A 288,358-nucleotide genomic window follows, 5' to 3' on the forward strand; every position below is an offset into this window, starting at 1 on the left:
CCCCACTCCTGCCACCCTGACTTCTCTCTCCCATCCTGCACATGTGACCTCATACATAATTCCTTATAATCAGTTGATGGAGGAAGAGAAGACTGGGGACTGGTTTTCAGATGGTTCTGCATGATATGCAGGCACCACCCAAAAGTGGACAGTTGCAGCACTACAGCCCCTTTCTAGACATCCCTGAGGGACAGTGGCAAAGGGAAATCTTCCCAATGGGCAGAACTTAGAGCAGTGCACCTGGTTGTGCCTTTTGTTTGGAAAAAAAAATGGCCAGATGTGTGATTATATACTGTTTCATGGATGGTACAATGGTTTGTCATGGTCAAGGACTTGGTAGGATCTTGGTAGGCTTGCTCCTACCAAGTCCTTACAATGGCCAAGGACTTGGTAGGAACATGATTGGAAAATTGGTGACAAGAAAATTTGGAGAAGAGGTATGTGGATGGACTTCTATGAGTGGTCGAAAACCGTGAAGATATTTGTAAACGTTTCACATGAATGCTCACCAAAGGATGACATAAGCAGAGGAGGATTTTAATAATCAAATGGATAGGATGACTCGCTTTATGGACACCATTCAGCTTCTGTCCCCAGTGACTCCTGTCATTGCCCAATGGGCTCATGAATAATGGTGAAGGAACTTGAAATAACAGATTAGGCATGCTTGAGGAAACTAGGGTTGCTTGCTTATGAGGAAACAAGAACCAGGAGACCTTGATAGATATCATCAACTAGTTGAAGTTCTGTCATATGGAGAGGATTCATGGATGTTTTGTACCAAGATGGATAAGATGAATAGATGTGGTAGCAAGACTGATTTTATTAGAAGATACAGAAAATGTACTTATAATCAAAGTTTCCTGAATTGGCGTTGAGAACCCTTAAGGTGTAGGCACACATTTATTGCTGGAGATTTTCTAAGGCTTAAAAAAAAAAAAAAAAAAGGTTTCCATAATCTTGTGTTTTACAGAAGTGCCCTTTTAAAACATAATATCAAATTCATTATTTGCATGTAAGTCCAAATCTAAATACTGTTATTTTCTCTTGGGTAATATGGTATTTAGACTTAAGCCTACAGGGCAAATCTTATACTGCGATTAGTGGTTTTCAAAGTCTTTCAATAAATCACGCACATAGAAAATAAACATTTTCTATGATCTTTCAGGTAAAACAAGGATATATATGGAGCTTAGTTTAAAAATTATTTTTTCTTTATAAGGAAAAATCAAATGTAAAAGATTAGAAAAGATATTAATATTTTATTAGTATAAAATATCCAAATAAAGCCTCATCAAAATCTTGACAGAAATGTGAACCTGAATCTATGAACATAAGTTTTGTTCAAAGAGTTACATTTGCAGCAGGTATATACAATTCCGAGGCAAGACTGACTAGAAATAATTATTTCTTCAATTTCTGGATGGCATCAAAAAGAAATTATTCTGCATAAATAGGTAATAACATTTTTAAAATCTATCTTTTACTCTTTCAAAATTAACAATAGCGGAAATTACATTTAATGAACTCAGCATCTCCCCATTTTCTTTTATTGGCACAAAGAGTATTGAAAATTTTTATGATAGTCATTAATTTTAAATCAAAAATATTTGAAACAGTAGTTACCTTAAAATAATGACTGATTATTATAATGACTAGCCCAATAATGACTCATTAATGGGCTAGGTGAGCACTATTAGTACATTTACCTTGCAGTCTGTTAGATTTCACTGAAAGGCCCCATCTGCTTTCATTGGAGAGAAGTGTCTGTCATCAATTCCAGGATTTTGTTTGGAGCTGTACCTCCACGCTATAGACTGGATGTTTGTATTCCCTCCAAATTCATACATTAAAACTCCAATCCCCAATGTGATGATATTAGGAGGTGGGGCTTTTAGGAGGTCATTAGGTAATGAGAGTGAACCCTTCATTATAACAATTAGTGGCTTTATAAAAGAGACCCCAGAGAGTTGTCTCGTACTCTCACCATATGAAGACTCAGGGTGAAGATGGTCATCCATGAATCAGAAAACAGGTCCTCCTCACCAGACACCAAATCTGCCAGTGCATTGATTTGGACTTTCCAGCCTCCAAAACTGTGAGAAATAAAATTCTGTTGTTGATGATCCACCCATTCTATGGCACACTGTTGTATCATCCTAAATGAACTAAGACATCCCAGAATGGCCAGTAGATTTTCCCGAATTTCCTTCTGACTGGCTCTACCTTGAGTTGTGTACCTTGATCCCTGGACACCTGGAATACAATATCTTCCAATAGCTCCATGAGTTCCTTACACCTAATTGGCAACCATACATTCTGCAGCTGGCTGTAGAGATGGCCAGCTGGTAGTGCACAACTTGGTAAGGCTCTGTATATGGCTAAACAGCAGCAGGTTCTTGATAACATGTACGGGAAGTACCATTAGGTTGGTTTCTACTTAGATGCTCCTTTGAGAATCCCTGGATGGGGTCCCCATAGCTGGAAGTGACCAGTCCTGTGGACTCGAGCTCCTCCAGCTCTCGTCTAACCACCTAAAAGCTAGAATGTATCAAATATTGCCAATGTAGCCAGTGGTATAAACCATTCAGAGCACATTGATTGGGAAGCTCTACCATCAACCAGAAAGTAGATGCTTATCGAATATATTTGTGGAGTTCTTAAAACCATCTCTACCTTCTAGCCCTCACTACTCATTGAAAATTCTCTCTTCACTTGCTTCCTTAATGCCTAGAATTCCTATTAGTAACGGAGTTAGGAAAAGGAGATGAGAGAAGGGAACTTAAGTTAATTGAAAGCTGCTGCATGTGAAATAACTTCGGCAATGAACTGAAGATTTAGCTCCCCACAAAGTTCAAATATTGAAATCTTAACCTCAAAGTTATGCTATTAGAAAGTGGAAACTTTGGTAGGAGATTAGATCATAAGAGTAGAGCTCTTATGATTGGCATTAGTGTTTCTATAAAAGACAACATAGAAAGCTAGTAGCTCCTTCCACCACATGGGGATTCAGTGAGAAGCCACAATCTATAAACCACACAGCAGGCCCTCAGGAGACAACAAATCTGCTGCTGCCTTGATCATGAGCCTCCCAGCCTCCACAACTGTGAGAAATAAATTATATTGTTTATAAGCTACCCAGTTTATGGTATTTCATTGTAGCAGCAGATATGAGCTAAGCCAATTTTATGTATGTACATCGTTATAACATCTCTGTGACATAAATGTTCATAAAGACTTTCCACATATAAAGGAAATAAAATTTATAAAGATTGATTCATTGATTGTGCAGCTTGCAAACAACATAGGTAAGATGTAAATCTAGGTTAAAACTCCAAATTCAATGATTAGTTTTCTCGATGTGTGCTGCCTCTATGAACTTTAATGAGCACAAGAAAGATGTGTTCACTAAACATTTTTTAACAAAAAGTGTGCATAAACATTTCTTCAGGATATAAATATGTAGCATTTCTCTAGTGCTTCATATGTAGAAACTTGGAGGCCATTAATTTTACTATAACATCAAAAACAATCCAGATAAGCTGCACAACATTTCTTAAACTCAACAGAAACCTACATGAGGTCAACTCCAAAAAATGAAGGACACTTTAAGGAGACACTTGCTGCCACTGCTCTCATCCTGTGAAGAACGGAAAAAGGGCAATCTGTCTCAGAAAGGGATAAGGAGAAACTTGCCAAATGTTTACAGAACAATGAATGGCTGATGTGACAGATCAGAATTCTGAGGCAGCCCAGCCACAAAGTGAGGTGCCCACCCGCCAACTCTTTCCCATAGGTTTTCCCTGAGGCCTGGCAGAAGTAGGCCAAACCCAAGGGCTACAAAAAAGGGTTGAGATAGAGCATCCCTGAGCAGTGCAAGGGGAGTCTTCATATGGAGCAGCCACCCTCAGAAGGGGCAGGGGAGGGCAGAGTTTCATTGTAAAAAGAAAGAGAAGTCCTACAAGACAGGTATCAGAATTCAGTAGATAATTTGAGCCTATAGGAGAAAAAAGAGCATTGAAAGAATCTATGAAGTGTGCATGTGGATAAAGAAAAGTTAGTAGATGTATGAATTAAAATTGGTTTCTAGAGTTTATATGGAGTATGATAGCAGAGAGGCAGTAGAGTTTACTGAGTACATCTAGACTCAGAAACTGGACTGCTTTGGCTCAAAGCCAATCACTACTTCGTGGTCTCTAATGTGAATTTGGCAATATGATTCAACTTGCCTACTTCAAGATTTTCATCTGTAAAATGAGAGCAATGATAGAGTATGTCTTATAAGGTCATGGTGAGAATCACATAATCGTGTTCACAGAAAACACTTAAAACAGTACCTGGAACATGTTCTGCAATTTTACTGAGGTTTATGGAGGGAAGACATCAAGGTACTTACACTGTCTCACCTATTGTACTCTTGTCACCAATCCTGCAGGGCTTTTTGAAGCTCTGCACATCCAGTACACACTGTGACCACCAGGGTTGCACACACGCTATTCCTATCTGTCGTGATTGTGTTCTTAGTCCTTCTCTTCTCTGGGTAACAGGACCGGTTTCATGAGCATGAGACCTGTGAATCATATGCAGCTCCAGGCACAGAAGGGCCCCAAAACTTGATTTAATGTTCTGCTGCTGCTTTCTTCAAATCCACAAGAATTTTTTAACAAGGGACTCCACATTTTCACTTTTCACCAGGCCCCACAAATTATATAGCCAGTCCTGCTGGCCAGCTTCCTCATCTCAAGTCTTGGCATAGATGCTACGCCTTCTAGGTAGACCTTTCTAAAACTAGGTTAATTGCCACTGTTCTATTCTCTATTAGAATTTTTCACTTTCCCTATTATAGTACACACTACACTCTTAAAAACATTTATCTCTGTGAGATATTAAAAGCTCCATAAAATCAGGAACACGGTCATTCTTGCTCAATAATTTTCCCCCAGCATTTTTCCTGGGCTATGACAATATGTACTCAGCAACTATATGTTGAATGAATGAATGAATACATTTATCTTGAGAATAAGAAAATCTCTAAAAACTACTGCCTCATGATTCTATCTTACAGATAAATCATGCCAATTTCCCAAAATGGAATTAATCCATGCCAAGTAGAAGAGTCTTGAAGGCAAGGGATCTGACACCCCACGGAGAAGCAATGGAATTCTCCCAGAGGACCAGCAGCAAGTTTCCGCTGTAAGAGGGAAGAGTGAATTAAGAGTGGTGTATCTGTGGAAGGCCGAGGTGGGCAGATCATGAGGTCAGGAGATCGAGACCACCCTGGCCAACATGGTGAAACCCTGTCTCTACTAAAAATACAAAAATTAGCTGGGTGTGGTGGCACGTGCCTGTAATCCCAGCTACTTGGGAGACCGAGGCAGGAGAATCACTTGAACCTGGGAGGCGGAGTTTGCATTTAGCCAAGATCGCACCACTGCACTCCAGCCTGGTGACAAAGCGAGACTCTATCTTAAAAAAAAAATGTACCTGGACATTTTATACTCAATAGTTGTGATGTTTGTTGATAGAGATTAGAATTGCTACCAGCTATGTACTAATAGTTGTCAATTACTGACACTCGTAGAAAGTAAGTGGAGATTGCCAGAGAGTAGGAGACAATAAATGCAAGAGGTTTACAAAGAATCACTGTCCCAAGAATCCTCTCTGCCCAGCTCTCAAGGAGATCTGTTTAGCAGGTACAGTTACACATAGCATTTTAACTTGGTAGTTTAGCAAGAAGACTACAATTAGTGTAGTTGTTTGTTTTCTTGTTTTTGAGACAAGGTCTCACTCTGTTGCCCAAGCTGGAGTGCAGTGGCACCATCATAGCTCACTGTAGCTTTGAATTCCGGGACCCACGTAAGCCTCCTCAATCAGCCTCCTAAGTTGCTGGGACTACAGTCACATGACACCATGCGCAGCTAACTAGATTGAACAAGTATGTTCTGTGAGAAAATTGTTCTTAGGTTCTTACCATACGCATTAGTCCATTTTCACACTGCTGAAAAAGACATAACCGAGACTGGGAAGAAAAAGAGGTTTATTTGGATTTGTAGTTCCATGTGGCTGGGGAGGCCTCAGAATCATGGGTGGGAGGCAAAAGACACTTCTTACATGGTGCCAGCAAGAGAAAATGAGGAAGATGCAAAAGTGGAAACCCCTGATAAAACCATCAGATCTCATGAGACTTAATCACTACCACAAGAGCAGTATGGGGGAAGCCACCCCCATGATTCAAATTATCTCCCACCAGGTCCCTCCCACAACACATGGGAATTATGGGAGTACAATTCAACATGAGATTTGGGTGGGGACACAGAGCCAAACCATACCAGCATATTTTTATGTGTATCTTCTTTCTAAACTGGCCACAAATTTAAGCTGCTTTAGGATAAACAGGTCTGTGATCACCTCTTTACCCTCAGTGAATTAGAAATAATTCATAAAGCACTACTTAATAGTTAAAGGATGCTGTCAACACCAGAACTGGGCTCTAGTCTAATTTCTACTAATTAGCTGGGTTACTTTGGGCAAGTCATTTAATCTTTCTACCCTTCAATATTTTCAAAATAAAGCTTGGATGGTTTCTATATTCCCTCTTAGCTGTAAAGTTCTTAATTAAGAGAGAGGAAAAAATAAAAGAAGAAATACTTTGGAAGTAGAGGTAATCAAAATTCATGTAAAGATGATATTGTTTTGAGATGGAAACAGAATATTGAAATAGAGTCAAAAGAACAGAATCTGTACATATGTGAAACTGTACAAATTGCACCAAGATTGTTCCCAGAGAGTGTGCCTTCTGTAGAGGGCTAAGTCATAGTTAGGGATACAGTTTAAAGGGGAAAACACAAACAAGGGAGAGCACTCTTGTAAGATATAATTGTGCAGAAGGAAAGGCAGGCTCTATCATTGCACATCATAAATGCAAATCAGTAGAGAAGTATGTAAATGAAAAACATGCCACTTTTATTTGGCTTTTCCATGCATCTCAGGGTTTGACTAGAAATGTTTCATTCACTAAAAGTAGAGGCATTTCTGTCAAAGGGCTTCCTTAAATGTTTTGTCACACTCAACAGCAATTTTGTTCAAAAAATACTTTTAATTTTTTGAAAAGCCACTTCTTATGGAAAATGTGTTTAGCCAGAGCAATTCCTCCTCTTTTCGCCACCTTTCTGTTCCTATGCTTTTGAGAGTAGGGTTTAATGGTATCCATCTTAGGGGCACGCACTTACATGAGCAGGCAGTAGGCTTTCTGTAGCACAGCTGGGGACACCCTGAATCATAGTGACATGAGTCAGAAAAGATACAAATTAATATATGGTTTGAATCTCCTAAGTTGGGGGGTGTGGAAGGAGGAGGAGTATATGTTCTTTAGGGTTAATATTCTCATAAAGCAGAAGACAGAGATACAGGTAGGGATTGAAGGGGTTGTTTTTTTGTTGTTGTTTCCTGATAACTGAAAGGAAATATGGGTAACACAGACCTAATGGTTTGTGTGTTTCAAGAAACAGGAATTTATATTCCAGACTATGACATGAGACATCAGAGAGATAAATCCTTGACGAGGCAAAGAGTGCTTCCCATAAAGATCAGGACATGACTGACAAAAAGGAGGTGTATTGATCTTATCAAAGGTCTTAGACCTGAGACTTGTGGGCTAGAGAAAAACAAACAATGTTACAAGTGGAAAACCAGACACTATAATTGTGTATAGGAACTGCCAGAACCTCTCAACACTTAACCTGAATTGGTGTGGCATCCCTTCTACTTATTTCTATTGATTAAAGAAAGTCCTTGGCCCAGCTCAGACTCAATTCCCTTTTATAGACAGGAAAAGTAAGCTTTTGGAAAAGATAAATATTACACTAAAGGTTGCATTGATGGTAAATACTGTAATGGGATGTCAGCGCAAATTTCTCTAATTTTTTATCTCATGCACATTTCACCTTAGTATGGTTCCTTTGTTAAGCTCATCAAAGCATTTGGCCGAGGCGGGCAGATCACGAGGTCAACAGATCGAGACCGTACTGGCCAACATGGTGAAACCCTGTCTCTACTAAAAATACAAAAATTAGCTGGGCATGGTGGCACGTGCCTGTAGTCCCAGCTACTCGGGAGGATGAGGCAGGAGAATTGCTTGAACCTGGGAGGTGGAGGTTGCAGTGAGCCCAGATCACACCACTGCACTCCAGCCTGGCGGCAGAGCGAGACTCCATCTAAAAAAAAAAAATTATTATATTACTGGGAAAAGATTAAAATACTAGCAGATAATTATACAATTAGATGTGGGCAGTTTATAAATATTATAACTCAGTTGTTTTTAGAATTTTTGGTCTGTTATTCAACTGTTTTATTAATAGCTCAATATTTTATTAATTACATCAGGCCATTCAAGGTCTTATAAAACCAAGGTAAATTTTCAAATATATTTTATATTTGATCACATATGCATTTTTGATGTTAAATTAGCTTTATGCTTTTGGAAAAATAGAGATAAAACTGTATTAAATCCTCAAAAATCAAATAGTAACAAAATTCATAGCGTTTAATATATTTCCTGTGACTATAGTACACTATAATATAATAAACTGCAAAACTTTTCCTTAATTTCTATATAATTTCTATCCATTTCTGTAACTGGACTGTTTGTAAAAACAATTGTCAGAGTTATCATTTTTCATGTTTTATTTCATGATTTTTCTCAGATACAGTTGAGAAAATTTTTCTCAAAGTTTATATTTTCCAAAATTATGTATCTTATAACTGCTGAATTGTTAAAAAGCAGATACAGTGGCCTCTGATTCTTTGCCTTCCATTCCTAAGATTGAATTGTGCTGTGTCACAAAGTCACAGTCAAGCATTCCCAAGTCATATAAGGATGATACTTCACACTTTGACATTTTCCTCTTTCTAGAAAGGCAACTGAATGAATACAGCAGAAGGATAGGAGGGAATAAATGCATAAGCATACCCAGAATGGGAGAAGACAGCAGCAGGCAGGGGAAAATGGTTAGGGTAGCATTGAGTGACCAACCACTGTTCAGATGAATGCAGACACAAAAGAAGACTGCATAGGAGGGAGAAGCTTTTCCTCAGAGGTGGAAAAGCCTCAAAGTACCTCCGGCCTGAGAGTGAGCAGCATACAGGAGTGAATGATTAGGTTTTGTGTCCCCACCCAAGTCTCATGTTGAATTGTAATTCTCATAATCCCCGTGTGTCAAGGGAGAGATCAGGTGGAGGTAATTGAATCATGGGGTTGGTTTTTCCATACTATTCTTGTGACAGTGAGTGAGTTTTTATGAGATCTGATGGTTTTATAAGTGGATTTTTCCCCTTTGATCAGCACTTTTTCTGCCTGCCGCCTTGTGAAGAACGTGCCTTGCTTTCCCTTAGCCTTCTGCCATGACTGTAAGTTTCCTGAGGACTCCCCAGCCATGCTGAACTGTGAGTCAATTAAGCCTCTTTCCTTTACAAATAAGCCAGTTCAGGCAGTTCTTTATAACAGCGTGAGAATGGACTAATATAGGGAGTAACAAGGTTGTCTCTGTAGCCTCTGCTCCCATTCTGGTCTGAGTTTCAACACAAGTGGAAGAGCAGATTCCTTAGGGTAAAACCAGATAACCCATCCCAAATTCTCCAGGCACCAAAAATCTGTCTGGGAAAGGAAAAGCCTCTTGGAAGAGATTATGTGAGCATTTGTAATCGGGAAAAATGACTCATTTTTACCTCAGAGAATTTTCATTTAGTTAGTTGATTATTGCTTTCTCTCCTCTCTCTTTGTTCCCCCTTTCTAGAATTAATATTAAACAAATATTGCAGCTTCTGTATACCTCATCTAGCTTTTCTCTTTCTTTTTTTCTTATGTGTGTTTTTCTTTTGGGGTTTACTTGCTTTAATTACTTTTTTACTGACTTCTAGGCAAATTACTCAATCTATCTTCATGATGATTGTATTAATTCATTCTCGCACTGCTATAAAGAACTGCCCAAAACTGTGTAATTTATTAAGGAAAGAGGTTTAATTGACTCACAGTTCCACATGGCTATGGAGGCCTCAGGAAACCTACAATCATGGTGGAAGGGGAGCAAACATGTCCTTCTTCACATGGTAGCAGGAGAGAGAAGTGCCAAGTGAAGGGGGAAAAGCCCCTTATAAAACCATCAGAGCTTGTGAGAATTCACTTACTATCATGAGACTGCATGGGGCTAACTGCCCCCAGGATTCAATTACCTCCCACTGGGTCCCTCCCATGACACATGGGGATCATGGGAACTACAATTCAAGATGGGATTTGAGTGGGGACACAGGCAAACCATATCAATTATTAATACTTCTACCACAACAATTTTGATATTCAGCGTTTCACTCAGTTATTACGGTTGTTGTTGTTCTCAAAGTATAAAGAATCTTTGATTTCTACAATTATTTGTTAGCAACTTTTCTCATTTTAGAACTATGATATATCCTATAACTTCTTCTAGCATAAGGAACTTTTTTTAAGTTTGTTACTGCCTCCTCCAGTAGCTCTTTTTTGCCTTTATGTTGTTACTTATTCTTCTTCAAATAGTGTTTGGCCTTTGAGGACCTGTTAATATGCATATGTGAAAGTCCAAATCAGTATTGGCAGATGGTACAGGTTTCCTCAGCTGCTGCAACGCTCAATGTTACCTGATGGTCAACCCAGCTGCTGGTTTCAGATCCTGCTGTAGTGAGTAGCCTGGGGTGTGTCTGGTTGGAATGCCTCTGAGGATTGGCTTTTGGTGAGGAGGTGCTCCTTGTTTATTGTGGCAGAAGAATAATGAGAACCTTACTCTTTTTCTCCTTCTGGGATCAATTTCTCATGTTGGAAAAAGCAAGTTACTCCACTTCATTTATAGACCTGTAGTTGCAGCTTTACCTTGGGGGAAAACACTGATGCTTGGCTGAGACCGAATACTGAAACAGCGATTCTGAAATCTTCTGTCAAAATCTCTCTCTCTCTGGTGTATGGGATGCTCTACCCTAGGTCATGCTGTCTCTGATTTGGGGGTTCTCCCCTATGTATGTACATATCTCATATCTGTCTGCGGGTTGCAGTTTCAGCAACTTAATTCTGTTTTCTTTCTATTTTTTGGACAGCTTCCTGTTTCAGGTACACCAGTGGTACCCATAAAGGTTTCTTAGTGGCCATTGATTATCTCTTGTGTTTTTGTTTTGTTTTGTTTTTTCCTTGAGATAGAGTCTCTCTTTTGCCCAGGATTCAGTGCAGAGGTGTGCTCTCAGCTCACTGCAACCTTCTATCTCCCAGGTTCAAGCAATTCTCCTGACCCAGTCTTCCAAGTAGCTGGGACTACGGGCACGCACCACCACACTGAGATAATTTTTGTATTAGTATTTATTTATTTATTTTAGTAGAGATGGGATTTTGCCATATTGTCCAGGCTGGTCTCAAACCCTGACCTCAAGTGATCTACCCACCTTGGCCTCCCAAAGTGCTGGGATTACAGACCTGAGCCAACATGCCCAGCTTATCTCCTGCTTTTATACTTCATTCATTTTCACTGGATTTTGGAAGTGAAGAAAAACACTCATCAACTTTTCTAAACCTGAAGTCCAAAGTCTTTCTCTAAAATTTATACTCAACTGCCTCTACTCTAATGGGAACCAAACAAAATAGTAATTATAGAAAAAAACACACATTCTATTATTGAATACGAGAATTATGATAGATGTGCTCTTGGGTTTTGACTATATAATTAGGTCATATGTTGAATGGAGATGGTTGTAATGAGAGTTTACAGCAGAAAACAGGAGGTAGATTAACAAGATATTTAAAAATAGTCTTTTTTGGATAAAACATATTAGGGCACACCATCACAGCTCAAAATTATGGGCCCTTAAGGAAAATAAAAATAAGAATATTGCATCACAGCATCTCCAATCACCCAAAAAAAGTCAAATAATGAGATTTTCCACTTTCTCCACAAAGAAAACCTCTTATGAGTCTAAAAAACTCTCATTTTACAGTTCATTGTGAATTATAGCATTTCAAAATACAGTGAGTTAATATCTTACATCTTTTCAAATGTATTTATTTTTAAGTTTATTTATTTCTGAATCATGGTAACTCCTATGCTCCCCTTTAATGCTCCTCTCTGTCTCTCCCTCTTTTTCTTAAGCCGACTTTGAAGTTTATTAAAATAAGGCATTAGCAAACAATATGCAAAAACAAAGTTCTTTAGAGTTACGGCTTTGAAAAGCACAATATAATAAAAACAAATATAGTTTTAGAAGTACCAAAGTAACAGAACTGAAGAATGTTGCTGGAATTTCATTTTCTACAGCATAAATGAAAGCAGAATAAGTACAAATAAGAAGGATGCCTACAGTGCAGACTTCCGCTTGGTCTTCACTACCTGCCTATGAAATATTTTCTTAGGTGAAGGTATTTAGGAAGATACAAACATTCAGTTTTCATGATTATAATACTCTGTAATTTTAAAATAAGTGAATTTCAAATTATTACTTAAACCAACCAGGTTAAAAAAGAAAATCACTTGCTTACCCATGATCTTCAAGAGTCTTGACAGTTAAAATACTTTATGAATAAATCAAAGTTACATCATCTCCAAAGGTATTAGAAGGGACAATCTGACACTAAAAGATTTCTTTTTTACAAAGATCTTGAGATTCTTTGGCCTCACTGGTAGTTTGTAATAGTGAACACCAACTTTTATTAAGAAGGTACTATTAACGGGGGAAAACTCTACCTTTACACAAAGTTCTAAACTTTAACATCTTCAAATAAGCCCATAATGGATAATGGTTTATGATGATTTTAAAACTTTTAAGAACTGAGTAATTTGCACAAGAACCATATCAACCTTTTTCATTCTGCCATGAATGATTGAAGAATTCTGCTCTGGGACTCGATCTTTTTAACAAAATAACTCCTCACATTTTACAGCAATTGCTACTAGCAAATATTATAGCACACACTCTTACTTCAAAACAAAAAAGAAAATTGATGTGTGAGATTTCCTTTTACCTGATTTCTTAAACCATCCAATTTTAGGGTGTGACTTCAATTATAATACAGTTGTATTTCAGGAGATAAGATCCAATATAACAATGGATTGATACATACTGTTATCTCCTGTTATTAGGACACACTAAACTGTGATCCAGTGAATTCCAAGGAACTGTCCAAATTTCTTTCCAGTAGGTAGAATTCTTCATTACGCTGAAGTATGTTGAATTCTCACTTTTGATATATGCATCTTTTTTGAAAAGAAAACCCCCAAGGGCCTCATTTGTATCAATGAGAAAAATGTTGCTTCTCTGGGGGAAACAGGGATCAAATCTAACATTATTCCCCCCAAGAGCTGCCTTAATAATATTTGAGACCACATATCAACCACCACTTGGGAAAACTTCCTTGCATAAAAATTACCAAACACTTCTTAAACTACCAGGCTATCTAATACCTTAAAAGATACCTGCTTCTCTGCATGTGAAATGGGTTTCCTGAATACAACACACTGATGGGTCTTGACTCTTTATCCAATTTGCCAGTCTGTGTCTTTTAATTGGAGCGTTTAGTCCATTTACATTTAAAGTTAATATTGTTATGTGTGAATTTGAACCTGTCATTATGATGTTAGCTGGTTATTTTGCTCGTTAGTTGATGCAGTTTCTTCCTAGTCTCTATGGTCTTTACACTTTGGCATGATTTTGCAGCAGCTGGTACCGTTGTTCCTTTCCATGTTTAGTGCTTCCTTCAGGAGCTCTTTTAGGGCAGGCCTGGTGGTGACAAAATCTCTCAGCATTTGCTTGTCTGTAAAGTATTTTATTTCTCCTTCACTTATGAAGCTTAGTTTGGCTGGATGTGAAATTCTGGGCTGAAAATTCTTTTCTTTAAGAATGTTGAATATTGGCCCCCACTCTCTTCTGGCTTGTAGGGTTTCTGCTGAGAGATCCACTGTTAGTCTGATGGGCTTCCCTTTGTGGGTAACCCGACCTTTCTCTCTGGCTGCCCTTAACATTTTTCCCTTCATTTCAACTTTGGTGAATCAGACAATTATGTGTGTTGGAGTTGCTGTTCTCAAGGAGTATCTTTGAAAACTGGCACAAGACAGGGATGCCCTCTCTCACCACTCCTATTCAACATAGTGTTGGAAGTTCTGGCCAGGGCAATCAGGCAGGAGAAGGAAATAAAGGGTTTTCAATTAGGAAAAGAGGAAGTCAAATTGTCCCTGTTTGCAGATGACATGATTGTATATCTAGAAAACCCCATTGTCTCAGCCCAAAATCTCCTTAAGCTGATAGGCAACTTCAACAAAGTCTCAGTATACAAAATCAATGTGCAAAAATCACAAGCATTCTTATACACCAATAACAGACAAACAGAGACCCAAATCATGAGTGAACTCCCATTCACAATTGCCTCAAAGAGAATAATATACCTAGGAATCCACCTTACAAGGGACGTGAAGGACCTCTTCAAGGAGAACTACAAACCACTGCTCAAGGAAATAAAAGAGGATACAAACAAATGGAAGAACATTCCATGCTCATGGGTAGGAAGAATCAGTATGGTGAAAATGGCCATACTGCCCAAGGTAATTTATAGATTCAATGCCATCCCCATCAAACTACCAATGACTTTCTTCACAGAATTGGAAAAAACTACTTTAAAGTTCATATGGAACCAAAAAAGAGCCCGCATCGCCAAGTCAATCCTAAGCCAAAAGAACAAAGCTGGAGGCACCACGCTACCTGACTTCAAACTATACAACAAGGCTACAGTAAACAAAACAGCATGGTACTGGTACCAAAACAGAGATATAAATCAATGGAACAGAACAGAGCCCTCAGAAATAACACCGCATATCTACAACTATCTGATCTTTGACAAACCTGAGAAAAACAAGCAATGGGGAAAGGATTCCCTATTTAATAAATGGTGCTGGGAAAACTGGCTAGCCATATGTAGAAAGCTGAAACTGGATCCCTTCCTTACACCTTATACAAAAATTAATTCAAGATGCATTAAAGACTTAAATGTTAGACGTAAAAACATAAAAACCCTAGAAGAAAACCTAGCCATTACCATTCAGGACATAGGCACAGGCAAGGACTTCATGTCTAAAACACCAAAAGCAATGGCAACAAAAGACAAAATTGACAAATGGGATCTAATTAAACTAAAGAGCTTCTGCACAGCAAAAGAAACTACCATCAGAGTGAACAGGCAACCCACAAAATGGGAGAAAATTTTTGCAACCTACTCATCTGACAAAGGGCTAATATCCAGAATCTACAATGAACTCAAACAAATTTACAAGAAAAAAACAACCCCATCAAAAAGTGGGCAAAGGACATGAACAGACACTTCTCAAAAGAAGACATTTATGCAGCCAAAAAACACATGAAAAAATGCTCACCATCACTGGCCATCAGAGAAATACAAATCAAAACCACAATGAGATATCATCTCACACCCGTTAGAATGGCAATCATTAAAAAGTCAGGAAATAACAGGTGCTGGAGAGGATGTGGAGAAATAGGAACACTTTTACACTGTTGGTGGGACTGTAAACTAGTTCAACCATTGTGGAAGTCAGTGTGGCGATTCCTCAGGGATCTAGAACTAGAAATACCATTTGACCCAGCCATCCCATTACTGGGTATATACCCAAAGGACTATAAATCATGCTGCTATAAAGACACATGCACACATATGTTTATTGCGGCACTATTCACAATAGCAAAGACTTGGAACCAACCGGAATGTCCAATAATGATAGACTGGATTAAGAAAATGTGGCACATATACACCATGGAATACTATGCAGCCATAAAAAATGATGAGTTCATGTCCTTTGTGGGGACACGGATGAAATTGGAAATCATCATTCTCAGTAAACTGTCACAAGAACAAAAAACCAAACACTGCATATTCTCACTTATAGGTGGCAATTGAACAATGAGAACACATGGACACAGGAAGGGGAACATCACACTCTGGGGACTGTTGTGGGGTGGGGAAAGGGGGGAGGGATAGCATTGGGAGATATGCCTAATGCTAGATGACGAGTTAGTGGGTGCAGCACACCAGCATGGCAGATGTATACATATGTAACTAACCTGCACATTGTGCACATGTACCCTAAAACTTAAAGTATAATAAAAATAAATAAATAAATAAAATTTTTAAATGCCAAAAAAAAAAAAGATACTTGCTTCTCCAGCTAGTGGTTGTAATAATTACACAATTTATATTCATACCCATCCTCTCTTTTTTGGATGCTGTGATGTTGGCTTCTGTATTTCACTATTGACCAAATTACCAGTATTTACTTCAGAAAGTTGATATGAACTGAATGTATATTTCTAATTTATTTTTTGGTAAAATCTAAATTGTTTTTATCAATCAGGATTTACAATAGATTTTTTTCAAGTTTCGATACCTTATTTTCAGACGTCTCTGCCAGGTTATTTTTACCTCCACACCAACTCATTTTGACTGGGATTCTCAGAGTGAATATACTCTGAATATAATACCTATGACTACCTCTATTTTCTGCATTTAATGCTTTATCTCTTTATTTTCCACCATGTTGAGAATTATGATATCATTTTTCAAATGTGTATTCTTCTTTGCACTTTTTTGTTTGTATTAGATATTTTTAATGTTGCTATTCTTTCTTCCCCACTGCTTTTTTTCTCAGATGAATGAAAGGAGCCTTTAGAGGAAGCACAATTGTACTACAGTCCAAAAGATGTCATCCTAAACACCAGCATCAGCACCCTGGCCACACGGAACTATTCTGCTCACTGACCCAGTTCTCTTGGGTTATAATTTATTGGTGACCTTAACAGGACCAACCTTTATATTTTCATCACCCAACTCACTAAGGTATCTTAACCTACCGCCACTTTTTTCCAAACTGAAGCCAAAGCACAGCATCTTTTATTTACTGGCTAACAATAGATGGTATGGTATTCCGTAGACTCCTGCTATCAGAGTCTGCATTCACAGCAATTATCTTTACCAACAATTTCATTTTATGCATTTTCCCTTGTGTAATGTGCTGGCAATTGTGTGTGGTTGGGTTCTCTATCCAAATGGCTTTCAAGCTGAACACAGACCTCAAATGCACTTAAGCATCTGGACAGCATGGGAATTATCCATTACTTAGGGGAATCTCACATACCGCATTTCTATTAGCGAGATAGCATGTCCTTCCCAATCTTAGAAAAAAATCATTTAAAGTCGCTATGCATATGAGCTCAAAACAAATAGCATTTTGATTTCCACAAATATATTAATGTATCCTGAAATCTTTCAGCTTCTTCCAGTGTAGTCAGAGCAGTGAAAATTGAATTAAGCTCTCTCTAATTGAGGTATATTTATTTCACTTAGATATCCATGTGTCTCTTCCTTTTCCATTGTATTCTTTTTTTTTTTTTTTTTTGGCTGGCACAAAGGATATGTATATGTTATTGAGATTAAGAAGAAAAAAGTATTCTATAATGTTTATAATGCCCAAAATTATAGATGTCAAATGATCAGGCAAATAAACTGTTCTTTATGCAAAAATTACCAAATAAATTAACATGAAATATTCATATTTTACCTCCTCTAAGCCAAGGAATGAAAAAAAATAGGATGATAAAAATGTGTTAAAAATAAGCTTACATTTTCATGGTAAAAATATTGTCTGTTGAACAGATATTTTGGGGAAAAGCAGAGGTGGAAATATTAAAGACACATTCATGCACTCTCCTCAGTATAAAAGAGACACATTTTTATTCTTACAAAATGGAAAGAACTTATATCTATATATGAAACCTCACTATTCTGACTTAACCTAAAATTACATTTACACGTCTCCTTATATATGGGGTTTTTATTTTGCAGAATGTTTTATATCTTTTCTTTATCCCATTTAGAAGAAAATGTGAAACATTTCCCAAGACATTATTCTTTTATAAATGGATACAGACTATTTTATTTTACTGAGCAGTTTTAATTTATGTCTTTTAAATTTTCTACTGGTGGATATTTACATTTGAGAAAGAGAGTTCTAGTTGTCCCCAGGGACTGTTACCCCATTATCCCACAGAAATGAGAGTTTTATTTACATATCCCCATGTCTTGGCCCCTTCCTGAGTCCTGTGATGTCGTGTGGAATTGACCATGCAGGTGAGCACAACCTCCTAGAGAGTTTGGAGGGGCAGTCTGAACAGAGCTTGAAATCCTGGAAAAGTCGTGGAGCAGGGTCATTATATCAGAACTTCATCATTTATTTCTAAACTAAACATAACTTAAGAATGTCCCAGCTAAAATTTTAACAGGAACTCCATCTATCAAGTTACAAGGTATCCATCCAATCCAACACGGATGGCAGTTAGGAGAGTCCAGCTTCCTCTCTATCTCTGTTTCTACAGGCAGTTCTGTTCCTCTTAGTTTTTCTTGCTTTCAGGAATTCTACTATGAAAACAATGACTCACCCTTGCCTCCTTCTGTCACTCATAGGAGATCCTCATGTCATGTGCCTCTTCACATTTTATAGTCACCTTTGTCTCTGATGAGAAAGGATAGGTCTTCCTCTGTAGGTACCCAGCCTTCTCAGCAGAGGCTGTTGGTACAACAAAGCTTTTCACTCAACTTCTGGGAAGGGTCAGTGAAAATTCAGCAAAGTGTCCTGAGATGATGGGTAGTAGAGATCTTTTATGTGTTATTCAAAGACTTGATTTCAAACAGGTTCATGTACAGATTCCCTCTATATTCAAAGCAACAATCCCTCTCAATATTCAGGAAATATAGCTTTGCCTAACGGAGCTACCAGAGTATTTCTGGAGATTCTCTACAAAAGACCTTACTTTTCACTTGATTTTACCTGTACCCATCTCCAGTCAATTGATAACATTATATTTTTGCACTCTATTTTTGGATACTTTCAAGTTCTTCCCACTGGTCTTTTGTGACTTCAGTATAAATAAGAATTATACTTGGATATCTGCTTAGGCAACCTTAGTATTCTGCAAGGGTTCAAGAAGTTTACTTCCCCATCCTCCTCAAAAAGAGAAATTTGAGAGACAGAGCTGTATAAACAAGTCACATCTTTGGATCAGTGTAAAGATATCCCTATCTTTAACACTGTGCCTTACACATTACCAGGGTGTGAACATAATGTAACTTCATTTATTTCTAAACTAAACATAACTTAAGAGTGTGAATTCATAACTTGATCTGAGTTAAGCAACATAAATTAGAGTATTCCATCTAAAGCAGGTTTTCTCTGCCTAGTCCTGTTTATGAAAAAATAGGATGATGAAAACATGTTAAAATAAGCTTACATTTTCATGGTAAAACTATTGTCTGTGGAACAGATATTTGGGGGAAAAGCAGAGGTGGAAATATTAAAGACACACTCATGGACTATCCTCAGTATAAAAGAGACACATTTTTATTCTTACAAAATGGAAAGAATTTATGTCTATATATGAAACCTCACTATTCTGACTTCACCTACAATTACATTTACACCTCTCTCTATATATTGTGGTTTTATATCTTTCCTTTATCCCATTTAGAAGAAAATGTGAAACATTTCCCATGATATTACTCCTTTATAAATGGATACAGACTATTTTATTCTACTGAGCAGTTATTAATTTTGGTCTTTTAAATTTTTCTACTGGTCGGTATTGACATTTGAGAAAGAGATTTCTAGTTGTCCCCAGGAACTGTTCCCCCACTAACCTATAGGAACGAGTCTTACTTGCATATTCTCATGAGTTGGCCCCTGACCATGACTTGATGGTCATGGCTGAAAGTCCTAATATTATATACTGTCTTTTGATCACTTAAGAAATAGGACTCAGGAGTTAAGCCTTGGTCTGTCAACTATAAAGATTACATTTCACAATTTTTTTTTGTAGCTGAGAGTTTGTAAATGTAGCTAAGGGTTTGAATAAATTTGGGCTAAAGGAGCAGAAGTAAATTGTGTGATTCCTGGTCCAACTATTTTCAGATAAGGTCCATATTGATATCAACCAGCAGTATCAGCTTCATTTCGTCCATAATGATTTCACTTTTCTCCTCTACTAGGCTTCTGGTCTGAACACTTGATTCTTCATTCCATTCTGAAGACAATTTATAGAGCAATCCCATTCCCATTTTTTTCCATGCTGTGTCATATCATACTTGAAGGTGTTCCTTGCTTTCAAAATTGCACAGAAGAAAAGTAGTATTCTCTATGTGGAGACCTCAGCTTTCAGAAATCACCCCTTTCTGTTTCTTAATTTTTTGTCCTCTCTATGATTTGATGGTCTGAAGGACAAAGATGCTACCCTGCTCCCACTCATGCTTCTAAAACTATCTGTTCTCTCACCTTGGAGCTTGATAATAACACATTTAATATATGGCTGGTGGAAAGAGAACAGAAGGAGGACAGAGACATCAGTTCGTTAGAGTTACATATGTTTCCTCATTTTTAAAAATTCACATTTCATGAAGTGTCATTGACCTAGCATTTCAGAGTCCCACTTTTTTTCTCCCAGAAGTCCATATATGGAGTGATTTTGAGGGAGTAAAAATGTTTTTTAATTTCTCAAGTTGTTAGATTTCCACAGATTATTTCATTATGCCAATGAGAAACAATGTGACATGAAAAAAAGAAGAAAGAAAGAAAGAAAGAAAGAAAGAAAGAAAGAAAGAAAGAAAGGAACTAAAGAAAGGAAGACAAAGAAAGAAAGAAAGAAAGAAGGGAAGGAAGGAGGGGAGAAAGAGAGAGACAGAGAGAAAGAGGAAGGGAGAGGAGAAAGAAAAGAAATGAATAAATGGACCCACTCTACACCTAGCCACTGGATAAAGAAAAGCTATTCTGTTCACTTTCTTCCACCACTTTGCTATGTACAACCCTCCCCTTCTTCCCCATTTTATAGCAAAGACAGAGGTGGAAGGAAAAAGCCAAAGGAGAACCTGCTTGATCAGGGAATGGAGAAAGAGACTCTTGAGAGTTAGAATATTAGAGGCTCCTGAACATCACTGATATGAAAACATTTGAGAGCAAAGTAAGATGGTAAGAATTATTAGGCTAATTATTCATTTATCTTGCACATTTATATTCAATGATCCAAGTTAAACAGAACAGTAACTTTTTATTATTTTGGGGGGATTCAGTGATAATTCTTCAAATGGGAATCAAAACAGAGACTGGAAATTATGTGCCTGAGACTTATATGGACTGTGGAGGATTTCTATTTGGAATTTGGGTATGAATGTGCAACATTCAGCTCCACTTTCTCAGATGAAGATTGTATTAGTCTGTTTTCGTGCTTCTGATAAAGACATACCCAAGACTGGGCAATTTGCAAAAAAAGAAGTTTAATAGACTCACAGTTCCACATGGCTGGGGAGGCCTCATAATCATGGCAGAATGTTAAAGACACATATTCCATGGTGGCAGACAAAAGAAGAGAACTTGCTCAGGGAAACTCCCCTTTATAAAACCACCAGATCTCAGATTTATTCACTATCACGAGAATAGCACAGGAAAGACCTGCCCTACGATTCAATTATCTCCCACTGGGTCCCTCCCATGCTTCATGGGAACTGTGGGAGCTACAATGCAAGATGAGATTTGGTGGGGACACAGCCAAATCATATCATCTGGCACCTCCCAAATCTCATATTCTCACATTTCAAAACCAAAGATGTCTTCCTAACAGTGCCCCAAAGTCTTAACTCATTTCTGCATTAACTCAAAAGTCGATAGTCCAAAGTGTCATCTGAGCCAAGGCAAGTCCCTTTTGCCTATGAGCCTGTAAAATCAAAAGCAAGTTATCTACTTCCTAGATACAATGTGGGTACAGGTATTGGATAGATATGCCCATTCGAAATGAGGGAAATCAACCAAAACAAAGGGGCTAAAGGCCCCACACAAGTCCAAAATCCAGTGGGGCAGTCAAATCTTAAAGCTCCAAAATGATCTCATTTGACTCCATGTGTCACATCCAAGTCATGCTGGTGGAAGAGGCAGGTTCCCATGGTCTTGGGCAGCTTTACCCCAGTGGCTTTGCAGGGTACAATCTCCCTCCTGGCTGCTTTCATGAGCTGGCATTCAGTGTATGCAGCTTTTCCAGGCACACAGCACAAGCTGTAAGTGCATCTACCATTCTGATGTCTGGAGGATGTTGGCCCTCTTCTCACAGTTCCACTAGACAGCTCCCCACTCAGGACTCTGTATGGGGGCTTCATTTTCATTCTGCACTGCCTTAGCAGAGGTTCTCCAGGAGTGCCCTACCCTGCAGTAAACTTCTGCCTGGATATCCAGGCATTTCCAAACATCCTCTGAAATCTAGGCAGAGGTTTCCAAACCTTAATTCTTGACTTCTATCCACCCGCAGAAGTCCACACATGGAAGCTGCCAAGGCTTGGGGCTTGCACTCTCTGAAGCCATGGCCCCAGCTCTACATTAGCTCCTTTCAGCCATGGCTGGGGTGGTTGGGATGCAGGGCACCAAATCTCCAGGCTACACACAGCAAAGGGACCCTGAGCCCAGGCCCATCAAACCATTTTTTCCTCCTAGGCCTCTGGGCCTGTGATCGGAGGGGCTGCCATGAAGACCTCTGACATGCCCTGGAGATATTTTCCTCATTGTCTTGGGGATTAACTTCAGCTCCTCATTACTTATTCAAATTTCTGCAGATGGCTTGAATTTCTCTTCAAAAAAATTTGATTTTATTTTATATTGGATTGTCAGGCTTCAAATTTTTTGGACTTTTATGATTTGCTTCCCTCATAAATCTGAATGCCTTTAACAGCACCCAGGTCACTTCTTGAATGCTTTGCTGCTTCAAAATTTCTTCTACCAGATACCCTAAGTTATCTCTCTCAAGTTCAAAGTTCCACAAATCTCCAGGGTGGGACAAAATGCTGCCAGTCTCTTTGCTGAAACATAACAAGAGTCATCTTTGCTCCAGTTCCTAACAAGTTCCTCATTTCCATCTGAGACCATTTTAGCCTGGACTTTATGTCAATATCACCATCAGCATTTTGTGCAAATCCATTTGACAGGTTTCTAGGAAGTTCCAAACTTTCCCACATTTTTCTCTCTTCTTCTGAGCCACCCAAACTGTTCCAATCTCTGCCTGTTACCTAGTTCCAAAGTTGCTTCTACATGTTTGGGGATCTTTTCAGTGGTACTCCACCCCTGGTACCAATTTATTGTATTAGTTTGTTTTCACTCTGCTGATAAAGACATACCCAAAAACGGGCAATTTACAAAAGAAAGAGGTTTATTGGATTTACAGTTCCACATGGTTGGAGAGGTCTCACGGTCATGGCAGAAGGTGAAAACCATGTCTCCTATGGCGGCACACAAGAGAAGAGAACTTGTGCAGGGAAACTTCCCTTTATAAACCATCAGATCTCAAGAGACTTATTCAGTCTCATGAGAATACCATGAGAAAGACCTGCCCCCATGATTCAATTATCTCCCACTGTTTTCCACCCATGACACATGGAAATTGTGGGAGCTACAATGCAAGATGAGATTTGGGTGTGGAAACAATATCAAAGCCATTATCAACAAGTTAATCCCCAAGACAATGAGGAAAATATCTCCAGGGCATGTCAGAGGTCTTCACGGCAGCCCCTCCCATCACAGGCCAAGAGGCCTAGGAGGAAAAAATGGTTTGATGGGCCTGGGCTCAGGGTCCCTTTGCTGTGTGTAGCCTGGAGATGTGGTGCCCTGCATCCCAACCACCCCAGCCATGGCTGAAAGGAGCTAATGTAGGCAATATCAAAGATCATTGTCTTAAACCTTAGCTAGCTAGTTTAAAAACATATTTTGTCTTGCCACTTGCTATCTCTTCTTTATTCACCTTCTACCTTCCTCTAAGCTTTATCATCTCTAGATTATTGCTGTAGATTGGTAACTGGCCTCCCTGTTCCACATCGCTTCTGCCCTTGCTTATTAAAATGTATTCTCCAAAAACTGACAATTCTTTTTTAATACATAAACCAAATCCTGTTTGGAATCCAGGAAATTTGTACAGTAGCTTCCCACCTCCTTCAGAAAAGGATCCCAAATCCTTGCAGTGACTCATGAGACCCTGCCTAGTTTACAGATGGCATCTATGGGCTTTTCTCCCACCACTCTGATTCTCGCACACTCCTCTTCGTCCACACTGGAGTTTTTGCAGTTTCACTGCACCTCAAGAATGCAACAGCCTTGAGGACTTTGGGATTGCTTTTATTTTCATTCTGGAATCTATATTCACTATGCACCCAAGTTGCCACAGGACTCATTCTTTTATTTTTTTCAAGCCCCTGTTTACATGTAAAACTTTAAAGATGTCTATCCTGCATGTTCAATTTGAAATAAGAAGCTTCCTTTCTTCCTGTATTCTTAATTCTGAATTCCCAATTTTGTAGTTTTCTTCACAGTTTTTATCACTATCTGACATATTATGTTGGTGCTTAATTATTTTCTTGACAGTGAGAATGTAAGCTTTACAAATCTTGCTTTCTCCCACATCTACTGTGGCTAAAAATGCCTGACACTCAAGAAATATTCATTGAATGAGTGAATGAACAAATGCTGTATCCTGAGAAAAGAGTGCAAATTAGTGAGAGGGGCAATCCAGTTTGAGCCATTAGCATTTGGAAAATATTGTAGTATATAGATGAATACTGGGAAGATGGTGGCAAGGGTGGCATAGTTTCTGAAATTTCTTAAAATTAAAATAGGCATTGCAAGGAATATAGCAAAACCAAAAACTCAAAAGACAGTATCTCTGACAAAACTTGATGACAATATGTGAGTAGGCAGGGCAGAGCAGGGCAGTTACAAGCCCTACGTGCTGTGAACATCTGAGGTGTCTAATGGGTGTGAAAAGAGAAGCCCTCTTTTGCTAAGTGTACACAGACATCTCTGAGAACTGGCTCACAATAATGGCTGGGGGTCATGAGAATCCAGTTGGCAAATGGAATGGAAGGGGATCCTAGTAAGTTTAGAAAGCCCGCTTCAGACTCACAGTCTGAAGCTTTCTTCCAGAATAGTGCTCAACACTGAAGGGAGAATGATGTGAAATATCCAGAATAAAGGAAATACAAGATGAAGACAAAAGTGAGAAAGGATGCAGAGAAGGCAGATCTCAGGAAGCAGGGAGAATTTTTTTTTCTGTTTTTGATCGTTTAATGAAAACTACAGAAGAGGGTTTTAGAGCAATGGAGATGGAAAAATTGTCTTGCCCCTTCCCATGTTTCTAAAGGTACAGAAAAATTTATTTCACTTAAAATTTTTAAGAAAAGTATTACAATCAGAATCTATATACAAACACTAGGTGTAACACATCAAAATGAAAACACTTTTACAAAAGAAACTCACATAATATTCAAAGTGGTAACCTAAATTTTTAAATGAGCAATTGATATTAAGAAGATGAGAGCCAAGAGAAAATCACACGAATCAGAATTATTTTTACAAATTAAAAATGAGATGACTGGTCTAAACGATGACTTGAAAAGAGGGGTACACAAATAAAGAAAAAAAGGAAAGAACAAAATTTTAAGAAGTCAAGAAAAAGCTAGAAAAAACATAATACAGGAGCAAATAAACATAATGGATACTGTTTCAATAGTTACCTGAGATAGAAAGAATAATTTATAAAGTTTAAAAATAAATGAGAGGAGGCTAGGTGTGGTGGCCCACGCTGCACTTTGGGAGGCTGAGGTACGTGGATAGCTTGAACCCAGGAGTTCAAGATCAGCCTGGCTAACAGGGCGAAACCCCATCTCTACTAAAAACACAAAAATTAGCTGGGCGTAATGGCACACTCCAGTAATTCCAGCTACTCGGGAGCCTGAGGGGGGAGAATCGCTTAAATCCGGGAGGCAGAGGTTGCAGTGAGCTGAGATCACATAACTGCACTCCAACCTGGGTGACAGGCATGAAACCCTGTCTCAAAATAAATAAATAAACAAATAAAATAAGGAAATAAATAAATAAAAATAAATGAGAGGTATAAAAATGTATTCAAGATAAAGTGATACTATGGAAGAGTGACAAAATAATCTAATATATATTTAATAAAAGTCCCCAAAAGATAAAACCAAAACAATAGAACAGACTCATACTAAAACTATTGCTCAGTGAAATATTCTTAAAATAACAAAAATAAGCACTAAATAATCTGAATATTTAAAATACAGACTGTATAACTAAAATATTCTGAAACTTTGAAAGTAAAATAGACATTTCTTAAAAATTAAATGAAGATACAAATAAACAGGGAGATATATTTCTGTACACGGCCAGGAAGACTCAATTTTGTCATTATCAGTTCTTCTCAACTACAGGAAGGCAGACTCAAGGCAATCCCAATACAAATTTCAGCAAGGTATTTTGTGACTATAGAGAAGCTAATTCTAAAGTTTATATGGAGTACAGCACAGTGGCTCATGCCTGTAATCCCAGCACTTTGGGAGGTCCAGGCAGGAGGATCATCTGAGGTCAGGAGTTCAAGACCAGCCTGGCCAACATGGAGAAATCCCATCTCTACTAAAAACACAAAAATTAACTGGGCATGGTGGCGCATGCCTGTAGTACCAGCTACTTGGGAGGCTGAGGCAGGAGAATTGCTTCAACCCAGAAGGTCGAGGTTGCAGTGAGCTAAGATCAAGTCATCACATTCCAGCCTGGGCAAAACAGTGAGACTCTGTCTCAACAAATAAATAAATAAAGTTTATGTGGAAACAAAAGACCTAGAATAGCTTACCCCATATAGAAGAAAAACAAAAGGAAAGAATTGACATTACTCAATTTTAAAACCTACTATAAATCTGCAAAAATCAAGACAGAATGATATTAGTGAAACAACAGGCAAACAGATCAATAGAAGAGAACAAAGAGCCCAGAAATGAAATCACACAAATACAGTTAACTCATCATAGACAATAGAGCACAGGCAATTCAATGAAGAAATGAGGATTTTTTCAACAAGTGATGCCAGAAAAACAGAATATCCACATGCAAAATAAAAAATATAGACACAGATGTTATCCCTTTCACAAAAATAACTCAAAATTCTTCAAATACTCAAATGTAAAATGCAAAGCTAAAAAACTTCTAGATGATAATATTGAAAAAATCTGTGACCTTGGGTTTGCTACTGCATTTTCAGATACAACGTAAAAAGTTCAAACCATGAATGAAAAATTGACAAGTTGGACTTCATTAAAATTGAAACTTCTGTTCCAAAAAAGATACCCTTAAGAGAATAAAGACAAGCCACAGACTCAGAGAAGATCTTTGCAAAACACATATCTGATAAAGGACAGTTATACAAAATATACAAAGAAATCTTAAAAATCAACAATAAGAAAAAAAAAACAATTTTAAACAGACAAAAGATCTGGGCTGGGGGCGGTGGCTCACTTCTGTAATCCCAGCACTTTGGGAGGCCGAGGGGGGCAGATCACGAGGTCAGGAGATTCAGACCATACTGGCCAACATGGTGAAATCACGTCTCTCCTAAAAATTCAAAAATTATCTGGGTGTGGTGGCATGCACCTGTAATCCCAGCTACTGGAGAGGCTGAGGGCTGGGAGGCAGAGATTGCAGTGAGCCGAGATCTTGCCAACTGCACTGCAGCCTGGTGACAGAGTGAGACTCTATCAAAAAAAAAAATCTGAACAAAAACCTTGCCAAAGAAATTATATAAATCTCTAGCAAGCATATGAGAAGATGCTCAAGGGCATGTGTCATTAGTGAATTGCAAACCAAAACAACAATGAAATACCACAGTGAACCTATTGGAATGGTCAAAATCCAAAACACTGACAACCCGAACTGCTGGCGATGATGTGTAATGATAGGAGCTCTGTTTCACTGTTGGTGGGAATGCAAAATGGTATAGCTAATTTGGAAGAAAGTTTGGTAATTTCTTACAAAAGTAAACATCTTATCATTTGATCCAAAAAGTCATCTTTTTTTGTATTTATGCAAATCAGTTAAAAACTTATGTCCACACAAAAGTCTGCACACAAATGTTTACAGCAGCTTTACCCATATTTGCCTGAACCTGGATAAAACCAAGATATCTTTCAGTCAGTGAATGGATACATAATCTGTAATATAACCAGACAATGGAATATATCTATCACAAAAAGAAATGAAAGATGAAGATATGTGTAACAGGAAAGGACCATATATGCAAAGTGACCCCTAAATGCCAAAGGTGCCAAGATACCAAAGAAGAAGGCAGATGAATCCAGTTGTTTGGTATTGGTTGATTTATTAAGTGAAATTGCAGGCAGAAGCATGGTATTGAGCAGCTGCAAGACAAGTAGATCTCTGCACTGTTACTTCCCAGACCCAGGGCTTATATACCATAAGGAAAGGATATATGTACTCTAGCACGACAATTAAAGGCGCTCTTCAGAACAGGCAAGAATACTATGTTTGTCATGGCCTATAATTTTGCAATAAATTCGAGGTTACTTTGTTCTTACACTAGCACAGTAAATAAAGTAGGAATCAGGCGGCATTCATGGGACTGGGGCTAGTCAGAGTTTAACATAGCTGATTAGCATTCAAGATGAAGTTACTTTAGTCTCCACAGCAGGAAAGGCATGGAGAAAACTTAAATGCATAATGCTAAATGAAAGAAGTCAATCTGAAAAGGCTACATACTGAATGATTCCAACTATATGACATTCTGAAAAAGGCAAAACTATGGACACAGCAAAAAGATCACTGGTTTTCATAATCAATTTTTCCGGGAGTTAGAGGGGAGAGAGGGATGAATACACAGAGCACAGAGGGTTATTAGGACAGAGACACTCTTTTATATGATGCTGCAGTGGTTGATGTATGCTTTTGGTATGGACAAACCCATCAAGAGTGAAGTCTAATGTGAGCTACGGTCTTTAGTGTGAAAATAGTTTATCAATATTTGTTCAATTATAACAACTGTAACACTGCAAGATGTTAATAAAACAGAAAATAAGGTGGGAGTCTGTGAAAGGGTAGACGGGCGTTCTCTGTACTTTCCTCTCAATTTTTCTGTTAGCTTAAAACTGCTCAAAAACTAATATATTACTTGAAAAACATAAAAATAAAAATTACAGACATCAAAAAAATAAAAATCATTGTGTATCCAAGCAAAAACGTCTAAGATGTTCAGATTATCATAAGGTTCTAACAGCAACTCTCTATTCCATAAAGTAATAATATGCGAAAAAATGTGAGTAAAAGATTTTTATACCTAGCCAAACTTATCTTTAATTAGAAGGCCATGAAAACAAACATGTTTGAAAGTGGAAGAACTCAGAGAACACTATTTCCAGGAGACTTTCTGATGAATTTGCTAGACAAAAACAAGCTTCATGTAACTAAAATGGTTGAGGTGCATCTACATAAAAACTGATGAATTATTTCTTAGGCAGTGGTGTATTGAGGGGAGCACAAATAGCAGAAATTGCTCACCCTAGTACAGGGGTGTATTTTATCACTGTAATTGTTCCAAATTGCCAGTTCATGGTGTTAATACAAATCATACTGATTATAGGCAATTTTATTATTGTTTATATTCTCTACAAATAATGCATTGCCTTCTTATCTATACGCAGGACAGATCATCACCACCAGCCCACTTTGACACACCATATAAATCAGGCAGTATTTTGTTGAGTTGAAAATGAAACAGGAAGAAATCTTAAGAGAAATATAAAATACACACATCCTAAGGAGAAATTTTCCCTTCACTTTTGAGCACTGCTCTAAAAAATTCAGCTTCCTATTTTGAGTAGTTCATGACTGTATTCGTCAGTTCTCACACTACTGTAAAGAAATACCTGAGACTGGGTAATTTATAAAGAAAAAAAGGTTTAACTGGCTCATAGTTCTGCAGGCTTTACAGGAAATATGGCAGCTTCTGCTTCTGGGGAGTCCTCAGGAAGTTTCTAATCATGGAAGAAAGGGAAGGCAAAGCAATACTCCTCATAGCAGGAGAAGGAGCGAGAGAGACAGTGGGGAGGTGCTGCACACTTTTAAACAACCAGATCTCATGAGAACTCACTCATTTTCACGAGAGCAACACCAAGGGGATGGTGCTAACCCATTCACGAGAAACCACTCCCATGATCCAATCACCTCCCACCAGTCCCCACCTCCAACACTGGGAATTACAATTCAACATGAGATTTGGGTGGGGACACATATTCAAACCATATCAATGATAAATCTTTTAAAAATGGAGGCTGAAGAATGCACCCTTTATGTTGCAAAACTGTCACCATCAGGAACCGTTGTCTTTTCAGTAGAATGAAGCCTGCATAAAGACAGAAACTTCTCATAAATTGAACCACTCCTGATAAGAACAAGTAAGATTCTTATTCAAAATCCAAAAACCATAAATAAGATTTAACCCGAAGAAAGTAGAGAATTGAAGTGGGAAACAATGATTTCTTGTTTATAGATTTCAAGAAATATTTTTACTTATTCTACAGAGCAATTGCACAATGAAGTGGATCATTCTTTATTATCTTGCCAGGATGGTTTCTCAATTGCCCAAGATGAAAACACACATATACACTCACACACAGAAAGAGAGACAAACACACAGTGGAAGACACTACTGAACCAGGTATCATGTCACTCCTGTGTTTTGTTCTCAAATCTGTTACTAACTGGTTGTGTACCCTTAGGCCATTAAGTATAACACTGGAGTTTAGTTTCATCATTTATAACATAAATGAGGTTTGGAATACATGATTTCTAACATCTCTATGTGAGCTAAGCAGGAGTAATTGATTGAATGGGAATCATGGTAAATACAAGAATGAGTGAACAGAAAATCAGGCAAGTGAGTAAGATAGTTATCAGGAATTGGAGTTGATCACATGATCCATGTAGAAATCTGTAATTGCCCTCTTTACATCTTTGAGCTTAGCTATAAAATGGGAACAAGTTACTTCACAAAGTTATTGTTATTGTGCAATAAGTTACATGACATTTCCCTGTAAAACATTAGGTGTATACTGAGATCATTAAACTGGATAGATATGAAACATTTTTAATGCCTCTGGGCTGCTTTGAAAATATGCTGAATTTGAAGCTTTAAAGTTTAGAAGTATGTGGAGTTTCAAGCTTTGGAATCTAGTTAGATAAACAAACCTCTCCAGTACTGTATCATTTCACTCAGTTAAGAACCTCTAATTACCTTCCTGCATTCTCCCTTCCCTCTCCCACCCAAAATCAATCTTTTTTTTTTTCTCCAAAGGAAATCAGGTTTCTAGTTCAAATTTACGCCTCTGGCATCACCAATTACAACCAGAAATAATTTCCTTATTATTGTGGTAAACTTGGATGGACCATGTAAAAATTATGAGTTCCCCTTATCCTGGCCCAAAGGAGTATTTCATCATTTCTTATGAATCACGATAACTTTCAAATGGAAAACAAAACCACCTAAATGTTTTGCCACTTAGTAATTAAACAGGGAAAAGCTGGTGGACAAAGAATCTACACTAAGTCATCTTGCAGGGAAATGAAGGCCATGGCCATATTTTATCTTGGTTATCAACCTTTGAGGCTCACTGCATAGCGTGTTAACTGAAGAGGCTAATGTGCACAGTGAGAAGGTGGTAGGGTAGATATGAGAAAAGTAAGAAAAAGTAGTATTATCAAGTGTTTTAACTAGTCAAGTCTTACTAGGGACTACCACATTTATGTTCTTTCTGGCAGAACTACTGTTAACTGAAATGTAGCTCTGATTTCCGCAGCTGAATGTAAGTTATATTTAATGGGCTGGGAACTGGACTCTGTTAATCACCGTGGAAATGAGATGCATGCAATTGCCATTCCAAATCTATGACCCAGTCACTGATGTATCTTTTAAATCTGATGCACAAAGACAAACTTAAATTTGAAATATGCCTTCAATGGGAAATATGTTTTCAGAGGGGATATATGAATATGCATATGTGGAAAGAAGGAGAAAAGATAAAGGATTATTATAAGACTTAAAGCATGTTAATATAGATATTTTTCAAATACCTTCAAATTATGCAGATTTGGTTCATAACAATTAGAATTTACATTAGTTAACAAATTGTTCCCACATAGGAGCTTTGAACTAGGAACTCTCAAATGTATTTCTTTTAGCCAATCTGTTTTATGAAGTGATGTCCAGACTCTCTACCTCATTATGTGTTATGGACTGAATTGTGTTTCACCCTAAATTTATATGTTGAAGCCCTTACTCCTATTATGATTGTATTTGGAACTGGGGCCATTGGGAAGTAATTAAGTTTAGGTGAGGCAATGAGGCTGGAGCCCCCATGCTGCGATTAGTGCCCTTATAAGAAGAGACACCACACAGCTTGCCTTCTTCCTCTGTCTTTGCCCTGTGAGGACACAGCAATAAGGTGGTCTTCCCTTTGCAAGCCTGGGAGAAAGCCCTCACTACCAAACCAAACCAGTCTCCCATAGCCCCATCTTCAAACATTTCTAAAATAAAAAATAAGGCTTCTGAAATATTTGGCATTCAGCAGCCGTTGTGTAATACTCAAATGGATATAAATGTGCTGTGGGGATTTTGAAAACAAAAAGGAAAAACTCACTAACAACTTTACAGTAACATCCCATCCTGAAATGTGCCTGAAAAAAAATAGTCCAATACAAGAAGACAACCTGCAATGCTGGTGATAGTATAGAACTTTTGACTTCAGTCTTAAGATTTCATAATTAGTTCTGTGAGCTGCTGGCACTTTGATACCACTACATTTGGTGACATAATTCAGACAGTTTTTTAAACAAGCATATGATGAAAGGTCAAAAGATGAAAGAATCAGCAAAAATACACTGCGGAATTTCAGCAGTTTTTCAGATTTTAAATTGTTCTTAATTATTTTGTAATATAATAAGATCCCATGGTAACAAAAATTTTAAAAGGCATAATTCTAATCTATACATGACAGCTTAAAATCAGCCTTTCCCCCTTATGTTCCTAGTAATTTAGAAAAAAAAATATGCAGATTCAAAGGCTGGCAAAACTAGAGATGGATTCCAAGTCGAGTTTCTACAGGAGATGTATGGTAGGAAGCGGAGAGCAGCTGCGGAGAAAGACCAGTGCTAACAGGTCTCTAACGAATTAACAAGACTATATTCCCTGAAGGTGAAGCAGCACAGTGTAAAAGCTATGTGTTGTGTCTACAAAATGGATATAGGAAGTGGATCCCTAGAGCTGTTATATTTTACAAATGCATAGAGGTTCATACTATACAAAGAATGACATCAGCAAGCCATATTTTTAGACTGCAACCTATCTGTTCAGCAGCTGGAAAGCAGAGGTCCTTTGCTTATGAACACCAATTAGCCTGAAATACTTCCTTGCCCCTTACTCTATCTATCACAAGACCCTGCAAGAAATAGCTTCTCTAGGAAACCCAGTCCTTTCAATAATGAATAATTGAGAGGAGCCAACTAAATATCAATATAAGAGTGTCATATGAATAAAGAAAGCAGAAGAACATGATTAGTAACAGACAAGAAACTGCTCACCACATAAATGTTGTCATGTAAGAAACGACAATTGAAATCACAGGGGTTTTTTAGTGAAATATAAATCAATTAATTATAAAAAGTAAGAATACAAAGCAGAAATCTAAGAACTTATACGAGTTTGAAGACAGCAGATAGCTGAAATTGAGCTCACAGAACTCCATTCTGAAAAAAAAGAAGAAAATGTAAAATTGCCACAGAAAGGAAGTAAAATTGAAGAAAACATAGTTGAAAAAATATTAAGAAAGGATAATAAGAGATTCAGAAGCTGGAAATGAGACAAGTAAACAAAATGTGTTGGAAATAAATACTTTTTTAAAACAATTAAGAAAAAATAATAGAAACAAAGCACAAATTTGATTAAATATATGTATAGCTGGAGTTTCTGAAGTGGAATTCAACTATTATAATAAATAATTTAGGAATATTTTCTAAAATTAAAGATGCCACAGAACTCCTCCAAAGAGCATCCACTATACCAGGAAATATTTACCCACATTTGTCAACACTGGAATATACATTACTTAAGTTGCAGAACTTAAAAATTAAAAAAAAATTCCTATAGTCACTTTTAAAGGGAAAATGGCATCAGGCTCTAGTCACTCCATAATAGTCAAGAACAGATGACAATGGAGTGATAGTTACAAGATCCTGAAAAAAAGACAGTGTAAGCCAAGGACAAACTTAACAGTCCTCAAAAACAAATGTTTTAGTTGGATAGTTTTGAGCATGCAAACTTTCTATCTGGGGAAAACTACTGAAGAAAAACCTTAGTCAATTCAAATATGACTGGTGAAACTATAAGAAAACTTAGTGCCAATAAATCTGCACTATGCAAATGTTAAAGGAAGTTCTTCTAGCAGAAGAAAAATAACACCAGATGGAATCTTGGAAAAAAATAGCTCCAAATATGGGATATTTGAAGGTAAGAATGAAGGAGATTTTTAAAAATTTTATTTGAAGAAAAATTGGAGGAAAAAATAATAGTGTATTGTTGGATATATAACATGTGTAGAACTAAAATATAAAATACAATTTATACAAGAATAAAAGGGAATAAATGAAAGTATAAGTTCTTATATTATATAGGAAGAGCTATGTTACTATTTGAAGTCAGATTATAATGAGAGAAGATGGACATTATTAACCCAAGAGCAGCCACTAAAATTTAAAATTTAGTGGAGGTTAACAGGCAATTGGAGATAAAACAATATACTCAATATTTTCGTCTAAAGAAAACCAAAAATAAGGGAAAAAGGAAAATCAGCAGATAGAAAACAAATAACCAGATGATTCTTTAAAATCCAACCATACAGTACATTAAGTGTAAATGAAACAAATACTCTAATTAGAAGAGCTTTTCGAAAAGAAAATTTAACTTTGTGCTGTCTAAAAGAATCTCATTTTAATTTAGAGATTAATATAGGCTAAAGTAAAAAGAAAGCAAGATGATATAATAGTACAAAATTATTCATAATAAACTGGATAGCTGTATTAATGCCTGGAAAAAGAGACTCTAAACATAACATCACAGATTATAAAGGAAATTTCATAATAATAGGTTAATTATTTATCAAGAAGATATAATAATCCTAAATGTTTATAACATTTGTAACAGAGTTTCTAAATATATAAAGTTAAAAAAAATGACAGAATTGAAAATACAACAGACAAATTTACAATTTTAGGTGGGGATATTAAACACTCCTCAGTAATTCATAGTCTATAGGTAATAATGATATAGAAGACTTAACATAGTCAGTTAACTTGCTTTAATTGACATTTATAGAACACGCAACAACTGCAGAACAAATATTATTTTCAAGTGCACATGGTACATTCACCAAGAGAGATAATAATTAGTAATCAGGTGAGTTTCAATATAAAAGTTTGATATTGCATACAACATGTTTTCTTATAATAATGAAATTCATTTCATAAAGATATTTGGAAAATCTCTAGTACTGGGATGTTAACATACTTCCAAATAAAATAGAAAATAAAAGAAATAGCATGGGACATTTTAAAATATTTTGAACTAAATAAAATTAAAAGGCAACTTATTAATAATTGTGGAGTATAGTGGTTTGCTATACAATTTTAGCTTTGAATTATTATACTGGAAAAAAAAGGTCTAATATTATAATCTAAGTTGCTCTCCTCAGAAACCCAAAATATAAGACCAAATTATGTCTAACGTAAGTAGATGAAGAGAAAATATAATAATAAAATTAAAGTCAATGAAAGAGAAAAATATAGAAATGTCAATAAAATAAAAATTGATGCTTTGAATTGAATAAGAAAATTGATACATCTTTGTATATCAATAAAGAATAAAAGAGAAAATATAAATGACTGATTCAGAAATAATAGAGGGGATATGGCTAAAGACATTAAATGAATTATAAAGGTTTAAGATGACCAACTTTATGACAATAAAAAATGCACATATTCATTACCACTCAGCATATGAGGTAAAGTTGTAATGTAAAATTGGATGTCTAATTTTATTATCTATGTTCTTAATTGTTATATGAATTGCTGCCAATTTTGTGGCTTTCTTTTAAATATTTCAAAAACTATAACTTATAGGATTGCCAATAAGTAGAAAACTTAGATACTACCTTTTCCCATCCTTTATTTTATTTCAGTGTAAACATGGCTTTTATTTAACTATTTATATTTTCTTTAATACAATTTTTAAGAAATTGTACAGATTTCATAACATCTTATTGTCATCCTGTGCTTAGATTTTTCTGCCAGAATGGAAAAAAAAAACATATTAATGGGCTAAAGAGAGAGGGAAAGTGAGTAGAAGTGACAGCATGTAAGAATGATCTAATATTAGAAATAAGTGCATTTTTACCCAAGAAATTTATTGTTAAATCTATGATTATATATTAAAAGAGGTCTCTGATGATAGTCTGTTTAACCCATGATGGTATCCAAAATGTAGTAATTTATTTTATAAAGACCATGGGACTCATTTCAGTGGTGCCATTAAAATCATTGATTTTTAGAACACATAAATGAATGGATAGTTTGTGGCCCATTTTATCATGACTTAAATTGATTAATTTATTGACTACCTTTCTCCTCTGGGCAGAAATATTCTTATCTATCTCCTATCTGTCACTCAATAAACTAACCAGGACTAATAAGTACTCCTCACATCTGAATATTTAATTAGAACAAGAATAAATAACTGAGAGAAAGTGTTAATACACAGAGAAAGAAGTCCAGTCAGTTTGATCATCTACCTTCCTTACACTGCAGAGTGTGTTAGTTCAAAACTCCACTTGAGCATCTCCCACATGCTGGGATAGGTACCATCATGCAGATGCTTCCTAAAATTAGCTAGTAGGTGAATTTTTTTTTACCAACAACTTAGTCACAACGTATGATAAAACGCCCAGGTATTCTAAAATGCCACACATGTTGAGGCATTCCTTTCAAGAAAGGCATCAGAACATCTTTGTGCAGGGATTGTTGTTTAGGTGTGACCTCTAATGAAGTTCAGGTCTATCCAACAAGGAGTAATGAAGAAACAGGGAGTAGGAGGTAAAACAGTACAATATAAATAAGCATGGAAAGCCGTGAATGGCAGGTGTTTTGTGATTAGTATATTAATACACTGGCAACACAGAGGGTAGTTTCAGTGAAGAGGTATTTTGACATCAAATGCAGAGCACCTTTATCATTATGCTGATGAGTTTAGAAAAGATTAAATTGCAATTATGGTTGGGGTCTTCCACAACAGTCCAATTGAGAATGAAGATCTTAAAGGTCATTATCATGGCTGGAAGGAACAGAAGATAACAGACAACAAGGGAAAATTTCATTTTGAAATGGTGTGGGGAAATCCATATTTTATGTAAGAGTTTTTAGTTGTTCAAATTAAACCTTGAAAAAATTTGAAATATGTGTTCACTTGTAAATTTAGAACATCTATATAAGACCCCATAAAAAAGCTAAGTGTTATTCATCCACAAAAAAAGAATGGAATTCTGTCATTTGCGGCAGCATGAATGGAACTGGAGTTCATTATAACAAGTGAAATAAGCCAGGCACAGAAAAATAAATATTGCACTTCTCACTCATTTATGGGAGCTAAAAAGTGTATTTCAATAGGTAGAGAGCAGAATGGTGGTTACCAGAGGCTAGAAATAAAAGAGAGGAGGAGGGAGATGAAGAAAATTTGTTCAATGGGCACAAAAATACAGCTAGATAAAAGGAATAGGTTCTAGTATTTGATAACGTAGTAGGAAAATTATAGTTAACCACAATTTATTGTATATTTTTAAATAGACAAGAAGAATGGTAATGTTCTCAACACAAAGATAAAATTAATGTTTGAGGTTACGGATGTCCCCATTATCCTGATTTGATCACTACACATTGTATACATGTACCAAAATATCACATGTATCCTAAAATAATTATAACTATGATATAGCAATTAAAAAGCTAAGTGATAAATAAAATTTTGATAAAATATTTTAATACAAGTAATTAGCTGAAGTGTTGATATCTTATATAGATAGGCATGTGTGTATATTTAAGTATGTGTGCACATGTATTATGTTGACACAAAACATAAAAATTGTGGGTTTTGCCATTGGAAGTGATAGCAAAAACCACTATGACTTTTACACAAACTTAGTATGTAGAAAGTTTAAAGTAAACAATCCAATAGGAAAATAAACAAAGATTCTTGATATGGTTTGGCTGTGTCCACACATAAAATCTCATCTTAAATTGTAATCCCCCAAATCCCCACATTTAGAAACCATGTGGTGGTAATTGAATCATGGGGGCAGTTTCCCCCATGCTGTTCTTGTGATATTGAGTGAGTTCCCACGAGATCTGATGATTTTGTAAGTGTTTGGTAGTTCCTCCTGTGTTCATTCTCCTTCCTGTCACCTTGTGAAGAAGGTTCCTTGCTTCCCCTTACTCTTCTGCCATGATTGTAAGTTTTCTGAGGCCTCCCCAGCTAGGCTGAACTGTGACTCAATTTAACCTCTTTCCTTTACAGATTACCCAGTCTTGGGCAGTTCTTTACAGCAGTATGAAAACAGACTAATACAACTCTGAATAGGTAATTCACAGAAAAATAAATACAAATAACAGAAATATTCATAAAAACATGTTTAACTTTTCTGGTAATAAGTTGCAAATAGAAAAGAACATAAACCATTATTTTTGCTATTTAATTGTTAAAACTGAAAATGTCTGAAATAGTGCAATGTTGGTGAGGTCATGGGAAACCAGACATGTTCAAGCATTCTGCAGTGGGTAAGAAGACAGGCTCTGAAATCATTATGATGAGGATTCAAACTATTTTCTAGCTGAGTCACTTTGGGTAATCTGCCTATCAGATCTTAGCCCTCAGTATTTCCTCTTTCTGAAATTCACTCACTCAGTCATCACCATGGTTCTCTACCTCACTCGACGTAGTTTGCTACTAAATACTAGCATATTATAACTGTCAACCTGATCACATGTTTAAAGTAGCAACACCAAATTTTATATTATTACCCATCATTCCTTACTCTATCTAAATTTACCTGTTAATTTTAGATAACCAAGAAAATGTATTTATTTTAACTACTTATCTCCTCTGGTAGACTATAAACTCCATGACCATGGGCTTATCCATGTCTTCGTTCACCAAACAAAATAGTAAACATAGCAGAGCAGACATTCAATAGCTATATACTTTTTAAAGAATATCTGACCTGTTATTATCAAATAATCAGTGAGAGAGTTTAAGTTGGAGTGAGATTATCGTATATCCAAAAGCTATTTTTGAATAAATGAATACATGAGTAATAAACTGCTGGGGGCCTAATTTTTCTTTCATAAAATCAGGATAGTAACAACTGCTTGCTGTGGTCATTTTGAAGGTGTTTAAATATGATTCAATGTCTAGCACAGTTTTTGCACATAGCTATCACTAAACACGTAATTGAAATTTTTATTTCTTATTGCTTTTCTACAATTTCAGTGATTTTCCTTTTTGAATAATCGAATTAGTGAAAATAATTTATTTTAATGCTTCCTTAGGACTGCTTTCTTTCTAAATGTATCTTGTTTAGGTCTTCTGATTGCATATATCATTGTTTTCAATATTTATTTTTTATATTGCGTAGGTTAATAAAGGTTTTAAATTGCAGTGGGTCTTCATTAGGAAATTACATTGAAAAATATTTTGGGTAGCATAGTTTATGAGGACTAAGCTCTGATTTTTATCTTGCCCAAATTCCTACCTAAGGGGTCTGGAGAGTCATGTCCTAGAAATCATAAATTCTCATCAGGTTGGTTATGTAACCCTGTATATTGTGACTTACTTTCCAACGTGACTCTGACATAACATTATGAGACAAGGAAGAAAATAAAAATATTTTACCCCAAAACATGTATCTTTGCCATATCTTGAAATGCCCTGCAAAGCTATACTTTGTAGGGGAAAATTTGCATCTGTGAAGAATCTCTATGAACATAGCTAGATCTTTTTCCTTCGGGCCCTCTCAATCCTAAAGAGATTAACTAAAAATCTATCACCTTAAAGATCCAAATACAAAACATTTGTCATCTACTGTCTCTAAGGGCAGCCACTATAAGACTTCAAAAGAACCTTGGTGTCCACAATCTTTTATCTTAACCTGAATATTTCCTTTCTATCCATCCTAGGTCTTTAGACAACTCAACAGTCAACCAGAAAATATTTAAATTTACTTATAGCCTGGAAGCATTCCCCCCTCCCCAGCCCCTGCTGTGAGTTGTCCCACCTTTCTGAACCAAGCCAATGTACTTCTCAGATGTATTTGACTGATGTCTCATGCCTGTCTAAAATGTATAAAACCAAGCTGCGCCCCAACCACCTTGGGCACATGTTCTCAGGACTTCCTGAGAGCTGTGTCATGGGCCATGGTCACTCATATTTGGCTCAGAATACATCCTTCAAATATTTTATAGAGTTTGACTCTTCTCATTAACATTTAAAATACTATTGAATAATGATCTTTAATCACCATTGTTATGATGATTAACAATTGCAGTAACTGAAGGATACAGACTGTCTGCATCAATAGTACAAACATTATTTGATAGAATTATTTTCTGCCAAAGATTATGTTCATTTATTACAAAGTACATAGGACAGGAGGTTTACAAAATGTAAAATTTAAGAAAGGTTGCTATATCTGATCTTGATACATTATTAGATATTTTCAGTGTTCCTGGTAATATTTTGTTGTTGTTCTTTCAAATTTGCTGTCATGGGAAAATGATCATAATACCAATATTTTTTGTTTTATTCAAGAGATTGGGAACTGTCTGAGGACAGCTGCACACTTCTACTCATGTGATTGATTTCAACACAACTCAGATAGTGGTTAAGGAAATTTAAGAATTATGATCTCATAGCTAGAGGATATTTGACTTTACATTGCCCTGTGTTCCAGTAAATGAACCCTGAGAATTAGGCCACCCTAGAGAGGCTTTATAACCTCAGGCTGACTCTGATTTTGGAAAGCCATTTACTTTCAGTGTCCTCATGTATAAAATGTGGACTGCTTGGATAATCATCACTTCTTATCTAGATCTATGATCCATTCCTTTATAACTTGCTTTTATGACTCCATAAGTGGGACAGCCAGTTCTGCATAACCATCTGCAAATCCTTGCTGAAACTCTGGGAATTTCCTTGAGTGATTGATTAAGATATACGGTCAAAGGAAGAATATTTTATAAAAGCAGTTTTGGTAATCTTGAAAATTTTTGTGTCAGTATAGAGAAATATATACTGCACCTCTAAGGAACAGTTGAATATATACTTCTTTAATATTTTCCTATAGGTCATATCACATTAGTCAGAATTATTCTCTCCTGTGAATTTCTACAGTATTTTAACATATGCATCAGTCATATGAAATGTTAAGGACAGGGATTTATTTTTCACTTAATCCTGATTATGTCTGATCAACCTTTGTTTATCAACATATTTTGTGAGAATTTGAAATACTCAAAGTCAAAAATTGAAAAGGTGTTCTTTTGAAGAAAATATGGACCCAATGCATAAATTTTATCAAAATCTTAATGTAATCATATCTCCTAAAGCCTGGAATTAAATGTCTGTCTTTCATTGTTCAAAAACTAAAACTATTTTCAAAATAGTTTCTGATGACTCTGACAGGAAACATTTGCCTGAACATGTTAATTATTTTATTAACCCTTGTTAAAATGTTATGGCAAAGAGCAGGTTAGGAAACTATTATGAGTGAAATCATTTCAGTTGTAATTGTTTGCAGATTAATTTTACCAAGAGATGTTGGCACCCCAGAACATATTTTTCTCATTACCATGGGGAGGACTGAACAGCAGCAAACTTTAGTTCATAAGCAAGGACCACAGGACAAGAAGCTTTTAACAAATAACATAGATCTGATGGGCAGAGCTTAAATAAATAAGAAGAAAAAGGATGTCTTGAATTTTGGAGGAGGAAATTTTTCCACACTGAGCAAGCAAATTAATTGAGATACAGGTGAAGAAGCTCTCCTCTGGTGAGTTCCATATTCAGAAAAGGACAGGGTTCCCTAGAATGACATCTTTGGTCAAGAAATGCTAGAGAGTTCTGTTCTCAAGTCCCAGGCATTTTTCCACTCTCTCTCCTATATTTTCTTTCCATTTTCCAATGAGCAAGTTCTTAAAGATGTATTTTTTAGCAAGGAATGCAGTTTTTATTTTTTCTGACTACTGTGAAGACTAAAGTTTGAGAATTGTAGGAGAGTCTTACAGAGCTATTAGCCTCTTTGATGTCTTGCAAGATTAAGTTTTTGTTCACATCTCAAATACTAATCTTTTTTTCCCTTTTATTAGAATTACCCATACTTTCATCAAATCTTCCTTTTGACTAAAGCTACATACATGAAAAGAGAGAACATTCTGGGGGGAAAAGTTTACTTGTTCCTCAAAATATTGGTGTTTGCAATGCAATGAATAGGCAATTGCCTAGTAATACATGTTGTTAATGAGGTTTTAGCTTTTATTTATACCTCAAATTAATTTATTTGGGTGATTTAAAAATTCAGGGCTTTTATCTCTTTGATCATATCATGTTTATATCCTGAAATATATATTTCTTTATTTCTATCTTATCATCACTTTCACGTAACATATCTGTTCCCTATTTAGACACTATTATCATTTTGTATACATCTTTTTGGTAAAAAAAAAAAAAAAAAAAAAATCAAAAGCTGAGTAAATAGGATTCCCAAGGTGAGATCAGATTAAATAATACCATTTTACCCTGAAGTCTAGAAGTCATTTGAATCTTCCTCCATATTCTATATATTTATTAACTGATAAGAAGCAAATACTACAATATGTCACTCTTATTCACATGTCTCACTTATTCATGTATCTCACTTGAAATAGTGTAGATAATTTAAAATAACAAATATGGGAAGGCTGAGGCGGGCAGATCACAAGGTCAGGAGTTTGAGATCAGCCTGGCCAGCATGGTGAAACCATGTCTCTACTAAAAATACAAAAAATTAGCCAGGCATGGTGGTGTGCTCCTGTAATCCCAGCTACTCAGGAGGCTGAGGCAGGAGAATTGCTTGAACCAGGGAGGCGGAGGTTGTGGTGAGCCGAGAACAAGCCATTGCACTCCAGCCTGAGCAACAGAGCAAGATTCCATCTCAAAAAAAAAGAACAAATAATCTTGAAATAATTTACATTCATCTTTGTTGGGTGTGATAAGTTTTGTAATACTTAAGTACAAGTTTCTGTCTTACTAGTTGATTTTTTTGTATTCTAATATTAAAAAGTACTTGTTAATGTGTATTAAGGTTAAGCAGCTAGGTTAGCAAAAGCCAATCTGTACTGAATTAATATTACATACCCTTCAACAGTTAACCGACTAATTAATCTCATATGTTAGAAGATCTACCACATCCCAGCCTCTGGTCTAGAATAGAAATAAGGCATCATATGTTTCTTGCTCTTTCCAATTCATGCTCTCATCCTTTAAGTAGACTCTCATTTCTTTAAGGAAAATTTTTCCAATTTCCCAAACTATTACTCAATGATACAGACAGTACTCTGAACCTCTCTTCCACATTATAGATACCTTTTGAGAGTATGTATTCATGAATGCAAGTACCACGATGAAGGTGCTATGGTTTGGATATTTGTTTCCTCCAAATCTCATATTGAAATTTGGTCCCAGTGTTGGTGGTGGGGTCTGATGGAAGGTTTTTGGGTCATGGAGGTGGGTCCCTCCTAATAGATTAATGCCCTCCCTCGAGGTGAGTGAATTCGCACTCTATAAGTGGCCTCCAGAGTTGGTTGTTTAAAAGAGAGCCTGGCATCTCCTCCATCTCTCGTTTGCTTCCTCTCTGGCTGTGTGGTCTCTGCACACTCAGGCTCCACTTCACTTTCTGCAATGAGTGGAAGCAGCCTGAGGCCCTCACCAAATGCAGATGCCTAATCTTGAACTTTTCTACCTATCAGAATTGTGAGTCCAATAAACTTTTTTTCCATATAAATTATCCAGACACAAGTATTCTTTTATAGCAACACAGAATGGACTAAGACAATGGGAATTTTGTCTGCCTACTTTAGTACTAGATTCAGGAACAGTTCCTGGCAAACAGTAGATGCTCAATAATTATCTGTTAAATGACATTAAGTCAGGCAATATTTAAATCTTCTTCTAGACTACTGGAACAATAGAGAAGTGATCACCTTTTTGTTGTCTAGTGCTATGCTTAATATGGGGTATGGAACATGGTAGGTGCCCAATAGATATTTCTTTTTATGAGCATATTACTTTATTACAAAGAATGTTGCAGCATTATAAGCATTCAGTTAAAATGGAAATTGTGGGATTCCTAAAATCAAGATACTTTTAAATGTAGGATGTAATTAAAAAGATGATTAATTTTTACAAAGCTGAGATAAGAATCATACCCAGGATAGGATGTAAAATAAAAGAGAGCTGAACTGTGTGAGCTACACAGCATTGTAGTATGTTTCTTTAATTAGGATGAGATCCTCAATAGCTCTGCCCCTCAGGACCATTTAGTACTTTATTTTTTCTTATCTCTGCTGCTTCACATAGATGTAATATTTAAGTAAAAATCACTGTTCAATGAATACTTTTAAGAGCTGAACTGTTTAAAATAACTAAATTATCTCACTTTGTTTCAAAAACATTTCACTATAAATATGTTATGTATTAAAATCAGTAACAAAATTAAAACAGACTAACATCATAGGAATACTATTTTATATGTGATTGGTTAAAAGGCACTTTTAAATAAATATTACTTCATGATAAAAGGTGATATTTTTTCTAATTACTTAAATCCCAAAATCTTCAAAATTCTTATCTAAACCTGATCATATAGGAAGATCTTGATTGGAATTAATGTTCAAACCTTTATGGGGTTTGGTCAGTATACTAGGCTGTGAGTTTACTTATCTCATAGTTGTCATATTTATGACTATCTAGGTACAGTACACACTAATGCCATAAGCAATCTGGCTATATTTTTGCATAATTTTTTCAGTTGAAAGTAAGATAAAGAAAGGAAAGAGAAAGTTGGTATAATATTTTCTGTGAGGCATAAAATATATTTCTGCTTATACTGAGTGGCATAGGCTTTTTTTGTGTTTTATTTATTTTTTCTTATCATTTATTTCTATAAGTAGCCCACATACATCACTGTAGTGACCAGTTACTGGGATAGTAAATGGTGAAGGATGAGCATGTTTAGGGAGAGAAAATGAGTTTAGTTTTGAAAATGTTTAACATGTCTGTGAAATATTCAAAGGGAAATTTCTAACAGACATTAAGATATATCATTCTGGAAATACAGTTGGCATTCTGTGTTGGAGATACAAATTTCAGATCACTTGAGATCATGAAACAACAGAAAAGATGGAAAAGAGAGATATGGTGTTAGAAGAAGGGGAGTAGTTATATGTGTTGAATGCTACTGAAAGTTCAGATCTTTTTTTTTAATTTTATTATTATTATACTTTAAGTTTTAGGGTACATGTGCACAATGTGCAGGTTTGTTACATATGTACACATGTGCCATGTTGGTGTGCTGCACCCATTAACTCATCATTTAACATTAGGTATATCTCCTAATGCTATCCCTCCCCACTGCTCCCACCCCACAACAGTCCCTGAAGTGTGATGTTCCCCTTCCTGTGTCCATGTGTTCTCACTGTTCAATTCCCACCTATGAGTGAGAACATGAGGTGTTTGGTTTTTTGTCCTTGCGATAGTTTGCTGAGAATGATGGTTTCCAGTTTCATCCATGTCCCTACAAAGGACATGAACTCATAAAAACCCTAGAAGAAAACCTAGGCAATACCATGCAGGACATAGGCATGGGCAAGGACTTCATGTCTAAAACACTAAAGGCAATGGCAACAAAAGCCAAAATTGACAAATGGGATCTAATTAAACTAAAGAGCTTCTGCACAGCAAAAGAAACTACCATCAGAGTGAACAGGTAACCTACAGAATGGGAGAAAATTATCACAACCTACTCATCTGACAAAGGGCTAATATTCAGAATCTACAATGAACTCAAACAAATTTACAAGAAAAAAACAAACAACCCCATCAAAAAGTGGGCGAAGGATATGAACAGACACTTCTCAAAAGAAAGTTCAGATCTTTAAAGTGCTTAGTATTGTTCTTGGCATGTGAAGAATGGTCAGTAAATATCAACTATGATAATGACCCTGATGATTCTACAGCCAAGAGAGAAGAGGGCATAAGATGTTCACTATATTTCTTCTGACATTATCTTCAAAATCTCAATTATGCATAGGTGAGAACACAGCTGTTTATAACCATCCCCTCTCTCCCTTCCTTTATTCCTTCTTCTTTCCAGAATTCTCTCCTTCCTTCTTTCCTCCCCTCTTTGCTTCCTCTTTTCTTTATTTCTTTCATTTTCTTCTAATCATTTCTTCTCCTTTTAAACAACTTGGTTTCCTAATTTGTTTACTATGTCACTGATTTTGCTGTCTATGGAATAAATTCTAAACTCCCTGTGTATGAATATTATTTAGTTTAGTCATTGAAATTTATTCTCCTTAAAATATTTCCATGTTTGTCTTATTTTCTTATATGTTTAAATTTCTACTGATTTCTTTATATAAAATCTGTTATCTAATTATTGTATCTTATACCTGCTTTATCACACACTCTTTCTTGCATTTAAGTGAAAATTGAATGTGGTGCTTTCCAAAATTTTCCTCTGATTTTGGTAATCCTTCTCCCCCTGAAATTGATTCTTCATCTTTGCAATTTGAGTGCATTCTTTATCTTGGCATGTTGAATGCAATATTCATTTTCTTTTATATGACAGTATAATCTAGAGCCTTTCTAATCCTATTTATTTTTGAATGTGGAAATATAATCAAGTATAGTTTTTGCCAGCAAACAGTCAGTAAGTTTGCTTTGCTTTTCCTTTTACTGTCCATATGTGTGCTATAAGAAACCTCTTCTCAGGTAATAAATAGGGACGCACTCCTATGAACAACCTCAAGCTCAATTTCAAGCTCCTGTCTCCTTTATATGCCTCTCTTGGACAGAGGAAAGATTTTCCTATGTTCTTACTTGCTGCCTGGTGGTCATAGTACTTTTTGCATAGTAAGCTGAAGCCAGTTACTCTATCCCTTGCCAGAAGTCTCCAGTGAATATCATAAAATACTATAAACCACCCTGTTCATTGCTTCTTGCTTTTCATTCCTTCCTAGTCTTATAATTATCAACGAGGCAACCTCTTACTGCCTGTCCCTTTCCTTTTCTTGCTATTTTTCACTGATGATACTTTTGCCCCTGGTTTGTATTTTATGGTTATTTCATGGGATGTTGAGAATAAGGATTAAGTATTACCACATAGCAATAATCATAACAGAAGGGCTGTGTGTGTATATATACTGTGTGTATCAGGTTTGCTTTGGGGGTTTTTCTTTTGCTCGATGTATTCAGTTACTTATATGATTATGAGAAGCATCTCTAAAGTCTACGACAGCCATGAGAATCACTTCTTATTGAAACCTTAAAGCACATGGGCATGATCTTTAAAGATTCTAACAGATCTAATTATTTTCACATAATGTTTTGTACTTTTCAACTCTATTTTCTAGGTCCTAAATTATTTTTCAAGCTGAGCAAGAGCATCATCAACATACTTAAGGTATGGATTAAAGAGATCATTTTCAAGTTCACTCTATTTTATCTTCCTTTTATAATATTCATGTTCCTTCTGACAAATCTATTCATTTTCACATTTATAAATTTCCCTAATTTTTAGTCTTTAAACTTTCTAATCACTATTTGCATATTAAAGAATACATTCAGTTCAATATTTTAGGTATATTAGCTCTTGATTAATGCTATTTTAACAAAAAATTGCTGAGTTATACATTTTGCAAAGAAAATAATAATTAGTTTTTCCCTATTGAAGTTATACAAAATTTTGCTCTTCTGTATTGGAATTAATGTAGTGCGATGCTTTTCTACTCTTGTTTGCTCGAGTAATAATACTTTTCAGTCATGGCTACAATGTTAGATCCAAAGGGTTGACACAAACTCTAAATCAGAAACATCAAAGACCTTCCCAACAATATTTCAATCTGGATTATAATAAGTGTTACTTTTTTCTCTTTTCTGGTGAAAATTTCCAAGCATGTGAACCTCAGCTTACAAGTAGCTATAACTTCTGTTATGAAAATAGATTTGACATCTTTCTTCCCTGCAGTTGCTTAAGACAAGAATATTTATTTTATAACCAAGTAAATTTGAAGTGACCATTGTTCCTTTTAACAAAAGAATTCTGTAGAATATAGTTTTAAAAACTATACTTTATTGAACCAAGGATATTAGATGTTTCAGATTTTCTTATTTTTAGAAGGATCCACCTAGGATTTTTTTACCCTTATTTTTATTTAAAGAAACAAAAATTTATTGATGCACCAATGCATATAAATAACTCCAACATTTAAGGTCTACATAAAAAACTTTCAATTCAGTGATATGTGGATTGAAAATCTGCAGATTTTTCTCAGATATGTCCCTTGATAATCGGCCAATTAATTTTTTTAAAAAGCTAAGAGTATGGGCTAAAAATTCTAAAACCACTATATATGTATACCAGAATTGAACAATTAAGTTAAAAAATGGCAGAGAGTGGGAAACAGATTTCTCACTGTTGGAGTTGGAGGTTACAGATAAACAAGGGAGAATACTAGAATGACAGATTTAAGTTGGGTACATCAGTATGAACTCATGTTCATATAAATACAGATAGTTACATATAGAAGTATTTATGGAGACATGTATACACACTGGTTAGTATACACACATATATTGCCTTGCTCTGTCAGCTGACTCTTATCAATATTGATATTCCCAGTGAGCACCCCTGCTGCTCAGATCATTGTTCCTAATACCACCTTCCAATAAAAGAGACCAGGTCTCCTTGGAGACATGACTGATTCTATGACTAAGAAAGAAACTATACAAGATGAGCCTGGGGCACCTTGTATTACCAGAAAACATACACCTTGTATACTCTAAACAAACAAATACATTGAAAAACCATGATAGGGATTATGTCAAAAGGACACTGACACTGATTGTAATATTTCCCAATAACCAAAGCTGAAACAATTTGAACAACAAAATAACGTAGTATTGCATTATAACCCAATGTATAAAATAAATATCCATGGATCCATAATAATGTAAGTAAAGATAAAATACATGAATACATAGTATAGACAGACAAATATCCCATGCAGAAAATTTCTGAAAAAATTACTGTGGATATTCCTACCTCAGAGAGGTGGAGAATATGCCCTACTCTAAGGTGTGGGCTGAACATGGTTACTTTCTTCTAAAGATTATAGTGTAAAAATGTGGGTAAGAAACATAGGTTCACAGTGGATAAATCTTAAACACACTACTTCAGCCTGTGATCAAGGTTAACATCAACAGTGATAACTATTGTTGAAAGTATGTGTCCTTGAAACATTTTGATAACAATGAAACTTTATTTCTGTGGTCTTCCCCAAAACACATAACATTAGTCTAATCATGAGAAAAACATTATACAAATCTTAATTGAGAGGTATTCTACAAACTATGTAGCCAGTATTCCTAAATACAATCAAGGTCATCAAAAAGCAGAAATACCTGAAAAATTGTCATAGTCAGGTAGAACCTAAGAAAACATGATAAACATGATATGGTATCCTGGATATGATCCTAGAACAGATGAAGGACATTAGACAGAAACTAAAACAATCTGAATAATCAATGGTAGTTAGTCAATAATAATCTACCAATATTGGTTCATTAATTTTGACAAATGTAGCATACTACAGTACAATGTTAATAATAGATGAAAGATATGTAATATATGGAAACTCTCTGTACTGTTTTTTCATTTTTTTCTATAAACCTAAAACTATTATAAAATTTTTAAGTTTTTTTTTAGTCATGGAGTTTATTGAAGCTGGACCCCTTCCTTACACAATATATCTTCTTTAATTTTTCTTTAACTTTTCATTTTTTGTAGGAACATATTAGGCATACATGTTTATGGGGTACATGAGAAATTTTGATAAAGGCATGCAATGTGAAATAAATATGTCATGGAGAATGGGTATAAAAAATACTTACACCACATACAGAAGTCAACTCATGATGGATTAAAGACTTAAAAGTAAAGCCTAAAACTATAAAAACCCTGGAAGGTAACCTAGGAAATATCATTCTGAACATTGAACCTGACTTCCTGACAAAGACATCAAGAGGAATTGCAACAAAAAACAAAATAGACAAAAGGAACCTAATTAAACTAAAGTGTTTCTGCATAGCAAAAGAAGCTATCAATAGGATAAACAGACAACATATAGATTAGAAGAAAATATTTGCAAAATATGCATCTGACAAAGGTCTAATATTTAAAATCTATCAGGAACTTAAATTAACAAGCAAAAAGCAAACAATTCCACTAAAAAGTAGGCAAAGACATGAAGAGGCTCTTTGCAAAAGAAGACATACATGTGGCCAAACAAGCCTATAAAAAATGCTCAAAATCGGCCGGGCGCAGTGGCTCACACCTGTAATCCCAGCACTTTGGGAGGCCGAGGCGGGTGGATCATGAGGTCAGGAGATTGAGACTATCCTGGCTAACAAGGTGAAACTCCGTCTCTACTAAAAATACAAAAAAAAATAGCCAGGCATGGTCGTGGGCACCTGTAATCCCAGCTACTCGGGAGGCTGAGGTAGGAGAATGGCATGAACCCGGGAGGCAGAGCTTGCAGTGAGCTGAGATCATGCCACTGCACTCCAGCCTGGGGGACAGAGCGAGACTCCGTCTCAAAAAAAAAAAAAAAAATGCTCAAAATCACTAATCATTATAGAAATGGAAATCAAAGCCACATGAGATACAGTCTCACAACAGTCAGAATGGCTATTATTAAAACGTCAAAAAAACACAGATGCTGGTGATGCTGTGGAGAAAAGGGAACACTCATACACTGCTGGTGGGAATGCAAATTAGTTCAACTACTGTGGAAAGAAGTCTGGTGATTTTTCAAATAATTTAAAACACAAGTACTATTTGACCTGACGATTCCATTATTGGGTATATACCTAAAAGAAAATAAATCAGTTTACCATAAAGGCACAGGCACATGTTTGTTACCTCCCACAGGGTCTGTCCCACAACACGTGGTGACTATGGGAGCTATAATTCAAGACAAGATTTGGCTGGGGACACAGCCAAAGCATATCATTCCACCACTGGCCCCTCCCAAATCTTATATTCTCACATTTCAAAACCAATCATGCCTTCCCAATAGTCCCCCAAAGTCTCGACTCATTTCAGCTCAACTCAAAATCCAAGTCCAAAGTCTCATCTGAGACAAGGCAAGGTCCTTCCACCTATGAGCCTGTCAAACCAAAAGCGAGTTAGTTACTTCCTAGATATAATGGGGATACAGGCATTGGGTAAATACATTCATTCCAAATGGGATAAATTAGCCAAAACAAAGAGGCTACAGGCCCCATGCAAGTCTGAAATCTAATAGGGCAGTCATTAAAACTTAAGGTTTCAAAATGATCTCCTTTGACTTCATGCCTCACATCCAGGGCACATTTATGTGAGAGGTGGTCTCCCATGGCCTTGGGAAGCTTTTCCTCTGTGGCTTTGCAGGGTATAGCTCCCCCTCCTGGCTGTCTTCATGGGATGATGTGGAGTGTCTGCAGCTTTTCCAGGTGCACAGTGCAAACTGTAGGTAAATCTGTCATTCTGGGGACTGGAGGATGGTGGCCCTCTTCTCACAGGTCCACTAGGAAGTGCCCCAGTGGAGACTCTGTGTAGGAGCTCCAAACCTACATTTCCTTTCCACCCTGTCCTAGCAGAGGATCTCCATGAGGGCCTCGCCCCTGCAACAAACTTCTTCCTGGACATCCAGGCATTTCCATACATCCTCTGAAATTTAGGTGGAGATTCCCAAACCTCAATTCTTGACTTCAGTGTACCTGCAGGCTCAACACCACATGGAAGCTTCCAAGGCTTGGGGCTCGCACCCTCTGAAGCCATGGCCTGAGCTGTACTGTGGCCCCTTTTAGCCATGGCTAGGGAGGCTTAAATGCATTGCATCAAGTCTCTAGGCTGCACACAGCAAAGGGGCCCTGGACCAGGCCCAGGAAACTATTTTCCCCTTTTAGGCCTCAGGGTCTGTGATTGAAGGGGCTGCCTTGAAGGTTTCTGACATGCCCTGGAGATATTGTCCCCATTGTCTGGATGCTTAACATTCCTCTCCTTATTACTTACGCAAATTTCTGCAGCAGGCTTGAATTTCTTCCCAAAAAGTGGGTTTTTCTTTTCTATTGCATCATGAGGTTGCAAAGTTTTCAAACTTTTATGCTCTGCTTCCTCTTGAACGCTTTGCTACTTAGAAATTTCTTTCATAGGATACCTTAAATCATTTCTGTCAAGTTCAACTTCCATAGATCTCTTTGGCAGGAGTGAAATGCCACCAGTCTCTTTGCATAACAAGAGTCAGCTTTGCTTCAGTTCCCAACAAGTTCCTCATCTCCATCTGAGGCCACCTCAGCCTGGACCTTATTGTCCATATCACTATCAGCATTTTGGTCAATGCCATTCAACAAGTCTCTAGGAAGTTCCAAACTTTTCCATATTTTTCTCTCTTCTTCTGAGTCCTCTAAATTGTTCCAACCTCTGCCCATTACCCAGTTCCAAAGTTGCTTCCAAATTTTGGGTATTCCTTAGCAGCTTCCCACTACCCGGTAACAATTTACTGTATTAGTCCATTCTCACACTGCTAATAGATTACCCTTGACTAGGTAATCTATATAGGAAAGAGGTTTAATAGACTCATAGTTCTTTATGGCTGGGGAGTCCCAGGAAACCTATAATCATGGCAGAAGTGGGAGCAAACATGTCCCTCTTCACATGGCAGCAGCAGGTAAAAGAGAGTGTACAGAGGAACTGCCCCTTATGAAACCATCAGATCTCAGAAGAACTCACTTACTATAATGAGAACAGCATGGCAAACCCACCCCCATGATTCAATCACCACCCAACGGGTCCCTCCCATGACACATGGGGATTATGGGAGCTATAATTCAAGGTGAAATTTGGGTGGAGACACAGCCAAATCATATCAAATAACTCATAAGGAACAATTATAACAATATACTGTAATAAAAGTTATGTGAATGTGGTCTCTGTCTCTCTCTCCTCTCTCTCTCTCAAAACATCTTATTCTACTGTACAGTGAGTAATAGAAATTATGAAAAGCATAACTGTGGATAAGAGGGGGCTACTTTATGCTCCTGTAGGGACTGGGTTTAGAATGAAGTATCCTATTTGAGTATCAATCTGTTTAATTAGGGACTCCTGCTACTATTTACTTTTCTCCTGTCTTATTTTCCAAATGCTGGAGAATCTTCCCTTATTCCAGACAAATGGATGCCTCTGTCCCAGTAGGGATGTATTCTTAACTTTCATCAGCTATCGTCTATGGTTCAGATCCATTTGCTTGTCTATACTTCTGCAAGAATCGTATTATGCATAACCTTGAATTGATTATGAAAACATTGAATATCAAAGTAGGAAAATCCTTACCTCCAACTAAAAAGAGGTTTCTTTTAGTCTTCATCTATAATTTTTATTTGTTTGTTTGTCCTTTTTTATGACTTGTTTTTTGGTTTGATTGAATAAATATTTGTATGAGTTGCATAATTATAAATGAGTTAGATACAAAATATATAAATAAGTATGTTTAGAAATGAATTAAAGGAGAGTATCTTTGGCATCTATCAGAGAATATGCTTTTTTAACAAAACTTTATCATATTGGAAAATAGACATTTATATGATATATGTATATAAGGGGATTTGAGCTTCTGTTCACTAACTAGTCGTCAAAATATACGATGTTTTACAATTTTAGAGTGTTGAAATACTTTAGCTTAAAAATTCTTTTACAAATATACCACTTAATTTAAATTCACTCAATTGCCTCTGTCTCACAACAGACATTAGCTCTCACTCATTTGAACTATGGAGGTCAATTTGAAGTAGTAAGAAGTATGATATTAGACAACTTTTAAGTGAAGTTGTATAATTTTAAGTAATTCAGTATAAATTATTAAAACAGTATTCCTTAAAAAATTCATTATATTTTTGAAAGTAACATTTAATCTAATTATTGTATGTTAATAGTTTGAGTGTGTAAAATAATTAAGAAAACTATAAACTGGATAAAATGATAATCAGAATTTGAAGAACCATCATTTGTTGATGTTAATGATTTTTTAAATTAATAAATTTTTTTTAGCTGTTTCCAATCTACAGAAAAATGGAGCAGAAAGTACACAGAGTTTTCATATACCCCTCAACCTTCTTACATACAGTTTCCCCTACTATCTTGCTTTAATTTGGAACATTTAATATAATTGATGAGTCAACATTGAGTCATCACTCTTAACTAAAGTCCATAGTTGACATTATGGCTCACTCTGTGTTGTACGTTCTATGTGTTTTGACAAATGCATAATGACATGTATCATCCATTAGAGTATCATATAAAATAGTGTCACGTCACTGCCCTAAAAATCCCCCGGGCTCCAACTATTCATCTATCACTCCCTCTACTGAACCCATGGCAATTACTGAAATTTTTACTCTTTCTCCTTTTTCCTTTTCAGAATATCATATAGTGAGAATAATACAGTATGTAGCCCTTTCAGATTGGCTTTGTTCACTTAGCAATATGCATTTAAGGTTCCTCCATATTCTTTTATGACTTGATAGTTCATGTCTTTGTATTGCTGAATAATATTCCATTGTATGGGTGCATCACATCTCATCCATCTATACATATGTATATGTAACTTGTTACTTCATTTTAATGTACATCAAATGGCTTGATTTTTGCCCACAGATTCCTGAGTGATTCAGTTTGTGAAGTTTATTATGTCACCTAGTTCACTGATCTTTTCTCTGACAGTGTCTAATCTGCTTTTAAGACCAGACAGTGAATATTTGATCTTAAATAATTTAATTTTGAGATTTTAAATTTAAAATTTTTAAGAGTTTCCATTTCTTTTTATATTTTCATGATTTTATTTTAATTCTTGAGCATGTTTATAAGCTAAATTTATGTTTTGTCTACTACTTCCATCTCTGTCATTTATGCATCTGTTTCTATTTATGTAGTTTCTCCTAGTTATGGTACTGTATTACTGTTTCTTTTTAAATCTGGTAAATTGCTTGTGCTCCAGTAATTTAATACAACTTCAACTCGTTGTATTTTTTATTTGTTTGTCAACATCTCAGCTTGGCATTCCTTTAGGTGAAAAATTTAATTCTGTACACATACATGATAGCCTGTCATAGATTTTTCTTTCTTTTTCCTTCTTATTTTTTTGGTGTATTTTTTTCTAACAGTCAATTTGTCAGTTGTTCTCTTTGATGGATTATTCTTTTTGTAGAAAGTCTAAAAACACTTTTCCTAGCCCCAGACCCTGAAGATGATCTCCTATATTTTTCCAAATATTTTAGGGTTTAAATTTAACACTTTTGGATGTGACTTGTTTTGAGTTCATTTATTTAAAGTCTGATACTTAGGTAAATGTTCATTTTTTTGCATATGGGTGTTCAGTTCTTCATTATCATTTGTTGGAAATGCTATCTTCCCTCCATTTAATTGCTTTTGTGTCTTTGTAGACTATGAATCGGGCATAATTCTGTGGGTCTATTTCTGGATCCAGTTCTATTCTATTGTTCTATGTGTCTATCACCCTGCCAAAAAAAAAAGTCCTGGATTTCTACTTATCTAAAATTCAAAATTCTAGATCCTTGCTTTTGCTGAATTTGATGATCAGACAGTATTTAAAGATATTTTGATTAGACAAATCATATGTTTTTATCAATTACCCTACGCACCCCATTATAGCTGGCAATTCTTTTTTGTTTGTTTCATTGTGTGCTTAAATGTTTTTCCTAGCTACTATTATCCGAGACTTCTTTAATGTGAATTAGACATGGAGTTTTCATTTTCTTTTTCACACATAGTTGTTTCCTGATATCTGGTTTAGAAATAATATTAAGATGCCAAATCTCAAGGAGGTGAAGAAAGGGTCTATATGAGTAGTTACATTAGCTGTTAATATTTTTGTTTAGTAGATTTTGTTAGTGGTTATTTCATGTTTTGTTTGGGGCATTTTTTACTTTGGTTTTATAAAAAGTAACAAATAGTTTCATCATTGTTTCATGTAACATGGAGGTAGGACTTGAAAAAGTAATTCAGCTATTCTTATTACGCATTAATCGTTCAAATGAACCAGTGTGGGATGTTAACACTATCAATTAATTGGTGTGATTAGGCTTGCCATTTTATTTTTATAAATTGTGTATTTTTTCTGCATGCAGTTGAGTCTAAGAGTGGGAAAAAATAATTTTCTACTTCGGACTAATCTGTAAAGGTTTTTGAAAGTCTGTATTAATAACTTGTTGAATTCATGATATTCTGCCTATGGCACAAATTGTAAACTTTTGCTTTTCTAAAATAAAGTAATTCACCACCCGCAAGAAAAAAAATGGTAAGAAAAAACAGGCGGGACGCATGCCTTGGGAATGAAAGGGATTTCTCATTACAGCCTGGCAAGGTTGGAAATCTCACTCTCTACTTGGCTTTTTCTGGCTGGTTGAGATAGGAGTGAAACAGGGTTTATTTCTGTGGTGATTGGCCTGGTTAGATTTGTTAGTGTCTAAAAGTTCTCTTTCTAGGCTATCCTTTTGTAGTAGTCCATTGCCACACTGCTAATAAAGACATACCTGAGACTGAGTAATTTATAAAGGAAAGAGGTTTAATGGATCACAGTTCCACATGGCTGCATAGGCCTCACAATCATAACAGAAGATGAAGGAAGAACAAAGGGACATCTTACATGGCAGCAGGCAAGAGGACATGTGCAGGGGAACTGTCCTTTATAAAACTATCAGATCTCATGACACTTATTCACTACCATGAGAACAGCATGGGGAAAACTCACCTCCATGATTCAATTACCTCCCACCAAGTCCCTCCCATGACACGTGGAGATTATTACAATTCAACGTGAGATTTGGGTGGGGACATAGAGCCAAACCATATCACCTTTTATGGTCCATTGCTAAGGAGGAGAGTAGGATTTTGCTGAGGCTTTTCTTGTCTGTGACTATCGGTGTTTTTGGATTGCTGGTTTCTTTAGAATATATGAGACAAAAGAAGTGCTATGCAATTCACCACCATGTTGTTCCTCATACTTGAGGTCCCAAGTTAGCCTGCTTTCTTCCCTCTACCTTTTAGAATCTTCTTGAGTGTGCACGTGTGGGTGTATCAAATATATATACTTTTCCCTATTCCTCCCACTAGGTACAAATAAAAACCATATATAGACAACTAAAATCTCCATATGGTTTTTAGTCATATATATATAGTTTTTAGTTGTACCTAGTGGGAGGAATAGGGAAAAATATGTCTACTCTGTTTTCTCAGAAATAGAAATCTTTAGCTCTCATTCTGAAACAGAAATATCAGGTGACATTATACATCTTTACAGGGTTGAATTGTCTATGTATTTTTAAATTAGTATGCTTTGTCCAGCATATCAGCATATCTTAATATGAGATTTTGCAAATAATTCTTCAGTCTGGTATGTTACTTAAAACATCACAGTGAAATCTCAGGAAATATTTGGATACATTTTGCCTCTATTTGTATAAATTTATTACTTAAGTCATGTGTCCCATTTCCCATTTATCACCATTAGCTAACACAATGCCTAGCTAGTAGTAGACATTTAGTAAATATTTCTTGAATAAATAGTGAAAGAATAAATGCTTACATCAAAACAGTGGCACCTAGCCCCAAGACTGCCTTCTAAAATCAATTATTCATTGTGTTAAGTAAGTGATTGTTTCCTTTTGCATTTTTCCTGATCATCTGACATCCAGATACAGCATAATTAGTATTTAAAATTAAGTAAAGAGCTAATGGACATCTAGCACATATTTTATAGATCAAACTACAATGTCAGCATCTTGGAGGTGCCAGTGTTTGCTCTTTCTACTTGCCATTTCCATTCATCTCTCCAGTTTCTATATGTGTTTAATTAGATAGATCCTAGAACTTCACTCCTCTGTCAAAAACTTTCCATTTTCCATGTAACTTCCATGATGCCAGACAATCTCACTTTCTGACTTTCAAAGTTCTTCAAATTCCAGCCCGCAATACTTTTGGCTTTTCCTTAGGCTAATCTCCCGCACAAGTTAATGCTAAGTACATTGTTCCCCAAATCAAAATAGATGCCAACTCCAAATACTAGATCTCATCAGCTTCTGACAAAACATATAGTCTCACTTCCTCTTTGTGTCAAAATGATTGTGAGGACCTATCACTCCAGTTTCTATAACTTAGCAGTCTCCTTTATAAAATTATTCCCCAGAAATTCTTAAGCATTTCCTAGGAGTCTCTTTCACAAATATGTTGACACAATTATATCAGTTTATTCTGCTCCAGCTTTCTTATATATACCTTGCCAAAATATCCATGGTGCTACTACTATTCCGAAGACCCCTGTTTTGCTGGACACAGCTTTTCTCAGCTTTCAAATTCTACTGCCACCTCCTGTCCCACAAAAGTGCATGACATAGGGGAAAATATATGATTTTCCCTATCATCAGTTATCTCCAAGCAGTTGTCCTTCCTTTTAAAAACTGTCCATAATATAACTGAAACCAAGTAGTATCTTTAATAATGTTTTGCCAAATATCATGGATGGTTTACATATTGCTTCTGTAGCTAACTCTGCACTAAGAATTTTTTTATAAGGCTAACCCTGTGCCTCAGTTTTGTCTGCAGGCTCATATCCATGGAGAACTTCCTCATTTTTTTTTTTTTGAGACAAGATCTCACTATGTTGTCAAGGCTGGAGTGCAGTGGCTATTCACAGTTGTGATCATAGCACCATAGCTCACTGCAGCCTCAAACTCTTGGCCTCAAGCAATCCCATTATGGTTTGGTTTGGCTGTGTTCCAACCCAAATCTCATCTTGAACTGTAGCTCCCATAATTTCCATGTGTCATGGGAGGTGCCCAGTGGGAGGTAGTTGAATCATGGGGGTTGGTCTTTCCTGTGCTGTTCTCCTGACAGTGAATAAATCTCATGAGATGTAATGGCTTTATAATGGGGAACTCCCATGCACATGCTCTCTTGCCTACTGCCATGTAAGACATGACTTTGCTCCTCCTTCACCTTCCACCATGATTGTGAAGCCTCCCCAGTCATGTAGAGCTGTGAGTCTATTAAATCTCATTTTTTAAATAAATTACCCAGTCTTGAGTACGTCTTTATTAGTGGCATGAGGACAGACTAAAACACACCTCAACCTCCTGAGCAGCAGTGACTAAGCTTCCTCATCTTGACTAAAATTGATTTAAGCCTCTTCATACTTCAGACATAGTGCACTTTAAATATTCTGGGACCTAGAAAAGGGGATATTTAGAAGGGAGAAGATTTTAATAACAAGAGAGAAATAAACTCTTTTATAAGAGAAATATAGTTGTGTATTTTATGTTGAATGAAATAATTAAGATAGATAAGGTCAGTAAATTCAGAGGAACATGTAGCATATGCCATTCAGTCAGACATTGAAAGAGAAAATAACTTTAAAATTTTTAGTTGCTTTTCCAAAAGCAAAATTAAAGTGTGTACACAGTTGGAGGTTAGGGGATCTAACTGAAATGGTAGTCACTAAATCTAGTTGTTTCAATTACAAAATAAAATTTCAACAAGGCCTCATGCACAGAGAAAATACAGAAATGAGGCAAATAATTATTTGTAACAGGCTGAATCTGAATAGATTTATTCTTTTCTTATTTTTAAAAATATTTTATTTAGAAATTTTTTCATACAGAGAAAAGTTGCAAGGACATTACATTTATAGCATTAGGAACATCACAGATTGATTGACATATTGTTAATATTTTACCCAATTTTCTTTATCATTTGACATATTTCCATTTTTAATTTATGTATATATTTATAAATGTGGATACAAGTATATATATTTATACATATTTACACACAAGTGTATATACAAGTATGTGTATATGTATATAGACATATATATATTCCTTTATTGATCTGTCATGATGGAAGACCCAGGTAAGTGTCTTGGAGTTGTTTAAGCAGAATACTCTAGGAGATCTTATTTAAAATAATTTGGGTAATCAATTCATAGTGTTTACAGATCCTGTGTGCTCTGTAAATCAGGTTCATGCTCTTTGCCTATTGTGTTTTCTACTGGCACCATTATGTACAGCTCAGGTAGTCCAAGGGTTTGTGAGTTTTGCATCACATTTTCTTTCCTTCTAGTCAACAAGACAGTATAGGTTGGGAAGGGAGACTCACAGGGTTATATGTTTTGGCTGTGTCCCCACCCAAATCTCATCTTGAATTGTAGTTCCCATTATCCCTGCAGGTTGTGGGAGAGACCCAGTGGAGGTAAATGAATCATGGGGGCAGTTACTCCTATGCTGCTGTTCTCATGATAGTGAGTGAGTGAGCTCTCATGAGATCTGATGGTTTTATAACAAGCCTTTCCCTCTTTGCTTGGCATTTCTGCTTCCTGCCATCATGTGAAGAAGGACATGTTTGCTTCCCCTTCCACCATGATTGTAGGTTTCCTGAGGCCTCCCCAGCCCTTTGGAACTGTCAATTAACCTATTTTCTTTATAAATCACCCAGTCTTGGACAGTTCTTTATAGCAGCATGAGAATGAACTAATACACAGCGGTATGTTAGGGAAAGAAAGAAATAATTATTTTTTCTATCTTCACGCATATCCACCTTATTATTTTCCATTTCTTACTCCAGAATGAAGCTTTCCCAGGAGGACTAAAAATAAATCTGACCAGTTCCTTGAAGAATCACAGCTCATTTCTGCCCATGAAGCAGATTTTTTTTTGCCCCAGGAAGCTAACCTAAAAATATTCTGACATTGGCATATTTTCTAAAGTACACATTTCTGTTTGATCCATAGTTAATGTATTACACTTGCAGAGTCAGTATCTGCTTTTAATTACTGATCAGAATTCTGGAAAGAACAAATGGAATTGAAATCAGAGACTGTGATTTAAAATCTGATATTGTGTTTAATTATGTTAAATTAATGTAGAGTTTCCTCAACCTAGTCGATTATTTGATTGGCGAAATGGAATTATAATGAGTTGAAAATGGATGTATAGGAAACCGTGGATGCTCAGAATGATAAAGGCTCAATTATTTCTTTTGGCAATCTCTTTATACATTAGTCCCAAGCCAAAATATAAGTCTATGTTTCAAAGCTTCATGGATTTGCATTTTAATTTTTTTCAAAAAATATGCACTCCATCTGGTATAGCATTGTCAAATAAGGTATTTCCTTCAACATTCAAGATGTAGCAAACTGCATAGTTACAACTATTGCAGTTTTTCTTTTTACTTAAGAATGTATTTAAGCCTCTCATGTCAGGGACAGAAATGTCATAAAATATCTTGACATCATAAATTGGAAAGTTGTAACACCAGTTACTAACCATAATCTTTTTTTAACACCATTTACTAGCTATAACTTTTGTTTTGAGCTCAATATATTTACCTGTCACATCTTCAAACCACCCTTTAGAATTTGAAATATGAAGTCAAAAATTATTTAAAAGTTAATTCTGAATCCATGATTTGCACACATTTTCAGCACATAGATGCAATACAATACATCATTATCAGTGTGATTTTAAAGACAATGAGGTCTTCTCATCCTCTTTCATCTACTCCTGTAATTCAAAAAAGAAAACTTAATGGTTTAAGTTGCAAATTGAGTTCATCTGCAATAGGATGGAGGCTTTGATCACCTTCAAATGTTAAAAATGTATCTACTCTTTTTTTTCTCAACTAAACTGTTAGACTTCAGAACTGGCCTACAGTCTAACCCACATGCTAGTCAGGAATGTTTTTAAATGACTGTGGAGTTGTAAACATGACCAGGTCGAAAGCAGTAAAATGACTGGACAAGAACCTAAATATGACTACTGGGTAAAGAAATTGTTAAATCTAATTGATAATGGAAATGTTACATTTCATATGTGTGAAATGTACAGAATTTAACAAAAATCAGGTAGATAAAATGTGATCACTTGGAGTCTCCTGTTGATTTATTGACAGTTGGAAGAACATGTTACTTTCCTTCTTGGGCCTTAGATTATAGAGAATACCAACTCTGGCTTACAGGAACAACAACAGCAAAAATTTATGGGAAGAACTGTCCCAGCTTTGCTCAGCCACAAACTCTCTCTTCCATATGGAGATAAGGTTTGGGGACAAAACCCATGTTTTCTCTGGAAGCATGTTTCTTCTGGACTCTACCTTTTCAAATTGATCTACCTGAAGCGAAGATGCATCCTCTTAGATGTAGCAAGACTCCACCTCCCAAAAATAACCCCAAGGTCATCCAATTTGCTAATAATTGGTTAGATACCTCTGTTTAATTCAGAAGCAAATTACTAGCAATGCCTACTTCATGCATATAGATCCAGAATCTTGTTCTCTTTGCTATCTCTATATGCCTCTGCTCTTTTTTTTCTTACCTAGCATCACAGTAGAGTAGAAATAATCATGCATTTAATACATTGCCTAAACAGCAAATAGTTTTTAAAATATATTTTTTCAATAGTTGGCAAAAAAATGTTATCTTACTCAGAGATTTTCTGCCCCTACACAGCCTGCATTTTATGATGGTTTTGAAATCAATGTAAACTATGTAAAATAAATTTTTAGGTGAAGATTTTTGTAAAGGACAAATCCATGTAAAATATCAGTATTATCCAGCCAATTGTCAGTTCTAACTGCATGTCAGCGTATTGCCTCCGGGCACACACTCATTGCCATATGAATTCTTTGGTTGGTTGGAATTGTATATAGAGTCGATAAATTGCACCCCTCTTCCTCAAAGTTTAAAACCTTTGAGAGAGAGACAGAAGTCAGTTAGGTGTAGATCAAAATGACAGCTCTGTTAATCACACAAAACTTAGGAAAATGTAGACCTATAAGAGGAATGGGCTCACTAAGACTTTACCTCTGAATTCATTTACCAATGAATTGTAGGTCATTAGGTGCAGAAAATATGCATTCCTTCTGGAATTTTCACTTATTTTAAATACGAAGAATGGGGCAGAACATGCTCAGGTATTTCTTCCAAAATATTGGTATGCCACCTCTACAACCTTTAAAGACATGTAATCTTCAGTAAGTCACATATCTTGAACTTCATTCACTTACCTGGAGAAAGTTCTTGCAACAAATCCATAGCTATTAAATAAGTTACCATAAAAAGTTTTTCAGGTAAAAAATGCCTAGGATAACTTCCAAATGGTAATTTTTGTAATTTCTTATGAACTTACATTATTTGAACTCCTTTCCGTCCCAGTAAAAGAGACTCAGAAAGCCCAGTCTTTAGGAATTGATGTGACATTGAGCCTACAACACTCCATTTTTGTCCTGTGCCATTTCATTATTTATTTATTTACTTATTTAATTTTTGGCTTGGTGACTTTTCACGTTAACATTTTATACGTTCATGCTTCATTTGCCTGCACTCTCATTTCCTCCCTCCTTTAAAGTCCTTATAATTAATTAGTTCATGATTGTGTATTATATGTCCATTTATATGAAGTTACTAATCTTGGTGGATTTCACATCATAGGAATTCATTTAGATTATTTAGTAAATAATTCATGCTTAACAACAAAAAGTGTGGAAAACTGAATAAATTAAGTTAAAGTATTCATGAATTTTTTGAGATGATTTAGGGAAACAATTTCTTTCACCAGTTTATTGGGCATTGTATTACTAACACAAAAACACAGAGATAACAGAAAAGCTTGTAATTACATACTTTCCTCTGTCTGAGTATGGATTACATTATGTATACAGAAATAATTGTGATAAGGCAGATTAATAACTTTAACAAATAGAAATGATTATGTGGCCCCTAAACAGTTAGAAGATAATATTAGAAGATTACTGTGGAGTACATAAGCAAGAGAAGACATGCTAATCTTGCAAGTAAGATTTCTAATCACAAGAATGCTTCTGTAACATTTGAAACATGATTAACCAATTATGTAAAGTATATGATTGTATAGGTAAATATTTATGAAACTTTTAAATTTCTGTGTAAGTATCAGTTTCTCACAGGCATAAAATAAAAAGTTGGAATTAAAAGTGGGCAACAAACAATTTTCTTATTCTGTTTGTTTGATGTAAATAACACAGTTTCATTAGTGAACTGTCACTGCCCAAAACTAATTTTGGAGCAAAAAAAATCTATTTTGGTAGTCGTTTGTCTATTATAAAAGTAAAAAGTATATGCCGTGGAATGAGCAATTATTTGCTAGGTGGTAATAATTGTTCACATTTATTGAGTCAATGATACAGGCCCTCTTCGAAACTCTTTATAGGCCTCAACTTATTAATTCTCACAATGATCTGCCAGCCTTACTCTTCCCCTGGACAAAAGAAACAAAAGAGGTAGAGGGGCACCTACCATACCTTTGAAATAAAGAAATTAAAATATACTGTATACTTTCTGGATTTAAGCAGCTCACAGTATAGAGAAAAGAAAAATAAATAAATTTATGATTTCAATTTAGAGGAATACATATTACGATTCAGAACTATTCCAGATATTGTCTCAGTACTGAAGGCAAGAAGGAAAGTTTCTTCCTGAACCAACACATCATGTGGAAGAGGGTCAAACCCAACTTGCTGGAAACCTGCTAAATTGTTCCTACAGTTGGCCCAAGTTCTAGCAATATTATAGCATCTGAACACCCTGTAAGTTTATTTCCTTTTCAGAAACAGTTACATCCATCTCTGATTTTTATTCCTGAACTGTTTACTTCCTTACCCACACAAACACAAAGGTTTCTTCCTTCCTTGTCCACTTTTATGTAATCAACACTGGCAGGAACTTTTTCATCACTTGAAATCATGACTTAGGATATTTGGTCAAACTATACATCAAAATGGATTCATCATATATTTGTCTTCAAAGAATTTCCTGATAAATTCCAATTAATTTTGATTTATATCTCTGCCTCCAGAAAACCAATAACCATCTTTTATTATTGGCCATTTTTTTTTTGATGGAGTTTCACTCTTGTTGCCCAGGCTGGAGTGCAATGGTGTGATCTCAGCTCACCGCAACCTCTGCCTCTTGGGTTCAAGTGATTCTCCTGCCTCAGCCTCCTGAGTAGCTGGGATTACAGGCAAGTGCCACCACGCTGGGCTAATTTTGTATTTTTAGTAGAGATGGGGGTTTCTCCATGTTGGTCAGGCTGGTTTTGAACTCCCGACCTCAGGTGATCCACCCACCTCAGCCTCCTAAAGTGCTGGGATTACAGGTGTGAGCCACCGCGCTCAGCCTATTTTTGGCAATTCTTTTTTTTTTTTTTTTTTTTTTTTTTTTGAGACAGAGGCTTGCTTTGTCACCCAGGCTGGAGTGTATTTTTGGCCATTCTTATCATCTCCCTTTAACTCTTCTTCTGAAGAAAGGGAGAAAAAAAAGAGATGAAGAGAACTGGCCTTGTCTTCTCCTGAAATATAAAGTGAAGACTATAGGTTCAAATGACTTTAGTTGCCTCTAAATGGTTTCCCACTTATTTGTTCATAGATACCAAAAGAAATAGGTTAAAAATTTAGGTCAATGGATAAGCACATTTAACATGAACATTTTTAAATAACCAAAATAAAATTATTCATACTTCTATGCATTTATTTTTATGTATTTTCTCCTAGCCTATATCAGCTTAGTAGGAATTGAGTAACTGTAAACCTCAAATCTACGAGCAATGCCAACTTGTCATTAGTGCCTCAGAAACTAATGGTTTCTAAAGAGAGAAAATGGTACTTTAATGAATTTTATTATCTCTGCTACTTTCAGCTTATGCAAGAGGCCTTTACAACTTGCTTGAGAAAAAAAATTAAGTAGCTACAAATATCAAAAATAGCAGCTCTCTCTATGCCATTCATATTTCAAAACTGTATCAAACACCTTTAAAAATGTTTTATTTCTAGAATTTGGTTCTGTTAGTTCATATGTGTTTTTTTTTCTAAAATAATGACTGATGATTATGAAGATTAAAGGGTATTTTTCTAAAATAATGACTGATGATTATGAAGATTAAAGGGTATAATGTTTTTGTGAAAGTGCCCAAGAATGATTTCTAAATAAAATTATCACGATTCTTGATTTTTAAGTGAGTGTAACATTCAATGCAAATAGTACAATCAAAGCTTTAGAAGTCATTTTTTTCTCTTAACTGTAAATATTCATGTACATATAGAAAAGCATTGAGATAACAAACTCATGCTTAACTGATCAGTCAAAAACTCTTTTTACCTGTGATGCACAGAGAAGTGAATATAAGCACATCTTGTGAATACTTACCTATCCAGGTGGACTAAACAATAGGATATGTTAAATTCTCCTTTAGTAATAAATAATAGCTTTATGAATGTTGTGTTTGAATACAATTACTTAAGGAGAAGAAATAATGAAATCAGTTCATTCGAAAAGATAGCCATAGAAAAATGTAATAAATTTAAATGACCCTAAATAAAGATGTTGTAATTATATAACTTGAATTCTTTTTTTTTCCAGTGCAAGTGAAATTTCTGTCCACAGCAATTATGTTGTCATGCTTTTCTATGTGTTTTGAGCTTTTTTGTGTATTTTCAGTCTATCTCCTGTAGTTGTTTTTTTGGGGTTTTTTTTTTTTGCTTTTTTTTTTCTTTTTTCTGCCTAGACTCCATTCTTTCTCATGGAAAATCTGTTCTCTTACTTTTAGAAAATTATCCCTTCCCCATTACCCATTTTACTTATGGTCTTATAGGGAGTTGTTATTATATCGTCATACATGACTCTTTCACCTCCGCAAAGAGGAGAAATCTGGAAAGAGTGATTTGTCTAGGAGCAGGGATGCAAACCAAGTCAGTCCTTCAGCATGTTTTTCTGGAATTTTTCACATGAGAGAAGGCTATTTTCCAGAAGGCAAAGTTGGAAATAAACAAACTCCTATCTCCTATCAGCTATTGTTCTGGTACTTTGCAGAAAGTAGATTTGATATTGTAGTAGTTGGTATAGGAAGATATCCCATAAATAGGATAACTTGATTCTGACCCTCCCAGGACAGCACACATTGCATGTATTAATATTTGTGAGTGTTAATTTTGTCATGTATTAATACAATGAACCCTGTAAAACTGAGTATGAACAAGAACCAGCTATAGAAGAGGAAGCTGTTGAGTTACTTCTCAGATTTTCTGGACTGACCAGAGATTCTTGAGTTCGGTGACCTTACCAGCTTGGTCAAACCTCCTTCAGTCTCATCCAAGTCATCTGGTCAGTGTTTCCGCAGGGTTCAGAAGTACCAAGAGCACTGTATAAATCTTCTCATCTGTACCTATGTCCTTGAGGCTAGGGAAACCATGGATTGCCTGTTTTAATATTTATGTGGCACTGATAACATTGTATGCAAAACAACTTTCTACTGAAGAGAATAAGGCCAATATCAAAGAGAGGAAAAGCTGAGTGATGGAGGGTCCTGGCCAAGCTCAAGTCACTGTTAGCAGTGTCTGCAGTTGTTTCTGGAGCTGCTTTTTTCCTCATCTTTCTTACGGTTGAGTACTTTAGCTATTCCTTTCAGTGAATAGCACTACAATCTTCCAAGATAATTTTCTTTTGTGCTAAGTTTGAGTTGTATATATGTAAAAATCAAGAGTTCTGATTGATACAGAAACTGCCCATAGAGCTTGACACACTGTAGATGATATACTCTAGAATATGACAATAGAGACAAGACAATAAGTCTCCAAGGATCCATGCATTCTGGGTTGGTAAAGAATTATTTTGGGTAGGCAAAAGCAATAATGTTAGTTACATTATGAGGATCCACACATTTTCGGTTGGTAAAGAGCTATTTTGGGTAGGCAAAAGCAATGAAATTAGTTAAATTATGACATATTAGCCCTTAGTACCCTAGATACAGATTGGCACAAAAATATATGTTTTAGGTAGCCCATTAAAAATATGTCAACTATGTACCGACTGCTTCTTAGTTAGGTAAGGCGCTATTAAAGTGAAACACATTTGAGCCAGAGCTTGTCCATCCCAAGAAAGATCAGGGACAGCTGACCAGATAGAAAAGAGCAGCTAGATGGTCGCTCATTCAGCCTGATTAAGATCATAATTTAAAAAAATTGATTTACGGCCAGGTGCAGTGGCTCACACCTGTAATCCCAGCACTTTGGGAGGCTGAGGTGGGTGAATCACGAGGTCAGGAGTTTGAGACCAGCCTGGCCAACATGGCAAAACCTTGTTTCTACTAAAAATACAAAGATTAGCCAGGTGTGGTGGCGGGTGCCTGTAATCCCAACTACTCGGGTGGCTGAGGCAGGAGAATCGCTAGAACCCAGGAGACGGAGGTTGCAGTGAGCCAAGATCACACCATTGCACTCCAGCCTGGGCAACAAGAGCAAAACTCCATCTCAAAAATAAAAAATAAATAAAAATAAAAAATAAAAATTGATTTAAAAGATTAGTTATAAAAAAGTTATGTATATATATTTGATGTACTTTTCCTGAGATCTAATGAGATTTGAAATATTTTGTATTTATATTAGCTATTTATATTTGTTTTTTTCTCTTGTAGGTTATCTGTTAACATAATTTCCAGTTTTCTATAGTATCTTAGAGAGAGTGAATAGAGTTATTTCTCTAAAAAGTTTGTGAAAAAGAGTGAAATTTTTAAAAAGTAACTGAGGAGTACGTGTAAATGAAAAAAGTATTTTTTTCAGTTGGCTTTATTTTTGTTTTTAACATAAATTTGAGGATATCCAAGGGCCAATGAATAGCTCCAAATATAGTATAAAATATGGCTATGTAGGTGTTGGGAATAAAAATTGATAGTAAAAGTTTCTGAAGAAAACAAGACAAAGGAACATGAAAACATAGATTAAGATAATTATTTCCTAATCTTCAATTCCCCAAAGTTCTGATAAAATTATATAGAATTTTAATTCCATAATGTTACTTTTCTCAAAATACGTTTCCTATTTTTAAATAATTTTATGTAAAATTTACAAGTCTCCACATTATGAAGCTTGACTTAGACTTACCATCATTTAAAGATATCTCAGTTTATCAAACTTATTTTTATTTATGGTTCACTTCTGCATTTTCATAATGTGTATGAAATCATTTTCTCAATTAGATTTTTAGAAAAGTTGATGCCTGGATAATGTACTTCCTGAGTGCTTCTGTATCTTAGTATCTTTTTATTTTGAATTTGCAGTTGAATAATATTAATCTAAATATAGAAATTTAGATGAAAATATCATAAAAATGGCCATACTGCCCAAAGTAATTTATAGATTCAATGCTATCCAAATCAAGCTACCATTGATTTTCTTCACAGAATTAGAAAAAACTACTTTGAATTTCACAGGGAACCAAAAAAGAGCCTGTATAGCCAAGACAATCCTAAGCAAAAAGAACAACGTTGGAGGCATTACACTACCTGACTTTGAACTATACTACAAGGCTACAGTAACCAAAACAGATATATAGACCAATGGAACAGAACGGAGGCCTCAGAAATAATGCCACACACCTACAACCATCTGATCTTTGACAAACCTGACACATGCAAGCAATGGGGAAAAGATTCCCAAATGGTGTTGGGAAAACTGGCTTGCCATATGCAAAAAACTGAAACTGGAACCTTTCTTTACACCTTATACAATAATTAACTCAAGATGGATTAAAGACTTAAATGTAAGACCTAACACCATAAAAACCCTAGAAGAAATCCTAGGCAATACCATTCAGGGCATAGGCAAGGGAAAAGAGTTCATGACTAAAACACCAAAAGCAATGGTAACAAAAGCCAGAATTGACAAATGGGATCTAATTAAACTAAAGAGCTTCTGCACAGCAAAAGAAACTATCATCAGAGTGAACAGGCAACCTACAGAATGGGAGAAAATTTTTGCAATATATACATCTGACAAAGGGCTAATATCCAGAATCTACAAAGCACTTAAACAAATTTACAAGAAATAAACAAACAACCCCATCAAAAAGCGGATGAAGAATGTGAACGGACACTTCTCAAAAGAAGACATTTACATGGCCAACAAATATATGAGAAAAAACTTATCATCAGTGTTCATTAGAGAAATGCAAATCAAAACCACAGTGAGAAACCACCTCACACCAGTTAGAATGGCGATCATTAAAAAGTCAGGAAACAACAGATGCTGGAGAGGATGTGGAGAAATAGGAACGCTTTTACACTGTTGGTGGGAGTATAAATTAGTTCAACCATTGTGGAAGACAGTGTGGCAATTCCGCAAGGATTTAGAACAAAAATACCATGTGACCCAGCAATCCCATTACTGGGTATACACCCAAAAGTTTATAAATTATTCTACTATAAAGACACATGCACACATATGTTTATTGCAGTGCTGTTCACAATAGCAAAGACTTGGAACTCACCCAAATCCCCATGAATGACAGACTGGATAAAGAAAATGTGGCACATGTACACCATGGAATACTAGGCAGCCACAAGAAAGGATGAGTTCATGTACTTTGCAGGGACATGGATGAAGCTGGAAACCATCATTCTCAGCAAACTAACACAAGAACAGAAAAACCAAACACTGCATGTTCTCACTCATAAGCGGGAGTTGAACAATGAGAACACATGGACACAGGGAGGCGAACATCACACACTGTTCCTATTGGGGGTTGGGGGGGCTAGGGGAGGGATAGCATTAGGAGAAATCCCTAATGTAGATCACAGGTTGATGGGTGCAGCAAACCACCATGGCACGTTTATACCTATGTAACAATCCTGCACGTTCTGCACATGTATCCCAGAACTTAAAGTATAATTAAAAAATAAATTAAATAAATAAATGAAAAGAAATAGGACAAAGCAAAAGTATCATGGCATAAAAAAAAGAAATTTAAATGAAAATAAGTCTTTTTAAAATTTTCACAATCTTGATCCATTGCCTCATATCAAAGCCAAAATAATGTAGACAGTGTGTTCTAAATTTTCTTTCTTTACAGATGAAGAAACTGAGGATCCAAGTGCTTAAATTATTAATAATTACCCAACCTACCAGCTTTTACATATTTAAAACAACCTATAGCCCAGCTACAGAATTTAATTACACCACTAGGCACCCAAAGTGAAGGCCTCAGCCTCTACTTATTGTATTTTAGTGAATATAAAGACAACTCAAGAAAGTTTATTTAAACACATACTTATCCCTGATATGTTGGTCTTTTCTGATGCCAAAGGACAAGTCATATTCGGCTTTTCTATTTTGCTTTGAAATCAATCATTTAGCCTAACTCAAGGCAGCCTGCTTTTGAAATGGAAATTATCAACCTAATTCCTTATCTAGTTACTCTATTTAGAAAACACATTATTTTAGACATATCTACCAAAGTACAGCTTATCTTTAAACATAAATGGACAACACTCACATATATTTTCCTCATTTCATGCCACTGCTTCTCCGCAATAGAACATAGCACTCTTTAACATCTTACTTCAAGTTACACATAAATAGAAATGATATATATGTTGCTTGCCTTTTGTAATACAGCAGATGATGCATATTAATTGGGTTTTGAATTCATAGCAATAGCAGCATGAATAAAACACATCTTTTAGAGTCTTAGATGAATAATGTATTCTAATATCTGGAAAATTTTCCAAATGTATGTTAATAAAGTTAGTTTCTCAACATTGCCAGTGAAGAGTCCTTCCTCTTCAATGAATGTCATTAACTACCATCAATTCAATATTCAGTTTATAAAAAAAAACTACTCAGATAGAAAGTAATCATTTAAATTGGAAATTTTTAATAATTTTAAATCTAATACAATCTTTTTATCAAGAGTTTCTGTTTACAAATACCATTTAACTTAAGGATCAAAATTAACAGAAAACCACTTCAAACTCAATTTTTTTTATTAAGCAGTGCAGTGAATACAGGAGGACTTCCAAAGACCTCATAATATAACATATTACGTTTTCAGGCAAAAACACAGAAGAGTTAATTGCCCAACTTTAATAGCGTGATGAGTGAATGTGTTTCAAATTACTTGGTGTAATTTGTGCTAATGTAACAGTTTTTGGCCTTTTCTATTACATTTTAAATGTAAGTTTAGATTCTGAAAGTGTGGGTATCTACATATAATATACACATATGTATACATTTCAGTGCATGCATATATGTATGGATATGTATATGTATGTATGTATCTGAAAGCATAACAAAGCGTAAAAGGAGTGTCTTTGAAAATTGCTCTGTAGGCACCAGAAGAGACAGATTGATAACAGGACAGATATCCACAGTAAATCAATGTCTGGAACTGTAGCCAAAAGACTGGTCTAATAATTGTGGTGGCATTGCATCATTGCTGGAAGTGCCGCTGGAAGTACAGGATGCTGTTGCAATAGTGTCTCAGTTATTTCAAGTGGTACATTAGTATGTTTTACAATGTGCTATAAAGGAATACTTGAAGGTGGGTAATTTATTTAAAAGGAGGTTTATCTGGCTCACAGCTCTGCAGGCTATACGAGAAGCACGGCACCAGCATTGGCTTTCTAATGAGACTTCAAGAAGCTTCCAATCATGGTGGAAAGTGAAGGGGTATGTCACATGGTGAGAGAGGGAGTAAGAGAGAAAGGAAGGAGGTCCCAGGCCCTTTTAACCAACCAGCTCTCTCATCTAATTTCCAATGATACCAGAAACCTGAATTCAAGAGCATCTGTTTATGGCTGATTTAAAGTTATGAAATTCGCCATTGCAAAATTCTAACTGAGACAGTGAAAAAGGCATGACCTAAATGACTCCATCTTGCTTCTAACCTCCAAACTGTCCTTGTTTATTCTTGTACTTTGGAAGGAACTTAGTTTATAGTTCAGCTTTGAAACAAATATGATAACAGTTCTTTCCCAAAACAAACCTTTTTACTGCCTGTGGACTAGACTGCCTAAACCCACAAGATTAGAAGTTACAGTAATTTTAACTAAATAATTCAGGGTGTAGCTATTTTCATTAAACCAATATCAATGTTATTAAAGATTACACAAGCAAAGATCACTCTGTCTTGGGCTGGGTTTATAGTTTTGTAACCCCTGTGCCAAATTTTGACACCTTATAGTATTTGGCAGGGATACGTATGAAATTACTTGATTAATAAATGCAAACAAAAATGTATGCTGGTAATTCTTAAGACATTTCTAGTATTATTTTACCCATAATTTTAAAGCTTGCTTATTTATTAAAGATTTTACTTAAGTAACATAAACTTGAAAAAGCATTTGACTAGTCTTTCCTTTTTCTGATAAAGTATTTGATTTAAGCACTTATATTTTTCTTTAAGCCAATTAATTAATGCTTATATATATTTTAAGTAGTGAAACATTGTGTACACAACACATAAATATATAGATGTTTTAGGCACGCTGATAGAAGTACATCTTATAGATTCATAAAGACCTTTTCTTTTCACATCTTAGACTATCAGATTCTTGAAAACCTGTTTCACAACATAAACTTGAAAAAGCATTTGACTAGTCTTTCCTTTTTCTGATAAAGTGTTTGATTTAAGCACTTATATTTTTCTTTAAGCCAATTAATGCTTATATATTTTAAGTAGTGAAACATTGTGTATACAACACATAAATATATAGATGTTTTAGGCATGCTGATAGAAGTACATCTTATAGATTCATAAAGACCTTTTCTTTTTGCATCTTAGACTATCAGATTCTTGAAAACCTGTTTCACAACCCTAGGCAGTTGTCAGCTAAATAGTCTTAAATTTGCATATTGAAAGAAACAACTCAGGTGAAAATCAAATAGCAAAATTTACGTCATAAAGTACAGAGAAAAAAAGTCTGGTGGTGCTAGAGGGAGATTAAAGAGGGATACAAAATCAAACATAAAATTACAGAAATTTACCATAGGATTGTGTAAGGAGATCAATTTTATTTACATAAGGACTACCTATCTTTTGTCTGGATCTCTGAGCTCTGGGCAGAACCCAGACTGAATCCTGGGTCTCCAAAAAGGGAGAATTATTTTGAGGTTAGACCACATGATGCTTTTACAGTGCACTTATTTTTTTTTTTTTTCTGACAAAGGCATTTCTAAGTGTCTAAACTACACTGTTCTTTAAAAACCCTAGAGTAGCCTCTGTTGCAATAGTTATTAATGAAGAAAACAGAATTCAGTCAACGGAGAAGAAAACAAACTTTTGCTCAAAAGGAAGACAAGGTCCTAGGAGAGAAAAAAACAAACATGAAGGTCTTTTAAATACAAACATGCACAGATACACACACACACACACACACACACACACACATCTTGGATGTTAGCTTTTAATTAAGCTGACTTTTAACCATTGAGCTCCTTTTTTTAAAAAAATGTCTTTTAAAATCTCATTACTATATTTCAGCTAGGACAAATTGCTGCTATTTCAGAAGTACCAAGTATCAAACCGAAAAGGGCTTGATTTAGGAATCAAAGCCAGGCTGTTTTGGTGGAACAGAGGGAAGGCAGAACCTTAGCTATCGAACTGCAGTGTGGGGTGACAGCCATTCCTTTCAGTTTGGTCTGGCTAGCAAAAAAGTGGCCTTGTTATATAAATAAAACCCCTTTAGGAGTCAAAATAAAAAAATATGTCGTCTTTTCTTTTTCGCCCAGCACACCACCTACCACCCTTTATTGTGTGTGTGTGTTTGTGTGTGTGTGTGTGTGTGTGTGAGAGAGAGAGAGAGAGAGACAGAATTTAGCCACTTCAGAGGCCTTGCTCCTCATAATTTGGAACATTCTTTTCCTTTATTTGGATTTGATCAAATTGGATAGAGTTAATCAAACCCAATGGGAAAAAGACGAAAACAGCAAAAACAGAAACAAACAAACAACAACAAAAAAAGAAGTTAAGCAAAACAAACAGTGGCACAACTTACATGATCACTGAACACTACAATGGTAAGAGGAAATTAAGATCAGCTGGTTGTTAATCTCAACTTCAGCCAAGACAAACCCTAATTCAGTTTCTTACCTAGGGATGGGACTCAGGCTGTAGACAGCTCTCCACCATCCTAGAAGTGGAGGAAAAAAAAAACTCATCTTCCCTGTTGGAAGTGAGCTCAAACTCCATAATGCAGTTACCTGCCTTCTTTCTTCATGGAAACAGGAAATCTTGCCTTCCTTTTGGAAACAAGTAAAACTCCAAAAAAAAAGAGGAATTGTACAGCAAAGTAAACATTAGGTCTCGACCAAATTTTGGGATTTCATGGATTCTCTGGAGTGGGTGCTCTCAGACCTTGGCAAATTGTCCTATTGGTTTGAGCCATATGGTTAACTCATGCTGGTACCAAGCACTGATAGGAGATTTGTCAAAGGTCAGGGGCATCTCCACTCAGGATCCCTTCATAGTTACCAAAATGTGAACCCCAAAAATCTGAGACAGGTCTCAGTTAACTTATAAAATTTATTTTGCCAAGGTTGAGAATGCATGCCCATGACACAGCCTCGAGATTCTGATGACATGTGCCCAAGGTGGTCAGAGCACAGTTTGGTTTAAGACATTCTAGGGAGACATGAGACATCAATCGCCATATGCAAGATGAACTTTGGTTTGGTCTGGAAAGGCAGGACAACTCGAAGCAAAGGTGGGAAGACTCAAAGTGGGGAGGGGGCTTCCAGGTGATAGGTAGAAAAGAGACAAATGATTGAATTATTTTAAGTTTCTGATTAGCCTCTCCAAAGGAGACAATCAGATATACATTGATCTCAGTGAGCAGAGGGGTGACTTTGAATAGAAGGGGAGGCAGTTTGGTCCTAAGCAGTTCCCAGCTTGACTTTTCCCTTTTAGTCGTTTGGGGACATTAAGACTCATTTTCCTTTCAGAATACAACAATTCCTTATCCATAGTTCCCCAAAGTCTTACCTCTTCCCTGCGTTAACTCAAAAGACCAAAGTTCAAAGTCTCATCTGAGACTCAAGACAAGTTCCTACCACCTATGAACCTGTATTTTTTTTTAGTTATTTACTTAAGATACAATGGTGGTACAGATATTGGATAAACATTCCCATTTCAAAATGGAGAAATCAGCATATAAAAAGGGAGAATAGGCCCCACATAAGTCCAAAACACTGCATGACAGACATTAAACCTTCAAGCTCCAAAATAATCCTTGACTCCATGTCCAACATCCAGGGCACATTGGTGCAAGGGGTGGGCTCCCAAGGCCTTGTGCACCTCTGTCCCTGTGGCTTTGCAGGGTGGCTTTGCAGGGTGCACCTCCATCCCTGTGGCTGCTCTCACAGGTTAGAGTTGAGTGCCTGTGGCTTTTCTAGGTTCAAGGTGCAAGCAGCTGGTGGCTCTACAATTCTTAGGTCTGGAGGAGGGTGGCAGCATGATTCCCACAACTCCACTAGTCAATGCCCTAGTGGAAACTCTGTGTGGGGGCTCCAATCCCCTCTTTCTCATTGGCACTGCCCTCTTAGAGTCTCTCTGTAGGGGCTCTGCACCTGTGGCAGGCTTTTGCCTGGGCACTTAGACTTTCCCGTACATCTGAAATCAAGGAGTAGGCTGCTAAGCCTCCATCACTCTTGCATTCTGCACACCTGCAGACTTGACACTACACCGTGTAGAAGCCACAAAGGCTTATGGTTTGTGCCCTCTGTAGCATCATCCCAAACTATAGTTGGGGAGCTCTGAGCCATGGCTGGAGCTAAAGATGCAGACATATGGGGAGCAGTGTCTCAAGGCTGTAAAGACAACAGGGCCTTGGGCCTGGCCCCTGAAAAGCATTATTTCCTCCTAAGCCTCTGGGCCTGTGATGGAAGGGGCTGCCTCAAAGACTTCGAAATGCCTTTGAGGCCTTTTTCTCATTGTCTTGGCTATTAGCACTTGGATTCCTGTTATTCATGCTAATTTCCCTAGCAAGTGTTCGCTCTACAGCCTGCTTGAATTCATCTACTGAAAATGCTTTTTCCTTCTATACCACATGGCTAAGTGGTAAATGTTCCAAATTTTTGTGCTTTGCTTCCCTTTAATTGTAAGTTCCAACTTTAAGTCATTCCTTTGCTCCCACATCTGATAATAGGTTGTTAGAAACAGCAACATCACATCTTGAATGCTTTGCTGCTCAGAAATTTATTCTGCCAGATGCCTGAGGGTATTACTCTTAGGTTCAACCTTCTGCAAATCTCTAGGGCATGAACACAGTGCAGCCAAGTTTTTTCTAAGGTGTAAAAAGGCTGATCTTTACTCCAGTTCTCAGTTACTTTTTCATTTCTATCTGAGACTTCATCACACCGGAGTTCATTGCCCATATTTCTTTCAGCATTTTGGCCACAATCATTTAACCAGTCTCTAAGAACTTCCAAACTTTTCCTCATCTTCCTTCTTCAGAGCCCTCTAAACTCTTCCAACCTCTACCCATTACTCAGTTCCATAGCTGCTTCCACATTTTCAGGTATCTTTATAGCAATGCCCCACTTTTCAACATCAATTTTCTAGCTACTATTAGCTGAAACATGTTTAATATGTATTATACCTAGAATATTCGTTTTCTTCCTCATACATAGTTGCTTCCTGGTATCTGGTTTAGAAACAATATTAACATGCCAAATGTCAAGGAATGGAAGGAAGGGCCTATGTGAGTAGTTAAATTAGCTGTGTTGTTTTTGTTTTGTGGATTTTGTTAGTAATTTTTTTGTGTGTTTTGCTTTGGGACCTTTTTTATTTTGGTTTTGCAAAAAGTAACTTAAATAGTTTTATAATTGCTTCATATAACATGGAGATAGAACAGGAAAAAATACATTCAGCTATTCTTATTATGCATTAAGTGTTCAAATAAACCAGTGTGAGATAATAACACTGTCAATTAATTGGTGGGATTAGCCTTGCCATTTTATTTTTATAAATGTGTATTTTTTCTGAATGTGTCTGAGTCCAAGAGTGGACAAAAAATAATTTTCTACTTTGCAATAATTTATAAAGGTATTTGAAAGTCTGTATTACTAATTTGTTAAATTCGTGATATTCTGCCTATGACATAAATTGTAAACTTTTGTTTTTCTAAAAAAGTAATCGACCACTTGTAAAAGAAATAATGCCCTATGCTGATGAAAATTCAAACAATGTTATGATACTCAAGTATAGAAATTGGGCACAGGATATATTCTAATTAAAATTTCCTCAAAGATCAACTTGAAGGATAGCTTTTGACTCTCCTTCGTGCATATACCCCTTTTCATATTTCTCCTTCTCAAAGAAATATTTTTTCTATCATAGCATGACTACCCATTATGTAACCAAAAGCACACAGCTTCACTTGAAAAAGACAACTCAAATATCATCAATTACTCTTTATACTTCCAAATCTAAAATCTTGATTTACTGAATTTTTTTTTCCCTGGAACTCATCAAATTTGGTCTCTGTGCTTTGTTATTTCTGAGCGAAATCATAAGGCTATTTACATGTACATGAAATGTGCAACTGGTCCCAGAGCTATCAATGGTATCTAAACCTTTGTTCCTACATGATTCATCCCATGAGTCTTTTGCCTCTTGTAAAAAACACAGCTCTTGCCTTTTGCTACTTTCTGTAGTTTTTAAAATTTGTTTTTGATTCTCACTAATTTCTGAGGATTCTAATCATTCATAAGACTTGCCAGCACATGTTTGCACAAACTCCATTTTGTAGCAGCAACCTTATTTTCCTCTGATAGGCAGAATTCTTTACCCAAATATTCATCATAGGCCACTTTAAAAAATATGTTGTCTAGGTGAATCAGAAGCTTAAATTGTTCCGGTTGCAATGTTAACTCTTACTTAAATAAAAGCACTGTTTTTCACCAGGTAGAAATATTTTTTTCCTTTGGACATGGAATCTCTAATTAAGATTCCCGGAGATTAAGAAATCTTTTTCAAGTGGGAAAGTATATGTAATAAAAGAGAAATATTGTTCATTGACTTTAAGCATACACAGCACTCTATAGGGTAGCCTCCCAGTTTCATATGGTTGAATTGTCCAGATAGCTCTGCACCTGAATCTTCTTGGGCCATCTCACTTTTCTATATATCATGAACTACTTTCGTTTAATGAATTACATTATAAGATCAATGAAGAGTTGCATGGGTATCAGACTTTTTCTTATTATTTTGTTTGAAAGTGAGTTTCTTGGCTAATAGCAAGATTGTGTGGGAAGTTCTGAAGAAAAAATACATGTGTGTATGTATATATATGTTGAGTATATATAAATTAAGTTAACGGAAGGAAGAAAAATATTGTACAGAATGAAGAATGCTGTAAATATTCATATGTAGCAAAAAATATTAAAATAGATGTAACAGAACCTATGAATGTTGGAAAGGAATACTTAGAGATAATGGAGATGATGTTGTTTTCTAAATGTGTTCACATGAAAAAAGCAACAATGAAAATATAATAAACTATCACACTTAGATATTTGTTGCTAGCCATAGTTCCTTCACTCCATGACTTTGTTGCCAACAACAGTCTACATTTTTTATGGTCTAACCTTAATTATAAACATCCCAGCATTTATTAGGGCCATGTATGTTTGTAAATAATATAATATCTAAACATTTTAATGCAATTGAAACATATAAATAAATGAGGAAAATATGTATAATAATTTAAGATAACAGACTAAATGTCTCTAACCTTATAAACATAATGTTTATCTTTATCTCAAGAATATAGCAATACTACTATGGAAACAGAGGCTAGCATAAACATTATCCTATCATAAATTACAGGTGTATTCTAAGTCTTCTAGTGGTTACATTTAAGAACATGCAAGGAAATTGGCAATAATATGTTCAGAATGGTATAAGATAAGGTTACTTCCATTCAGTGGATAGAATTTTAGTGTTCCAAATTATGACCATTTCCTGCAGAAGGTTTTTTTATTTTTTTCTGAAGCAGCTACTTTTAGAAGATAAGACTATTCCATAATTAATTTCCGGTTGTTTTTTGTTATGCTTCTAGTAATGTGTTTCTGTGCTCTAACAGGCAAAAGATAGTGTTACAAAATAAATGTAATGCACATTTTCCATTTTTCAAAGCCTTTTCTTTGAAAGCATGAAAAGTTTTGAGTTTAAAATTGTAGGTTATGTAAATTACATTCAAACAAATGATTGTTTAGAAAGTTTAAGGTCCTTAGCCGTGTGATAGTTCCACTGAAAGATAAACATAAGCATAACCAACTTCCTATTAAAAGCTTAAGGGGAATACAGCCAGGAGCAGTGGCTCAGGCCTGTAATCCCAGCACTTTGGGAGGCAAGGCGGGCAGATCATGAGGTCAGGTGTTCGAGACTAGCCTGACCAACATGGTGAAACCCCGTCTCTACTAAAAATGCAAAAATTAGCCAGGCGTGGTGGTGCATGCCTGTAGTCCTAGCTACTTGGGAGGCTGAAGCAGGAGAATCTTTTGAACCTGGGAGGCAAAGGTTGCAGTGAGCCGAGATCACACCACTGCACTCCAGCCTGGGTGACAGAGTGAGACTCCATCTCTAAATAAATAAATAAATAAATAAATAAATAAATAAACTTAAGGGGGAATATTCACTTTTAGGGCCATTGAAAAGTATATAGAGAACTGAATACAAGGCAGAATTCAAATTGCATTGCAAAGATCAAAGTGTATATGATGAGGTAAGTCATGGTAGAAATACTTTTTGAACAATGAATAGGATTTTTATAGGTAAACATGTATGAGAGGAAAGGCATTTAACAAAAAAAACTATATGTATATGAGCAAAAATTTAGAGGCTGGAAAATTTGAGACACTGTTAGTGAAATACATTGACTTCAACTTGTATAGATTACATCAATATTTTAAAAGAGCTGAATAATGAGAATGCATGGCCGCATGGGAGGAGCAACACACATTGGGGCCTGTGGGAGGGTGGGGGATGAAAGGCGGAAGAGCATCAGGAAGAATAGCTAATGGATGTTGGGCTTGAAACCTAGGTGATGGGATGATCTGTGCAGCAAACCACCATGGCACATGTTTACCTATGTAACAAACCTGCACATTTTGCACATGTACCCCTGAACTTAAAAGTTCAAAAATTTTAAAAAAATAAAAAATTTAAAAACGTGTAGCCAGCTATAATGTGGGGAAGGTGTGTTGTGCCAGTTCATTTAAAATCTTGAAAAATTAAGATTGTGAAATATATAACTAATGAATTAGGCAATGAAAACGATTAGCACTGTGCTTAAGAAAGATTGATCTGGTAACACCATAATACATAAAAGTAGCTGAAGTATTGACAGATATGAAGTCAACAGTTGGACATTATTTCAGTGATCCTAGCTTATACGAGGAATCCTACAAATGCAGCATTAAATGTAGAGATAGAAAGAAGAAAATAATATTGAACAACACAAAGAAAGCAAAATCAAAATAGAAAAGGACAAATGTGGTTGCTCATAAAATTAGGTGAGAAAAATAACACAAAAATGACTAAAGCCTTATATTTAGCTATTAGAAGATTCATGCTCCATTACTAAGAGTTATTGAAGGCATGATTTAGAGCCATGTCTCAGAGAGAGCCTAATGGATAACCTGTAATTGTTGATGACTTTCATCCAATAGTTCTGCATGACTGTTGCAATATTAAATGACATAAATACACTAATAGTGTAATTTTCTTAAAAACTTTGATAAAAATTTGAGTGATAGTTCCCTATTTATAAAAAAATTAATAATTGGTGTATGGGAATTAAAATCACTTCTTTATATGACATGCCTTTAGGTTGTTTTAAACTTTATGCTTTACTATAATTTCACAAATATAAGCTATACATTTACAGCACACACACATTATTTAAGAGAATAGGAGATGGCAAAGCACAATGTGTTTACATAAATAGGTTGAGGGGTGATGTCAGCGAGAATGTCAAAATAGAAGTTTTCTAGCTCTACTCTTTCCCACCAAATCCCATCTAGAAATTATCGATAAGCAGGAATACCTTTGTGAATATCCCAGAACTTCAGAGTGAGGCTGAGACACCCTTTTTGAGCATATAATGAGAAAAGCCATGCTTAAAGGTCTTCCCCCATCCTAGTGGCAACTGCAAGTCAATGATTCCCTTCAGAGGGAGCATATGGTTCCACCCCCCCACAGTGGCTAGTCCGCCAAGTCTTGGTGCTCTGCTTAAGCCTACCCTAGGCTGGGATGCAAGCCCAAGTCCACACATATCTGGAGTAAAGCCTCTGGTCCTGCTCACTCTGTGAGGTCACATAGCAATTCCAGAAACCTCACCAAGCCTGAGAGCCCATCAAGTGGCCCTGCCCAGCTACACATGCCAAGCAACAGTACTGTCCTACCAGAAAAGATAACCTACAACCCTGTCCAATTAGAATAAGTTATAGAGTCCAGCCAACAGAATTATCTGATGACAGAGTCCAGTGAGTGGTCTCACTGGAACAAAGGAACACAGTATGCAGTACCATTTAACATCAGACAGGAAGCAACCAATCCCAACTAGACAACCTGGCACCAAGGTCTACCTGTGCACAGTTGCTTCCAGTAGGCTCATCCATAACATCAGGATAAACTAAATAGTACAGATACATCACCACCAAAGAATACCTGCAAAGGCCAGAAATAATGGCCATTTCCTCAAATGTGAAGGCATCAATGCAAAGACACAAGGCTTAAGAAGAATTACGAAAATATGACACACCAAAAGATATTAATAAAGCTCCAATAATAGACATGGAAGAAATGGAGATCTATGAAATGATGGACAAATAATTCAGAATAATACTCAAAGAAGTTCAGAGAACTCAAATAAAAATACAGATACAAAATTAAATAAATTTTTGATTACAATTTATGACTAAAATAATTTTTACAAAGAAATAAAAACAATTAAAAAAACACAATTAGAGATCCTAGAGATAAAGAATACAATAACTGAACTAGAAAATTCAATAGTAAACTTCAAAGGCAGAGTTGATCATGCAAAAGGAAATAAACTCAAACATATTACATTAGAAATTATTCAATTAGAGGAGCAAAAAATAAATAAATAAAAAGGAAAAAAATAAAGGTCTATGCAAATTATGGGACACCATCAAGCAAAACAACTTTGACATAACAGGAGTTTCAAAAGAAAAGATAAATTAAAAGGCCAAGAAAATGTATTTAATAAAATAATGGCTGAAATTTTTGCAGATTGGAGATAAGACAACAACATCCAGGTCAAGGAAGTTCAAAGGATGTCAGATAAATTCAGCCCAAAAAGGAGTTCACCAAGACACATAATCATATTATGAAAAATCAAAGACGAAGAAAGAACACAAAAGCAGCAAGAGAAAATAAATATATTCCATTCAATGAAGACCCAGTATGACATTCAGTGAATTTCTTAGCAGAAACCCTGCAGTCCAGGAGATATGGGATGATATATTCAAAGTGCTGAAGGAAAGACTGTCAACAAAGACTATTTTACCAGCAAAGCTATAATTCAGAAATGAGGTATAAATAAATACTTTCCCCACCCACCCCCCAAAAAAACTAAGGGTAATTATCCCTAGAACTACTTTATAGAAATTGCTAATGGAAATTATTTAAGCTGAAACAAAATCCTGTAACTAATTCTGAAGAAAAAGGAAAAAATTCAATGGTATAAGTAATGTTTAGTCATATTCAGAATTCTCACACTGTAAATATAGTGTGTAAAGCAATATTATTCCCACTATAAGGGTTATATTACTTGGATATTTGTTATCTCCAAATTTCATGTTGAAATTTGATCCCCAGTGTTGGAGATGGGGCTGGGTGGGAGGTATTTGGGTCATGGGGCGTGGATTTCTCATTAAAGGGTTGGTGCTGTCCTTGTGGTAATAAATGAGATCTCACTCTATTAGTTTCCAAGAGATCTGATTATTGAAAAGAGCCTGGCACCTTCCTCCCCTCTGTTTCCTCCTTCTTCTCTCCATATAATAGCTGCTCCCTCTTGCCTTCTGCCACAAGTGGAGTCTTTGTGAAGCCCTCCTCAAAAGCAGATTCTGGTGCAATGCTTTTGTACAGCCTGCAAAACCATGATACGAATAAACCCTTTTTCTTTAGAAATTTCCTAGCCTCAGGTATTCCTTTATAGCAACACAAAATGGACTGAGACAGAGGGCTAAAAATCAAAACTATTAAAACAAAACTATTAAAGCCAAAACAACTGTATCTACAATCAACTGTTAAGGGATATAAGTTATGAAAATGTAAACATTGACACCAAAATTTTAAAAGGTGGGAGAAAGTGAAAGTATAGTTTTTATATGTGATGAAAATTGTTATCAACTTAAATAGCCTGTTATAAGAACAAGATGTTTTATGGAAGCCTCATGATAACCAAATATTAAAAACCAACAGTAGTTACCACAAAGTGAAAAAGAAAGGATTAAAAGCTTATCACCACAGAAAACCACCAAATCATAAAGGAAGACAGCAAGAGAGGGCCAGGCACAGTGGCTCACGCCTGTAATCCCAGCACTTTAGGAGGCCAAAGTGGGTGGATCACCTGAGGTCTGGAGTTCAAGACCAGCCTGGCCAACATGGTGAAACCCCATCTCTATTAAAAATACAAAAAATTAGCCGGGCATGGTGGCAGGCGCATGTAATCCCAGCTACTTGGGAGGCTGAGGCAGGAGAATCGCTTGAACCCTGAGGACAGAGGTTTCAGTGAGCCGAGGTGGTGCCATTGCACTCCAGCCTGCGCAACAAGAGTGAAACTCTGTCTCAAAGAAAAAAAAAAAAAAAGGAAGACAGCAAGAGAGAAACAAAAAAACAAGACTTACAAAACAATCAGAACACAGATCACAAAATGGCAGTATCAAATCTTTATTTATTAATAACTACCTTTACTATAAATGGATGAAATGATTCAATAAAAAGACATAGACTGGCTGAATGGATGCAAAACAACAACAGCAACTACAACAAAAGAATATGATTCAACGATATTCTTCCTAAAGACTGAACGTGAAAGGACTGAAAAGGTTATTTCATGCAAATGGACACCAAAATAGAGCAGGAGTAGCTATACTTGCATCAGACAAAATGGATTTTAAGTTGAAAATTATATAAAAGAGGCAAAGAAGTTTATTATATAATGATAAAGGGATTAGTTCTCAAGAGGACATAATTATAAATATATATGTACAACAAAATTAAAATACCTATATACATGAAGCAATTATTAAATAATCTGAGAAGATATATAGACTGTAACACTCCAATAGTAGAGGACCTCAGCACTCCACTTTGAACAATAGACAGACCATCTAGATAGAAAATTAATAGAGAAATATTGGACCTGAATTACATTCTAGACCAAATGAACCCAACAGACATTTACAAAACATTCCATCCAATAGCAGCACATTCTTCTCAAGTATGAACAGAACATTATCCAGAATAGATCATAAGTTAGGCTACACAACAAATCTTAACAAATTTAAAGACTGAAGTTACATCAAGTAACATTTTGACTCACAATGGCATGAGACTAAAAATCAATAACCAGAGAAATCTTGGCAAATACACAAATATATAGAAATTAAACAACACAGTCCTAGAAAATGGGCTCTGAAGAAATTTTTTAAAAAATAAAAATGCCTTGAGACAAGGGAAAATGGAAACACATCTACCAAAACTTATGAGATGTAATAGAAGCAGTCGTAAGAGGAAAATGTATGGTGATAAATGCTATATTTTCTTTAAAAAGAGAAAAATCTCAATCTGATGTCATAGCTCAAGGAACTAGACAAACAAGAACAAGCTAAGCCCAAAGTTAGCAGAAGAAAGAAGATAACGAAGATCAGAGCATCAACAAATGAAATAGAGATGAGAAAAACAAACAAAAATCAATAAAATTAAGAGCTGGTTTTTTTTGAAAGACAAGCAAAATTGACAAACCTTTAGCCAGACTAGGGAAAAAAGAGAGAAGGCTCAAAATAACATAATTAGAAAGGAAAGAGAAGATATTACAATTGATACCACAGAAATACAAAGGATTATAAGAAACTACTTTGAAAAATTACATGCCAACAAATTGGATAATGTAGAATATATGAATAAATTTCTAGGCATATACAACCCACCAAGACTGAATCATGAAAAAAAAACCAGAAATTTGAACTGAATATGATTAAGGAAATTGAATCAGTAAAAGAAGTCTCCTTAAAAAAAAAAAAAGCCCAGTAGCTGAAGACTTCACTGCTGAATTCTGCCAAACATTTAAAGAAGTACTAATACCATTTTTTCTCAATACTTCCAAAAAATTAAAGTGAAGAGAACACTTCCAAACACATTTTAGGAGGCCAGCATTACCTTCATACCAGAGCTAGACAAGAACACAAGAAAATTACAAGGCAACATCGCTGATGAACACAGATACCAAAATCCTCAACAAAATATTAGTAACCAAATTCAACAATGCAGTAAAAAATCATTCAATTCACCACGATCAAGTGGATTTGTCCTTGGGATGTAAGGATGATTCAACATATGCAAATCAATAAATGTGATAGACCACATAATAAATACAACTACTCTTAACAGATTAGGTATAGAGGAAATGTACCTTAACACAACAGAATTTGCATATGACAAACACATAGTTAACATCATTCTCAACGATAAAAAGTTGAAAGCTTTTCTCCTAAAATAAAGGCCAAGGTGAGGACACCTATTCTCACCGTGTCTTTTTAACACAGTACTGGAAGTCCTAGCCAGAGCAATTAGGCAAGAAAAAGAAATGAAAGTCATTCTACTAGGAAAAGGAGGAATGAAATAATCTCTATTTGCTACTGACATGATTTTACATATAGAAACCTATAAAGACTTTAACAAAAAACAGAACTGATAAGTTCAGTTAAGTTGAAGGATATAAAATCAACATACATAAATCAGTAGCTGTATTTATTAAAACAAACTATCCAAAAAAGAAATTAAATCCCATTTACCAAAGCAACATCAACAATGTAATATGTAAAAATAAATTTAACCAAGGAGGTAAATAATTTGTATATTTAAAATCATAAAACATTAATGAAAAAAATTAGAAAAAACACACAAATAAGTTGAAAGATATTTTATGCTCATGGTTTGGAAGAATTAATATTGTGAAAATTTCTGTACTACTCAAAGTGAACTACAGATTCAATGCAACCCCTATCAAAATTCCAATGTTATTTATCAGAGAAACAAAAAAACCCTTAAATTTATTAGAGAACCACAAAAAAAAAAAAGTCAATAGCCAAGTCCATTTTAAGCAAAAGGAACAAATTTGTCAGATGAAGACATGGGCAAAGTACCTGAACAGACATTTTTCAAAAGAAGATACACAAATGACCAACAGATACATAAAAATGAAAAAAAAAAAGCTCAAATCACTAATTACCAGGGAAATGCAAATTAAATCCACAATGAGATACTATTTCATACCTGTTGCAATGTCTTTTACCATAAAATAAAAGAGCAAGTGTTGGTGAGGAAAAAGGGAACACTTGTATGTCATTGGTGGGGATGTAAATGGGAGTACTGCCATAAAGAAAATTATATGGAGGACCCTCAGAAAGCTAAAAATAGAACTACAGTGTGATCTAGGAATCCCACTTTTGGATATATAACCAAAGGAATTGAAATCAATACATCAAAATGCTTTTTGTGCTCCCATTTTTTGGGAGCACAGAAGTCAGGTATGGATTCAACCTGTGTCTATCGATGACTGAATAGATTTAAAAACTGGTATATATATATGCAAAGGAATACTATTCAATCTCAAAAAAGAAAGAAATCCTGTCATTTGCAACAACATAGATGGAACTAGAGGATATTATGTAAATAAGAACTAGTGAAATATGCCAGGCACAGAAAGGCAAATACCACATGATCTCATTTTTAGTGGAATCTACAAAAGTTGCACTCATAGAAGTAGAAAGTAGGATTATGGCTACTAGAGGCTGGAGAGTGGAGAGGGAGGAAGTGGGGAGTTGTTGATCAAAGGGTACAAAGTTTCAGATAGACAGAAGGAATGCAATTTGAGATCTATTGCACAGCAAGGTGACTATTGTCAATAATAATGGACTTTATATTTCAAAATACTAAAAGAGTAAATTTTAAATCTTTCCATAAAAAAGATAGGCAAATAAGGTCATGAATATTTTAATTACCTTGATCTAATCATTCCTCATTGTATACGTATATCAAAACATCACATTTTAGCACATAAATGTAAATAATTATAATTTGTCCATCAAAGATAATATTAATAAAAAATAAATAAAATCACTAGATATGTTTAGATTGATTAAAAATACACAAATTATCTTCCAAAACATTTTTCATTTTCAAAAGCAATGAACAAAAGTTTCCATTGCTTTGAATTCTCACCAGCCCTTTTTGTCTGAATTCTTAATTTAAGTCATTCTAGTATATGTGCATGGCATATACTTGTGTTTACATTTTTCTAGTAACAAGTGATGTAGAGTAACTTTTTTAAATGTTAGTTTTCCATCTGTTTCTCATCTTATAAAATGTGTGTGTTCAAGTCCTCTGCTCATTTTTAAAAATGGGGTATTTCTCTAATTATTACTTAGTTGTGATCATTTTATTTGTATTATGAATACAAATCTCCAATATTAAATACTTGTTTTAAAATATTTCCCTGAGTATTTTACTGCTATATTCATTTTCTTAACAATCCTTTTGAAAGTGTGGAAGGTCAGAATTTTGTTGAAGTACAAATTGGCATTACAGTTTCCTTTATGTTTCACTTTAGTGACCTATCTGAGAAATCTTCGGCTAATCAAGGGTTGCAAAGATTTTCCCATATATTTCTTTACATAAGTTTTATAGCTTTAGATTCCATAATATATTTTGCTTAGATGTATAATATATTTTCAGTTAATTTTTTATATAACACATGACTATGAATCAGTGTTCTTTTTTTGAAAATATATATCCAGTTTTCAGACATTATTTATTGAAAATATTATACTTCCTTCTTGAACTACATTGGCAACTTGTCAAAAAACAATTGACAAATATCTGTGAGTATATTCCTAGAATCTACATGCTATTGCATGAATCTAAATCTATCATTAGCCAATACCACATCTTTTGATTATTGAAGCTTTTCAAACTCTGAATTTAAAAAGTATGAATCTTCCAAATATGTTCATTTTCACACTTTATTTGTCCATACAGCTCCTTTGCTTTTCATATACATTTAGAATTAATTTCTGAAATTCTACACAAACAAAGAGTCTGCTGATTTGGGGTTTGGAAGGTATTGAATCTCTACATAAATATAGGAAGTTGGCCTCTTAAGTGAAATTGAGTCTTCTAATCCATAAACACAATATCTACCTCTATATATGTCTCCATTTGTGTAGGTCTGCTTCGCTGTCTCATCAATATTTTCTCATTTTCAACATACACATTCTGCATACGATATGTTAGATTTTTCTCTAAGTATTACATATTTATTGATGCCATTATTGATGGCATTATTTTAAAATATCAATTTGCTATCATTGATTGTTAACCTATAGGAATAAAATTTATTTTTTTTAATTTTCCATTTGTACCCTCCAATCATGCTAGCTTATTCTAATTCTAGAACTCTCAAATAAATACTTTGGTACATTTCATATAAACTAACATATACCTATAACATACACAATAAGACATTTCTGCAGCCAACAAACATATGAGAAAAAGCTCAACACGAATGAGTATCAAAGAAATGCAGATCAAAAGCACAATGAGATACCATCTCATGCCAGTTAGAATGGCGATTATTGAAAAGTCAGGAAACAAAAGATACTAGTGAGGCTGTGGAGAAATAGGAACACTTTCACACTGTTGGTGGGAATGTAAATTAGTTCAACTACTGTGGAAGACAGTATGGTGATTCCCTAATGATCGAGAACCAGAAATACCATTTGACCCAGCAATCCCATTACTGGGTATATACCCAAAGGAATATAAATTATTCTACTGTAAAGAAACATGCACACATATATTTATTGCAGCACTACTTACAATAGCAAAGACATGAAACCAATCCAAATGCCCATCAATCATAGACCAGATAAAGAAAATGTGGCACATATACACCATGGAATGCTAGGCAGCCATAAAAAGGAATGAGACCATGTCCTTTGCAGGGACATGGAAAAACCTGGAAGCCATCATCTTTAGCAAACCAACACAGGAACAGAAAACCAAATACCACATGTTCTCACTTGTAAGTGGGAGTTGAACAATTAAAACACATGGACACACAGAGAGAAACAACACACACCAGGGCCTGTTTGGGGGGGGCAGGGGGTGAGGAGAGGGAACTTAGAGGATGGGTCAACAGGTGCAGCAAACTACCATGGCACGTGTATACCTATGTAACAAAGCTGCACATTCTGCACATGTATCCCATTTTTTTTTTGTAGAAGAAATTAAAAAAAAGACTATTTTATTTCTGTGTTTCCAGTATACATGAAAATTTCTTTATCTTGCTTTATTGCAATGACTAGCTCCTTCACTGTGATGCTGAATAGCCATAGTGAGAGTAAACTTACTTGCAGCACTTCTTTTAAAATTTCTTTTTGGGCAGACAGCTGTAAAGAAATTATTTCAGCATTTGTTTTTCTTTTTTAAAAAGTCTGTATTTAGACCTCATATTTGAAAAAAAAATCACAGTATTCTAGGTTGACAATTTTTTTTTCACTACTTTGAAGAAATCACACTTCATTTTCTTGGCTGGTACAGTTTCTGATGAGAAATCTGATGTAGAATATATTTCATATTTTTAATGCAATGTGACATTTCTCTCTGCTTACATTTGCAAAAGGATATTACCCTTCTGCCAGGCTGATATCATTGGGAGATTGATTCAATCTATTCAATAGTGGAGCTAGATTTGGTTTTGTTGTTGCTCTCATTATTTTCAGAAAACTATAAGTTTTAAACTCTTCTACTGTAAACTGCCACTACCTAGTTTTTTATATTGATGCAGAATCATGGGCTCAAGAATCAGATAAATTTTGCTTCAACTTGTTTTTCCAAATTAATGGATCTCTTCCCAGTGTGTGTATGAAAATGTTTGATGCTCCTTTCCCAGTGGCTTAAGGGTTTTGTTTCATGTGAAAGATTTCAGGCAGGAGAATCAGAGTTTCCTGACTCTTCTGCAGTGGCAGCCAATGACCATCTGTTTGCCTCATTCACCTATAGATGAAGTGATCTGTCTACAGTTACTTACCTTGCTCCCAGTCTCTCTTATGAGCATCTCACTGAGGTTTGTTTAAAAAAACTTACAAGCAATTGCAGTATCTTCTTGTATCTGGGCTTTCAGTTACTCTAAACAGATATATTAATATATGCTGTAATGGGTTGAATGGTGGTGGCTGAAAACATATCCAAATCCTAACTTTCAGGACCTGTGAATGTGACATTATTTAGAAAAAGGGGTTTTAGCAGATACAAATAAGTTATGAGTATTTAGATGAAGATCATCTTAGATTTTCTGAATGGGTCTTTAAGACAGATGTCCTTGTAAGAGAAATGCTGAAAGAATTTAGGATGGACAAAAGAAAAGAAGATATGAACCCACAGAGAAAGTAACTGAAGACAGAGACAAAGCTTGGAATAGTGCAGTTACAGTCAAGAAATGCCTGGAACCTACCAGAAGTTAGGAGAGAGACATAGAACATTCCTCCTCAGACCCTCATGAAACCAACCCTGCTGATGCCTTGATTTCACACTTCAGATCCCCAGAACTCTAAAAGAAAAAAAGTTTTAAGTTTTAAGCCACTCATTGTATAGTATATTATTACAATAGCCTTAGGAAACTAGTACACTTGCCCACATTTGGCCTTTAGGAATTCACAATTATTTAAGCTGATTTCTTTTCACATGCTTCAATGGAGGCCACCTCTTTTCCTTGTACTCTGCTAAATGTACCATCTCACCTAAGAGAGGCTTGTCACTATTTGAAATTCTGTTTACTTGGTTGATTTTTAACATCAATTCTTTGATGGATCAAAAACAAATTATGATTTTAGCAGCTTATCTGCAATTTTCTCTTTATTTGAGTGAAAGTGTTCTCCATTTAAAAGAGGATATTGATCTAACACATCCTATGAGCAATGCCTCTTTTAATGATACCTCCATGAATAATCTGTAAAATACTCTTCAGCCAAAGAGAATAGCCATGATAGATTGTAGGTATGAATGGAAATGAATAAAAAATTAGAATATTTTATTATGCCTTCTACACTGTAAATCCAAGTACACCAAACTTGAGAGGAAAGAAAGTAGATGATGTGGGCTGCTCTCAGAAGAAACCCTGAATGGTGGCTGTAAGCAAGTGGCTGCCTTTAATATAGACATGTCTTTCACTTATGGACTGCAAATAGTGAATTTATTACTTTGTATTCTATTGCACTGCCTCTCATTCAGTTGGAATTTATTATAAGATTAAAAACTAAATATGAAATAAACAATACAAGCTAGTAGGTAACATTTCTACCAGTGAAATTGAATTCCTAGTACCCCTTTCTGTAACTGACAAAACCAAGTGATCTCTGGGCTGTGTGAGCAGCCTCCAGGGTGTATAGGCTGGAGAGCTGAGCTCTCAGGAGAGGAGCCACATAGCCAGTGACTTCAATAGCCTTTAGTGTCATGAAAGCACTGGACTCCCAGAAGAGCCTCTGGTAATGAGTCCTACAGTACAATACTCAAAATGGATTTCACTTCTTCACAGAAACAGAAAGATGTGAAATAATTAGACCACAAAAATACCTTTGCCATTATTTATAGATATTAAGAACAATGCTGAAGTCAAGCAAGTAAATAAATAGATTATGATTCTCTGCCTAACTGTTTAGAATCCTCTTAACCTTGTGGCTAACAGTGTAACTTGTATCTGTATGTCATCTTTGGCCATATTTGTATACTTGTATAAAAAAATCAGCAGATGTATCACAGACTGCCTGCAGGGGCATTAATTTTCTTTCAAAATAAGTTTTAGTCTATCTCCTATTTCCCAATATCAACTTAAAAATTACATTTAAACAGTAAGAAATGGAAATACAAAAATAATTATTTGAAATTAATATGTACTGGTTGCCTCCATAAAAAGTAATTAAATTTAATAAATTTTTTTATGAAAATGAGGACTTGAATATTAATAGTCACTTGGGAACATCAAAAAGCACACTTTTTTCACTATTAAAAACATTTAAATATTCCAAAAATGAGAATTCATTTCAGGAAAAGTTATGTAAAGGCACAAATGAATTTTATTACTGGGGGATAAAATAAATTACCAGAGAATATTAAAATTTTCTCTTTTGTTATATAAGTTAAATAAGCAAAGCACCAACAAAATCTGAGCTATAACCTAGGGCAAACACAAGGCATTTGAATACTGGGTCAATGAGCTTAGTGGGATATACAAAATACTGCACTGCATTTTACACTTGAGCAAATTGAAGGCAGCACTCTAATACAGTCATCAGCTACGTGTCTTTGTAAGATTTTTCTCACTTCCTCTTCTATTTTAATTGTTTTTCTTTTTTTCCCTTAAATGACATCCACAGACATTGCTTGTATCATCACTATAACCAAAATTTGAAACAAATCCGGGCTCACAGACTTTAGAACCAATCTTTGTCAGAGTAAGCAGAGGTGGTGAGGTAGCGAAAATAGTCATCTTGTAGGTCTTACACCTAAGAATAGAGATGATCTAGGCTGAATTATAAGGTTTCACTGTGTTGCTTCAAACTCTCCTTTTAATACTTGTTTTCTTCCCCCTGTCACCTCTCATCCCTGGCCCAATCTAGCACCCTGATGTTAAACCATTTCACATTTAAATACCTTTCATAGTCTTTATTAATATCAAGTGACTCTCAATAAAACAGGTTGAAAAAGATACTTCATTTCTTAATTGTAGTAATAAGTACTTGATTATAAAGATGTAAGCATGAAATTGTACTATACTAATTTAATATACAAATAAAAAATCTCACTTTTAAAATTTCAGCAATTGGAAGTTTTGAAAATAAGAGCCATATAGATGTAATGAATTTGTTACCTTATATCACCTACATTTATTCCTCAACTTACAAAAGCAATCTTGTTCTCTCTTTTACAAAGTATCTTCTCATATGACAAAGAATAAAATATCACCAAGACCCAGATGTTCTTGCAAGTGTTTCAAGACATTAATGGAAATATGACTTACTTGCCTGTCTTAAGTCATATAATTATGTTAGATAATAGAAGTATTCCAGCTAAAAGCATTTAAATGGAGCAGAAGGTGCTTTTTTCATGTGTCATTTGAACATATAAACTATTTCAGAAAAATGCTAATCGGCTCTCCTCTCATACTTACTGCCAAACACATTCACAATAATTCTTTAGGTTTTTGGCTAAAGTCAGTTTCTCAGAGATAGAGGTAGGTTTCTTGACACTATAATTTTCTCAGTAGTACAGTTAAGAGAAATGGTTGATAACAAAGATTTTTCTAGAGTGACCGGAAAAACAGAGAGATGTCAGATTGATGCTGTGGAATATTGGCTGAGAAAGTGAAACATGGTCATGTGTACTTTGAGGGTGAACTTTAACTAACAGGAAATATTGGCAAGCCCCTACATCATGGCTCTGTTTCAGGGAAATGGATGTGCCATCTGCAAGGCTAAACTGAAACGACAAGCCTTTGAGGCAGAGAGAGTAAATGTTCAATCCATTTGGCAGATAATGCAGGTCGTGGATTGGTTTATTTAGCTCCAGTTTCACATAAACAATACACGAACAGAAGCAATGAACCACTGCTAAATTCAATAGGAAATTCCATTTGAGCTTATTTCTACACTCAGTCTTCAAATGGTCACCATTCTCTCACTCCAGCTCTTTGTCACGTTGGTTTCTACCAAGGCTGCCTATGTATTTTGGTAATTTAGTTAGCAGAATCTATTTTAGTGATATATATTTTCATTCATAGAATAACCTGAAGCTTCAGCATTGTAAAACATAATGAATTTTACATATATATATATATATTATATAGGTGTATATATATGGTCATATACATATGTATATATTGTGTATGTGTGTGTGTATATATATAATTCATTATATATATATGAAGTATTATGTAAAGATAAAAATACAAAGAATGCTTTTTATATTTTTGGGAAAAAAATAGTCAACGTATATCCTATCACGGTAAAAATGTACTTTCCTAACATTTCATGGCCATGCACACATAGCAAACTTAAATAGACCCTCAATGCCCTCAGCAACTAATCATCCATAGACAGCAGCCATGCATGTCTTCTACCTTTTGATCCTTAAGTAAAATTTGACTTTGCATTGGTTAGTGTAATGAAATACTAGGTTCCAGTTCTGCTTGACTTCTTGTATCTATTTTATAGATTTTCATGCTATTCTGGAGAGCAAAGGGATATTTTCCTTTTCAATTTTGATGAAAAAATCTGAACTGTATTTCACCTTCATTTTCTTCGTGAAGGTCAGAGAAAAATATGATAGAGTATTAAGGTTTAAGTTCTTCTCCCAGTCTCTTGTGATCCAAAGCAATAAATTCACTTTAACATCTTAACTAAAACTGTTTTGTCTCTATGTACCAGAATACTTTAAATAGATTATAAGAAAGCAATATCTGATAGAGTACAAAAGGCTTTGTTTACCTCTACTGAAATGCAAAAATTCAAATAGTGTTGCTCAGTTTCCCTTTTATTTTGACAAGCTATTTTGAAAGAGTTTACTTCCCTTTTCCTGTAATTATTTCATTTTGTCTTTCCTTTAATATGGAGTATTATCAAATAATAAGACACAAACTCCTCAATTTCTTGCTTATCCATTCTGCCTAATTTTAGCAGCAAAATCAATAATGTGTAGGTATAATCACCTCACACACACACACGCACACTGTTTTATATTATGTAATGTTTTGTATCGTATTGTATGAATTACATGCATTATAATTTGATTCAATGTGAAATCAGTAAAGTGGTCTTTTGAGAATGCTGCTATGGATCTATATATGAGAGAAATGGGTATATCCAGCTACTCTTTACATTTTTACCTATCAGAAAACAATGATCCAAATATAATTAATATAATTGATTCTGCATTGCTACAGGTTAAATTCATCTTTTGGTTCCATTATTCTCTTATGGTGTGTCCTCAGCTGATTGACTGTCTCAGACTCTTGGTTACATCATACAGATCCCCAGCCCTCCACCAGGACTAAATGACTTATTCCCCACATCCAGGGAATGCTGCAGCAGATTGTCCTTGGCTGTCATCTTCTCCAGGACTTGTCCTCTATTGAAGAGGGCTCTCGTGTCCAAGTTAATATGCCCCATCCAGGAGGCAACCCACATGTAATGACTGGCTAATGTGAGGGTATAAAACCCTGCTACCCTCACCCAAACTCCAGAGAACTCTGAAGAGAGATTGATTCTAGTTTCAGAGCTCCCCATGAGTAATCTAGAGCTTTTTTTGTGATGACATCGAAGTCCAAATTCCCCTTCTGCCACACTCTACTTTCTTCCCTTCCCTCAAGGAGTGTTGACACTGAGAATACTGCTAAGTAGGTTTTCTGCACACTAAGGTACATCGCAAGGGGACCTGAGCTGCCAGGATTTATATCAGGATGGGTTCAAGAAAGCAGATGTTAAAATGAGACACTGGAGCTGGATTATCCACTGCTCAGTTAGTGATGAGGACATCACCACTAGCTAAAGATAAAATACAGCACTTAATCTAAGAGCTCCAATAAGCAGACATTCTCAAATTAGGCAAGTCTACTACGCTGAGATTAACACTGGGACAGAAAAGATTGTATCCTGATACAAGGGACGATGACATATGGATTAATGTACTTGAAAATCTCTCATCCCATAATTTCATCCTGTTGAAAGATAATGAGTGCCCCTCTTCTCTGAGGATGATGCAGAGGACCTTGTCTTGCAATAAAACAAGAGTCTCCTCAGTATCTGCTCACACATTTCTCCTTGTGGTTATGACAAACCAAGGATTAGGAAGCACTGGACCTACCTGTAGAGAAAAGCAACTATACTCAGAAGGAGCTGTAGGATCAAAACAATATGTGCTAGCCGGAGAATGGCAATGTTTGGGGGGCTGGATCAAGAGGTTGCTAAATCAGGAAGGTGTGGAAAAATTGTTCAAGGGAGAGTTTATCCGGGGATATAAAATCTCCTGGCAAGGACTTTGAGAAATGAAGTAAATATGCTATTAGAACAGATCAAAGAAGCTTGGATAAAAGGATGACATACACAAATGAAGAATAAGTGTCTGAGTTGTTACGGTAGACAGTAGAAGACAGGGGTCAAAAGATCCAGAGAAGTACAAATTATAGAGATTTTATTCTATATAAGGCCAGGAAATCTACTAGGTGACTATAGTCCCTAGGATGGGCCACAGGTTATTTTATTTACCAAAGAAATAAGGAATTCACTAGTGAATTGGCACCAGTACTACTGGGAAACTTAGTGTGGTTGTCACCTATAGGACAGGTGTGACCAGGGGAGATAATGTAGATAAATGAGCACCCCAACCACAGCAACCAGGAAGATAAAAGATAACTAGGAGGCTAATGGCAGTTGCTTCTGAAAAAAAAAGTTACAAACACTTGCCCAATTTCTGGATCTGGAGCAAGTTTTAGACCTAAAATCCATTATGTGAGGGAGATGCTATGTATCCAGGCAGAAAGATCCTGCAACTCCCGAAGAAGTACATATGCCAATAATGCCCCAGTCTTTTCCCAAAGGTACCTATGGTCACATACTTGGATAATAGTATAGAAAGGGAAAGAAAATATTCAGATATTTTAAGGACTATTGGACATGTTCTTGAGTTGCTATAGATTCTCTTGGATCTAAAGTGTCACCATGAACTCCCTGTTAGAGTGAACAAACAATTAATAAAGTCTTAATGCAAATCCAGCTCAGTGTGGTCTACTGGGCTGATGGGTAAAGTCAGTGGTCACTTCTCTCACTGCCAATGGATTGTTGGAATGGGTTTACTGGGGAGTTGGCAGAATTCCCATATTGGCTTATGGCCAGTAGGGTATGAGTTTCTTATTAGGAAAAAGCTAAATTAAAGCCCCACACTCTGAGAAAGAGAGTAAATAAAGTCAGTAACACATCCCACTCACTGGAGTAGCAGATATTAGCAACAACCTGTATTAGTTATCTATTTCCCCACTGCAAACTTTTGTACCATTATGTCTTCCTGGAAAATCACATTTCTTCCATTTCTCCTTATAAAGTACTACTAATGTCTCAAACTTAGTACATTCCTCACTTCTTCCAAAAGCTGTGAAACACTGTGACCCACTTATAAAGCTATCATATACCTTTACTCTGTGGTACTCACCTTTCACACATGTGTTTGTTTGATTAATATACACTGTTATATACTAGAATACAAGTTTCATCATGTCTATATTTCAGAATCTGGAAATCTCCCTATAATTCTAATAAACAGAATTTACATTGTTGTATAATTTGATATATTTTATAGAAAAAAAGATGCTATTGTACACCAAAAACTTGTAGATTTCATAGTACTTTTCTTTTCTTTTCTTTTTTTTTTTTTTTTTTTGAGACAGAATTTCAATCTTGTCACCCCGGCTGGAGTGCAATGGCATGATCTTGGCTCACTGCAACCTCCACCTCCTGGGTTCAAGCCATTCTCCTGCCTCAGCCTCCCGAGTAGCTGGGATTACAGGTGCTCACCACCATGCCTGGCTAATTTTTGTATTTTTAGTAGAGACAGGGTTTCACCATGTTGGCCAGGCTGGTCTCCAACTCCTGACCTCAGGTGATCCACTCACCTCGGCCTTCCAAACTGTTGGGATTACAGAAATGAGCCACCACACCCAGCTCATAGTACTTTCTTAGGAGAAAAAAAATTTGTTACAATATCCATCTTTGAAAGAGAAAAGAAAAGTGGGCTTTAAACTGCTCAAGAACTAATACTACCCTTGAGAAAATTTAATAAAGGTAAAATTAAATATTATATAAAATCTTATAATGGAAATCTACATATGTATCTGAATGGATAAATGAAATATAATATACTTAATATTCTAGTGGAAAATGATGTGAACTTCCATAAGAGTGCAAAAAGAAGTGTGTAACTCTGCTTTAGCCCTGGGTGTTGGCCCAGGAAGAGTTTTGATAAGAAAACAACTGAGTTTTTAAGGATGACAGAGGTTTTACCCAGAAAATATAAAGGGAAGAGCAGAATAAGTATCATTTATTTAGCACAGAATTTAATTGCTTTAAATACATAATCATATTTATTAGACACAAGTCTGTAAGTGATGTTCTAAACTCCTACTTTATAGAGAAAGTAGGAAGTGTTTTAATATTTATTATTATGCAATAGGTACAATGTCAGCTTTATGTATGTTCTTGTTTAACACTCAATGCAAGAATGTAGATTATATTATGCCATTTTACATTTAAAAAAGCATAAGTTAAAAAGAATATTAATTTGCTGAAAGTCACAGACCAAAAATAATAGTAGAGACAGAATTTGAACCCAAACCTGTTTATTCTTAAAGTTTATTTCTGCTCCACTAATGTGGGAAAAGTCCCTTCAAGTTCAGAAAAAAAATCACCGTGTGAATTTAAGTAGTTATAAACAAGTTTGACAGAACATACAATTTGTATTGAACATACATTATTCTACCTGCTGTATACAAGAGTCTTTGTATAAACAAAATGTTTTCTAAAGGGGTCCATAGAAATTGACTATATAGTATTGCTTGGAAAAATACACATTATAATGGGAAAATGATGAAAAAATAGATTATTTAAAGGGTCTTTCTACATTTCACTTTGTATAAGTCTTCAATTATGAAGGTCATAGAGATAGGAGGTAATAAAAATGAAATGGAGAGAAAGATTAGAAATAGATTCATATAAGAAAATTATCCACATATTTTTCTGAAATATATTTAAGTTATTTTAATGTCTTTGTTTTTATATAATGCATAAAATCTTTTAAAGAGTAATGTGCATAATAATGTATCCAGTAAATTGTGTTACTTTTAAAGAATATTTTTAATTTTAAATGTTCATTAACATTACAAGAGTTTATCTTGTCAGAGTCATTGATAACATGGCCCATTGTCTTATTCTAATCCAAGCAGTTAAAATGCAGGGTGAATGAAATAACCTAATACTTAAGAACCCAGGATCTGGAATCCCATAATGATTTATTTATGAGCCATCTGGCTGTATAAACATGATAGTATGGTCAAATGTGCTTTATATACTTGGAAAGAATTATTCAAAAAGTAATAATTAGATTTTATGAGTGAAATCTCAAGGCAAACTAAAAGATTTAGGTAAAAGACTTTTCTCACAAGGAAAAGAATTGTATAAAAATATATTTTCTATAATAGAATGCTATTTATGTATATATAATAGAATATTATCCTATTCTGTGTCTCATTTTCTCTATCTACTTCTCTCTCTACCACAAACACACACACACTTATTACACAAATTTACGCCTTAGCAAGGGAGACTTACAATATTATATCTAGGAGATTATGAATGCAAACAGACACAGTGAGTATGACTTTCACATCCTGGGGTCATAAAGGATGACAGGGTAACCCAAGGGAGTATTGCCTTCCATTTATTTTATTACCACCATTAATCAATTTTTACCTCCCCATCTGTCACATGTCTTTTGAGGATGTGCACAAATGGATGTTATACGTAGGAGGTGGTGGAGAATGGTATAAAACCATTTCTGTCTCTAAGGCACAAATTATTATTTTAAGTACTGCTTATATGAGAGTACAATAAATTTTGCCATGTGTTGCTATCTAAGGACCAATTTAAATTTGAAGTAATATATGCTATTACATTTTCCTCTAAAACAACATTCACACACATATGTAATTGTTTTAACTTTTTGTTTTCCTTTGAACTCACTTTTCATTTATTTACTTTCAAATTTGGGTCCTTGCAGATAGGAAGCTAGTAATAAAACAGCGAAGCTATGCATTTTTATTATTTATACCCAAGGCATTCTAATTTTCTTCTAAGTCATGTTTCAAATTCTTACCAACACTTTTTAAAAGAAGTAGAAGGCATATAAATTATAACAAGCTCAAAGTCTTTTTCATAATAAAAAAATGACACTCTCGACTACAGCCAGAAATGAAAATGAAAATTATTACATAATTTGTATTCAATTCATAACCCAGGGCAACTAAAATTAAAAGCAAAATTTGAACCAACTTGAGGACATTATGGATACAAATGTGCTAAGTTGGAATTGTATCATATCATCCCATACCATATCATTACATTGGTCGTTTGCTGCACAATTTATGATGGCATTCACATTTACTATAGTTTAAATGGTGTCTCCAACCACCATAGAGTTGTGTAACATGGCAGACTTGACATTTATATGTTAGGATGTCAATTGTATCTACAACAATGAAAGACAAAACTTATTAAAGTCCATGGAAATTTCAGACACTTGGGCTTCGTACAATAACAATTACAAATACCATTTATCTTTGTTGTCATATTAATAACCTATCTTTTATTGTTATGCAAATGAATAATTTTATCAATTGAATAATGTAAACTCAGATAATCTGGACAACTAAATAAATATATATAGAGAAAATAAATTTTGATTCACATCTATGGGGGGAAAATGGTTTTTATGCCCAGGAAGCACTTGGAGGAAAAAAGCACTCAAATATTTGCAAGTATAAAATCATGGAACCAACCTAAATGCCCATCAATCAATGAGAGGATAAAAAACTGTGGTATATAGATATATGATGGAATACTACTCAGCCCTAAAAAGGAACAAATTAAAGGCATTTGCAGTGACCTGTATAAGACTGGAGACTATTATTCTAAGTGAAGTAACTCAGGAATGAAAAACCAAACATTTTATGTTCTCACTGATATGTGGGAGCTAAGCTATGCGGACACAAAGGCATAAGAACGATACGACGGACTTTGGGGACATGGGGGTAAGAATGGGAGGGGATGAGGGATAAAAGACTACAAATAGGGTGCAGTGTATACTGCTCTGGTGATGGGTGCACCAAAATCTCACAAATCACCACTAAAGAACTTATTGATGTAACCAAACACTACCTGTACCCCAATAACCTATTGAAAAAAATATTTGCAAGTATTTAGCATGTTCCTAAAGCACTCTTATGGTTTAAATATTTTATATGAATACACATATATGCAATTCATATCTAACAATGAATTATACACGATATAATGCAGAAATGTACCAGTAATATGCTATTTTTGAAGTTATTTTCTCTTTTTTGGAGAAAAGACATACACATCTATCTAACATGTATATAAAGGAGTCTTGAGAATGAAAGAATGAAGACCCAACTGCTCAACGAGTTACAGAAACTCGTTTTGTTTTTTTTTTCTCAACTTCTATCTTAGATTCCGGAAATACACATGAAGATTTGTTAACTGGGTATATTACATAATGCTGAAGTTTGGGATCCAAATAATCACTCAAGTACTGAGCAAGGTACCCAACATTTAGATTTTTAGCCCTTGACCCCCTCCCTCCCTTTCCCCTCCAGTAGTCTCCAGGGCCTATTTAGATTTTTAGCCCTTGCCCCCTCTCCCTTCCTTCCCCCTCTGGTAGTCCCCAGAGTCTATTGTTTCCATCTTTATGTCCATGAGTACCCAATGTATAGCTTTCACTTGTAAGTAAGGACATGTATTCAGTGTTTGTGTTTCTGCATTAATTCACTTGGAGTAATGACATTCAGCTGCATCCACGTTGCTGCAAAGGACATAATTTCACTCTTCTTTATGGCTATGTAGTATTCCATGGTGTCTATGTGCCACATTTTCTTTATCCAATCCACCATTGATGGGCACCTAGGATGATTCCATTTCTTCGCTATTATGAATAGTGCTACAATGAAAATATGAGTTCATGTGTCTTTTTGGTAGGACAATTTGTTTTCTTTTGATAAGTACGCAGTAATAGGATTGTTGGGTTGAATGAGTTCTAAGATCTTTGAGAAATCTCCAAACTGCTTTCCACAATATCTGAATTAATTTACATTCCCACCAACAACATATAAGCATTTCCTTTTCTCTATAGTCTCACCAACATCTGTTGTTCTTTGATTTATTAATAATAGTCATTTTGACTGGTGTGAGATGGTATCTCATTGTGGTTTTGATGTATCTCTTTTATGATAAGTTATGTGGAGATTTTTCTATGTTTGTTGGCTGCTTGTATGTCTTACTTTGAGAAGTGTCTGTTCATGTCTTTTCCCCACTTTTTTAATGTGGTTATTTGCTTTCTGCTTGATTATTTCTTTAAGTTCCTCATAGATTCTGCTGGTAAGAACTGCCTTCTTTAGTATGTCAGTTGCATATTTTAACTCCAGAATTCCTGCTTGATTCCTTTTATTTCAATATTTTTATTAAATGTATCGAATATGCTTCTAAATTCCTTCTCTGTGTTATCTTGAATTTCACTGAGTTTCCATTTTGAATTCAGTCTGAAAGGTCGCATGTCTATGTCTCTCCAGCATTGTTCACTGGTTCCTTATTTGGTTTGTTTGGTGAGGTCAAGTTTTCCTAAATGGTCTTAATGCTTGTGGATGTTTCTTGGTGCCTGAGCATTGAAGAATTAGGCATTTATTGTCTTTGCAGTCTAGGCTTATTTGTACACGTCCTTTTTGGGAAAACTTTCCAAGTATTTGAAGCAACTTAGGTGTTATGATTTAAGTTTTGGTCACTGCAGACATATCTGCATTAGGGGGGACTCTGAACCCAATAATGTTGTGGTTCTTTTAGACTCATAGAGTTACCACTTTGGTGGTTTTGAATAAGATCTGGGAGAATTCTCTAGATTACCGGATGAAGACTCTTGTTCTTTTCTTTCAGTTTCTCCCGAGAAAACAGAATTTTGCTCTCTGTGCTAAGCCTCCTGAAGCTGGGAGAGTGGTGACACAAGCACCACTGAGGCCACTATCACTACAACTCTGCTGGGTCAGACCTGAAGCAAGCACAGCACTGGTTCTCATGCAAGGCATGCAGTAGGCAATGCCTGGCTATTGCGTATGTTCACTCAGAGCCCTAGTGCTCTACAATTAGCAGATGGCAAAGCCAGCCAGGCTTCTGTCTTTCCCTTCAGGGCAGCAAGATACCCCTGTCCCCATATGTGAGCTAGGGCCTAGAGTCAGAAACCTTAGGAATCTACCTGGTGCTCTATTCTACTGTGGCTGAGCTGGCATCCATGCCATAGACAAAGTCCTTCCCACTCTTTCTTCCCCTTTCCACAATCAGAGGAGTCTCTCCTTATGGCCACCACAACCCCAGGTCCACAGCAATTACTGCTTGGCTACTGATGATGTTCACTGAAGGACCAAAAGCTCTTCAGTCAGTTTGCAGTAAATGTCAGGAGGCCTGAGAGTCTCCCTCTGGGTAATTGGGCTCCCATCTGACCCTGATCAGGTACAGAAATATCATCTAAGAGCAAAGGCCTGGAATTGGGGACCCTAAAAGCCTCCTTGGTGCTCTCCCCCACTGTGGCCAAGCTGGTACCCAAGCTGAGTTTTGGTTCTCATGAAGGTGCTTTTTGGGTTGATGAGTGTTCAAATTGGTCTTCCTTTGGGGTGGATAATCAGTATAGACTTCCATTCAGCCATCTTGCACCCCATCATCCCAACTTTTATTTTAGATATGAGGGTACATGTGTAGGTCTGTTACATGGGTATATTGCATCATTATATTAGTCCATTCTCATGCTGCTAATAAAGACACACCCAAGACTGGGTAATTTATAAAGGAAAGAGGTTAGTTGACTCACAGTTCAGCATGACTGGGGAGGTATCAGGATATGTATAATCATGGCAGAAGGCACCTCTTCACAGAGTGGCAGGAGAGAGAATCAGTGCCAAGTGAAGGGGGAAGCCCGTTATAAAACCATCAGATCTCAGGAGAATTCGCCCACTATCATGAGAACAGTATAGGGGGAAACTGCCCCCATGATTCAATTACCTCTCACCAGGTCTCTCCCACAACATGTGGGGATTATGGGGTTACAATGTAAAATGAGAGTTGGGTGAGGGCACAAAGCCAAACCATGTCAGTTATGCTGAATTTTTGCATACAGATCCTCTCACCCAGATAGTGGGCATGATACTTAGAAAGAGTACTTATGAAAAACAAACAAACAAAAAACACCTAAATCTTAATAAGAACAGTTAGCTTTGTAGCATTAACTCACCCTAGTCTGATTCCTCTTTCTGGAGCTATGTGGTATCCCTATAGCTTCATAACTATTGTAGCTCTGAAAATCAGCAGCCTATCAGGTATTGAAAGGGACAACTTGTGTATCACAAAGAGCCTCATCTTCATAAAATTATTATTTGCCTTTTGGAAGCTTTTTGAAAACTTCATTTCTCAAGTCTTATCTTTTTTTGACCCTAATCAGAGCTTGTTTTGCATGTACAACAATATCCCTAGGCTGTTTGCTGAAACCAATCAGCAACCATTATTTAACATGGTGGTTGTCTGAGGTGGCATTACACATTGTTGGTAACAAGAGGCTTACCAAAAAACTTAGAGTAACTAAAAACATAAATAATCTGTCTACAGCAGACTTTGAATGCCACTAATATATGTCTGGGAATCTAGAATGCCACACACATGTGCGATATTCTGGCATACCCAAGAAAGATCTGGGAAAGCCAAAATGATTTACCTTTGAATAACCTTGCTGTGCTGTGTCAGAAAGAAGCAAAAGATAAAGTAGAGATATAAACTGTCCCAATGTAGTTTTTAAAGCATTGCGTAACACACAAACAAAGGACTTCAGAATAGAATGGTAGACATATTTGTTCAAAGGACATAAAAAAATTTCTGTAAGCTAAGATAACCAATCATAAAATTCAGTAGCTGCACACAACAAAGAATATAGATTTTACAGCATGTGTCCCAGAAAGTTATTAAACAAGCAACAAAGGTAAGCTTTGGGGAGAGAGATATCTTATTTCCAGAGCTGACACATTATATTATGTAAAATATCCAGTTCAAAATAAGAAATTATGACACTTAAAGAAACAGATATGTATGGCCCATACACAGAAAAAAAGTCAATGGAAACAGTCTATAAGAAATACAGAAGTTAGACTTACTAGACAAGGAGTTTAAATCAGCTATTGTAAATATGTTCAAAGAACTAAATGTTATCATGACTAAAGAATTAAAGAAAAGTATAAGAACAATGTCTCCTCAAATAGAAAATATCAATAAATAGAAATTACTTTTAAAAATAAATATTCTGGGGCTCAAATGTACAAAAGCGCAAATAAAAAAATCTGAAAATAACAAAAAATGAAGCATGTTTAACACCTTCAAAGTGGCAGTAGAAAGAATTAGCAAACTTAGAGATAGATCAACAGAAATTATTCAATATAAGAAATAGAAAAAAGAATGAAGAAAAATGGACAAAACTTTGGAGACCTGTGAAAAAACATTATGCATATGAATGTATGCATAACGGGATTCTCGTTATGGATAAAACAAAATAAAATTGGCAAAAAGATACTTAAAGCAATAATGATGAAAACTTCTCCAACTTGACGAAATACACTAATCTCAACATCTTAGAAGCTTAATAAGCATCAGGTAGGAGAAACTCAGAAATTCAAACCTAGACACATCATAGTCAAACTGTTGGGAACCAAAGACAAAGCTTCAAAGCAGAAAGAGAAAAGATACTCATCATGCACTCAGAGTCCTCATTAACACTAACAGTTGATTTTTATCAGCAACTATGGAATCCAGAAGACAGACAACACATCTGAAGAGCTAAAAGAAAAAGTTTGTGAAACTAGAATCTATAAACTGCAAATCTATTTGATAAATTAAAGGGTAGTTAGGACATTCCAAGAAAAACAAAAGCATAAAGAATTTATTTCTCATAGACCTATTCTACAAAAATTAATAAAGGATGCATTCAACTGAAAAAAAGACATCTGAAAGTAACTTGATTCCACACAAAGAACATTGATAAAGTTAACTATACAGGTGAATACACAAGGCAGTATAAAAGTTTTTCTAAATTTGTAACTCTTTTTCTATCTAATTTAAGAGACAATCCAATGAGGTAGTAATTATTAAACTGTATTGATGGACCTATAATATATAAAGACATGAGTTGTGTGGCAATTTTAGCACTAAGGAGAGGGGAGTGATCTAAGCTATATTTGGGCAGAAATTTTGTATATTATTGCAAACCAGTTTGTATTAATCTGAAATAGATTTGAAGTTTTCAGTTAAGATGTTAATTAGAATCCTCAGGACACCCACTAAGAAAATACCTCACAAATTATTATGAAAACAACAAGGGAATTAAAATAGCATACTAGAAAATATATTTAACACAAATACGGCATTAGTGGAGAAATAGGAGAATAAAAACAAAACAAGACATATGGAAAATGAATAACAAAATAGAAGACGTATGTCTGATATGGTTTGGCTGTGTCCCCACTCAAATTTCATCTTGAGTTATAGCTCCCATAATTCTAACGTAGTGTGGGAGGGACCCAGCAGGAGGTAATTTAATCATGGGGTGGGTCTTTCTCATGCTGTTCTTGTGACAGTGAAAAGTCTCATGAGATCTGATGGTTTTATAAAGGGTGGTTCCCTTGCACACGCTCCCTTGCCTGCCATGTAAGATGTCCCTTTCCTCTTCCTTTGTCTTCTGCCATGGTTGTGAGGCCTACCCTAGTCATGTGGAGCTGTGAGTCAATTAAGTCTCTTTCCTTTATAAACTACCCAGTCTCAGGCACATTTTTATTCACAGCATAAAAACAGAATAATACAGCAATTGGTACTGGGAGTGAGGTGCTGCTGTGAAGATATCCAAAAATGTGGAAGCAACTTTGGAACTGAGTAACAGGAAGTGGCTGGAACAGTTTGGAGGGCTCAGAAGGAGATAAGAAAATGTGGGAAAGTTTGGCACTTCCCAGAGACTTGTTGAATGGCTTTGACCAAAATGGTGTTAGTGATATGGACAATAAAGTCCAGGCAGAGGTGGTCTCAGATGGAGATGAGGAACTTGCTAGGAACTGGAGTTAAGGTCATTCTTACTATGTAAAGAGACTGGTGGCATTTTGCCCCTGCCCTAGAGATCTGTGGAACTTTGAACTTGAGAGAAATGATTTAGGTATCTAGAGAAGAAATTTTTAAGTGGCAAGTCATTCAAGAGGAAGCAGAGTATAAAATTGTGGACATTTTGCAGCCTGATGATGTGATAGAAAAAAAAATCAATTTTGGGGGGAGAAATTCAAGCTGGCTGCAAAAACTTGCATAAGTAACAAGGAGCCAAATGTTAATCACCATGACAATGGGGAAAATGTCTCCAGGGTATGTCAAAGAACTTCACTGCACCCCTTCCCATCACAGGCCTGGAGGCCTAGGAGGGAAACATGGTTTCATGGGTTGGGTCCATGGCTTCCCTGCTCTATGCAGCCTCAGGACACGGTGCCCTGCATCCCAGCTGCTTCAGCTTCAGTTGTTAGTAAAAGGGGGCAATGTCCAGCTCAGACCATTGCTTCAGAGGGTGCAAACCCCAAGCCTTGGTGGCTTACATGTGGTGTTGTATCCGTGGGTGAAGAGAAGTCAATAATTGAGGTTTGAAAACTTCCACCTAGACTACACAGAATGGATGGAAATGCCTGGATATCCAGGCAGAGGTTTGCTACAAGTCTGAGCCCTCATAGAAAACCTTTGCTAGGGCAGTGTAGAAAGTAAATGTGGGGTTGAAGCCCCCATACAGAGTCCCCAAAGGGGCACTGCCTACTGGAGCTGTGAGAAGAGGGCCACTGTCCTCTAGACCTCAGAATGGTAGATCCACTGACAGTTTGCACTATGCACTGGAAAAGCCACAGACACTCATCACCAGCCTGTGAAAGAAGCCAGGAGAGGAGCTGTACCATGAAAAGCCACAAGGGCAGAGCTGCCCAAGTCCATGGGAGCCCATCTCTTGCATCAGCATGACCTGGATGTGAGACATGAGGTCAAATAACTTTAAAGTTTTAATGACTGCCCCATTGGATTTCAGACTTGCATGGGACCTGTATAGTGGCTTTTCTTTGGCAAATTTCTCCAATTTGGAATTGGTGTATTTATCCAATACCTGTACCCTCATTGTATCTTGGAAGTAACTAATTTACTTTTGATTTTACAGGCTCATAAGCAAAAGAAACTTGCCTTGTCTCAGATGAGACTTTGGACTTGGACTTTTGGGTTAATGCTGGAATGAATTAAGACTCTGGGGGACTGTTGGAAGGGCATGATTGTGCTTTTAAATGTGAGGACATTAGATTTGTGAGGTAGCAAGGGCAGAATAATAGGGTTGGCTCTGTGATCCTACCCAAATCTCACCTTGAATTTTAATTTGATTGAATTTTAATAATCCTCATCTGTAAAGGGCAGGGCCGGGTAGAGATAATTGAATCATGGGGGCATGATTCCCCATACTGTTCTCATCATAGTGAATAAGTCTCATGAGATCTAATAGTTTTATAAATGGGAGTTCCCCTGCACAAGCTCTCCTGCCTGCCACCATGTAAGATGTGACTTTGTTTCTCCTTTGCCTTCCACCATGATCGTGAGGCCTCCCAACCAGGTTGAACTGTGAGTCCATTAAACCTCTTTTCTTTATAAATTACCCAGTCTTTGGTATGTCTTTATTATCAGCATGAAAACAGACTAATACAATATCCTAACTTATCAATAATTACATTAATTGTAAATAGACAACGTTTAAATCAAAAAGCAGGAATTAGCAGAATGGATTAAAAAAAAAAACGGTTGGCCAGGCACAGTGGCTCATGCCTGTAATCTCAGCATTTTGGGAGGCCAAGGCAGGTGGATCACCTAAGGTCAGGTGTTTGAGACCAGCCTGATCAACATGGTGAAACCCTGTCTCTACTAAAAATACAAAAATTAGCCAGCATGGTGGTGGGCGCCTGGAATTCCAGCTCCTTGGGTGGCTGAAGCAGGAGAATTTCTTGAACCCAGGAGGTGGAGGTGGCAGTGAGCCGAGATGATGCCATTGCACTCCAGCCTGGGTGACAAAGTGAGACTCTGTCTCAAAAAAAAAAAATTTAACTATATACTATCTCTCAGAGATACACTTTAGATTGAGAGATAAAAATAGGTTGAAGTGAATGGATAAAAAAGATATTCCATGTAAATTATAATCAAAAGAATAGCCATACTAATAATAGACAAAATAAACTTTCAGACAAAAATCATGACTAGAGACAAAGAAGAACACTTAAAAATAATAAAAGAGTCAATCCATCAGAAAGGCATAACAATTATAACATATATGAACCTACAAACTGATCCACATAACGTATAAAGCAAAATCTGAGAAACTGAAGAAACAAATGGGTAATTCAACAACAATATTTGGAAATTTAAATACTCCACTTTCAATAATAAATAGATAAATGAGGCAGAAAATGCAAAAGGGATTAAAAGACTTGAACAACACTATAATCTGTAATATAGAGACCTAACAGACACCTATGGAACATTTCAGCCAACAATGGAATATACTGTTATGGTTTTGCTGTGTCCCCACCCAAAGCTCTTGAACTGTATCTCCCAGAATTCCCACATGTTGTGGGAGGGACCCAGGGGGAGATAATTGAATCATGGGGTCCAGTCTTTTCTGTGCTATTCTTGTGACAGTTAATAAGTCTCATGAGATCTACTGGGTTTATCAGGGGTTTCTGCCTTTGCTTCTTCCTCATTTTTCTCTTGCTGCTGCCATGTAAGAAGTACCTTTTGCCCCCTTCCATGATTCTGAGATTTCATCAGCCATGTGGAACTGTAAGTTCAATTAAACTTCTTTTTCTTGCCAGTCTTGGGTATCTCTTTATCAGCAGTGTGAAAATGCACTAATACATATACATTCTTTTTCTTTTTCTTTTTTTTTTTTCTTTGGAGACAGAGTCTCACTCTGTTGCCCCGACTGGAGTGCAGTGACATTATCTTGGCTAACTGCAACCTCAAACTCTGCCTCCTGGGTTCTGGAGATTCTCATACCTCAGCTTCCCAAGTAGCTGGGACTACAGGTGTGCACCACCACGTGTGGGTAATTTTTTTTGTATTTTTAGTAGAGACATGGCCAGGCTGGTCTCAAACTCCTGACCTCAGGTGATATGCCCACCTCAGCCTCTCAAAATGCTGTGATTACAGGCATGAGCCACCATGCCCAGACAGCCCACATTCTTTTTTTTGGTTTTGAGTTTAAATGCATTTTATTTTTAGACAACCTACATGACACGTTTTTCTTAAAAACAATGCATCCACTCCATGCACCCACAGTCAAAATAAATGAAGAGCTCAAGATGACACCCGTTCTTAAGTGCACAGGAAACATACTCCAGAATAGAACATATGTGGAGTGGGACCAAAATGGCTGACTAGAAGCAGTGGTGATTGGAGGCTCCCACAGAAAAGAACCAAACAAGTGTGCAAATCCTGCATAGGCAACCAAGGTGTCCAGGTCCTGACATCAGGACTGACTAGGCAGCTGGCATGACCCATGGAGAGGATGGAAGAGCAGGGTGGTGCTGTGATCCAACTGAGAGCCACATGGGGCAGGGACGCCTTGACCCTTAGCCAAGGGAAGCAGTGAGTGAGCATGCTACTGAGCCTGGAAAACCATGCGTTTTTTTCTCAGAACTGTGCAACCCATGGATTGGAAGATTCCACATGTGAGCTAGAACCAGAAATACCATTTGACCCAGCAACCTCATTACTGGGTATATACCCAAAGGATTATAAATGATTCTACTATAAAGACACATGCACACGTATGTTTATTGCAGCACTACTCACAATAGCAAAGACATGGAACCAACCCAAATGCCCATCAATTATAGACGGGATAAGAAAATGTAGTCCACCTACATCATGGAGTACTATGCAGCCCTAAAAAGGATTGAGATCATGTCCTTTGCAAAGACATGGATGAAATTGGAAGACATTATCCTCAGCAAACTAATACGGGAACCAAAAACCAAACACCACATGTTCTCACTCATATGTTGGAGCTGAACACTGAGAACACATGGACACAGACAGTGGAACAACATACACCAGGGCCTGTCATGGGGGTGCAAGGGATAGGAGAGCATCGGGAAAATAGCTAATGCATGTGGGGTTTAATACCTCGGTGATGGGTTGATTGCTGCAGCAAACGACCATGCCACACATTTACCTATGTAAAAAACCCACACACTCTGCACATGGATCCCAGAACTTGCAGTAAAATTTTTTTAAAAAGAAAAGAACATATGTTATACCATAACGCAATACTCAATGAATTTTAAAATACTGAAATAATACAAAGTATCTTGTTCAATCACAATAAAAATTATATTTGAAATTAATAACAAAGGAAATTTGGGGAAATAAAAATTATGGGGAAATTAATCAACACACTCTAAATAACTAATAAGTCAAAATATAAAGTACCAGAGAAATTAAAAAATACTTGAGATGAATGAAAATGTAATACAACATGACAAAATTTATAGTACTTAAAGTAGTGCTTAAAGGAAAATGTATAATCGTAAATGCCTGCATTAAATAAAAAGATCTCTAATCCAAACCCGATTTTTGACCCAATGAAAGTAGAAAAAGTAGAGGAAATTTAACTCAAAGGAGGCCAAAGAAAATAATTAATATAGACCAAAGAGGAAATAAATGAAACAGAAAATTATAAACAATAGAGAAAATGAACAAAACCAAAAGTTGTTTCTTTGAAAAGATCAGCAACTGGCTCTGCACTTCCAGCTTAATTTCTACTTGCAAAATAGACTCTTTGGATTTCTACTTCAATAATTTTATGTGTGATCTAGCAGGTGAGAAAATATGTTCTTAGCCTTGGGGCCCTATCTAGCACTCTTGAAACCATATGGCTGAGTAAATTCAAGGCAGTGTAATTATAGACACTAAAAAAAGATTTTGGGTGGACTGATTTTATTGATATCCTTAGGATCCAAGTTACCAGAAAAATGTATTCTAAATATGTAAAATAATTCTTAAGGGAAGGAATTAGTTGTAGGAACAGCACTGTGTGTTTCTTCCCACAGACAGAGGTGCTAATGTGGGAGGAGGTATGCAAATGGACAGAATTAGCTGGCTTGCACAGCAGCTGGGAGGTAAAAGAAATAAAATTTTACAAAATTTTCCAGAATTTTCTGTCTGTCAAATCTGAACAATAGCAGTCATATATTTTTTCCCCCAAAATAATGGCCATTTTTTTATTCAACAAGCTTACCATTATTACATCTATCCTTTTATTTTCATTTTCCATAAATAGGATTTTTATCAATTTAATGATGAGAAAAACATATGTTTCCTGGGTCTCATTATTCTATCCATAGTAGATTAGAGCTATAAGCTACCTACAATGATTGAATAATTATTATCAAAAATATACTAATTGTATTAGATCAGTTACCAGGTGGTAAACAATCTGGGCAGGCAATTCCTTTTAATGATATCTTCAACACACAGAGTGCATGAAATATAGTAGGCACCCAATAAATATTGTTTTAATAAAGGGATGGAACGATATAGGTTCAATATGTCTGGCTTAATGAGCAGGTGGTATTTAAATAAATATCAAAGAAATGATTAAAATTATTATCTAAACGTATGAAACACTTCAATGGGATGCAATATCCAAAAATTTGTTAGGTATATGTGCTTACAATTCTGTGCATTGTGTTGTACTACATATACATTGCTGCATACCATAACATTTATTATCACAGTGACTTAGAATAACATTTGTCTATAAACAGAATAAAATTTGTAAACTTAATATTTGATTTTTAATAAAGAATTGTCTTTGAATTTGTAAATTTAATAAATTTCATATCAAATAATAACAATAAAACTCAACATAACCTTTTTATTTGAAATAGCAGCTTTCAACTTTTTCATTAAAAGCAGGTGATTTGAGTCATTAAAAATAAATTTAAAAGGAGCAATTCTATTCCTTAAGATTTAATTACTAAAAACCAAAGTATAATTATTTTACTTAAAGATTCCTAGCATAGAAGGTGGCAATAAATAGATCTAAAAGATGAGTATGTGTAACTTTATCTTAAGAGCTGGAAAATACGATTCACACTGTTCTCTCTTTTCCTGGATGTTGGATGCCAAGGGCAGTGCTCCTATCAGCGTGGTCTTACAGAATGTTACAGGAGGAATACCATGTTAATGGCTTCAGCATGTGATGTGATCAGTCAACAACTAAAATATGGCTTCAGAATTATGAAAAAAACTGCATATCAACATTGAGTAACCATAGTGTCGAACAGATATTTTTTGTTAAATACATCAATTATCAGATAAGAAGTATCACTCCCTTAGGGCCAGAATATTAGGAAAAGGGTCCTAGTCATGATAACCCTATTACATAATTAAAAGTTTAAAATCAACTGCAATGAGTTGTTGAACTTATTCAAGTCTGCTATATGAGTACTTAAATACTTATCTAGCATTAACTTTTAGAAGTCTAAGAAAAACTGGACTCGTGGATTCTAATCTCTCTTTGTATTAATGAGGATACTGTGGGGCAGCTCTTAAGATCAGTTTTCTACATTATGATTACACTTTGGAGTAACAAAATAAATATTTTTTTCAATAATGGAAAACCTTCTAATATACTTTATATCAACAGTGTAAAACTGTTTCTCTAATTTTCAACATAACATCTTATGCAATCTTCCCTCCAAAAATATGTGGAGGCACTAATTTTGACTTCTTCCCTTTTTGTGTTTCACTTTACTCTCAGAGCTGTTACTTTAAAATGCCATTAGAAATACAATAGCAACATTTCAGACAACCTAAAGAGAGAGAGTACTATGAAGCTCCTCAGATTAAAAAACGGAAATGCTAAAATCCTATCAGTAGGATTTTCACTAAGAAGTGGCTACAGCAGTGGCACTGAGTTATACATTCCTGCTTTCATGGCTAAGTCATTCAAGTATTTGCTCAAGTGATACCTGGCTCAATGGGGTCTATAACAACCATGCAGTGCAAAAGTGCACTCCACCTTGGACATTCCAATCTCCCTTATCATGTTTTTTATCTTTCCAATTTCTTTTCAGTAGTTTTCAATTTCTAACATAGTACATGTTTTACTTATTTATTGTTTGTTGTCTACGGTCTATACAAATAGAATATAAGTTAGCTCTGTTCAGAAAGATTTTTATTTTGCTCACTGATACCTCAAGCACCTAGGACAAAGCCTGGCACACAATAGGTACACGGTAAATATTTGCTGAAAAGATGCATAAAAGATCACAAAAGTTTATGTAAGCATATCTCCCAAACAAAAATCTAGTTAACAGACATCCTAATTATAAACAAATAGCTTTTAAATAGGTTTGAAAATTGTAGCAAAGCATGGCTGCTTATGGTCCCAAATCATGAACGCTCCTAATTTTTTTGAAATTAAATAGTAATAACAAATAGAATAACTTGAAAACCCATTTATACAAAACCAGAAAGGGAAATTTTTCTCTGTGTCCATTGGTCTATACATATTTATCAGTGGAATAAGAGCCCACCTCACTGCCACGGGCAAGATTTGGGGGAGGAGGGTGAAAAACTTGGGGGAGAAATTCCATTTTTTTAATTGACCTCCATTTTCACATTTTAGCATGACTTGGGCAAGGATTTTCTTCTTGGGCTATGTACCAATAAAACAACCCACTAACTTTGAGGTCGCCTGAAGGAGTAAGAATCGCACTGGGGATTGAACTATCACTAGCTACTCTTTCTCGCATTTGTGGGTTTCTTTTTCTTCCTTTGGCAATAAAATTCTGAATGGGTTGAGAATCACTTTACATACTTTAGGCTTCATGTTTTAGTAAGGAAGATAAAAAAGATAATTTACAATTCATGCTTCCTGAATTTGGACTCCAGCCTTAAGTTTTTTTTCTCTTCACAGCATCCTTCCTCCTAATGCTTGGCTTATCTGCTTACTTCTCGGATTCTGCCTCTGAGGAGCCCTTGCAATGGGGCAGAGTACTCTGCTCCTGATTTTAGGCTCTTGATCCCTAACAAAGTGGGCACTTTGCTCTACTTTGGTAAGGAGTGCAATTTAGTGTTGACAGATGATTTTTAAAGGGCCAGAGAGTAAATATGTTTTGTTTGTTTGCTTGCTTTGAGACAGAGTCTCGCTCTGTCACCCAAGCTGGAGTGCAGTGGCGCGATCTCGGCTCACTGCAAGCTCCGCCTCCCGGGTTCACGCCATTCTCCTGTCTCAGTCTCCCGAGTAGCTGGGATTACAGGTGCCCGCCACCATGCCGGCTAATTTTTTGTATTTTTAGTAGAGACGGGGTTTCACCGTGTTAGCCAGGATGGTCTCGATCTCCTGACCTCGTAATCCGCCCGCCTCGGCCTCCCAAAGTGCTGGAATTACAGGCATGAGCCACCGCAGCCGGCCCAGAGAGTAAATATTTTAGGCTCTGAGGGCCATATGGTCTCTGTCACAACTCAATTCTAGCATGAAAGCACCAAAGCAGCCACAGATAATGTGTAAAGAATGGGTGTGGATATGTTCCACTAAAACAATATAACTTTACTCCAAAAATAGGTGGCCAGTTGGATTTAGCCCCCTTCTCAGTCTTTAGTATAGGGCAGAGAATGTGACTTCTCCCATCCTGCTGAGTGCACCACTATGTCCATCTCAGGCTTCCTGGAATGCGGATGGGAGGCAAAATGGCCACTTTGGCTTTCATATGAGCTTGTATGAGGCTCTCAGGCCTAGGAAAATATGACTCCAATGATGAGTTTGGCTTTTTAAGAATGGGGCCTGATGAAATCCAGGCAATATGGTGTTGGTCTGTCTGTTCAGCTATTAGAGAAGTGAACATATTTTTTAATTTGTTTCCTTTGCTTCATTTGTACGGAAATCACTTTTTCAATTTTTTGGCACTCAAACAAAAGCTGATAAAATTTCTCTATCCTAATGAGTTTAATCGTTTCTACTTTTTTATATTTATTAAAGATCCTTTTCATAGTTATTAAATGTGCTTTTGAAAACATTTTAACAAGTATGTAATAAGCAAGCATCAATATGTAGATTATTATTTTAGGTTAATATCAAATTATATAAAACATTCAGCTATGAGAGTACAAAGGTATCCCTAAATTTACATTGTTTCCCAAATTCTGAGATGTATGTGTGTATTTTTTTAATGGTGTTAATATCATCAGCTTACTTGCTCTTCCTTCTAAAACTGAAATAATTGTAAAAAAACAAAAACAAAAACAAAAAATCTCTTATTGTTCCTGAATCTTAAGCATCAAATAGCCATGTTTAACTGGTTTACTTTGGTGTCTTCCTTGAATTATGTCCGTTTATTTCAGGAGTTAGCTCCCTACATTGAAGCATGTCCTTCTATTGCAGGAACTAATTAACAGAAAGAGGTAGGTAAAAATTACAAAATCTTAAGTTCTTAAAAATGTTGTCTTTTAAAAGTCTAGCCTTAACATGGTCTGAATTGGGATTTATTTAAATCAATTTCATAGTGGGGAATCGGATATTTATTCATGCTCTACATTAATTCTTAACTCAGAAATATTCCATACATTTTAGTTGTCATTGTTAATGCATGCCCCTTCCATTGTCCAACTACCTTCCATCCTATAGAGAAAAATACTGTCAACCTATCAACTTCTATGTTCACTGGGAGTTTTTACTCACAATTGAATGGATACAGCCTAATTCAGAATAAGTTAAGCAAAATAGAAATTAGGGGAGGGAGACTCATGAAACTGAAAAGGCCAGAGGTAAAACTGATTTTATGTGTAGTTTGATACCAGAATTTTCGTGATATCAATAGAACTCTTTCTCTATATATATTTCATATAGTCCTTCAATCATGTATAAAGACTTTCAGCTGCAAGTATAAGCATATTTACTCTACAGTGGTTTAATCACTAAAGACAACAAATTACATCTCATGTGACAACACGATGGTTAAAAGTAAGAGGCCAATGACATTAATTCAAAAGCCAAAAAATGTCAAGGCCACTAGTGTTTTTATGCTTTTGGTCCTTCCCATATAAAATCAAGGTGGGAGCCAAGCTCCAGTTATTATACCTGTATATGAGGAAAACAAAATGGGAGGACAGAAATGCTTAGTGACATGAGTTCTGTTCAATAAGAATGTAAAAGCTTTCTCAGAACCCCCTAGCAATTATATTAACATGTAGTTGTCTAGAAGCATGTCAGATAGCTTTACATAATGATAAGAAACATTATGCAAGCGTTTGGCTTTTCAGTCTCTTTAAGGAAAGAGGCGGCTTGGAAATGGGTGTATAATTAGCCAAATAACAGTATATATCAAAGGCTCTACAAATACGGTAGACAAGTTGTTCATTGACAGCCAACAATCACATCATACCAGATGAGATGGGAAGAGAAACTCTTCCTTACCAACGCAGACAGAAAAAGTCTAAAAGGTTACTGATCAATCTTGTTTCATTTGTCTATCTCTGAACTTATCACTGTATTCAGAATAATGGGGTATACCAATAAGGGTCAACTTAAGGTCAGCTCCAACCTAATTATTTTAAATGGTTTCCATATTGGAAAGTGGGAAACTGTTACCCAAAAGAAGATGATGAGTAGACAGTGTATTCATTTTCTGTTGCTGCATAAAAACTTACCAAGAGTATACCAGGTTAAAACAACACCAACTTATTATCTCACTATTTTTGTGTCAGGTGTTCAGATGCAGCTTAGCTGTGTCCTCTGTACAGAGTCTCACATGACTGCAATTGAGATGTAGTCTGAGGCTGTGATCTCATCTGAAGCCCGGGATTCTCTCCCAAGCTCATGTGGTTGTTAGCAGAATTCACTCCTTTGCAGCTATAGCACTCATGGTGAATGGCTCCTTTAAGGCCAGCAGAAGATGGGTATCTCAGATACCTAGACCCAGAATAACCTTCTCCTTGATTCACTCAAAATCAGATTGGTAACCTTAATTACATCTTCAAAAATGCCTTCACCTTTACCATATTATGTTATCCAAATGATAGCGATTTCCATCATCTGTAGAGTACCTGTTCCGCTCAACTGAGGGTTTCATGCAGGGCATGTAGGTTTACCAAGGAGTGGGAACCTGAGGGACCCTCTTATAATCCTACCTATCACAGAGGTATATGAAAATTAACAGATCACTAGAGTAAATCTGAATGAAAATGATTGATTCTATATATTCACTGATTTAAGTTAAGGTTACCAAAAAATGGAAAAATTGTATTTATATGGTAATCTATTGCCCTTTTAGAACCACCTTTGCAAAATTATGATAGTAAGAGAAATCTGACAGAGTTGATTCCATTTTGCTTCTAACCTCCAAAATGTCTCATCATTCCTGGGTATAGGCCAAGCTAACTTCGGGAGAAATTTAGTTTATAGTTTAACCTTAAAGCAAGGATGATAATAGGCCTTTCCAAAACTGAATTGCCCTTACAAGAGTAATGAAAATCCACAAGGTTAGGACTATGAGAGTATCCTAAATTCTGCTGAAATATAAGCATAGTTCAATGATAACCAGCCATTGTTTAAGAGGTCACAAGATTTGTAACTTCCCCAATTACTCCTGTAGATAACATCACTATTGTAGAACCTAAGACTGGCCTTTTGAGAAGTCTTTTCAGACTTTCTGATGATCAGCTGACTTCACCTGGTCTCTTGATGCAGGTCTCAATATGTCCAGTGGCCCCTACCCAGAGGCAGACTCACTGAAGAAGGACTGTTTTCCAAAGACCTATGACGGCATCCCTGACCAATCAGCAGCATCTATTCCCTAGTCTCCTGCCAACCAAACTATGCTAGAAAAATCCTAACCTCTGAGCCTTCAGGGAGACTGATTTGAGTAGTGACTTCATCTTCTGCATGGTCAGTCTCATGTCAATTAAATTCTTTCTTTACTGCAATGCCACGGTCTCAGTGAATTGATTTTGCCTGTGCAGGGGGCAGGAAGGACATATTGGGCAATTACACTTCATCATTTTTAAACGATAGAAAAATAAGAAAATTTTCTCAGAGTAAAATTTTTCAAAATGATACATTTATTATTTTATAAGCTTATGTGGAGAAAGTAAAATAAAAGTTAGTCGATTTTTACTTGATGCTTTTCTGTATAACTGGCATTTCTATTGTTGATTAAACATAATTTAAATCATAATTTGTAACAGTATTTGTGCCTAAATGAAAGTAAAATTGTCACAGTGGCATAAATTTCAATGTGAAAAAAACCTACAATGATTAAATATGATATTTTCTTTTATCAGAAATAAGCTCAGAGTTAATCCATATGGTGGAAAATATTAAAATATTGAAAAGATGGATATTTTTAAACTTAACTCTTTCATTACAAACTGAACCTTGTTAAATTTTATTTTTGAAAAATCACTGTTGAAATATAGAAGGTCAAAAACAGAAAATGTTTATTGACCAACTGTTTATAATAACATATCATGTTATAAAGATTGATTAAAAAGCATATGTTCTATTGAGGCAGAACAGTTAAGTTTTATGCCCGCAAGAATTTGGTGAGGGAAATAAAACTTTACATTTACTCAAAAAGCAGCATTTGCATCCTGTCAGAGTTGAAAATGTGCCAATTAATCTATGTAGTTTTTTATTATAAATCAAACAGTTAAAAAAATATCATGGTAGATTTTCTTTTAATAACCTTAGGTGGAATTCCCTGATATTGCTAGAAAGTGACTTCTGGCATTCCAATAACAATTTACATTTGATTAGAAGCAATGTTTTTGCATTTCATTCTGAACACTTACTTTTAACTTGTCAAAAAATACTGCTCTTACAAAGCTGGGCCTTGCACACTACTTAGGGCAGGAACAATGCTGTCACAGTAAAGGAAATCAATTGACTTGAATAGGAGGAAATAAAAATCCTAAAACACAGTTCACAAAGCGTTTTTTAAAATGTGTGGAATCAATTAGCAAAAGAAAAAAAATAACAGAAGTGCTAGAAATTTCTTATTGGTAAAATTAATGTAAAAGTACTTAAAAATATCCTGAACTCTTGAATACCAAAAGCATCTTCCACAAAAAGCAAAACAGAGTTTCTCCCATATATAATGTTTAGCAGAGTTCATCATGAGAGCTGAATCCTTTTTGCTGTGTTAGACCATTTATTCACTTTCATTTTGAGTCATATTCCTTTAACTGATGCAGAATTTACATATGTTTCTTCATTCAAATGTGTCATTAAGATGCAGGCTTTGTTACAGGGTTTGGAAATGATCTTCAGACATCTGTCTCTGGAACACTTAAGGAGCTAGCTGCTCCAAACAGACCTTGGACACCTCTCATTAGAATACATTCCTGATGCTCACCATTTGCCTGAATAATAATTTAAAAGTGGGATTGTATTATTGTAGGAATGAGCTCAGTTGTGTCAAGTTTATGGAAGCAGTTGAACACACATCCGGCATCTCTAGGGAGCGACGTTCCAATTTTGCATTGTCATAGCTACCAAGAAGCACATAGCACATTCCAGAAAAAAAAAAGAGAGGTGGAGGAAAGGGGGTTGATCCAAAAATCCAAAATCTTGATTCAAGACAAGAGGATTTGATCTAGGTCCAATTTATAGTATCTTTATTGGTCTGATCTAGCTGGAAAAAGTGTACGGGGGAGAAGAGCAATAGAAGATTTTTTTGGGGGGGGGATGGAGTTTCTCTCATGTTGCCCAGGCTGGAGTACAATGGCACGATCTCGGCTCACCACAACCTGCGCCTCTCAGGTTCAAGCAATTCTCCTGCCTCGGCCTCCCTAGAAGCTGGGATTACAGGCATGTGCCACCATGACTGGATAATTTTGTATTTTTAATAGAGACGGGGTTTCTCCATGTTGGTCAGGCTGGTCTCGAACTCCCGATCGCAGGTGATCTGCCCACCTCGGCCTCCCGAAGTGCTGGGATTACAGGTGTGAGCCACCGCGCCCGGCAGAAGATTTAAAATGTATGGAAATTTTCTTTAAAAATAATTATTGATAATTTCATTAGAAAAAAAGTGTGTAATAGACACAAAAGATTCTGAGTTTGTGTGCCTAAATTACTGATTATCAAAACTATAGAAAAAGCTGAAACATTAGCCTAAACTGGTGATTAATCCCCCTAAGCCTGTTATCTATTGTATTAGTTTTTTATCACTGCTGTAACAAATTATCACAAATTTAGCGTCTTAAAACCATATCTATTTATCACAGCTCTGCAGGTCAGACTTCTGGGTGGGCTCAACTGGGTTCTCTGCATAGGTTCTCACAATGCTAGAATGGCTATGTCAACTTGGCTCCTACCTGGAGGCTCCGGGGGAATAAATCTCTTCCAAAGTCATTCAAATTCAGGTCTGTGCTATGGTAGGACTGGGGTTCTTCTTTCCTTAGTGGCATATTTTAGCTTCATAAGGCCATCTGTGTTGCTTCTCACATGGCCCTGTCTACCTTCAAATCCAGCAAGGGAATAGCAAGTTCTTCCCAAATTTTAAATCTCCCTGACTTCTTTTTCTGTCATCAGCTGCTTTTAAGGGCTCATCTGATTAGATCAGCACCATCCAGATAATCACCCTATGATAGGGGCAGCTGTGCCATACAACCACCTAACCAGGAGGTGATATCCCTTCGTATTCATGGGTTCTTAGAATTAGGACCGGAGATAAAATCCTGCCTGTCACATCTCTTGTCAAGGAATCAAAGACATGCAGCAACAGCTACCTTATTTCATATTCTTTTTCCTCCCAGCTCTCCAGTGCCAGAGATTTCATATCAGCTAATGTATTCCCCGCACTCCACCAGCATCCCATCACTACTGGCGAAAGTTTTAACTACTTAGCAATTGCATCGTAACATTTAGAGTCCATCTATTATTAGTGATGGTTTACTCATTGCTGTTTGAGTAGTGACTGTTATAGCAATCAAATCCAGTTTTATGGTCTGCTGCTCAGAAACATTTCTAGTATCTACTGCCTTAGAAGGGCTTCACAGCAAAAAGACGCTGAGAAGGTTATTGAATTCAGAGATTTTATTGGGAAGTGCTCTCAAGAGATATACATCTCAGGAAATAGGGAAAATCAAAATGGGCAAAGAAAGAAGCTGGTTTGCAATGCACCGGCAAATTAAGTCTCAGTTGATCCTGGAGCAACTTATGGAGCTGGGTGGTCTTTCAAGACCTGATGGCTGGGCCTTTATATCCCCATATCAGCCAGGCCTGGGAGGTGATTCCCCGCAACAGTGAGCAATTCCCAATGAGGTATCAACTGGAAGCCACAGTGGCTGGTAAGGCAGAGCACTACAGTAGCTATGCCACTGAGAGTGTGATTTTATCTTTGCTCACTCAGAAGATTCCTAAGTTCTGTTTCGAAATCTCTGTGATGCCTCTAAGACAACATATACTTGATATTAAAATGTTTACTTTATAAGAAAGCAACAGTACATCATGGTTGGTTGGCATTAGGATAGACAAAGTGCAAATAAAAAAAGATGTCATAATTGCTTCAAATTGTATCATTTCTGGCAATAATCTGGGCATTTAAACATTGGGTTCTTTACTGCTAAATGGAAAAATCCTTCTTCCTCCTAATCCCACCCACTAAACTGAATAAATATCACTTTCCAACAGAGCTAGTGTTTGCCTTGTATTTAAACTTGGTAGGATGTAATGACTTGGTAGAGAAAAGACGCTCAATGCTAGATCTGAGCTTTCTCCTTTTCTCTTCCGTGAGATCTTGAAGTGGTCATTTAGTCTGATCTTTTATTCCAATTTTTAAAATGAAAATATTGGAACACTTCATCTTTAATGTTCTTTCCAAGCTGGAAACCATAAGCTAGGTAGTTGATTTTATTCCGTTTGTGAAAAATTCTTTCCCCTTGAGCTTACATTTCCCAATCTGTTTTCCCCATTTGTCATCTTCACCACTTGAGCAGCCTTGACTTGAAATACAAGGCCACCCCCATACAAGCTGTTCTGATCCTCCAAGCTGTCCACTCTCCTCTCTGCCACTGAGTGGTGTGTGTGTGTGTGTGTGTGTGTGTGTGTGTGTGTGTGTGTGTGTGATTTCCATATCCTGGTAATAGAAATTCACAGCGTTCTTTCATTTTTTTAAAAAAATTGTTGTATGTGAGATAGCATCTCACTTAGCCATAGGAGGGTTGAGAAGCCCCAAAAGGAGAAGGCTTCCGACAGTGAATATAAAATATATTTTTACATTACATAGACAAACAGGTTTTGTTTTCCAAAGTGGTTCATTGGGATCCTAAGAATTTGACTCATATCTTTGACTCTGACGAATGTTGAGGGAATTCACTTGCTCCCAAGGGAAGGGTTTGCCTTGGGGCTGGAACAAACATCTTCATGGAGGTGTCTGTGCTGCCGTGCTCCTTCCCACTCGCTTCCCTTCCAATCATTTACTGCTTTATCTTATGACTGGAAAAATACATTTATAAAGAAGAAATAATCTTACCACTTAGAGGTGAACACTGGTAACATTTCAATGTGCTTTTAATATGACGTTTTATCTTACACTCAGTTCTTAGATTTCATCACCAAATGTCCGAACCTTACGCGATATCACTCTTTTAATTTGGAATTATTTTTATTGTTTCAAGAACAAAAAAACAGTTCTGTGATAAAATCACATTGAGAAATTCAGTTTGATCTGGCATCTCATACTACCTTGCCTTGAAAACAAATTCCTCCTTTTTGAACCAATACCAGGAACTACATCAATACCAGGCAGTCAATGCTGCCTTATTATCAGTTAACATGTCTCTGACTTATTATACTGCTAAATAACCTGGCTCCCTAAAGACTAGTTTTCTGCTTTTTTTTTTTGTTTTCTGTATATTCTTTTTTCAGCTTTACTGGGTTATAATTGACCAAAAATTGTATATATTTAAAGTGCACCATTTGACATTTGGATAATCATACAGACTGTGAAATGATCAGCACAATCAAACCAGTTAACATATCGACAACCTCAAGTAGTTACGTGTGTGTGTGTGTGTGTGTGTGTGTGTGTGGTTGGTTGGTTGGATGGAGAGTGGAGAGTACAATTAATATTTACCCTCTAAGCAAATTTAAATATATAACACAGTATTATTAACTGTAGTCCTAGGTTTGTTTTTGCTAGTGCATCCAGGGTTAAAGTCCCAAAGCATCACATATTAGGACCTTACATTGTACTGCTTGACCACATGGATACTGACTACCATCCTAGTATTTTGTCTCAGTGCTTTGTATAAACTAGTTACTGTGCCAAATAATAGGGATAGTAATTAAAATATATGTGAATTATTTCTGATCTCTGAAGCTCATTATCTAATGAGACACAAAAACATTATAAAAAGTCCTATATAGTGAGAAGTACCCAATATTTGTCTATCTCCCATGCTTAGCTTATAAATTAATTCAGTAAATCAACAACCACAAAAGATAATAGTTGTCGAACAGAATGTTTTTAAGCTTGACAATAGAAACATAACAGCTCTATGGAAGATACAAGTTGGAAAAATGAGAAAGGGGAGGTGACACAGACATAATTCATCTAAAATAAGGGCAAATCATGACACAAAGTCTAATGATGAGTAGAAGGACCAGAAGATTAAACACATCAAGTAGATCAACAAATTTAAGCAAGAGAGAAACTAAAAGTAAAAATGTAACTAGCAGAGAGTGAAGGATATGGCAAAAGTCAGTTTATGCGAACGGGAATCCTCATATTTCATAGGTGGAGGCAACATATATTGTTGAAGCTGATAAATCATGACTAGAGACATAAGCATTGTATCTATAGTTTGGAAGGGAGGCACTGGAAAAGAATATGACAGAAATGTGTAAAACGGAAACCCCCTGAAAATTGGGATCAGGGCTGGGTCTGTGCACAGGAAAGGAAAGAAGACTTGTACTTTTTATTTGATATCATCCTCTGCCATTTTGTTTTCAGATTTATGTATTACATTTAAACTGTTACCAATGTATTCAATTAGATTATAAAATATTAAATTATGGAAATAATTTAGGAGCACAAATATCCAAATTTGAAATAAGTTGACTTGAGAAGAAAGAATTTCCAATCTCTGTTGTAGATACTCTCATTATTTCCATTTTTCAATGAGAGAAATTGAGGCTTGGAAATTTCACTTAAATAGCTTAAAGTTTATAAGATAACCAGGAGCATTTGTACTCAGTCCTCTCTGAAATCATATTCTGTAGTCCCCAAACATCTTGCTTCCAAAATGTACGCTTTAATCCTAGCTTCTGTACCAGCCGCCATAGGTCCTACCTGCCATGACCTAACCCATTCAAGTATTTGGTTTAATGCCTTTTTGGAGACAACTTGATTATTAAATTATATACTATGTAAGGTATGTTATGTTACAATTTATGTCAGTTTTAAAACATTTATTGAATAACATCTATCAACTAAGTATTTGTTAAATTCTAAATTAGGGCAAGATGATGGGGTCTATCATTCCAGTATTTTGAGAGGCGAAGGTGGGAGAATTGCTTAACCCCAGAAGTTCAAAACCAGTCTGGGCAACATAGGAAAACATCGTCTGTACAAAAAATAAAAATAAAAACAAAATTAGACAGGTGTTGTTGCAGGCACCTGTAGTCCCAGCTACTCAGGAGGCTGAAGTGGGAGGATCACTTGAGTCCAGGAGGTCAAGATGCAGTAAGCTATGATGATGCCACTGCACTCCAGCCTGGGCAACACAGTGAGACTCTGTCTAAAAGAGGAAAAAAAAAGGTTCTAAATGGAGCATAAAAATTTACATGTCCTTCTTCACAGCTCCAGTATCTCAGTAAAGGAGACCATGTTGTGTAGAAAGTGGTGTACACAAAAGACAGAGAAAGCAGCACAGCATGTGTCCTATTTTCTTACGTGGTTCATTTCTAAAAACATGAACTAATTTCAAAATCCAGTAAGACTTACATGTCAGAAAAACAATTTTCATGCTCAAAGAAATAAAAATACCATTGAGATTCTAATCACACCTGAATTTTACACTCAGACATTGTCAAAGTACTTCCAGTGATTTGAACTCATTATTTAGTTTGATACATTTCCTCAGCAATTGAAACCTGCTAACTAATTTAAATTTATGTATCATCTCAGAGGATAAGATCCCCTTTTTCTGGCATGTTTAATGTTTTACAAATTTTCTCAGTTGATATCATTTTGTGAGTCATTTTCATATTATCTCTCAGCATTTTTGTTTTATTTCTCCTTTTTGTAAAATAATTTTTAAAATTTTGATTAAAAATTCTTTATTTTTCTGGAAGAAAACATTCTTCAAGGCAAACATTATCTGGAGAGTGAAGATATAGTTGTAATCTCCACCATCTTTTCTCCCTATCACCCCTGGGTGCTTTTCAGGAACTTTGGAAAAATTACAGGCTACAGGGAAAATAGCAAGGAATTATCTGTGATGAAATACCAAAATGTGGGATTACAGAAACATGGCTGTTCTAACATGGCAGAACTTTTGTATGAAACTGTTGGCTCTTGTAGCAGGTCACCAGATGATTGGTCAAAATAGTCTCAATAAGGCATGTTAAAAACAATGTGGGTGTCAATGTGTATCCTAGTGTTTAGGTTGCTTGAAGGCTAAAGGCATAAAATTTAAGGACCACCTATATATGGGAAACTAGACACACCCATTGGCAAAGGGTTGGCATGCAGGGAGAATTCAAACGTAGACTGGTGGACTAAAACCAGAGAAGTAGGCATTTCTGCATTTGGCGGGCTCTTGCATTTCTTCCCTACTTCATCATTATTTTCATGTTTCCATTTTTCCTCTTCTTTCTTCTTCTAACATATATTCTATACTTTTTGTTTTTATAGTATCAATGGATGAATTTCTACTTATATCCATTATCCAAAAAAAGAGAGAGAATTTATCTTTCATGCCAATGAACTAATTATTTTCTTGGGATATAGTTTGGTTGTGTCCCTACCCAATTCTCATCTTGAACTGTAGTTCCCATAGTCCCCATGTGTCATGGGAGGGACCAGTGGAAGGTAATTATGGAGGCAGTTACCGCCATGCTCTTCTTGTGATGATGAGTGAGGTTTCACAATATCTGATGGTTTTATAAGGGACTTTTCCCCACATCACTCATTCTTCTCCTTCATGCCGTCATGTGAAGAAGGACATGTTTGCTTTCCCTTCTGTCATGATTATAGGTTTCCTGTGGCCTCCCCACCCCTGTAGAACTGTGAATCAGTTAAGCCTCTTTTCTTTATAAATTACCCAGTCTTGGTATGTCTTTATTAGTGCATGAGAATGAACTAATTCATCTTGCTTTTGAATCATCAACTATTTTCACGTTTTTTATGTAATATTTTACTGTTCCAGATAGTTTAAGTTATAAAGTCCTAATGCAATACTATATGGATGCCTGCTATTTGAAATAATTTGTATTATAGCCACTGAATACAAACAAAATAAATATTCATTAATCTATACCTACTTCACTATTTGCTTTGATATAAGCAGGGTGATATAATTGGAAAGAATACAGGGAAGCAAAGGAACACTCATCTTTGAGTTTAATTATCCAATGTGTACTTATTTATTATTGATAAATCAGGAATTTTCCCAAGCTCTATGAATAGCTCATCCCATTTAAGTTCACAACAATATGAGATATTTTATTCCTCAGAATTTTGATTATGGACAACAGACATAGACACTGTTGATGGACAACAGAATTGCTCACAGAATTGCTCAGGAAACTAGAAGTCAGGCTCAAATACTAAGCTTCCAGAAATATTTGCCAAAACTATGAGCAGAATTCATTGATGAAAAGATAATTGCTATAGCCAGGTATTAGAAGCTATAAATTATACATCAGCAACTTTAATGCCAGATATTCTTTTTGGAATTTTCTTTTTGCAAATTTACCTATATCAGCACTCAAGTCCTTTAACATCTGTGCCAGGAACACTACTTTGAAGCTTCACTAGCAGCAGTGTGTTCACTGTCCCTGAACAAGCTCCCTGATTTTTCTGTTACTAGCTGCACAATCAAAATCTGGAACAGGTCAGTTGATTAGAAAACTATAAGTTAATTGGTCTAGCTGAAAGGGAGATTGAGTGTGTGGAAAAGAAATGTCTACCATTTCCAGCTACTGTATGGAGACGCAGTTTTTTGCTCCCCAATGAATCTTATATAACTGGGGGATTTTTTCACCATAAAAAGATGTCAGAAATCAAATGAGTGACATATGTCCACCATAAAGTTGTATGAGCTGTGAAATGAATTAGCTGTTTTCTTCACAGCATATCATTTTCCCTGAGATAACAAATGAAAAACAAGCTACAGTTTTTCATACATGGGTATTTTCAGAGCAGATATTTTTTCAAAAATTAGTGACACGATCTTGTCACTTCAAGAAAAACAGCTGATAGTTTTTATTGCCAAGGATAACATTCAAGTTTTCCAGTGAAAATTAGGATTCCTGAAAACATGTACACACCACTGTGAGCTTGATGCTTCTCAGTGGTTAAAAGGCTTCTCTGATAAGACATTCTGATGTTGTGTAATAAAATGTGTCAACATTATAAGACTGGTATATCTCATTAAACCAATATTTTCAAAATGGCCAATTTATGATGGTGCAAAATCATGCATAAGTAAATATTTGAACTATAAGCTAGACCAACTAATTTTAATTTAATGAAAGTAATGAAAAATTAATTGATGTGGTTTTATATTACACATTTCAGGTAAACTTTAAGGTTACCATCGTGAAGTTTTTGTGTCATATCAAAAAAAATCCACAATGATTCAAAAAGGCTGTAAAATCCTCTTCTCTTTTTTAGTTACATATTAGTGTAAGGCTGGATTTTCTTTATATACTTCAAAGAAACCAATATATTGCAATAAACTTGATATGGTTTGGCTCTGTTTCCCCACCCAAATCTCATCTTGAATTGTATTCCCCATAATTCCCACATGTTTTGGGAGAGACCCAGTGGGAGATAATTGAATCATGGGGTCAGTTTCTCCCATACTGTTCTCATGGTAGTGAATAAGTCTCACGAGATCTGATGGTTTTATAATGGTTTCCACTTTCACTTCTTTCTCATTCTCTCTTGCTGCCACCATATAAGAAGTACTTTTCACCTTCTGCCATGATGGTGGGCTTCCCAGCCACATGGAACTGTGAGTTCACTAAACCTATTTTCTTTCCAGTCCCGGTTATGTCTTTATCATCAGCATGAGAATGGACTAATACAAAATCGAATGCAGATACATAAAAGTCTAGCCATCATCTATTAAACCAGATACTGAAGAGATCTGCAAATTATGTAATATCACAGTGGCATTCTTATTTTTTGTTTTAAATAATATATTTTCAAATGTTGTGTTAAAAGTAATGGATTTACTATTTTTAAAATTATTTAATAAACAAAAATTTCTGTTTTAATATCTAATATGGCAAATAGTGATCTATATGGACCATATATGCAAAAAATGTTTTGAGTTCTCAATAATTTTCAAGAATGTAAATATGCTTTCTGAGAACAAAAGGTTTGTAACACTGAGACAATTCCTTCATTTTCTTGTCTTCAATTAGCTCTACTTGTTCTCTTCCTACCTTTTTAAACAGTTTTCTTCTAAAACTATTTCTCAAGCTAAGATCTCTTTTAGGAAAGAGTTATATCTAATGACATCCTACTGTTAACGTTTTCAAATTTAATGTATTTATTTTGTTTTCTTTAAATGCCTTCTCCCACCTTCAGTGTTTCTTATCCTGGCTTAATGACTCTACAAATTATCCAGATAATACAACTGAGTCATCTTGACTGTCCTTTCTATTTGTAACCCCCCTCCCCCAAATCACATTGGTCATTAAGTTTAATTAACTTTATTTCTGGTATTTCTTAAACTTATCTTTTTTCTATCTTTCTTTACTAAAGCCAGCCCAACTCAGCCATTCATGACTTATTTTCTTAACATTTTTTTTTATCTTACAACAGTTTTTCTTTACTTTTATGTTCTTTCCAGTTCATCCACATGGAGTTTTATCTTATTACATTATAAATCTGATATTATTCCAATACTTACAACTCTATGACAGGTAGTTAAGGGAACAGAGAGACATTAAATATCCTGGCTTCCTTCCACCATTATCTCTAGCTTTGCTGCTGTTTTTTTGCCTGCATATAGTTGGTTTGCTCTCTCTGGAATGTTTTTCGTCCACCCAGCAATTCCCTAGTCTCTCTTTAAGAATCTGTTCCAGTATCAATGCCACTGTGAAACCTTCACTGTCACTTTTTAAGTAACTTTTAAGGGCCCTGGGCCTTTTGTTTTCATTTGAGTTTGCACACACCTCTATTATAGCAAATCACACATTGTAATATGTGCTTTGACTGTGTTTTCCTGGTCTATTAGCCTCCCAAGAGTAGAGAGTATGTTTTTCCACTTACGTATTCTCAGAGACTCACTCATATCATTAGAGCCTGCCAGTTGGTAGTACTAAAAAACAATGTAATTAATGAAATCACTGGACATCTTATTTTCTTATTTTACTTATATATCATTTAACTTTAATGAGAGGCAGCATAATGCCTGGAGTCCAGATCCCAATGGCCTCCATTTAAATTCTGGCTCCACCACTTAACAGACCTGTAACGTTGGGTAAGTGACTTAACTGTTCTGTGCTTCATTTTCATCATATATAAAATGGGGATAACAATGATATCTATGCTCATAGAATTTATGAAAAGATTATAGGAGCTTATATACATACAGTACCTGGTATCTAGTAAGGGCTATATAAAGGTTTGTTAATTCTTATTAATATCATTTATTTAATAAATACTTAATACGATTGTTTACTCGTTAGTAGTTTTTATAAGTAAAAAGCCATTATTTACACAAATACGACAAACTATAAAATGATCAATTTGTCATTCACATATATTTTCACTAAATATATTTGAAATAAGATTAAGATAGTATCATTGAGTTAATGAAGTGGATTTTTATTTATCTATTCAATAAATATTTCTTAAGTTCCTAGTTTGGGCTAGACACAGCCCTAGACATTGAAGAAACAGATTCATCATATATAGTCCCTGCCATTATAGCTTTTTGTCTAACCAAGGGAGACAAGAAGAAATTGTACAATCACTATGTATGTTGTGTTTACATGAATATATAAGGCATAAAACTTACACCTATTTGAGGAGGTGAGACAAAAGTTATATTTTTCTTAAATACTTAAATTACAAACAGAAAAACACCTAAGTCCTCGTATAGCTACTTTAGTCTTTATGGTCAGAAGTTAATTTATAAACTGAGCTAATATGTATCTAATATAGTAAAATAATTTTACAGTTAAGATCTGGCATTACAAGCAAGACTTAGCTTCGATGCATTGTAACCATGGATAATACAAAGGCTGGCTATTATCCATTAATTTAAATATTGTTCACATTCAGTGTTATTTACCATAGTTCCCTGATCAGCAAAACTTACAAATTTGATTTTGATTTATTATTCTGTATGCTATTTAAACAGAAGGTGTCAACAGTCACAAGGCAGACAAAAGAGGGGAAGCTAAAAAATGAAGCTGATAATTAAAACCATTAAAAATTTAAGGATCTCAGAGATAATTTAGTACAAATCTTTGATGTTAGAGATGAGGCACTGTTGTCCCATGTGGGCTTAGATCAATGTCACTCAGCTAGTTGGTTACAGAGCAGGAACTGTAACCCAGGTGTCTAAACAGCAATGCTCATTAATTTATCTTAAAGAAAATGACAGCTGTGCAACATTTCAGACACATAAGCTTTTCTCTCATTCTCTAATGGATTCCACAGTTCAAGGTCAGTAATTAAAGGAAAGCCTTTCCAGCAATGCATTTATCCTGAAGAAAATAACATAAGACCACTGGGGTAGGGAGGAGAATGGTAAAAACCCAAGGGGTTAGAAGTTGGTTGTATAATATTTGGAAAATTTACAAGTACATATTTTAATTTAAATTAAGGCAACTGAAGTGACACAGATTTTAAAGAAAGGTAGAAATATTTAAAAATAAGAATGCTGCAAATAATGGATATATTTTCAGAGCTAAACATATTAACTAATTTTAATTAAAAATAAATTCAGTTTAATAGTAAAAAGTATTAAATGTTTAGAACAATTATTTTATAAAATTATACAAATACTAGTATTTACAAGCTCATAATTTTTTCTTTCTTTCCAAATAGATAAGATGTAAATTTTATGTTAATTTCCAAGCAAATGTAATCATGTCTTTGATGCTCACATTCAAAGCATTACCCTCTTTTTAAAATATTAGATCTAACATACTTTTTAAAAACACATACAAAAGAATAATGAATAGGATTTTCACAGTGGCTCCCATTTTCTTATTTATAAGTTGCATAATTAACTCTTTTACGATTTATTGCCTATTATTAGGTTACTTCACATTTTCATTTTATAAGATTGAGAAATTATTAAGCATTTACAAAATCCAGTGCCTTTAAGGAAACTACCGACTGTGAAATAGTGGGATGCTAAGAAAACCTCCAGCGTCTTTATTCAAAGTCATCTCCCTGGATCTAGCTTTGTGATGGTTCTATTCTTTATAACAATTGCACAGGATTCCTTTTTATTTCATCAAAAGTTCATTGATGAGTAGTTCTTCACATGTGGTTGGAATTATCCAGGAAAGGCTCTATAAATAATGTGTGACATGAATTTGTGCTTTATGCTGACATTTTCATAATATTTTACTTAGAAGCTCATTTAAAAAGTTACTAAAAACCAAGCAAATAGATTAAGCATGAAGGGGAAGTTGGGGTTATTTCATACATTTAAGGTAAATTTACATCTTAGCAAATTCAACACATTAATTTAAAAAAGATAAAAAAAGATGAAAGAATAAATCCACAAGCTTTTCAATTATAGCCAACAATAACTTATGTTACCACTCTTAGGATTCATATCGCAAATTAGAAATTTAAAGAAATATTTCATCAAATATGGAGTGAAGGGTGAAGTAATGAATTTACTTTCTTTAAAATGGAAAGACAAAGATGCTTCCTTTTATTGAAATTGTAGTGTAGGTTCTAGCCAGCACAAAAAAAAATGAATAAAATCTTTAACATGTGGTTTAGAGAATCAAAGAATTATTATTCACAGAAAATAGTATCACTTATATTAAAAATATAAATTACAAGAATCAATTTTAAAATTCAACAAAATTTGTACATGTAAAAATCAGTATAATAACTTAATTGTATTTAACACAAAGTACAGAAAGTTTGTGTTTCAGAAGATACTTGGTTTTAGCTTTGGCTATTCTTTTAAAGATATTAGATTTTCAGAGGAAATAGTTACCAATAAGAATGAAGCAATGAATTGTATTACAGCTTTTTTAATCCAGAAATTACTACCATAATCTTATTCTGCCACTTATCCAGGTGATTTGAAGTAGACACTGTTGCATGATTCTGTTCTCAATTTGATGAGTTCCTTAAGCTGCCAAATTTCTACATTAAATTAATTAGTTTCCTTGGGGAAAAAAGTGTGGCTTTTTTATTCTTTCAGTAATGAGCATTTCATATTGAATTTTCACTCATAACTAGACTTGTCTCAAACCCCAATTCATCTCCTTTATTCTCTTTTATCCAGTCTTTTCATGGCCTTCCATTTTTACTTTATTCACATATTCATCCTATTATTCTTCCAACCACCATTCATTCAAAAAATAAGGATTAATTTTCTACTGTATACTAGACACTGAACTATTAGTTCCAAACACAGCGAATAAAAAGAATGCATTATCTGGTTTGCGGAAACTGTGACAGAGACAGTGAAAGAAGGAAAACAAAGAAAAAAGCTGTCATAGAAAGAAGAGAGAAGCGAAAACAGACAAATAAATAAAGTCATTGCAATCTGTAGTCAGTGCTATGAAGGGCAAAAGCAAAGCTGAGACAAAATAACAGGAAACCCTGTATTTAATAATAGATAGGATGGTCAATATTTTTTTTCTTTGCAAGTGACTTGTTTGGAACTGAAATAAGGCGGACTCTTGCTGTGTTTTAGCAAAGAGACTGATGGTATTTTGCCCCTGCCCTATAGATTTGTGGATTTTTGTGCTTGAGAGATGATTTAGGGCATCTGGTGGAAGAAATTTCTAAGAAGCAAAGTGTTCAAGATGTGATTCAGGTGCTGTCAAAAGCATTCAGTTTTATGTATTCACAAAGATACGGTTTGCAATTGAAACTTATGTTTAAAAGGGAAGCAGAGCATAAATGTTTAGAAAATTTGCAGGCTGATGATGTGATATACAAGAAAAACTCATTTTCTGAGGAGAAATTCAAGCCTGCTGCAGAAATTTGCATAAGTAATGAGGAGGTAAACATTAGTCACCAAGACAATGGGAAAAATGTCTCCAGGCCATGTCAGAGATCTTTGCAGCAGTCTCTCCCATCAAAAGACTGGAGGCCTAGGAGGAAAAAATGGTTTTGTGAGCTGGGACCACCACCCCCCTGCTCCATGCAACCTGGGACTTGGTGCCCTGCAACCCAGCTGCTCTAAATGTGGCTAAAAGGGACCAAGGTATAGCTTGGGTCTTGGCTTCAGAGGGTGCAAGCCCAATGCCTTGGCCACTTCCACAAGCCTGCAGGTGCATAGGAGTCAAGAATTGAGGTTTGGGTACGTTCCCCTAGATTTCAGAGGATGTATGGAAATGCCTGGATGCCCAGGCAGAAGTTTGCTGCAGGGGTGTGGAGTTAGAGCACCCACACAGAGTCCTCACTTGGACACTGCCTAGTGGAGCTGTGAGAAGAGAGCAACCGTGTTCCAGACCCCAGAATAATGGATCCACTGACAGCTTGTGCTCTGCACCAGGAAGAGCAGCAGACACTCAACGTCAGCCTGTGAAGGCAGCCAGGAGGGGGACTGTACCCTGCAAAGCCATAGGAGAGGAGATGCCCAAGGCTGTGGGAGCCCACCTGTTGCATCAGCATGACCTGGATATGAGACATGGAATCACAGGAGATTATTTTGGAACTTTAAGGTTTAATGACAGCCCTATTGGATTTTAGATTTGCATAGGGCCTCTAGCTCCTTCATTTTGTCCAATTTCTCCCATTTGGAGCTGGTATATTTACCCAATGACTGTATCCCCATTGGATCTGGGAAGTAACTTTTGATTTTACAGGCTCATAGGCAGAAGGGACTTGCCTTGTCTCAGATGAGACTTTGGACTGTGGACTTTGAGTTAATGCTGAAATGAGTTAAGACTTTGCGGGACTGTTGAGAAGGCATGATTGGTTTGAAATGTGAGGACATGATATTTGGGAGGGAGCAGGGGTGGAATGATATGGTTTGGCTGTGTCCCACCCAAATCTCATCTTGTATTGTAGCTCCCATAATTCTTTTGTGTTGTGGGAGCAATACAGTGGGAGGTAATTGAATCATGGCGGCGGGTCTATCCTGTGCTATTCTCCCGACAATGAATAAGTCTCATGATATCTGATGATTCTATAAAAGGGAGTTCTCCTGCATATGCTCTCTTGCCTGCTGCCATGTAAGACATGACTTTGCTCCTCTTTTCCCTTATGTCATGATTGTGAAGTCTCCCCAGCCATGTGGAACTGTGAGACAGTTAAGCCTCTTTCCTTTATAAATTACCTGGTCTCAGCTATATCTTTATTAGCAACATGAGAACAGACTAATACATTTTCATATCACCACAATAGTTTTTAATTAATTATTTAAAACATGACTTTTAAGTAGATTAGGTAACTTTACCCTTATTTTTTCCCTTTCATTTTCAAACTGCTTAATGGCTCATCTCACACATTCAGGCTGGCAGATTAACTTTAGGATGACATGTATATGATCTTTTTTTCATGAAAGCCTGTAACTAAATGTTTCTTAGACTAGTGTTAAACATGTAGAAATTTGATTATAATTTACATCTTTACAACATTAAGTCTTCCAATACATGAACTGACATGTCACCATTTACCATTTATTCAAATCCTTTTTTAAAGTTTCCAAATAATTATGGGAATGTGTGTGTGTGCATAGAAAATTGTGTGTATGTATATTTTTTCACATACTCCTTAATTTTATTCAAGGTAACTTACATTTTTATTCATATGGTGAATAAGTTTTTTTCCAATCTATTATCTATGCAGCTCTTAATCTAAAAAGAAGATTTTTGATTGGAATGTTTGATTTTTACTCACTACTCCATTGTAATCTATAATCATTAAAACAATTCTTGAATTCATTTTCCTGTGTTCTGTAGATAGAAAATTATATATTTTAGGATTGATGATATTCTTGCTACTGCCTGTTAGATTGTTGTGTTTGTGAATTTATTGGCTAGCACTGTCTGAACACAATTAAATAACGGTAGTGACACTAGGACCCCTGGGATTGTTTTACTTTAATAGGAATTATCCTATTTCTTTAATAAATTCTTTCATCAATTTTATCTTGCTGATGACAATATTTTGAAAATTTATGTGAGAAATGTTTTATTTTACTTAAAAATTGTTATTGAATTTTATAAAATATATTTTAATCTTCTATTAAAATGATTTCATTATTTTATTTTATAATATTTATAATAAATTTCATTAGCAGATTCCTTAATATTAAATAATTTGCACCACCCAAAAATAAGTTTTCTTGGTAATTATGAAACTTACTTGCAAAACTTTATGCAAAGTTTTTGAACTTGTATTAGGCAGAATTGCTCACAAGTGATGACTAATGAAGGCCGTATTTGTCAGCTTTTGGTCTCTGAGGTATAATAGCTGTATAAAATAATTGTGACTATGTTCCTTTTTCTGTAAGATCTATAGAGCTTGAGTTCAACCAAAGCACTCTTCTTAATTACTAACAGTTTTTTGTTACAAAAAGAAAAACCAAACTAAATTGGAAGACTTTCTGAATATCTAATGTTTTTAAAATAACAGTTCTTTTAAACTACTGCCTAATGATTTTATTCACTACCTCTGTCAGAGAGAAGCCAAAGTTATTCATTCCTTTTAGTTAATCCAAGGGAGATAATTGAATAGAGAAGAAAGAAGAATTGTATTCTTACATTTCTGCCTTTATGTCTCACCTGAAATCTTCTGATTAAACTTTTTATTGCAACCTTGATTAATAATTTGAAGAAATGGTTTTAGCTTGTGCTATATGTATCATAATTAATATTAAGCTATCTAAAAATGTGTAAAAAACCGTGCAGACACAAGAAAACTCCATAAGGTGAGGAGGTGACTTAATATGGTATACAAATAAAATGGGAAAATTTACTATGAAGCACAATAAGCAAAAAATAAATTTTATGTCAATATGTTAATTTTTTTGTGCCAATAGATTTAAAACAGTTGCACCCAAAAGAGTATTTTTAGATGGAGTAAACACTAATGTTATTTGAATAAGTCATAAAATCATCATATTTGAGACTAGTTGTGGCAACATTGGTGTAAAGGTATATCTTATCTCAGATAAATTTTCTACAATTATGTTTCCAGTCATTGTCTTATTAATTTATTTATTCATAATCATGCCTTCTTTCAACAAGTATTTTCTGAGATTTATTATGGATTGTACATTGTCCTAGAACTGAGATTCCAAATAATTAAGACATGTTCCTTGAAATCAAAGACATCTTACAGGCTGGCAGCAGAATCAGACATAAATATAAATAAACACTCTAAAGGGTGGTATATGATATATTAAGCAAATTAATGATATTAGACATGCATACACGGTAAAATGAATGTATAGTATGGAATGATTATGTAATCAAGTGCAAGTGACTTTAAACCATGTGGATGTTAGGGGTGCTGACCTCTGCACAGTTGAAAATCTATGTATAACTCTGACTCTCCAAAAACTTAACAATGAATAATCTACTGTTGACTGGAAGCATAACTTATACAACTGATAACAGTTATATAAGTTATATACAGTTATAAAAGTTACATAACATGTAGTATATATAACATATTGTTATATAACTATATAACAGTAATATAACACTCAATTAACACATATTTTCTATATGTATTATGTATTGTATTCTTACCTTAAAATAGAGAAAATAAAATGTCATTAACAAAATCATGAGGAAGAAAAATTATATTTACTATTCTGTAAGTGGAAATCGATCATCATAAAGGTCTTCATCCTCATTGCCTTCATACTGAGTGGGCTAAGGAGGAAAAGGAAGAAGAGGGGTTGGTCTTGCTGTCTCAAGCATAGCAGACTTGGAAGAGGTGGAGGAGGTAGATGGGGAGGCAGGAGGGGCAGGCACACTTTTGAAATTGTTATTGAAAAACATCTGTGTGTAAGTGGACCTGTGCAGTTGAAACAAGAGTCAACTGTAATTCTAACCCCATGACCTCCAACTGTGGCCTCCAAATCGATTAGTACCATTCACATATCTGCTTTGATCCCTTTAACGTTTTCTGTTTGGTGTTTTCACTTTCAACAGCTGGCACCTTCATCTTCTTACTGGAAGCTTGTACTTAAATCACATTTTTCCTGGGTGAGCAGAGCCAGTCAGACTGGGATGTGTGCCCCTTCCCCACAAGCTCATTTCTTAATCAAAACCTGGAAGTGTGGTGAGCTAAGAACGCTAGTTTTCCTCTGATATGTGACTCTCATCCAAAGTCACATATGTGACTCTCATCCAAAGTCACATATGTGACTCTGACAACTCTATATGTGACTTTCATCCAAAGTTCTCCAGCGATGTTGTGCTAAAACTTCCCTCTGTGGGGCTCATCTTGAAATCACTCCCTTGACTTCCTTCCATTTCGGGTTTTACTCTCCTACTCTCCCACTGGTTTTCCTGAAAATGTTTCTTAATAAATACTTTCACATGAAATCTTATCTAATGCCTGCTTATGAAGAAGCCAATCTATGACGGTTGTCTTAGAGGATATTACACAACCTCCTCTATAAGTCTACCAAAAGTAGAATTTCTGAGTATCTCGTGGGGGAAGATTAGATTATATTAGCTACATTGTTTAAACTGGCAGCCTTTCCACACCGCTTCTTTGTATGGATAGTTTCACTTTTTGTAAACAAATATGTGTGTTTGTTTTTCCTAGAATTTATTTTGTATTTTGCTCCATTTTACGGAACTCATGCTAATTAAGTTAAAAGAAAAGCAAACCAACTTTGTCAAATTTAATTAGAACTTGTAAACATTTGAGGGCTCTGTTTCTCATGAATTGCACAATTTCTGCCCAGAAATACAAGACAAAGAGACAAGAGCTGAGAGACACTATGACTGCTTCCTCAATAAGCATTTCTCACTTCTTTGATAACTGAACTTTGAATTTGTCTATGAATTAGGCAGCAATCAGGATTCTACAAATCTGACTTCTATCGTGGGCACTGGATATGTGACAAAGGTCTGCTCTTAGTTTAAGAATTCTGTTAAGTCTTTTGTTTTCTGATTATAAACAAACCCAAAATACAATGGGTGACAAAAGCTTGCTGGTTCTACCCCTTCCGAATACGTCTTCTAGGGATGCTCTTGAGACACCCAGAGTGACAAAAGTCGTCTTGATATCCCGAGGCACAAGCAGGAGATAATATAGCATAAGGATGGAAAAAAATTAGATCCTGGTGGCACTGCTGAGGAACACCAGGAATTAAGCTGAAAATACCACCAAGACTTGTCTTAAGTAAGATAACCAAATGTCACTAATGCTTATGACTATTTGTAATGTTTTCATCTGAAAGCACTAGTGATTGACACTGTGTATCATGAAAGGGTCTTCAGCGGGAACAGTCAAGTTCGGGAAGTGGTTTTGGAAAATGGTGAGCAAGAGCTGGTAAGCAGGAAATTAGGTGTACCTCATAACACTGGAAAATACACAGGAAAAGAAAAGAATTATTTTGAACTCTGGAAAAGTGTCAGTAAAAGGGAACAGGTATCGACCATGATTGAGGTTGAATATGACATATTTTGAAGAGGTCGTTAACTGAAACGCTGTAAGTTATTTGAAAAGAACAGCATCTACAACTAACGTATATTAATAGTATATCACATTTGAATTAAAAAAAATTTAGCATTAGTCCATATCTAAAATTTTTAATGGGTGAATGATTTAATCAAATGGTCTTGTGTTTTAAAGTGAACTGCTTAAAAGTTAAATAACTTTCTAGATTTAGTTTGATTAGTTTATTTTTTACAGTTATTATTTAGAATAATTTAAATATAATACTTTGACCTTGTGTTCACAATTCATCCTGAAAGTTTAAATAGATTCAGCTACTCATCTGATCATCTACCTAATAAGTACTGCATTTTCACTTCACCACTAAAATCAATCATTGACTGAAAGTTTGTTTTGGATATAAATAATTTCCCAAAACTTTTCTAAGGCAGGTTGATCTTTCCTGCACATTATTAGTTAACGTGTTGCCCTTGTCTTGTTTCTTTTCACATGAATCAAACTTTAAATAGATTAAAAGACTGAATTCAACATATTAAAATATATAAGATAAAGTTACCAAATCTAATACATGTGCTATGTTGTAGATATGTATGTACACATATAATAACCTGTAAGTAGTTAAAATTAAATCATCTATTCACAATAGTATGGCCAAAATAGATAGATAAAAATATACAGCTATAAATAAAGAGATAAAAAATAAAAAATAGGCAGGGCGCGGTGGCTCACGCCTGTAATCCTAGCACTTTGGGAGGCCAAGGCGGACGGATCACGAGGTCAGGAGATCGAGACCATCCTGGCTAACATGGTGAAACCCCGTCTCTACTAAAAATACAAAAAATTAGCCGGTGTGGTGGCAGGTGCCTGTGGTCCCAGCTACTCGGGAGGCTGAGGTAGGAGAATGGCATGAACCCGGGAGGCGGAGTTTGCAGTGAGCTGAGATTATGCCACTGCACTCCAGCCTGGGCGATAGAGCAAGACTCCATCTCAAAAAAAAAAAAAAGAAAAAGAAAAAGAAAAAGAAAAATAGAAAAATATTTTTGGCACAACTGTTAGAAGATATAAGTGCAGCAACAACAAACTAAAACTGAAATTCTGATGTATAAAAGCAGTCTTAACTAAATGAATATTCATCATGTTAAATAAGAAATATAAACAATGTGATGTATGTTTAATATATAGTTAATAATATTGTAAGCAAAATCTATTCTTTGTACATGTTATAGAAATATCCCTGGTTCCATTTAAGAAGAAAGAGACATTTTGAAAATAGACATATATGAATAGAACTGCTTTAGAAAATATTAAAATGCTTTTTTAAAATAACAAAAAAAAGAACATTAATTAATGTGCCGCAGGTGGACAAAGATCAACAGAGCAGAATAGCTCAGATAAAGACCATGTTTTTATTTAATAAATATAAAGGAAATTTTATGTCAGTGAGTTTGGATTGATTAGTCAATAAATTTTATGGGGACAATTGATAAGAAGTTTTGACAAAAATTTATTTTGATTATGCCTTGATTTCCATAAAAATTCATCTAAGAAAAAATGTGATTTCTGGATGTGTAATAATTCATTAAGCATCAGTCTACTAGAATATAGTTGACTTCATAAATAAAATAACTTAATTAAAATACACTGATGGACATTTACGGAACACTTACTATGTTCCAGACTTTGTGCTAAGGGCTTTACATGCATTCTAACTCCAAATAGCCCTTTGTATTATATGCATTTTCATGCCTATTTTCAAATGAAGATTAGAAAGGCTAAAGCATATGCTCAAGTCCCCACAGCCAATAGCTAATGGATCCCAAGTTTGAACCAGGCTATTCAAACTTTAGTCTTTGTTTTCAGTCATTATGTATCCCAGTTTAAAACATCAGCAATTTTCACTTAAAAACCAATAATACTTGGAAAATGTTTTGTAACAGGTGTGTCAGGAAATAGATGAAATCTTATAGTAAGCATGTGACACTGCATTTACCATTGCATTCTCCGAAGCACAAAATCCAACTCTTTCATGCTTAGAGGCCTGTGTGGGTCACAAAGCAGAAAATTATATACAGAGAATCTGACTCTGCCTGGGGAAATGTGCAGTCTTGGATGCAGGCGTGAAGAGTAGGGAATGTAGACTTAAGTAAACTAACCATTTATTCAGTCAGTCAGGTGGTCATAAACATTTATTGTGCATCTACTGTGTGCATGCAGCAAACAAAGTATCTGTCCTATGAAACACACATTCCAGCAGGTTAGTGAGGGGATCAGAAAAGAAAACAAAAGCAAATAGTATATAATAACAAGTTGTAGTAAGTGACGCACAGAAATGTAAGTCAGTAGACTGGGCAAAAAGAAGAGAGTATATTGCAGAGTGGTGACTATTTTAGACCAACTATTTAGATTGTCTTATTTATTTATTTATTTATGAAACAGGGTCTTGCTCTGTCGCCCAGGCTGGACTGCAGTGATACGATTATGGCTCACTGCAGCCTCGACCACCCAGGCTCAATGGGTCCTCCCACTTCAGCCTCCCAAGTAGCTGGGGCTACAAGCAGTGCCACTACACCCGCATAATTTTTTTAATTTTTATGTAGAGAAGGGGTTTCACCATGTGGGTGAGGCTGATTTCAAACTCCTGGGCTCAAGTGATTCTCCTCCCTAGGTCTCCCAAAGTGTTGGGGTTACAGGCGTGAGCCACGGCATTTGCTTAGACTGTTTATTTTAGATAGCAGAGACCTGAAAAATAGTGAGGAATTGAGAGGTCATGTAGATATTGGGAGAAAGAATGTTTCAGTCTGAGGGAACTTAAGAGCCAAGACTTGGAAAAAAAAAAAAAAGTCTGATATGGTTAAACTGAGAGCAAAAAATCCAAGTATAACTAAAGGAGAGTCAAAATCATGAACAAGGAAATAAAGAGAATAACAACATTTTTCAATAAATTCTGAATCCAAATAGATTAGTATATCCCATTTTCCCATCATAGCATCACTGTTATGGTGCAGTTGGTATCTGAGCATGAGGCTGTTGTGAATCAGTCAAATCAAGAAGTCCTTCATGCTCCTGAAAAGTATTAATCACGGCTTCCAATGACAGATTTTAAATTCCATTCTGTTTTTTCTGAACATTGGTGTTTTCTGTCAACTGATCAATGTACATTTAAGGCTACATTTCAACATTTTTTTGTGTATTTGTTTTTTTAATTAGGGAGAAAATAAAGCATGTCTTTCTTATTTATTTTCTTAGCAAGTAGCAACCATATCTTTTAACTTTTTTTTTTCTTGGGTTTGTGTAATAGGAGAAAGACTCCATTTTTGATGTGTGCAGTCTCACAGCCTATTTCCTCTTCTCCCCATGTCAGGGCAACTTAATAAGAAAGCCCATGAACACCCTCCATTTTTTGGTGCCGGCAGAAATTTCAAACAACACAATCCCCTGCCAAAGCCCCAGGTCCATCCCTGCCCCAACCCAGAACCACAATAAACACCTGAATCCACACAACCACTGCCCTTGATTCTTCTAGACAGAACATGATCCCCTGTCCTTGAGGAATCTTCTTGTCATTTACTATGTGAATAAATTCAATATTAATCTCATATCTATTGGCCCTTATGTGTCGTTCATTCTCACATCCATCATTTCCTGAGTTTAGTGGTGAGGGAGGAAGAAGGGCTGCCTGGTATCTAGCAGTGGATGCTAACAGTCTAAGTAAAACAGGTTGTAATTTTTTCTCATTGCCCTGAAATTTGTTTGTTCAAAGCCATCTTAGCTGACCAAAGGTGAAAAATTATTTCTGATACTTCAATAAACAATGATTAAGCTTGGTGACGACGGCATGTCAATAGCTGAGACGGACTGACAGGTAGGCATTTTGGGCCAAACGGCCAAGTTGTAAAGGCAAAATAAAAGTGCCCGAAGGATAGTAAAGTTCTTTCCCAGTGAACACACGAATGGTAAGAAAGCAATATTATTGCTGATATTGAGAAAATTTGAGTGGTCTGGATAGAAGATAAAACCAGTCAAAAAATTCCTTTAAGCCAAAGCCTAACCAAGAATTCTTCAATTCTATGGAGGCTGAGAAAGGTGAGGAAGTTGCAGAAGAAAAGTTTGAAGCTAGCAGAAGTTCTAGTTCTAGTTCATGAAGTTTAAGGAAAGAAGGCATCTCCATAAAATAAAAGAGCAAGGTAAAGCAGTAAGTGCTGATGTAGAGGCTGCAGCAAGTTGTCTAGAAAACCCAACAATAATTGATGAAGGCGGCTGCATTCAACAACAGATTTTCTAGGCAGAGGAAACAGCCTTCTATTGGAAATTGCTATCCTGGACTTTCATAACTAGAGAGGAGAAGTCAATGCTTGGCCTCAAATTTCAAAGGACAGGCTGACTCTCTTGTTAGCGGCTAATGCAGCTGGGGACTTTAAGTTGAAGCCAATGCTCATATATCATTCAGAAAATTCTAGATCCTTTAAGAATTAAGCTGACTGTACTCTGCGTGTGCTCTATGAAGGGAACAACAAAGCCGGGATGACAGCACATCTGTTTACAGCATGGTTTACTGAATATCTTAAGTCCACTGTTGAGAACCAATTCTTTTTTTTTTTTTTTTTTTTTTTGGAAATGGAGTCTTGCTCAGTCGCCCAGGCTGGAGTGTAGTAGCATAATCTCGGCTCACTGCAAGCTCAGCCTCCCGGGTTCATGCCATTCTCCAGCCTCAGCCTCCCGAGTAGCTGGGACTACGGGCACCTGCCACTAAGCCTGGCTAATTTTTTTGTATTTTTAGTAGAGACAGGGTTTCACCGTGTTAGCCAGGATGGTCTTGATCTCCTGACCTTGTGATCCTCCCGTCTCGGCCTCCCAAAGTGCTGGGATTACAGGCGTGAGCCACCGTGCCCGGCTGTGAACCAATTCTTAGAAAAAAAATTATTTTCAAAATATTACTGCTCACTGACAATGCACCTGCTCATTCAAGAACTTTAATGGAGATGTACTCAGAGATTAATTCTGTTTTCTTGCCTGCTAAGACAACATCCATTCTGCATCCCATGGACCAAGGAGTAACTTTGGCTTTCAAGCCTTATTATTTAAGAAATACATTTAAGGCTATAGCTACCATAGACAGTGAATACTCTGATAGATCTAAGCAAAGTAAGTTGAAAATATTCTGGAGAGGATTCACCATTCTAGATATCATTAAGAATATTTGTGATTTATGGGAGGAGGTCAAAATATCAACATGAACTCCTGTTCATGTTTGGAAGAAGTTGATTCCAATCCTCATGAACGACTTTGAGGGATTCAAGACTTCAGTAGAGGAAGTAACTGCAAATGTGGTGGAGATAGCAAGAAAACTGGAATTGGAAGTGGTGCTTGAAGATGCAATTTAATTGCTGTAATCTCATAAAACTTTGATAGATGAGAAATTGTTTTTTATGGATGAATAATAAATGATATTAATTATTCTTATAATTATTTTTATGAAAGTGATTTCTTAAGGTGGAAGTGATTTCTTAAGGTGGAACCTGATCCTGCTGAAGATGCTGTGAACATTGAAATGAAGACAACGAATTTAGAACATTACATAAACATGGCTGAGAAAGCAGCAGTAGGTTTGGCAAGGATTGACTACAATTTTGAAGGAAGTTCTGTAGATAAAATGCTATCAGACAGCATCACATGCTGCAGAGAAATCATTTGTAAAAAGAAGAGCCCATCGATGCAGCAAACTTCATTGTTGTCTTATTCTAAGAAATTGCCACAGCCACCCCAACCTTCAGCAACCACCACAATGATAAGCCAGCAGCCATCAACATTGAGGTAAGATCCTTGACCAGTGAAAAGATTACAACTCACTGAAGCCTCAGATGATTGTTACCATATTTTAGCAATAAAGTATTTTTAAATTAAAGGATATATATTGTTTTTTAGACACAACTCTATTGTACACATAATAGACTCCAGTATATTGTAAGCATAACTTTTATATGCAGTAGGAACCCCCAAAATTTGTGTGACTTGCTTTATTGCGACATTTGCTTTATCATGGTGGTCTGGAACCAAACCAGCAATATCTTTGAATTATGCCTGTATATTAAACTTATGTGCACATATGTTATCTTAATGTATGATAAATTCCTGTGCCTTTATTTTTACTATGTTAACCAAGAAATTTATTTCTGTTTAGATGATATATATTATAGATATATGATATATATATCATATATCATATATATATGGCCCTAATGGTCATTTTACCATCCTCTCTCCCAGTATAAGGAGATGGAGAGTTATTTTCTATTATCTTGAGACTTTCCTATCCTTGTCTCTGATGTCCATCTGTTTAAATCATAACCTGGTATCAAGTATCAATTCAAACACTGCCTGCTTAATATTTTTTATTTAATTGTCTCCATCTCTAATTAAATAAACGATTTGATATATGTCCTCAAGCTTGCTATTTACCTTTCTGAGCCCTAGTTTTTATCTATGTAGATTTAGAATACTAAAGACAAATAATCTGTAGAAATATTTGATTATTTATCCATTTCCCCTTTCACTCTAAACTCGCATTTGGCTCTCTCACAATAATTTATTTTAATGACCTATTGATAAGTTTTGGATTTCAGTAATTCCAAGGTATAAACATATGGCATAAATCTAGAACACTTCATTGTTGAGTTAAAAAAACCAAATGTTTTCATCATTTATTGGTTGGAGGGTCAAGGTTCCTTCCTGAAAATCATATGTCCCACCCACATACATCTAAAAGGATGGGCAGCCCATCTCAGTCTGAGGCTGGGCTAGGAGAATCTCCTTAGTTTGGGGCAAGTTCTCGTTTTAGAATTAGCTGTGATTCTCCACTGAAGCACAAATTGAAAATTATCTTTATGTTTTCTTTTAGCTATAAAGTCCTATGTCTCTACAATTTTGAAGCATTTTGTAAGCCTCCCTTCCAAATTAATATTCTCCCTCTTTGGAACCCAAAGTACTTTGAAACTCTTTGTACTTTCTGGCATTTACCTTACTCCTAAAATTTCAGATTTGGGCAATGGTGTGATGTAGGAAAAAGCAGACTTTGATAACAGAAAAAAGCTGGGGTTCCAATAGCCCAAGCTTTTGTTACTTTGTCTGTTTGACTTGCTGTCCTAGGACTTCAGGGTGCATGAGAAGCCTCACAAATGGATGAAAGAAAGAATCAGCATGCATTTGTTAAAAGTCTAGGCTTCAGGCACTGCCCTTGTTTAACACTGGGTTGAAGTGGTATTTCTTAGCTAATTTATAGACCTTTGACAAAAACATTTCTCTCACCTTTAATCTAATCACAAGTAATAATGCCTTCTATATATTTTTTCTTTCCTAAGCCACAAATAGGCACACTAGTGCTACCTAACAAAGAAATACATTTGGAATGTGAGAATAATTAAATATATACACGCATACATTTAAAAAGGCACAAACATTTCATATTATCTCTTCTTTATTGGCTTAGGGTTGAAACTTTCTTTAAAGAAATGTTATGTATTTCTTATTAATCAATTTTTTCAGATGGCTCAAATGTAAAAAGACATTATTTAAAATATATTTTAGGAGAGCAAAATAACAACTTCTTTTTATACCCACAGTGAAAACATAATATCCTGAAATAGTCCACTCTGCGAATTAGAATTTATATTCTATTCATATGAATTGAATTAGGCAGTATGTATTCTATTTTATGTATGTGCTTATTATTTTATTTCAATTATAACTCAATAAAGCTATTTAAAAATACGTACTTTTTATTTCTTCTAAAAAAAAAACAGAAAACCGGATACATGTGCAGAACATGCAGGTTTGTTACATAGGTACATGTGTGCCATGGTGGTTTGCTGCACCTATTGACCCCCGCTCTAATTTCCCTCCTCTCACTCCCCATCCTGCAACAGGCCCTGGTATGTGTTGTTCCCGTCTCTGTGACCATGTGTTCTCAATGTTCAACTCCCACTTATGAATGAGAACATGCGGCATTTGGTTTTCTGTTCCTGTGTTAGTTTGCCAAGAACGATGGCTTCTAGCTTCAGCCATGTCCCTGCAGAGGACATGATCTCATTCCTTTTTATGGCTACATAGTATTCCAAAGTGTATATGTACCATATTTTCTTTATCCAGTCTATCATTGATGGGCACTTGGGTTGGTTTGATGTCTTTGCTATTGTAAATAGTTCTGTAATAAACATACATGTGCATGTGTCTTTATAGAATGATTTATATTCCTTTGGGTATATACCCAGTAATGGGATTGCTGGGTCAAATGGTATTTCCAGTTCTAGATCTTCGAGGAAATGCCATACTGTCTTCCACAGTGGTTGAACTAATTTACATTCCCACCAACAGTGTAAAAGCATTCCTATTTCTCCACAGTCTCACCAGTATCTATTGTCTCCTGACTTTTTAATAATCACCATTCTGACTGTCATAATATCATATCTCATTGTGGTTTTGATTGGCATTCATCTGATGATCAGTGATGTTGAGCTTCTTCATATGTTTGTTGGCCATGTAAATGTCTTCTTTTAAGAAGTGTCTGTTCATGTCCTTTGCCCACTTTTTGATGGGGTTGTTTTCTTGTAAATATGTTTAAGTTCCTCGTAAATTCTGCATATTAGTCCTTTGTCAGATGGGTAAATTGCAAAAATTTTCTCCCATTCTATAGGTTGCCTATTTACTTTGATGATAGTTTCTTTTGCTGTGCAGAAGCTCTTTAATTAGATTCCATTTGCCAATTTTGGCTTTTGTTGCAATTGCTTTTGGCATTTTTGTCATGAAGTCTTTGTCCATGCCTATGTCCTGAGTGATATTGCCTAGGTTTTCTTTTGGGTATTTATGATTTTGGGTTTTACATTTAAGTCTTTAATCCATCTTGAATTAATTTTTGTATAAGGTATAAGGAAGGGGTCCAGTTTATTTTCCACATATGGCTAGCCAGTTTTCCCAGCACCATTTACTGAATAGGAAATCCTTTCCCCATTGCTCATTTTTGTCAGGTTGTCAAAGATCAGATGGTTGTACATGTGTTGTGTTATTTCTGAGGCCTCCATTCTGCTCCATTGGTCTATATGTCTGTTTTGGCACCAGTATCATGCTGTTTTGGTTACTGTGGCCCTGTAGCATATTTTGAAGTCAGGTAGCGTGATGCGTCCAACTTTGTTCTTTTTGCTTTGGATTGTCTTGGCTATATGGGGTCTTCTTTGATTCCATATGAAATTTAAAATAGATTTTTTAAATTCTGTGAAGAGTGTCAATGGTAGTTTGATGAGAATAGAATTGAATCGATAAACTACTTTGGGCAGTATGGCCATTTTCATGATATAAATTCTTCCTATCCATGAGGATGGAATGCTTTTCCATTTCTTTGTGTCCTCTCTTATTTTCTTGAGCAGTGGTTTGTAGTTCTCCTTGAAAAGGCTCTTCACATCCCTTTTTAGCTGTATTCCTAGGTATTTTCTTCTCTTGGTAGTGATTGTGAATCAGAATTCATTCATATTTGACTCACTGCTTGCCTATTGGTGGTGTAAAGGGATGCTTGTGATTTTTGCACATCGATATTGTATCCTGAGAATTTGCTGAAGTTGCTTATCAATTCGAGAAGTTTTTAGGCTGAGATGATGGGGTTTTCCAAATATAGAATCATGTCATCTGAAAACAGAGACAACTCGACTCCCTCTCTTCCTATTTGAATACCCTTTATTTTTTTCTCTTGCCTGATTGCCCTGGCCAGAACTTCCAATACTGTGTTGAATAGCAGTGGTGAGAAAGAGCACCCTAGTCTTGTACCAGTTTTCAAAGGGAATGCTTCCAGCTTTTGCCCATTCAATATGAAATTGGCTATGGGTTTGTCATAAATAGCTCTGATTATTTTGAGATAGGTTCCATCAATACTAAGTTTATTGAGAGTTTTCAACATGAAGGGATATGAATTTTATCGAAGGCCTTTTCCTCGTCTATTGAGATAATCATGTGTTTTTTTGTCTTTGGTTCTGTTTATGTGACGGATTACATTTATTGATTTGCATATGTTGAACTAGCCTTGCATCCAAGGGATGAAGCCAACTTGATCATGGTGGATAAATTCTTTGATATGCTGCCAGACTCAATTTGCCAGTATTTTATTGAGGATTTTCTCTTCGATGTTCATCAGGGATATTGGCCTGAAGTGTCCTTTTTTTGTTGTTTTGTCTCTTCCTGGTTTTGGTATCAGGATGATGCTGGCTTCATAAAATTAGTTAGGGAAGAGTCCTTCCTTTTCAATTGTTTGGAATAGTTTCAGAAGGAATGGTACCAGCTCCTCTTTGTATTTCTGGTAGCATTCAGCTGTGAATCCTTCTGGTCCTGGGCTTTTTTTGGTTGGCAGGCTACTAATTACTGTCTCAATTTCAGCGATTGTTTGGGTCTATTCAGGGATTCAACTTCTTCCTGGTTTAGACTTGGTAGGGCATATGCGGTCCAGGAATTTATCCATTTCTTCTAGATTTTATAGTTATTTGCTTGGAGGTGTTTATAGTATCCTCTGATGGTAGTTTGTATTTCTGTGGGGTCAGTGGTGATATCTCCTTTATCATTTTTTATTTTATGTGTCTATTTGACACATTTTTATGTGTCTATTTGATGCTTCTTTCTCTTATTTTCTATTAGTCTAGCAAGTGGTGGTCTACTTTTTTCTTTTTTTTTTTTTAGAAAAACAGCTCCTGGATTCCTTGATTTTTTTGGAGGGTTTTTGTGTCTCTGTATCCTTCAATTCTTCTTAGATCTTAGTTATTTCTTGTCTTCTGCTAGTTTTTGGATTAGTTTGCTCTTGCCTCTGTAGCTCTTTTAATTGTGATGTTAGGATGTCAATTTGAGATCTTTCTAGCTTTCTGATGTGGGATTTAGTGCTATAAATTTCCCTCTTAACAGTGCTTTAAATGTGTCTCAGAGACTCTGGTACATTGTCTCTTTGTTCTCATTGGTTTTAAAGAACTTCTTGATTTCTGCCTTAATTTCATTATTTACCCAGGAGTCATTCAGGAGCAGGTTGTTCAATTTCCATGAAATTGTGTGGTTTTGAGTGAGTTTCTTAATCCTGAGTTCTAATTTTATTGCACTGTGTTCTGAGAGACAGTTTGTTATAATATCTGTTCTTTTACATTTGCTGAAGAGTGCTTTACTTCCAAGTACGTGGTCAGTTTTGGAATAAGTGTGATGTCGTGCTGAGAAGAATGTATATTCTGTTGATTTGGGGTGGAGAGTTCTGTAGATGTCCATTAAGTCTGCTTGGTGGAGAGCTGAATTCAAGTCCTGGATATCCTTGTTAACTTTCTGTCTTGTTGATCTGTCTAATGTTGACAGTGGGGTGTTAAAAGTCTCCCATTATTATTGTGTGGCAGTCTAAGTCTCTTTGTAGGTCTCTAAAGGACTTGCTTTATGAATCTGGGTGCTCTTGTATTGGGTGCATATATATTTAGGATAGTTAGCTCTTCTTGTTGAATTGATCCCTTTACCATTATGTAATGGCCTTCTTTGTCTCTTTTGATCTTTGTCGGTTTAAAGTCTGCTTTATCAGAGACTAGGATTGCAACCCCTGCTTTTTTTTGCTTCCCATTTGCTTGGTAAAATTTCCTCAATCCCTTTATTTTGAGCCTGTATCTGTCTTTGCATGTAAGATGAGTCTCCTGGATACAGCACACCAATGGGTCTTGACGCCTTATCCAATTTGCCAGTATGTGTCTTTTAATTGGGGCATTTAGCCCATATACATTTCAGTTCAGACAGAGTTTGATCCTGTCATCATGATGCTATTTATTATCATTGGATTTTAATGCCGTTTCTTCGTAGTGTCATTGATCTTTATATTTTGGTGTGTTTTTGCAGTGGCTGGTACCAGTTTTTCCTTTCCATATTCAGTGCTTCTTTCAGGATCTCTTGCAGGGCAAGCTTGGTGGCAATGAAATCCCTCAGCATTTGCTTATTTGAAAAGGTTTTATTTCTCTTTGCTTATAAAGCTTAGTTTGGCAGGATACGAAATTCTGGATTGAAAATTCTTTTCTTTAAGAATGTTGAATATTGGCCCCCAATCTCCTCCAGCTTATAGAGTTTCTGCTGAGAGGTCCATTATAAGTCTGATGGCTTTCCTTTGTAGGTGACCTGGCCTTTCTTTCTGGCTGCCCTTAACAGTTTTTTCTTCATTTCAACCTAGGAGAATCTGATGATTTTGTGCCTTGGGGTTGACCTTCTTGTGGAGTATCTTACTGGTTTTCTCTGAATTTGCATGCTGGCCTCTGCTAGGTTAGTGAAGTTCTCTTTTAACATGAAGGGGTATGAATTTTATCGAAGGCCTTTTCTGCATCTATTGAGATAATCGTGTGTTTTTTTTTGTCTTTGGTTCTGTTTATGTGACGGATTACATTTATTGATTTGCATATGTTGAACTAGCCTTGCATCCAAGGGATGAAGCCAACTTGATCATGGTGGTTAAGTTTTTTGATGTGCTTCTGGATTCAATTTGCCAGTATTTTATTGAGGATTGTACTCCAATCGATCGTTAGGTTTGGTCTTTTTATGAAGTCCTATATTCCTTGCAAACTTTGTTCATTCCTTTTCATTCTTTTTTCTCTATTCTTGTTTGCATGTCTTATTTCGGTAAGATGGTCTTCAAACTCTGATATCGTTTCTTCCACTTGGTCTACTCAGCCATTGATACTTGTGTATGCTTCATGAAGTTCTCGAGCTGGGTTTTTCAGCTCCATCAGGTAGTTTATGTTCCTCTGTAGACTGGTTATTCTAGTTAGCAGCCCCTATAACCTTTTTTCATGGTTCTTAGCTTCTTTGCCTTGGGTTAGAACATGCTCCTTTAGCTCATCGTAGTTGGTTATTATCCATCTTCTGAAGCCTACTTCTGTGAATTCGTCATCTGATCCTCCATCTAGTTCTGTGAACTTGATGGAGAGACCTTGCTATCATTTGGAGGACAAGAGGCACTCTGGCCTTTTGGGTTTTCCATATTTTTTCATTGATTCTTTCTCACCTTCATGAGTTTTTCTAGTTTTGGTCTTTGAGGCTGCTGACCCTTGGATGGGGTTTTTGTGAGGGCCTTTTTGTTGTTGTTGTTGTTGTCACTTTCTGCTTGTTTCTTTCAATAGTCTGGTCTCTCTTCTACAGGGCTGCTGCAGTTTGCTGGGGGTTCACTTCAGGCCTATTCATTTGATTTGCTTCTGTGCCTGGAGACATCACTCAAGGAGGCTGGAGAGCAACAAAGACGGGTGCCTGCTTCTTCTTCCGGGACCCCTGACCTCGAGGGGCACCAACCTGATGCTAGTAGGATTGCTCCTGTATAGGGTGTCTAACAATCCCTGTTGGAGGGTCTCACCCAGTTGGGTTGAACAGGGAGCAGAACCCATTTTACGAAGCACTTTGTCCCTTGGTGGAGAGGGTGTATTTCGCTGGGGAGAAACCCACTCATGTGGGCTGCCTGGATTCCTCAGAACTACCAGGAGGAGACGTTAAGTCTGCTGGTCCCCAGAGAGTGCAGCCACCCCTCCCACTAGGGGCTCAGGCCCAGGAAAATCCTAATTCTGTCCCTAAACCTCTAGCTGGAGTTACTGGAGATCCTGCCAGGAAGCCCCGCCCACTGAGGAAGGATGGGTCAGGGTTAGGCCTGAAGAGGCACTTTGGCCACAGATTACCACAGCAGGTGTGTTAGGCTATGGGGACAAGTCTTGGGACCAAGACTTACAGCCTCCTTGGCTCCAGCAGAGAAAAAGCACAGCATGGAGCTATAGAAATGCGTGCCACCCTTCCCCCACCCAGGGAGCTTAGCATATTAGGCAGTTGTGAGTCCCATGGCTTAGAGAGCAGGCAGCCACAGGGCCTGCTGATCTCCCCTCCCCCTAGGAGTTTGGTAGGCTTAAGCAGATTCCAGCTGAGAGGCTATAAGAATCTGCACATTCTGGGGTTGGGACACTAGGCGCCGGTGGTGTGGGTTCGCGAGCGGGATCTTCCAGTCTGTGGGTCACACAGTTCCACAGCAAAAGCGCAGTTTCCCCTGCTGGGTGGCACGCTCACTCACTGCCTCCCTTGGCTGGAGGAGGGTGTTCCCTTTCCTGTGTGGCTCTCAGGTGGGCCCTCTGCACCACACTGTTCTTCCTTCTCTCCATGGGTCATGCCAGCCTTCTAGTCAATTTTGATGAGAGAACCTCGATACCTTGGTTGCTGCTGAAAGCTTCACATGCTTATTATGGTTTTTTCGATGGGGAGCCTCCTAAGGCCGCTGCTTCTAAATACATATATATTCTTCAGTGCAAGGCAGTGGAAAGTGAGAAAAATAGGTTTGTAAGAGGAAAAAGAGTGATGGAGGTTGTCTCTATTTCAGTAGGTGGTGACATATTAAACTACATTCTTAAATATTCTGTATAAGTTAAGCTTTTAAGGGAATACTTCTGTGTATTTCTAAATCATATTTATAGCAACAGAATTCTTTGTATCAGTAGGGATTCTGCATTTAACATAGGAATAAAATAGGCAATAATTTTCCATTAGTCCAGCCTATGTATATGTGTGTGTTTGTGTATGAATATATACACACTCACATAACACACATGCATACATACATGCAAGTGTGTGTGTGTGTGTGTGTATACTCATATAGTTAGGGGAGAATGTTTGATACATTTAACCTATAAGGGATTTATAATTGGCCTCCAATCATCAAGAAAAGCAAGAACTTTACTCACAAACACACACACACACACACACACACACATCTTGGATGCTTTGTATACAAAATAATTTTCAAGTGACCTAAAGGTGGTGGAAAGATTGCCCAACATCATTAGTGCTAAACTCATCTCAAAGCCATACTTCCTATACCAGCTATTTAGAATATTACATTAATGCCGTCACCTAAATGATGTGAAGAATAAATTCCACCTACTAATTTCAGTGAAGTGTGAAGATTGTTCTTACATTCATTCACCTAGTCATTTAACCAATTCACTTAACAAAAAAAGAAATTCAAAGGTTATTATGAATCAGACGTTGGCTGTGATGGGTGGGAGAGGATAGTTACATAATCACTTATGTTTGCTGCACTGCCATATATGCTAATGTAAGATACACCAAGTGCAGGAGAATTCCCAAGACAACAGTTTAATCACTTCCTCTAGAGACTTGAACATTCATTATTGAGAGCAATAAACCCATCAAAAAGGAGAAAATCTATAATATTTCAATAGAAATCAAAATTTTTGGAGTATTAATTCATGGAGTTAGAAACAATACCCACTTCTATATATCTAGTGGCAATGTAATTGGGGAATTGTTTACTAGACCTGCTTTATGAATAAGCAAAGCTGAAGTAAGGGATAAAAATAAAATGTCTGACTATCTATCAAAGAAATAAAAATCTCACTGCTGACATAAGAAGCCTGTTAATGTTATCCTGAGGTTTTACAAAGTACAACTTTATAAAATGTTGAAGCCATTTTAGACTGCCCACCAACTGACAATGCTGCTTACCTGCTCTCCCCTACACCTTTAAAACATTTATCAGAATTATATTTGAAGTCCATATGAAGAATTTGTATTTTGTTTGGTAGGCACTGGGAATCTTAAATATTATTTGACCTGGAAAACAATATGTTCATAAAATATAGTACTTGGAAACAGTATTCTGCAAGAGATTTGAAGAATGGAATTAAAAAGAAAGATTGAAGTTCAGAAAAAAGTCAGTGGGGTATTTCTGTACTTTAGGTGCTAAGTAATACAGCATGTTTCATATAGCAAATAGAGACTAGACAAGAAGTGTTAAAACCTCTCAGAACCATTGAATCTGGATTAGTTATAGAATAGTCAGACAAAAACATGTGAATTAAAAAGGAAGCTGTGTTTGGGTTTCATTGTTATTTCTCTTTTCTCAAGAACATAAAATAATGAGTTATTTTATTTGAAATGATAAGGAGAAGAGTGTTGAAGTATTTTGAGAATAAGACTTAATATTGCCACAAACCCGTTTTTCAGATGAGTCAACTGAAGCCTAAAGAAGTAATGTGTTCAGTGTTAGCCAACTCATAAGCGGAAGAACCAGGACTCGAACCCAGACATCCTGGCTATGAGAGATTCTGTTCTCATCCAAATTACCATCCAAAAGTAGGACTCAGGAGAAGAGTCAGAGCTCATGAATGCCTACACTTGGGGGAGGAGGAACCATAGGAGGCAGCATAGTCATTTTTTACCAGTGGCCAGCAGGGTGGATTAATAATCAGATCCATGAGTCCAAATATGAGCAGAAACTAGCGTTTCTATTTAAAAAGAAGATCTGTACGTGATTGTGATTCATTGACAGGGTGAGAATCAATAATGTGGAATGGGCTATGTAAGACGGCAGAAACGTAAACCTTGAGAAATGTCTACATGTATTAGGAACACTATTTAAATTTTGTCATTTATTCTGTACACCATCCCCTACATTTTAAATTTACCAGTGGAGTCACAGGGTTTAAGCCACATCCATAGGTACATACATTCTAAATATTTAACAGGATTCAACTTGAAACCTGATTTGAAAGTCCATATTTGTCCTACTAGAGTGGTATTTCTTTAAGATTGTGTTTTCAGAACCCTAAGGTCTAAAAAGTTGCCTTAGGGCTACCTTCCTGTAGGAAACAGAGAGGATTGAAAGGATGCAGAAGAAGGGCAGCTTGGAAGTCTCACTCCCTTCTTATATTCCAGTCACAGAATCTCTGCTCTTATGTGGTAGAATTCTGTCTATATTTAATTTAAAAGGGGTCCAGGTGACTAAAAATATTTGACCATTATGAAATAAGCCAAGAAGATAAAGTAGGAGTGATGTGAGTAGAAAAGGATGTTCAGGAGGTAGCACTGTGATGTTCAGGAATACTCTATTTTTTATTTTATTCTTTTGAGTCAGTTTATTTTTTGTTGCCCAGGCTGGAGTGCAGTGGCACCATCTCGGCTCACTGCAACCTCTGCCTCCCAGGTTCAAGCGATTCTCCTGCCTCAGCCTCCCGAGTAGCTGGGACTACAGGCACGTGCCACCATGTCTGGCTAATAGGAAGACTCTATTTTAACTAATTTATGCAAATAATAAAAATTGAAAGACTCATAACTACTATTAACTATACAATTAATTGAAAAATTAAAGTATTCCCAGTAAGTCAATGCTATTTAAATTGTTCCTTTTTATCAGACAAAATATCTATACATTTTTTACATTAGCCAACATTTCTTCACAACTTGCTTCAGTTTTAAGACAAGATTTTAGGTAACCTGTCACCATGCATCCTGTTCTGAGGGGAAATCTTAGTAACAACAGCTACAAACTGCCACCCAGGTCAAAATAGACTCCCCTGCAATGCTTTAGTAGTGGGATGACTGTGTGATCTACCATCTAAACCCAAGCATTTTAGAAGTGAAATGAGGAGCTATTAACCGATGACAACAGGAGTGAAACATGACAGTCCCAGGCGCACAGAGATGTATGATCATGCCATCTGCTTAACCACTATAAAGGATAAAATCAATCTGAGTGTCCGCCATCAGGTCCGTCAATTCACCGAAGTCCTTTCTACTCCCTCCTGCTCATCTTTTTGTTACCGACCTGATCCGTGTTTTATACAAAGGAAGAACACAGACATAAAATCATTCCCTTCATAAGTAAAGGCTGGAAAAAGTGTGTGTGTGTGCGTGTGAGTGTGTGTTTAATCTATTCATACTTTGATTCTCCCATACAGTTGACAATCTTTCCTCTGTGTCTCATCACAAAGATTCTCATTTCTTCTTCCCTCAGACTCCAACTCAAAATCTTTTGTTTGTTCCCAAAGAAGCAGAATTCCAACTGACCTTGCAATCAATGCAGTTAATATGATTTCTATTACTTTTTATTGGGTATAATAAAATATAGGGATATTTGAAGTCCACATGAATAATTTGCATTTTGTTTGGTAGGCACTGGGAATCTTAAATATTATTTGACCTAGAAAACAATGTGCTTATAAAATATAGTACTTGGAAACATTATTCTACAAGAGATTTGAAGAACAGAATTAAAGAGAAAGAGATTGAAGTCCAGAACACAGTCAGAGGGGTATTTCTGTACTATAGGTACTCTAACTAATAGAGCATGTTTCATACGGCACTTAGAGACTAGATGAGAAGCAATAAAACCTCTCAGAAGCATTGAAAAACATACCTGAGGCTGATGAATAAGAACCACAGACCAATACACGTCTTAACACTTTGCCAAATTCCTACCATCTGATCTATATTGCGCTTTTAATGTGATCTATTAAAATGCCAGGTTTAATGTATGTATTCTCCACGAAACAAATGAAGTATTATTAGCAAATCAGCCAGTTTAGAACATTCATGCACACAGAGCTGCTAAGGTTGCTACATTAACAAAACCTGTGTCCTGTTTTGGAGTACTAAATGAACATTAGCATAAAACCACAAACAAGAGAATAAGGATGAGAATAACAAATTTTGAAAATCAGAATTATTTGTTCTTTCAGGGCTTTGACAGATTATTTTTTAAAAAAGGAGGAGATAAGAGCTGGTTTGTTGTTTGTGCAATGCTGAGATGAATTACCCAAGACCTTATATAAACCGAAAGCTTGTATTGACCTGTTGAAATGGGAAAGCTTGTAACCATGGCAACAGAGGACAAGTAAAATAGGATTTTGCTGCAGTTATAAATAAGGTAGAGAAACCAGTAGACTTTTCCTCCCTCCATCTGTAATAAAGACAACACAGAAAATGAAAACCACCATTTTTCTGTCTACGCTTTTTCCGGTTATAAAATGCACGTCATGTTTTGGATGAAAATCTCCATAGAGGCAGACTGATCTACAAGGTGCGGGGGAAGGGAAGTTAGGGGGTGGTGATTGAGGGAATGAAGAAGAGTGAGTAAAATGTAGATCTGAGGCAATGGCAGTGTTTAAATAATTTATTCTTTCTTAGGAGCACGCTATAGATAGCTGCAGTTCAGAGTTGCACATTGCAGAATTTCTAAATATACAGATCCAAGGTGAAGGAGAAAAAAATCATCACATCCTTTCAAATTGTTATGCTATATCTTTCTTTTAGCTAGAGTAAAAAAAAAGACATCAAGTGCAGTATATATTTAACTATATCTATTCTTACTATGTTTTAAAATCTGTGATAAATGGAAAATGATACATAAGGCTTCATGATATAAACCTATTCAGGTTAAATGGCAACTATGATTAATTCTGTTGATTCTTTTAATTCAAAATTTTCATCAAATGTCTTTCAAAAATCGAAGCCGTTTTCACCCAACACTTGGTGGCACTGCTGCTTCATAAGGCAAGACTGCAAAAGATTTCCAAATCATGTGTTTCAGGGCTTTGGAAAAAACCTTGTCTCCCCTTCTGCAGTGCAACAATTTGGGTATAATGCCTTGAATATGCTACACAAGGCATCTGCTGTGGCTACTGAAAAAGAATCTGTTACAAGCCCTAATTTTTCTCTTTTTTGAGACAGAGTCTATCTCTGTCGCCCAGGCTGGAGCGCAGTGGCGCAATCTCAGCAAGCTCCGCCTCCCGGGTTCACGCCATTCTCCTGCCTCAGCCTCCCCAGTAGCTGGGACTACAGGTGCCCACCACCACGTCCGGCTAATTTTTCTGTATTTTTAGTAGAGACCGGATTTCACCATGTTAGCCAGGATGGTCTCGATCTCCTGACCTCATGATCTGCCTGCCTCGGCCTCCCAAAGTGCTGGGATTACAAGCGTGAGACACTGCGCCCGGCCACAAACCCTATTTTTTTCTGACAGTAGGTTCATAGGGATGAAAAAATGAAGGCGAGGCACTTTTACAGAATCGTTATTAGGTTGATGCTCTAGGGTCAACACTGGGTAATGAAACTCTCTGAGATGATGAAAATAGTTTACACTTTTGCTGTTTAATATGCAGTCACTACATGTGGCTATCGATCTTGAAATGTAGCTAGTGCAATGGAGAAACTGCCAATTTATTATTTTTTAATTTCAATTAATCTTAACTTAAATTTCAATAGTCGCAAGCGGCTAAGGCTATTCCCTTGGACCACATAACCTGTGCTGTGCACTGTGTAAAGATCTAAACTGTTGGCTGAAGATGGTTAAGCAGGAAAGAATAGAAAAGATAAAAAATGTGATGACACCACCCTGTTTCCCTATCATTTGGGAAAATATAATGAAATAAAATTAACTAATCGCTCATGTAATAAAATCAGTTCACCAAGCCTTTCCATTGTCACCTGAGAAGAAGTGGGGTGGTTTTCTTTATAGTAATATATAAACTGATAAAGTTTTCAGTCTAAAAATTGCTCCTACTCTGTATATTTTTTTCAACCTGCATAAAACTGAAGGGAAAAAAAACACATTTTATATGAGTAAATTTGTATGGTGTACGACTCAGGGATAGTCCTGTGGAATTCCATCTTCAATTACCTAGCTAAATGCCAGCGAGGTTTTCCAAATTCATTCTCTTATCCCATTGAATGCTGAACAATTTGAAGACATAGATGTTATACAGCGAGTTGCACAATAAAGTAAATGATTAAAAGATACAGTCTTGTGTCTCCAGAAATAAGAGCATATTGGAAAGGAGAACGAAAATGGGATGTGGCCAGTTTTTCTGTGCCCTTGACCATCCTTAATTCTAACACTGATTTCTCCCTTTACTTCCTATGGAGCTTATTCAAATTTTATTAAATTTGATTCTGTTTCTCTTACTAGGAGTTGGGCTCTCAGAGGAAAGAGACTGATTTTTCTTTTTCTTTTTTTTTTTTTTTTTTTTGTTACTTCTGGCCCTTAACTGTATACCTCAACTTTTTTTCCATTAGCAGAGAAGGTGAAGGGATTAGGAGAAGTGAGATGTCATAAATGGGAATTCCTCTGTTATAAAAGTCATGTGTCAATAACGACCTCATAATAGTGACAATGCAATCACTCCACTGACAGCTATGGATGTGTAGGAATTACTGCCAGCGTCTTGCAAGAAATCCATTCTAGGTTCTAAATACCAGCAACTGTATTGCTGTGATAAGAAATACTGTGGCACATCAACAGTGACTGTAGAGGTAGCTTTGTTTTTAAAAATTGTACTCTGCAGCTCTATTACTTGCATTTATATAAAAAAAAACTTTTTGAAACGATATTGTGTTTTTCACTCATCTGCTTCCTGTTTCCTTCTGGTGGTCAAAATCTGTACTCAATTCCTACGGACCATATGCCAAGACTACTCTCCCACTTTTATCACAGAAAATTTTTTCTTTTTTATCATCCACTTCCCTATAAATAATTACTTCTGTTGATAACCCACTTATGTTTCAAAATGGGTGCAGATTGGACTTGATTATTACTTCACATTTTCACGATTATTTATCACATTTTCATTAATGGTTTAATTGATCATTTTGTCTTTATCCTTTCCCCAATCATATATATCCGAGAAACACTGAATTTTAGAACTTATGAGGATTTAGAGAGCCACTGTTTAAACATTTTTTTTTTTTTTTTTTTTTTGAGACAGAGTCTCGCTGCGTCACCCAGGCTGGAGCGCAGTGGCGCGATCTCGGCTCACTACAAGCTCCGCCTCCCGGGTTCACGCCATTCTCCTGGCTCAGTCTCCCGAGTAGCTGGGACTACAGGCGCCTGCCACCACGCCCGGCTCATTTTTTGTATTTTAGTAGAGATGGGGTTTCACCATGTTAGCCAGGATGGTCTCGATCTCCTGACCTCGTGATCCGCCCGCCTCGGCCTCCCATAGTGCTGGGATTACAGGCGTGAGCCACCACGCCCGGCCCTGGGTTAACTACTTCCTAAGCAGGAATCAATCAGCCGCCTGAAAATTAAAAAAAAAAAAAAAAGTTTTTATTTATGTGAGAATATTGATCAGTCAGGGTCCAGTTGACTAAAACCACACCAGCTAGTTGAATGGAGGGAATTCATCTGAAGAATCATTACCTAAAAATAAAACGGAAAAGGAAAATGCTATGTAGCATTGTATTATGGAAGAAGCAAGTACAGGAAATAACCACTACCTCTAGTGCTCAGAAGAAAAAGAAACAATGGCATAAACTTAGAAACTTAAGGAAGGGTCTCACAGACAGGAAGTCCAGGGAGGCAGATAGAAAGAAACAACTTTCCTCATTTTTCTGCAGTCCTGCAGCCTCCCTCTCATACCTTTTATTGGCAAAGCCAAACAGGAAGACAGTTGGTAAAGCAGAATGCAGTGGTCTGAGTTCCAGCTCCACGATGGCCAAGCACAATGGAGAAGGTTGGGCTTTAAGCTGACAGACAATGGCTTAATAATTCCCACAGAGTTTCTACATTTTTATAGGGAGACCATCCATAGCTTTAGTTTCTCAAAGGAATGTGTGACCCTGACATGATTAAGAATCACTGGATAGCAGAAAAAATAAAAAGAACCTCATGCTAGCAAGCTGGGGTCCTTCCCACTACTTTCCACTGTTTCTTCCATTCCTTGGTTAGTTACGCTCCTACTAACAAGAAGGTATCTTAATGTAAATTTCAAAACATCATCATCCTCAGAACACATTAGGTGGAGGATGTGGTAACCAAAAATAAGAAACAAGAAAAAGCTTTATTCACAACCTATGTCCACAAGGAAATCTATACAATTTCCAAAACCAAACCATTATTTTTATTATAATAAAGTCTACAACTTCATCTTTTGTAGTCAAGCATTATTCTTCAGTTTTAAAAAACATATAAAAATTTTTTGGACCTACAGATGATTTAACATGGCTTGGCATATTGAAATACATTTTAAATTAGTAATTTAAAAATCCTCTGATTTTTTTCCTGCCTGTTAATACTTATAAATATTCCTTTGGAATGCTTCTTGTTACTCATGCATATATAGTCACTTGGGTATGTTGTAAAGAGAAAATTTGAGGAAAGAGTCTAGGTTAGGAGTGTTCAAAGTTTTCATCATGATCATTATATTAATATCCAAGATGGTTTAGCAACCTTGAACTTAATATTCAAAAAGAGTTCAATAAATGATGTGTAATAAATTCATACTTGACATTCAAATGGGACCAATATAGTATGAGTGTTAAACAAACCTTTCTAGAAATAGAGATGCTCAGTAAGTTGGATGTGCTGTTATGTTTTGGAATCGGCCCATCGTAGGCAGATGCTGAGAGTTCTGGGAATAGGGTTGCCATTAAGGAGTGAGCTGGCAATAGAAAGTCTATTTGGTCTCAAGTAAATGGATGCTTTATCATAGCTTGTCTGTAGTCCCAAGGTAGGAATTGCAGAAGAAAGATAAACTCAAGCAGAAGTGCTGTCACATTGACCAAAATAACTAAAAGGAGATTAAAGCAAAAGTACACTTGGCTCCTACTTAGTCGTCCAGGGCACTGGATATGGATTTTTGCCATAGCAAGATTACTATCCACTGCTGGTGAGAAAGGGGCTTCTAATACATCATTAGACCTGGTTTACAATTTAGATTGAGCTGCAGGTAGCATTAAACAGAATTGAAGGAAGAAGGGACCAATGGTCATAACATGAGATCCATGGAAAAATAACAGCTAGAATGGTAGATAGATCCAAATATAAAATGCAGCATCTTATTAAATGAAATGAGAAGTAAAACACTCTAGTGATGAGAATTAGAGTATTGCTTAGTTTGTTGCACAAGGTAAACTCTGAAACATTCCTTCACATCAAAGGCAGAATAAGTCCACATGGATACCATTTTATATGTTCTTCATATTATAGATACAAAGCACATGTACTATACATGTGAGTTTGCCATGGCAATCTCAATCCCAAGATTATGAAGAGGCCCAGGGAAGGGCATAGGCTTCCTTCATCTTGGAATCCTCATTACCTGGCACCAAGCCTGGCACACAGGAGGCATCCATACAGTAGGGTGAGTTTGTTGAATTTCAATGTGTTTTCAAAACAGATTCAATTCAATCAAACAAGTAAAAATGTCCACTTGATCCTGTTAAATTCTCATTACTCTGAGACAACAGATCCAACTTATCAAATGCTATATTTTAAGATCTAAAAGGACCTGAAAATCATCTATTTTACCAGTTCTTGAAATTCCAAATTTTGTCTTCACCCATATGCATGTATATATACAGATACAGATATAAAGTAAATATATATATAAACACGTATTTACATTTACAGACAATATATATGTCTGTATATTTGTGTTTAATTTGCATTTCTGGTGAATTATTTTTCTTAAATTTTCATTTGTTTTATTCGTTTGTTCAACAGATAAGCCTTGTTGTTCAACAGATAAGCCTTGCGCTCAAATTCATGTTTAAGAAGGCATATAAGGTTCAAAAAGAGGCAATCATTTTCATTAGGATTTTAGGAAATATCATAATGGCAGCAGTTAGTAGAGGCTATTTTATTGCATTCTCAACCCAGAATACGGTACATCTCTTTAAACTCTGTACCCATTTGTGGATGCTGTTGACAGCACTATTCCTGAGGATCCAATAAATAGATAATAACATACCAATAAAAATGTTACTTTAAAAGTAAAATACCAAATACATTGAGAACAAAAATAAAAGTAAATAATAGTTACAGATTTAACATTTAAGTTTTTTTTAAAAAAGTTAATTTTGTAAAGGAATTAGAAATTTAAAGTTCAAATTGATAATTCTTATTGAAAATGCTATTCCCAACAAACCACATTATGAGCCACTGTTTGGACAACAAATATTCATTCATACAAAAAAGATTGATTGATTATCAAACAATTCACTCAATTCTAAGGATAAAGTGGTAAGCAAGACAGGAAGGGTCCCTGTACTCACTGAATTTACCTTTTAATGGGGAAAATACGTAACAAATAAATCAGCTTTACATGAATTAAGCTTTACATGAATTAAGTTCTGAAAATTATAAGGAAATAAACAGAGTGCTATAATACCAAACATAAGCTTATATAATTTTAGGCTCAGGGATCATCAAAATAATCTAAGATAGGAAATAATTTGTGAGTATTTGGGAAGCCTGGGTGTGTTGGAAGCTTAGAGGAAAACATGAGAGATGCTATGAAGTGGGGATGGAATGAGCTCAAGCAGAGCCTGGTGGGTACTGGAATGGGCTTTGGACTTCATTCTAAAGGGAAACAAATAGAAATTTCTAAGCATGAGCATGATATAATGTGATGGATTTTAAAAATAGGATCGTAGACATTTTTTGGAGACTAGATTATAGGAGGACAAGGACAAAACTAAGGAGACCACACAGAAGTCTATCTCAGAAGTCTGGGTAAAAAGTAATTTGGCTTTCAATAATGTTCTGGCAGTGGAGATAGAAATAATTAGTGAAACTGAGATTAGCCAGGCGATAGTGGCACACGCCTGTAATTCCAGCTACTTGGGAGGCTGAGGCAGGAGAATCACTTGAACCCGGGAGGCAGAGGTTGCGTTGAGCCGAGATCACGCCACTGCACTCCAGCCTGGGCGACAGAGTGAGACCCTGTCCCTGTCCCTGCCCCCCTGCCCCCCAAATAACACCTACGAAATGGTTAATTTAGAATCGACTTATGAAAAAAATGAGTAATTAAGGATAGTTTCTGATTATTAACAGGAGCTGGGTGAGATGGTGAGTACAGTGAGACATATAGGTTTAAATGTTGGTAAGATAAGGTAGAGATATTATGTAAGAAGTAGGACATAAAAAATCAGGGGTGTCAAAGCCTGGAATGAGACAAATACAATGTTTAAGCACATAGAAGATTGGGCAAGAGGATAGGTATAAAAAGGATGCTATCCTAAACCCGGCCCTAGTGATTCCAAGACCTAGAAAGCAAGTCATGCAAGATACTCCATCACGGGAATTTGAGAAGAGAGAAGGTCATTGAATTGTAGTTAAAACAAGAATCTGTGGTGTTAGAGAATCCTGAGGAATAGAAGGTTTTAAGAAAAATAAAGGTTGAGATGAGGGGTGAATAGTCACATCATATGAGGACTAAGTAGTCTCATTGGAATTGGAACCATTGGGATCAAATGACCTTTACAAGAACAGTTTTGGCAGGGCTATGAGGAGAGGCTGAACCTTGTGTGTTGAAGAATGGACATGAAATGGAAACGCGGCGAAAGGAGGGTAAGCTGCTTTCTGGAGGATATTTTTGGTGTACAGAAAGTAAAATTGTGCAGGAGACGGAGAGGAGTGCAGGGTGGGGAAAGGGACACCAACTCAGTGTCCAACACAAAGCTCCCTAGTGAGGACACTGCGTGTAGCTCACTTTCCAATCCCAGGCTATAGTTTTCAATATTTGTTCATATTGTTCTTTACAGGACCCCAAATATTGTGCCAGGTACTTTTCTGCTTCTCTGCCTCCTTTACTCTTCTGGTAAAGGCTTATTCTGGCTCTACATCTTAAAATACTGTTCTATCTCCTAACTGCCTGTACTACTGCCAAACTCAACTCTCATCTCCTGTGCACCGTGAAGGTTTCCCTGGGATTCCAATCGGTCATGAACTGATTGGAATAATCAATAAACTCTGAACCATTCACTGCTTGCACCTCCTGGAAGTTAAGGTCTCAGAGAGAGAAAGAACTGTGCTCACAATTCCAGGAATGTCCAAATTCTACACTGCCCAAAACTTCTGTCTTTTTCTCCTTTAGTTGAGAGAGAAAGAAGATTGAGATATTTATTTATTATATGGAAGGAAAATTGTATAAAAGATCAAAATACTGCATTATATCTCATTTCAGGGCCTCAAAGAAACTTTGTAAGAGAATATTCTTTAAGTTCAAGAATAAACAGGGCCTCCTCTTCCCCTAAATTGAGACTACCTTACTCAGGATTTTCTGAGGTACATGGAGGCAGAGAGAGAGAGAGAGAAAGGGAGAGAAAGAAAAAGAGAGACACACAGAGAGAACATGAAAAAGAGAGAGTGAACCAGCTTTACTTAGAGAATCCTGACTTTTTTTTTTTTATCACCCAGAAGAGGTGGAAAACAGAACAAGAGACATTTCCTAGGTATCTTTATGACATGGGACCAGAAAATGTGAGATGGTATTTGCAGCCAAAAATACAAGTAGGAGAATAGAGTTTATGTGCTTTGGAGCTCAGATTTTGATTACTTCTACTAGTAATCTCTGCCAAATCCATTTCTCCATCTCTAACCAAGAATATTAGCAAGTTTTCCTTTCTTATCAAATGGCCAAGCCAAGGTGGGTCTGCAGTGAAAGAAGAAACCAACCCCTACCTCCACTCCTCTTTCTTGGCCACATCCTCAGTCTGCACCAACAGTCCTTATGGCAGTTGATGTTTAATGTGCTTTAATGTTCAATGTGTTTCTCTTTTCCTAAATACAATATAAACTTATCATAAGCAAAAAAAATACTAGGTGCCTGCCTGTATAAGTACTTTTGTGTGCGTATTTTTATTTCTTTAGGGCTCTGTAAAGTGAACATCAGTGCAATCCATCAACATATTCAAAAGATACAAATTATTACATGCTTGAAAACAAGAGATAGTTTCCAGTATAATACTGGATGACTTTATGCTAGACTTAGTTTAAAGATCATACCTCTAGATTACATATCTCTTAGTCAAAGGTCATACCTCTAGACTGCAATTATTTCCCTGGAACTACTTGAGGAGCAAGTTTTTTAGCATCCTCTATTTCCATGAGCTAGTAACTCAGGCAGCGTATCTACGTGCATGGATGGAGGAATGAATAGAAATGCTCCCTCAAGTAGGTTGGATCTCCTGAGGTAAATTTTATATATATATAAAGGTGAGCTGTTCTAATATCTTTTATCCACAGTGTTCATCATCTCTTTCTGAGTAGATAAATTTATCTACATGAATTAAGATTAGAAAATTAAGAACTATGGTTATAGCATATCAACCAATTGAACACCCTAAAAATAAAATTTAGAAAAGCATTTTCCAAATTGTAATTTCTAGAGATATTAGGTGGTCCATTAAGAACATAAAAAGGCTACACATAAAAAAAAAGCCACCCATGTTAACAGACTTACAATGTACATTAGTATAGCACGTGATCTGAGAAGAAATCTGTTAGAAATATTGACTTAGGAAAATCTCTTGGCCAGGTGCCATGGCTCACACCTGTAATCTCAGCACTCTGGGAGGCTGAGAAGGGAGGACCGCTTGAGCCCAGGAGTTTGAGACTAGCCTGGGAAACATGGAGACCCTGTCTCTACAGATAATTTAAGAAAATAGCTAGGCATGGTGGTACACACCTGTGGTCCCAGCTACTCTGGAGCCTGGGTGGTCAAGGCTGCAGTGAGCTGAGATTGCACTACTGTACTCCAGACTGGGTGACAGAGTAAGACCTTGTCTTAAAAAGAAAAAGAAAAAAAAAAGGGGGGGGAAATCCCACTGATATTTAGATAGGGTCTTCTTGTCATTTCTAACTTTTGTTTGTCAATATTGTTCTCTTCATCTGGTCCAACTTCTCTCCCTCTCTGTGTTTCTCAGGAGGAGACAGTCTATATCAGTGGCTTAACACCATATTCCTCTGCCAGAGAGGGTGACTCTCCAGGACTGCTGTCCTCCCTGTGGCATTCCACAGCAGCAACCCCTACACACTCACCTACTTCTACCTCGTTGCTTGGCCATCTGACCATCAGACCTCCATTTTTGTCATGGCATTGGAGGAAGAAAACATAGAAAATTGCTTTGGAACTTTCAACTGCCTTATCTTGAAAGAGACACATACATCTCTTCTTCTCACTTTTTCTGGAAAGAATTAGTCCTGTGGCCCTGCCTAACTTCAAGGAGACTGAAGTTTTCCTCCTTTGGCCAGGAAAAGAAAGTGAACCAGATATTGGTGAGGATTAGAAATGTCTACTGTAATCTACAAATCTTGCCTGTGTTTCCATGATTAAGTTACCAATATACACAACTAATTTATTCCAGAAGCATCCTTGTCACGAATGAGTTTTGAGCTAGTCCTAGAAATGATTATATCATTTCTGCTCTGACTGGGTATAAAACTCTCAGCACTCACAATCCTATTCATTTTAGTTGCTGCCTTAAGTACAAGTCTCTCCATTCATCTACCACCACTACTAAAGTTATCCTATTTTTGTTACATCACTACCAATGTTATCCTATTTCATAGTTACCCCCAGATCAAAGCAAGTCTTCCACTTTTTAGGACCAGGTGAACTTGTAGCTGGGTCTGAAGTCAGATGCCCTGATTTTGAATCCTGACATCAATATTTACTAGATATGTAACCATGGGAAAATTACTCAACATTTCCATGCTATGAGTTCCTCATTTATAAAATTGAGACAATTTAGCATCACCTTGTGGAGTGATTATTAGAATTAAATAAGAAAATATATGTAAATATTAACGATATTAGGAAGGGTGTTATATTTTAAGCCTTAAGATAGTTCTTCCATCTTCATATGTTAACTGAAAACTGGTTCTCACTCTATTAAGCTTGGATTTTTGTTTTTGTTTCTTCCATGTCCCTTTATACCACAACGACAAAAAGTTTGTAGAGTGTTCTTGCTCTTGGTTACATCATCTAAACAATATTTTCCTCCTCTTCTTCCTCTAAAGAAGAAAAAGTCTTGAAAAAGCCATATGCTTTCAAGCATACTACTCTTCTCTAATCCTTCTGTTTACCAACATCTTTGTCACTTTCCTTACATTAAAGACGTTAACTTGTGACTCCTAATACTTCCTGGGTGACTCTTTATCATGTACCTCTTCTCAGTCCTGTACCTCTGGATGTCAAATGACTTTTACTTTCATTCAGCCTCAAATTCTGTTCCCATATTTATACCATAGAGATTTATATGCTCCCCAAAATGCCTTAACTTGGAATATTTCATTCCTCTGCTGTCACCTCTGATTTTTCTGATTCACATTTTTATGTATCTACATATTAGCAATGCTTTCACTTTACCAAGACACCCAATCCATTAATCACATCACTTTTTAATAAATATCAATAGCCTCATTCCATCTTCATGTTTCTTCTTGCCCAGGTTATATTTCATGCTCAAATATTACAACTGAGCCCTTGAAAAATACTTAAATCCCTTATCTCCCTTTTTCTCCTTTATACCCAAGCAAAAAACAATCCTAGATGAGACCAAATATCCTCCTTTTTCATTGCTACATGAAAGCATCTACACATTTCTAAAGGAAATCATACAACTGACTGAGCAGTTTCACTTGAAATCTTTGATGAAAAACATCACAAGGACTTCAATATTTCTTGGAAATAGTTTGTTGGCTTTTTAAACTATTCTTGTTTTCCTATTCTCCTTTAAAATGATGCATCTACCACTACCACCCCCTACAGGCACATTCAGTTAATAACCTTATCTAGTCCCAATCCCCCCAATTACAATAGTATGTGTCCCTTCTCTGAAGTTTGGTCAATCAGCCCTCTTGCAGTCTAGGTCCCACTTTGTATAACTTTCTCAAGGATTTCCCTCTTTCAGTTATCTCTTTTCTGATCTACATTATTAATGCTCTTTTCTGGATTATTCCTATTGAAGCACAAACATGCTCTACTATTCTATAAAGTCCTTCTATTCTAAAAATTCCTCCATGACCCCATCTCTTCCCTCCACTACCTTTTGCATTTCAAAACTGGTCTGAATGAAAGAGTTGTCTATACACAAAATCCCCAGTTTTTTACTTCCCATTTAGTCTTAGATTTCAATCTGATTCTCACTCACACTCTTATAAGAAAATCAAAAATATGCAAGAACTCCAGAGAACTCTATGACTGGCATGCTGCATGTCATTTTGAATTCTTTTTTTTAGTTTTCATTTCGCTTTACTTTGCAGTAGCCTTTGACTCTGTTGATCTTCTGAGCCTGAAACTTTCTCCTTTCTTGGCTTTCAAGATGACACAGTCTCCTAGTTTCCCTTCTACCTCATTTTCCCTTTCCTAGTATTCTTTATTTGCTCCTCATTCTTGATTCAACATCTAAACTTTAGAATTCCTCAGCATTTAGTCTTATGTCTTATCATTTCTCTCAAATGCTCTTCTCTATGACCCAATTTATTCACATGGCAAAGCTATAATTTATATATTTTTAAGTTTTATTCCATTCTTAACTGACATATTATATTTATGGGGTACAGTGTGATTTTTTATACATATATACATTGTATAATTATATCAGGGTAATTAGCATATCCATCACCTTAAACACTTATAATTTCTTTGTAGTGAAAACATTAAAAAATTATCCCTTGTAGATATTTTGAAGTTTACAATATGTAATTGTTGGCTATAGTCACCCGACTGTGCAACAGATGAATGAATTTTTAAAATGTAGTATGTGTACACAATGCAACACCATTTAGCCATAAAAAAACTGAAATTTTGTCACTTTCAACAACATGGATGAAGCTAGAGGACACTGTGTTAAGTTAAATAAGCAAGGCACAGAAGAACACGTACTGCATGATGTCAGGTAAATGTAGAATCTAAAAATGTTGACCATTGACCTCATAGAAGTAGACAGAAGAATGCTGGTTACTAAAGGTTGGGAGAGTACGGGGTACAGAAGATCAGGAAAGGTTGATCAATAGGTACAAAGTTACAGGTAGATAAGAGAAATAAGTTCTGGTGTTCCATTTATGTTTTTGACTCCTTATTGTAATATACCCAACCTAGCCATTTCAATATTTAGATTAATATGCCCAACAGCCCTTTTGCCATCTCTACTGAACTGTCTTATAGATATTTTAATCTTATTATGTTCAAAACAGAGTTTTAATTTCCCCACCAAATCCTGAGAATATCCCATTTTTCCCACCTGAGTTGTACTATGTGACTATCCAGAGAGATCCTCAAGTCAGAAGCCTTAGAGCCTTCTTGTTTTTCTCCTTCCCTTACTCCAACATCTCATCTATCAGCAAGCCTGATATTTCCTGAATCTCCCTGCATTTCCCTAGATTCACTGTCACTTTCCCAGCTCAAAATTTCATCTCTTCCCAGCCCGGCAATAACGTTATTAGTATTCACTGTTTCACTCTCACACCTCTTCTAATCTATTTTCTTCCCAATATCAGAATGGTGTTTTCAGTGTATATCAGATCTTGTTGCTCTAATATTAAAAAGCCTTTTTTTAACTTATTAGTCCTCATAGGATAAAATGCAAGCTTCCTCATGTTCTACCAGGCCCTGCTTAAACAGGGCAAGTTTATATACCAGTCTATCTGGTACAATTATTAGCCTGGCTCATTTCACTCCTGGTGCATTGACCTTATATCAGCTCCATATCAACAATCAATTCCTTCTCAAGTCAGGATCTCTGCTAAAATCTAATTCTCACTCTTCCCTCAGGTCTCAGTTTAGATGCCATCTCCTTAGAGGGGAAAAGGCAAAAGAATTGGCATATGTTGCTAAAAATTTATGCAGTGATCTTGTTGCAATGATCAGTTTCTTGACCTCAAGAGAAAACAAATTGCTCAGTTAAGATTCATCTTATTTTTGGCATATTCATCAACTCTGTGCCTTAAAATTCAATGCCTCAACTATGCTCCCTGATGGAAACTCTAAGAAAACCTTGACCTGGACATCTTTTTGTAATATTATAATTGAAAACCCCATTACCAACATGAGCACTGGCAGAATTAAGATATAACACAATTCCAGGTGAATTCACATAATGATAATCTAGAGCATCATCTCACTAAAGGCATAGAATTTTCAGACATCTCAGAGTATATCTCAAAATATACACATATTTTAAATAGTTATTTGGAATGTCAGTGAAAAGAGTGGGAAAAAATATGTAACCAATAATCCTCAGCTAACTCAAAGTAGACAAAATCTGCCTCAACATTTGGATCTTCAGAATCAAGGAAAAGGAATCTTCTTTTATATACACTAAACCAAAAGACATTATTTGGGAAGTAAATCAAAAGCTACCTTCTTGAACAAGATTTCAAGTCTGGGGAAGTATTTGCAAGGTGAGAGAACATTCTTGTCAGTATAAAGCATAATTTCGACATATCAGATTAGAAATAAAATGAGAGACCCAGAGTGAGGAAGAGTGTTTATTTGAGTGAGGCTTTATTCCACCTTTTAATTTCTGATGATTAATCTCTAAAAGTAGTGCAGATAACGTGAGCAATGCATGCTACAGAAGGGAAGCAGTGTTTATGATTTAAACATTGGATTTTGTGGTAAAGGAAGAGAATAGGAAAGATTTAAACATTGGATTTTGTGGTAAAGGAAGAGAATAGGAAAGAGTGATTTAGTAATTTTGACAGGCATGCCAATAATGATTCTGTGGCATGAAAAGGGATGACAGTGGAGGGAGAAATTGATGATGTAATAGAAACACCAGAGAAGCTCTCATTCCTGTGTTTCTGGCAAGAGAAATAGAGTCAACTTTATTCTAATATTTTAGAGAATCTGTTCAGGAAAAACAGGAGGATATGAAACTTGACAGAGTCTTATTGCTCACTACATAACAAAGCAGTTTCCTGAATAGCACAGAAATGTTACGTGATTGGATAGGAAAAGTAATGTCATTATTAAAATGATTGCTAAGGCACCAGAAAGGTTAAATCTAATTATGAAATTACCAGGTTCCACCCACTAACCTCTGTTCATCTTGAGTTAGCTTCAGTATGAGTCTACATTTTTATAATCTCAAAAGTGTGGCATGAGGTTTATTTCTGAAGTGATAGCATTGCATATAAAATTTCATTAATACCAAATACTTCAGATGACATAGTGTGACAAAAGTCTTGGATAGTCAAGAGAATGGCTGAGTGAAGGAGAGAAACGACAGCTGAACACAAATGAACTCAGCACGAGGTATGTAAAATTTCAATATGAAAGAAGGCAACATAGAGAAGCTAGAAATCAGAACGAAGACATTTTGCTACCGTTTCATAATAAACAATGATAACCAGCTGCTGTTTACAACACGCATGATTCTATGAAAACCAGTCATTTTTTCATCACCTCTGGCATTTATTTTAACCCCTGCTGTGGTGGTGTGACATATGGAGGTGCATCAAGTCTTGTTTTTTCTGTGATTTTGAGTCATTAAATATTTGAGTGCTAGTTGTTACTCAGATGAGAGCCAAAGCATTTGGTAATTAATAGCAAATGGATTTGGAAAGGGGTAGGGCCTTACTAGTATAACTTCCTAAAACAGTATCTATAATAAATGTAAATTTCTCCTGAATTGTAACTGTTTACATGGAAATCTAGCATAGAGTAGGATCCTAAAATAGCCAAATGGAAAAACCCTAGAAAGATATCAATTCAATAAATAATTGGTATTGATTTTTTACATTTTGTTATTGAGTAGTTAGTTTTTGTAAGCAACGGATGCCTAAAACTGTGAGCCTGTGATACAGTTGATCAGACCCAGGCTCCTTTTAGTTACCAAGGAAACCATTTCATAGACATTCACATAAATAAACTGTAGACAGTGGGAGGAAACACCATAAATACAGAAACGGTTTCACTTGATTTTTTATTGCTATGAGAAAAACTCTCTCTTCCTGTGGCCATACATGCACCAAAAAAAATACAGAGACATGAGGGCAATACCTTGTACATGACACATGCAGGTAGGGTAATTACTGCTTTTATTCAAAATGTGAAAATTAACGTTGGAAATGTCGCTCAAATTGCCAAAGTTTTCCAAATCTGACATGATCATAACGAAGACTTATTTTCATTTGAATTTTAATGGTTTTCTCACCTACATATTCACAAAAACAGGTCTTTGTATTTTACTTCTTTTATACACCTACATCTCAGGAAAAACAAGTAGAGACCACTTTTTCTCTTGGAAATTTTTGTAATATCAGCCTAACAAAGAAAAGCTCAGGAATGTTGCAAGGTTGTATTTGCAAATCGTTTGTCTGAGTTGGCTGCAAGACGTATCTCAGGCTGTGATGATATGCACAGACATTTTTCTGTGCACATGATCTCTAAAAATTATCAGACATCTAAATATAAACCAAACCAAATGAAAACAAAAGCAATTTTTTTAAAAATCTGCTTTTTAGGTAGAATAACAATCACATGAGTTGATATTTTATCCCTCTCTTCAGTGATTCTTTGCCATTAGGTACCTACCTCAACCTGTTTAATTAAAGGGTAGAGTGGACTCTTTTGTTTTGGCTGGCTTGCCACACTGCCCACGTCCTGTGTTAGTATATTCCTCCGTTTTCCTTCATTGTACTAGCTGCTTCCTAATTCCAGGACATTATCCAGCAGGCCTGATGAGACGCACTGCCCCCAGGGTGTAGAGGTGAGCCTTGATCCAGTCTGTTTCTCCATCAAAGTGACACAGTTAGATGTTGCTTGGAGCCCAGTTCCTGCTGTGAAAATCCCCACTGCTTCTTCTGTACCCATCCTTTCTGAGGTCTGGCTTTCAGGATTTTTAAAAATTCTACCAGCTCCTCTCCAGCCTTCCAATGTATTTACCTTTTCCTTTAAATTTACTAGAGTAGGTTTCACATAAGTTGAGCCACAGAACTCCAAAGGATGACCCAGTAAGGTGCTGATCACTGCAGCAACAAATATTTTGTTTTAATAACAATTACCATAGCTTCCTCATAATCATCAATGCAGAAAATGTTCTATATTCACAAAACTTTCTTGAGTGACTTTATTCTAAGTCAATGCATTATTTTTAACTACCATCATATCCAGAACTAAATAGAAACTTTTATTTAGTTTTAAGGAACACAATCTATTTCTAGAAGTCTAGTTTTGGAATAAAGATATATGTTCAGCCTCTTTATGTCATTTATTATATTAAATGCTAAGATTTTACTCATGTTCAATAGTGAACAGAGTGATCAATGCCCAGCAAACTTCCGATTGAGTCCCACACGGATTTCAGCGAACAGAAAACCTCTCTATTTAGAAAACATTTATAAATCTAGGAAAAGATGGTGCAAACTTGTAACTATGCAATCATCAGGTATTTATCAAATGTCATTATGGGCCAAGCATTGTCTAGTCAGTGTCTGGATAGAGCAGTGAGCAAAAGGAACAAGATTTGTGTTTTATGCTTACAGTATACTAAGAACTGTAATATAGTGATAATATATTTACTTGTAGTAAAAACTTATAATAAGACTTACTATAAGAGTATATTATATATTTATAATATAGTAAGGATGACATTATATCCCCATAATATAGTAAGGACTCTATTATATCCCTACAATATAGTAAGGACTCTATTATATCCCTACAATATAGTAAGGACTATATTATATCCCTATAATATAGTAAGGACTGTAATATAGTAATAATATACTTACTTAAATATAGTAAGAACTTACAGTAAGACTTACTATACTTATCATATAGTAAGACTATATTATATCCTTATAACATAGTAAAACTATACTATATCCTTAAAATATAGTAAGAAAATTCTATTTTGCTTAGGAGTACAAGCAATTACCAATATAGCAAGTAAAATGATCACCAAGTCCTAAAGGGCAGAAAAGCAAGGAAGAAGCACATCAGAGATTGGTCAAGGAAAGCCTCAGTGAAAGGGACTTTTGATTAAAGATCTGAACTAAGAGAAGGAGAGAGCCATGGGGATATTTGACAACAGATGGAAGAGAATTAACTTTATCACTGCTATTTTACAAAAATCTTTTCCTAATGCTAAATAACTCAGTGATTTAAAAGAATGCTGGAGAGATGCTTTTGACAGATAGAATGGCAAGGGCAAGGCCCTGAAGTCTTGAAGAGTTTAATGTATCTGAAGGAAAAAGGGTCCAGGTGTGAACTTAGTGAGGATGGCATTTTAGTGGAGCAGAAGGAATTTGAGCCTGAGATTAAGTTGGGAAGGAAGAAAGGGCCAGATTGCAAAGACCCTTGAAGACCTGTTAGAATATGTATTGCATTCTAAATGAAACGAGAAGTCGTTAAAGGTTTAAAAAATAGGTAAGGGACACAAGGAAACATTTAGAGGTGATGGATATGCTTATTGTCTTTATCATGAGTGATGGCTTAACAGGTGGATATATATGTTCAAACCCATCAACTTTTATACATTAAGTATATGCAGGGTTTTTTTTTTTTTCGAATACATCTAAATAAAGCTGTTAAAAGTTTTAAAGCAGGCAAGTGATATGATTCAATTAATATTTTTAAAAACTTGCTCTTCATCTTTCAGGAACTGGAAGTGAGTAGTTTACAAAAAGAACTGTACAACCAGTTAGAAAATGTTCTCTTTAAGTCAGATTTGCTCAAACTCATGTTGGATATTTAGTTTTGAGGAAAATGTGTGGATGCAAGCTTCTTTTCTGAGAAACAGTCAATCTTGGTTCAACTTTAGTACATCAGAGAAGCCTTCTTTAACCATGATATTGAGGAGCATCCAGCCCAAAATCAAACCATTATCTATCAAGATAGATACTTTATTTAATTCTCACAGCACTTACCACTACCTGTATTCATCTTTTTATTCATTGTATACCTCCCTTCACTGTAATACAGTCAATATGATGGTAGGAGCTGGTCTGTGTTATTCACTTTTGTAAATTAATAGAAATTTTCCTTTAAAGCAGTTTTAGGTTTACAGAAAAGCTGACTACAGAATACAGAATGTTCCTGTACACCCTCAGAACACAGTTTCCTCTATTACTAATATTTTGCATTAGTGTGACATATTTGTTATAAGTTATAAGCCAATATTCAGTCCTTATCATTAACTCATGTCTGTAGTTCATATTAGGGTTCACTCTTTGTGTTATACATTCTATGGGTTTTGACAAATGTGTAATTGCATATGTCTACCATGATAGCATAATAGAGAATAGTTATACTATACTGTGTTCCATCTATTCATCTTTCCCTTTGTCCTACCTACCTCCTGACAACCAGTGATCTTTTTTTTATTGTCTCTATAGTGTTGCCTATTCCAAAATAGCATATGGTTGAAATTATACACATGTACTCTTTTCTGGTATGCTTTGTTCGCATATCAATATGCATTTAAAGTTCCTCATGTCTTTTTGTGTCTTGATAGCTCATTTATTGTTATAGCTGAAAAATATTCCATTGTAAGAATGTACCATAGTTTATCTCTTCATCTTTTGAAGAATATCTTGGTTACTTCCAAGTTTTGGTAATTGTGAATAAAGCTGTTATAAACATTTGCGTGCAGTTTTGGTGTGAACGTAAGTTTTTAACTCATTTGGGTAAATATCAAGGTGTGTGAGTGATTGCTGGATCATATGGTAGGATTATATTTAGTTTCGTAAGAAACTGCCTACTGCCTTCCAAAGTTGCTATTACATTTTGCGAGACGGAGTCTCGCTCTGTCAGGCAGGCTGGAGTCCAGTGGCCCGATCTCGGCTCGCTGCAACCTCCGCTTCCCAGGTTCAAGTGATTCTCCTGCCTCAGCCTCCCGAATAGCTAGGATTATAGGTGTGCACCACCATGCCTGGCTAATTTTTGTATTTTTAGTAGAGACGGGGTTTCGCCATGTTGGTCAGGCTGGTCTCGAACTCCTGACCTCGTGATCTGCCTGCCTCGGCCTCCCAAAGTGCTGGGATTACAGGCGTGAGCCACCATGCCCGGCCGAGCATTTTTCATATGCTTGTTGTCTGTGTGTTTGTCTTCTTTTGAAATGTGTCTATTTTCTTTCATAAGTATACTCCTAGTGTAAGACACCTGCCAAATAATTTGCATTTATGAGTAAATCGCTTCCCTAGTACATGGGAGGAGAACCCTACTAGCACAAAGATAACACTTTGAACTTCCTTTGTGCCAGAAACAGAGCTAAGTGTTTTGGCTCCATTATCTGACTTTATCTTCATAACAATCCGCTATCTCAGTTAATCTTTGCAATAATCCCAGTTTTTATTACCCCTATTTTATGTATAAGAGGATTGATGCCCATGGAGTTTAAGTTGCACAGAAGCACACATAGAATGTTTTACAGTCAGAATTTTAGATCAGGTCTGTGAAAAATACTTTTTTTTTTTTTTTTTTTTAGCAAAAACGTCCAGAAGTGATGCAATCAAATACACAGAAAAACATTTGGATGTAAACTTTAGTCTCAAAAACTTCACAAATGCTGCCTCCAAGTATAGCCTATTTTGTTAATCAGGGACAGAAAACCCATTAGTAGAAATCATCTACAAATATTAGGATTATTTGCCTTCCAGGGTTCCTTTCATACAATTCCAACAAAAGAAAAATGTCACACTGCCGCAGGCTTGACTGGGCCAGGCAGACCCAAGAGCAGCTGGTTCTTTTCTTGATTCACATCTGTGTCTAATAATTCATGCCTGACTTTGATGTAGTCATTGGCAAACAATATTTCTCAAAACCCTGAATTTAGCCCAAGAATAGTTTCATATTTTATATTTTTAAGAACTTAACCCATTTCCCCACTTCCCACTATATCTCTTAACACAACTGAGTATGACTAAAATGACTCAGCATAACCTCAGTAGCAATGTATTTCATTTGTGCAAGTTGTTCTCAGGCACTCTCTCCTATATTGGTTCTATTTATTTTTGAATGCTCATAGTTATTCTTCAACTTATTCTTGTAATATTTTACCCCATTAGATCCTTCCTAATAGGTAACATTTTATTACCTTTTTTTTATCCAATCTCTACTCTTGTCTAAGCTTTATACCATCTATAAATAGGAGCAACTCATTCTCTTACATTTATTCAGTCAGCAAACTTTTATTGAAAGCGTAGAATTTTTCTGGCACTGAAACGTACAAGAGATATAAAAGTAGGTTATTTCACATCCTAAATTAAAGGTGAAGGAAAGAAAAAAGCACTACAGTTAATAATAATAACAGCTGTAAAATTATAATAAACCCTACCATTTATGGCATCCACTATGCTTCAGATAAGTAATAAGGGCAAGAATTTCAACCTAGATGTTCCAGGATCCAAAGACAGTTTCTCAATTTCTTTGTGCTTTGCTCACATTCAGTAAACAGTAAGAAAATGAGAGTTGTAAGAATATAGGACACCTGAAAGGGAGCTATCAGGACAGTGACATGGGGACATTGAAGCCCTTCTAAAAAGGTTCTCATATTCACAGAGCATATTTTGGACCTTTTTTTTCTCTATGTAATTTCTGTATATTCATTTTAATCTACCTTTATGTTTTTATTCCACTATACGTTTGTGATCTTTTCCATCATATAGTACCATAAATTGTAAGTAGTGTACAATGTTGACTGAACAAGGTCTTCAAAATGGCACGACAGATCTCTCTACAGTTGTTATCCAGAAATTATTCTCTTGAATTACAGGTGTTGAGTATTATTGCAATGACACAGCATTTTATTCTTTATTTATCCGGATTATATATAAGTGTAAGAAACCTTGTCAAATCACTTGCTTGTACCTAACCTATGACATCGCATTAGGTCTTTGGCCTAATGAAATAAAAGTTGGGTTCCCAGCCACAAATAACATCTTCTCATTTTACTCCCATAAAACATTTCTTCACGAATGCTTATAATTCAAGCTGTATGAGGCTTTTTGTGTTTTGTTCAATGCTGTATCCCCATATACTTATAAAAGAGTCTTGTACAAGGTAGGTGCTTGCCTACTGTTCATTGAAGTAAATATTTCCTGCAGTACATTTATTCCAACATGTAAAAAACTAGTTTATCTCATATTACTGCAATATGCCTTCTCGTTCATTTTGAAAATTAGAATTAGGGAATACTCTGATTCAGAGGAATAAGAGAGGTAATTCAGACTTGAATCCAGATAATATAAAAGCTTAGTAGGCAATGCAAGCCCTTTTGAGGGAGATTGTGGACTAGTAGACAAGCCAAGGAAATCAGCTGTGAACCCAATTCCAGTAGCAAAAAGAAGTCTCATTTTTCCAAACTCTCTACTCGTAATAAGACACATAGGATATCAGATTTGAAGTCTTAACCTCTTAAGCAAAGTTCTTTATTGGGATAAAAGAAAAAGCAAGCAGTGGACCCAAAAGCCACCCTCCAATCATTTTTTTCCTGAGATTCTGAAGCAAGATGGTTATCCACATTGTGTGTACTTGGTATTAGATGACACATAATGACTTCTCTCAGACCTCGCCTTGTTTACTCTTTCAAAGAAAGTCATGGTCATGTTGCCTTAAATCATCATCTGAATAACAAACATGTACATTCAAACACCCTAATCTGTGGCAAGGACTCAGCCTTTCGAATTGTGTTATCAGAAGTAGACATTTATGTTTCAGTGACCCACCGCCTGAAGGTGCTGCAACAGAATTGAACCTTCCTCTCTGTTTTGGTAAAATTGACTCTGGTAACCTTGAACACAGCACATTTTTCAGGTAATAATTGTAGACAAGTATAAGATTTTGCTTATTTTCTCAGGAGAGTGCTTAGAGAAATAATTTTTGCCCTCTCTAGTCTATTTCTAAAGTAGAAATAATCTCAGACAGAAATCTCATATATATTTTTCCATTTGCAAGTGTCCTCTAATGTACAAAAATCTTTGAAGAGCAGTTATAATGGTTAGTATTCATATTTTCAGTTCCTCTCACTAAGGAAATAGTTAATCTTGGTTCTCAGAACAAACTCATTTCTCATAATCTCATCAAGGCTTGCAGGCATTGATTCAGAGCAAACAGTATTCATGCTCTCTTTTATAATATGAAAATACCTTTCCTTCAAATAGAAGAGGAAGAACAACAGAAGTTAAAAAGGACTTCCTCTCTGTCATCCATCATGTCAAAGTACTGGTGTGGTTGTCAACTTTTGAAATTTATAAAATGTTTTGTTTCCTCATAGTCTTTTTTCACCCCAAGTAATTTTTAAAACATCAGTTTATTTTGAAACGTAGTGTTCCTGTTTTTTTTTGTATATATAAACTACAGTACTATTTTTTTTTCTTGAGCTAGAGTCTGAATTTCCACATTATAGATTGAAAAACCTGAAAACAAACTACTTTATTTCAATCCCTGGAAGATTTGGGAGACTCTTCTCTCATCTCAGTGAACTCTTCCCTCCTAAATTGTCACTAAAAACTATAATGATATATTCTTATCTCTTCCTGGAAATCAGTTCTGATAGTCTGCCTCCAGCTCTGAGATTTTAAACACTTTTAGTCAATATACTGTTTAAAATGTTTTATCATGTAAACAAGCATCAACTGTAAAAGATGATAAATTAATACAATCAGAGAAAAAAGTAACAATATATTTTTAAATGATATAACCAAATCAACTGTTCGAAAAAATTATTTTATAAAATTTTACAAACATCTGATATATTTTTAATCCATACCTTTAGTCTCATTGGACAGTTACAAATAGAGTTTTATAAATAATACTGCAAACTCAGAGGGTCACTTTGATAGAGTGGAGAGCTTTGAAGGGGTATAGTGAAACATTCTGATATCAGAATTTCTTGTTAGCTGTCAGTACTACTCACTTGTTTGCCTCCTACCAATATAGTTCTCTTGGCTTCACTGTATTCATCTGCTATGATCTGAATGTTGGTGTTCCACTAAAATTTGTATGTTCAAACCTAATACATGAGGTTTGAGGTTCCACCCTCATGAATGAGACTAGTGCCCTTATAAAAGAGGCTTGAGGGAGACTGTTTGCCCCTACCATTATGTGATGACACATAGAAGTTTCCGTCTTTGAGGCAGAGAATGAGTCCTCACAAGGCATCAGATCTGCTGACTCCTTGATATTGAACTTCCCAAGTCCAGAATAATGAGCAATGAATTTCTGTTGTTTGTAAATTACTCAGTCTAAGTTATTTTGTTATAGCAACCCAAATGGACTAAGACATCATATATAAAACATATTTTACAAACTGTCCTTAAAAAGGTAAAATATGTGAATGTTTATTAAATTATGGAGCACTATGCAATTACTCCTTCTGTATTCTCAAAAAATGTTCACTTGTAAATATCAAGTGTGTCTTCCTTGTATTCAACATCAGTTATAAATTGTTTTTCCTTTTTTGTTTTATTTTTCCATATACATTTTAGAATCATTCTATCGTATTATACAAGAAATTCTTTGTGGCTTCAATTGCAGTTATGTTGGATCTGCAGATCATTTCCATTTTGGAAAAGTTGATATTTTAACAATATTGAGCCTTTCAATATGTAAAAAGGTACCTCTCCATTTATTACACCTTCTTTGATTTATCTCATCAGTACTTTTTAGTTAGCATATATACAAATCTTATACATATTTTGTAAGATGTGTATCTATTTCATTAGTGCTACTGATCATTGTCCTGTTTTCATTTTATTTCAGTGGCTAATTATTTATTGTTAGCATATAGAAATATAATTGGCTTTGAATATTAATCTTGTAACTGGCCATCTTGCTAAAGTCACTTTTCTGCTTCAGTATTTACATATGTATTCTAACGATTTTTTTGGTATACAATTTTGGAAAAGCTGCTATTTCTTCAAGTACTTTTTCCTCATTCCTTTCTCTTTCTTGATTTCCAATTACATGTATTTTGGTACTATTTATTGCTTGATGTTTGTCAACCTCTTGGCTAGGTTAGGGGAGAAGGAAAAACGTGTTCACTGTTGTTCTGTTTAATCTTAGGCACTGAGCCCTGGATTACATGAGTAGGTTATTCTATCTTATAACTGGATGTAGCTCTGGTCCCAGCCTCTTTGACTGCTGCTCCCCAGTGGTAAGATTGTTTTGCTTTTCTGTTCTATTTTCCGAAATGCAGTTAAGTTTCACCTGTACTTTAAAAGCACCAGGTTCTGTTTTCCTTCCCAAATTGTTTTAAGTCTCTATTTTGCAGGAAAGTGAGGAGAAGGATTGAAGCAGGGCTTCATGCCTTTCACACATTTACTGGAATTCCCTACAGTTCTTTTCTTCAAGGGTAGTGATTCTTTTGCAAGACTCTCACCCTGCCTGTAAACTTATTTGTGAGCACTGGATGAGGTCCATGAAGAAAATCCTATAAGTAGGATATAATACTAGGGCCACATGGGATTCTGTATTCTGTATAATACTAGGGACACATGGGATTCTAGCTCATACTCAACTCTGTGATTCATTAAGCTTTTTAAATTCTTACGAGTGTCTGGGAGTATCTGCCCCATGTAAGCAAATGCTCAAATTCATCATCCTTGAAGGCGACTGCTTTTTCTTGGATTTTGCAACCTCACTTCTCTCACGTATTCAAGAAAAGTTGTGATTAACTCAATTTCATCATTCCACAACGAATACATAGGTCAAAACATTAAATTGTACTCCATCGATATATATACTTTAATTTGTCAATTAAAAATTAATCAATGTTTTAAAAATTAAAAACAAACTTGTAGTTCTACTGGCTGTCTAAATTGTTCCCATTGTTGTTTTGTGAAGGTGGGAGGTGGGAGTAATGGTCTTTTCAACTTTCTGCTTCCCAAGCTGAAACCGGCAGTCCCCATAAACTGGAGTTTTGCAATCTTTTTTTTTTGAGATGGAGTTTCACTTTTGTCTCCCAGGCTGGAGTGCAATGGCACCATCTCAGCTCACTGCAACCTCTGCCTCCTGTGTTCAAGGGATTCTCCTGCCTCAGCCTCCCTATGTAATCCCACATAGCTGGGATTACAGGCGCCCACCACCATGCCCAGCTAATATTTGTATTTTTAGTAGAGACTGTTTTTTACCATGTTGGCCAGGCTGGTCTTGAACTCCTGAACTCAGGTGATCGACCTGCCTCGGCCTCCCAAAGTGCTGGGATTACAGGCATGAGCCACCGTGCCCAGCCAAGTTTTGCAATCTTAAAACCAGTTCATTGAAAAAACAAAACAAACTTGGCAAAGAAACAAAACAAATAAATGGTGCTCTTTCTATTTGACATAGCCCTTCCACATGCAGGTTCATTTCTTTCCTTTCTTTTACAGCTGAATATCTTAAGAGTGGACTATTCTCATTCTCTCCATTTCATGTCACACTGACATCAATTCATACAATTCAACTCATCATCTCTTCCATTTTGCCACTAAAAGAATTGATGTAGTCACTACTAAAATCACTACATACAATGGACACTTTTTATTCCCATCTTAACTTGAACTCTCAAAAACATGTGACATTCTCAATTACTTCCTTCTTTATAAAACTCTTCCTTCCCTTAGCTTCATGACCCCAACCTCCAAGTTATCCACCTACATCTCTGGTTTCAGCTTCTGAGTCTCTTTTTCAAGCTAATTTTTATCCCCTGCTAATATTTAATATTTAATTAAAGACACTAAATATTAGATTTCCACAAGGCTGGAATGAAGGTCCCATTCAATTCTCATTCATTCACCCTATGGCTTCAAGTGCTCACTCTGCAACAAAGACTTCCAAATTTATATACCCAGCCCAGGCTTCTCTTCAGAGCCCTTATTCTAATCAAAATTCCTATTTGAATTTTGATTTAAGACAACATGTTTTATTAATTTAACTTCCTTAATACCTTAGAGTTTGTCCTATTTACTTAAATTTTGAGTTTCATCTTATAATGCAATGCTCCCCATTCCATCTCCAGTTCTTTTTACTTGATCCAGACAAGCCATCCATTATTGTCTCAAAACTATCATTCTCCCTTTATTTATAGAGCCTTTACCTATCCTCCTCCTTCTGTATGTAGTATGCCCCTCCCTTTGGCCTCATTGCTTCAATATTCTGTTCTAGATGAATTTTATTAAAGGAAGTCTTTCCAAATATAAAACCTAAATCAGGTTTATCATTTGTTAGATGGTCCCATAGAAAACTAACAGTTTTCTTCAGATATTGTATCACAGTCTGTAACTGAACATTTAATTCATGTAATTAACAAATGTATGGCTGTCTCCCTCACTGTAGTGTAAGCTCCATGAGGGTTACCTAGAATCATCCTTGAGAATCACTTATGGAATTTGCACTATCACAGAATATAACAAATACTTAGTATTTAATAAATGCTTGTTAAAAGAATGCAGTTACCAATTTGAATTTATATATAAAGAACTCGGGGGGAGGAGCCAAGATGGCCGAATAGGAACAACTCTGGTCTACAGCTCCCAGCATGAGCGACGCAGAAGACGGGTGATTTCTGCATTTCCCTCTGAGGTACCAGATTCATCTCACTAGGGAGTGCCAGACAGTGGGCGCAGGTCAGTGGGTGTGCGTACCGTGTGCGAGCCGAAGCAGGGCGAGGCATTGCCTCACTCGGGAAGCACAAGGGGTCAGGGAGTTCCCTTTCCTAATCAAAGAAAGGGATGACGGCCGGCACCTGGAGAATCGGGTCACTCCCACCGGAATACTGCGCTTTTCCGACTGGCTTAAAAAACGGCGCACCATGAGATTATATCCCGCACCTGGCTGGGAGGGTCCTACCCCACGGAGTCTCGCTGATTGCTAGCACAGCAGTCTGAGATCAAACTGCAAGGCGGCAGCGAAGCTGGGGGAGGGGCGCCCGCCATTGCCCAGGCTTGCTTAGGTAAACAAAGCAGCCAGGAAGCTCGAACTGGGTGGAGCCCACCACAGCTCAAGGAGGCCTGCCTGCCTCTGTAGGCTCCACCTCTGGGGGCAGGGCACAGACAAACAGCAGTAACCTCTGCAGACTTAAATGTCCCTGTCTGACAGCTTTGAAGAGAGCAGTGGTTCTCCCAGAATGCAGCTGGAGATCTGAGAACAGGCAGACTGCCTCCTCAAGTGTGTCCCTGACCCCTGACCCCCGAGCAGCCTAACTGGGAGGCACCCCCCAGCAGGGGCACACTGACACCTCACATTGCAGGGTACTCCAACAGACCTGCAGCTGAGGGTCCTGTCTGTTAGAAGGAAAACTAACAAACAGAAAGGACATCCACACCAAAAACCCGTCTGTACATCACCATCATCAAAGACCAAAAGTAGATAAAACCACAAAGATAGGGAAAAAACAGAACAGAAAAACTGGAAACTCTAAAAATCAGAGCGCCTCTCCTCCTCCAAAGGAACGCAGCTACTCACCAGCAATGGAACAAAGCTAGACGGAGAATGACTTTGAGGAGCTGAGAGAAGAAGGCTTCAGACGATCAAATTACTCTGAGCTACAGGAGGACATTCAAACCAAAGGCAAAGAAGTTGAAAACTTTGAAAAAAATTTAGAAGAATGTATAACAAGAATAACCAATACAGAGAAGTGCTTAAAGGAGCTGATGGAGCTGAAAACCAAGGCTCAAGAACTACGTGAAGAATGCAGAAGCCTCAGGAGCCGATGTGATCAACTGGAAGAAAGGGTATCAGCAATGGAAGATGAAATGAATGAAATGAAGTGAGAAGGAAAGTTTAGAGAAAACAGAATAAAAAGAAACAAGCAAAGCCTCCAAGAAATATGGGACTATGTGAAAAGACCAAATCTACGTCTGATTGGTGTACCTGAAAGTGATGGGGAGAATGGAACCAAGTTGGAAAACACTCTGCAGGATATTATCCAGGAGAATTTCCCCAATCTAGCAAGGCAGGCCAACATTCAGATTCAGGAAACACAGAGAATGCCACAAAGATACTCCTTGAGAAGAGCAACTCCAAGACACATAATTGTCAGATTCACCAAAGTTGAAAAGAAGGAAAAAATGTTAAGGGCAGCCAGAGAGAAAGGTCGGGTTACCCTCAAAGGGAAGCCCATCAGACTAATAGCAGATCTCTCGGCAGAAACCCTACAAGTCAGAAGAGAGTGGGGGGCCAATATTCAACATTCTTAAAGAATTTTCAACCCAGAATTTCATATCCAGCCAAACTAAGCTTCATAAGTGAAGGAGAAATAAAATCCTTTACAGACAAGCAAATGCTGAGAGATTTTGTCACCAGCAGGCCTGCCCTAAAAGAGCTCCTGAAGGAAGCACTAAACATGGAAAGGAACAACCGGTACCAGCCACTGCAAAATCATGCCAAAATGTAAAGATCATCGAGACTAGGAAGAAACTGCCTCAACTAACGAGGAAAATAACCAGCTAACATCATAATGACAGGATCAAATTCACACATAACACTATTAACTTTAAATGTAAATGGACTAAATGCTCCAATTAAAAGACACAGACTGGCAAATTGGATAAAGAGTCAAGACCCATCAGTGTGCTGTATTCAGGAAACCCAACTCACATGCAGAGACACACATAGGCTCAAAATAAAAGGATGGAGGAAGATCTACCAAGCAAATGGAAAACAAAAAAAGGCAGGGGTTGCAATCCTAGTCTCTGATAAAACAGACTTTAAACCAACAAAGATCAAAAGAGACAAAGAAGGCCATTACATAATGGTAAAGGGATCAATTCAACAAGAAGAGCTAACTATCCTAAATATATATGCACCCAACACAGGAGCACCCAGATTCATAAAGCAAGTCCTGAGTGACCTACAAAGAGACTTAGACTCCCACACATTAATAATGGGAGACTTTAACACCCCACTGTCAACATTAGACAGATCAACGAGACAGAGAGTCAACAAGGATACCCAGGAATTGAACTCAGCTCTGCACCAAGTGGACCTAATAGACAGAAGACAGAACTCTCCACCCCAAATCAACAGAATGTACATTTTTTTCAGCACCACACCACACCTATTCCAAAATTGACCACATACTTGGAAGTAAAGCTCTCCTCAGCAAATGTAAAAGAACAGAAATTATAACAAACTATCTCTCAGGCCACAGTGCAATCAAACTAGAACTCAGGATTAAGAATCTCACTCAAAGCCGCTCAACTACATGGAAACTGAACAACCTGCTCCTGAATGACTACTGGGTACATAACAAAATGAAGGCAGAAATAAAGATGTTCTTTGAAACCAACGAGAACAAAGACACAACATACCAGAATCTCTGGGATGCATTCAAAGCAGTGTGTAGAGGGAAATTTATAGCACTAAATGCCCACAAGAGAAAGCAGGAAAGATCCAAAATTGACACCCTAACATCACAATTAAAAGAACTAGAAAAGCAAGAGCAAACACATTCAAAAGCTAGCAGAAGGCAAGAAATAACTAAAATCAGAGCAGAACTGAAGGAAATAGAGACACAAAAAACCCTTCAAAAAATTAATGAATCTAGGAGCTGGTTTTTTGAAAGGATCAACAAAATTGATAGACCACTAGCAAGACTAATAAAGAAAAAAAGAGAGAATAATCAAATAGACACAATAAAAAATGATAAAGGGGATATCACCACCGATCCCACAGAAATACAAACTACCATCAGAGAATAGTACAAACACCTCTATGCAAATAAACTAGAAAATCTAGAAGAAATGGATAAATTCCTCGACACATACACTCTCCCAAGACTAAAGCAGGAAGAAGTTGAATCTCCGAATAGACCAATAACAGGATCGGAAATTGTGGCAATAATCAATAGCTTACCAACCAAAAAGAGTCCAGGACCAGATGGATTCACAGCCGAATTCTACCAGAGGTACAAGGAGGAACTGGTACCATTCCTTCTGAAACTATTCCAATCAATAGAAAAAGAGGGAATCCTCCCTAACTCATTTTATGAGGCCACCATCATTCTGATACCAAAGCCAGGCAGAGACACAACCAAAAAAGAGAATTTTAGACCAATATCCTTGATGAACATTGATGCAAAAATCCTCAATAAAATACTGGCAAACTGAATCCAGCAGCACATCAAAAAGCTTATCCACCAAGATCAAGTGGGCTTCATCCCTGGGATGCAAGGCTGGTTCAATATATGCAAATCAATAAATGTAATCCAGCATGTAAATAGAGCCAAAGACAAAAACCATATGATTATCTCAATAGATGCAGAAAAGGCCTTTGACAAAATTCAACAACGCTTCATGCTAAAAACTCTCAATAAATTAGGTATTGATGGGACATATTTCAAAATAATAAGAGCTATCTATGACAAACCCACAGCCAATATCATACTGAATGGGCAAAAACTGGAAGCATTCCCTTTGAAAACTGGCACAAGACAGGGATGCCCTCTCTCACCACTCCTATTCAACATAGTGTTGGAAATTCTGGCCAGGGCAATTAGGCAGGAGAAGGAAATAAAGGGTATTCAATTAGGAAAAGAGGAAGTCAAATTGTCCCTGTTTGCAGATGACATGATTGTATATCTACAAAACCCCATTGTCTCAGCCCAAAATCTCCTTAAGCTGACAAGCAACTTCATCAAAGTCTCAGGATACAAAATCAATGTACAAAAATCACAAGCATTCTTATACACCAACAACAGACAAACAGAGAGCCAAATCATGAGGGAACTCCCATTCACAATTGCTTCAAAGAGAATCAAATACCTAGGAATCCAACTTACAAGGGATGTGAAGGACCTCTTCAAGGAGAACTACAAACCACTGCTCAATGAAATAAAAGAGGATACAAACAAATGGAAGAACATTCCATGCTCATGGGTAGGAAGAATCAATATTGTGAAAATGGCCATACTGCCCAAGGTAATTTACAGATTCAATGCCATCCCCATCAAGCTACCAATGCCTTTCTTCACAGAATTGGAAAAAACTACTTTAAAGTTCATATGGAACCAAAAAAGAGCCTGCATCGCCAAGGCAATCCTAAGCCAAAAGAACAAAGCTGGAGGCATCACACTACCTGACTTCAAACTATACTACAAGGCTACAGTAACCAAAACAGCATGATACTGGTACCAAAACAGAGTTATAGATCAATGGAACAGAACAGAGCCCTCAGAAATAACGCTGCACATCTACAACTATCTGATCTTTGACAAACCTGAGAAAAACAAGCAATGGGGAAAGGATTCCCTATTTAATAAATGGTGCTGGGAAAACTGGCTAGCCATATGTAGAAAGCTGAAACTGGATCCCTTACTTACACCTTATACAAAAATCAGTTCAAGATGGATTAAAGACTTAAATGTTAGACCTAAAACCATAAAAACCCTAGAAGAAAACCTAGGCATTACCACTCAGATCATAGACATGGGCAAGGACTTCATGTCTAAAACACCAAAAGCAATGGCAACAAAAGACAAAATTGACAAATGGGATCTAATTAAACTAAAGAGCTTCTGCACAGCAAAAGAAACTACCATCAGAGTGAACAGGCAACCTACAAAATGGGAGAAAATTTTTGCAACCTACTCATCTGACAAAGGGCTAATATCCAGAATCTACAATGAGCTCAAACAAATTTACAAGAAAAAAACAAACAACCCCAACAAAAAGTGGGCAAAGGACATGAACAGACACTTCTCAAAAGAAGACATTTATGCAGCCAAAAAACACATGAAAAAATGCTCACCATGACTGGTCATCAGAGAAATGCAAATCAAAACCACAATGAGATACCATCTCACATCAGTTAGAATGGCAATCATTAAAAAGTCAGGAAACAACAGGTGCTGGAGAGGATGTGGAGAAATAGGAACACTTTTACACTGTTGGTGGGACTGTAAACTAGTTCAACCATTGTGGAAGTCAGTGTGGCGATTCCTCAGGGATCTAGAACTGGAAATACCATTTGACCCAGCCATCCCATTATGGGTATATACCCAAAGGACCATAAATCATGCTGCTATAAAGACACATGCACACGTATGTTTATTGTGGCATTATTCACAATAGCAAAGACTTGGAACCAACCCAAATGTCCAACAATGATAGACTGGATTAAGAAAATGTGGCACATATACACCATGGAATACTATGCAGCCATAAAAAATGATGAGTTCATGTCCTTTGTAGGGACATGGATGAAATTGGAAATCATCATTCTCAGTAAACTATCGCAAGAACAAAAAACCAAACACCGCATATTCTCACTCATAGGTGGGAATTGAACAATGAGATCACATGGACACAGGAAGGGGAACATCACACTCTGGGGACTGTTGTGGGGTGGGGGGAGGGGGGAGGATAGCACTGGGAGATATACCTAATGCTAGATGACGAGTTAGTGGGTGCAGCACACCAGCATGGCACATGTATACGTATGTAACTAACCTGCACAATGTGCACATGTACCCTAAAACTTAAAGTATAATAATAATAAATAAATAAATAAAAATGCAGAAAAAAACTCATTTTGGCAACAACAGTTTGAAAGACGATATAAATTAAAAAAGGGATTCATTGGATTTATTCTTGAGAATTCCATGGTATTGTCTGTGTGATTAACTCTAAAGTATTACAGAAAATCTATATATAGAGCCCAAATGTTAGAGCCCTTGGGAAAAGTCCTTCTATGCCCATTTATCTGCACTTTGCGCACTGCTGCTTTTGCACTCCATGACAGAGTTGAGAAATATGACCCATAAAGTTGACAATATTTACTATCTGCTCTTTCATTGAAAGAGTTTCCCACCTTCTGCTTTAGTCCGTCAATGTAATAAATATAAATTGGCATAATAAACTTGTGTAATAATCCACAACAGTCATTAGATGTTAAAATCTCTCATTAATGAGGTTTCTAAGCTCTTGATTTATAACCCTTTCTAAGGAAGCAGCTGCTGTACTTGTCCAATTACCATTAAAACTAGATATTGGAGAAGCAGGAACATCCTAATATGGAACCAGAGCATAAAATCTTATGTTTTTGGCCCCTATTATATAACATCAGCTTCCCTTCCTCTATATAAGCAAGGTCTTTTAACTCTGCTACTATGGAGTACCTTTTTTTTTTTTTTTTTTTTTGGCCTGTTAGTTTTTTGAGACAAGGAGCCCGAAGTGACTTGGTGACAACCATAGCTTATAGTTCAATGCTACTCTCAGTCTCCTTGACAGAAGCATTCCTCCTTTGGGAACCAGAATCTCTAACCCACAGAACCTAAAATTCTGGGGACTGCAAGAACAAAAACTCCAAGCAGGAGAGATGGCGAGCAGAGATACTCCTACATCCACTCTTATTCCTGGGATCCATGCCATGCCTTCTGCATAGTGAAGACTCAGTACCATATAAAGGACACAAATTTACCACACATAGAATGTCCCAGAGGATGATGTCACCTTTCCATCTCACAGCATCATCTCAAATAAATTACATGTGGTGTTATTGCCCTATCCAGCTAACATATTCCAGATGGTGTTAAATATGGTAAGAACAATGGATTCCACAATCATGTTCCCCCTGCCTCATCTCCTTTGCAGTAAAATGGGTTTCTTATTCCTGAGAAATTATATGTAGAATCTCATGTCTAGAAACCAAAAATCACTATCCCTTAAGAAAAGCTCAAATTAACCAATTTTCTAACTGTCTTGTTAGTCATCTCAATAAATAGTGCTAAAATCAGAGACTTGGTGTTAGTCTCTTTGGATAGCAGATGGGTCAAAGAGCAGTGGCAATAGCTAATTAACCTCATGCTGATGGGAGCATGAGGAGCTCATGAGTGGGAGCTCATGCTAATAGGTCTATGTTTAATGGATGGGTCTATGTTCAGTTTCTATCACTGACATTGGTGTATTGGTCTTTGGTATATTCATTGTATCAAAAATGGGATAGGTAATGACAGAGGCTAGTTGATGTCAGTTGCCCATTATTCTGTCTACTTGGTTGCTTAAGACCTCTTTTTTTTTTGGTGGTTGCTTTCAGTGGATGCTAACAAACCATACAAAGATTTTCACATTTTATGCTCATTCCAATAGCTTCATTTCATGCCTCTTGCTCAGAATTTCTTGTTTTTAGTCTTCTAATTTTTCTTCTTTCAGTCTTCTGATCAGCCAGATAAGACATTTGAGACTAACAAACAGTACCAAGATTTTCACACTTTTATGCTCACTCCATTGGGCTCGTCTCATCCCTCCTGCTCAGAACTCCTTGTCCCTGATCCTCTACTTTTTCCTCTTTCAGTCTTTTGATCAACCAGATAAGACATTTTATACTGTCCATAAGCCAATGGGTATCTATATTTTGGCCATTTTTCTTTCCCCATAAAATTAAAGAAAAAGTATACTTCCCAGAGCTTTGTCTTACAGGCTCATCCCTTAGTAGTGTTATAATATTAGCTGTCTACTTTCAGATCACACTAACGTACTGAACCCACCATTAACAAACCAAACTCAGCCTTTTCCTCTATTCGTCTATCACTCATGAGGTAAACCCCATGCAACCATAAGATAGAGCTAAGTGAGAGTCCAATACAGGGCTGATTACCAGATGGAGGTCTGGGTCTCTGTTTGGTAACTTACTTATGCCTTCTGGGTATGCTCATGTCTGATTCTTGATATGCCTCTTCCATTTGTGATGATTTGCTACTAAGGCTACCTATCTTGACATCTTAGTGGGTCTTACAGAATCTATCTTTGGTCACATAGTCACTCGATAAACCATAATCAAATACCCCATTTCTACTAGGACCCAGAAGCATACCAACAACTGGTTTTCAAAAGGTGTAGACTTACTGATGAAATGGCCTTGTCTAATAACTCTAAGTTCTATGTTGTAATTCTCCTATTGGTACTGGCTATAAAATCAACACAGCATCTTTTTTCACCATGGGCAGGTCCAGAACCAGAGTGTCTACCTGATTTTATAACCCACGCAGCAGTTCTTATTGTTCCACAGCTGGGACTTGCTGCAGAATTATTTCCCTATCTGGGTCCAATATCAAACTGGGAGAACTCCATGTCACCAAGTAAATGGGTTGGAGTTGTGCACTATATGCCACCTCCTGAACTAGGGTGTGATTACCAAGCATAAGGCTTCATGGTGGCAGGAGGAGTGCAATGCAATAAGGTGTCTTTTATTAGAAGAGGGTGTCCCAGCAGACCTCATCCGGATGAATCCAAAAGTACTTAACTTGTGTGGCAGGCCCTGAACCTCGGTAGGGCTTATCTCTCACCTCTACAGATATGTTTTCCAAGGCTTTTTATATACTCATCACGTATTGCTCAACTGTTGTAACTTGCATGATGGCAGTAATTGAGTGAAATAATGTGTTTTCTGCAGAATACCCAGAAGGCCCAGGTCATTTTAAACCACATTACAACATAAGCCAGGAGAGTAAAATAGCTCATAGTGCATATTAATTTGGAACCAGAGTTCAGCAATCATTGAAAGGTTTGTATATTCCCTTTCTACCGTGCATAATTATATGACTAAAAGACAACAGATCCCTTGGGAACATGGAAGAATTAATAGTTAGTGAATTTACTATGATGCTGCAAGGTCCTTTCTCATAGAGTTTCAGCCTTTCCTTCAGTAAGTGGCTTCTGAGTCTGAGAACTTATTTAAAGCTGTACATGGGCTCAGGACTTCTGATTTTTATTGTATAAATTATGGATAAATGAATGGTCTTCTGGATCCTCTCATAAAACAATCAGCTCAGCTCATGAGTGCTCTAGACTTCCATGGGTTATGCACCCTGGAATGCCCATTTTTAAGCATGTCCTTACCATCTGGCTTTTCTATTTTACATAGCATGAGCCATTGCTTTTGCCACACTTTGAAGGGCCATTCCAGCAGCATATTAGTAACATCATCAGGGGTCCTTGTCAGGGCATTAAATCTTGCATCACAGAAGTATGCCTCTTTCTATGCATTCTCCCTTATTTATATTAATATTCTGCTTCTCTCCATCAACACCTCCAAGTTTCTTCCCATTTATGCTCTCCCAGCTTTTGCTAGCACATAGTGGACATATTCTGAAGCTTCTTCAATGTATAATATTTCTTTTCTCTTAGAATGTCTCCCATCTCCTCATCTATACATTCCTGAGATTTGATCCCTGTTATTGATCTGGTTGCCTGCAAGGGAGATAAGGTAGATCCTGAGCGGTGTGAGCTTAACCTTGAAAGGTACCTGCCAAATCTGAGTATGTTCCATGATCTTCAAACAAGACGTCAATGTCAGGACTAGGGTGAGAACAGCAAGGTACCTAGTGAAGCTTGGCACCCTAACAGCCCCTGTACTTGCACAACCTTGAGAGAGAGTGCCTCCTTAATGTTGTTTACTAAACACCTTACTTACTTCCCCCCTAGTCCCAGCTGTGCAAGAAAAGAAGCACCATCATTTACCAGGCTGTATGGATCACTTCTGCAAGCCTCGTTAGTTCAGTGGAATCTAAGAGAACAAGCCTCTCAGCTGCATCTACCCAAATGTCTCCTTTTCAAGCTCCATGGTTCCACTGCCTCCCTGTTAGACTCTTGAATTTGGTGTAAGAAAAATGCCAGAGCTGAGAGCTCAACCTACCCTGAAGCTCTGCTCTTTTATTATTAAATTTTGAGACAAGTTCTCCATTTTGTATGCCCTCCAGCTGCAAGAAATTAAGGTTTCCTTAAATACTACCCAAAAGACTCTCTGTTTTCAGTTGCTCTTGAAATGTTGATTTATCACCCACACCCTGTCATTTTCTCTCTTCAAAGAATAAGTGGTAGTCAGCAAGAGTTACCCAACTCCATTGACTCTAAGTTCAATTTATCTTATATTTACCGAATACTAGACATATTGTGCCAACAAATGAATTTCTTTTTACTTGCATCCCATGAAAATTTACCATCAAAGAATAGTTTAACAATTTTACTGTTAGAATATGTCTGGCACTATCCAAGTCCCACTGACCATCAAAGATGAGTCCTTAGTGTCATCCAAGGGCTAATATAGCTCTAGAAATCTATTCTCTAGGTCTGTCTCATACTACCTTTGGTCAAGTTTCCCAGAAACAGAAACTAAGAAGAATTTCATGCAGGGAGTAGTCAAGAGTGCTCTTGGGAGCATCATTTAAGGAAATGAGGGACTCAGACTAGGCAAAGGGAGAAACTGTTAAGATACAACAATCCTAACAGATCACCTGGGTTGACCCGGAAGTGACATAATCTTACCTTACGGCTGAAAGTAATTCCTAGTGAGGAACAACATTATGAACCACCCCAAACTCATATTCCCAGCAGCACCTGAAGGTTAGTTGTGTGACTCCTAAAGTGGAGGTGGTCTGAGCAGACCACCTCAATTTCTATTTCAGGGAATATTTTATTATATAAAATAAGATTACATTTTGAATAATTTTGTACTACTTCTGGGGGAAAAAGAATTTATATTTAGAGGTAATTACTGAAAAATTTGATAAACTTTGAGGCAAATATATGGGCAATAGGTAAACATTTTTCAAGTGTCAAAAGATTCAACTTTTGATATCACAAGACAAGTATCGGTACAAGGTGGGGGGGGTTGTACTTGGTGAACCCTCAAGTAGGTTTCAGATTTGAACATGTTTCAAGTGATCATATCAAACTGTTCTAAGCAACTAGAAAGTGCATAAAATGTGAAGCAGCCTCTCAGCTGTGGTCTCCTTCCAACATGACGAACCTGTAGATAAAATAGTTAGACAGATAGATCTCTAATTTCTAGTTTTGATACATCAATTTTTTTTCAATCTAGCAGATAACTCATACTAAGTGTATAAGGTTAGTTTGTCCATCCCTGATTATGCTTCTGTGAGAATAAAGGTCATAGTACTGAATAAAGTTGAAGCATCTGTCCTGAGTTTTTCACCTGGAAATCCAAGGATTACTATTATCAATATGCCGGACTGAAAAACATAGATCAGAGTCAATGAAAATGATACATTGTTTTTGAAGAAAAACAGAAAACAAAAAAGTGACTTCCTTGATCTTTTGGAATAAACTACACATTTATGAGAAAGAATGCTGAAATAATCCTATTGCTAAACGTAGAACTCCTCTGTGACACTTTTTCTAACCAAGATTTAGTGAGATTACATCAGATTAAATAACCGATATACAGTTCTTAGCATATACAAAGGAATCAATAAATACAGAAACCCCTTTCTTTAAAGAAATTGTCTAAATCGTGTGTTAGTTAACGGTTAATTCCTGACAGTTACTTCAAATTGGGAAGGAAACTTCTGTGATTTAATCACAGCCCTTCTTTCTCTGCATTGAGAACCAATTAAGAAATAAAGGTATGAGACGGGGATCCAAATAGCAGCTTTGTTGAGCAGCTCATGATTTGGAGATGCAGCTTGGATCAGATGGGCTTTCTGTTGCTTCTTCCTTCATTTGGATTTAATTCAGTTTTAGGGAAGAAATGCTTTCCCCCAGTTACCTGATGGCACAAACAAAACGGACCCATTCTAGAGCCAAGAAGAGCCAAAGAAGGAAAGCCACAGGCCCTAAAAGCACAGCAGACATCACACCTTTACCTTGCCTAAGAAGAACTGGACCGATAAAGGTCAAACTCCTGCCATCATGACAGTCAAATTCGTTATTTCTCTTCCAAGGAGGAGTACATGAAAAAATTTAAAATGGCAAAGTGTTACTCCAATACTGTCCCTTCCTAGAAAAGAAAAGTTTTCTCATGAAAACAAGAAAAGATTAGTAAGGTTTTCCCTTAAAAATGATCTGGAAAATGAAGCTGTCATTTGTTTCTAAAACTGAGACAATATGTCTGTGAGCATCCATGCAGTAATATATCAGAAATATTCCAAAGTATATGAGGAATGGCAAGTGGAAGGAAGATAAAATTTTAATATAGAAGAACTCATGATATATTGTCATTTTAATTGGTATAATATTTGTGTCATTTTCTTCCCTTAATTTGTGTTTTTAAAAATATTTCCAAGAAAAAAAAAACTGTGCTGCAAGTTTAACATTAACTAAAAATCACAGGCTCATATTTAAATCTTATCCTGTTGGAAAAATAATCCCAACTTATGTAGTGCATGATGGTGAATTATAAAAATATTCCTGACACAACATTACTAAATTAGAAAAATTGTATGGCTTATTAAAAATATGTCAATGTAGCTGAATAGATTTTTTAAAGAAAACTATAAAACATGGTATGAAGTTGGATTAAAATTAAATAACTTGAACAAAATGTTTATTTAAAAATTATTTTAAAAATAGAGTTATCATAATAAAAATAACTTGGAAAGCTACCTCACTGATGTAGTCAAAATGGTTTTAGCCAAATTTGCAATGAGACCTAGGCAGGAAAATATATCAAGAAAGAACAAATTTAAGAAAGGATGTGTTGCTGTTGGGGAAGCCAGGATTTCAATGTGGACTTCAGGAGACATTTACTTGGATGCATCTTAATTCTTGAAGCAGAAAGGCCCAAATTTGCCCTCCATGCTGAAACAGAAGTGACTGTTAAGTCAAACCTAACTTTAGGATATCCATCCTCGAAAATTTTTTTTGCATCTAAAGCTATATAGACAGTTAACTTCTATTTCTTAAACATTTGTTTATTGAATTTGAATTTCAAATGTAGAAACAATCTGTGAAAGTAACAGGAACTCTCATTCATTGCTGGGAGGAATGCAAACTAGTACAGCCACTTTGGAAGACAGTTTGGCAGTTTCTTACAGAACTAAACGCTCTTACCATACAATCCAGCAATCACACTCCTAGGTATTTTTCCAAATGAGTTGAAAACATACGTCCACATAAAAACCTGCCCATGAATGTTTATATCAAACCATAATTGCCAAAACCTGAAAGCAACCAAGATGTCCTTCAATAGGTGAATGGATAAACAAACAGTGGTACATCCTTACAATGTAACATTCAGCTCTAAAAAGAAATGAGCTATGAAGCCACAAAAAGACATGTAGGAAACTTAAATGCATATTGCAAAATAAAAGAAGTCAGTCTATAAAGGCTACATCCTGTGCGATGCCAAGTATATGACGTTCTAAAAAAAGGTAAAACTATGGAGATAGTAAAACAATTAGTGGTTGCCAGGGGCTCGGGAGAGGGAGGTATGAACAGGTGGAGCACAGAAGATTCCTAAGGCAGTGAAACTATTCTGTATGACACTATAATAATAGACACATATCATTATACATTTGCTAAAAACCCAGAATGTACAACACAAAAAGTGAGCCCTAATGGAAACTATAGACTTTAGTTAATAATAGTGAGTCAATATTGGTTCATCGATTATACAAAGTTACCACACCAATACAAGATGTTAGCAACAAGGAATCTTTGTGTGGTCGAAAGAAGACGTATGGGAACTCTCTGTACTATCTGCCCAATTTTTCTATAAACCTGAAACTGCTATAAAAATATAAAGTATAATAATATTTTTAAGTAGCCATAAAAACATTCCAAGACAGTTTGCTATTTTCCTTGTTCAAAGAAACAAAGGTAACTTTCACATTTTTTATAGATATTATCTTGTTCTAATATTCTCTGTCTTTTAAATTCAAGTTATAAAAATTTATGGCTTTCATATTCATAAGGATAAATAAAATGAATATAGCAGTAGAGTGTTCAAATGAAGATTAATCTATTTTTTTCAGCCCCAAGCTATGCACTGTCCTCTCTATGGATAAAGTCTCTTGAGCTGTTCTTGAGAAGTTCATCCACTATGCAGATAAAATGTGTAAAGTGACCTTTTGTTCAGGCCAGGAGAAGTTCAGCATAACCATGTCATGAAGTGTTTTGGGGGAGAGTGTAGACTAATTTTATATCTAGGTTACTGGGTACAGTAGGTATCAAAATCTTGCAACACTTTTTCTCAGAGATTAACTGTTATGGAACTCTAATGTGATGGGCTGTCATAGTTCCCATCCAGGTCTATGGCACAAGAGCAGGGAGGACTCAGAAAGAAAATCTACCAGAGAGCCCAAAATTGTGGCGCTTGGAGATGAATCCCGGCATTGAGTTAGAAGCGATAAAGGGGGACATTGATCTAGTTCTATGATGTACTTGATGCTGGAACTGGTCTTTCATTAACCTTGAAATTGATTATATGTGAATCTTGAAAAAGCTAATTAATAAAGCTGTCACACTTGGTATCTAAACCACCTAGGGTGTTCATTCTCCCACACTAAAAATTACACAGGGATTGTTCTTGCTTGATGGACTGCAGCAACTGCAAGAGTTAGCAGCTACACAGCAGGCTTTCTTCACTGCAGCCAGAATCCCTGCCACCACAAGCCCATCAGCAGACAGATGTCCCACTCATGCTACCTTGATCTTGTACTCTTCAAGTATGGCTGGCTGAGATATTGACTAAGCATTGACCTTGGGGGAATTCATCAGTTTAGCAAGAAGCACTTTCTTCATTGGGACATGAATTTGAAAAACTGATACCTATGAAAAGGGCTGTAAACGTGGCAAGATTTTTCCTAGCAACCATGGTATTGTTTGGAAAATGGAATTCATCTAAAGCTTCAAATTGAGGTCTGTTGAGAACTACCTCTACTCAGCAAATAATATCCCTCAGCAAGCAATGCATGGAAGTAAGACCAAATTAGACTGGGCTCCTCTCCTGTCCAGATGCTAACGAGCTGGAGAACTGGGCATTTAAAGAAGTGGGGCTGCGTTAGTCTGCTCTTGCATTGCTATAAATGAAAAACAAAACAAAACAAAAAGCAAAAAAAAAAACAAAAACCTGTGACTGGGTAATTTACAAAGAAAAGAGGTTTAATTGGCTCACATTTCTGCAGTCTGTACATGAAGCATAGTGCCGGCACCTGCTTCTGGCAAGGGCTTCAGGAAGCTTAAAATTCCAGTTGAAGGTGAACAGGAGCCCGCATGCCATATGAGGAGAGTGGGAGCAAGAAAGAGAGAAGAGGGAGGTCTTAGATTATTTTAAACAAGTAGATTTAGGGCCAGGCGTGGTGGCTCACTCCTGTAATCCCAACACTATGAGAGGCCAAGGTGGACAAATCACTTGAGGTCATGAGTTCGAGACCAGCCTGGCCAACATGGTGAAACCCCGTCTCTACTAAAAATACAAAAAATAGCCAGATATGGTGGTGCATGTCTGTAATCCCAGCTACTTGGGAGGCTGAAGCAGATGTTGCAGTGAGCCGAGATCTGGCCACTGCACTCCAGCCTAAGCAGAAGAGAGAGACTCCGTCTCAAAAAAAAAGAAAAAGACCAAAAAAAAAAACACACAAAAAAACAACAACAAAAAAAAAACCAAGCAGATTTAGGATGAACTGAGTGAGAACTCACTTATCACCAAGGGGATGGTGCTGAGTCATACATGAGGGATCCACTCCCATAATACAATCACCGCCCACCAGGCCCCACCTCCAATATTGAGACTCACATTTCAACATGAGATTTGGAGGGGACAAACACCCAAACCATAACAAGGGCATTATATCATTTTAACATAATGATTGATTTTACTTTGTTTACTCAGTAGTGTGACTGCTGGACTGAATGGTTGTTCTATTTTTAGTTCTTTGAGAAATCTCCATACTGTTTTCCATAGAGGTTGTACTAATTTACATTCCTACCAATATTTTATAAGCATTCCTTTTTTTCTGCACCCTCTTCAACATCTATTATTTTTGGTCTTTTCAGTAATAGCCATTCTGACTGGTGTAAGATGACGTCTCACTGTGGTTTTGATTTGAATTTTTTTTTTGACTGGTGATGTTGAGCACTTTTTCATACGTTGTTTGCCATTTGTATCACAGCTCTATGCACGATAGCAAAGATACAGAATCAACTTAAATGCCCATCAGTGGATGATTGGAAAAAGAAAATGTGGTATATATACATCATGGAATATTATGCAGCCATAAAAGAATGCAATCATATTTTTTGCAGCAACATGGATAGAACTGGAGATCATTATCTTAAGTGAAACAAGTCAGAAACAGACGAATACCACATGTTCTCACTTAAAAGTGGGAGTTAAATAATATGTACACATGAACGCAAGGTGTGGAATGATAGACAATGGAGATTCAGAAGAATTGGGGAGTGGGAGGGGGTGATGAGAAATTACTGAATGGGTACCATATACTTTTTTTTTGGTGATGGATACACTAAAAGCCCTGACTTCGCCACTATAGAACATATACATGTAACAAAATTGCGCTTGTATCCTTTAAATCTTTACAAGTTTAAAAAAAAAAAAGAGAGAGAGAGACAGATTGGGGCTTTGAAAATGCCTCCAATAGACTTTCCAGTCCTACAGCTGGAAAAAGCTCAAGGATTGCACCTGGAATTGGACCACAGCACATTATTTACACTCAACGCTAAAAAAAGATGACCCATGATGTACGTGAACAGAAATACATTCAGCGTGTCAGTACGGTTGGTACAAATTTAAGACAAACTGTGTTGAACAGATTTTCTACTTTTAGTCACTAATGACGTAGAATACTAAATCAGGGACATTGTTTTTAGAGGATTTTAGTTTAAATTTTCCTATTATCTATGATTGCCGCTATCCCTCAACCCACATAGAAGACAAATATATCCTGATAGATCAAATGAGTTACGTGTTTCTCTAAAATTAGATTCAGGTCAAAAAAAAAAAAAAAAACATGCCAGTGAGGAAGAACTGAGATCAAAAAGTCCTGTGTGGTCTGCGGAATCCAAGGTTTAAAAAAAAAAAAAAAAAAAAAAAAAAGGACTTGGAGATAAATGTCCATGAATAACTCCTGATGCAGACACCTGTGCTGAGAACAAATGAAGTTAATCAAAGTAAATTTTCAGTATCTCACTTTGGATATATATCACTAAGGATAATTAACCACATTTTACTCACAATTATTTATGGGAACTAAAAACACATTTTAAGTCCTCAATCGATCAGGTTTTCCTTAGTGTGCTGTTTAGACTAGGCTAAATAGACACGGGATAGCACCAAAAAGGGTGAAAAACCAAACATCAGCGTAAATCTGTTTTTTTTATTTGTAGCAATTTGTTTTTCTCCCTCTGGACAGCACTGAAGCTGCCGGTAATGTCATCAATTTGTATTAATACTGCAGATCTTCTTAGACTTTACACTGGTACACAGAAGGACATGGGGTATTTAGGAAAACGTGTATTTCCAAACCTATTTGTTTTGGTCCTGGCAGTAGAATAAACAGACATATACCTGACTAACTGGGAAGCCTAGAGCATGTTATCAATTTTCTCTGGATTTCAGCCTTCTCATATATTAAATATCTCCATCTACTCAGAGATTGTACTGAATAATGATTTATAAGACAATTTTCAGTTTTAGCGATCTGTGATATTTTGAATATAATCCAGGCCTTTGAATCTGCCAGTAGGCTTTTTTTTTTTTTAAACTTTGAAACGAATCCAAATTTCTCTTTCCTCTTTTCCACTATGCTCCCAAAGTATTTTGTTTTTCATTTCTGGCTGAGATACTGAGAAGATACAGCATATGCACAATTTAGTTTTGAAGACAATTATTCAAATTTTCCAATAGAAATCTTCTATTTCGATATTTTAAAAGTACTTTGGAAGTAGCATTTCAGATATAAATGGAAAACTGGTAGTGTAGGGATGAATACAGTAATTTAAAAAATTTCAAAGAAAATTATTTAACTTATTCAGGAGAAAGCAATTATTTTAAACATCTTTAAGTTCAAAGATGTCATTTACTATCCATAAATGTGAATCATTTATTCATAATTTTTTAATGAACATTAATAATAAAGCACAATTATTTTGAAGTCTAATCCTGTCTCTAATATGAATGAGGAAAATGATAGCTATAACAACAAAAATTTCACATTGTAAATGTATTAGCTACACATGAAATATTTTGAGATTTTCAGCCCCAAAGTTGTGTTTATCTAAATTTGAGCAACCCAGTTTTAAAGAATTAGAGTACGGTGTTTCTTCTGAAAGGATCGTTGGTTAACAGAACAAGGGACTCCTCTGTTCTAGATTCAAGTAATGCAAAGATAAACATAATTCTGATTCTAATTCTCAGTGAAAAAATTCTTGTCACTGTTGGCTTAGTTTCCATAGAGAATCTGACACAATTTCCATAAACTCCATCCTCAAATACACAGATAATGTTTACTTTCTTTAGCTTCAGAGATGTAAATTTTCTCTAAGATTGGAGAGATCTCAACCCTTACATTAGGTTCTGCTACTCCATGGCTTAGAGATGGATAGGCAATTGAAACTTTATATTGCTGTTTTGAAGTGATAAGTACACTCCATGAATGTATTAAACATTATACCCCTGTACAAGGTTGAATATTGTCCCCCCTAAATTTATGTCTCCCAGAAACTCAGAATATGAATTTACCTGGAAATAGGGATTATGTAGATATAATAAATTAATCTGAGGTTATGCTGAATTAAAGGCGGGCTTAAATCCAATATGACTGCTGTCCTCATAGGAGGAAAATTTGGAGACAGAAATGCAGACGTAAGTGGGAGACGGCCATGCAAAGACAGACGCAGAGATCAGAGTGATGCCGCGGCAAACCAAGGAAGACCGAGGAGTGCCAGCCACCAACAGAAGCGAGGGAGGGGCAAGGAAAGCATCTTCTCTAAGAGCCCTCCCAAAGAACATGGGCCACTTGACACTTGATTTTAGATTTCCAGCCTCCAGAAATGTGGGAGAATAAATTTCTATTGTTTTAAGCCACCCAGTTTGTAGTATTTTCCTACGACAGCTCTAGGAAACTAATACACCCTCACTCAATAAGTTAGTAAATTATGTGTCATGCAATTAAAAGTAATGGTATTTAAAAAATTTAAGTATTCACTAAGAAAGAACACATGAACAAAGAAAATACATAGCACACATAAAACAAAAAATAATGGACAAGAGATATAAAGTGAATACTAGAGAAAGAAAGAGAATAGAATGTTGCATTTTGGAGATTTCTCAATCATATCTCCCCTCACCCTGATATAATCGCTTTCCTGAGTTTTATTTCAATTATTTCTTGGGTATTCTTTAGTTTAACACCTTAGCATGTATTCCTAAACAATATATTTTAGTTTGAACTCTTGGTTGACTTCATATAACTGAAATCATAAAATACGGTCATGTGCCTCACAACAATGTTCAGTCAACAATGAATCACATATACGATGGTAGTCCCATAAGACTGTCATACTGTATGTATTTTTACTATGCATTTTCTATGTTTATATATACCCATAACATTTTATTACAATTTCCTGCAGCATTCGGTACAGTAATATGCTGTACAGATTTGTAGCCTAGGGGCAATAGGCTATACCTATTATACAGCTATAGCTTAGGTGTATAATTGGCTATGCCATCCAGGTTTGTGTAAGTACACTCTGATGTTCAAACAATGATGAATTTATCCAAAGATGCATTTCTCAGAATGTATCCGTGTCTTTAAATGACATATGACTGTACGTGTGTGTGTTTTCACTGATTGACTTTTTAAATTTTATCTATGTTGTTATACATGCTGCGATATGTTCATTTGCATTAGTGTACTATAATTTTGAATGAAATGTACCATTATTTTCTTATCCATTCTACTGTTGGTGAACATTTGGTTTGTTCCAGGGTACAGCTATTATGAATAATACTACCACAAACATTCTTGTACATGTCTTCATATGTGCAGAAATATAACTCTGCTTACTCCATACCTAAATTAAAACTGCTTCATCAGTGAGGTATGCATAACTTAAAATTATTTATCAACACTCTTGTACCAGTTTTCATTCCTCTCAGCAGTATATGAGTCTCCATTTTTCCATAACCTTTCAGACACTTTACATTGCAAGATATATTTCACTGTGTGTATTAGTCAGGGTTCTCTAGAGGGAAAGAACTCATAGGATACAAACATAAATAAAGGGGAGTTTATTAAGGAGTATTAACTCACATGATCACGAGGTCCCACAGAAGACCATCTGCAAACTGAGGAGAAGAGCCAGTCCAAGTCCCAAAACTGAAGAACTTGGAGTCTGATGTTCGAGGGCAGGAAGCATCCAGCACAGGAGAAAATATGTAGGCCTGGAGGCTAGGCTGGTCTCATGTTTACACATTTTTCTACCACTTTTATATTCTAGCCACGCTGGCAGCTGATTAGGTGGTGCCCACCCAGGTTAAGGGTGTGTCTGCCTTTCCCAGCCCACTGACTGAGTTAAACTCCTGTGGCAACACCCTCACAGACACACCCAGGATCAATACTTTGCATCTTTCAATCCAATCAAGTTGACACTCAGTATTAATCATCACACTGTGGTTATGATTTTAAATGCTCTAAATTAGTAATAAGGTTATGTAGATACATAACCTTTGCTTATTTATTTGCCTATTCAGTATTTTTGCTCATTTTTTTCTATTGAATTTTCTGTCTCCCTTAATGACATTTGGAATTATTTCCATACTCTAGATACCAGTTCTTTATTGGTCATATGTATTGCAACTATCCTCTCTCACAATATGAAGGGTCATCACATACAGTGGTATATGTTATGCCAAAAACAAGGGCACCCAGCCAAGTTGGTGAGTTAGGGCTGAATCTCATCTGGTGCTTCACTCACAGAGCTGTGCTCTTATGAGGCTGTAGTACTCAAGGAGGTTGCTTTTTGTTGTTGTTGTTCCTTTTTTTTTTTTTTTTTTTTGAGACAGAGTCTCACTCTATCACCCAGGCTGGAGTGCAGTGGTGCGATCTCAGCTCACTACAACCTCTGCCTCCTGGGTTCAAGCGATTCTCCTGCCTCAACGTCCCGAGTAGTTGGGATTACAGGCATACGCCACCACGCCCGGCTAATTTTTGTATTTTTAGTAGAGTTTCACCATGCCGGTCAGGCTGGTCTCGAACTCCTGACCTCGTGATCCGCCTGCCTCGGCCTCCAAAAGTGCTGGGATTACAGGTGCGAGCCACCGCACCGAGCCAGAGGTTGCTTTTCTAATCTATAGTGCTCTTATCTCACGGCCTGTCCTTTCACTCTTAGGTCTTTTAATGAGCAGCAATTTGCTAATTTTAAAGTAGTAAATTTTATCAATATTTTCCTTATGGTTAGAACTATTTTGTAGCTAGTTTAAGATGCTTCCTTATCTTAAGGGATCAAAGAACTTCTTCCAGATTATTTCAATTTCTTTGTTACATTTAAGTATTTAATGTAAAATTTTATTTTAATTGGATACCCAATATTCCCAGCATGATTTAATAAAAAGCAACAATTGTGCTTTCCATATTACTCTAGAGTAATATATTTGCCATAAATCAAATGCCAATTATTGAATATATTGTTTCTGTATTTGATTCTCATCTATTGGTTTGCCCATGAAACAATTCTAAACTAGCTTTATTACTATTGTTTATAATATGTTTTGATCTGTTAAAACAAGCTCTTCCAACTTCTACTTCTCCAAGACCGTTGTGACAACATTTGGTGCTTCACATTTTCATATAGATTATAGACTGTTAGGTTATGCAAGATCACACACACACACACACACACACACACACACACACAAACCCATTTGAAATTTTGATTTTAAATCCATACACATATCTGGAGAAAACTGAGATATGCAAATGTCCCACTTCCTATTCTGTAAACATGGTATATTTTTTCATGTATGTGAATTCTTTTATGACCCTTTCTCTCCAGGCCATGAGTTTGGAGAAATTGAGGAGAGGAAGGTTTACTTCTGGTTCATGCTTAGTCTGAATAGCCTCTGAATTTCAAGTAAATGTGGGAAGGATCTCTTATAAGACTCCTTACCTTGATAGTTCTGGGCCTTGATTAGTTTCTACTTTTCCTAACTGAAACTCCATTGTGAGGTATTAGAAAATGATCTCAAGACAAAATCAGCTGCGATGCTCTCACACTTTTTGTTACCTGAGTTCGTAATTTTCTACAAAAACTGGCACAAATATTCTGCACTATTTTAAGCACTTCAATCCCATTAAAAACTTAAAGAAAATATTTTGAGCATTTATAAAGCAAGATAAATTATCCTACTAAACTAGCTCATTGCTACAGGACATGGAATGTCAAATATACTTTTTATAAAGTACTATTTTAGGCATTTATTTTAAAATAACAAAATATGGAGGGCATGTAAAATAACTGGAGAATTCTTAGGATGTTTGATGTTAACCTGATATTGTAATATTGTTTTATATCTACTATATGTCAATTAATTCATTCATGTTATTTGTCAATACATTAATAATTTAAGGACAGAAAACACAAGCTTCATGAGGAAAAAAAACCCCTCGAACATGGGTTTTAAACTTTATGCTTTGAATGCCTTCATTTCTCTAAAGATCTTTCAAGGATTGCTATGTAGGAATAGGTGAAGAATAAATGAGCCCAATCAAACACATACAAATCTCACTTTACAAAGAATAATTCTGTGTTTTTTTCCCTATTAGGTTGGAATTTGTAATGGAATTTAGTTGAAAGAATAATTGCCAGAAAGAAATACCTGAAAACCACTGGTCTGTAAAAATAAAGAAGATTCTCAAGTATGCTGATTAACTAGTACCTGAGCTACTATGTTATAATCTGAATGCCATATTTCATGGAATGTATCCAGCGGAGAGTCGTCTCAACTAATTCTAAGGAAATCTGAATTGCATTATATAAGAGACTATCATTTGTTCAGCAAATATTTATTTACCAGATTTTCACTAATCCACTGGGCACTGCTGATATAAGACTGAGGAAGAGGAGACAAGGTTTTTTTGCTGATGAAGCTGACATTTTAGTGGGTAAGACAGGAAAAAATATGTAATAAAATGGTAAATACAGTACTGGCAACAATAATAATCCATATTTTTCAAGTTGATGAGTTCATAAAATGTCCCAGAAAAAGGTATACAATTTTTAACTAATAAATACAATTGAAATATATCTGAAAGTCTTGAAAGCCAGGCAGCCAACTCCTATTTTAACAAGTACATAAAATGTACTTACGTAGGGATGTTTTCAATTTGCAAGTGAATCATAAGTTAATATCAAGGATGAGTAATAAAAGGGAATCTTCATCTCTATATTCCTTCTTTAACTTTATATTCAAGATCTTCTTCAGATTTCTTTTTCTTTGTATTTTTTCTCCTCCCTACCTTTGGACATTTATCATGTTGTCTCTGTAATGCCCTTAAATGTTTAAAAAAAAAATCCATGGTGAGAGGGAAGGGGCTGTGAAGCTCTTTAAAATAACCCACTCTTTCATTTTGCAATTTGCAAAACATAAGGACATCTATTTGAAATACAACACTTCTGCCTCTTTCAATTTATTAGATCTTGCCTCTGGCCTGTAACAAAAGTCGAAGACACTGGAGAAACCATGAAAGACCCCTCCACTGTAAAGTCAATAAAATTGTTCCAGAGCAGGGAATTATGTGTCAAGGCAAGCTGGCGGTGGCATCTGCTGCTGTATTGACCGTCCGCATTTGTTCAAATGCTCTGGCCAGCTGAACAGTCTCTCCTTTCTCTCCTCACGTATCCACATGTGTTCCCCTAAGGCCATCTTCTAGCTGAAGGCATATGTGGCGGAAAACCAAAGTAGCACACTTCTTTAATGTGAGGACATTACTTGTGAGATTTTCTGCTACCACAGCTGCTGGCATAACCAGAGAGAGAGGTCAGTTTAGTGCAGATAGCAGGGGCCAGGACAGAGGCAGACATAGAGGAGATAGGAGTGCCCTGATGCTCTGAAGGGAGCAGCCTGCCCACATTGATGTTTTTTAAAATAGTTTTGATTTTTCCTTTATTTTAATGGCTATACAAAAAAAATATATGTTTTTCCCCTTTTTACTTTCTCACTCAACTTTGGTCCCATCTCCAAGAAATCTCATTATGTATATGCAAATGCTCAGCTTGTAATATTTTGTCACCCATCATTTTAATTCTGTGATTTAAGTGATACCATTTTCAGGTTGATTTTAAAAAATAGTATAGTGTTCCTACATGAGTTTGTATTTTAAATATTATTTCAACAGCCTTACTATATTTTTTAAACTTTGACCAAAAATTGTGCTATTGAACAACTCAGATTTTTGAAATTCTACATGATTTTTTTAATTAGTAAAAGATAAACAGGTAGTTCTTAAATACATAAATATGAAAATATTCTGTGATGGACAATTTAATCCTGTGAGACTTTGTAGGCATGATACTGATGAAGTCTATTATATACGTGCTTCTATACATGTATGCACATAGATAAGCATATACATATTTTTTACTAGCCTGAGGAAGAATTTATGGCTAATATGTTTTCCTCTTCGTTGCTACCAGCACAATTTGTATTTTAAAGATTTTAACTTTCTACTACCATGGTTCTCTAGCTCATTCTGATTTATGATTCTATATACACAGGTTGAGTGTTCCATATCTGAAATGCTTGGGACCAGAAGTGTTTGGGATTTTGGAATATTTGCATATACATTATGAGATTTCTGGGAGATGGGACTCAAGTGTGAATAAGAAATTCATCTATGTTTCTCATACATCTTATATGCATCACCTGAAGGTAATTTATTTTGCCTTTGGTGACACTGAATAAATTGTGTTGTGTGTGTGTGCACTTTGACTGCCACACCTCACACAGGTTCCAGTGTGGAATTTTTCACTTGTGGCATCATGTTGGCGCTCAAAAAGCTTCAGATTTTGGAGCATTTATGACCAGATTTTCCGATTAGCAATGTGCAACCTGTAAAACCTATTAACTTCCTGCTGTTAAAGACAAGGATTTATTTCACTTCTGCCACTCTCAGAGTATTCTACCGCCGAATTATACCATTGTTTCTCTACCAGTTGCCACTATAATTTTAAATAACATGCATAGGCTTCTACTTTTGATTCCATTAATTGGAGACAATATTTTTTTGACTCTACCCTTGATGATGGGATAGATGAGCAAATCAGTTCTGTAGCCCTTCTTTCTCTCTGCTTGCTTAGTCATTCCCCAATCCTATTGGAAATAAATTTGCTCTTATGTTACCATTGTTGGTATTCTTTTCTGTCGCATAGTCTCCTCACACTCTGTTTTCTTAGGTTGTATGTATAAGTTTAAAACCAATAGAACAATATAAATTATTTTAATTGTATCTAATTATAATTATTAAACTAATTAATTTTATAGTATGTAATTATATTAATTATAACATGATAATTATATCTTCTTCTCTTTAGTTCCAACATTTTAGTCTTGTGCAAGTTTAAGCTAAAAATCTTCAGAAAATTTTTGCATACTCCACCAATTATTTACAATCAGGCTAACATATTAGTTTGCTTCCTACCTGGATTACACCTTTCTCCACAGTTAGGAGTTGCTTTTGCTTTTGCTTTTTTGCTGAAGTCACTATCCTCTATTGAAGGTAAATTTTTTTTTAATTTTATAACGAATATCTTCCAGCTCTTCTTTGTCTCTTGCTGAGAATCCAGTGTGATTGACGTAAAGCTCACCAGCATCTGATCCTGAGCAAATTGTTTTGTATTGGGGAAATGCGTTTTTTTTTGTTTTTTTTTTTTTGCCTCTTTTTTATGTGGAGTACCCAGTTACACGTATTTTGTTCATGCAATTGGTCTTAATCATATGATAAATTTCTTATTATTGTCTATTGTAATAGATCTGACTTTTATTCCTGAGTCTGCCTTACAATTCTGAACTGGACTTAAGCCTCTACAGACTCATGGCCCAACTTCATCCTTGGACCCTTGTTCTCTGTTCTCCTGGATTGGGGCCTCCACCACTTCTGACTTCCACTCCATATTGCTGCAGCATTTTCATAAGGAATTTCGTAAGAGCACATGGTATGTTCTGAATCTTAAAATGTCTATAATCTCTCAGCATTAACTAATATTTTGACTGGCTGAAGTACAGGATGAAAGTAACATTGAAAGCACTCTATTCTATAAGCTTCTCCAAACAAATCTTAGATAAAATTGATTCTTTCAGTAGGCAGATGGATAATTTATTTTCTATCCTTCTACACTAAATCTTTTTATCTTCTATCTACAAGGTAATAAATTTCCAATTCATGTGCCTCAAGCTGCTGTTGTTTGCCATTTATCTTTCTCTGAATTTGAAGACGTATGCATCCTGTTAAGTCTATAAAACTTTCTTCTTTTATTGTTATTGAATGTTTCTCTCCCCACTGCCACTGCTTTATCTGTTTACAACTCCTACCATGACGCCTCATAGATAGATGATCTCTGTTGCTCTTCCAGCTTTCTATTGCTGCATATCAAACCAATCCCAAGTTCACATATTACTGAAATTGTGAAGAAACAGGAGTTCTCACACAAAGTTGATGAGAATTTTAATTGGCACAGTATTTTTGGAAGGCAATTTGGCAATTTAATATGACAAACCCCTTGATTACTATTTTACATATTTATTTTACAAATATATTTTCACAAGTGCTAAAACACATATAAGTATATGCATGTTAATTATAGAAAAATCTGGAATACTAAAATTCTTAAAAAGATATATAATTCAATAAAATAAAAACACATTTAACCAATAACATAACTTATTCACATTTCAAAATGAGCCTATGACTGATGTAAAAATTAGTAAAAATAAGATTACAAACCAAATTAATGTTCTACACTCTTATGTAGAATATACAAGCATGTATGTATATACACATGTATATGCATATAAATATCCCTCTGCAATTTATATGTACAATATAAATTGTAGATATCATCCTGTTAATTTACATGTACATAGAAAAATATATAAAAGTAACTATTAAAAGTTATTTCTTTTAGATATGAGGTTAGATGAGGCTGGAAAAGATGTAAGAAACCTTTTTTATCTTTTTATGACCTGAATTATTTTGTTTTATGGATTATTTTTGCAATTAAAAACACAGTAAAGAATTTTTAAAAGGGAAAGTGATCAATAGAGGAATAGGGGATGAGATAGCATGCTAAATAGGAAGCTATGGAAGCATTGAGAAGGTAGACTCAATCTGCTTTGAAGGAAAGGGTACTTGAATTGGTTGCATTGGCAGAAAGGATTTATTCACACAAAGTAAAAAGGAATGTCCTGATCAGATGTGCATTTTGTGATAATCATTCTAATTGAATGTAGATGATAGAATATAAGGTTAGATTGAAGTTAGTCATTTCAGTATTCATTTATGGTAATAATTAAAGTCTAAAATAAGTAACACATTACCCAAGATTTATGACACAGTGGGAATAGAAAGGACCAACTGCTTGGATGGATTGCATGTGGAATGGGAAATACAGATAATGGCCTTAGCTTTCTATTATTGCTGTAGCAATTTACCACTAATTCAGTGGCATAAAACAACACCCATTTGTTATCTCACTGGCATCTGGGTAGACTGTAGTAAGTCAGGCATCAGGTAAGTCAGGCATCTGGGTGAACTGTAGCCAAGGAGGATCCTCGGCTAGTCTCACAAGGCCAAAATCAAGGTGATGGAATTTGTCTCTGGAGGTTCTGGGGCTGAATCTGCTTCCAAGCTCACTCAGATTGTTGGTAAAATTTAGTTCCCTTTAGTTGTAGTAATGAAGTCCCTGTTTCCTTGTTAACTGTCACTTGGGGGTCATGCTTTGCTCCTAGAAGCTGTCTGCATTCCTTCACACACTTTCCACGCGCCCTTCCTCTAGCAATAGCAAGTCAAGTCACTCTGTCATTTTGATTATCTACAACTTTTCTCATCTCAACTTTTTTATTATTTCCAGAGAAAGTTTACCACTTTTAAGGACTCATGTGATTGGGTTGGGCCCAAGTAGATAACCCCTGATAGCCTCCTTATTTTACTGCCTATGATTTAATTACATCTATCAAGTCCCATTTGCCATGTTACATGACATATTCAAAGGCTCCAGGCATTAGACTGGGCATCCAGGCATTAGGGTGTGGACATCTTTGGATGTTCATTATTTAGCTTATCACAAATGTAATGTTCCTGGCACACAGTGGATAATTGATAAATGGTGGCAAAGCCAATCACTTTTCACTGTCTCCACTTCTACAACTCACCACTCTGGTCTGAACCATCATCATCTGTTTCTAGACTGATTAAATAATCTCTAAACTTATTTCTGTTTCCACTCTTGCCTTCCTAGATTTTATTCCTCACCTAGCAGGCAAGAGGAGTTTTCTAAAACATAAATACAAGTCTTTGCTTAAAACCACCTTCTAGTGTCCCATTGCAATTAGAGTAAAATCTAGTCTTGTTGTTACAGCTTACATGATGTGACCACTTCTACCTGTCTGACACCTTGTGGCTCTACTCCTGCTGTGACCACTAAGCTTTAGTCACAGGAGATTTCATTTTATACATTACCGGACACATATTTAATTTTAAGATCTTTATCTCCTCTTCCTTTTACCTAGAATGGCCCTTCACCAGAACGTTCTCCATTAAGATTAGTTTCAACATTCCTTTGTCAATGAAGTCTTCCCCACTTTCCTTATCTAATCAAGAACATCCTTGTCTTACTCCTGCCTATGGAGTAATTCTATATCCTTTACCTGGTCTATATTTTCACAGCACTTAACCACTATCAAAAATCCTCCTGTCTATATGTTCATTGTAGATGTTACAGTTAGGATATTAGCTTGGAAAGACCAAAGGCCTGATCTGTCTTGATCATAGCTTTCTCATCAGGACCTTAAACAGTGCCCAACATAAACTAGATGCAGAATAAATACCTGTTGTATGAGTGGGTAAATTGATGAATAATTTACTCTTTATGTTCCCCTTCTTCTTTAAAGAAAAACTAAGAAACAGAAGTAACAGGATTTTTAAGGATTATGTCTTGAACTGTGTCCTCCCCCCAAAATAGGTTCAAATTCTAATCCCTGGTACTTGTGAATGTAAGGCAACCTGAGAAATGTTTACCTTATTTGAAAGTAGGGATTTTGCAGCTATAGTCAAGTTAACATGAGGTTATATTGGAGTAGACTGGGTGCTTAATCCCTTATGACTGGTGTTCTTAGGAGAAAAGAAGAGACGTAATGATAGGAAGAACACTATGCGACAATATAGGTAGAAATTGTAGTGATGTATCTACAAGTCAAAGAAGACCAAGGATTGCCAGCAGCACTGGAAGCTGAGAGAGAGGTATGGAACTGATTTTACACTAGAGTCTTTAGAGACTAACATCCTGTTTACAGCTTAATTTATACTTCTAGGATCCAGAAATGTAAGCATAAATTTCTGTTTAAGCCACCCAGTTTATTACAGCCTAGGTGCCAACTTCTTTACAGCAGCCCCAGAAAGTAACACAGAGCTACTTATTGAGATGTATGTTTGCAGGCCTGAAATGATGGTTTCAGCTTTAAATATGTTAACTTTTAAATGCTTGTAAGACACATCTTGAAATACAACAAAGGGTTGACTTGTTAAGGCAGATTCCTAGGAATCGTAGACACTATCAAACACTAAATTTTACTAATGATTCACAATGGGTATAAGCAAACCCAGGCACAAATGCAATATTTGTCTTTGAAGGATCCCAGGGCCTGTCAGACACAGGTCCCTAATGCCATTCTCTTTCATGGGCATGCACTGGTATTGGAGTAACAGAAGGGCACTGACAGTATGTCCATGAGATCCATGCTGGTCCAGAGAACATTGCTTGGGTTCAGGGTTTCTTAGTTATTAGTTTTCTAGGGCTGCCATAACAAAGTGCCACAGACTGAAGGCTTAAACAACAGTAATTTATTTTCTCAAGTTTGTGGAGTCTGGAAGTTCAAGGTCAAGGTATTTGAAGGTTTGGCTTCTCCTGAGGCCTCTCTGCTTAGCTTGTAGATGGCTGCCTTCCTGCTGTGTTTTCACATGGCCTTTCTTCTGCATGTGCACAAGCCTGAGGTCTCTTCCTCTTCTTATAAAAACACCAGTCAGCTCCTGGACTCATTGATTTTTTTGAAGGGTTTTTTGTGACTCTATTTCCTTCAGTTCTGCTCTGATCTTAGTTATTTCTTGCCTTCTGCTAGCTTTTGAATGTGTTTGCTCTTGCTTCTCTAGTTCTTTTAATTGTGATGTTAGGGTGTCCATTTTAGATCTTTCCTGCTTTCTCTTGTGGGCATTTAGTGCTATAAATTTCCCTCTACACACTGCTTTGAATGTGTCCCAGAGATTCTGGTATGTTGTGTCTTTGTTCTTGTTGGTTTCAAAGAACTTTATTTCTGCCTTCATTTCGTTATGTACCCAGTAGTCATTCAGGAGCAGGTTGTTCAGTTCCCATGTAGTTGAGCGGTTTTGAGTGAGTTTCTTAATCCTGAGTTCTAGTTTGATTGCACTGTGGTCTGAGAGACAGTTTGTTATAATTTCTGTTCTTTTACATTTGCTGAGGAGAGCTTTACTTCCAGCTATGTGGTCAATTTTGGAATAAGTGCGGTGCTGGGAAAACTGGCTAGCCATATGTAGAAAGCTGAAACTGGATCCCTTACTTACACCTTATACAAAAATTAATTCAAGATGGATTAAAGACTTAAATGTTAGACCTAAAACCATAAAAACCCTAGAAGAAAACCTAGGCATTACCATTCAGGACATAGGCATAGGCAAGGATTTCATGTCTCTAAAACACCAAAAGCAATGGCAACAAAAGCAAAATTGACAAATGGGATCTAATTAAACTAAAGAGCTTCTGCACAGCAAAAGAAACTACCATCAGAGTGAACAGGCAACCTACAGAATGGGAGAAAATTTTTGCAACCTACTCATCTGACAAAGGGCTAATATCCAGAATCTACAATGAACTCCAACAAATTTACAAGAAAAAAAAACAACCAACCCCATCAACAAGTAGGCGAAGGATATGAACAGACACTTCTCAAAAGAAGACATTTATGCAGCCAAAAGACACATGAAAAAATGCCCATCATCACTGGCCATCAGAGAAATGCAAATCAAAACCACAATGAGATACCATCTCACACCAGTTAGAATGGTGATCATTAAAAAGTCTGGAAACAACAGGTGCTGGAGAGGATGTGGAGAAATAGGAAACTTTACACTGTTGGTGGGACTGTAAACTAGTTCAACCGTTGTGGAAGACAGTGTGGCGATTCCTCAGGGATCTAGAACTAGAAATACCATTTGACCCAGCCATCCCATTACTGGGTATATACCCAAAGGATTATAAATCATGCTGCTATAAAGACACATGCACACGTATGTTTACTGCGGCACTATTCACAATAGCAAAGACTTGGAACCAACCCAAATGTCCAACAATGATAGACTGGATTAAGAAAATGTGGCACATATACACCATGGAATACTATGCAGCCATAAAAAATGATGAGTTCATGTCCTTTGTAGGGACATGGATGAAGCTGGAAACCATCATTCTCAGCAAACTATTGCAAGGACAAAAAAACCAAACACCGCATGTTCTCACTCATAGGTGGGAACTGAACAATGAAAACACATGCACACAGGAAGGGGAACATCACACACCGGGGCCTGTTGTGGGGTGGGGGGAGGGGGGAGGGATAGCATTAGGAGACATACCTAATATTAAATGACGAGTTACTGGGTGCAGCACACCAACATGGCACATGTATACACATGTAACTAACATGGAGAAACTGCACGTTGTGCACATGTACCCTAAAACTTAAAGTATAATTGAAAAAAAAAAAAAAAACACCAGTCAAATTTGATCAGGGCCTCAACATAGACAACTTCATTTAACCTTAATTCCCTCTTTAAAGGCCTTATCTCCAAACACACTCAGAGTAGGGGTTATGTCTTCAACATATAAATTTTTGAGGGGACACAATTTTCTTTTATAACATTCACTCATGAATGACCAAAGCAAAACAAAATGTTATAAAAGAAATTTTGCTTTGGTCATCCATGAGTGAATATACTGCATAAGTAACTTCCATTGACAAATTAGCTATATCTCATAAGTTCTAAGTATTTTTTTGTTTTGTTTTGTTGTTGTTTGTTTGTTTGTTTGACAGTTTCACTCTTGTTGCCCAGGCTGGAGTGCAATGACACTATCTCGGCTCACCACAACCTCCGCCTCCCGGATTCAAGTGATTCTCCTGCCTCAGCCTCCCAAGTAGCTGGGATTACAGGCATGTGCCACCATGCCTGGCTAATTTTGTATTTTTAGTAGAGATGGGGTTTCTCCATGTTGGTCAGGCTGGTCTCAAACTCCCAACCTCAGGTGATCTGCCTGCCTCGGCCTCCCATAGTCCTAGGATTACAGGTATGAACCACCGCACCCTGCCCAAGTGTTTTAACAATAAGCAATGGTGACGGTGAATATTTCTACAAGAGCAAATAGTCAATATTGTCACTACCTCTTGCACCTAGAGATGAAAGGAGTTACACACCCACTGTGAATTCTTTCCTTCCTTTCTAGAATTTCAAGTGGAATAACCCAAAAGCATTTGGTAGGAGGATTTGAAGTTCAGGAGAGAGATCCAACTTAAATACACAAATCTAAGAGTCATCACTATGATTGTGGTAGGTGAAGCTATAGGAATAGACAAGCTCATTCATAGAATTCATCTAAAAAGTACATACTACTTACAGTGTCTTGCACATAAGCACTTGATTAGTGTTCACTGAGTGAACTTACAGACAGCTCCACTTAAAACTGCTAAATTATCAACAAATTTGGAGAAACAGTTGATGTAACAGAATATACACTGGAATTCCAATTTTTAGAATTTCAGCTAATCTCGAACAATATTCATTGGAATCTCCACAATCTAATGAGCATGGTAAGGAGCTAACAGACGCCTGCTCAACGGCTTACTAAAGGAGACAAAAACGGACCCCATGATGTGCACTGCACTGCCCAGGCAATATACAAGGTTGGTGCAAAACTAATTGTAGTTTTTGCCATTGAAAGTAATGGTACCTCTGCAAGTACTCTTAAAGTCCCCAAAGCAGCAGAGTTAGGAGAAGAACAAGTCAATGAACAGCATCCACCACTTTCCCTACTGAATCAGGGAAGGGAAAAAGTTTTGAATGAATGGGGGTATGGAGGCGAAGACTTAAATTGTGCAGAAAGAAATTGGAAAGCTACAGAATCTATGTTTCTGTTATCGTTAATAAGACTACATTCAGAAGCTTATGTGTTTATAGTAACAAAATAGCAATTCAGTTTCAACAAAGATATTACAAAGCAATTATGTAAATATTTTTCATGATTACATACATATGTATACACACACCACATCTATACATACATATATGTCTGTATGTATAGGTCTATGTATACACACAAATATGCATTTGTGGAGATATACTATGTATTAAATACATATTATATACAATATTAATGTATTTATATACCTGAAAATATACAATATTCATTTAATTATTTTAAGGCCAATCTATCACTTTCTTTTGATTACTATTTTTTAGGCTTTTTTAAAAACAGAATTTATTTTTCAGAATTCAATTTAATTTAAAGAATATTTGAATGACTTATGAGCAAAGACATTTTCTATGTATTATATGCAAAGACAAGCGAAACAAGACTTTTCTTCAAGAATTCAGGCGCTGAAATGAAAGCAACGATACAAACTACTGAAATTTAACAGAAGTGCCATAAATGTATAAAGCAATGTGTAAATACAAAAACAAAAAAGCATGTCCAGTAGTTTGGAATTAGCAAGAGTTTAGTGCAGGATCAGGAGAAAATCTATTTGCAAGGACAACAGAAGTAACATTTGGAGAAAAGAATTAGTGCATGAAGGTCTTCAATCAGAAAGTAAGGTTATTTATGCCTGAAAAAAGGTCTCACTGAATGTTAGACCACCAAAATGAAAGCTGAATAATTTTTTTTAATCAAAAGGGATTTTCAAAAAAATAAACTTTAATTATTTGTGATAAGTATCATCAAGACAACTTATAAAGGAATTCACTAACTTTGTTAAGGCACAATTTCAAGTATTCACCATACTCTCCCAAGGTTTCAAAACTTTATTGAATTTCAGAAAAATGGAAGGGCAAAGGATGATCTTGATAGTAAAGTAATATTGAAACAAACTCAATTTCTGTAGGTTCAATTACATGAAATTTTCAATATCTAGACATTTTACCTATGCAAGCCAATCTTCTATGGTTCAATCAATAAATAAAATTCAATTTATAAATTATAGTTGTGCTTTCCCAAATATTGCATTTAGGATATATTGTAAGTTCTACATGCAGTTATTCTTGTAAAATGTCTAAGGCAGTAACAGAGCAATTATAATTTGAAACCAAATTCTTGCGATTCTAACATACTGAGGTTAAAGTCATCTAAAATATAATATGGTACGCATTTAATGCAAGGTAACATTGACTGGTATTTACTGTATTCTGAAGGATAAAATGTGGGTATAATGAAAAAATTGAAAAAATAATACATCTTAGAGTAATCATGGACTGGTCCAAAATTTTAATAGAAGCAGCTTTCATTCTCCACCATTGCCTCTTATATTTTTAGCTAGCTCATGTAAGAACTGACAACATCTCAATAAAAATATCAGAGGCATGGTATTCAAAGTACATTAGTGTTGTGATGTTGTAATTCCAATTTCTTTGCTGGGTGCACATTAGTCTTGCAGGATCGTGCAGCTGGCAAAGGATGAGATGCTATGAAACAGCTATTTAAATGTGAATTGCTCTTCAAGCTGCCACTGGTAATGGTGAACTCTAAAAGAAATTTTCTCCATTTCAGAAAATTAATAATCTCTGGGGAAAAATATTCTCAAAGAGTCACTTAAGATGCAGGGTACTTTCCTTTAGTTTATAAAAATTACCACATCTTTGAAATCATACCACCCCACAGATGTATCCTTGAGCCTTTATATTTTCATAAACTTTATTAAATTCAATGACTTCAAGATCTATTCAACCATACAACCTTAAAACAAAGAAAGTGATTTGTTTTTTCTTCTTTGATACACCTAAGCCTAGGTATAGAAATATTACTAGATGTAATAACTCTGGAAATTGTAAGCAATTTTATAGTCTCTACCTTTCACAGCCTTAAGAATAGATCGTTGTTAAAAGAGGCCAAATTCAATAACACATTTTTAAATCTGAAAATATGCATTTAAGAAAACTCAGTGCTGTTTGAACCCATACGATTAATTTACCATGGGAAAGAAAAAAGTAAATATAAAGAGGAAACCCTGAATAATTCATTTATATTAATTCATAAAAGGAGTAGTTGTCCTATCATTGTACTTTCACTGCCTTTTTTAGAAACTGGTTTTGTATTACCATATAATTGATCAAATATTGCTGTTCTTATTTAAAAGAATATATTAAAATTAGCTATGCCTTATTTGAATCAATTTTATGTTAAAAGTAGACAGTAATTTCTTTGAATTTAAAAATACTCCTTAGTGGTCACTTTGAAAGGCTGCCTGATATATTTACCCGTTTTTGTGTTTGAAGAATCCCCCTGCCTTTTACTGCCTGGGCAAAGGACAGAAAATATTTCTCTTGTAAGTGCTGAATATACCAGGTATCTGTTTTCCCAGCTTTCACTTGGGATACAGGCATGTGGCTTTAGATCCTTCAAGCAGATGTAACACACCCAACCACAAGTAAGGAGCTAAAGACGCAAGTGGAAGGCACTCTTTCTCTATTTCCCTGTGACACATGTATTCTCTCTCTCCTTCTCTGTCTCCCTCTCTCTCTCCTTCTCTGTCTCCCAGAGAGATCATCAGTCTCCTGGAGCAAAAAAAAAAAAAAAAGGATCTTTGAATGCACACGCAGGTGCACTGGCATTGAGTTTCTACAGCAGATGAGGTTGCAGGGCAAAACTAGCATCCAGTGTTTAGGGAACAGAGCAGCTATTTCCTTCTCAGAATGTTTTTTGGTGTGCTTAGAACATTGGTTTGGAAGTTGTGTAGTTAACCAGTTCTTTCAATTTCTTAGTGACTCAGGAGTTATCCAATAAAATTCCCTTTCTCCTTAGTCAAAGAAGTCTTCTGTTCCACATAGCTATGAAATCCGACTAAACAACATTTTTTTTTCTACACGTTCTTTGCCCATTATAGTCTTCTGTGTTTCCTAGTTCAATTTTATGTAGTAACTTATTGGTTCTCAGTAGTGGCATGATTTTTGTTGGCTTGTTTAATGGCGGACATCTTTAAATCAAGATCTATAAAGGAACTCAAGATCTAAATATCTAAGATTTTTAAAGAGCTTCTCTGGTTAAAGCTAGAATGGTGGCTTTGAAGATCTGGTCCCTTGGCCACCTCTTGATACACAATAGCATTTCTTAGGAAATATTACTGAAGCCTTGGGTTCAGGGTAGCATCTTAAGAAACCACTGCTAACAGCATCCTTAGTTTCTACCCAGTAAATGCAAATAGACAATCTCTCACCCCGCCTTAGCCAGTCGTGGTCTCCAGACATTGCCAAATGTCATGTAGGAGGAAAATCACCCCGACTTGGGAACCACTGATTTAAATCATCAATGATGTATGGAAGTAAATTGCTTACAATGACTTATGACCCCATTCATTTACTTAACAGAATTGTGGAATTCCCACTATATTGAAGACATGGAAAATGAGAATGAAAACTCAGTTCCTACTCTCAAAACTGTACAATCTTGTAAAAATGATAAGAATTTAACAGGTGAAAACCTTACGCAAACTTTTTTTTTTCAACAGTTTAAGGTAACAATAACAGACCAGGACGCAGGAATAAATAATTTATAGCAAAATTTTATAAATGAAGAAATAGTTTCTGGAAGGAGGTAATCCCATCAGGTAAGAGAGATCAGGGAATGTCTGTGGAAAAGGTAGAATTTGAGTTGAGTTCTGAGGAACTTTTCATTTCAGTAGTAATGAAAAATTGAGATTGTATTTTGGGTAGTACACCAAATTCAAAAAGGAGACAGTGACAAATCAGTTTGACATGTAAGTACAGTGTTAGTGGGGGAATATAGAAACACATAGCTAAAACCTTGGTTTAGGAACAGATTAAAGATAGTACTAGAGTTTTCTACGAGAAAGGAAAGCACGAGCCCTAACCTCCATTTGAGGCTGCGTTTGCCTTGCAAACACCTTGCTTTACTTTGATCGTAGTTTGGCTGGACATTTTGAAGCATCAAGTGGGGAATTAAGGCGACTGAGATCCATCCTCAAGCCTCCTCTTGGCACACTGCTTTTGTAGCAGGTGGTAACAAATTTTGAGGGCCAGGCTAAGGAATTTGAATGCAAGACAGCAAATTAATATTTTTAAGTAGAGGAAAGACATAGGCAGGATTTTAAAATTTTGAATCTGGGGCCAGGCGCGGTGGCCGATGCCTGTAATCCCAGCACTTTGGGAGGCCGAGGCAGGCGGATCACGAGATCAGGAGATCGAGACCGTCCTGGCTAACACGGTGAAACCCCCGTCTCTACTAAAAATACAAAAAATTAGCCAGGCGTGGTAGCGGGCGCCTGTAGTCCCAGCTACTGAGGAGGCTGAGGCAGGAGAATGGCGTGAACCCGGGAGGTGGAGCTTGCAGTGAGCCAAGATCGCACCACTGCACTCCAGCCTGGGCGACAGAGTGAGACTCCATCCCAAAAAAAAAAAAAAAAAAAGAATCTGATTTAGCATGGAGGGGATAAAAGAAGAAAGAATGGACATTCAATGTCCATTAAAGAGGTTACAACCATCATCCAGATGGAGACAAAAGGAGCCTGAATTAGGAGCATTACAACCAATATGGAGAAAGGATTGAAATGAGACAGAATTAAAACTAAGAGTCAACTGAACAGGTTGATAATCCATAACAGTTGTGAATATAGAGAAAAGGCATTAAGGTTGCCACTATGTCTTGAAGGTCAGCACCACTAAAATATTCATATCATTAAGGAAAATGGATCAATAAATAATAGGAGTTGGTATTAGGGGAAAAAAGAATTAAATAAAATATCTATGAAGTTCTGGATGACATGTAACAAAATGCCCACCAGTCACATAAAAACATGAAGCTGAGAAGACAAAGCTAAAGAAATAAATTTGAGTCTTTTTCCCCCCGCCCCAAGACACAGTCTTGCTCCGTCACCCAGGCTGGAGTGCAGTGGCGAGATCTTGGCTCACTGCAATCTCTGCCTCCTGGGTTCAAGCAATTCTCCTGCCTCAGCCTCCCACGTAGCTGGGATTACAGGCTGCTGCCACTGCACCCGGCTAATTTTTGTATTTTTAGTAGAGACAGGGTTTCACCATGTTGGCCAGGCTGGTCTCGAACTCCTGACCTTGCTATCCTCCCGCCTCGGCTTCCCAAAGTACTAGTATTACAGGCCTGAGCCACCACGACCAGCTGGGAATATTTTTTAATGACAAATTCAGTGATTAGATTTTAGTTCTTTAAAGTTTCCATAAATTTAAAGTAGTATGAACATTTAACGTATTGAATTATGAAAACACTAGTCAAAGCAGCACAGTATGTTATAGTTGGATCGTGGAGAAAGTTCGGCAACACATGTCAGTAAAATTGTGTTGCTCAGGAATATTCTAAGTGTCCAGATGAATTATAAAGCAGCTCCACATAATCAAAATAATTTTGTCACATGTTCTAACAGAGTATCCTTAATATTCTGCGCTCTTGAACAACCATCATGACCTCTTTACAGATCTTGGAAGTTATAAACTCTTCCTCATTCCCGTTACCTGACTTTCTTTGCAAATATATAATTGAGTTTGGTTTGAGCTATACATTTTGCCTCATTTACTGTGACTCTTCTTGTTTTCAGATTCATATTTGAACGTCCCTTCAAATGTAATAATCTTTTGAAGTTTTTCTACATGTGTACCTCTGGAAGGTGTTGTGAATACATTTGGGAGAGGGGAATGAGAAGCTTGGCTTGTTCTCTCGTATGTAACAGAAACTGTAAAATTGATCTGTCAAGGACTGAATTGTGGTCTCCGGCCTCTGGCCTAGAGTTTCTCTTACTTCTTGCATGCAGATTTTCAGTAAATGAGAAAAGCCACATTACAGATTTTTAATTCCAACCTTTATCCACATAAGCAAAAGTCAAATTCTGTTGCTATACTCCATTGATTGCTAAAATCACACCCCACTTTGACCATTTTTTCCTAAATTTTATAACTGATTATATTAGTATGTTGAAAAATAGGCTATATGCCTTTATCACGAAATTCCTAAGATCTTTCAGTTTCCTAATGATACTGTTGCCCTTGACTTCTAATGGCTTCTTTTACAGAGTTCTCACACTTTATCCCTAGTTTGGACAGATTGCTTTCTAGGACTGCAGCACAGCTGTCACCCTAGCCATTTGTTTTCATTGCCTATTTTAGTTCATCTTTTCTTAGATTTCACATTTTGCTCCTTCAAGAATTTGTAGTCCCTTGTTCCTGGCTAATAGCTGTGATTATTTCCTTTGTTTCCTGAGTTTGTAAAATGTGTACTTGTAGAGATTTTGTATTTCTGGGAATACAGTATTTTACCCCATTGTTAAACGAAAAGGTTAGCTGGAGAAATAGAAACCTGTGTACATTCGTCCCCCGACCCCTAGAACTTAGAACTTTCTAGTATCCAGCATTGGTAATAGCAAGTGTGGAAGAAAACTGATTCTTGATCCTTCATAGACGATATTTTTTGATTGTTTCTTAATGGAACCCTCTTTTGTGCTGTGAAGTTTTGTCATTTTCAAATTTTACAATTTTGCGTTCTGATATTTTACAAAGAAATGTCTAGGTGGTAGTATTTTTATTTCATTTTGCTATGGTTTTTGGTACCTTTCAATATCAAAACTCATGTTTTAACTCTCAAATTTTATTCCATTTAAACATTCTCCTTCCTTATTCTTAACATTTTTTAATATTTGAAATTACCTATATTAATACTCTAGTCTCACATTTTCCCTCTTTGACTTGTTGGTAAATATTCTAAGAAATAATATTTCTAAATCTTCCTTCCAGGCATTCTTGGTTATTTTTACCTCTGCACAAATTTCTGACATCAGAACTCTAGCTTGCTTTCACTTTGTGTTTTTTCAAAGCTACAATTTTACTTCGTCATCCTGAGTTCTTTGTAGTATACTAAATAGGAGAAGATAAATTTTAGGTTCTATGAATGTCTACTTTATTTGAATAATATTGTTTCTATGTTCATCTTGAGCCTAAACTTCTAAAATTCTAGTCTTTCTCAAAACTGGCTATCCTGGCTGATTTCTCACTTATACAAATGAAGATCTAGGCTGATTCATATTGCTATTGTGTTGATGTGTTTTCCTACACTGCTTCTCTTCTGAAAGAGAGAATGGAATTAAATCTTTGTGTACAGGAGTGGCTGAGGACAGGATTTATGTTGAGGTGCCACAAGGGTCAAACCAGTAGAGTGTGCTGTCGAGAAGTATCAAGTCAATGAGTGTCAGCCAGAATATTAATGACCCTGTTCTTCTAGAAAGTTGGTTCAATTTATTTCTACAAAAGTTCTCAGGCTATAATGGCAGAGATGAACACTTACAGTAGATAATCACTCCCTGCACCTGGGGGAGGTGGTAAGGGACCAGTTGTCACTCATGTTCCCTAGAATATTTAATTATGCATCCTGATTACTTTCCACATCCCAAATCTGCTCCCAATTTCTCTTACTCTGATGCTGGAGTCATGCTATGGTTCTGCCAACAAAAACGTCTCCTACATCTACGGTAGCCTTCTCTGAATATTCTGGCCCGTGGCTGCCTTTTTTTCTGTCAAATGTATCAACATTGTCCCATATTTTTTAATTTTCTATTTTATCTATTTCTATCCACATATTTCATTGTTTGGTGGTCCTCTTTCTGTTCATGTTTCAATCATTCTTTTCAAGTTTTTACTGTCCAAAACGTCAGTTAAGAACCACTTACTGGGAAAACAGAGAAGATAAACATTATGTTTGTTGAGTTTGACCTCTGAGAGGAAGGCAGTAAAGGTTGTTTTGTTAAATCATGGCAAAAGATAAGCTTCCAAAAGTAACTGGTATTTTGAAAAACCAAGACATGCGTGTGCACGCACACACACACACATGCACGCACACACACACGCGCACACACACACGTATTACTGGACAGGAAACAAACCTGCTTATTGCTCCTGAGGGAGACACTAGCTCTATCTCCCCAGGCTGTTCTTCATGCAAATATCTTTGAAGAGAATCTGTGAAGATACTGGAACAAAGACACTCATGCCTCTGTAATCGAGACATGCAGTAACAGGAAGGCCCATAGAAAATTGTGTCCCGGCAGTGTTTTGGCCTAAGCACTAATACATTTTTCTGTTGAAATAATCTAGACCCAAGTATCCACCATGACCCACTCTATTGGAAAAAGAGAGCCTGACTTAGAACCAATGCAAACTTAGCAGCCTATTGGGCCTTCTGCTCTAGGCTGAGCCTGTTTTAGTTTTTCACTTCAACAGGACAAAACATCAGGCTCAAATATAAACAACCCAAGAAACAAAGGGGGAGAATAAGGCCACGTGCCCCAAAAAGGTTTATTTACATCACTCTCGTTAGTCTTCCATCATCTTGAGGTTTAAATGTGCCAGCAAACAAGTGTCTTTATCAAATCCTGATGAAATGTGGAAAGGATAGATAACTCCTCTAGAAACCAGTACACTTTTTCTTTTTTTTCTTTATTTTTTGCACTGTCCTTAAAGGATGCATCAAATTTGGCTTTGTATCATAATTATCTGGGTTGAAGCCTTTACCTTCTGATTTCTTAACTTCTTAGAAGCAAAAATTATGTCTTAATTATCTATCAGAGGTATGTCCTAAAAGACTGTTTGGAAACAATATGTTAAAATCAGTTAAAGTGAAAAACGCATCTCAAATAAAAGAAAAGATGTCTCTAATAAAAGACAACTTTTAAAACTTGATTGGCAATCAAAATGTACATTCTTTTTCAATATTTATCAAAATATTATGATGACATTAAATAACATTTTATTGTGCTTAGTCAGCATTTCATTACATTAAGATAAACACTTATTCGTTGAAATTTTATTCTTCACTATTTAAATATAGAAAAGTAAAATTTTATGAGAATTGCAAGCATCTCAGAACAGAATGTTGATTTTATATCAGTGTGCTTCAAATATGAAAAATATTATCCTTTGGTCAATTATATCATACAATTTGAGAAATGATAAGATCTAATATAGTTTTCTGAATATAAATCATAACATGTGTGATATATTGAAAATGACCATATATTGTGATATATATTGAAAACAAGTGCATATTCAATGATTTGATTCAGTGTTTTTGCACAAAAGCAATGTATAACATTCGTGGGTATATTATACAAATAAAACTGTAAACCAATATACCATAGAATCACAGAAATTAAAGAGGTGTGTTCGTTTGCTTAATGCAGCCACATTGCTTTGAAAATTTAAGAAATAAGCATCAGAGAAGCTGATTTGACCACAGTCCTCCTGCACGAACCCACCAAAATTCAGACATTAACCTAAATCTTTTGACTCCTAATAAATTCTTTCGTCATAATAACAAGAAGTCTCTTTTTCTATTTTTTTTTTTTGTATAAGAATATCACTGTATTTATTTTCCTTCAGGTAATTTTTCTATGGCTTCAACATTTTCTCTTCAAAATTAGAAGAAAAATATCCCAAAGTTTAGAACTGGATCACTTGGCCCTTTCTCTTCCTATCTCCCACCAGTTCAAAATGCTTGCATCTCTTCATGGCCAGCATCCTCTTGGATCTGCAGTTAGGCTCAACACATTGTCCAGCCTTAGCACAATCTTCTTTGTGGTCTTAGCCTTCTTCCGGAAAATTGGTTTTGTCTGCCCACCATAGCCACTCTGCTTCTGATCATAGTGCCACTTTCCCTAGGCATACAAAGAATCCTTACCCTTCTTATACTGTGTCACTTCGTGAGGCTGATGCTTGCCACACTTCTTACAGAAGGTTCTTCCGGTTTTAGGTACATTGACCATCTTTGCAGCAGGGCTGTTTTGTCTACATGACGAGAACGAGAAACGGCATCGGAGACCCTTGCCTCCCGCAGCTCTCGCCTAACAGGAAAGGGAAGAAAGAAGTTTCTTTCTTCTTTCATACAGGGAAGTATGAAAAAGCTCTCTTTTTCATAACTAATGAATTTAAATAGATTTTGAGCCCATTTTCAAAACTAGAAGGGGAAAGGGAAATATTTTAAAAGTTACAAATATGATTAGGTCAAATAATCACTAAGAGGGCACATCTATTAATAGAACAGGAATATAGGATGCCATATGCATCTAAAAAATCTCAGGACTTTTAGAAAACACTAGCATTCTCCATGTACCCACTTGCAAAAAAAAAAATTAGCATTGTCAACAAGTATCTACTTCTCTTTTGCACAGGTCTTTTTGTTTAAGGAGAGTGTTTCTTTATTGTGATAGAAACAGCTCAAGTAGTGTTCTCCCATATTACAGATTAAGAAGATGAGATCCAAAGAGGTGAATGACCTACCAACATGCCCAGAACTAGCAAATGCAATTGCAAGAACAATTCCTGATAACAGGTTAAGTATTAAATCACTAAAATAATAATTAAATCACTTGCTCCATAAAAACATAACTATTCTTGAAACTTTACTTATAAACTTTCAAATTAAAAATAAGTGATAGTCAGATTCCTTTTTATCCCACTATGGATGCACATCCATAATTGTTTAAATTTATTTAATTTTACCTTTTGCTATATGCCTTCTCTCATATTTGGACCTTTCTCAGCTTTTCTTCATAATAACCTTGTTCCAATCACAGCACAATAACCTTTACCACTGTTTCAACAACAGAGTCTCATCAACCATTTTCATCTGTTAAAAGGAAGCACTCCTAGCTGACCTCAATATTTACCCTGTCTTTACTGAGTGAAAGCTGGTGACCTCCAGCCTGTGTTGGTTTTGCTCCAAAGAAGCTTGTGTAAACCTGCATTGTACATTAGCACATCCTGGAAGCGTTATAAAAAATACCAGTGCTAGAGCCTAAAGCCAGAAAAGTCAGATCTTTGAAGATATAATTTTAAACCTCCCCACTTGATTTTGATGTGTTATTAAAGCCACTCCGTCTAGGGTACTTTGTTATATCAGCCCTAAGACACCTCCTCTTTCTTACAGCTCTTCACTTTAATATTCTAAACTAAGTATTTTCCCCACATGGACCAAGCCCCTACATTCAAAATTCCATAGACTAGAACAGAAGTTTTAAAGCCAACAATGACATTCTATGAAAAGAAACCCCAACATTTCTTAAGAACAATGAACATATAAACCACTTGTATGTGTTTGACTGCTAAAGAGTAGGTATTCAACAAATAACTATTGAATAAGGGAAAAAATAAATGCAGTAATAAATGAAAAACAAAGTAACATACCAACTGATAAGGGGTCCTTAAAGTAAGTGTGTTTAGAACTACGCCTTTAATTGAATAAGGGACACGAGATATAGGATGGGATGCCAGATCAGGGAACTGTTTTGAGGGAAGAGCTTCATTAGCAAAGTATTTGTTAGATTGAACCGTAAGAAATCAATAATATTTTACTATTATGAATCACAAAGATGGCAGTTTCATGTTACAAACTAATAATTTCTTATGAGTGGCTTATGGGTATTTCACACTGTTCATCAGTTTCATTTATTTGATTTACAGCTAGTTATTAATATTTATACTTATGACATTTTTATGAGAATCAAACTAAGCAATGGAGCTTAAAGCACAGAGATGAAATATCTTACTTAAAATTTTAAAACGTGTGTAGATGAAAAACAGAGTAATATGTGAGTGATTGAATCAATTTAAGGTTGTTCCTCAGGGGTAAATCTCAGCATATTTTTAATATATGGTAGTGATATAGCCTCAGGACATTTTAGTATCACATTTTTCTGTGACTATGTGAATTTCACAAACCCAGCTGCTACAGTAAACCAATTGTACCTCTGGGCAATTACAAAAAAAGTGGCCCTGCCTGTGGAGGACACAGCTTTAATAAGGTCAAATGGCTTGAAGAGCAGAGTCCAGGATTAATTTGAGCTCCCGCTTGCCACTCTGCCCCAGTGCACTTATGCAGTGAACAACCTGCACAATAGTATATGAAGAACATATACTGTTGACTACTGAACAACATGGGTTTGAACTGCACGGTTTCACTTATATGCAGATTTTCTTCCACCTCTGTCACTACTGAGACAGTAAAACCAACACATCCTCTCCCTCCTCCTCCTCAGCCTACTCAGTGTGAAGACAACCAGGATGAAGACCTTTATGATGATCCACTTCCACTTAATAAGTAGTAAATATACTTTCTTTTCCTTATGATTTTCTTAATCACAGTTTCTTTTCTCTAGCTTATTATATGAATATAGTATATAATAATATAACATACGAAATATGTGTTAATCAACTATTGATGTTACCAATAAGGCTTACAGTCAACAATAGGCTATTAGTAGTTAAGTTTTTGAGGAGTCGAAAGTTATAAATTTTCAACTGTGCAGGGAGTCGGCAACCCTAACCCTCACGTTGTTCAAAGGTCAACTGTGTATAATTGTCTAAATCAGAAATTATTTCATTTCCTTGCCAGTTGTGACCTTATTGCCATAATATAAGAAATGAGGCAGACATTACAGGATAAGTACGTGTTTAAAAACCAAAGTATCACACTTTACTAGTCAATGATTGCTTATATAAAGGTACACTGAATAGTGTTCAGGTAGCACCACAGGAGATTTAGGTAGTGAAAGTATTTGTAAAAATAGAAATAAGGCCGGGCGCGGTGGCTCACACCTGTAATCCCAGCACTTTGGGAGGCCCAGGCGGGCGGGTCACGAGGTCAGGAGATCGAGACCATCTTGGCTAACACGGTGAAACCCTGTCTCTACTAAAAATACAAAAAATTAGCCGGGTGCGGTGACGGGCGCCTGTAGTCCCAGCTACTCGGGAGGCTGAGGCAGGAGAATGACGTGAACCCAGGAGGTGGAGCTTGCAGTGAGCCAAGATCGTGCCATTGCAGTCCAGCCTGGGTGACAGAGCAAGACTCCGTCTCAAAATAAATAAATAAAAATAAATAAATAAATAAATAAAAATAAAAAAAGAAAGTATTTGTGTGTGTGCTCCTGTGTGTGATATGCCCAAGTATATCTAGAGCCACTACTTTTTGATATATGCATGCTATGGCTAGGCAAGAAGGACTTTACCTGCACCTTGGAGTCTGCTTCAATTGTGACCCCTTTAAAACCTCTCCAAGGACAAGAGTAATTGGCCATAATGAGATCCAATAATTACTTCATTTGAAGCCAATTAAATGAACAAGTACCTGCACACAATTTAGCTGAAATATTGAAGAGAAATCTGACCATTGATTTTGACATGAGAAGACTCCCAGGAATTCTGTGAAATACATCTCTTTTTTGAAAGGAGTACGGAGATTTTTGAAGCCACATACTTGAGAGCAATCATAAATGAACACAATATGCCACTCCCAAGTTTTCTCCAAGACAGGAAAAAATAATTAACTAAGAAAATAAATAGTTAAATAAATATAAGCAATTATACAATAAGTATGAAGGAACTTCAGGCATTAAAGAAATAGGAAGGTGAGACTCTGAACTGCCTGGACAACGGCAAAGCAAGTGTTCTTATCCATAACACTGAATTTTGAAATGGGCACTGTTAAGTTTAGAAGTCTTAATGTGCTTTGAAAATTAATTCTTTCATTTTTGTTAAAAGTTATATATTACTGGCCGGGCGTGGTGGCTCACGCCTGTAATCCCAGCACTTTGGGAAGCCGAGGTGGGCGGATCACGAAGTCAGGAGATGGAGACCATCCTGGCTAACATGGTGAAACCCTGTCTCTACTAAAAATACAAAAATCAGCTAGGCTTGGTGGCGGGCGCCCGTCGTCCCAGCTACTCGGGAGGCTGAGACAGGAGAATGGCGTGAACCCGGGAGGTGGAGTTTGCAGTGAGCAGAGTTCGCGCCACTGCACTCCAGCCTGGGAGACAGAGCGTGACTCTTTCAAAAAAAAAAAAAAGTTATACATTACTCAGAAACTATAAACACTTGTCTCTGGATAGTGTTAATTTATTTTCTTAATGATACTTAATAGTCTAATATCTCATTCAGCTAAATGAGTTTAAACTAAACTTTAATAGTATAAAAGGGGATTATGCTAGTTCAAGTAATACTAATCCAGAGGAAAAGCCACCATTCCAGAAAAACCTCACAATTTTAATTATTATATTTTATGACTATAATATTGTAATACACATTTACAGCAGATATATTGGTTTCCAGGGAAAAAAACACTGCAATCTTAAGATCTAACAAAATACAACTGCTCATCTGCAAGAAAAAAGCAATGTGGTCGTATGTTATTCTTGAAGGTATTTCTATATTTAAATCATCTTTTTATTATAAATATCAACATTTCAGGATTCTAAATAGTAAATAGCTTTGCAATCAAAAGATATTTAGGGAAAAACTGATTTCAAATATCTTTGAGTAGGAATGTCTGGTAATTAAGTCCTAAACTTTCTACAAAAAATTACAGTCCACCTACAACAGTTCTGGTACAAAAGTAACTTCTTGAATAATCAGACTGGCTTTGGTCTTTCCTGGAATCATCTATTAGGCAGCTAATTGCCAGTCTAGAAAAATCTTTAGGAAGCAAAGTAATGACCAGTGGATCTTATCTATAGCGTTAGAATGTGATCATGCATGCCTAAGAGGTGATTTGATATTTAAATGTGTATGTCTATTTCTATATCAAGGTCACTAAAATGAGGAGGAAACTTAATATGACTACAACATCATATGAGCCAAAACAGATATTTATAAAACTGCATAGAGATGAAATCTGATCTCCATGCTAGTCCCTCTATTGTGCATCTGACGTTGGTATTTTCCTTTATCAGAAGAAAATATTTGGTTCTCATGTTGACTATGAAACTTTTAAGACCTAATTTTAATTTTGCTCATTGTGTGCGTGTGTACAGTTCTGGTTGGGTATTTATAAAACACATGTAATTTGTCTAGTCTCTAAAAGAAAAAAAAGCTATTTTATGTTGTTTTACAGTTATTTTTAATACAATAATTAATTTACATGTGTTATCGAGTTCATATACTAACATATACTTAACAAGAGAAAAATCAAGCTCTACAGAATAAGAATTTTAGAATATTCTAATATAAAAATTATAAAAAGTTGATTGAGTAGAAAAACAAATGCTATCTTGCCAATAAATCAAGGTAATTTTAAAATGTTCCTGAGTGATGGTTTTAAGAGTCAGTCATATCAAACCATTTTGGAACAGAATATTCCACTTCTGTTGATAGCATTTCAATATAGAAAAAGAAAAAAATGTTTCAAAACCATTTTATGAAGCTTTGATATCAGAGTTTATTTGATGAAGGTCAAAACCCAATGAAACTCCCAAATATAGATTTAAACCTTACAAATAGAGATGAAAAACTTCTAGATAAAATATAACCTGAATATGTTGAAAGATATAGTCCATAATCAGAAAGGATATATTCCAGAAATGAAGAAAATAAGTGATATTAGAAAGTCTATCTATATAACTCATTACACCTCTAGATTTAAAATTTTTAAATAGTATTTAAATATATAATGAAAGGCATTTGAAATTTGAAAATACATTTCTATTAAAGATTTTTTTAATACTCCAGGTAGAAATATGTTTTATTTTTATTATAAAGGTGTTTATCTCCAGTCAATGGCTAAGAATATTTACAAAGATGAAACATTACAAGCACTTTTAGCGATGGAATCTCAAAAAAAAGAAAAAAAATGAAGAAGGAGGGGAGGGGAGGGGAGGTGAAAGAGAAGGGAAGGGAAGAGATCAAGAAATTTAATTATATAAATCCTAAACAAACAGTGCTTTCTGGGGTCACAGGAGAAAACACATAGGGCATCACTAAATCACTTCATCTTGCTTCCTAACAATCCCCACCCACAAGATGGCCCTGAGTAATCAGAGGGTAATTCCATTCCCTGTTTGTGGTTGATTCAGGAACACAGGTCTAAGCCTTATGGCAAAGAGTTCATGAAAAGGAGAGTAATTCAAGAAGAAGACTGTCACTGGATCAGGGAGCAAGAGGTTAGCTGAGGAAGGGTTTCATAAACTAAAGACAAAACCACAGGAAGGAACAACTTCTTTATCCTCCCTCTGGATATTACCGTCTGTGCTGTGAAGCCTTGAAATCTTGCAGCCATCTTATTTGGCTGAAGATAAAGTTGGCCCATAGAATTCAGCACTGAAGCATTAAGACAACCCCAAAGCCATCTTCCTCTTGGATGTCTATTTATACGAGAGAAGCAGCCAGCTTTCACTGGGTTTTCTATTCCTTATAATCTAAGCAGGGGTCAGCAAACTTCAGAAAAGTTCCTGTTAGTAAATATTTTAGGCTCTGTGGATCACACAGTCTCTGTTTTTCAGCTCTGCCATTTCATTGCAAAAGGCAATACGTAAACAAAGAGTCACAACTGTGTTCCAGTACATCTTTATTCACAAAACTAGGCAGTTAGGATACACTCCCATGTTTTCTTCTGTAACTTCTGTAGTGTTAAGATTTACATTCAAGTCTTTGATCCATTTTGAGTTAAATTTTGGCATAAGAGACAAGGTGTGGGTATGATCCAGCACCATTTGTTGAAAAGACCATTCTTTCTCCACTGAATTGCTTCTGTCTCTGTCAAAAATTCATTGACCATATTGTGTATAAATCTGCTTCTGGATCCTCCATTCTTGTACCTTGATTAGTCTTTCAATATTATACTGCTGATTACCATAGATTTTTAAAAATCTTAAAATTAGATAGTATAAAAGCCTTCCAAATTTGCTCTTTTCCAATAGTATTTATTCATTGTCATACAAATTTTAGGATCAGTTCATCAATTCCTACTAAAAAATTGAGAATTTTGATTGGAATTGTGTTGAATTTATAGATTATTTTGGGGAGAACTGATATCTTAACAGTATGGAGTTTTTTGATCCAGGACCAGGATATAGCTAACAATTTATTTGCATTATATTTATTTCTGTAGGTAGTGTTTTCTAGTTTTGAGTATACAGGTCTGACACGCCTTTTTTTAGATGTGCCACTATGTATATAATATTATTTATGCTATTATAAATGGTATTTTAATTTTCAATTTCTGATTATTTGTTGCTATTATATAGTTTTTTATATGTCAATCATGTATTCTATGATCTTGCTAAACTCACTGTTTAGTTCTAGTAGCATGCTTATAAATTTCATAGAATGTTCTACATAGATGATCATATCACCTATGAATAGATTATTTTAATTCTTATTTTACAATCAGGATCCTTGTCATATATTTGTCTTACCCTACACACTGTTTAGGACCTTCCAGTACAGCATTAGATTTTCTGTGTCTCTCTTACTTTTGCACTTCAAAGATATGCACATTCTCCAAAAGAACCCTGTACTTAGAATTTAGAAGCTTTCTGTTGCTGGAACGGACCAGTATTAATTGGGGATTAATTAATCAAACTAAGTTTCCCTGGGTGTAGCTTATTTGAAATTTTGTATGTTATTAAGTGAAAAAAAATTGTAGCACAGAAATACTTATTTGTGTGTGTGCATGTATGTAGAGAGAAACTTATCTCTGTTTTAAAAAACATGTCTGAGCATATTATGCAAGTATCACTGTGTGCTGTGTGTGCTCATGCTGTGTCTAGCTGAGTGCGCCAAAATGCACTCTACATTGTGAACTCTATTGACCCGAAGAGAGAGAAGTATTATTAGAGGTGGGGCATAGAGAAAAATCTCATATTTTACAACATAAAATTTAATATATTTTGACCTTTTTATAATGAGGTTTATCAGTCTTGCAATTTAACTAAAAACAAAAGCGTTTAAAAAACAAAAGCAACAAAATAGACAGAAGTTAGACAAAGAACAGACAATGACTTTCACAAACAGGCTGTCTCAGCAAAACATGTTATGGTATTTTTCATGTTCTTCTATGTGATCCTCTGCATTTTTTTATTATAATGAATATGTATTGTGAAAAGAAAAGGTCTTTTCCTTAATTCTAAAAATGTGCCCATGAGAAAGTGTCAGCACATCAAAAACACTACTAAAGCTAAGCAATATCATCCAAATTGCCAACACAAGCTCATTAAAGAAAACTAAATTCTAAGCTATTGGAATAAACTGCAAAATCTGTTTTCAAAACCTGAAATGCTTTCTCTGAAATTCAAAAAATTCAAAGTAGCAAAACGTCATCCTAGATTCTTACCAGGATTCGATTTTAATAAAACACACTGACCTTTAGTCAGCGTTCATTTCTACACTGACTCTTTTATAAACGTCTTAGAATCATGATATCAAAAATATCCAAGCAAAATTAACATTCACTACTCATGTATTTTGAGTAAAGCTACTCATGTCTTCTAAATGTACAATTTAATTCTTATTATACATATAACATTTATTGCTATTTGCCTCTCTAAAAACAAGTATAAAAATAAAGGTTCTACATTTCATTATATGGCTACTCTTTATTTTTTTTAATTTAAATACACACACATATTCATTAGTCTTGTTAATTAGGTTCAGTCAAGGTTGTCTTAGGCCATGGTAATGCAAGGTGGAATGTTATCTCTATTTTCGCAAAACCTTTAGAAATGTTACTCTTTCAGTCCTGTCTTTAAACAACACATTTCCTGAACTTTATGTGTATTACTAGCATTGCTTTTTAATGTTCAAAAATACATAGAACCAACACAAGGAACTGTTTCTGGCTCATTTTGTACCTGCTCTTGGCATCCCACGCTACCATTCCTTCAATGTAACCTTGACATTGGCTCATACGCATAATGTTAGATAATTTTTAAATTAGGAGTCTTAGATCTCAGGAATGGTTTGAAAGTCAAGATCAAAGTGTGGATTTCATTCCTTTAAACAACCAGGGTTTCCAATCCAGTGCAGGTGTGAAAGCTCTCATCTACAAAATCACTGGGGATCCTGGCTCCTTTCAGATCACCGTGCCACCATCCCCAAGGTTATCCCTCTGTCTTGGTGTTCTAATTTGGCAACTTCATAGTCCAACCACCCAGAGGAGAGGGAAGACTGATAGAGTGGGGCAAAATGTTTCCTAGAAAGTGATATGACATTTTCTCTGACATCCCGCTAGCCATAATTCAGTCACATGGCCACAACTAAATGCCAGGAACACTGAGAAATATAATTATTATTTTTGTTGTAAAAATTAGCTAAAAAGTCTATCAAAATGAAATGAGGGACTAATTAGTATCAGGGAGAAATATTACCCTGCCCCTCTGACCCACTTTTACTTCAAGACTTTAGCTTATCCATCAACCTACTAATTTAGTGATTCAGCTTGTCATCTTTCACTGTGTCTTATTTATTTCAGTTCTGTGTGGTCTGACTTGGTGGATCCAAAATGGGTCCTGTGTACCAGGACTTTCTAGAAATTTTAAAAAATTATTATTATTCGGCTTCTTAAACTCTCCCCAAATCTGTTGAATCATAATTTCTTGGGATGGGGGAAGACAGTTTGCATTTTTAAAGGGTAACCAAAATGATTCCAACGTAATCAAAATCACTGCCTGGTACGGGCACATATAATAACACTGTTCTAAATTCCAGGTGGTTAGGCTTAGCTTGATGAATAATATCATATATACATCATGATACTAAAGAAAATAAAATCTCATGCTGCCATCTTTGCATCTGTAAAGTATGCCTAATATGACCCAAAACTGAATTTTTACTTCCCTTGTTTTGTTCCCTTTTTCTCTATGGAATTCTCACTCCCAGTTTAAACTAAACCAAAACTTGAACTCGAAGAGTTTTCTTATGTTCATGTGAATTACTTCCCCAAGAATGTTCCCTTTTTAAGACTTGTCTAATAGTTACCTAGTTATCCAGGGTTGGCCTGTCTCCAAAGTATCACAGATGTGTGCCAGAACATGAGAACATACTGACATGTGACCACTTCTGTGGCCCCTAAAGGCCTACCAACAATGATACCTGTAATTAAAGTCCAATATATCATGAATGTGGATGTTTCAGTATGACAGCTCCTTACACAAACAAATGCCATTAGATGAAAGTCAAATGCTTATTATAAAGCAAGAGTTAGTCCTGCAGTGTAGATCTAATCTAGCTCCTTATAAAATTTAGGCCAAAGGAAAAAATTTCCTGAAGATTGAATAGACATGTGTTAAGCTGTTCAGCATAAATAATTTAATCTAGGATAAGTTTGCATTAAAAGTAGATATTCTCTGCTACACTACTACTATAAACGACAAATAATTTAGTATGTTTTTTATGTGGTCATGTATGTTGAACTGGATCTACTTTGCTGTTCTCAGGTCCATGTGAAAAACAAATTTCATTTATTGAAAATTGGTATTAAATTATACCGGGCCACTGTTCCCACTGAGTTATACTAACTCCTTGGTCAAGGAAGAAGTAGGAACTTTTAAAAGGGTCAAGAAAGATATTTTCTTCATTTTCTTTGTATCCCATGCTGGGGTTTACTGAAAGCACTCCGTGGACCTCTTGATTTTCAGGAAAAAAAAAAAAAGCAGCAGAGTTCTCTTCAGCCTTTATTTCTGTTTAACTTTTAAAAATTATTTTCTTCTGTGAATTGCATCAAAGCCCAAATGCTGAGCTCAGCAATGAACTATTAGAAAAATTTTAGTGATATTTTAATAACAGTAATAAGGAAGAGCTCACCTTGATTTAAAAATCCAACCAAACTCATCATTAATTTTCTATCAATACAATATATATTTTCTTCTATATCTAATGATCCCATGGCCTATCTTCAGATTTTCCTTCTTTCATGCCACCTCCCTCTCTGATTTTGGAAAAGAAACTATAAAAAACAAAGAAAGTATGTTTAATCTTGTAGCTAGATGTTGCAGGTAAGATAATAAAACTTGGACTATTAAAAAATGAATGGGTTGTGAAATACAGAAAGACTCAGATTCTTTGGAAAAACATAAGGTATATCAACAGTCCTGAACCTTTTTTGGACGAAGGACTGGTTTTGTGGGAGACAATTCTTCCAAGGGCCAGTGGTGGAAGGATGGTTTCAGGATGATTCAAGCACATTGCATTTGTTGTACACTTTATTTCTGTTTTTATTACATTGTAATATATAATAAAATAATTATGACAACTCACAGTCATGTAGAATCAGTGGGAGCCTTGAACTTGTTTTCCTGCAACTAAATGATCCTATCGGGGGGCGATGGGAGACAGTGACAGATCATCAGGCATTAGATTCTCATAAGGAGCCCACAACCTAGATCCCTCACATGCACAGTTTACAATAGGGTTTGTGCTCCTGTGAGCCTCTAATGCCAACTCTGATCTGACAGAAGGCGGAGCTCAGATGGTCATGCAAGTGATGCAGAGCAGCCGTGAATACAGATGAAGCTTTGCTCGCTCACCTGCCCCCCACCTCCTATGGCGCAGCCAGGTTCCTAACACGCCACAGACCAATACCAGTCCATGATTGGGGGTTGGGGACCCCTGAGGTATATAATCCAGGAAATTTGGGAAACCCAGTTTACTATCTTGTATTATTGGAGACTATCAGTGAGCATCAGCTGATAAGAAGAGGTGACATATTCTCCAAGTGGTTCAGAGTTCAGACTTCTATTTTGGTCTGCTTTGGACCACATACCTCCTTCAGAAGTTAACATCTATGTAAATGCAGGCAAATAGTTTTAACCTTTCTAAGTATCTTTACCACAAAGTGAGATAATAACACCAACCTCATAAGATTGTTGTAAAGAGCACGTGCAAAACTTAACATAGTGCCCTAACTCACAGCAAGTACTCAAAAACATTAGCAATTACTTATTACAAACTCTGAGAAGTCCCACAGTTAAAAAATAAAAAAAGCTTTGTTTGACCTATATTACCCGAACTTACAAATAACAATGCCCTCTCTGTTTTTTAAATAGAGCATCTAACAGCAACCAATGGAATACACTTGATAATATACTAGATTAACCTAACTCCTGGACATTTTAGAAAGTCAATCAACTTAGTAAGTCAAAATATATTTCCCCGAAAAAAAAATTCAACCCCTTCACTCTTAACAGTTGCAGAAGATCTGTATATCTTTTTCCCTTAAGTACCATGTATAGAAGTATATTGTTTTCAGAAGGAAAAAAAATCCCATTTATATCTCCTAATCTATATTTGGCAATTGAGCATCCACACTATCTAGACAGCAGCATATGCAAACTTGATTGAGTTCCACAGATTTTTTTTCTCTCTCCTTTTTTAAAACCAAATGTCACATTTCTGAGTTATGTTTTCAGTCATGCAGCCTGCATCTTCAGAAATATATGCTTTTAATCTAAGAAAAAATACAGTCCAGTACACTTCCTAAAAATTTAAATTTATAACATCCAAAGGTTATTTTTTTAGTGCCACAAAACTGACAAATGCAAATTCTTGACAATGGCAGATTTGGAAACTTCTATAGCAACCAAGTGGATGAGCATACTGCATTTGTTCTAATAAACATACGAGATCACCTTATTCTGCTCAACGTACCACAGAATTTAAGTCGTGTGTTTTCAAAAAATATTGAAGAAAAAGAAATCTAGCTAGCCGTATTGGCTGAATTTTGCAGAATGATAGAAGATTACTTGCAATAATTTATTCCATCCAAACAAATATATAATATAGAATTAACATTTTTATATACTTTCCAGTCTTTATAAAAAGATGTATGAAATACATATATGAAGATATATTATGTGTACATGTACATTTATATATGTGTCTATGGGTATATAATTATATATTGTTTACACAAGTTTATGTCTTACATTTATATAAACACTATCACAAACGATTTCCTATTATACTGAAATTTACAAAACCAACATTTTAAACGATGTGGCATAGCTCCTCATATAAAGATCATTTATATCTGCCCATTTTTAGGAATCTGAATTATATTTAGTTTTTAACTACTATAGAGAACACTGTGATGAACACTTCAGCATGCAAAATCTTTGTTGTAATTACTGTTCTTGGGGCTGTTTTCTAAAACAGTAATTACCATCTAAAATTACTTATCAAAATGAAGTAAAATTTCATAAGCATTTGTTGAGAAATTGCTTTCGAGCAATGATAAACTTGTAACTCCATAAGCACTGAGGTATTAGCTCCATTAGCAGCTCTCGTCACCTTTAGAAATATTGAAGGGAAAAAATCTATTTTTAATGACTTCAAATGTTAGAGAAAAATATCATCCATTTTGGTTTTCATTTTCTATTATTACTACATTTGAATATTTTTCTAAGTTTATTATTTGGTAGTGTTTCTCCTGCAAATTGCATTTATGTCCTTTCTCTTTTTGGGAAGGTAGAGGAAGCTTGCTTTTTTCTCTACCATTTCTATTAACTCTTGTAAACATACAAATTTGGAGTCATGGTTATTATACATAGTTACCCAGCTGTTACATTGCTTTGTTTTTAAGCATGACAAGATGACGTGGAAATTCTGCTGCCTCTTTGTTTTTAATGTGATAGAGTTTATGTCCTTTACTATTATCTTCTTTTATTCCAGTTTAGTAACATACCCCATGCAACATCCCTAATATGTTCTTACCTAAAAGTATAAATGGCCTCTCCTATCACTAGCTCAAAGTTGCCCTAGAGCAGATGGTAGTGTAAATCAAAGCCTAGTTATCTATATTTGTCTGTTTTTGCACTGCTATAAATATCTGAGACTGGGTATTTTAAAATTTATAAAAAATTTATAAAGAAAAGAGGTTTAATTGGCTCATGGTTTCACAGGCTGTACAAGAAACAAGGCTGGGGAGTCCTCAGGAAACTTTCAATCATGACGGAAAATGAAAGGGAAGCCGGCAGGTCTTACATGGCTGCAGCAGGAAGAAAAGGAGGGGGTGAAGGAGTTACACGCTTTTAATCAAACAGATCTCACGATAACCCACTTATTACCATGAAAGCAGCACCAAAGGGAAAAATCACCCTCATGATCCAATCACTTCGCACCAGCCCCAACCTCCAACACTGGGGATTACAATTTGACATGAGATTTGGGCAGGGACATAGACCCAAACCACATCAATATTCCAAACCTGTTTGCATTATGATTTCACCAGTTGGTTTCCAAATGGGAGTCCAAAATCCCTTGTCTAGGCACAAAATATAAATAGAATAATTAAATCCTAAGTTTTTTAAATTATGAATTTATGAACTCAGTATCAGTTGTAGAATATTTTATAGTACAGATCTTTGTCTCCGGTCTCTTTCGTGAGTCACTTGTGATGTGGACTGACTAAAGCGCACATGTTAGGATGACCACCAGAAACAATGTATCTCAAAAAACCAATTTTGCATCATTTTATCTTAATACTGAGAGCAAACCAAACTAGTTCCCCTAAACAGAAATAGCTTCTCATTCAGCCATAGAAAAGGACATTCTGCCATTTGCCACAATATGGGTGGATGTGAAGAACACTGTGCTAAGTGAAATGTGTCAAACACAGATAGAAAACTATTGCATGATTTCACTTACATATGGAATCTTTTCTTAAAAGGACAAATATACACAGAGAATAAAACGGTGGTGGGAGAGAGGAAATGTGGAAATGTAGTTCAAAGCATATAAAGTAGCAAATATGTAGATTTTAGCTGCTCTTGTCACACACACCAAACCTGGTGAGATTATGGATATACTCATTTGTTCACTATAGTAGCCATTTTACTATCTATTTGTATCCTATAACATGTTATAAACCTCAAATACACACAATAAAATTTATTTAGAGAAACAGAAATGGCCACTCCCTTTTGCATCTTTTTAAATTTTTTGAATATCTTTATAGTGATACTGAGGTTTATTAGACTTTCAGCTGACTTTTAAAGTCCTCATTGTGTTGTACTCTATTTGTGTCAATGTCCCCATGGATCTCCTGTCTACCCTACTTTACCCTGAACTCTGCCCCGGGAGGCTGCACTTTGAGATTGCATCCCCCAAACCATCTTGCTCCTGGGTTCCACTTTAGTTTGGCCAATGGGAGGCAGGAGAGAAACTGAGGAACTTCTTGGTGAAGTTCCTTCATATCTGCTGTCAGACACCCTCTTCTACAGGACTCAGGGATATTGGCCAACCAATTCTGTTCCTGGCCCCTTCAGGCTTAGTGGTGATAACAGTTTCCTGCTGCTACTCATCCTTGGTACCACACCATTTTTTGATGGTTCAATTAATTCTGCCCAAATGATTATGAACACCCTTTCATTAAACTCTTCAATAACTCCTTAGAGGAGCCACCTGCTTTTCCCCTGCCTTCTGCTAGATAGAAAACAGGTGGCTCCCCTAAAGAGTTATTGAAGAGTTTAATAAAAGGATATATTCTGATGCTGATGTAATAAAATATTCAAGTTTATTAGGTGTTAGAATTTATCAATGTCAAGGATAAAAAAAAGGTATTGATTGTGTACCCCCTGATAAGGGGATAGAATTATTAGAGTCTTATATTTAACTCTTCCACAATTTAAAACAATTATTTATGTGACTTGAGATTCTAGTCACACATTCTTATTGTTATTATTACTATTTTTACAAAATAATTTGAGAATTGTGTAAAATATTTTCAGTCAATTGGGTACTATCAATTGATACTTATTATTATTTAGATCAGACAAGATGTTTAACGAGCTTCAATAATTGTTTTGACTCCCTTGTAGCACTACTTCCTCATTCTTGACTTTCTACTTTCATTTGCACACCCGGTAGACTTCAATAATTTTTTGCGGGGTAGGGTATATGAATGATATGTTATAAGAACTTCTTTAAAGCAGAGAAAAAAGTTTTGTTTGCCTCTACACGTCATCTACAGAGTTTCCTATAAATTTTTTGTACCATAGATTTTGTCTCAAATTTTTGTTGACCACTGTGCCATAGTTCTTATGTGTTGGTGTTGTGACAAAAAAAAATGTATATATCCAAGCATTTTGACTCGTTTTCATAAGAAAAATGTTCTTCACATAAATACGTTTTTGAAATATGATATGCAAAAATTCCTAGAATATGTTTAAGATGGGCTCAGTTTTACTTATTTTAGTATCATGTGTTGGGTACTTTCATACTGACTATGCAAAATGGGATTTCATCATAAGAAAGTTATAATTAGATCTGTATTTGCAATTATTTCTTCCCTTATATGTGTTCTCAATCTTCCCCAAAAGTTATCTTCTGATTTTTTATGTTCTGTGCTCCTTATATACCATCTTCATTACTTTCTATTTTTTAATTATTCAAATATAACATATAACTCTACTTTATTATGGTTTGCTCATATGACCCTATTTCATATATTGTGTTTTTCTCTCAGCCTAAAAATCTGCATTCTCACCTAAAATTGTATTTTTTAGCTATTTTTTTATTAAGACAACTTTCCTAATGTTTGACATCTCAAAATTCAATGATTTCTAAAGTCTATTTTCAAAAGCAGTCTTTTTCAAAAGTGGTTTGTATTTATGCTTCCTAGCTCTCATGCTTTGTAATATTTGGTAGGTTCTATATTGGCAAGGTTGCACTTAATTATTTGAAGTAAGACAGGTGTAATCAAGCCATTCCCTTCCATGACCTCTAGTTAAGGGGGATAAGTCTTATGGCCAGAGTTCTAGTCACTTGTCCTTCCAGTGAATCAGTGGATTCAATGGAAGATACTTTTCTCTGATCTTGGAATACTAAGTATATTTAGGTGTCAAAATTTATTCATCCCAGGGAAGAGCCAGTTTGGATCTGAATTAATGTCTCCATGAGGATCAAGAGGCAGCAAACACAATGATCTTATTTGGCTGACTGACATGGCAAGAAAACACCTTTGTGCTGTACACTTTTATCCTTCTCGACATCTGGTATTAACTGTATGCTCAAATTTTTAACCCCTGATTATATTTGTGTCTAGATTGTGTTTCAAGAATAAGACAAGCAGCTGGGCACAGTGGTTCACTACTGTAATCCCAGGATTTTGGGAGGCTGAGGCGGGCAGATCACTTGAGGTCAGGAGTTGGACACCAGCCTGGCCAACATGGCAAAACCCCATCTCTACCAAAAATACAAAAATGAGCCCAGCATGGTGGCATGTGCCTATGGACCCAACTACTTGAGAGGCTGAGGCACAAGAATCGCTTGAACCTGGGGTGGGGCGGAGGTTGCAGTGAGCTGAGATCCTGCCACTGTACTCCAGCCTGGGTGACAGAGGGAAATTCTGTCAAAAAAAAAAAAAAAAAAAAAGACAAACAAGATATTGCTCATAATGTTTGATGAGTTGGTGGTGAGTGCTTCCCTGTGTTATTTTATGCCACAGTCATCTTGAAAGATAAAATAAATAAAAAACCGCAGGTTCTCACTTGTAAGTGGGAGCTAAATGGTGAGAATGCATGGACACATAGATGGGAACAATGCACACTTGGGCCTATTGGAGGGTTGAGGGTGAAGGGTGGGAGGAGGGAGAGGATCAGGAAAAATAACCTAGTGGGTTCTAGGCTTCATACCTGGATGATGAAATAATCTGCACAACAAACAGCTGTGAAACAAGCTCACCCATATAACAAACCTCCACATGTACCCCTGAACTTAAAAGTTTTTTTAAAAAAAGAAAATTGGTTTTTTGTTCTTGCGATAGTTTACTGAGAATAATAAAAAAAAAATTTAAAAAAAAAGAAAATTGTTATTGTGAATAGTGCCACAACAAACATACGTGTGCCTGTGTCAAAGACTTGGAACCAACCCAAATGTCCAACAATGATAGACTGGATTAAGAAAATGTGGCACATATACACCATGGAATACTATGCAGCCATAAAAAATGATGAGTTCATGTCCTTTGTAGGGACATGGATGAAGCTGGAAACCATTATTCTCAGCAAACTATCGCAAAGACAAAAAACCAAACACCACATGTTCTCACTCATAGGTGGGAATTGAACAATGAGAACACATGGACACAGGAAGGGGAACATCACACACTGGGGCCTGTTGTGGGGTGGGGGGAGGGGGGAGGGATAGCATTTGGAGATATACCTAATGTTAAATGACGAGTTACTGGGGGCAGCACACCAACATGGCACATGTATACATATGTAACTAACCTGCACGTTGCGTACATGTACCCTAAAACTTAAAGTATAATTTAAAAAAAGAAAAAAAGAAAATTGTTAGGCAATCAAATTTTAAGGGAGCAATTTACATTTGTGTAGCTGAATAATAAATATACTCATCAATTTACAGTAAAAATTTCTATAGAAAAATAATGAGAATTAATGTTGGAAAGGTATAGGGAAACATACGGCAATTTACAAGTGCAAATTTAAGGATCCTGGACTTTATTTTTCTAGGAAAAAACATTTTGTCTTGTGTGCACTTGGAAGTGTTAGGATGTAAGAAGAATTTCTTGGGAAGCAGGGACCTGAAAAAGAAGCAACTAGGATGCATGAGAAAAGAGAATGGGCAATATTTGGAAACACAGAGAGGTCGTGACATTGGTTGGAGTTAGAATAATGTCAGCTGTAAGTTGATACAAATTACAGTAACTTTTTTTTTTTTTTTGAGATAGAGTTTTGTTCTTGTTGCCCAGGCTGGAGTGCAATGGCATGATCTTGGCTCACTGCAACCTCCGCCTCCCAGGTTCAAGCGATTCTCCTGCCTCAGCCTCCCGAGTAGCTGGGATTGCAGGAGTGCGCCACTATGCACAGTTAATTTTGTATTTTTGGTAGAGATGGGGTTTCTCCATGTTGATCTGGGTGGTCTCAACTGCCAGCCTCAGATGATCCACCCACCTCAGCCTCCCAAAGTGCTGGGATTACAGCCGTGAGCCACTGCGCCTGGCCTAATGTGTCATTTTTATATAGTAATGTTCTTCTTTAAAGATTTTTCAAAAAACTGAAAGCATACATTTCTCTTGTGGCACTTATTTCATATATCAATAATTCTACTTGGATGTTAATGCTCACTACACAAAGACAATAAGCTCCTCAGGGAGCAAGACTGTATATAAATCATCTTTATATCTTCTAAATTCAACAAGATGTTTTATAAGAGAATCTTAAAAAGTGATAGTCATACATAATTATATTAATGGAAATAGGAGCTTGTTAGTAATGATCTAATCTAACCCCTTCATACCAAGATAAGGAAATTAAGACTCAAAGAGTTTTAATACTTTCTTCAAGGTTTATATTATACCTGTTTATATATATATATATATATATAAATTAACAAATGCATTTGTGATGTAACAATAATTATGTTTGACTCATATTTATGAGGAATGCTGTGAGGATGTGGTGGCAGAAATCTGAACACCATCGTTTTAAGTTCAAGAACATTAAATAGTTCCTGTAATCCTGCTAAAGGATACAAATACTTTAAATCAATCAAGTTAAACGGAGATGTTAATTCCATTAAGTTCCTGAAAGAAAAATCTGTATTATGTTTACCATAAATTTCTTATTAGATACACTCATAAAATGGATGTTTAACCACAGTGCAATTTTATATTTCAATTACTTAGTATACATTTAATGTAAAACAATCTTGAAGACAATAAATTTGAATATAGTTTTTATTCGAGAATAAGTATTGTAACTAGATATAATAAAATGAACCTGATATCCCTCAAAAGAGAAGACAGTGGGCTGACAATCGATACCCCCAAGTCCAATCTTCCCTTTTCCCTTGAGAAATTGCTTGCCTCCCATTTTACTCTTTCTTCTTGTGTAAGCTAGATTGTGAAAAAGAGACAAGATCCTAGGGAATGGAAGAGCAAGAAGAGAGAAGCAGCCGGGTTTCTGAATTATCACATAGAACTGAGCTATTTCACCCTGCACCACCTAGTTGGCTTTGAATTAGTACATAAAAGAAACATTTGCAATGCTATGCATCATGGCCATTTGTTACTGCAGTTTGATCTCTACAATAAATAAAACAAGCAACAACAGTACATAAAGTTGAACATGCCAGGAACTTTGGCAAACAGAGTATGTGATAACTAGTAGCATAAAAAACTTAAAATATATCTATTTCCTTAAAAGTATGCAATAGATATTAATAAATATTAAGACTTTTTCATATGTAAGAATGCTCAAGTTGAATATATTCAAATTTAGCAGGAATATTACTGAGAAAACTTAGTAAAAGCTAAAATTGTATTCTTATGGGGACAACCATAATGGATTTCACTGCTGCAAAATTCAAGACAGATCTATCTGTGAGCAACACTAAAAGCCGCATAATAGCAATGTAAGAGATGAACTGAAATTCATTATTTCCTCCCTTAGCTACAGTCACAAGAGGTAGGGGTAGAAAAGGTCAAACCTTCATAATGACTATAGTGATAGAAAACTTTTTAGATAAAATTTTAAATGATTCATAAGTCTCCAAACTAGTTTTATATTAATGTGACTGACAAAAATGTGCATCATAAAAAGTGCAATAATTTATCCAGTTAGTCTTTTTTGTTCTAAAATATATCTTGGGAAACTGGACATCCTCATAATTGCCTATAAATTAACATGCTCTGTTTGAAAGCCATTCATTTGCAGAAAATTTATTATAATAAAATTAGAAAGGCATGAAAACAATTCAACATGTGTTCTCAGAAGTCTAGCAGATTCTAACTAATCCATTCAGTTAAACAATTAGTTTCAGTTTGTAAAATACATAGTGGTTAATCCATTTTTTTGCAAATGTAACATTTTAGATGTGCAAAGATGCATTAATAGTGTCCTAAAACATGCATAACTAACAACTCCGTGGAACATTTTATGATCAGATAATTTGCATAAAAGATAAACAGAATATGTGAGGAGGATGGATATCATAAATGTTTTCTCTTGAGGGCTGAGGTTATCTAAAGTACAGCAAATAAAAAATGGTTTGTTTCACATCCAAGTTTTAACTTTTCCCTCTTGGTCTATTAATTATAACCCATTAAAAAATTAAACTAAAAATGTTAAGAAAAGCATCCTCATAAAGTTGAAGGCTGAGCTATAGTAGTATGTGCTTTTTATTAGTGTGACTATTCAATAGGACAATGGATGTGTGCAGCTCACATAAAATTGGACATAAATTGTTTAAATAATATCCTTGAGCTTTTGCAGCTCAAGAAATCATTAAAAAGTGTCATCACCCTAATGTTTCTGCTCAGGAAAAGCTCTGGTTTCAGCTTTGATGTGAATTATTGTCCACCAAATAATTAGCAAAATAAAACAGCCCTACTCAACAGCTTGGAAGATACTTAAAATATACATGAGGGTGATACTGCCAAGCCAAACCAACAAATCAGAAACATACAGGCTATTTCCAGATTTGGGGTCTTTAGGAGTAGGTTATTGAGGACCAGTTTTGAGAGTTGCCTTGGAAATTTTTTCAAAGACTCAGTGTTTATTGTAGACATTGAACAACTGCAAAAAAGACAGGAAAATTTCCCTCATCTTGCTAGAGAGGTTGACATCCAGATACAAGAAATTCGGAGAAGGCCTGGAAGATACTATACATGATGATCATCAAGGCATATAGAAAAAAAAAAACAATCCCATCAAAAAGTGGGCTAAGGACATGAATAGACAATTCTCAAAGAAGATATACAAATTATCAACAAACATTAAAAAATGCTTAATATCACTAATGATCAGGGAAATGCAAATCAAAACCACAATGTGATCCATCTTACTCCTGCAAGAATGGTCATAATCAAAAAAATTTTTAAAAAAGATAGATGTTAGCATGGATGTGGTGAACCAGAAACTCTTCTACAGTGCTGGTGGGAACGTAAACTAGTACAACCACTGTGGAAAACAGCGTGGACTTTCCTAAAAAACTACAAGTAGAACTACCATTTGATCTGGCATTTCCACTACTGGGTGTCTACCCAGAGGAGATGAAGTTATTATACGAAAAAGATACCTGCACATGCATGTTTATAGCAGCACAATTCACAATTGCAAAATCGTGGAACCAACCCAAATGCCCATCAATCAATGAATGGATAAAGAAACTGTGGTATATATATACAACGCAATACCACTCAGACATAAAAATGAATGAATTAATAGCATTTGCAGGAACATGGATGAGATTGGAGATTATTATTCTAAGTGAAGTAACTCAGGAATGGAAAAACAAACACCGAATGTTCTCACTGATATGTGGGAGCTAAGCAATGAGGACACAAAGGCATAAGAATGATACAAAGGACTTTGGGGACTTGGGGGGAAGGATGGGAGCGGGGCAAGGGATAAAAGACTGCAAATAGGGTGCAGTGTATACTGCTCAGGTGATATATGCACCAAAATCTTACAAATCACCACTAAAGAACCTACTCATGTAACCAAATACCACCTGTACCCCAATAACTTATGGGGGAAAAAAACTCATTTAAAAATTAAGCTATGGTTTTAAAATATTTTCAGTGTACATTTCTGAAAAATAATTAGCCACAATATATAACAAACAATAAAAATCAACTTTAAAAGATAAATCTTCCAATAGGAAATTGGAAAAAAAGTATATGAAAATAAAATTTAAAGCATAAAAGATCACTATGGCCAATTGACCTAGAAAATATGCTCACCCTCAATAATAATCAGCAAATTAAAATTAAAAGAATCATTCTCAGTAGAACAGACTCCCAAAGATGCCCAGGCCCCAGTCCCTAAAAATTGTGACTATGTTACCCTACATGGAAAAAATGATTTTGCAGATTGATTAAGATTTTGTACCTCAAAATAGGGAGATTATAGCCTGGATTATACAGGTGTGCCCAACCTTAATAAACGAGACCTTAAAACCAGACAACTTTCTCCAGCTAGAATGATAGAAAGAAGATATGTGAAGTTTGAGAAGCTCAAGGTGTGAGAGGGCCTTGAACCACCATTGCTAGAGGAGAACCACATGGAAAGAATGAGAAAAATTACAGGCAACTTCTAGTAGCAAAGACTACCACTGGCTGCCAGAAGAAGTTGAATTCAACCAATAACCTGAATGAGCTTCCAGAAACATACATACACCTGTAAATGCTTCCATTTTGCCCTTGTGTGATTCTGAATGCAGGACCCAGCTGAGCAACACACTATACCCAGACTTCTGACCTACAGAGTTATAGAAAATAAATGCTTGTTATTTTTTCTTTTCTTTTCTTTTCTTTTCGAGACAGAGTCTTGCTCTATCGCCCATGCTGAAGTGTAGAAATGCTTGTTATTTTAAGCCACTAAATGTGTGGTAATTTGTTATGACTGCTGTAGAAAACTACTAAAGGAACAGTAAAATATTTTACATCTATCAGCTCAGCAAAAATTAAATAAAGTGTTAATGAAGATTTGAGGAATGGGAAAATATACACCAGTAGTATATTGGTCAGTATAAGTTGATACAAACACCCCAGACAGCAATTAGTCTTTTTCTGGTAAGATTTTTAAAGTGCATATCTTTAGACCTACAAATTCCACTTCTAGGGCTCTGTCCTGGAGATTGAGCATATGCTCATGGAGACATGTTATAATGTTTTCTCTCTTTGTTTGGCAATAATTAGAAACTTAAAAAATGGACAAAACCTAATCATTACTCAGTAAGAGAATTTAAAAAGTGCTTTATCCATTAAATGGAATGCTAGGCAACAGTTGTGACTGCTTCAAATCTCATTTAATAAAATTAATTCAAAAACAGAAAAATATTTAGTAGCATTGAGTGCTTACTCCATAGAAGGCAGTGTTCTAAGCACTTGATATATATTAGCTCTTAATTGTCATAGCCATTGGAAGTAGAAATAACTATTCTTATTTAAAAAATGAGAAAATCAAGACCTATGGAGACTAAATAACCCGCCAAGATCATCAGTAATGAAGACTCTAGTGTTGACCATTCACCTTTTGGGTTATATAAATGGTGCCCCCTGGAGTCAAGCCGCAGTTAAGCCTTGAGGTCCCATGTGGAGGTTCTGAAGGGTTTCACAGTTTACAAGCACTAAAACCTGGACTCCAACCCAAGCATTGTGGCTCCAGAATTCATGCTCTTAACTATCTGCCTATACTTGCTTCAGTACAGAGTTGCTAAGTCCCTGCTGTATTCTGGGCACTGTGAGAATCCCTGGGATGTCACGAGCAGCGTGTAGGTAAAGGCTGTGCCATGTTGAAATACATGGTCTCGGAGAGGCCAATATGCAGCTATAACATTAACACTGTATGATGGTGTTCACTCAAGGATGTACTGGGGGTAAAGGAAACACAAGGCAGGAGATCCCAGCCTAGGCACAGGCAGCAGGTTGGAAAAGGACTAAAACAAACACCCTGCAAAGAGTTCCAGAAGAAGGCAGCTTCACAACAGATAGAAAACACACATTAATAGCTTTCATTTAAAAAAAAATTCAGTCAGATATATTACTCCCTACAGATATCCAAATGAATGGTACATAATGTCAAAAGGAAATACTTGACATTAGGGGCAGGTGCTTCCTGAAGACTCAGAAAACCCACAATCTCAAAGAGAGACCATCACCCAGGGCTTTTGTTTTTAGAAATGTTTAAGCTAAATTGCATTAGTTTTTCCACCATTGGAGCTGGAATTATGTTTATGTGTTGGAGGGGGGGATAATTTTAACAAAGAAACAAAGGTTTTGTTTTTTTTTTCTGTTTTGGAGGTTTTTGTTTTTTTTTTTTTTTTTTTTTTTAGATTCAGAAGAAAGAGCACCTGTGTAGAGAGAAATCAGGCACATGTAATGAGTATGCCTGGTGGTCAGCTAAGGTCACTCTCAAATACATGCCTCGAAACACTTACGAATACAGATAATAAACAATATCACTCATGAAAAATTGAAGCCCCAAATAGTAAATCCGCAAATACCAAGAGACTACTGAATAATATTCAGGACTTTTAAGGGAATAATTTTATGTTCTAAATATAACAATTATAATAAATAAAAGATCTGAAATTGTTTCACAATGATAATATGAAACAAAACCTCACACTTGATAAGTGGGGTAAATTAATTTTTTATTGTCTAAGATAGGTATTAGAGTTTAACAGCATTTCAAAATTGGTTATGTAAAATTACATCACTGCAAATACTTGGTTTTGTTTTATGTTTTAATAATGGATGTGGGGAAAAGAGCTTTGGGACCGTGATTTTCTTCCACTGCCTAGCAACATGCACAAATATGGATCTGTAGATGCAAAACCAGTGACCTTTCTGTTGTGTCTGCCTCTAATGTGTTTAAATGGTTTTGACTGTGTCAGCATTACATATACATTTAAGTGGCACTCTAGACATGGACAAGGCATTGTACTGTCTTTTAGCATATGCATTAAATGAACCAATGAGCCCATCCATTTTCAAGAAAAAAAAAAAAGTAATAGAAAAACAAAAAGAGGCCGGGCACGGTGGCTCATGCCTATAATCCCAGCACTTTAGGAGGCTGAGGCAGGCGGATCATGAGGTCAAGAGATCGAGACCATCCTGGCCAACATGGTGAAACCCCATCTGCTAAAAATACAAAAATTAGCTGGGCATGGTGGCGGGTGCCTGTAATCCCAGCTACTCAGGAGGCTGAAGCAGGAGAATCTCTTGAACCCGGGAGGCAGAGGTTGCAGTGAGTCGAGATTGCACCACTGTACTCCAGCCTGGCAACAACGTGAGACTTCGTCTCAAAAAAGTAAAAATTAAAAAAAAAGAGTACACATTAAAAATTAGCATCCATAATTACTATTGCAACATTATTTTTAAAAAAATTTTTTTTTATAGAGACAAGGTCTCACTTTGTCACCCAGGCTACAGTACAGTGGTATGATCATAGCTCACTGCAACCTTGAACTCCTAGGCTTAAAAGATTCTCCCACCACAGCCTCCCAAGTAGCTAGGACTGCTGGCAAGTTCCACCACACCTAGCTAATGTTTTTAATTTTGTAGGGATGAAGTCTAAGTTTTCCAGGCTGGTCTGGAGTTTCTGGCTATTGCAGTAATATTTCTGACTTTTAAAATGTGGTTATTATACCATGCAATATGAGAGGTAAATCTACAATATGGGTTTTTAGGACAATGTGTTAATACTCTATTTTACTGTGAGAGTATATTAGTAAAAGTCTTTCCCAGAAAACTGAAATATCACAGAGAAGTCTTAGTACAAGATTAATGATTCAGTATTTAGTTCTTTTTCTGGGAATGTTGGCTGGTATTTTGCATTCATATTTAGTCATTAGATATATTTTGTAATCATGAAAATATATTGTTTTTCATAATCATGAATATTTTTGTGAAAATATAGAATTAACCAAAAAAAATTTCATGATTTACATTCATAACACCTAGGTAGGATCAACAGCTTCTTATAGTTGTGTTATCTTGGAACAATGAGATTTTTCATTTTTATTGCCTACTGAATTCTCCTGAAGCACTCAAACTGTATATATAGTAAATATTCTTGAACAATGGGATCTCCCTTTTTTATTACCTATTGAATTCTGGCCGAAGAATTCAAACAAACTCGATAGAAAATTTGACTATGCAAACTGGTCAAAGGTATGCTGTGATTAAAACTCGTGGAAAGAAGATGTGGGAGGGGGGCCGGAGTGGGTAAGGGCCCAGAATTCCATCCCTTCACCACTTCCACCAACAGCATCTGAGTGTGCTCTTCCTCCCCGCCCCCATACAAACCATTGCTCCACCGCTTGATACGTGACTTAAAGTGGCTTAAATGAACATCTCGCATGAGAATTTGTTTTCACTGTTTGTCCACGCCGCTAGACTATGAACACCCTTCTATTCATCTTTCCACCTCTAGCACTAACACATTCTTGGGGCTGATACTTGGTGTCCTTTAACATTTCTTAAATGTAGTACTGATAGCTTCTTGGTGGAATTAGCAACCAAGACACACAAAACACCTTGACAGTTCAACTGGGAAAGAAAGAATAACCTCTATTAATTTAACAGTCTTAGCTCCTGTTAGCCATGGTTGGTCAGAGTGGGGAGGAGGGAAGGCAGGAACTCCAAAGGTTCTAAAAGAGGACTTCCAGTAAGTGTTGCCCTTTAGAGAGGTTATTCCACTGGACACATGTCCAGGAAAACTCCTATTTTTTCTTTTTATTTTATTTTATTTTTTTTGAGACGAAGTGCCTCTCTGTTTTCCAAGCTGAAGTCTAATGGCATGATCTTGGCCTCGACCTCCTGTATTCAAGCAGTTCTCCTGCCTCAGCCTCCCAAGTAGCTTGGACTACAGGCAGAGGCCACCACACCTGGCTAATTTTTGTATATATTTTTTTCTTAGTAGAGATAGGGTTTCACTATATTGGCCAGGATGGTCCGGAACTCCTGACCTCAGGTGATCGTCCCACCTTGGCCTCCCAAAGTGCTGGGATTACAGAAATGAGCCATTCCACCTGGTCAAAACTCCATTTTGAAACACACTGTAGCAACCTGACTTCTCCCTCTTCTCAACCCAGATCCCCTATTTTCATAGCATCAAGCCAGCTTCTTTGTTTTCCCCAGGGCTTAAGGCTACCCACTTCATCACTCTCTTCATCTTCAATTATATTAATTTCAAACCTCTGCTTTTATTTAATTACCATTTTTTAAATGAAGAAATGAGGGAGGTGGTATATTCAAGTAAGTCTCAATTCAATTAAATGACTTCAAGAACACAGTTCTACCATTATAATTATTTCAACATTCTAGACCCAAGACCACACCCTGAGGAAACATCAAAATGTAGCGTATTCATCTGTTTTCACGGTGCCAATAACGACATACCCAAGACTGGGTAATTTAAAGAGGAAAGAGGTTTAATTGACTCACAGTTCCAGATGGCTTGGAAGGCCTCACACTCATGGTGGAAGATGAAGGAGAAGCAAGACCCGTCTTACACGGCAGCAGGCAAGAGAGCGTTTGCAGGCGAACTCCCGTTTATAGAACCATCAGATCTCGTGAGACTTATTCACTGCCAGAACAGTATGGAGGAACCGCCTGCCCCCCACCCCCTCCCATGATTCAATAACTTCCACCGGGCCCTACCTTCAACAGGTGGGGATTGTTACAATTCAAGGTGCTATTTGGGTGGAGACACAGCCAAATAATATCATATAGGGAGTGAGATTTTTTTGAAATATCAAGAATACCACAGATATTTTAAATTTCACAGAGAAAAGCACATTTTCACATGAATCAATAAAAGGAAAGTATATTTTTGTCTTGTCATTGTGAAATTCTAATAGAAATCAGTAAAGATGAGGGCTGAGAAAAGATATTCCTTACTTCAAAATGCAGACTTAGTTGCTCCTTCATCCGTGTTCCCACTGCAGCTTGTTCATCCCTTCATCATAGCTTGTACAATGTCATCTTTTCATAGGTCAGGTTTTCTCCTGAGTTCCTGTCTCCCCAGCTGGTCCACATTACTGTTATTGTTTCAGTCTTGTGACTCAGTCCCGGATCATGGAATGAGAGCAGAAGAGAGGTCTGCTTCTTCCAGATCGCTTTCTTCTTGTCCACAGGCTGGGTCATGGCATGATGGTGAAATGCTATCTTCATCCACTGGTGTGGCCAAAGCCAAGGGCATAACCTAGAGGATGCTCAGTCCCTGATTTAATCACCCATCTGCCCTGGGCAGTGCATAGAACCCCTTGAGTTAGAACAGCTGGGTCTGTGCCACGAGCAACATAAATTATAGACTACTTCACTTTTCTTCATGAGCTTTGCTAATCATTACTATAAGTCAGAACATAACATGTATCAGAAATGTTTGAAATCTGAAATTGTTGAAACAATTTCAAAGCCGATCAGAAAAGATTCGTAATTATGGAGTCAATCTCTGCACAGAAATTTTACACACAGCATGTTATGTACCACTCAAAACACACTATCAAGTTGACACTTTTCTCTAGATTTTTTGGGAAATAAAAACAGATTCTGAGAATTTAAGTGTCCTTAATATCAAAGAAAATAAAAAATAGTGAAGGCACTAACCAGATAAAGAAACTATAACTTTAAGATTCCAAAAAGGCTGTACTTTTCCACTCTACTACGCTGTCACCTCCTCCAAACATTAGATGTCTACAGAGAATTATACTGGTCTACTGCTACCTTTTTCCTAGTTGCACTTATTAGGTGGCTTCATGGGAGATCCATTGCATTTCAAAATTGGAATCAGCCACATCGTATCCTCTGCGGGAAAAATTCACTCATGATATTGACAAATTACTCCAAGTTACATTTGCTTTAGTAGTGCAGAAAGATGTAAGGTCTGTGGTCTTTTTCTGAACCTGGTTATCAATCTGTTCCTTAGATGAGTGCCCAAGTAATATTTTGATCCTTTAGGAGAAAAAAGAATTTACATTGTCTATCCAATAACATTCCTTCTTTGTTATTTGGGATCCCTCTAACAATCCTTTACTGGTTCCTTCATACCTTCTGAAGGTATGAAAATTCTGACAAATGAGAAGCCCATACGTATTTTTGATCCACTGCATGAGGAAGGTACTTTCTTCTTTGCTCTCCTCCATGCCCTCATCCAAATTGTCCCTGGACTTCAGATTTTCCTGCCCTAATCTTGATGTCACTTCTTCTTCCCTTCCACAATCTGTCTGCAGTGTTCCAACTCTCCAACTACTGACAGTTAAATCATCATCCTAGTAGATGCCTCAGCTAGTTCTGTGGCTGGTTCTCATAGGAAACAAAGCATACCATGCTCTTTTACATTAAAATATAACCCCAGCTTCTCTGATATCTGCCTTTAATTCTTTCATTAAAGAGGCAGTAGAGATTGCAGATTCTGTAACCAGAATATCTATGTTCAAGTGGATCTACCAATTACTACCTGTTTGACCTTGAACAAATTACTTAATTTCACTGTGATTTGGCTTTCTTATCTGTAAAATGTGGCAATGTAATCATGCCTAGCTCATAGTATTTGACAAGAATTAAATTGTTTAATTCATGTGCGCTACTTTACAAGAGTGTCTGCACACACTCAGCCCTGCTCCTTTCTATTGCATTAACCTTGTTTAAAAACTTGCATCAGACTTCAGGCTCTAATTCCAGAAACACTCATGCTGAACCTCACATCCTCAGCTCCTTTTTTTATGTTTTAATCAATTCTTTTCATTTTATTGCTGCCAGATGTTTCTCATTCTCTCATTATTCTGTGATTCATCTTTAATTTTTATATTCTTCCAGAACTAATAATCACTTCCAATTTCAATTGACTGAGAATACACAGAAAAAATGAGAATTATAATTTCCACTTCAGCAAGAGCAGAGTCATCCTCCAATACCTGCCTTATAGCAGATTGCATAAACTTGCTTTCCTTGCCTAGGTTCTTACTTTCTATCCAAACCAATAGTGCTAGAGAAAGAAGGCAGACAAGTCATAGATAAGCATTTATCTCACCTGTCTCCTCCTTCTGATTCCCAAGAGGTTCACATTGCAACCTAGACCCAGCTGTCTTTGTGACTTAATGGTAACAGGTTACACCTGGTCTGCAATAGGAACTGAACGTGTGCTTCAAATCAATCTCAAATGTAGTTTGCTTTCAATTATTTATTTTACTGTTATCCTCCTGATTTCCTTGGACATGTATATAGTATATTAATGCTGACACAGTCTCAGTGACTGAAAGGCAACTTTTAAAATTCTTATGCTTCCACAGAATTATAAATACCCAGAAGTTAATTTAATCTTTTATGACCCATAATTATCAAAAACACAGTAATACTAAACACATTTATTCTACACTAAAAGTAGAGTGTAAACACTATGATGTAGAGTAATTGACATCTTAGTGAAATCCAAACTGTCAAGTAACTGAAATTATGATTTAAAATGCAATATATAATTACTATGACTTTTTTCAAAAAATGGAGATAGTCTTACAGCTCAGAATCCCAACAAAATGCTAGTTTTAAAATACTATAAATCATGTATGTGATTACATTTTTTTCTTCACAGTATACAGTTTCTTAAATGTCAGATACTATTGGTGGAAAATAAATGTTGGAATTTCCTATCATTTATTTTCTTCAGAATTTACTTTAGCCTTGTCAAAAAATGCTTTGTTTTTAGTAGCACATTTATATACTATAATCATCATAAAGGCAGCCACCAAAAATAATATACTGTGACAACAACAACAAAAATGCCTAAAACACATACATTGCTGATATTTTAGCAGCTCTATATATTATACATTAATCAATATGAACATAATAGTTTCTCAATGGCAAATGTCAGATTTTTCTTTGTAAATTGAAAACCGGTCTTAGAAAACACAAACTAACCATAAATAATATATAGAAACATTGTTATAGATTGTTTGTTACTAATGTGGTAGAAACTTATAGTTGTCTCCTTATGGCCACTCCCCACATTTTCTATAAAAATAGGCTCAAGTTTTTACCTAAACATATGACTCCCTAAAATGAAAATTGCATATCCCAGCTCCCATGTACCTGGATGTGACCAAATGATTCAATTTTGACCATTGGGAACAAGTGAAAACGACGTGAACAGCTTCTAGAAAATGTCTTTAAAAGAGTGTGCCTGCCTCCTTCTTTCCGCCTTTTGTGCTGCCCAGAATGTGGATATAATGGCTGGATCCTGAGAAATCATCTGAAGCCTTGAGATATTTTTAGTAATAAAAATGATACACAGCAAAACAACAAGAAAGAAGCCAGCCTGCCTGACTTAAAATTCCACATTAGCTGACTATGAAATTCTTTACTTTTTCATCATCAATAGAATATATTAAAAAATGTTGGTAAATTTACAAAATGGAATCCTAAATTTAAAAGTATACTACAACTATATGTATAAATATGATTTTTTTACTAATGAAGCTGAGCAAAGCAAACAAAAACAGTGTAATAGATATGATTTCATTTCCTATATATTATTCTAGAGTTTGGATTACTAACATATATAATAAACATAAAAAACAAAGTAAGAGGGTTGTTAACAAAAATTCTATAAATAGAAAACATTTCCATATCTAAGTAACATGTAGTAACAGAAAACCAATTTTCCTAGTGTAATTATTAGAAAGAAATAGATACATTTGGAAAGTCATATTTTAGAGATTAGAGAAATAGATACATTTGGAAAGTCATATTTTAGAGATTAGAGATCTATGGAAACAACAAGAATGTGATAAACCAAAATCTCAGGCAAGGGAGACCCTTCTGTAGCTGATAATCACTGGCTGCTTTCATCCTGTAAAGCCTTAATTAATTTGGTGCATGGGTGAGGCTCAAGCTAAGCCCTAGTAGACATCCTCTAACAGAGGAAAAGAGAATCCAACAAAGCTATTGCTTATCTCATGAGCCTGACCCGAGACATGGGAAACTAAGGGAACTCCAGTCAGTAAGTTTTCCCCACAGGACATGTGCTGAAGAAAGTGGAGACTCGGGGATAGGTAAGAGGTTTTTTGAAAGGAGAGTAAAATATCCCACATCCCTACAATGCATAAGAGAACAGTTATATGAGAGAATGGAAGCCCACCACAAATACACAGCCAATCTCCTCCTTGATACACATGCTACAATTTGCATAGGAAAGACGACTAAAGAGTTAAGCTGATAGTTATATAGTTAAGTTGTAGTTATTCAGCACTGAGGAGAAAGAGATCAGCCAGAGTTTTAATCAAAATCTGGAATGGCCACACCCCACAAAAGTACCAGAAAGAATGTGAATCTTTTTAAAACTGCAACACAACTAAAAACTTGGCCCAATCTGTGCAGCATACAATGGTTCTTTTAAAATATTGTCTAGCAAACAATCAAAAATTAATAGATATATGAAGTAGTACAGAAATTTGACCAATAATTTAAAAAACAAAACATGAATTATACAAATAGACTCATAGGCAATCCAGATACTGGTGTTGGAGGATGAAGAGTTTAATATATTATTAGCATACTCAAGACAAATGAGGAAAAGACAAATAAAACGGATGTAAATGTGGCAATTTTAGTAGAGATTCATATGAAAATATAAAATGAAAATTCTAAATCTGTGAGGCAAACACAGGATCCTCTGTACACTACAATTAAAAAGAAAAGATTGTTAATCTAAATGACAATAACAAAACCCAATTATATGCTGGCTTTAGCACAATTTAAACATACACTTTAAATCTTAGGACACAGATACTTTAAAAATAAAATTATAAAATATAATGTACTATGCAATTCTATCATCAACAACAATGAAGAATGTCTGGCTGTATTCCTACTAGACAAAATAGATTTTAGACCAAGAGGTATTAGAAAAGATTAAGAGAGATAATTCATAATAATAAAAGGATCAATCTTTCAGGAAGGCATAGCAAATTAAATATGCAGGTACCTAATGATATAACTTCCAAAGTTATGAAGTAAAAACAAGGAAATATTTAAAAAAGGAACTATCAAAGTTGAAGATTTTGACATTTCCTCTTTAGAACATACCACATTGACTTAATAGACTTATTTATATAGAACCCTGCATCCAACATCTAAGGAATACACATATTTTTTAAGTGAAAGAGTATTTAGCCAAACTGAGTGTATATTGAATAATCCCAAAATATTAAGAAATTAAGCAAGGCGGGGCGTGGTGGCTCATGCCTGTAATCCCAGCACTTTGGGAGGCCAAAGCGGGTGGATCACGAGGTCAGGAGATCAAGACCATCCTGGCTAATACGGTGAAACCCCATCTCTACTAAAAATACAAAAAATTAGCCAGGTGTGGGGGCAGGCACCTGTAGTCCCAGCTACTAGGGAGGCTGAGGCAGGAGAATGGAGTGAACCTGGCAGGCGGAGCTTGCAGTGAGCCGAGTTCATGCCACTGCACTCCAGCCTGGGTGACAGAGCGAGACTCCATCTCAAAAAAGAAAAAAAGAGATTAAGCAAAACACTTCAAAAATGTATAGGTCACAGAAGACAACATAAAGAAAACTTATATGTAGGTGAATTGAATGATAATACAATTTATTCAAACTTTTGGCATGTAGTGACATGGTATCAGACAAGTTTTTAGTTTTCAATTATAGTTTACAAAAGAAAATAATTGAATAGTATATGCTTTCATGTATAATAAACCACAAGAAAATCCAGCAAATTATTTCCAAGAAGAAAAGAAATATAAACTATCAGAAATCAATGAAAATACAAAGCAGACATAGAGTACAGAAAAAATCAAAGCCAAATTCTGATTCCTGCAAATTATTAATAAACTGACAAACTATTATCAAGACTAATTACAAGGAAAAAATTACGGAAAGCTTAGAATAGTAGCCTTAGGAATGAAAATAGGGTATCATCAGTGATATTCTTTTAAAAAAAGATAATAAAAGGATACTATATTCATCAATTAATTAAAAGAATAATAGATAGTGTGCTCATAAATTTGACAACCTAGTTAATATAAGCAAATTTCTTGAAAAACATAATTTACCAAGCTGGACTCAGTAAGAAATACACACACACACACACACACACACACACACAGAAATTTTTTCTGCTCAAACATTTGAAAGTAAGAAGTAGGCACCATGACACTTCATCTCTTCACTATTTCATCATGCACTTCCTAAACTGGGACACTCATCTGTATAAGGACAGTAACATCCTCACACTCAATAAATATTTAGATAATATTATTTTTAAAACAGCTCACAAATTTATTTATTCATCTCAAAATTTTTCTTAACTTTCTCACTATCCAAGATCCAAAGATCACACATCACATTTAGTTTTCATGTTTAATCTTCTTTGATCTAGAATAAACAGCCCCACTTTCTTTTCATTTTATACAATTTTGATATCTTGAACTGTCATGGCAATTGTTCTTGTAGAATATTCTACAATCTGGAATATTTTCACATAAACTGAATCAGGTTAAACATTTTTGTCATGTTACAACACAGATGACAATACTAGGAATGATACTTCACATTGCCTTAAACTATGAGCCATACCATATCAGCAAATCACATTTTGTGATGCTGAGTTTGATGACTTGTTTAATATAGGCCTGCCAAATGTGTTTTGTAAAGTTTCCATTCTCTTTGTAATTATTAAATAATCTGTGTGGTAATATTTTCAGGCTTTCTGAATTTTTTTTTTCTCCATCAACTTTCCATTTAACCACCGATGGGCCTTGCAGGAATCAATTAATACCATGGTGTTTTCAACATGGCAATCTTTCTAATCCTACTACCCCTTTCCTTTTGAATAGCCAGTAAAACTTATCAATTCCTTGTTATTTGATGTGGTATAAGTCATTACCATCATTTTTTTTTCTGATGCTCAAATTAGATGCTGAGTGTGGGAGCCCATTCAAATCAAATCCATGTTGTTTCGACAGGAATTCATTATTATTTGAACATCTCTTGTTTTCAAGCATAATAAGATATCCTAGGCTCACCTCATCATTTCTATGCAATGTATTTGGAATTAAATATTTCTCCAAGGTGAGTGGTTTCTATTAGTGGAAGCAGATTTTTTAGAAAACACCATCTGCACTAGCTGTGTTTATGTGGTTGCCACTGTGGTTATCACTTCTAGGCACTTCCAATGAACATACATGATAAATATATTGTTCTAAAAGTCATGCATTCATTCACGTTGTTATCTCTAGTTGAAACCCAACACCACAGGGTTCTTCAATTTCACCCACTCCTGATTTGCATAACCTTCTCCCACAGTAAGAATCCTGATTTCAAGCATCAGAACACATTGATTTTCTATTAGGTTGGTGCAAATGTAATTGCAATTTTTGCCATTACATTCAATGGCAAAAACTGTAATTACCAACCTAAATATATCCCTATCATACATAAACTGATAATTTCTACATAAATACCACCATCCTCAAACCCACTAAGAATATTTTGAGTTCTTTGCAGTTATTTTTGTCACCAGTTTATATTCTAACAAATCTGTAAAATTAGAGTAATATGATCAAATGTTACCTTAATTAGTTTAATTTTGTTTGCTTATGTTATCTGTTTGATATAGTGCTAAGATGGATTTCTTCAATGGGAGAGAAATAATCTTGTATTTTTTAGGTCACTATTGTTTCAAAGTTTTCTCTTAAAGTTTAAGTTAATCTTATAGTTTACACTAGGCATGCTGCACCAAAATAATTGCTCTATCTATCTATCTATCTATCTATCTGTCTATCTATCTATCTATCATCTATCTATCTATCTATTTATCTATATACTTTTTAGGATAATATAATTATATTGTTATAAATCTTTGATTTAACTAATTCTTAAAAACAATAAAAGGTTAAGTGACATTTTGACTTCTGCTTTTCTGAGAGTTAGCTAAACAAATTCTTTATTTTAATATCTCCTTATTTCATAAAGTGCTGGGAGAAAATATGTGTGATTTTAACATCTGTGTCTCAGTTATTTTGAACCACCCATAAGAGTATTAAAGTCAAATACCATTTTTAAAGAAACCTATAGAAGTAGCTTCCTTAAAATGAAGAAATAAGTAATAAGTACAATCTGAAAAATTGGAGATTTAACATGAGAGAGCGCTGAATGGAGTCTCCAGTATGACAACCTTGAAAAGGCCTTGAAAGCAGTCAGTGCTAGTGTAGACTCAAAGCAGGAAGATGAAAGACAGGTAGGAAAATATTGCTAGCAATAAAAAGGATCAGATACATTGTCAGGCAAGTTATTAGAAATATTTTATTGAGAAGAACTTTAAAAGGTGGTAGAAGGGTTAGAAAGACTTATCTAAAGGCTCAAGGAAACTGCAAAGTTACATTACAAATGTTCTAAAGAAAAAAATATATAATCATACTACTTTTATCTAGTTATAATAATGAAAATATTGAGAAACATTTTAACATTAAACCAATATATAAATTTAATGGGAGAAAGAAGGAAATAAAGTAGTTTAATTATATTAAAATCCTTATCTACCCTAAGAGGAAGTCAATAACATTCACAATTTGTAGATCTATAGATTGTACTGTGTGCATAATATTTCGAAAGATGAAGTTAAATGTCAGGGGAAAAATACAACTAACACCTAAAAATGTCTCAAGTTCTATCTATTGAGACTCAGTAATGGGACTACTGGTTACTATATGAATACTTTTTAAACCATGCCTCCATTTTAATAAAATTTAAACTAATTTAAAAAAATAAAATCTTTTACTTCCCTTCTTCATGCTGTTTCTTTCCTTATTTTTAGCTTTTCTATAGTTGCGGTACAATGGCAGCCACCATGCTATTGATTTTTATTTAAAACATCATTCACATGAACATTGCTCTCAGATGCCATACAAAAAATAGCTTTGACATATTTCACCCCTAAAATGAAATGAAATCTTCTTGTGTCACTCTTTGAGTTAAAGGCTGTGATTGTTTTCAAGAGATTTTCTTCTCATTTTGAGCCCAAGGTGCATTTAGTGAAGAGAAGAAGGGTGGATGGCTGAGTTATATAGCTGGCAGGCTTTATAGAGTGTTGAGTCCACACTCACTTCTGAAATTTTGTGAAATGTACTCATTCTTCCTAGTAAGGGCTTTATGTTTCTACCATGTTGGGATGCATTTGGACTACAGATTGTTCCCACGAATCAGTAGCAAGTCCTGAACAATTGTGAGCCCCTAAAAGTTTCTTCTTTTGTTGAAGGACTGTGTTACTGGTTTATACTATAGAATATTTTACTGGACTATTCCCCTGGCTGATTCTTTTACTCTTCAGCTTGCCTCTATTCAATTTAGAAGGTTTGAAAAGCAACAGTGTGAATTTTGTTAACTCACTGACTTTATCTTCTATCACCTCTGGAAAATGAAGACAGAATGAGGATATGTATCATAGCATCATTGAATTACCGGTTTTTATTTTCCATGGCTGCTACTTTTCAGAGTTTATGGCCTGTTACATGGAGATATATTCTTATTTCTTTTATTTTTATTGTTACTTGTGAGGTTCTGTTCTCCTTTTTACTTCTGGATTTATCTATTTGTTTTTGTTATTCCATTAAATTTTAGGTAAATAAAATTGTGTAATTCATCATTACTTTTCAAATTTTCTTCAGAAATCTAACATATTTTTTAAGAAAATAAAGCATATAGGAGTCAGCACAGATTATGGTTAGCTCTTATATATTTGTTACAGTTGGAAGAAATTTTCTTCCCAGCTAAGGTTTTAGTTAGGGGCAGTTCAGTATGGTTTTAGTTAAGGTGACTCTGTGTCCAGTTTGGACAATTGTTGTCCAAATTGAGACACATTTGAAAATTAAAATGGGCAGAATTAATAAATACAGTTGGACAATAAGTGTGAACAAGGATTGTCCAGAGCACACCAGGATGTATAATCATTCAAGGTTTAGTGGAATATACAGAAGTCATTTGCAGTCACTTCTAAGCATGCCTAAGCAATTGCTGTCATCTCAAAGGAAGCATGGCTTTCAGCAGTACCCCTACTGCCCACTATGCTGACAAAGCCAACGTCATGACATGAAGGTTCTGGGCCAGAGGTCATAATGCATTGTGACTTAGCCAGTGACTGTGTGGCTATGTGGGAAGCAGGTGGCTCTTGGGGAAAAAGAAGACAACAACAACAGCAAAAACAAAACAAAAGAAAACAAAAAACAGGATATGAAATACGTGTAAAGAAAAGCTCTTCTTTAGGAATGTTTCCAGTTATCATATTGTAGAATTGTATGTGGAGATTTTGGTTCCTATCCAGGCTTAGAAAAAAACAGAAGCTTTCTCCTATCAGAGATACACGAAGTTCATAAAATTATAAATTAATCATGTAGGAACTATCTAAAATAAAATTTGTCAGAAATTTCTTGGTAGGGCACACATCTATAGCAAAAGTACAGTGAGTTCATTTATTATGAAGTTGCACATTTTATGCATCCAAATATTGAATTATAAATAATAAATTTTATGTCAAATAACAGATGCAATTATTTTTATTTTGTATCTGTAGGAAATAAAAGTATGAAATACTTGTCAAAAGACAATTCATTCAAAGATGTTTGCTAGGTCATTAATAAAAAATAATTTTTCCTGTTGTGATGTTTGCAGCATTTGTTGTCTTTTAAAAATTTGTAATTTATTGTGATTTCTTTTCTTGTAGGTACTCATATTTGTATCTAATTCATTGTTTGTAATTTCACATTCTCTTTTGTTAACGGGTGGCCCTCAACATTCTCTAAGCTTCAGGTTTCACAAAACCTGAAATTGTCCTTAAGTGTAGCCTACTTGCTTTGGGTTCAGTCTTAATTCCAAATCCAACTCTGTTTTGTATTGCCCAGGTTTAATTCATCTGAGAGTCAATTCCTTCCTTTGCAAAAACAGGGATTCAAATAATCATATGTGTACAAGTGTATGGATAATTTTGTTCTCAACCAGATACCTACCCCCATGGGGTTGTATAAGTTAAATATTTCTTTAAAAATGCTTAGATCAATGCCTAGCAATATCAATCAACCTAAAAATTGTAGCTATTTTAACAATTACTAATCAAATAAAGAAAACACAAGTACATATGATGACTGCTCCCCAAACTTGTCTTCTTTTCACCAGCACATCCTGCTTACAGTTGAAAAGGCCAAACCAAATCAAGAATGCAAACAAAAGAGGGATATTAACAGACCAGTCATTTCCATCAACTATTTATTAGCTTCCTTGCTGCTTTTTGGTTTTTCCAGTTATGCTATAATTTCTCCAAAACTATGAAAAAAATCCACATTTCTGATCACTAAAGCTCAATCATTTCTTCCAAAAGCTAGACTAAGAAAAGTGGGTGATATTTTCAAGAAAATAGAGCCCTAGCTAACACAGAGCAGAAATAAACTTTATTGCCCTGGATATATAAAAGTTCTCATCTATTCCAATTAATATTCTCAGAATATTTGTTCTGCTTTAACTAGTAAGTGTAGAAGAAAAGTGCTTTATATTAACAAAATAAGCACATTGAAATAAATTTGCTAATTCATTTTCACTGGCTGAGATAGGTCAAAAAATCAGAAAAACAAAATTGGAGGCTGGGCGTGGTGGCTCACACCTGTAATCTCAGCACTTTGGGAGGCCAAGGTAGGCGGATCATGAGGTCAGGAGATCAAGACCATCCTGGCTAACACAGTGAAACCCCGTCTCTACTAAAAATACAAAAAAATTAGCTAGGCGTGGTGGCGGGTGACTGTAGTCCCAGCTACTTGGGAAGCTGTGGCAGGAGAATGGTGTGAACCCGGAAGGTGCAGCTTGCAGTGAGCCAAGATAGCACCACCGCACTCCAGCCTGGGTGACAGAGTGAGACTCCATCTCAAAAAAAAAAAAAAAATTTGGAAAAATATTTCTATCTTTCTGTATTCTTTATATTCTCTTCAGTGTTCACAATTTTACAAAGAAAAATTTTTAAAAAAAATTTATAGAAGTCAATTAATGTGTCAAAAACTTTAAAATTTCAACTATAAAATATATCAATCATTTCCTGTAATTGGACCACCTAATAAGTTGTTGGCTTTCAGAATTAGTTACATGTATAATGTTTATTTATTTATTACTTCTTTCAACAGGACGGATTTGAATTTTGGCAGTTATGTGAGAATTTGCAAGCTGAAAATTGGCAGAGAACTGGCTCAAAATATTTGTTGAATGAATGGGTGATTTAATGACTAGATGAATAAATAAATAGAATAAATTATTTCAGATATACTCCCTATAAAATTGGATAAAATAAAAATTTAATTCTCCCATACTTATCTCTGAAATATTTGTTCAGCTATGCTGTTTTCATTTTTCAAAATATTTTAGATCTATTTTTATTCTAAAAGAAAATTATGCAAATCATACTTAATCACTCTATAAAACAGTTCTGAATGAAGTGTTTCCAGTTATTCACAATTAGTTTGATAGCTAAGGTTATTAAACCAGTTTCCATGCTTATTTCATCTTGCTAGTTTATGCACTCATTTGCAATTTTTGAGGTTTTCATAGTAATTATAGGGGAAGAAAATTGTTTATAATATATTGAAATACTCTTCAATAAAATAATTTCTTATTGCTGGCCATATTTGCCTCAAAACCAGACATGCAAATAAAACCTCTATGGATAATTGTATTCAGTATCATTTGGGGCTCAGAAAAACACCTAATTTGAAGAACGTTTCGTCAAAGTATTAAAAGAATAATTAGTCCTTTATTTTGTTAAACTTACGGCATTTATGAGTATAGCTGTAAATCACAACATTTGGCTCTCTATATTATAATTAGTCTATACTTAAACAAGTTAAAATTTCCCCTACTCTTTATAGAGAAAATAAAAACAATTTTTTACTCTTGGTAAGTAATGTTTCTGAGAGTTCCAATGTTAATTCACCATTTACTCCCACCACCAACCTTCCACATCAGCACATGCACACACACACATACACACACACACACACACACACACACATGCTCTTTTGAGTACTCTCCTTAGGCAATTTTTCTTTGCTTACAAATCATTTATGCATTGGAGCTGGGATTTTAACTCACTTAGGTAAAATATAAACATTTTACCTGAGTTTCTTAGAGCAAACCTCAGCAACTATTTAAATCATTCAGGGAGTACATGGAGAAGATTCATTGGGACAAAAGCCCCACTGAAGATTTTAAGTATGAATTTTCAGCCTTTCTGCTCTGGTTTCTCTCCATCTTTGAGGTTTTATCTACCTTTGGTCTTTGATGTTGATGACCTATGGATGGGGTTTTGGTGTGGATGTCCTTTTTGTTGATGTTGATGCTGTTCCTTTCTGTTAGTTTTCCTTCTGACAGACAGGCCCCTCAGCTGCAGGTCTGTTGGAGTTTGCTGGAGGTCCACTCCAGACCCTGTTTGCCTGGGTATCACCAGCGGAGGCTGCAAAACAGCAAATATTGCTGCCTGATCCTTGCTCTGGAAGCTTCGTCCCGGGGGGCACCTGCCTGTATGAGGTGTCTGTCGGCCCCTACCAGGAGATGTCTCCCAGTCAGGCTACATGGGGTTCAGGGACCCACTTGAGGAGGTAGTCTGTCCATTATTGGAGCTGGAACACCATGCTGGGAGAACCACTGCTCTCTTCAGAGCTGTCAGGCAGGGACATTTAAGTCTGGAGAAGCTGTTTGCTGCCTTTTGTTCAGATATGCCCTGCCCACAGAGGTGGAGTCTATAAAGGCAGTAGGCCTTGCTGAGCTGCAGTGGGCTCCACCCAGTTCAAGTTTCCCTGCTGCTTTGTTTACACTGTGAGCATAGAACCACCTACTCAAGCCTCAGCAATGGTGGATGCTCCTCCCCCCGCCAAGCTGCTGCATCCCAGGTCCATCTCAGACTGCTGTGCTAGCAGCAAGCAAGGCTCCGAGGGATGGGACAGGCTGAGCCAGGCACGGGAGGGGATCTCCTGGTCTGCTGATTGTGAAGACCATGGGAAAAGTGTAGTATTTGGGCAGGAGTGTACCGCTCCTCCAGGTACAGTCACTCACGGCTTCCCTTGGCTGGGAAAGGAAAATGGCCCAACCCCTTGGGTTTCCTGGGTGAGGTGATGCCCTGCCCTGCTTCAGCTCACCTTCTGTGGGCTCCACCCACTGTCCCACCAGTCCCAATGAGATGAACAAGGTACATGAGTTGGAAATGCAGAAACCACTTGTCTTCTGCGTCAATCTCGCTGGGAGGTGTAGACCAGAGCTGTTCCTATTCGGCCATCTTGGAAATGAAGGCAAAAATAAAGATGTTCTTCGAAACCAATGAGACAAAGATACAACATACTAGAATCTCTGGGACACATTTAAAGCAGTACATAGAAGGAAATTTATAGCACTAAATGCCCGCAACAGAAAGCAGGAGAGATCTAAAATTGATACCATAACATCACAATTAAATGGACTAGAGAAGCAAGAGCAAACAAATTCAAAAGCTAGCAGAAGACAAGAAATAACTAAGATCAGAGCAGAACTGAAGGAGATAGAGACACAAAAAACCTTTCAAAAAATCAATGAATCCAGGAGCTGGTTTTTTGAAAAGATCAGCAAAATTGATGGACTACTAGCAAGACTAATAAAGAAGAAAAGAGAGAGGAATCAAATACATGCAATAAAAAATGATAAAAGGGATATTGCCACCAATCCCACAGAAATACAAACTACCATCAGAGAATACTATAAACAGCTCTATGCAAATAAACTAGAAAATCTAGAAGAAATGGATAAATTCCTGGACACATACACCATCTCAAGACTAAACCAGGAAGAAGTTGAATCTCTGAATAGACCAATAACACATTCTGAAATTGAGGCAATAATTAATAGCCTACCAACAAAGAAAGTCCAGGACCAGACAGATTCACAGCTGAATTCTTCCAGAGGTACAAAGAAGAGCTGGTATCATTCCTTCTGAAACTACTCCAATCAATAGAAAAAGACAGAATCCTCCCTAACTCATTTTATGAGGCCAGCATCATCCTGATACCAAAGCCTGGCAGAGACATGGATGAAGCTGGAAACCATCATTCTCAGCAAACTATCACAAGATTAGAAAACCAAAGATCTCATTTTCTCACTCATAAGTGGGAGTTGAACAATGAGAACACATGGACACAGGGAGGGGAACATCACACACCGGGACCTGTCGGGGGTAGGGGGCTAGGGGAGGGATAACTTTAGGAGAAATACCTAATGTAGGTGACCGGTTGATGGGTGCAGCAAACCACCATGGCACTTGTATACATATGTAGCAAAACTGCACATTCCACACATATAACCCAGAACTTAAAGTTTAATTAAAAGAAAAAGATTTTCAGTATGATCCATCTAGACCTTCTATTTTAAACTGTAGAGCTAAGAATGCTGGGGAGAAGAAACCTAACACAAAGGAAGAGTTTTCATGGAGAGATTTGTGAATGCTGTCTTTAGTCTAAAAAAGTAAACTCAAAAATATTTATGGGAGACTTACAAAGATTTTAGGGGAATTATATTGGTGTAAACACCATTAGCTTGGATTTTAAAAAGTAGAAACAGTTCAGCCTGAAAATAGGTCTTGGACCCAAACTTCTATAGACAGAAAGCAGGGTAGGAAACCTGCTCACCTGTAAACATGGGCTATCCTTTATGAAAAAGGAAGAATAATAAAAACTTGAAAAAGTGGAACCAAGAATCCAGACGGTAAAGCCAAGAGCTATGGAGAGTTGTTACTAAAGAGCAGTAGAACTGAGTCCTAATCAAGGAACTTCCAACCAATGCCCAGCTGTATTTTAAAGGCACTATAGAACAGCAACTCCTGTGTGCCTCTTGTTTTTTTGTTTGTTTGTTTGTTTGGTTTTTGGTTGTTTTTTTTTTTTGAATAGTATAACAATTATGCAATTTTTCCCCACCATTTTGTATTGAGAGTATGTCAGAAGGGGATGCAGATAACTCATCTCTATTTTATAGGTCTTTTGATTTTAAAAAGCTGTGCTTGCAAAACTATACTCTAGGTAACACAATCAAGGAGTTGTATCTGTACCTGGATCTGGGTTAGATGATGAGATTCTAGACCTAGAACTGTTGCCAAGATGAGACTTTTGGGAGCCTTTGAAAAACTGAGAGTATCTTGAATGTGAGAAGAACATAAATTATTGAAGTCCAGGGTGCAAACTATGATAGGCTTTCCCCAAAATGGACTGCAACAATTCTAGTCTCATGGTATTTATACACCTCAATAGTTTCCTTCTTCCTTGAGTCATGGATGGTTGCCTAATGTGACTAATAGAACACATATCCACACTATTAAAATTGACAGACCTACATAGTTGAGTATAATAATAATAACTTATTTCACTTCAAGTCTGTGTAATGAAAGCATGAAGGCTTCTACTTCGGCAGTGCATTGCTCACTCTGGAGGAAGCTGGCTGTCATGGTGGGAGGGTGCAGGGGCAACCTGTGGTGAGGCTCACATGGAGCAAAAGCCATTTGCCAGCAGCTACTTGCCCACCGTAAAAATTGAACACTCCAGCCCTAGGCAAGCATTCAGATATCTCTAGCCACAGTCAATTTCTGACTGCAAACTCACAAAAAACTCAAACAAGAACTTTACTCACTGGATTTTTCCTGAATTCATAACCCACAGACATTGTGAGAGATAATAAGGGGTGATTATTGTTGCTTTAAATAACTAAGTTATGGGGTGATATGTTAGGCAGCATTAGATAACTAATATAAATTCTCAATTTATGATGTCATTTATATAAAATTTATAAACATTGCAAAACAAAATTATAGGGTTTAGGGTTGCATAGTTAAGCAGTAAAAATACAAAATTATAAATAGCAAGAAAATATTCATTAAAAAAATAAGCTCATGGTTTTACTTGTAAGCAGGGAGAATTTGCATTTTCTTCTCCTTTTCTTTTTCAGTAGGGGTGGGGTCTTATTATATTGCCCAGGCTGGTCTCAAAATCCTGAGCTCAACCAATCCTCTTGCCTTGGCCTCCCAAAGTACTGAGATTACAGGCATGAGTCACCATGCCCAGCTTGCATTTTCAAATACCCTATCACATATAACTACACTTTTCAAAAAACATTTTAATTAAAATAATGAAAGGTAAAGTAAAATATAGGATGATACATTTTTTGCCTGATATATTTTAGATACTAATGAAAATTTTCTGGAGGAGCAAGGACCATGGGTGACTCTTGAAAGAAAGAGTTAAACAAGAATATAAAAACTAAGCAAAGAATGGAAGAAGGTTGTTCTCTGCACTGGAAACTGTAAGTTCAAATTCTTAGAGACATATCAGAGTTTGAGTATTCTTCCACAGGCACTTGCAAACTATTGAGATTTTACATTCAGGCATGATAAGAAGAGATTTGTGTTTTCAGAAGGAAAAAGCTAGTGATGTTATGGAGAGTAGTTTGGAAGATGTCAACAGTAGAACAACGAGGAGGTTTGTATAGTTCTCTATGGAAAAACTATGAGGGCTTGAATTAAGAAAATAGCAGTAGCCATGGAAAGCATTTGCCACACCAGTTAACAACTCTTTCTAATTTCTGAAATCAAAAAGGTAGGTATTATTGACTGTGCTCTCCCTCTTTCACACCTCATAGCTAATACTTTGCAAAATTCTTTGCCAAATATTTTACTTTCAAAATATATCCATATTTCAACTACTTCTCATCAGCTCCCCTGCTACTACTCCTGTCCAAGTCACATTTCTCTCTCCTTTTGGCCATTACTGTAATTTCTTAATTGGTCTTCCTGCTTCCATGTTTGCCCTTCCTCCTTCAGGCTATCCAGAGTGACCTTGTAAACACAGAAATTAGATCCTGTCAATCCCCTACCCGCAAACCCTTGAATGGCTTCCAATATGGCTCAAGATAAAAGCCAAAGTGTTTTAAGTGGCCCTATACATGCAGGCCCCCCCTAAACTGTCTTTCACTCTTGTTCACTTTAGTGCAGCCATCCTAATCATCTTGCTCTTTCATACTTAAGATATCACCCCTGTTTCAGGGATTTTGCAATCGCTGTTCCTCTCCTTTCAGTGCTCTTCCCCCAAATATCTGTAAGGCTCACTTGTTTGCCTCCTCCAGGTTTTTACTCAAGTATCACTTTCTCAGAGAATCCTTTCCAGAACATCTTATATAAAAATGACAGTCCTTCCAACCTCTTCTATCCCCTCCCCCACCCTATGATTTTTTTCTGAGATGTCATCTCATTTATTTTACTGAATTATGCTATTTATAAGCTGTTTATCCCACCTCATCCATGGAAGCTGAAAATTTATATACAAAGCTTGTAGAAAAAGGACTGGCACATGGTAGATGCTCAATAAAATTGTTCAATGAATTAATTAATGGATGGATTTAAAAGGTACATTTTATTATTTTTGTGATGAATGAGGACAGCAAAGAAGTCAAAGTTAGGTTCCAAATTTTGTCTGTGTTAGAACTATCTGGGACCTCTTGTCACTATATACAAACCATATACAAACTCCTTTTAGTCCCAGGTCCTGAAAAGCCCATGTCAGTTAAGCTAGAAACAAAAGTCTTAGAAAACTGAAATCTCCACACAATATTTTTCTATTTCTACAAAATTTTAAAGAATTGTCTAAACTTCATTTGGAATTTTTTATAGCTAAAACAAACAAAAAATAGTTAAATATATCTGCTCTATATAATTTTTAAATTATTTTGAGAAGAAGAAATAAAGAGTGGTAAAATACACCTGAATATCTAGAAAAGACTAAAGAATGATGTCAGCAACTTGGCAGAATAAGAGGCTCCTGACTCTCACCCCGTGCATGGAAGCACTGAATAAACATCTATCCCTAGACAAATTCCCTTTGAGAGAAATTCAGAAATGAGTCAAGAGGCTTCTACCAATTGAACAACTAAAAAAAATCCATTCAAATATATAGGAAAAGCTGAGGCACACTTGGACATGGGCCCCACCCAAGCCACTGTACCATACAATCTGGAAGGAGTTCCCAACACCCAGTTTCTCCCTGAGAAGTGAAGGGCTTGAACCACACAAATAGTGCCCTAACTCTAAGTTTACTCACAGCCTGGCTCTTAATTCACCAACTTTGAGAGTAGAGGAGATTAGGCACCCATGTGTCTCTCTAGATAGACCACAGAATACAATGGCGCTTTTATGTAGGCACACGCGCACTTCTAGGGGCTGGAAGCAAGGCAGAAAAGGGGTTTAAAAATTCAGCTTCCTTTTTCTGCCTAGAAGGAGTTTATGACACACTCTTCCAGTGTCCACTTGACAGCGTGGCTTCTAACTAACTTGCATTGGAGAGTTGAAGGAGCAGACAAACCATAGCCCTCTGGCAGCCTCTAAACACAGATTGGCACTTCCCAAGTATTCGCCCTCTCAACCACTGGCTTCTGAGTATTCCACTTCCTGAGTATTCCCCCTCCAGCAAGAACTCCAGGCCTACCAATCCCTCCTGAAAATAGCTTATGCACTTTGAGCTCCCTGACGTTTATAGATACCACAGGGGGAAAAAAAGAGACAAGACACAAATAAATAAAATGAGAAATAAAAGAATGGACATTACAAGTGATATCCCAGAAATTCAACAGATCATAAGAGGCTACAATGCACAATTACACACCAGCAAATTGAATAGCCTAGAATAAATTAATAAATTCTCACAAATATATCACTACCAAAGACTGAATCATAAATAAATCAGAAATATGAACAGACCAATAATGAATAAGGAGATTGAATCTGCAATAAAAAGTCTCCCATCAAAGCACAAGACCAGATACCTTCATGGATGAATTCCACCAAATATTTAAAGAAGAATTAATACCAATTCCTCTCAAAAGCTTTCAAAAATGAAAAGGTAGGGCCAGGTGTGGTGGCTCATGCCTGTAATCCCAGGAATTTGAGAGGATGAGGTGGGAGAATTACTTGAAACCAGAAGTTTGAGACCAGCCTTGACAACATAGAGAGACCCTGTCTCTATAATCAATCAATAATAAAAATTAAACAGGAGGGATTACTTCTAAACTAATTTTAAGAGGCAAGTATTACCCTGATACCAAAGCCAAAGACCCTACAAGAAAAAAGAAAAACTATAGGCCAGTATCACTGACGAACATAGGTGCAAAACTCCTCCACGAAATACTAGCAAACCATATTTAACAGTCCGTTAAAATGATCATTCACTATGATCAAGTAGAATTTATGCCGGGATGTAAGAATGACTCAACATATGCAAATCAGTAAATATGATTCACCATATTAACAAAATGAAAGTCAAATGCCATATGATCATCTAAATAGATGCAGAAAAAGTGTTTGACAGAATTCAATACCATTTTATAATAAAAAACTACCAAACTAGTGTATGACTAGCATAAACTAACTAGTTTTATCTGGACTAGTATTATCGGGCATAAAAGCTTGATATAGAAGGAAGGTATTTCCACGTAATAAAGGCCATATATGACAAGTCTGCCGCTTATATCATACTCAGTAGTAAAAATTTGAAGAGTTTCCTTTAAGATCTGGATCAAGAAAAGGATGCCCATTCTCACCACTTCTGTTCACTTCTGTTCTAGCTAGAACTGGAAGTACTAGCCAGAACAATTAGGAAATTTTAAAAAATAGTAAGAGGCGTTTGAATAAGAAAGGAAGAAGTGAGATTGTTTCTGTTTGCTGATGACATGATCTTACATATGGAAAACCCTAAAGGTTCCACACACACAAAAAAATGAATTCAGCAAGTTCCAGGATATAAAATCTACATACAAAGATCAGTAGCATTTAGATGCACTAAAAATGAACTATCTGAAAAATAAATTAAGAAAAAACCCATTTATAATAGGATTAAAAATACCAAGGAGTAAGCTTAAGGGAATAAATGATCTGTATATTAAAAACTGTAAGACACTGGTAAAATAAATTGAAGGTGACAGAAGTAAATGGAAAGATATCCCATGTTCATGGGTTGGAAGAATTAATGTTAAAATGTCCATATGACCCAAAGTAATCTACAGATTCAGTGTAATCTCTATCAAAATGCCTGTGTAATTCTTCACAGAAATAGAAAAAACAATCCTAAAATTTGCACAGAACCACAAAAGACTCCAAATAAACGAAGCAATCTTGACCCAAAGGAACAAACCTGGAGGCATTGTGCTACCTGATTTCTATACTACAAAGCCATATTAATCAAAACAGCATAGTACTGACATAAAAACTGGCACATTGACCAATGGAATAGGATAAAAAGTTTAGAAATAAACCCAGATATCTACAGTCAATTGATTTTCAACAAAGGTGCCAAGAACACACAATGGGTAAAGGACTGTCTTTTTAAGAAATTGTGTTGGAAAGACTAGCTATCCCATGCAGAAGAATAAAATGGGACCCTTATACTCACCCTGTATACAAGAATAAATGCAAAATAAATTACAAATTTAAATGTAATACCTGAAACTTTAGAACCACTAGTTGAAAACATAGGAACAAAGCTCCATGACATGACTCTGGACAGTGATTTCTTACATATAACCCCAAAAGCAAAGGCAACAAATGCAAAAAATAAACAAATGGAAGTGTCTCAAACCAAAAAGCTTCTGCACAGCAAAAGAAACAACAAAGAGATAATCTACAAATTGGGAAAATGTTTGAAAATCACACATTAAACAAGGGCTAACATCCAAAATAAATAAGGAACTCAAACTATTCAATAACAAGAAAACAAATAACACTATTAAAAATAGACAAAGGACCTGAGTAAACATTTCTAAAAAGAAGACATATAAATGGCCAACTGCTATATGAAAAAAAAAAAGCGCTCAACATCACAAATCAGAGGAAGGCAAATTAAAAACTCAATGAGATAACACCTCACACCTGTTATATTGGCTATTATCAAAAAGATGAAAGATAAGTGTTGGCTAGAATGTGGAGAAAAGGGAAATCTTGTACACTGTTTGTGGTATTGTAAATCAGCACAGCCATTTTGGAAAACATTATGGAGGTACTTCAAAAATGTAAAAATAGAACTACCATCTGATCAATCCAGTAATTCTACTTCCAGGTATATATCCAAAGAATTGCAATCCATGTGTGAATGAGATATCTGCACTACCATGTTCATTGAAGCTTTATTCACAATAATCAAGATATGGAAACAACCAAGTGCCCATTAACGGAATAAAGAAAATGTGATATATATATGTACACATAATGAAATACTATTCACCCTTTAGAAAAAGGATATTTATCATTTGCAACAACATGGATATACCTAGAGGACATTATGCTAAGTGAAGTAAGCCAGGCACAGAAAGGGAAATACCACATGATCTCACTTATATGTGGAATCTAAAATTGTCAAACTCATAGAAGTAGAAAGCAGGATGACGCTTACCAGAGACTAGGTTGGGGGAAGAATGCAGGGAAAGGGAAGACATTGGTCAAAGAGTACAAAGTTTCACTTAGACAGGAAGGATAAGTTCTAGTGTCCTACTGCACAGCATTGTGACTACAGTTAATAGTAACATATTGTATATTTCAAAATTGCGGAAAGAGTGGATTTGAATTTTCCCATCACAAGGAAATAAGTATGTGAAGTGATAGATATATTAATTAGCATTATTTAATCATTCTGCAAAGCGTACATGTACCAAAACATCAGTTTGTACCGTGTAAATCTATACAATTATTATTTATCAATTAAAAATAACATTTAAAAAACTGAAGCAAATGACACATTTGATTAGTTTCAGTTAGAAAACTAGAAAGAAAATGCATTCTGTACACAATAATTTTGCGTATGTTTGTCTCCAAGAAGTCTAACATATTACTTTTTATTCCAGATATATAACATATATGAAGAATTTTCAGGAAATCGTTACAATAATGTAAAAGTTTTCAGAATTAAGTTCTTGAGAGTAATAGTCAAAGGAAATTGCCAAGACTTTTTCCTTCTAATAAAACTATTTCCTACATATATACGTTGATCATTATTGTAAGTAAAATACTTTGCTTGTCTTAGTCCACTATAATCCAATTAAATTCTCAATAATATTTAAAAGAATATCACTCATCTTTTTATGTATTTCTCAAAACTGAGACATCTAAAAGAGAAAAGTTCACATAGTCTAGTTGCAGATTTCTGAAGAGTCTACATGATATTAATATTATGAGACTATTTGGTAAATCTATGTCAAATTTTGGCCAACATTTCAGAGTTAAGTTGTGCTCCTGGCACAGGAGAATCTCTCACAGGACTCAAGTACAAGAGCATCCGTGTGGATAATGAATGCTGGTCTATTTCCCAGATGTATAACAAAGCTATGGGGAAAGTGGAGTCAGCTCACACTTCAAACATAGTCTATTGATTCTGGTGATTAAATGCAATTTCTTCTCCGATATATTTTTCATACTAGTGTATGCATTTGACTTGTAGTTAATACATCCTGGAATAATTTCTGGTTTATAATAAAGACCATGTAGTTTCACCAAATTTTAACATGTAATGTTTTTTAAAATAATAATTACAAGTATTTTTAAAAGTTTGTTACCAGGACAAAAATCCAAGATGCACTTGTTTTGTTTCACCTATAGCATTTTCTATGTCTTTTGTACTTAGAGCACAAAATACTAAGTTTTATAGGACACGGGGGTGAATTTGAGTAAAGCAACCCAATATATTTCCTAGAAATAAAAATGTAATTTTAAAATATAATAAATATAGCTGTGCAGAGAAGAAATCTAAAAGCAAAAGCAATGGGCCAGCTTTAAAATTACAAGGTGGTTTATAAAATCTTAACATTGCTTTTTGAACATCTAATAATATTCATCTTGGCAATTACATCAGAGTGCAGTTTTACGGAACTTTATATGTACTCTTTTTGTGGTCAAGTCGAATGTATCTTTCAGATCTTGAATAGTCATATAATTTCTGCTATCCTTAACAGTTATAATCATTTTAGCACTGTATATTCATGTTTTGTGTTTTTATTGTAAACAGAGACCTAAAACCATCATAAATAGCCGATGAGAAGTATACAATGGAATCACTTTGGCAAACAATTAGGCAATTTATTTTCAAGTTAAACGCAAACCTATCATGTGATTCAGCAATTTCATTTCTGGATATTCAGAGAAGAGATAAGAGAACAGTTTCACACACAAAAAAAACTTGTATGGAGATGTTTATAGCAATTTATTTTCATAAAGGCCCCCAAATGAAAATGCCCAAATGTCTATCCATCAACAAGATAATGAAAAGATTATTTGAGATATTTTCATATAATAAAATACTACTTGGCAATAAACAAGAACAACTTAGTGAAACATAAACAACATAGATGAATCTCAAAAGCATTATGCTGAGTGAAACAAATCAAATACTACAAGTATATTATATGATTCCTTATATCTGAAGTGACATAGAAAAACTATTCTATTGTGATAGAAATCAGAACAGCAGTGGCCAACTGTGGGTGGTGGTTGACTAGAACAGAATGTGAAAAAACACATCTAGGATGAAGGATAATTGAGATGTTGTTTACTAGGTGTATACACTGATCCACGTTCATTAAATTACACACTTAGGATATGTGGTTTTCATTGTATGTAAATTTTATTTCAAGGAGAAAGTAAAAGAAAATATATCAAGTGATAAACAGGTATGAGGATGTACACTTCCTTAAGATTCCTAAAATGTACATAATTCTTATTCCAGAACTTGTACTTCTACCTCCTAAGGAAGGTATGCAAAATATACCTCCTCCTTGGTATATAAATAAAAAGATCTATATCTACTTATTAATTTAAACTTAAATCATTATATACAAGTGAAAATTGGAGCTAAATTAAACCCTCATTTATGCATTGAAACACTAAGCAAGCTGTAATCCCAGCTACTTGGGAAGCTGAGATGGGAGGATCACTTGAGCCCAGGTGGCAGAGACTGCAATGAGCCAAGGTCTTGCCACTGCACTCCAGCCTGGGCAACAGAGCCAGACCCTGTCTCAAAAAAACAAAAAGAATTTTAAAAAGGATTTAAATAATTTCTTAATATATATTTTACACTCCTAAACTCCTTAAATTTGTTACCTGCTATCTGTGAAACCTTACCAGTTTACTTCATTCTCTCTGTAAATTGGTGATAACGATAATGTCTCATTGAGTTTTGTGAGTATTAGCTACATGTAAAGTACATAAAAGTGACATGGAATACATAAGAGGTTTGTAACATAGTTATTAGACTTATTATTATTATTATTACCATGAGATTTGCAGGCTATGTTGAGCAGGAGTGGGTCCCAAACAAAATTAAACTTTTATTAGGAGAAATGAAATTTTCAGTGAGTAGTTAACTGATGGTGTCTTCTACCAATACTTACTTCTTAAGATACTCTACTGAAACAGAAGAGATTGGTTTATTTTTAAAGATGGTTAAGGCTGTCACTGATTGTATAACTTATAAAAATTACTTTGATGAAATTAACAACTCATTCCTTGGTTAGTCATTCAGCTTTTTGGTCACAATGGGCCTCATATGCCTTTCCTTAATGTTCTATGTAAAAGGACAAAATGGTAATGAACAACTTTAAATGTGACTCACACAAACAACAAAATAAATTATTACAGTCCATCTGGATTCTTCAGTTGATCATTTTAGAGAATTAAATATAAAGTATTTGAAAAAATTTAAAAAGAGACTTTCAATACATGAGGTTGACTTTGGTAAGGAGAATAACATCTTAAAATCTGTCATCATTTAAAAGAAATAAATTATTTAATTAAAATCGAGTGAAGATTATAATTTCAGCACTTTGGGAAGTCCAGGCAGGCAGATGTCTTGAACTCATAAGTTACAGACCAGCCTGGGCAACATGGTGAAATCCTGCCTCCACAAAAAATACAAAAATTAGCCAGATGTGGTGGTGTATGCTTGTAATCCCAGCTACTTGGGAAGGTGAGATGGAAGGATTATTTGAGCCCAGGAGGCAGAGGCTGCAATGAGCCAAGGTCTTGCCACTGCACTGCAGCTTGGGCAACAGAGCCAGACTCTGTCTCAAAAAACAAAAAGAATTTTAAAAATAATATAAATAATTTCTCAATGATATATTTTACACTCCTAAATTATATTAACTTGCATAAATTTTTATTAGCTGAAAAATAAGTATCCATAAAAGGATAATGGGACCACAATGTTGGTTTAAATCAATCTGAATCTCTGGGACCTGGGTAGCTTGGATGGGGGAACTCCAACTAAGAATATCTCCCATGATTTATTTCTAAGTATATAAACGAATTAAAGCTTTTTCCTCAGGTGTCATTTAAAAAAATAAATGTTTCTATAAAATAAAAATATTTAATGTTCAGTTATTGCTAACATACGTCATATTGCTTTACATACTTTTTCATAAGGGTAATTCTATAATTTTTCAACCATTCTTCCTCAGTTGAATGACACTTTTAATTGTGCACTTGCTCATTTGGGGTTTTAATGTAAAATAAATAGATGATACTTTAAATAATTAAGTAGAATTCTGCCACTCATTATTGAGCTTAACAGTTGTGTTGCCTTATTTGGATAGATCACTTTTTTAGTGTTCAGAGATAGATTGACTTGCAAAATATCTAAGTTCCAGCCAATAGCCATTTTGGGAAATACTTTGTACTTAAGAGAAGTAAGAGTTGCAAATTACTTAAGAAATTAATGAATGTGTATTATGGATTTAAAAAATCATAATTTTAAAACTATTTTACCTAAGTCCAGTTTATTGAAAAAATTTTTGTATATTCACCACTTTTTATTCCATAAGATTCATGCCTTAGTGCACATTAATGTCTACCTTTTAAAAGGCAGTTTATTTCCATTGCTACCTTGTATAATGGGAGGTCAGATGAAGTATTTGCATGTAGTAGCAAGTGCTGTGGTATAAGTCTTTTGTTTATTCAAAAAGTATGAATAAACCAGTCACCATGGCAGTCATTGGGAATACAAATTTCAAAAGAATCCACTTCCTTAAATAACTTTGGGTTTGATGCTGAGAATTAAGATTGTCCCACAAAATATCACAATAAACTTACAAAGAAGCTGTTCTTTTTTCTTTACTGGGGGAGGGGGGAAAAGAAGATTCAAGGGGAAGGGAGCAACACACTATTTTAAGTGTGGTAAAATAATATCAAAATTGAAGGCTTAGAATAATTTATTTCCAAAATTGACCAGGCAAGTTAATATTTAAAATGGATTGACTAATTTTAATAAGTGGGAACATGTTCTTCCCCACATCCCGTGAACACCAGTATCCTTTCAAGTATATATACCAAAGGCCACAGAGATTAATTTTTCATAGGATATTTTTGTCTTTGTCCCAAAATATTATTTTATGAATCAAAAATATAATTATTTGTTAATAACATGTCTTAGATTGAAACTAATTTTGGCCACAAATTATATATTATGCTATCTGGGCTTTGACCTCAGTGCTTGGAGCCAGAGGTGAAGCAGAGCCCTCCTGCTGAATGTGATCAGGCTCTCTCCTCTACTCCAGTCGATAACCCTATATATCTGGATACGTTTCTTGACTCCATTATCTACTTCAAATGCTCACATTCAATCAACCATCATATGTAACACTGCCATATGTTTCTTTGTCTCATGAGTGTCCAAAGCTCTCCATCCCCAGTAGTATCACTACTGTAGTTCTGCAACTTATCATTTCTCTCCTAGATTTCTACTGCAGCCTTTATTCCATTTCTACTGCACACGGGTTGGTGCCAGTATGGAAAGCCCTGGAGGCTTGCTACTTTGGTCAGGTTCCTTTAAACCAAAAAGGCCCACACTCGAGGGCATTCCAGCTTGTTGGCATCTGATATGACTGTCTTCTCAGTCAAGAATTAAAGCCTTATTAAATCTTTACATTCCAAATCTCAGACAACAGGCCTTGAAGTAATTAACAACAGATCTTTTTTTTTCCTTTTGAAGTATAGTTACTTCACCTGTTACTTGTGATAAGGTAGAATCTTCATATTTAACAATTAATAAAAAATAAATCACATAATACTTACAAAGTGCTAATTTCTGCAGGTGATCTTGTGAAGGCATTGATTGTATACTGAACAGCATAACTTTTATTTGACAGAAGCATAAAGTATCTCCTATAAGAAAAACAGTATTAAATAGAAGGAAGCCAGCACACACACAGCAGCAGCCCGGGATCTGGCGAGGCAGCACATTAGCAGCATGGAGTCAGCCTCAGCATGCTGTGAACATATTCATAGCAGCCTCATGAAAGCCCCAGGACTGCTGGGCCAGCAGCTGCTCACCAAGGAAGCTCCTGTTATTATAGGGCAATCTTTTTCAGTTATCCATACAATCTTTTTATAGCACAGGGCTCCATTGCCACAAGGGCTCATCACCAGTAAGGGACTGATTGAGCAGAGAACTACTAAACATAAATAGCACCTAGTTAGGTGGACACACAGAGCCATGAAAAAAGCAATCCTGTATATAAGTATAGCAAGCATGTTTCTATTTACATCCAAATCCAATCATGGCAAAGATGTCTGAACAATGCAAATTAACCAGAAAATACATTTTAAACCCTTAAGAAATAAATACATACAATAAGATGATTCGAAAAATAATTATTTTAAAGCACACTTCATCACACACTTCCTATCACTCTAAAG

At 36.0% G+C, this 288,358-nt stretch overlaps 1 non-coding gene and 1 pseudogene across 1 annotated transcript; both read right to left on the minus strand.

Moving 5' to 3' along the window:
• Positions 1 to 39,288: 39,288 nt before the first annotated feature.
• LOC115931330 (small nucleolar RNA SNORD81) lies at positions 39,289 to 39,362 on the minus strand. The gene has a single exon (XR_004067837.3). It is a non-coding gene; the product is annotated as a small nucleolar RNA SNORD81 (small nucleolar RNA).
• A 191,335-nt stretch (positions 39,363 to 230,697) lies between these two features.
• LOC101141634 (large ribosomal subunit protein eL42-like) lies at positions 230,698 to 231,129 on the minus strand (annotated as a pseudogene).
• Positions 231,130 to 288,358: the final 57,229 nt, after the last annotated feature.

The sequence above is a fragment of the Gorilla gorilla genome, chromosome 19, assembly GCF_029281585.2.
Source record: "Gorilla gorilla gorilla isolate KB3781 chromosome 19, NHGRI_mGorGor1-v2.1_pri, whole genome shotgun sequence".
Classification (NCBI taxonomy): Eukaryota; Metazoa; Chordata; class Mammalia; order Primates; family Hominidae; genus Gorilla; species Gorilla gorilla.